The 288,358-nt window shown below is 37.9% G+C and overlaps 5 protein-coding genes across 15 annotated transcripts in view; 4 read left to right on the forward strand and 1 right to left on the reverse strand.

The window, feature by feature from the left end:
- Positions 1-2,528: 2,528 nt before the first annotated feature.
- On the forward strand, positions 2,529-34,427 carry GCC2 (GRIP and coiled-coil domain containing 2). 2 transcript variants are annotated; one of them, XM_026666753.2, is made up of 23 exons: positions 2,529-2,623; positions 5,143-5,202; positions 7,118-7,202; positions 7,486-7,553; positions 9,205-9,309; positions 10,355-12,835; positions 14,186-14,246; positions 14,880-14,980; positions 16,129-16,227; positions 16,762-16,881; positions 17,429-17,593; positions 17,675-17,779; positions 17,989-18,151; positions 19,309-19,409; positions 19,510-19,587; positions 20,423-20,560; positions 23,513-23,628; positions 24,827-25,003; positions 25,261-25,478; positions 25,913-26,107; positions 26,946-27,085; positions 28,353-28,554; positions 31,436-34,427. In XM_026666753.2, the coding sequence occupies exons 1-23, from the start codon at positions 2,618-2,620 to the stop codon at positions 31,504-31,506; spliced, it is 5,055 nt and encodes a 1,684-aa protein (XP_026522538.2). In that variant the 5' UTR covers positions 2,529-2,617; the 3' UTR covers positions 31,507-34,427. The 2 variants fall into 2 exon arrangements, with proteins under 2 accessions (XP_026522538.2, XP_026522539.2); XM_026666754.2 differs by having other exon boundaries at positions 9,205-9,285.
- Positions 34,428-41,867: 7,440 nt separating this feature from the next.
- On the forward strand, positions 41,868-124,485 carry LIMS1 (LIM zinc finger domain containing 1). Of its 9 annotated transcripts, none has more exons than XM_087967216.1 (11): positions 42,189-42,381; positions 101,151-101,310; positions 104,601-104,667; positions 106,513-106,633; positions 107,509-107,658; positions 110,840-110,990; positions 112,500-112,592; positions 115,631-115,679; positions 118,494-118,569; positions 119,721-119,914; positions 122,912-124,485. In XM_087967216.1, exons 1-10 carry the CDS (start codon positions 42,347-42,349, stop codon positions 119,866-119,868), a joined length of 1,050 nt encoding a protein of 349 aa, XP_087823342.1. In that variant the 5' UTR covers positions 42,189-42,346; the 3' UTR covers positions 119,869-119,914; positions 122,912-124,485. The 9 variants fall into 9 exon arrangements, with proteins under 9 accessions (XP_087823343.1, XP_087823342.1, XP_087823345.1 ...); XM_087967218.1 differs by lacking the exon at positions 42,189-42,381 and adding an exon at positions 73,555-73,577; XM_087967214.1 differs by lacking the exon at positions 42,189-42,381 and adding an exon at positions 82,442-82,729.
- A 3,946-nt stretch (positions 124,486-128,431) lies between these two features.
- On the forward strand, positions 128,432-166,312 carry LOC113411610 (E3 SUMO-protein ligase RanBP2-like). Its single transcript, XM_026666752.2, has 29 exons — positions 128,432-128,661; positions 131,465-131,532; positions 132,000-132,111; positions 132,671-132,823; positions 133,295-133,525; positions 134,412-134,557; positions 134,812-135,004; positions 136,255-136,345; positions 137,535-137,744; positions 137,907-138,085; positions 138,173-138,348; positions 138,899-139,022; positions 139,340-139,501; positions 140,663-140,800; positions 140,882-141,028; positions 142,412-142,588; positions 142,672-142,755; positions 143,997-144,132; positions 148,408-148,505; positions 148,729-153,190; positions 158,637-158,801; positions 160,190-160,276; positions 161,049-161,251; positions 161,850-162,117; positions 162,776-162,874; positions 163,365-163,510; positions 164,336-164,609; positions 164,717-165,051; positions 165,753-166,312. Exons 1-29 carry the CDS (start codon positions 128,587-128,589, stop codon positions 166,086-166,088), a joined length of 9,075 nt encoding a protein of 3,024 aa, XP_026522537.2. The 5' UTR covers positions 128,432-128,586; the 3' UTR covers positions 166,089-166,312.
- An 835-nt stretch (positions 166,313-167,147) lies between these two features.
- On the forward strand, positions 167,148-196,174 carry CCDC138 (coiled-coil domain containing 138). Of its 2 annotated transcripts, none has more exons than XM_087967220.1 (15): positions 167,148-167,277; positions 167,818-167,878; positions 169,361-169,490; positions 169,661-169,779; positions 171,237-171,415; positions 171,524-171,682; positions 172,524-172,676; positions 174,282-174,359; positions 174,449-174,553; positions 176,143-176,307; positions 177,657-177,773; positions 178,521-178,713; positions 188,805-188,981; positions 193,765-193,903; positions 194,552-196,174. In XM_087967220.1, the coding sequence occupies exons 1-15, from the start codon at positions 167,212-167,214 to the stop codon at positions 194,718-194,720; spliced, it is 2,010 nt and encodes a 669-aa protein (XP_087823346.1). In that variant the 5' UTR covers positions 167,148-167,211; the 3' UTR covers positions 194,721-196,174. The 2 variants fall into 2 exon arrangements, with proteins under 2 accessions (XP_087823346.1, XP_087823347.1); XM_087967221.1 differs by having other exon boundaries at positions 171,261-171,415.
- A 16,273-nt stretch (positions 196,175-212,447) lies between these two features.
- EDAR (ectodysplasin A receptor) overlaps positions 212,448-288,358 on the reverse strand; it is an 85,142-nt gene continuing 9,231 nt past the window's right edge. The window contains exons 2-12 of the mRNA XM_026666708.2: positions 239,445-239,513; positions 236,333-236,455; positions 234,463-234,644; positions 232,711-232,796; positions 228,220-228,306; positions 221,984-222,112; positions 221,656-221,730; positions 221,302-221,374; positions 219,891-220,050; positions 217,314-217,374; positions 212,448-216,120 (exon numbers count right to left, since the gene is read on the reverse strand). Coding sequence (XP_026522493.1) covers positions 215,801-216,120; positions 217,314-217,374; positions 219,891-220,050; positions 221,302-221,374; positions 221,656-221,730; positions 221,984-222,112; positions 228,220-228,306; positions 232,711-232,796; positions 234,463-234,644; positions 236,333-236,455; positions 239,445-239,495 — 1,347 coding nt within the window. The 5' untranslated portion in view covers positions 239,496-239,513 and the 3' untranslated portion in view covers positions 212,448-215,800. The remainder of the gene's footprint in view (positions 216,121-217,313; positions 217,375-219,890; positions 220,051-221,301; positions 221,375-221,655; positions 221,731-221,983; positions 222,113-228,219; positions 228,307-232,710; positions 232,797-234,462; positions 234,645-236,332; positions 236,456-239,444; positions 239,514-288,358) is intronic.

Consider the following 288,358-nt stretch of genomic DNA (forward strand, 5'->3'; position numbering starts at 1 on the left):
AGTAGCAATTCTTGTATGTAACACTTGATAATCAGGCAAGAATTTTTTAAAAACTATTGTTAACTTTCTCAGGCAATATAAGTGTTTCTAGTCTACTTTTAGAGCTACCAGTCAAACAGTTGTTATTTTCTTTGACATATTTATTTCATTTTTAAACAAAAAAGATGAAAGGGAGCACAGATATATGGGAGGATTACAAATTGAAAACATTCTTGCCCTGACCCTTGTAAAATCCATGTTTATTAGAAGATAGTTGCAGTATCCTTTAGCAAGGATGTTTTATGTCATATGTATAAGGAGACAAAACTTGGCCATATTACGAGTAACCTGTGGTTACTGAAGGAAAATAAATTTTATATACTTTTGCAAGTAAAATGATAATCATTAACTGATGTAGAAAGTTAGCACCCACCCCTCTCCTAGAAAATGAAACATTTTGAGAAATATTAAAATGGCAGAATATTATATTTCCCTGGATGAGAAATGAAGAAACATGCTCTTGGAAAGCAGCCCCCACCTTTCTTAATAGCTCTCAGCAGATGTCAGCAATTGAAAGATAAAGATCTTATTGAAAGAAGCCAAGTGTCTAGGTAGCTCTATTCATAAGCAAACAGCCCTCACTCAAGGGCGCATCCAAACTAGGACAAAGCCATTGAGCTATAATAGGAATTGCCCAACACCTTTTCAGAACATAAGTTCCTTCATTGCATCATCTCAGTTGCACCAGTCCTAACAAACTTCAACCAAACCTGGGACCTCAGCCAGCTAATGACCCCTACACGACCCAGTGGTGGGATTCAATATTTTTTTAACCACCGGTTCTGTGGGCATGGCTTGGTGGGCATGGCGTTGCTTGGTGGGTGTGGCGTGGCTTGGTGGGCATGGCAGGGGAAAGATACTGCAAAATTCCATTCTCACCCAACTCCAGGGGAAGGATACTATAAAATCTCCATTCCTCCCCACCCCACTAACCTACTTGCCAGCTCCATTCTTCTGTGTAGGGCAACAAAAGAAGACCAAGCCGATCAGCTAGGATTTGGGAGGCAGAGAATAGATGGGGTTGGGGCCAGTCAGAGGTGGTACTTGCCGGTTCTCCGAACTACTCAAAATCTCCCCTACCAGTTCTCCAGAACTGGTCAGAACCTGCAGAATACCACCTCTGACATGGTCCCATGGGAGTCTGACAACAGCCAATAGAATACATGTTCTTGCCCAGGAACAGGAAGCTCCAGTGCAAAGCCCAAGAGAAGATATAACCCTCCCTCTCAACTCTATGTGGTCAGCTGCACCAGAACTATAAACATGTGGTTCTATTCATCAATAAATGGACCATCTTTCCAATCAGCTTCCAGCCTCCATTTTGTCTCTAATGCCTTTCTCCTGGCTTGGAACTGAACCAGATGGGTATTTCTTCCCACACTGGAAAGGAACAAGTTTCCCATTTGAAGTATGCTTTCCAGAAAGCAATCATTATCTAAAATCAATACAAATTACTTAAAGAGTAGGTACGCTTAGAAAGGGAATTTAATAGCAAATAGATTACCTCTCCTTTTCTTTTTCAAAAATCTTACATGGGAGAAAATTAGCCCACTTGATAATTCAATTGGCTTTGCCTGACCTCAGTTATTTTCCCCATTGCATTTCAGTTTGGCAGAGCATGAGGATAAAAACAAAGCCAATTACTTGTATATTTGTATACCAACATACATTTCATTTGGTTTCATTGTAGTGACAACTTGCACACTCAGCTGGGAGCACAGTACTTGACCCACACTATTCAAGTTTGCAACTTGTTTACTTTCAAGCCTCAAAGGCTAAACATATATTAAGTCTGCAGGGTAACTCTGCAACCTAAAGATGCCATCTACACAGAATGCAATTTTCCTGACATCCTGCTTTTGTTGGCTTCCTTCCAAAATGTTTTTTTTTTAAATCTTTCCAATCTAATCAACGGCACTGAGAGCTCTGCTATTCTTCCATCCAATTACCTACTAGGGTCAAGCCTACTTAGCTTTTCACCCTCTGTCAAAGTGGGCTAAGTGCTGCCCCCTGCTGCTTCCAAGGAAATAAATTGAATATAAAATTATAAATTGAAGCACAGGACTGCAAAGTCTTTAAAGGGAAATACAGTATAAAAACATTTATTTTATGCAGTGATGTCATGTTGGTGGTCGCGGGGATATACTCCACAACAGCAGAACCATCTCTAACTATGGAGATGCCAGAGAAGGCAGGCCAAGGCCAACGCCTGCTGTACACAGAGAGACTAGAAACACGTAAGGAAGCCTGCCCGTTGCCATGGCAATTCGGAGGCCCGAAAATTCGAAACTTGGCAAGCGCTTCAAATTATAACGGTAGAACCGGGCGGCAAGAATTAGAGAGGCGACCGCTAGGGGGGCCACAGAAGCGATCGCAGAACACTCGCTGCTGCCACCTGGTGGCCACACAGATTATTCCGGCCCCTCGTCGAGCTCAGCTCGGTTGGGCAGCGCTCGCGGCGGTTACGTTGACGTCAGCGGAGGGCGCGCGGACCGAGCGGTGACGAAGGCGGAAGCGGCTGAAGGGCTGGCGTGGAGGCGACCTCCGCTTTCCCACCTCAACCGGAATCGGCGCTGCCATGGAGGTAACCGGCCGGGGGGACGGAAGGAGGGCGTGGGGCGCCGCCTGGGGAAAAGAGCCTGCTCCGTTTCGCTCGCCTGCGAGTCACGAGGCTTAGCTTTTCCGGTTCTCTTTCCTTCCGGCTGTAAAAGGGCCCCCGTCCCCGCCGTTATTGGGGGGGTTTTTCTGGGCGAGGGGGCGGTGAGATCCCGCTGGGTGGTGCTCGGAGTGGCTCGATAGTCTCCTATTCTGGACCGACCAGCACCCTTGGGCTCTGTCCGCTTTTCGCAAAGTCCTCCTCGCCATAGCCCATGGGGTGTGTATGTGTATGTGTGTGTGTTTGCATTGTGGGTAGTGCTGAATTGTCTTTGGTCTTGCTACCTTTGGCTTTACCTGACAGTCCCAACAAGTGAAGCTTTCCTGGTTGCGATTGAGAGCAAGGAGGGCGCAGGGCTTAAGAAGAAACAACAAAGGACTGTTTTGGCTGGAACCAAAACTTTACTTAAGTTGCTAAGTGTTGGGTTTTCTCACTTCCTTCAGACATACAGTAAAAAAACAACAAGTTATTGACATGTGGGCACGGTCTGTTGCTTGATTTTGGCTTCGTGTGTTGGGGGAACTCGTAGTGGTCTGTTCAGTAAACTAGTTTAGTGAAATGTACTATAAGCCCGCTCTGATTTTTGTTACAAATAATGAACTCCAGGTAGTATAACTCAAACAGCACCTTGCAATTACCGTCCACTTTTCTTCTTTAAGTAATAGATTTGTGGAAAGGAAAGCCAGTAGTCCCTCTATTGCTCCACTAAATAAAGCAGTGTGATGGCTTATTAAAAGGCTAATTGAGACACACACACACCGCCAAAGTTTGAGACATTATAATGTGCTCTGAATACTGAATATAATTTCCTCTGTACTTCCAACAGTTTGCCTTTGCAATAAGTTTATGTTCTAAGCTTTTGTGTGTCAGTGTATTTTGCACTGAAACAAGACCAATTTTTAAAAATCAGATTTCCTCAAATTTGGTTCTGATAACTCCTTATTTTTCTGGATTAAGTGATCTTTGTACAGGTATTCATCATTTGACAAAAATACAAGCAAAAAGAATTCTAAATGTTATAGGGAGAAAGTTGAGCTAAACTTTCTTTGCCATACCTAGCAATAAATTCAAGCAATAAATACAAGCAATAAATTCCAGAAATACTGTATGTTGGTTTATTAGTAAGCATTCTTGTTGTGAGCTACAGGTTTTCTACCAGAAGGTGGTGCTGACAGACTGATGTTTTTATTCTGTAGGAGTTTTTAAGATTCACTTTTATTTTTCAGCATTTTAATATTAATATAAAGTCATTTAGAGCTTTTACAATGAGATGCCATGGTGTTCAAATATCACCCAGTTGTGTGGACACTAGTATATCATGACAGGAATGAATTTAGTGTATCCCATTACAATTTGTCATAGTTGCAAAAAGAGTTTAAAATCCCCTTGCCCAATTTTTTTCTTATTAACTTGCCATATCATCTAAATGTGACAACTCTGGTTAATGTTAACTATGGCCCATTCAAATTGTGGATTATGAAATTGGCTTGCAGTAATTTAAAACAACAGAAAAAAAGATATTTTCTCCTCATAGCTATCCCAGAGAAAGAAGAAAAGAGAAGCATATGAGCCTAGGTATAATATTTTGTATTGTAATACACTTTTGTTTCTCACAACATCCAAATACAGTTTTCTTTTTACCAAATCCATAGGAGGCGATTGGTTTCCTAACTGAACTTTAGCATATAAAATTTGTAATTTTTTCTTCCAAAAGTAAACTATGCACAGTAGGACTTTGAAGTGCTTTTGATAAGATGTGGAAAAGGTGCTTTGCAATATGTTAGGGCATAAATGCAGCACATGCTTGTGTATCATTTAAATGTCTGGTTTTTTTCCTGAGATTACAAGGCTGCGTGAAAGCCTGCAAATAGGTCTAATGCTCTCCCACAAAAAGAATTTTGTACTTCCAATTTAGCCTTAATTCCTGATGACCTCATGGAATCCCTACAATTTTCTTGGCAATATTTTTGAAAGTGGTTTTGCCATTGAGAGAGAATGACTAGATTAAAGTAATCCAATGGCCTTCTGCATAAGATAGAAGTAGAATTCTAGCCTCATGGTTTTTAGCCTCATGGCCCAATCACTGGCCCGCAATACCATTCCCTTCTGTCATTAAAGCAGAAATCTTGCAACAGCAAGAAAAAGACACATCTAATTTAATAAATAACAATAGATCCTGTATTCACCTCTTCATAGTCAAATCCAAAGTATTACAAAGTATTACAAGTACCACTGAATATTATGGGGTAAATATAATGCAGAATTGCTAAGATTCCTTTCTGTAATTTTAAAATGTTAATTATTCTTTTAACTGGTTTAATAATGGAATTATTTAAATGGTGGTTTTTTTGTAAACTGCTTTTTTGAATAAGTATACATATATGATAGTTAAAATAATAAACTGATATTTTATCCTTTGTTCAATATAAAACTTTATTTCTGCTTAGCTGCAAGATAATGAACAAGAAATGGCAGCTTCTACTACAGCTACATCAGGGAAGTCAAAGGTATATTTCTACAAACATTTCTGACACTTTTATAATCATAGACTTGGAAATCACTATCAGGGTCATCTAGATGAATGTTTCTCAACTTCAACAATTTTGGATTTCAACCTGCTGGCTGGAGTGGTCTGATAGTTAAAGTCAATTCAAAGTTGCTGAGAATGAGGAACACTGATCTAGATTGCTACACCACCCCACTCTGGATTCAATGGATGACTATCCAGCCTTTCCTTAAGACCCTCTAATGAAGGAGAAGTTATCATTTCATATCAGAGCCTATTTCACTGGCTAATAGCATATCATAGTCTGGAAATTTGTCCTGATGTTTAATCAGAACCTGTTCCCTTGTAGTTTTAACTAGTTGGACCTGACCTCTGTGGCAATAATACATTTTCTCTCTTTTCTATATGACAAGCCTTCCGATTTTTTTAAAGACTGCTATCATCTATTACAGGGATCCCCAACCTTTTCGGCCGCGGCCCGGTTCCGACATCAGCTGGGCGCCGCGGCCGGTACCGGCGTCAACTGGGCGCCGCCATCTTTTATGACGAAAAGGCGCTTCCGGTGACGTCACCGAAGCGCTGTTCGTCATAAAAAGATGGCGGCTGCCACTTCTGGTGAGCTTTTCGGGTAGAAATGGCTTTCTACCGGAAAAGCTCACCGAGCGCTGGCGCCGCCATCTTTTATGATGAAACAGCGCTTCCGGTGAGCTTTCACCCGGAAAAGCTCACCAGAAGCGCTTTTTACCAAAAAGATGGCGGCGCCCAGCAACCAGCGCCCGGTAAGGCTTGTTCCGCCCCGGTACCGGTCCGCGGACCGGCGGTTGGGGACCCTGATCTATTAGTTGTTCATCCTGTAAGCTAAACATACCCAGATGCTTTGAACAGTATTATATGGCTTTATTTTATTATATTAACACAAACCCCCACTATCTTGTTAGTAATCCCCTGAATCTCTTCTGATTTGTCACTGGTTTTTTAGCAGTGGTGCCCAGAATGAGATACAGTACTCCAAGAGGTCTAATTTAATAAATTGGTTCATTTTCAAATGTAAATATTAATTTTGTTTTAAAAGTAAATACAGAGTCATTGCCATTAAGGGTTTTTTTTTTTGGCAAGTCACGATGCATATAGTTTTTACCAGAAACATCTTCCAATCATACCAGGAAAAGTAATTGAAATTCTGTTTTTTAATTGGTCTTTCATGCAGTAATCTAATTAAAATAAAACACAGCTTTCAATGTTCAGATTTCTTTTTAAACTTTCTTCTATGTGTAATTGGGTTAGCAAATCAAAGAATTATAAATGTCTGAAGATAGTTTCATTTAAGTCCTTAAATAAATTTTAAGCTTAAATCTTAATCTTGACCAACTTGATAAACTGCAGAAATTTCAATTGGAAATGAGTGTTGTCCAATTATTCAGGTAATCTTCAGTCTGTAAGACCAAAACCCTCAAAGGGTTTCTTTTCTGGATCAGAAATCCCTCAATATTGTCTGTTGTAATTTAGTAATGACATGGAAGCTGAAGGTTTTATTCTACTGGACCCATAGAGCAGTATTTATGGAGCTCTTCAAGCTCTCTTGTTTTATTTAATTGGCCAAAGTAATATTTTGAAACATATCGTGGAGGAATATGCAGGTCTATTATAATTTTGGAAGATGTAAGTGTTTTAAGTATTATTGTTCTGAAAGGTTGATATCATTTTGCATGTCTGTTGGAACTAAATGTATTTTATAGTGATATTAAACCAAAAAGATTACATTATACATTACAATGTTTTCTGAGACCTGAAGTGAACAGCCATCTGCAGTAATATATTGGTTGAAGAACAGAACCAAATATCATGTTCTGTATGATTATCTGTATGATTAAATTTGAATATGTATCCATTTTAATTTGCATTTATGAATTTTACAGCTGGACACATTAACAAGAGAAGATCTTATCAAATTTGCAAAGAAGCAAATGATGCTTTTACAGAAAGTGAAATCCAGATCTACAGGTATTTTTACGGAAACTTACTTAGATTCATTTAAAAGCTGTATAGCAGGATACTCTGGAGAAATTTAGCCAATCCTTCCTCTCTGTCCCCCCTCTCCCCAGAATTTGCATTAGTATCCGTGATGTGAAGCTTACTGGAAGAACTATAAATATCAGTCTAACTTAGACATGTTCCTGTTAATAATACTGAACTCTACAGGTTATATAGATTATATGTTGGTATTGTGTAAAAATAAAATACAAATATAACAAGATACTGATTCATAAATAATAATTTTCCCTAGAATTAGAAAAGGAAATTGAGAAACTAAAAACAACATCTGTGGCTGGAGGAACTGATGATATTATTCAGGTATGAATCCATAATAATGCATAACATATGGTGCAATAATGTTTAATTCCCAAGAAATTCATTGCTTGGTCCAGTGGGAATGATAGTGGCTGGAATTATATAGCTCACATTGCTCTTTATGTCTTTTGCATCATTTATCTAGAGATAAAATACAGACTGCTGATTGATTGTGAATAACTTTTAAATTAAATTACATTTAATATGGATTGCTTTTTAGATTGTTCTGTGCTCTATCTTAGAATTGAATACTGTTTATGATAGCCTCATGTCTGGTATAAAAATGTATTATTTTTAAAAAAAGTAAAGTTGAAATAGTGAAAGGAAGTGTTAGCTTTAATTACTCAACTCACCATACAGCTAGTAAGAAGTTATATTACTCTAAGTTGTAATGGCAACTTGTGGGTGAAATAAGGTAAAGGCTCCCCCCGCACATGCGTGCTAGTTGTTTCCGGCTCTAGGGGCGGTGCTTATCTTCATTTCTAAGCCAAAGAGCCAGCGCTGTCTGAAGACGTCTCCGTGTCGTGTGGTCAGCATGACTAAATGCCGAAGGCGCGCGAAGCGCTGTTACCTTCCCACAAAGTGGTCCTTATTTTTCTACTTGCATTTTTTACGTGCTTTTGAACTGCTAGGTTGGCAGAAGCTGGGATACATAACGGGAGCTCACTCTGTTATGCAGCGCTAGGAATTCGAACCACTGAACTGCTGACCTTCTGATCGACAAGCTCAGTGGCTAGGACACTGAGTGTTTTAGCCACTGAGCCACCGCGTCCCATATTTGGGTGAAATACTATATTATAATTTAATATTACATGCAGAAACGTAGGCTCATACTCAACTTCCTCTCCCCTCCTCATTGTAGCTATAGAGATTGTTTTCCATTTTCTTTTAACCATTCAAACTCTAAAATGAAAAAGATTTACTAAAACATGGTTTAATTAAATACGATTTGCTTGGTTCATATGGACTGCAATTTAAGCCTCAGGTAGGATTAAAAATTGCACTAAATGAAAAATACAAGTGAAACCTCCTAACCACGGAACCCATAAAAATATAAGTACTTTTATCATCCCTTTCTTTTGCCTCTTCTCTCCTAAGTTAATGTGATAGAGTAGGCCTGATGTTTATTGATGAACAAAGTTTATTCTATATTTTGGGATTAATAATGAATGCCTTCTATAACCAAAATTGACTGTAGGATGTATATTGATGTGTTTTTTTTAATTTTTCACTTTAATGGTAATGACAGAATTTTCCTTCCCTTGTTAAGATATCATTTATTTATGAAGAATATCTACGGATAAATTTTACTGAAATATCATTGATACACTCCACCCCGAAAGGGATTAAAAGATGATCATCGTTAAAAGAGGATGATCATTTATATAATTAACATGGAAACAAATATTTCTGAATAACTTTCACATAAGAGAACACATGATGAATAACTTAACTTTCTATCTCTTCAAACTTCTAGGCGTTATGTCAAAACAAGCAATAACTCCAGGAGATGAGAATGGTTCTAGTATTGTCTCTGGCAAAGAAAAAAAGAGAATTTAGAGAATATGCTGTGTGTGTGTTTTAATAAATAAAGTTAAATGTATCTCAGCTTTTGAAAGATAATTATAACTTTTTTCTCTCTTCTCAAAACTAGGCACTTACAGAGAAACTGAATGTGGTTCTTTTGGAAAAAGCAGAAGCCCAGCAGCAGTGTGTAGCTCTGAAAAAAGACAAGGTGAAAAAGCAGCAAGAAGTAGAGGTATTCCATAAGAAGATTTGATAGGAAACTGTTGACATTAAATATAATTTATTAAATAGATTTGAGTCACAGAAAACCCTTTCATTTAAGCTTTTTGGCTCCTAATTCTGGTTAATATGCACTGACCAACTCTGTCTTGCAAACAGGCAAGTGCAGATGCTAGGAATAAACCCCACAAGAGTGTAATATTCATTACAATCTGTGTACAGGACAGTGTTCTCAATCTGGACAACTTAGGTTGTGTGGACTTCAACTTCTAGAATTCCCCAGCCAGCCGTTCTCCTGATGGCAAGAGAATTTTGGGAGTCGAAGTCCACATCTTAAGGTTGTCAAGGTTGGGAAACTACTGCTATAGAAACTACATTATTTCAGATGGGTATTCCAGTCCTGAAATGTGGGTCAACAGTGTGCCATTGTAAGATTTGCAAATCTTAGTGTGAGAAAAAATATTTTAATGACAGAGAAAAGCAAAATTAAATACTAATGCACAGATATATGTTGAGTGAAAATGTTATACTCTACAGATGGAGCATTCAGATACTATGAAAAAAATATAGAAGTTCTAAATTTGTATTCTAAATTTGCATTATTCTTCTACTTTATTAAACATTTTGTCTTCATTTTGGAAAAAAAATCTATGAAATACTTTCAAAAATAATTTAGGATCTAATCTAATACTCAGTTCTGTTACACATATGTCTATCAGCCATAAAGCTTATTGCTACATAGATTTCACGTTCAGTTCTACAAATGGAATAAATTGGAAAGGAACTAAGTGAATTAAGTTTATATTATTTATGGACTATATAGTATGTTCTGTTGTACTTGGAAATCCTGTCTCATTAGATGAAATGTACGTTTTCCCTTATCAGAGAAATCTCTGCTCTAAGTTGAGATAAAGGTAGACATCAATAATAGTACCTCTGCAGATTGCACATGTATATTTCTTGTATAATTACTAATCCTTTGATTGTTAGTTCTGTAAAATAGACCAGATGCTTTTATGATGCTTCATCACATATTTGATTTACTTTTTTTAAATTAGGATGCTCTTGCTCAGGAAGAAATATGGCAGAAGAAGTTTGCCCAATTGAATACCTCTCACCAGAAAGAAATTGAAAGCCTTAAAAATGAAGGATTAATTGCACAATCCAAATATAATGAAACTATAGCCACATTGCAAAAGGAGCTGCATACAGAACTGAAAAAACAAGAACAGCTCACAGAACAGCTTAACTTCCATACTAATGAGCATGACGAAATTAGAAGACTACAGGAAGAAGTCCAGCAGACAAAGATCACTTATGAAGAGCAGATCTTGAATCTAAAGAAACAGATAGAATTTTCCAATGCATCTAAAGAAGAGGAAATTACCAAACTAAAACATATTATTGACAGTAATTCTAGGCAGTATCAAAACAGAATTGATAAGTTAGGTGAAGAGCTAGACAAACTGAAGACCTCTCACCAAGATGAGCTATCAGAGCTATTACAACAACTTGAAGCCTCTGCTAAATTATGTGAAGAGGAACAAATTAAAGTAGATAAGCTAAAGCTGGACTTTATAGAGCAATACAAGGTAAAAGAGAAAGAGATGCAGGTTGAATTGCAGGCTTGTAAGGAAAAATATGAGCAGGAATTGGAATGCATGAGGCAGACTTTGACTAAAGATGATGAAAATCAAAATGAGTCAAGAAATGCTGAAGCAGAACCAGAAGTAGTAGAAAAGGCTGGGCATATAGAGAAAGCTTTTAAAGAACTGGAATCTCAGCATAGTATATTAAGAGATGAATTAACTTATATGAACAATGTTAAAATGAAACTAGAATTGGAAGTCCAGCATATAAAAGATGAGTATTTTCATGAAAAGGAAGATTTGGAATTCAAAATTAATGAACTGCAACTTGCCAAAGAAGAACATTGTTGTGTAATAGAAAAACTGAAATCAGAACTCCAGTCGGCAAAAGAACTATACAAAAAAAACATAAAAGAGAACAGCCTCAAAATGGAGGGTTTAGTAGAAACACACCAAAAAGAAATGTATGAACTGAATCAAGCTATAACATCGAGTGCAGAGAAGAAAAACCAGTCACTTATTATTAAAATACAGGATCTCGAAGAACAATGTCAGAGGCATATAGAGGAGAAAGAAGAAGCCATTGCTAGCTATGAGAACTTGCGGGAAACACTGGAAACTTTGCAGACTGAATTGGGGGAATCAGCTGGGAAGATAAGCCGAGAATTTGAATGTATGAAGCAGCAGCAAGCTTCTGATGTTGATGAATTACAGAAAAAGCTCCGAGCTGCTTTCAATGAAAGGGATGTCCTCAGAGAAGAGGTCAGTTCTCTCCGTCAACAGGTAGAACAGTTCTCCTCACAAAAAGAGGAGATAGAAGAGCTCAGGCTTAAAATAGAAACACTTCAAGAAGAGAATGAGAAACTACTTTGTTGTCTTCATCAAAAGGAGTCTGACCTAAAACAAATGAAAGAGAAAGAAAATGAACTTTCCTCACAGAATAATAGTTTCCGTGACAAAATGAAGGATTCAGCTGAGAAAATAGAAAACTTGCAGGAAAAATGCAAAACACAACAAGAGACAGTAATGGAACTTCAGCAAGAAGTTGAAGCTCTTAACATATGTAACCATCAATTAAAGCAACAGGCAGAAGAGTTGGGAGAGAGACTGGAAGGTGTTTCTGCAGAAAAAGAAACAAACCGGGAGAAACTGATCAAATTTGAACAACAAATGGAAGCCTTTGAACAGGATAGAACAGGGCTGTTAGCTGAAATAGAGACTCTTAAAAGTGAGAACAACAAATTAAAGGAAGAACAAGATCAAGCAAGGCAGGAGCTAGACCATTTGTCATCTGAAAGAGAAGACTGGGATCTATCCAAAGATAAAGCAGAGAGCTTAGAAGTGAAACTACATATGGCCTGTGATGAAAAAAGCCATTTGCTTAAACTACTTGAGGAAGAAAAGGCCTTTAAATCTCTTGTGGTTAGTGAGCTGCAAAGTCTCCATGAAAAGATGGGCTCCAAATACCCAGATGAAAACAAAGAAGAAGATATTGTTGGCACATTGCAGGCTGCAAATGAATTTTTGGCAAAAATGAAGCAAGAGGAACAAATTCTGATCTCTCAAAAAGATGAAAATGTTAATCTGCGGCAGGAATTGCAGAGAGTCCAGGAAGAATCTGGAGCTCGTTGCACAGAGTTCAGATCTCTATTGGATGATTATGAAAAAGAAAAATATCTCTTAAAGGAGGAATTAGAAGGAGCTTTCTCAGAAAAAGAAGTACTACAGCTTGACATTCAAGAGTTGAAACATACCAGTGAGAAAATCAGGAAGGAGAACCAAGATCTTCTAGTTCATATTGAAAATATTTCTGAACAACATGCAAATCAAGAAAACAAAATGAAAGAGCAGGAAGAAAAATCAGAAAAAGAACAGAAAAATATAACCTTAATTTTGGAGCAAAAGGAGACTGAACTGAGAAATGTGCAAGCTGAACTTTCTTTGCTAAAGGTTAGTAGGCTTTTATTACTGAAATCTTTAGACTTTTATTATTAAAATCTTTAGACCCCAAGACAAGTTGGAAAACTTTGGGGAAGTATATGCGAGCAAATTTCTCTATTGCTCACATGTATAAGGGAATAAGTGGAAATATGTATCTTTGTTTGAACTGTCAGTGATTTCTTTTCATCTTAGTGAACATTAAGGTAGTTTTAATTCCAAAATGGGTATGTATGCATATTGTACATTTTGCCTAATTGTGGCAAAATGTGTTTACATTATCAAATACAAAATTATTTTTTAGTCAAAATTGGATTAGGGAGTAGCATTTAGCTTAGTCTTCTTTCAGGAGTCAGAGAAGGTTTGTTTTTTAATAAAATTAACGGGATTTTGAATGATGAAAGATTAACCTTTGTCTTACATCAATTCAAAATATGCCTTTTTCTCCTTAGTTTTCAGAGATGGATTTCAAGTTTGATTTTCACGACTACCAGTTAATAAATTTAAAGGTTTCTTTGTCATTGGCTGATCCAAAATACAGTTTGTACTTGTTTAGTGACTACAAGTGAGGCTGGCAACATGGTCACTAAGCAAAATGGTCATTAAATGAAACTGCAACCCTCCTTATGATCTTACTTCAGCTTTCTTTTCCTTTGCAGACCAACAGAGTTCGTTGCAAAGTTAATTTTCTAACACATGTACATTATTAAATCAAGACAGTTGCTAAATTAGAATTACCTGCAAACGTTTCATAATGCTTTTTGTAATTTAATAATGCCTAAATGGTAATGTCTACCATTTATGTAGAAGTCTTTCATGCCAAGTTTAGGTAGTCTTCAACTTATGACCGCAATTAAGCCCCAAATATCTGTTGCTAAATGAAACATTCATTAAGTGAGTTTTATCTGATTTTACAACCTTTCTTGACACGGTTGTTAAATGAATCACTGCAGCTGTTAAATTAGTAACAGTTGTTAAGTGAAACTAGCTTTCCCCATTGACTTTGCTTGTCAGAAGGTCGCAAAAAGTGATTGCATGACCTTGGGATACTGCAACCAAGATTCTGAATTTTGTGTATCCATGGAGATGCTGCATTGGTGGTAAGCATGAAAAACGGTCACGACACTTTTTTCAGTGCCTTTCAACAGTCACTAAACAAACTGCTGTAAGCTGAGGACTACATAAATCATCCTGCTGGTGTTTGTTTGTTTTTTAATTGTATAGAAACAAAAAATTGACCAGCCTGACCATTTTATGTTAAGATTATGATGGGATGTTCTAGAATTTGTTTCCTTTCCCTCACCAAGCAACAGTAATCATCTGCTGAACTGCCCATCTTATTTATTTTTGTTTACGATGCAGGAGTCTGTGGAGAAGTCTTCTGCTGATCGTGATCAGCAATTACAAAACACAGAGAAAATAGGTAATTAGTATACATTTTGTTTGCTTTCTTTTTAAATCTTTTTGGTTTTTTTATGGGGAGGGTTTTATTTTTGACTGTACAGAAGAGTTTGTATAGAAATCATCAAATGCTTTTCTAGAGTTTGTTATATGGAATAATACCCTACCAGTCCCTGCTAAGCAAGAAACTTTGCATCTGCCTTAAATTACAGGCTTCCAGTTAGAGTTTTAGTATAATGCTCTTGAGAGCAAATATGCTTAATTGACGAAGCTTGCATGACAAAAGATTATTGAAATCATAGGCTTTCAGACAGATATTGAACATTACATTTTTCTAAAAACATTTTTAAAATATCTTTGAAGTTTGGCGTTTAAGAGAGATTGAAGTAATGTAGCAAGTGATCAGTTAAATTTATTTCAATTTGATGACCCTGGAAAAATTTAGCACACATTTAATATATATGTATTTGTTGTTGAATTTGGTACTGCTAAGTATTTGTGGAACCCTAGACCATTTCAAATGAAAGTCCATTGAAATTGTTACTAAATACAGCAATTTATACAACAAATAAATTTAAGTGGCAATACAAATAATGACATGAATCTTTTTTAATATAGTTATTAACTATAGGAAGATTAATTTGGTTTGCTTTAGTAAATTTGGAACAACAGCTGAAAGAAAAGGAAGAAAAAATAAATAAAATTAAAGCCGTTGCTGTGAAATTGAGGAAAGAACTGGATTCTAGCAGGAAAGAGGTAAGTTGTTCAAGGAAACCTCAGTGCTATCATTCAGTTGAAGTATTGGTAATGTAATTACCAGTGGTGGAATTCAAATTGTTTTACCATCGGTTAAACCGGTGTGTGGGTGTGGCTTGGTGGGCGTGGCTTTGGTGGGGTGCTTTGCCTAACGCCAGCGTGCAGCTTTCCCCACGTCAGCTGAGACCTGCAGCGCCAATCTGCTGAGAGGATAACGAAGAGAAAAGTGCAGGGGCGGGTGGGAGGGCCAATCCTGTACTTTTCTCTTCTTTTTCCTCTTTTTTCTTCCTCTCAGCTGATTGTTGGCTTTTTTCCCCCTCCCTGTTCAGTAGAACCGGTCCGAACCGGTAGCATACCATCACTGGTAATTACATTACACTACAGATTACATTTACATTGTAAATACATTCAGTGGTGGGATTCAACCGGTGTAACAACCGGTTTGGTGAGTGTGTGCTTCACGTGAGTGCGAAGCGTTTGAAAATCACCCATTTTCAGCTCTAAAACATATTATTGCAGCCCCAGTGAGTATATCAGCTGAGGCGCGGCAATCTGCTGGACCGTGCGAATCAGCTGGGCTGCAAAACACGGAAATATAGGACAGACTAGGGCAGGGGCGGGTGGGCGGGACCAGCTGATCGCCGGAATTAAGGGTTCGCTCGAACCAGTAGCAGCCTACCCCTGAATACATTGGTAATATAATTACAATATGTTCAAGTAAGATTAACGATTTTAATTGTAATCTATTTTCTGAATTGTGAGTTGCCCAAAGTGATTTGTTGAGATGACTGGAAACACATACATGCACATACCTACACACACACACACGTGTATACACACAAACTTTGTTATAGATTTTCCACTTGAAGATTTTCATTACTTTGGAGACTTGTTAGCAATTATATTGATTATAATTTTAACACTCTGAGTGACAGTCAGAATTTAATGGGCCAAATATATTCACTAAATAGAACATTCTTGTGTCTTGGGTTCTCTCTAAGCTATGAAAATGCTCCTATAGAAGTGGAGAGTCTTTGAAAGACTGCAAAAGGATATTTAAAACAAAAAGTGGCCCAGTGAAAAATGCATCCTTCCATTCAGTAAATACCATCTTTGCCATCATGATTAACATTTTTTCCTGCCTGTAGGTACAGTCACTTAGAGAAGAGCTGGAATTAATAAAATCAGAAAATAAGCAACTCTCTTCTTCAATGGCAGACATCATTAAGGGAGCTGAAAGCTATAAGGTAAACTGTCTTCATCTTCACCAGGTGTATTTCAGGAACAGGCAGTTGTTTTGGTTACGTATGTGCAAGTAGAATTTTGAGAACATGTTAAAAGCATCCTCACCAAAAAGCTGTCCTGGTGTGATACAACCACATACCAGACATCCATTTATCAGCGGGGAAAACATAGATGTGCCCCCAAATGTTATCTTGTCTCACTTTTTACTGGACCCAGAAGTCATTGAGCAACAATCACTCATTCTTCCATTTTGAAGCAATGCCAAAGAAGAAGGTATACAGTTGGTGGCATTTTTAGAAATAAATATGATGCTGAAGCTGGTGTTTTTCTATGAAGCATGCTAGTGTTCCGGAAATATAGTTTTCACACAAAATTACAGAAAATAAAATATAGACTTATTTCCATTGGGGTAAAAAGTCAATTTGTCTAACATGGTGATAGGGTAAAGAAAAAGATGCATCTCCCTTGTATGTGTGTAATGCACTATGGACCTATATATGTTCCAACAATGTTTTAAATTACATGTGCTTTCCAAGAATCTTTTGTTAGAATATGACAAGCAAGCAGAACAACTGGATTTTCAAAAGACTCAAGCTCATAATTTTGAACATCAGATTGATGACCTGACCAAACAGTTGGAGAATTCAGTTCAGCAGGTATTTTTTTAGTAACATATATAATAGTAAATTTGCTATTAGCACTTGCAAAGCAGAGGATAAAACTAAAGTGGAAGAGATGGAGGGAAAAAGTGGGCAAACTGAGACTGCTGTTTAAGGCTCCAATGTAAGAACAACCTTTGACAATAGACTTCTGGTTTTTTAGTCCAGGTCTCTATTGTCATTAGTGAGTAACCAAATGTCAGTGGAAAGCTTATTCTCTTTTTTAAAAGAGAATTTTCTGTTTTCTCAACAATTTAATATTTTCATCCTTCCCGGGCAGGCAGTCTTTTTGACAGAATAACAGGACAGAAAGAGAGAGAAAGAAAAAAAGAGAATCAAAGGGAAAAAAGGCTTTACACATTTTTTTTTCTTTTATATATGCAATATTGACCTTAAGCTTTCTCAGCTCTTGATGGAAAATTAATAGGAAACTTTGCTCTTGCTTCAGGCAGCGCAAATATTTAAATGATAGCTTGTTAGAAGTTCCGATATACAGAATGGAATAATAGTTTGCCATCATAATTCTATTACTTCTTTATTTTAGCAAGAACAGTGGCATTCTGCAAATGAAGACCTCTTAACTCGTGTTGAGACTCTTCAGACTAATGTCAAGCTGTTAGAAACCCAACTGCTAGAAATCCAGAAAGCCAAAGCAAAAGTTGATAAGGAACTTGAAGCTGAAAAGCTTCTAAAAGAACAAAAAATAAAGGTAAACAGCACAATTTTAAAAAGCAGAAAATAAAACAACTACTTTGATTATTTGAATTTAGAGCACAAACTATTTTTGCAGGACCATGCTAACTCTGTCAGAGAAGTAGAAGAATTTCAGACATTACTACAGAAAGAAAAGAAGCATCTTCAGAGAGTTTTGGAAGAGCTGGAATTGGCAAAGAAGGTAGACGAGTGGTTTTCTTATTTGCTTGTCATACTTCTAGTTAAATATTTGTCATCTTTTGTCATTGTTTGATTTTGGTAGTTTCAGAATCAAAACTTTTATTTGAATAATAGCATGTTAATTTAGGGTAGCTAATGACTTTTAGGCAAGGAATAACATTAAAATTGCATGTTTTAATTTTATATGATGTTGAATGTTTTAATATACAGGATGCTCGCAAAAGTACATTGATGGATATGGAAATAGCTGATTATGAGCGTTTTGTAAAAGAACTTAATCAAAACATTACTGACAAAAGTAGCAAAATTGAAGATCTTGAACAAGAAATTAAAATACAAAACCAGAAGAAAGAAATTCTACAGGAAGAAATCAGTAAGCAGCTTTTTAGAATTTAAGCTTCCTTTCTGCCTATAGAAGAATATACCGTATTTGCCGGCGTATAAGACAACTTTTTGCCCTGAAAAACATGCCTCCAATTGGGGGTCGCCTTATATGCCGGGTCGCCTTATACGCTGGCAAATAGTAATTGGGAAGCACTGCGGCTGCCATGCGCTGAGGCACTTTTGCGCACCATGGAATGGAATCCCGTGAAGCCGAAAGGAGCAGCCAGCCTTCTCCAGCTCCCAAGCAGGCTTGCACGCCGGGCTCCGCTGAGGTATCCGGCTGGGGCTGTCAGGAGTTGTTACCGCTGGCGCTGCTCGCGCTCCAGTCCCGCGTTGCCTCGGGAAGGGAAAGGCAAAACCAGGAGCCGCTGCTGCCATTGCAAAGCGCCGCTGCGGCTCTTCCTTTTGCCTTTCCTTCCCGAGGCAACGCTGGACTGGAGCCGCGCGGAGCCGCGCCAGCGGTAACAACTCCTGACAGCCCCAGCCGGATACCTCAGCGGAGCCCGGGCGGTGCGAGCCTCGCTTCCTTGGGAGCTGGGAGAAGGTTGGCTGCTCCTTTCGGCTTCACGGGATTCATTCCACAGTGCACAAAAGTGCCTCAAAAAAAAAAGTGCAAAAGTGGAAGGCGTGCGGAAGAGGGGCGAGTATATAACAAACTATATTTTGAGTGGAAATGTTGGGGGTCGTCTTATACGCCGGGTTGTCTTATACGCCGGCATATACGGTATATCAGTTCAGGAAGGCTTTGAATTCTGATTCAAAGCAATGTGCTATAAAACTGGCATATTTTAATACAGTGCAACTCAGTAACCTCCTGTTAACAAACATGAATCCATGTTCCCAGAATTAATATTGTTGCAGTGGTTAATATTGTGTAATCAATTAAATGGTTATTAAGCAAGCTTTACTCTAACAGCTATGTTGTTAGAGTTAAAAACAGATTGTTGAAATTTTTTGCAAACTTTTGTCCAATGATGTGACCTGCTGTTGTAAACTAAAATAAAGTACAAGAAAATCTTTTTTTCAATAAAAGAGAAGCTTTATTATCCAAGTAGAATTTGCGTAAACTCGGTTAGGAAAATCATGTTTCATTAAATTTCAACTTTTTCTAAACAAGTCAGCAACAAGGATTACTTTGTTCCTTAGAATCCTTACAGAACTCTGTACAGGAGTATGAGGAAAAGAATGGCAAGCTCAAGCAATTACTGGTAAAAACAAAAAAAGAGTTGGCAGACTCAAAACAAGCAGTAAGTTTGTGTTTTCCACTATTAATTCAGCTTTACTTCCTTCTGACAATAGTATATAATAATGTTTTAATGGTGGTGTTATAAATATTTTTTATTCCAGGAAAATGAACTTTTAAGATTTCAGGCATCTCTCAAGGGAGAATTAGAAGCCAATCAGCAACAAATGGAAGATTATAAGGCAAGATCCCCTTTTCCCCCTTTCAGACTAGTAAAAAAGAGAAATATACCCATATTGATATTGCATCCAATATATGCTCGGAATGTGTGTATCATAACTTCCACTCCTCTTTCAATTCATTAAACAAATTTAAACTCTGTGAATATGTTTCATCACCAGTAATGCTGTGGATAGTGCATTGGTTATAAAATTGATTTTCATTCTGGGAACTAGAACTCAGATAGTCAGGGCAATTTCCCCACATTTGGCTAGAGATGAATTGCCCCAAATATAAGGAGCAGTAGGCCTTTCACAGAGGATCCCTGAACTGGGCCTGGGCGCTTATGGAATTCCTGGCCCTACATGCATGAGGCAGTTCCTGAATTACACAGGAATTCCTTTCCAAAGTTTTTGCACATTTTGAATCCTGGGCTGCATGCATGTAGAAATACAACTGCCGCCATTTTGTACATGCATCAATATGACAGCCTTCATTTTATGTAGGTAAAAAGCAGCAGCAACAGCAGCAGCCATTTTCACATCCTTTTGTGATGTAGATGTGAAATTCTATCGTTTGGGGATTTTTCCTGTGCTGTATAGGAAAAGTGTCCACTCGGTCATTCCTCTGTCAATTTGCTTATTACTTCATGACTTTGTCAGTCTTGAGTTTTGTTTGATTAAACTCCTTTTGCCACAACTGTGTCACTTCTCATGAAATGTGCAGATATATGAATTTGATTAATTAATAAAGAAATTAGCTTGCAATTCAAAACAACGAATGCAGCCTCAGTTTACTATTGGCCTTAAAATTAGAGTAAATGAGAATTATTCTATTGAAATAAATGTACTTTTGCAGATTCAGCTGTCTGAACTAACTTCCGAAAAACACAAAATTCAGGAACATCTCCGGACTTCGCTAGAGCAGCATCAGCGGGTTTTGAGTACTTACCAGCAGAAAGTAGCTGCTCTCCAAGAAGAATGTAATGCAGCAAAGGTATTTCAAGCTAACTTAGTCCAGTTGCCTCTAACAATTCCTCTGCGAACAATTCAGTAGGCAGCTTAGAGGTTAAGGAAGATGACCTCAGTGGAGATGTGCTATTATTTAGACAAAAGGGGCTGAAAGAAGTGAGTCCAGAGCATTCGGATCACATTCGGAAGCCACTTACGCAGAGACCTCCCTGGAGTATAAGGTGAGGGAGGGAGGCACAGCACAGTTAGACTTGCAAGGTTCTCTTAAGACAGGTGGCCGTCGACTTGATTTAATGTTGATTTAGTGACCGTTCAAAGTTAACAATGGAAAAATGTGACTTATGGCTATTTTTCGCACTTATGACCACTGCAGCATCCCCATGGTCACGTGATCAAAATTGGCCTGTCTGGCCACTGACTCATTTATGATGGTTGCAGTGTCCTGGGGTCACGTGGTCACCTTTTGCAACCTCCCCATAAGCAAAGTCAACAGGGAAACCAGATTCACTTAACATGTTACTAACCTAACAATTGCAGTGATTCACTTAACAACTATGTCAAAAAAAGCTCAAAGCATGGAGCAATTCCACTTAACAAATATTTCATTTAGCAACAAAAAGGTTGGGCTCAATTATGGTCATAAGTCGAGGACTACCTGTATAGCCAATCTCAGTAAAAGTAGTTTTGGCCACCTTATAGATTTTCCAATCTGGCCTAGCAGGTGGCACTGACAGTAGTTGTTCACAGTTTGCATTCTGTTGTCTGGACCATTCATAGTGTTTAAATTCCCTGTATTGAAGACCTCAGAAATAGATTCCCATGCAATAGATGCCACGAGGGCAGCTTTGAGGAGTGTATATTAAAAGGCAGTAGAAGACTTCAAATATGGTCAGCGTGATATATTGTTTTCTTTAAGAAATATTATTCATCATCTGTGCCTGTCACAACTAGGCTGATGCACTATTTATCTCTTACATCTACTATTATAGGCATTTGGTATATTTTCCTACATATCATAACTCTTCAAAGGCCGCATACACAAGGAGTGACTTACATTTAATTGTAAGGCACTTAAATGGAGCATGGCACTGTAAAAAGCCATGTATGTGTATATTTTGAGTAGAAATTACCAAGTTTTGATTGATAAGACTGTATTAAATAAAGGTAGCTTATAAATATTCACCTTAAAAATGGCTTTTAAATATTCACCTTTTGTGGGGACTGATTTAAAAAGAAACAATTTACATTTTCAGTAGCTACAGTAGAACCTCTGGTCACCACCATAATTTGTTCCATAACTTTGGCAATTTCTTTGCCTTCTAATGTTTCGTCTTCAGGAATTTCTGGGTCAAGGGTCGTGTTTGATCGTCATCTAAGTATGTGTTCATGACCAGATTAAAAAAAAAATTGGAAAAAAATCAGAATTTGATTTGGACGTGGTCAGAAGCATTTGTGACCAGTGGTACTTTGTACTTGATATAGTAGTTGGACAAGTATGGACTCTATTTACCAAAGACTACTTTGGAAATCAGATGGAAAATACGCTTCAATATTTGTACTGTGGGAGGCCACAGAATAATCTGTGAAGTGCATTAGGCTAAAAGACAAATCTGCTTATAGCATGCTGTTGTGAGCAATGTGCAATTTCCAATCTTGTTTGCTTTTGCAAAATTGAATGACTCAGACTGTAATTATAACTAGGCTTTTGATGGATATAGCTTTAGAAAGGGACTGGTTTATGTCTTGATGTGTCATGTCAAAATCAGACCTTCTAAAATTGTTGTGCTAGCTTGCATAGTAATTGTCCTGTGAAGCAGCTGGGTATACTTTGGTTACAAATAACATTGTACTTATTCTATCATTTCTGGTGTATGGGGAGGCTGTGAAATAACATCATTACATTCAAACAGCTTATCTTATGAAGGTGAAGAAATAGAAATAATTAACTCATCTTTAGTGAATAAGTGGTTACTTAGCAATGGCACTTAGACTTATATACCGCTTTATAGTGCTTTACAGCCCTCTCTAAGTGGTTTACATAGTCAGCATATTGCCCCCAACAATTTGGGTCCTCATTTTTACCATTTTGGAAGGCTGAGTCAGTCTTGACTTAGCTATTTATATAGAAAGTATAGATAATTCTTGACTTATGACGGCAATTGGAACTGGAATTTCTTTTTTTTTTTTAAAAAACAAGTTACTAAGTGATACAGTCATAAAGCAGTGAGTCTAAGGAGGATGGACAGAGCTCAGGGTCAGGGAGGATGCAAGGGGGTGCATGAGGGGCACAGGAAGGTCAACAAGGATGCAAATGAGTGTGGAGGAGGTGCAATTCAGGTCAGGGAAGGTAAGTGGGGGGGCCAATAGGAGTCAGGTAGAGTGGGGGGGGAGTGCCAACTGAGAGAGGCTGGCAATCTTTCCTCCTGGCTTTCCCATTGACTTTCTGCTTGGTAATCGGAGTGCTGCAGCCACTCATAAGTAGGATTCAGTTGCCAAGCAGCCAGCTAATGATCAGGTGATCTTGGGGGTGCTGGTATGGGCAGATCTCCAAAGACTAATCATAGCCACCATTGTTCAGCACCAGTGGTGGGGTTCCATTTTTTTTACTACCAGTTCTGTGGGCATGGCTTGGTGGGCATGGTGTGGCTTGGTGGGCGTGGCAGGGAAAGAATACTGCAAACTCCCATTCCCTCCCCACCCCACTAACCTGCTTTCCAGCTCCTTTTTCCTGTGCAGAGCAACAAAAAAAGACCCAGCCAGTCAGCTGGGACTCAGGAGGCAGAGAATAGATGTTGGCGGGGCCAATCAGAGGTGGTATTTGCCGGTTCTCTGAACTGCTCAAAATTTCTGCTACCGGTTCTCCAGAACTGGTCAGAACCTGCTGTTCAGCACCATGATAAATTTGAATGGTCACTGAACAAGTGGTTATAGGTCAAGGACTACCTGTAGTTAGTTTCATTTTATCGTCTCATTGCAGGAAGAACATTCTGCTGTAACCTCTGAATTTGAAAACTACAAAGTCCGTGTCCATAATGTATTAAAACAGAAGAATAAATCTTCACAATCTGAAACGGATGTGACCAAACAGGAAAGGTAAGCTTTACATGTAATGGGTTGAATTTTGCTTTGAATCGTATTTTTAGCTTCTGGTTCAGGAATCCTCTTTGAAGATAGAAGAGTGATCATCTGGAATCTGCTAGTTTTTGTAAAGTCTGGATAATTTCTGTTCTGATTTTATAAACAGAGAATATTATTAAATCATTTGGCTATTTTTACCTTTAAAATTGACTGAATGAGCTAATATGCTAAAGAACTGGTTAGCTCTTCCTTTTGTTCTTTTTTCAAGAAAGGAATACAAAAGGAAATTTACAGAGTTTTGAAATTTCTCTTCCTTTCTATTCCGTGAAAATCTCACCACAACTAAAGTCACATCTAAGTCACATCTAAAACAACAACATAAAGCAGTCCTAGTAACTGATCTAAGTTTGCAGTTTATGTAAAATATGTCATTTTAGTGTGTTCCAGATCCTACATACTCTTTTTCAAAAAAAATGTATTAAACTGTAAAAGCTACAATTCACTCTATATCCATAGGTTCATATAATATCCGTATAACTCAACAACAATGCATTAGGTTCCAAAGGATCCACTTGTCCAAGAGGTTGGAATCAAGAAAAATTCGTATTACCTAGATCAGTGGTGTCAAACTCGTGGCCCACGGGCCAGGTGTGTCACATCTGCTGGCCATGCCCATCTCTGGCTTAGCAAAGGGGAAAAAAGTCATGATATGACAAGTTTGACACCCCTGACCTAGATCAGTTTTCTCAACCTTAGCAACTTCAGATATGTAGACTTCAACTCCCACAATTTCCCAGCCAGCATGCCATGAGAAACATTGACCTAAATCTTCTCCAGAATAATAATAGCAGAAAGTTTTGTTCCATGTACATTTCATGGGATTCACAACATACATTCTTGTGAATACATTTTAGAAAACCCAATCAATAAAATAGAGAATAAGCTATTTTAGAGGCCTGAAAATTAAACAAACAAATAGTCTTGAATGTATATAACACCCGACTCCCAGTGATCTTGGGAATAAATAAAGTGCCTTGAAACATTTAATGTGCAACACTTTAAAGATCATCCAAATGACCCACTCCCAACTTGAGAGGAGACTTTTCATGAAACGTCCTGTTCAAAATTGGTCATCTCTATGTTAACAACTTGTAACTTTTAAAGAAGCAAGTTGTACGTTTTCTAATGTTTTGTGAACTTTCCTTTCTTTTAGAGAACACATGGAAAAGGTGATAGATCAACTGAAGGTTAAATTGCAAGAGACACAACATAATTTACAAATTAACGTGGTAGACCTTCAGACTTTGCAGTCCGAACATGATGCATTGCTGGAGAGGCACAATAAGATTCTTCAAGAGACCGTAGCAAAGGAAGCAGAACTCCGAGAAAAGTAAGTTTATTTAGCATATATTTTTTACTGTTGGCTTATGATTAGCCATGATTTGTTTTTAATTATGTCCAAATATTTACTTCATTAATAAGCTTTAGACCTAAAAGTCAATATTCCTGTAATGGACTTATCTCTTAATAAAGTAATCTGTTTATAGAAATGGTCAGCAGTGGTATTATAGATATTCCTTCCTCCTAGCACCAGGTATTTATTACTTTTTCTAATATTGAAACTTGGGTGGGTGGGATATTTTACAGACTTTGCACAATACAATCTGAAAACGTGGTAATAAAGTCAGAGCATGCACAGACTATGAGTCAGCTGACAGCCCAGAATGAAGCTCTACGGAATAGTTTCCGGGATCAAGTCAGGCATCTGCAGGAAGAGCACAGAAAGACAGTGGAAACCTTACAACAGCAGCTGTCTAAAGTTGAAACCCAGCTTTTTCAACTCCAAAGTGAGCCAAGCACCAAAAGTAAGCTAGTGATCCATTTTTCATTGAGGGGGAAAAATGAAAATTCAAACAAGGCTACCTAATTCACCATACTCGTGCCTAAATTTAAATTAAGATTATTCTCTTGGTAAGTCACATGTATTTAAATAAATGATTTTAAGATGAAATTTTGTTTTTGTCCCTAAATCAAGTGAATTATTTTATTATGATTTGGGAAGATTCAGCTGAAGCTATTTAGTTCAGATAGTAAAGTTAGAGGTATCTCAAAGAGTAATTTCCTGTGTATAATTGAGTAATTATAAAATGAGTAATGATTGATTTTCTTAAAATATTTTGGAGCAGCTCTATGGAAAGTAACTTGGTGTTTTTTGATGCTGTTTTATTATATAATTTTATAATGGTCTTGTAACTCTCAAATAATAATCTCAATTACTTTCTATTCGTTTGTTTTTCAGATTCTGCTCCTTCCAATCTACCAACCAAAAGTTTGCGAGAAAGAAGAAACACTGACCTTCCTCTTCTTGATGTGCATGATGTAACTAGAGAAGAAGGTGAAGGAATGGAAACTACTGACACAGAGTCTCTATCTTCTGCCAGTACCTATGTACCAACCTTAGAACAGCTTCTCAATACACCAGAAATGAAGTTTGGTAAGATGGCCATACAGTGGGGCATGAGAGATTAGAGTTTATTTCTATCATATTACCAGAATCATTCATTTGCAATATGTTATAGCTCAGCAACAAATTAAACACAACATATCATGCGTTTAAAATATAATCAGTAGACAAATTATTATGAGATACAGGTAGGAGTAATTGCTACTCTGCCCCTGAATCATTAGGTTACTTATTAGCATGGGAATAACCTTATTTATAGTTCTCCATGGATGTTCAACTGCTTCCTTTGCTGGGCTGTTTTTGAATTTTGGAGAACAGCCTTGGCTTGGCTATTTTTGTCAAAATAGCCCTTCATTGTGCAAGTTTCTTCACCTACATTGTATCGGAGGACTTTCGTGTCATCCATTATAGCAGTGTTTCCCAATCTTAACCATTTTAAGGTATGTGGACTTCAACACCCCAGTATTCTGGGAAATATTGTGCTACAGTTAGGAGATACAGAGAAGCAAAGAAGTGAACAAACCCCCATTTAAGTTTCATTTTGTGATACAAGTTTCTGCTGTTCTTAAATTGATGGTGTCAATAGTATTCTGAACAGATGTAGAATTTCCATATATTATTTTTATAATGTTGACTAATTAACAGTTGTGACTAATGTAAATTATGTAATACATGGACAACTGATGGCTAGCATTCTAAAGGTTCGTAAATTAAAAAGGGTTTGTTTTTTATATTGTTTGCAACAGTGAGAATGGAAATTAATTTTTTTTTAAGTAAATGTAAAATGCATACTATTTTTGATTGCAGCCATAAATTAGAATCCATATAGTGAGCTAGCCATAAATTTTCTTTTTGTAAATAAATTTAGAACCTCCACAATGGGATGCAGAACTCACTAAACAAGAGTTGGTCCAGAAATTAAACACAACGTCAAAGAGTGCTGATCACTTAAGTGGATTGCTTCGTGAGTCAGAAGCAACCAATGTCATCCTAATGGAACAAATTAAGGTTAGTAGGCTTGTACTTACCATGGTCCAACTTAGATTTAAAGCATATGTGAATTTGATGACATTTTGCTCTTATTTACACAATAATAATTCACACACTCTACTATTACCACGTCCTTCATTTGATTCCTATTCTTGTAAGTAGTAATTCTCTTGTTAGAAGTTTTTGTTGGTTCGGCAAAAGTGGGACACAGGTAACGTGGTGGATGAATAAGCAAATAAAACACAGAAGGGACGGAAGAGGGAAGAGAAGTTGCCCATATCAGAGTTCTGAGTTGGATTCCTTAAATAATATTTAGAATCCTTCAAGGTATTTAAAAAGGAATGGTCGTTAAATTTCTTAGGTTGGCAACATGGAAAGTTTGAAAAAATTTTAAGACACATGATTTGATCCTGGTCTGTTACCCATTAGGGTTTCAAATTAATACATATGTTAAAAATAATTATGGTTCAGGTTTCAATGTGATATGGAATTGTACTTGTAACATGTAGAATTTGTCATTTGATAAAGAGCTATTGTTATATAAAGCCTGGGATAAAAGGCAAGGCACAGGCAAGAGCAGGAGTCAAAGGCAGGGGAGTGTAAGCCAAAACAAACAATTGTTCCTGGCAAAGACAAATTCCCCAATCCCTCAGCCGCGGCCTCTCCAAAACATTCCAACAGCACTCTCTAAGCAGTTTACAAATGTCAGCATATTGCCCTCAACAATTGGGGTCCTCATTTTATTGACCTTGGAAGGATGGAAGGCTGAGTCAACCTTGACCTGGTCAGGATCAAACTTCTGTCCTGACTGTGGGCAGATTTAGCCTCCCACAGATATGCTATCTCCCCAACAATTCGAGAGAGACTGGTGTATTTTCCCATCAAATGGGACACTTGAAATCAGAAGGAACACAGTGAAATATTCCAAGTCTCTGGAAGATTTCTTGAAGATCGTTGGTATTCTCAGTTAATCTTTGCCCGACTGCAAAGGAATTTATTATATGAGAAATCAGGAAATGTGAGTTTTATTCCATTTAGCCTGAGACACATAGCTAATGATTAGGAATTGTGAGAAATCTATTCAGCAAAACCTGAAGGACCACAAACTGACCCTGTGTTCATTATTGCACTATATTTATCTTGGTTGTTTTAATATAGTATACCTGCTTATATTGTTTTTATGGCTATTTTTCGAATATAACTTGGCCCGATAAACTCTGTGCTTTCTTGTCTTCATTCTGACAAATGTATTTGTTTGGTTTTTGTTTTTGTTTTTCATTCTCAGCTTCTTAAAAGTGAAATAAGGCGATTAGAAAGAAACCAGGAACGAGAGAAATCTGTTGCTAATCTGGAATATTTGAAGAATGTTCTATTGCAGTTTATATTTCTAAAATCAGGCAGTGAAAGACAGAGACTTCTTCCAGTCATAGACACTATGTTGCAACTAAGCCCAGAAGAAAAAGGAAAACTTATTGCAATTGCTCAAGGTATGCCAGCCTGTTTTGCTAATAGCATTGTTAAAGGAAGGGATACATGGTAAACATTAGTTTAAATATATCTGCAACTAATTCCAACCATAGTTTTCCTGTATTTGAACTGTTGAAAAAAGACTAACAAAAGCGACAGTACAATCTAAACTGCTGCTTCTTCTTTTTTTTTAAAACAAGTTTTATTAATTTTTAAAACACACAAATTATCATTATTCATTACATGTTTAAACCTTTTCCATTGTAAATTTAACAAGTCAGATAAATTATGATTCTGTTTTAAACCATTTCCATATAATATACCAAAACCTCTTATTCAATTTCTCTTTACTTCTCTTTACTCTTATTCAATATCATTATTATTATTTCATCTGATTCTTTCTGACTTAGTTACCATTATTCTCATTCTATATTTCTACAAGTTTTTACCAATTCTCCCCCAAAAAGACATATACACACAACACACAAAACATAAAAAAAATCTTTTTGGAAAGTAACTTGGGCCCAGGTATCTCTCTCTTCATGGACTTCAATTATATTCATGCTCATCTTACATATCATTACTTATTTTATTTACCATTCTAAACCTTCTATATTAACTTCTCCACATATTTCACACTTCTTAATTCTACCTTAATTAATCATCTTAGTTTAAATCATTATACTTGTATCTTTTGTCCATTTTTATCATCCCTTTGTCTCATCCCTTATGAAAAAAAAGAAAATCAGTTTCTCCTGAAATCATTAATCAGAGTATGATGCCTTTCTATCTCCCCCTAAGTTAATCAAATTAATCTTTAAAATAATATCTAATACCCAATCAGATTTTGCTTGGTACATTCTATCTAACTAATACATCCAACACAATTAAGTGCATAATTAGACAATAAATCCAAATATTAAAAAGAAATACTATAATAAAAATTTTATAATAACATCAATACCATAATTTTATTAAACTCTTTAATTAAAACAATATTCTAAACCTCTCCTATTATTAAGTTTTAAAGCCAATCATTTTTAAACATTTTAACATTTTAATCTCTTATCAACTCTTAAACCATTACAATACTACCATCTCATCTTATGTACCTTGCAAAATCTTTTTTTTTTAAAAAAAATTATACTTTATCCATTATCCATAAAAATTCCTTTTTCCATTTAATTTCAAAACATTGTAGCTTTTCTCCACCTTTTCCCTTTCTTTCTTTTCCCAACAAACCTTTCTACCCCCTTCTTCTAGCCTCTGCCTTACCGGCTTCCCTTCTCTGTCGTATTTCTTTTCCCCTTTGTTTACAATCATCATATTGGTTTTGCACTTTATTTTTCCCTTTCTTAAATGTTTTTTGGATCTTAAGTCCTTAAATCCTTTAGTTTTCTTCTTTTCTCTTCTCTTCTTTTGTTTCTCTCTTCCTTTTTCTGGATCAAATTCTGAGATTCATTAAAGATGGCTCCTTCCTTTCTTTCTTGTTCCTCTGCTGTCTTCATCTGTTGTAATTTTTGTTGATAATTAGTAAGCGCCATTTCTAAGAAAAGAAAGCTTCTTCCACACCATCTTTACCATTTTTTTTTGCTTGTTCATATTCTTTTCTTAGTTCCTCAACAGAAAGAGCCATTATAAATCTTTTCTCTTCTTTTCTTCTTCTTTCTTCTTACAACAACCAGAATATTCAAAAGAAAATAAAAAAGATAAAACAGTCCCAAAGTTATCAATCAGTCCAAACCAAGGCAGAGTTCTCACTTTCTCCTTCTGGGGTAATATCAATCAAAGAAAAGAAAGTCCAAATCTGTTTAAAATCTTATTACAATATATTCTAGTCTTCAAATCCTTAAGGCATCTGCTCCAACAAATCTTAGCATACAAATATTTTCTTCTTAATCCTCTCTCTCCCACTCATCGCTTAAAACCAATTTCCACCTAAAAAATAGGTTTCTTAATATCCAGTTATTTATTCCGTAGGAAAAAGAGGAAAGCTATCCTTTCAGCACCTTCAAGCAGCCGCTTTTTCCTCTTCTGGCAGGTATTATTCAGAGAATCATACTTTTCAGGAATTTTATTAAATATGTCTTAGAGTCCTAGGAGCCAAGAAAAACTTTCTCCTCTCAATCACTTTCTCCACTTCCTCCTGCGCATTCTTACCCGGCTGCCAGCTTCTTTGTGGCGGCCATTACGGACCGCCGCTGCACCGTCCTGGGAAAAGGGAGTTCTGCCGGCCAGGGAGGAGTCTGCAGCACCCCAAACCCTTCTCCGGATCCCCCTACTTCAGCTGCCCCTGCAAGTGGCCTAGCTCCGTCACCCGGCTGGGTGGAGCCCCAAAAACGGCTAGCGCGGCAGGGATCGCGCAGCCGCAAATCCCTGCCGCTCGCGAAGCCGACAAACCGGAAGCCCCTAAACTGCTGCTTCTAAGAAACCATCTGTGACTACTTATGTTCAAATTATTCAAAACATCTAACTATAGAGTGATTTTCTTGATATTTTTTTAATTTATTCACTTAAACAAATATTGAGCAAAAGTGCCTTAAAATCATTATCCAATCGATCTGTATCGAACAAGCAACTGTCCGTTTCATAGCAGATCCTTGACATTTCTTGCTTAACTCTGCTGGATCTCCACAGTTCACAAAAAGCGATGCCTTTCAATTCAATATGTTAATCAGTAAAAGGTGCTATCAGATGCCTTCTTGTGTTTTACTATCATAGACTGACATAGCTCTCCTAGCATTGGTAGTTACTGTGATTCTAATCGAACTAATCATCTCAAGTATGCACATTAAAGGTATAGTGTAATTTACTAAAAGATAGAATTGTGCTTCATATCTTGTCCTTTAAATCTGGGGCTGGATATTTAAAACCAACATGGATTGTGTTGTGTTTTGTAAGGTGACGAAGAAGCCACGTCCCAGGCATCTGGATGGGCATCCTACTTACACAGCTGGTCCGGACTCCGATGAGTTTTCACTCATTCAGCATCAAAATCGGCACCTGCAACTGGGAAGAATTTCAACCATAAAGAATGAAGCACATAGCCGGGTAACTCTTGTTTGGGGTTTTCCCACAACTGCCTCAGTTGTTGTTGTTTTTGTTTAAGAAATAATATTCTAAATGAGACTTGTTGAAGGACTTGGAGTAATGCCTTGTAGTCTCAGTTTCGGACTCCCTTTTTAGGGCAAGTATGGAGGTTTTCAGTGAACTTCCTTCCTAGCAAGAGCTATTCTTTTCATTGACTGGTGAGACAATTTTGCATAACAGACTTTGTGCGACTGTGTCATTCATCAATATGAATCGGTAAGCTTTCACAGAGCCAAATTCTGTATGTTTGCAGACCCCCCCGCTGGGTTGGAATTTCTGACAGTCGCAGGCTTCCACAATCTGCTGTCCTCCAATAGTAGGTTCAATACAACTTCTAAAATGTCCAGCCTTGGAATTCTATATGTTGCAGTTCAAAACATCTAGAAAATATTAACTTTTTCTGAACTACCACTTGCATTCCTTCTTTTTATCTGTCCAAGAGAAGAAGTATGATTCAGTTTGGTGATCTGTGGTAAGCCTATCATTGACAGAAAATGCTGACTACAGACTTCCTATGCTGTTTGAAGCTTTATTTCTTTAGTACCCCAAACTAGAAAAAAAAGATTTTGCTGACCTTTAAAATACTTATTCTTCTGGAACTGATAGCTGAATGCAAAAATAAAGTGAATGTCTTCCACACATTGACTTTACTTTAACACTTAGAATTTTCCCCAAGCTTATGTAATGATTCTTTAGACTAATATACATCTTGCCTTGGGGCACTGCTTTGAAAGATTATTGCATTGTCTATTCAATCGCTACTTGAAAAAGACTGAGAGCAAACTTTTAGAAATCAAATTGAAAACAAATATGTATCATTTAAAAATCAATTGGAAATTGCATTTTACTGTCATTTAAAGGAAACATTAATACATTGCTTAATACATTAATTAATTAATTAATTAATTAATTAATACATTAATACATTGTATTATCTAAAGATAAAAAATGATACTTTGCTATAATGATAAATTCAAAATATAATTGCTTGGGATTATCTAAATTGAATGTTAGCCAAAGAAAAAATATTGAAATATAGTTTTTATGGGTTTGTCAAGATACCATTTTGTCACATCCAGATTTACGTTTGTGACTCTTGTTCTTTATCTGCATTCTACGTCAGAATTGGATCTCTTTGTGTAATGTGTACAAAAAAGATGCTGACCTGCATAGAAGCTTAGATTTAAGATTTAAATCACAAAATTTAAGACCCATTAATAATTTAAAATCCATTTATTTAAATAAATGTGATTGAAGCTGTTGTTGGGGGGGGGGTTATTGTTTACAGAATACCTCAGTGTCCAGCTGTATGTGCTGTCAAATAGGTTACTGCTAGAGTCCAGCACAAGACCAAGGTGGATTAAAAAACAATTATCTTGTCATCTATAGGGAAGGAGTTGCTGATGTTATTATGCCCCGTGTTGCCGGTGAATGAAATCTGAAGTTTTGGAGATAACTCTTCTTGAGAGAAATTATTTAGTGCCTATTCACCACCTTACACTGTATCTGAAAATAGTGTAATTATTATATGGAAGAAGAAATATTTAATTATTAAGAGATGTCATTTTAATAGCAAGGCCATTTCAGAATTGCCTATTCAACAAAATATATTGGTCATCATAAATTTTCATGGACATTCAGATATAAGAGTCAGGAGAAAACATCCCTCGAATGCAGCCCTTATCTCTTCTGTCTAGTTCAGCACATTTCTACCATATGCTATAGTGGCTGTCCAGTTCCATCATTCTGAAAATGTTTGGAAAGTGAGTTCAGTTTAAGCATATAACATATTTCTCTTCAGTAATAATAATTGTGTGACATTTCTTGATCATATCAGAAGTCTGTTTGCTTAGCCTTGATAGATCTGACAGTAGGGACAGAGGGAAAACTAACATTGTGGCTATTCAGATCCCAGCCTTTCTTCACAGGTCAGCCACAGCTTTCATCATCCAGGTCTCCTCTAAACATGTTGGAGATCCTTTCCCAGAATTCTTAGCCAGTGTGGTCTCAAAGAATTAAAAGAGAATATCTGAGGAGCAATAAGTGGGGAAGGTTGCTTGAAATGTTATAAGTTTGTCACTGAATGCTCATTGACCTCCATCACATTTAGAGACTAAGAAGATGAAAGTTGTGGCTGACTTGTGAAGAAAGACTGGGATCTGACCAGCCACAATGTCTGGCTTTCTCTCTCCTACTGTCAGTGCTATTAACGCTAAGCAAAGAGACTTCTGATATGATCAAGAAATGTCTCATAATTATTACTACTGAAAAGAAACATTTTATATGCTTAAACTGAGTTCCCTTTTCCAAACATTTTCAGAATGGTGGAACAGGACAGACACCATAGCATATGTTAGAATTGGATGTGCTTCTTCCTTTTTAAAAAGTGTGAATTTCACAAGTCAATAGTTTGACTTGTCTGTCCCCTATCATGTACATTACATGCTTAAACTGAGAAGGAAAATTTCTGCACCACCATTAATCGTTTACTAATTCCAGAATGATCATACTTGCAAACTTGCTACTGATCTACACACTTTTATTAATAGCTGTGACAATATGAAATTATCTTTTTGGTCATTTCAAATCCTTTTTTAAAGAATTTCAGACTGTGAATAAATTATGCATATATCTCTGTTTATTACTTTTCATTTTCGGTTGTATATTCAATATATTAAAATACGTAACTTGTAAATGTAATTTATTATCCACATGCCTTAAATATATTTTACACTACAGAGAAAGATTTTGGGTAATGTGACAGGAAAGGGATTCCAAATTAAAACAATGGATGCAAAATGTAGTTTGTAAAAGTTTATTGAGTGCTATTTTTAAAGTATGTAAAGCTGTTTCCAGAAAAATAGAAAAACAAAGTTAAAGGCATGATCTTCTTGTCCTGGGGGGTGGTGGGGGAGGGCATCCAAATGTTCACTGGATATAGTGAAACTCTGTCTGTCTTGGGGATGGAAGAGAGAGAGACAGAGAGAGAGATCTGTGACTACTGGATGGTGCTAGGAGGTGGCAACGTGTCATAACATGCAAATGACACATTGTACATATAAGGGTCAGAGATTACAGAACTAGTTACATAATCATGTCATTTGTGTGCTGATGTAATAACAATATACATTATTTGGACATCATTGTGACTAGCATCATGACCAGTGGCTATAACTGTAGGTGCAGGTCTACATCTATAAATCACCATTTCAATGGAGAAGATATGTCCATTGACATCCTTCTTAACAAGTTAGCATTCTGATAATGATGAGAGAGAAGAGGCATGTAGAGGACTTTGGAACAAAATCATCTTTGTTCTACCACAATACAACTTGTGTGCTTATTTTTCCATACATATATATATAAACATTCTGCCATAACCGGTGCAAACCTGACAATTTTTTTAATAAAAAATTACACCACTGAATTTCCCTGCCCTAATTGTATTGTAGTTCCTTTAAAACTTCCATAGGGATAGATTTGGGGATGGTTGAGAATTGACTACATTCTTATTTAATAAATATTATGGTTCATCTTTTCTAATTGAAGGGACTTGCGACTTTCCAATTTTGCTTTCCAGAATATTGCATTATTTAATTAAGTCTCATGACCACACTGAAATACTGATGAGGATAGCCTTGTTTTCAAATCTGAATTTATTAACAGTGCTGCAAATTACAAAAGGTAACAGACAAGATACCCAATTACCTTCTCAAAGCCTAGCTACATGGGTATATTCCTGTCTGTACTGTATTCTTAGATAAATGTAGAGCCTTGTTTTCTTGCCCTTTCCGGTTTGGCTCATCTGTCACTGAAGTCTCTAAAGAGTCTTTCTGAGTACTCTAGATTTGGTTTCTTTAGAAAACATTGTATATATAACCAAACTACAGTATTTGCCTATTAGCAAGATAATACCATATGAGACATAATTTGAATGGATTTAAGCAACCAACACAGAAAGGTGATGCCCCAGTGCTCGTTCTTAATTTAATTGTTAACTGTTTTAGATTAGCCTACACATGTGTTTTCTATTTCCTGCTGAAGCAAAAGCATTCAAACTGGAACAGTTGTCTTAGATTAAGAAGTCTCATCTGAATAAAATCTGTTACACCTTCTGAACTATTGTATAGTTTTACCATAATAGCTTCCTAGGTACATATATTCTGGTTGACTCCTCTTCCCCCATGAGTTCATGCTTTAGCTCAGAGGTCCCTAACCTGTGGGCTATAGCCCACTAGTGGATCATGAGTGATTTGCAACTGGGCTGTGGGAACGGCCAGTGAGTGTAGGTGCATGCACGCATATTCTCACTTGTGCAAGCAGCAGGCGAGTATATGTCCATGTGCTACATTTGTGCATGCAGCAGGTGCGCATACTCGCCACTTGTGCAAGTGGAGATGCATGCACACACGCTTGCACTCCCACCCTGCGGAATTGGGCAACTCTGCTTTATCTGATGGAAGGGTGAATGAAAAAATGACAACTACTCATCCCAGGTAATCTTAGCACAATTTAGCTGCTTGTTGCATCTTTTTTTTAAAAAAAGAGGAAGACAGTTAGACAATACTTTTTGTGAACCATCAAATCTATATAGAGAGAGAAGTATCACAGAATATTGATGTTTATTTAGAATGTTATAGCTCATTTTTAATCACCTGTGACAAACTAAGGATGGCATTAATGCAAAAATATGTGGAAATACTGGAGGAACAGAAAATGTACACTGCAGCTATAGAGAAAACAATTAACTTTGTTAATAGACCAAAGTGGAAAATAATAGAATTCTACAATTAAATCCAAGATTATCACCAAGACAGATATTAACTGTCTCTGGTCACCTGCATACGTTAAAAAGCTTCCATGCATTTTGTTGTGGAAGCCAAGCTATCTTGTCAAATTCCCTGTCAAAAATTCAGTAGTCCTCAGTTTGTGGTCATTTGTTTTAACAACCATTCAAAGTTACAGTAGTGCTGAAAAAAGAGACCTACAACCAGTCCTTGCACTTCTATCTTATCGCAATGCTCCCCCCCCCCCCCCCCAACTTGGGGACTGGTACATATTTAGGATAGTTGCGGAGTTCTGGATCATGTGATCACCACCTGCAACTTGCTAGGGGGCTTCTGACAAGCAAAGTCAATGGGGGAAGCTGGATTTGCTTAACAGCCACATGATTTACTTAATGACTGCAGCACAAAATGTTTGTAAAATTGAATACAACTCACTTAACAACCGCTTCATTTAATGATCCCAATCATCATTGTAAGTTGGGACTACTTTTACCACTTTCAACAGGATCACTTGAAACTTTCTCCTCCTGAACAGTAATGTTAGGACAACAACTTCAATACTGACTCTTTGGCAACCTTAAGCAGGAACACAAAAATGGACAAACTTTTTATCTTCTGCTGGTACAGTAAATTTGTGGATCGTGTGGGGCCAGTGGTAAATTATACAGTTCAAATTGCTTTTGTAAAGACAGTAAAGTTGCCATTTCCATGCACTAGAGCTAAGTAACCTAACTCTGGACGGCATCTTTTTTAACGTGTACAAATCTTTTGGTAGTTGGTACTTATGAATGTTAGCAGGACAATGGTCCAAAATTGTTTCCATTATGTTTCCCATCATCTTGGAATAGGAAAAAAAAATAGTATAAGTTCTGGCATCATTTTAAAAGAAGATGGTTTGGTCCTTTTTCAAACGGGGGGATTAAAGAACAACACATTCTTTCAGATTGCCTTTCTCATGCATCAAAAAGCACCTGAGATATTTAAAGATCAAGTGGATTTGAAAATACAGATGGAGATGGAGTATATTGCAATGTATTTTTTCTCACGTGGGGCTCTGATGTGTCAGTTGTGATTTACTGACTTGGGTTTATGTGTTTTTTGGATTCTTACCAAATGCCTACTAGGAACATCAGGAGCTGCCAACACAGCTGCATAACTTTGACTTTTGGGTCAAAGTTATTGGATTACTGCCATAAATATTCTTAAAGCTAATGTGTTACACTGGCAGAGCAAATACAATACAATACATATTGCAGTGTTCTACCTAAATGTGAGCACACCAGTTATACTAATATAATGTATTTTAGGCTTGTGAGATGCGTGTCTAATATTTTAAACAAATAGTTATTTAATACTAATACAGGAATCAATATAAAACACTACTTAATTTCTGGATGAATCCTGAAAATTTGTTTCATGGATAAACACTTTAAAAACAGATTTGGATGGGTGGAGTAATAAAGGGCAATATTCCATTTTGGCTGTTTTTGTTTTGCTTAATCCGGAGGCAACTGGCTGAAATGAAACTCTTAAGGTGGATCTTTAGTAAAGTTCAGACAGAACATTGGTAGTGAATCAGAAAGGAAGTTAAAGTGATCACTAACATACCTTTGTCAATATATTAAGTGTAATCTTGCTTTATTTTTGTTCAGTGGGGCATAATATATCATTCAGCCATGCCTACCTTTTAAAGAGCTATTTTAGGAAACAGATGAATCTGCTTTCACTCCTTCAAATACAATGTGAAATGTCAACATGCATAGCTAATTTTCTGAAAGGCTTACTGCAGACTCTCATGGTATTATTTCCATTCTTTTTCAAATCTCTTCAAAAACTAAAGAACCTGTACACGTGTATTGTACACATTTTATTTCATAGTGTTCCAAATTTTTTGGGTTAAGGCTCAATCATTTCCAGAAAGTGAGCTCAATGAACACAGATAGAAGACATAGCACTATAAAACATAATAGATTGCAGAGGAATTAAAAGATAAATTCCATTCATCATACAAAATACCATTAAAATTGGGTCGAAACGTTTGTGACACTATATCCATCCCATGGCTTTACCAGATTGTACATTGAAAAAAACTGGGATATGTTCCGCAAGAGCCAACTGGGAGTTCAAACTTTTGTTGGTTATCACATTCCCTTGATTCTTTCAGCTATAGAATGAGATGATGAGACAATAGTTGTAAATAAAATATGTGTCACCAACACGCTACACGTACAACCATTTCCTAACCAGTAGCTTGATGTAGTTTTATGTGGTTTTTTCCCCTCCAAATGCACTGAAATCTGAGGCTCAATTCAATCTAAAGTCATACTGTAGTGGTCTAGACTCTAGAGATTCTTAATTGTGGTACTTGTTGCACAAGTATTGTTGCATGGAATTGATTGGAATGAGCTTGTGGTACAGAAAAAAAGTTTTATGGATTTAATTCTCAAGTTGATTTAGAAGAGGTTGGAAACAGGGAAGATTCTGGAATTAGGATGCAGAGCCAAAGGAAACATTTATGAAGATATCCATGTTTTTCCTACTCTGGTGATATTCCAGAAGTCTTTAAAAACTGACGTTTCCCAAGCATTGGGGTGATCTGTTGAGTGCACTTAATGTATGGAGTTTGTCTTCTCTGGACATACATGGTTTCCTCTGTTTATTGTTTTATTTTACCCTTTTAAGATTCAAGCTACCTAAAGTAATTCTGGACTGCAGAAACCACTAAACCTTATACAATAAAATACATATATTAAGGCTTTGTTTTAAAATTATACAAAAAATAGTGTGATTTCTACTCAGAGAAAATACTTACAATGTAGACCATGTAGTCCTCGACTTACAACAGTTCATTTAGTGACCCTTGAAAGTTACAATGGCATTGACTTATGACTGGTCACATTAATCAACCAGTTAGATGGCAGGCTGCTCAGCTACTCCCTCTGGCCATTATGAGCTCTCTTGAGACCACCTTGATTCCCATGGGCCATATCGCTATTACGTCTGGCACCTGGGAGAAAATTATCCCACACCCCATAGTTGCCCCTCCCCCCATATGAATGACAGAAATGAAGTAAAAAGAATATAGCTTCAGCTAGTCATTTTGAGAGTTGATACTACGAATATGTATAAAATCATTCTTCATTTAATAAATATTAAAATATATAATTATAAATATTTGATAGTACCAGTGTTTAATGAATGAGGATAGAAACTGGGATACTGTGAGTTTTAGTCCTGTCTTAGGTACAAAGCAGTTGGGTGACCCTAGGCCAGTCCCTCTGTGTCAGCCCTAGGAAGAAGGCAATGGCACTGCAGAAAAACCTTGCCAAAAAACCTGCAGGGATTAGTTAAAACAGTCACCAGGAGTTAAATAATTTACTTGAAGGTGCACGTACATGCGAATGCACACGCATACAGACCCACAGTACTGTATAGTAGATTCTGCATGCAAATATTTACCAGTATAGTGGCTGGATGGGGTGAATAGGATTGTTATTCAGGACGTTAGTTCAATTATTAAATTTGGTTTAAGAAGGCATCACTACCTCCAAACTAAAAATCTAACACAGTGAATGGTGACCATTTCTATCCCCTCGATGTGTTTCCAGGTGCTTTGTATGGTTTTGGACTAGATTATTTTAAGGGTTTACTCCTCCAACTCTGTACACCAGATGCTCAAAGAATTCTTCAGAGCATTGGGTGGCTTTGTGTTTTCAATTTGGTCTGGTTTTTAATCCATCATTTTAAAATATAATGGCAAGATTAAAACACCATTACCTTTCTGACTGCTGGATTGTTATGTTGATGTTAATTAATTTGTTTTTATATTTTGTGCCCTTCTTCCTACTATCTTAAATCATCAAAGTGCCAAGTAAAGTATCTGTGGTAAAAGGTGATGCTCACATAAGTGATGAGAGTCAACACTTGTTCTGATTATAGGTAGTCCTCGCCTTACAACAGTTCAAAGTTACAAAAGCGCTGAAAAAAGTAACTTATGACCATTTTTCACCCTTACAAACTTTGTAACAACCCCATGATCATGTATGTGATCAAAATTCAGATGCTTGGCAACTGGTTCATACTTACAATCGTTGCTATGTCCCAGGATCATACAATCACCTTTTGCAACTGTTTGACAGAAAAAATCAATGGGGAAGCCAGATCCACTTAGCAACCAGATTACTAAATTATCAACTGCAGTGATTCACTTAATAACTTTGGCAAGAAATGTCATAAAATGGGGCAAAACTCACTTAGCAAATGTCCCACTTAACAACAGAAATTTTGCGCTCAACATTTGTCCTATCTGTGGAGTGAAAAGCAACTAAATCTACTACGTACACTTTCCCAAATGCTTGGACGATTTTGTAGGGTATATACCAGTAATTTGAATGATCACTTACCTGAGTTTTTAAATCTTGTTTGAATGATCTATTATTATAACATGCGTCTGGCAAATCTGTTGTATGAATTAGAAAGCCAATAGTTTTTAACTCTTTTAAAAAGTGTGGAAGCTGTGGATATTCCTTCCGGCATATTGCTAAAATGTTCTATCTAATCTCTCCTTCAGACTTGCCATTCTAATTATTCTTCTCGTTAAATGCAGTTAGGCTCAATTTAATAGCAGTTTGGAGACATTTAGTTTTTAGATGACATTTTTGCTGTGCTAACAAGGAAGTATATAATTCTGCTTCTGGGCATGTATTTGTTGTTGCAGTTGCTTCCAAATCTTTGTAACCTTGAACTATTAGTACACTAAATACTTATCTAAATTCTTGTTAAACTCCTACTACTGCTGTCACCAGCTATCTAAAACGTTAATACATGTTCTTGTTTTGGTTATTGAAAACCATGAAGAATGAAGATGCTACCGATCTAAAGATATCAAACTGTTATTCTGAGTCTTAATGGTTTCTTTTTAAAAAGGGTGACGTAATTCTAGACCACACACAAAATAAAATTCAATGACTTCAGTAGGCCATTTAGGTAATCAAAGTCTTTATTCAGAAATACTCTTTTAAGTAAATGGGCACCCAGAAGAACAACTATCATCTCTATTCTTCAAGATTCTTCAGATGGGAACATCTGATTCCATCCATTATTGGTCTTTCTGAATGACAACTCTGACATAAAAGGGGCGGGGTGGGGGAAGGATTTTAAGTATGGGAAGAAATGTCCAGAAGGATTTCTAACTATTGCGACCAGGCTTCCTGTTTATAATTATTTGCCTTGAAGCGACCTAAGTAGGATTTAGGAAGGAGAACCTTTTCCACACATTGTAGAACTTCCAGTCCAGGATTCGAAAGGGGGAGGAGGGTGTTAGGCGAAGAATCAACAACGTAAGAAAAGAGAAACAGCAAAGGTGAAGGCGGGCGGGAAAGTAAAGAAGCACACACACACATGCACACCCCCCCGCGTGCCTCAAAAGCGCACGAACAAGCACACAGATACGGGACGGACACATACACACGAATTCTAGTCCGGACCTTTTTGTGGGTTGAGGCAACTTTTAAGCTGTGGGTGGTCAGTTATCTCTCGCATGGCTAGGAGAAAGGAACAACTCTTAGAAAGGCTCCCCCGGCCAGAAAGCTGCGGCCACCCATCCGAAGCTCTCTCTCTGTCTCTCTCTCTGGGTTTGCTCGCCAGGCGTCCCGAGGACACTTCGCCGGCCTTCCTTTCTTCGCCGGCGCGGGAACAGACGCGGAGGGGGGGGGCTGGGTTGGTGTGGGCAGTGACGCGCCATTGCTGCCTCCGCCGCCGCCGCCTCCCGGCTCCCTCCTCCTGCTTCCTGCGTTGCCTTGCGGGGGCGGCCCCGCCTGCAGCTGCTGCGCGGAACTTGCCTGGAAAAGCCGAAGAGCGCCCGAACCAGCCAGGAAGGGAGGGAAGAAAGTTGTTTTTAGGCTGAGGGGCTTCTCTTGCTCTCTTGGGTTTCGCGATGTTGGGGGTGGCGGCTGCTGGGATGACCAACAGGTAAGTCTGTCCCGGATACCTCTGACAGCGCCCGAGCGCTTCATTCATTGCTGAAAGTCACCCACCCGGGCCGCCGTCCCTGCTCGACCCCGTGCTCTCTCCCTCTGCTTCTTTCCCGGCTCCTCGGAGGAGAGAAGCTGTAGTAGGTTCCTCCTCTCCGCCTCTCGTAACTTTCGGGGAGGCTGCATCCCCTTCCCTCCCGGGCGGAGAAAAGAGGGATGAGATAATCCCACCGCGCCCTCCTGCACCAGCCGCAGCGCCGAGGGGAGGCGGAATCCAGGTTCTCCGGAAGGCGCGCGCCAAGGCGGCGGAGGCTCCTGAAAGAAAGGGGGGCCGGGGTGGCGGAGGGCTGTGCTGCCAAAAGGGCTGGGGAGAGATCTGGTTGAGGGGCGGGGGCGGGGGCGGGCGGGCAGCCGAAGAAATACGCCGCCTGGGGTTGGAGCAAATGGAAGGGAGCTTCGTGCGAGGAACAAGAAATCGGCGAGCTGAGAGTGCGCGCTGAAGTGGGGCCAAGAGAACTTTTCTGGGGAAGTGGAGACAAGCCGGGCCGGTGCCCAGGAGGGGACGGTATTTGGCGTTCGTGGCGGCAGACACCTTATGTCAGACACGCGGAGGCAACTGAGAGAAAAGGAAGAGGCGTAAATGAGAAGTTTAAGAGCAGTTGCTGTCCTGGGAAGGAATCGGACACTTTCCTTCTTCTTTTCCCCCCAACCCCTCCTCTAAATTCGACGTGGCTGCAAATTGCCAGCAACGGTGAGGAAAGCCACGTTTACCTCAAGGGGAAAAATCTGTTGGGAGCCATGCGGTGGGCGGGGCAGGAACAAGAAGTGGGTGGGGCCGAGATCAAAGACACCGCCTCTGTTCCTTTGATCCTTTTGATACTCTCTTTAATTCTTTCCAATCTAACCCAACTGGAGTGTTGGAAGTAAAACTTGTTTTTCTTTTCGGTTTGGTGTGCAGAGAGTCCTTGACTTATCACCACAATTGAGCCCAACATTTCTGTTGCTAAGTGAAACATTTGTTAAGTGAGTTTTGCCCCATTTTACAACGTCTCTTGACAGTTGTTAGGTGAATCACTGCAGTGTTGAGTTACTAACACTTAAGTGAATCTAGCTTCCCCATTGACTTTGCTTGTCAGAAAGTCACAAAACGTAAACACATGACCTCAGGACACTGCAACCATCATAAAAATATGAATCTGTTGCCAAGCATCTGAATTTTGATCACATGAGCATGGAGATGCTGCAATGGTCGAAAAATGGTCCTAAGCCACTTTCTCAGTATTTTCAGTCAGTAAATGAACTGTTGTAAATTGAGGACTACCTATAGAGGTTAAAATGCCAGACTAAAAGCCAGGAGAGAGCAAGTTCTAGGCTGTCATTAATCATGAAAGCCAGCTGGGTGACTTTGGGGAATCTCTCTCAGTCCAACTTTTGTTGTTGTGGGGGAAATAGGAGTGGTAGTATTAGATATGTTCACTGCCTTAAGGTATGTATAAAATGGTGAGATAAAAATACAAAATAGAGAAAGCCGTAGAAAATGAAGGAACTAAAATGCTCTGGGATTTTAGACTTCAAACAGACAAGCACCTGTCACATAACATGCCAGATTTAACAATTGTCAATAAGAAAGACAAGTCTGGATAGTTGAGTTGATAGCACCTGGAGGCAGTTGAATAGAAGAGAAGGAACTGAAGAGGGCAACAAAATACAAAATCTTGCAAATTGAAATAGAACGACCATAGCAAAAGAAATTAGAGATAGTACCAACAGTAATAGATGCCTTGGGTGCAGTCCCAAAACAACCAGAGCACCACTTGAACACCATCGGCATTGACAAATTCACCACCAGTCAATTGCAAAAGGCAGCTTTATTCAGAACAGCTTACATCCTGCAGTAATGCCTTTAATACCATCAAGCATCCAGGCCTGTTTATCTTTGGTCCTTGGGAAAGGTTAGATAGGTGGACAAAAATGCCAACTCCAATCTGAACATCTGGCTGACTATGTGACGAACCATAATAATAAAAATAACATATACTTAACAATGCAAGACTTAGGCTACAGTTCAAAAGCTGAACCAAATGGAATGAAATGTAGTATGTCAGGCAGAGTTTGTGAGAAAAAGATCTTACTGGAAAAATAGGGTAAATCAGCCATGGGGCTGCAGATTTTAAAAAATGGAGGGGGGGGGAAAATCTCACCACGTGTGTCTATGTGAGAGGCTGTGGCTCAGAAGGTTGGTGGCTTCTCCGTTCTCTGTGCTTCTCCCTTCCAGTCACGTAACTCTGAAAGGATCCTACACTTTCACCCCTTGCTTCCAATAGACAGACATGCACTATGATTCAGTATGAGGAAAGAGCAGAAATATATGCAATATGATGCTTCACTACTAAGAAGACTACCCAGATGCCTTTTATAGCCACTGTTCTGCATGCTTTCCCTGCCCTGTTTCTTTCTCAAGCCAAAGTTACAGGAAAGGGATAAATAGCTCTTCCAGGAGTCTGAACTGATTAATTGCATATGTTTTGAAGTTAGGACAAAAGCTCAAGTGAAATTAGCCTGAGGGCTTCAGTTTGCCAGGTTTTGGAATTCAGCAATGGATGCCAATTGATACATTCCTTTACAACGCCACAAATCATGGCTTGCAAAAAATATACATTTAACAGGCAGCGACCTACAGTTCCACAGCTGTCTTTATAAGATTACCTCTGTGATATACATTTTTTCTAAATGCATTTTCTATCACATGTATACCAGTTAAAAATAATATATGAACTAATCTGTAAAATAAAATAACAGTAATATGTGAAGCAGTCAAGAGAACTGTTTTTACACATCTTGCCCATTGTGATTCTCTTTTGGGGTATGGAAAACACACAAAAAGGTAAATTAAAATCATGAGATAAAGGAAACACAGTGAAAGTAATTTACCTCAAAACTTCATTCACTATAGTTTCCCATATTTTTTCCCCTTGCAAACTATGATTGTTTCTACCATGTCACCACCAGCTTCATACATGTTTTCTTCTTTAAAATTCTCACTTTTCTCTATTACAGGATCCCAACAGTTTCTTCAGTCGTGACTTTTCCCTTTTCTTTTAGACCACTCACTTTTTCTTAATATATTTGTTTTATAATTCAATACTGATGCATTCTCTTAATATACCTCAGCATAACTCTTACATGCTAGTCATTCATTTTTATCCTATTATGCATAGATTATCCCACAAATGCACACTTTGTACTTTTGAATGAGGGAAATTTGAGTTTATATTTTACTACATGCAGTTAAGTGCCTCATTCTCATTTCATTTATTTCAATGGAAAAACCCATTTCCATTTAATATATCCGTATAATATGCTCCATATACTCAGAAAGCATATGAAGTCATTTGTAAGAGTCACTGGTGCCTCAAATTCCTACATGCTCATGTTATCCATCTATTATTAAAGATTTTTCAAAGGGATGTCAAACTTGCAGCCCGCGGCCCAGATACGTCACACACTGGCCATGGCCACCCCCGTTTTAGCGAAGGGTGAAAAAGTCACGATAGGTCATGTGACAATGGGATGATGTGAATTTGACATCCCTGATCTAGCAGATAGATTGCTATAAGCCGTCCTCAAATAAGTGCATCAAAGCTACTAGTCCACCACATTTGTTAACCCATCTAACCATAATTTTGGTACATGTAGTCCTCAACTTACAACAGTCCATTTAGCAACCATACAATGTTACAATGGCACCGAAAAAAGTCTCTGTGCTTACAACATCCCCATGGTCATGTAATCAAAACTTGGGCCCTTGTCAACCAGCATGCATTTACAATAATTGCAGCACCCCAGGGTTTTGCAATTACCATTTGATTTGCAAACTTCCCAGCAAGCCTCTGACAAACAAACTCAATGGAAGAAGCCCCATTCACTTAACAGCCACATGATTCATTTAACAACTGCATAGATTTACTTAACAAGCTAGCAAACAAGGTTGTGAAATTGAATGTGATTCACTTAACCATCTTGGTCAGTCCCAATTGTGGTTGTAGGTCTGTCTGTACGTGGTTGAAATTATATATCCCTTCTCTATATTTCCCTGCTCCCCATTGTCTGTTGACTTTTCTTATTTCAATAGAACAGCTCTGGTCTGTAATATTTACTGTACAAAGTGGAAATTATTTTAGTAAAAGCTTTCTTAATGTCTTTGTCAAGTAAAATGGAATATTTAAAAATAGCTTTTTCCATAAAGCCAATATCCTACTCTTTGAACTTCCTAAAACAAAATGGGATCTGTTCAAATTTGGAAAAGACCCTCTTCTCTCCTCTCCTCTGTGGGATACATTGATGTAGTTTTCTTCCTTCACAAGATCATTTTTCTTAGAAAAAGTAGAGATGTCAAGCAATCTGTTTACATGCATTTCTCATTTTGTAAGAAACTGAGCATTACGTAGAAACAGAAAAATGACAGCTGAAAAAGATCTTAATGATCCATTAAGTCTGCTCTTTGGTTTTGTTTTGAATTTATATATTATTTTTAATTATTAATTATTTATTTTTATTATTTTATATTTTTGTCAGATGATGGACATGCGTTTATCCCAAGCATTTTAAACTACATTACTGATGATTGACCCACTATCCTTACTCAAAGTCAATTCAAAGTGTTCACTATTCTTTTTGTGAAGTAATACTTTCTAACATTACTTTTGAACTTCCCTCTTTTCAGTCTGAGGTTATGCCCCCATGTTCTTGATTTTTGTTTAATATTGAAAATGCTGCTTTCTAGAATGTTATTCATACCCTTAATATATTTAAAGATTTCAGTCATGTCACTTTTTTCACTTCTGTCATTCAGGCTGTACATATTTTGTATGCTGTTCCTGGATCCTTTGCAAACTGTATTTTGCATGTTTGATTCATACTTCATTAAATTATTAAGAGAGAGAGATTGCATAATAAAAATTAAAATACAGCATGTATGCTTAAAAAAAGACCTGTAATCATGCATAACCTACTTTGCTATCAATAAAACATGAATTCTGCAGGCTATAGATATAAATGTTACAACATCAAAGGTCATCTGGGGACTTCTACCTGCCCCAAAGAAGCGGCACTTAGAATTATTTTGTCTGACTTGCAAAGTTTTATCAACCTAAGTGAAAAGTACAGCCAACTTCATTCAAACTAGGTTTGTTTTCAGTTCAGGGGGAATTAAATCTGGACCTGAGTCCCTTTTGGGGTTTTAATTGCCTGTGTAGCTTATATATTCACATTCCGAGGATCTAAATAGCAAGTAATCATCTGCAGATTTTGTATGGTTAAAATATTTTCTTACGACATCTGTTTTTGCAAAACTAAACACAAAACTAGACACATTCAAAAGGTAACAAAGTTACATGAAATGACTGGTCTGTTTCCTAATATCATTCTTGCTCTGGATCAAGGGTCTTCAAACTTGGCAAGTTTAAGACTTGTGGACTTCAACTCCCAGAATTCCTGAGCTAGCATGACTGGAGAAGGAATTCTGGGAGTTGAAGTCCACAAGTCTTAAAGCTGTCAAGTTTGAAGACCCCCTGCTCTGGATTAAGCATTGTATCTCAGTTCAGCTGTGATGTAGTTTCTTTTCTCTTTGTATTGTTATCATTGTTCTTGCAAAAGTCTCAGTGATGGACTCTTTGCAATTAAGAGTTCTAATTTTGAACTTATTAGCCTTAAATAGCTTGGACTTCCTCCCTTTGTGGATCATTATGAGCTATAGTGGTTAGTGGTTAGAAAGCAGTACTGCAGGCTAAGTCACTGCTTACTGCCAGAAGTCCTATCCTCAAGATTGACTCAGCTTTCCATCCTTCTGAGGTCAGTAAAATGAGGACCCAAAACTGTTGGGGGCAATATGCTGACTCTGTAAACCGCTTAGAGAGGGCTGTGAAGCACTATGAAGTGGTATATAAGTCTTAAGTGCTATTGTTGTTATGACCTGTAACTCTCAACAGGATTTGTTTCTTAATTATGCCATCAGTTTGTCAAATATGAAAAAGTAAACAATGGAAGGATTTCCATTGTTTTACATTTAGTCCAACCTTTTGTTTTTTTCTCACAAACAGATAATTGATATAAAATGTAATATATAACTAATATAACTGATTCACAAACAGACTGATATAAACAAGGCATTAAATCAAATTTAGCCTTTATTTACTCTGCATTAGCATTTTGCCTCCTGCTTTTTTATTCATTTTTGGCTGCTGCATAACAATAAATTTAAAGCCAAAATGAAGCTGATTTTCAAAAAAAAATTGCTAAAAGTAGTGCAGGAAAAAGTGGCCTGGTTAAAAGAAAGGAATGTGGAAGTCTGGATGAATGGGAGTTCTTACAGTGTGAGTACAATGGCTGTTTCCTGGTGCAATAGAATTCTGGCCGTCCTACGAAGCAATAAGCAAAAGAGGTTAATGAGCCAGAGCATGGGATTTTGGAGTTCAGTGCAGCAGGCTAGGCCAGCCTTCTGAAAGGCTTGCTCCTCTGTTAACTCAAGCTACAGGACTGTGAAAGCCTTCACTAACATGGTTGGACTGCAGATGAGTTTGGAAATTGCTCCTCCCTTATTCTTATTTCTTTCTTTTCCTTCAGGAGTGAAGCAACCTAGGGCTCTCAACTAGCTCTGTACAGCCCTTAGCCTCTTTTCCAAAACTGAATGTTAGCAATTAGCTTGGATCTCTTAAGTGAGACTCTTTTCTCCCAGTAGTCTTCTAGGCACAGAAGAAGAGAGGAGCTAAAAGAACCCGAAAAGAACAAGGGTGGAGCAAATAGTTTTGTGGTATGAGGGAGATTTGGCTGTCAGGTCCAGAAAAAAACAACGATTTCTTTTCTATAAAGCAATGGAAATGCAATTTTGAAATTCTCTGCATTTGTGAGCCCTCCCTTTTCTTTTTCAGCACCACCTTTGGAATTATGATATTTATGATGGATGAAGATTAGAAAATTGATGGGGAAAAAACAATTCAGTGACAGTAAATGGTGCCACTGTAGAACTTTAGGAAATAGATATGTGCGGACTTTGAGTATACGTTCAGAATAATATCTTAACTAAAAGCTTAGAACAGACTAATTTTAGGAAAAGAGGTTAGAAAGATGCTTGTAAATGGGGCGTTGGTCCTTACCTGATACGCCCCTTCTAGGCGAGCCGCGAGGAGCATCCAGACTGTGGGATGTGCTTCTGAGTCCTCTTCTTTCAGGCTGAGCTTTAGACGAGGAAACGCTCCGCCCTCCCACGTGGCATCGCGCAGCTCTCCCCAGTTTTTTGCGATAACGAGAAGAGAAGTTATTAATCCTATCTAATCAACTATTGGCTCCTTGGCTGAAAACAGGAGTCCCCACCAGACGGAGATGCTAGGGTGGGGCTGGATGCTCCTCGCGGCTCGCCTAGAAGGGGCGTATCAGGTAAGGACCAACGCCCCATTCTCCTCGAGCCGCTCGGAGCATCCAGACTGTGGGACATACCAAAGCTTGGCTGTCCTATGGGTGGGACTCCGTCTGGCCCGAAGGCCCCTCCGGATCATTGACAACCCTCTGTAAGACCCGTCGGCCAAAGGAGGCCTCAGCTGAGGCATACGTATCGATCTTGTAATGCCTGATAAACGGGGACGGAGAGGCCCAGGTGGCTGCCCTACAAATGTCAGCAATGGGGGCTTGTGTGGCCCAGGCCGCCGAAGTGGCTGCACTCCTGGTGGAATGGGCAGTTATTCCACCGGTGCCGGCAGAGAATGGGAAAGGTAACACCTGGCGATGGTCGCCCTGATCCAGCGGCTGATAGTGGAAGGAGAAACCTTGAGCCCTAGTGTCTTGGGTTGAAAGGACAGGAAAAGAGATTCCGACCTTCGTAAGGACTGAGTGCGCTTAATATATATACGCAAGGCCCGTCTAACATCTAGGGTGTGCCAAAGAACCTCCCTGTTCCCGGAGGGTCTAGGGCAAAAATTTGGTAGAACCAGTTCCTGAGATCTATGGAAGGGCGAGTTAACTTTGGGTAGGAAAGTGGGGTCAGGCCGCAGGACGACCCGGTCTGCATGGAACACACATAGATCGCTCCTGACTGACAGAGCTGCTAATTCCGACACTCGACGAGCAGAAGTGATGGCTACTAGAAAAACTACCTTAAAGGTGAGGAACTGAAGAGATGACTCCCTCAAAGGCTCAAACGGAGAACGTGTAAGAGAAACTAGGACCTTGTTGAGGTCCCATGTGGGAAACCTGTGAACAGTGGGAGGGCACAGGTTGGTGGCACCCCTAAGGAAGGATCTAACCCGGGGTGATGGGAAAGGGAGCCGTAGTTATCACAGGAGACCACTGTTGAGAGGGCAGAGACTTGTCGTCTCAGGGTGTTAGGTGCAAGCCCCTTGCGAAGGCCTTCCTGAAGAAATTCCAGAATCTGAGCCACGGAGGGAGAGAGAGGGTCAACCTGGGACCCACTACACCACTTGCAGAACCCCTTCCAAGTGGCATCATAAATTGTGTAGTGGAGGGTCGCCTGGCGGCCAAAATAGTGTCGATGACATGGCTTGATAGGTTCTCGCTAGTCAGACGGATCCGCTCAACTTCCAGACGGCTAACTGTAGCCATTGAGGCTCCGGATGTAGAAGGGGCCCCTGAGAGAGGGAGACCCTGTCCGGGGGATCCGCCATGGGGCGCTACTGATAGGTTGCGGAGGTCCGCAAACCACGGTCGCCTGGGCCAATAGGGAGCCACCAGGAGAAGGACTGCCCTCTCCTGAATGAGTTTCTGAATGACTCTGGGCACTAGCGGGAGCGGAGGGAAGGCATATAGGAGCCCTGGGGGCCATGGGCAGCGCAGAGCATTGTGGTTCTCCGCCCCGTGAGACGGATACCGGGAGAAAAACCGTGGAAGTTGTGTGTTGGATGGGGAAGCGAACAGATCCACCACTGGAAGGCCGAATATCCTGGACACTTCCTCGAACAGGGATGGATGAAGTCGCCATTCTGCTTGGTCCACCGTGGCCCTGCTCAGCCAGTCCGCCTGGGTATTGTCTATCCCGGAGATGTGTTCGGCTTTTAGTGATAGGAGGTTGGCCTCTGCCCAGCAGCAAAGGCGCTCGGCTTCCCTCATCAGTTGAATTGACTGGGTGCCCCCTTGCCTGTTGATATGGGCCTTGGCCGTGACGTTGTCTGTGAGAACGAGAACATGGCGACTGCGGATCTGGGGAAGCAGCGCAGAGCCAGATGGACGGCATGGAGCTCTAGCCAGTTGATGCTGCATCTTTGTTCGGTCGGCGACCATTTGCCTTGCGCCGAGAGTGAGTTGAGATGAGCGCCCAACCGGATAGACTTGCGTCGGTAGTGACGGTGAGTCTTTGAGGCTCCGCAAAGAGGTGGCCTCTGTTGATGGCGGGATTGGTCCACCAGAGAAGAGACGTGAGGACCTTTGGAGGGACCTTGACTCTGATCTTCGAGTTGCTTCTTCCGGATCTTTGGACGGGAGCAGGAACCACTGGAGGGGCCTGCTGTGTAAGCGGGCCCAGGGAATAATAGAGATGCATGACACCATTTTTCCCAACAATCTAGAGAGGTCAAGCAAGGCCACCCTCCTAGAACGTCTAATTTGTTTGACCAGGGTTTGAATGCTAAGAAACCTCTCTGGGGAGAGAAAAACACTCTCTGAGACCGAATCAATTATGGCACCCAGGTGGTTGATTCGGGTGGAAGGGGTAAGTTGGCTCTTTTGCCAATTGACTAGAAACCCGTGTGCCCGTAGGGCGGAAAGGGTGACCCTGGTATCCCTGACTGCCTGGGACTTGGACGGGGACAGGATAAGGATATCGTCCAAGTAGCAGTGGAGGCGGACAGGAATGCTCCTGAGGTGGGCCGCCAGGGCCGCCAGGACCTTGGTGAAGGTCCTGGGGGCCGAGGCCAGCCCAAAGGGTAGGGCCACGTATTGATAGTGAAGGCCATTATAACAGAACCTAAGGAATTTGTGATGAGAGGGCCTGATAGGAATATGAAGGTATGCCTCAGAGAGATCTATGGAGGACAGCCAGTCTCCCGCCTGGTGCCTAGGAGAATGGATTGCAAGGTGTGCATTTTGAATTTGCGCTGGATAAGGTGACGGTTGAGCCGCTTTCAGGTCTAGGATGGCTCTCCAGCCCCCAGAATGTTTGGGCACGACAAAGAGATGGGAGTAAAATCCCTTTCCTCTCTGAGCCGGAGGGACAGGTTGAATGGCCTGAATATCAAGCAGGTGATGGATGGCTGCCTCCATTAATGCATCGCGGGATCCCCTGAGGAGGGGATGGGAAGAAACGATCAGGGGGAGTGGATTTGAACTCGAGGGCGAGACCAAACCTTATTGTGTCTCTAACCCATGCATCGGAAGTGGATTTGTCCCATTGGGCGGCGAAGTGGCGGAGGCGGCCACCAATGGGGAGGGAGAAGGAGGCTCTACCTTCTGCGGTAGGGCCTTCCTCCCGCACTCCGAAAGGGTCTCTTATAACCACCCCTCGCCTGGTCCTGTCGCCTGAGTCCGTGCGATCCTGGGATCGGAAGGAAGGGGTCGGGGAATCTGGGCGGGAAGGGGGTTGGTAGAAAGGGCGGGGAAAGCTCCTCCGAAAGGGCTGAGAGCCCCTGGTCTCCGATCTTCGAAGAAGGGAAGGCAAGTACTTCCTCTTGCTGCGACCCTCGACCAGCAGGGGTTCGAGGGCCGGGCCAAACAGTTTGTCTCCTGTAATAGGGGCAGTGGCCAGCTTGACCTTATTCTTTACGTCCGCCTGCCAGTGTTTGAGCCATAGCAGGCGACGAGCCGTGACGTGGGACGTGATGGCCCTGGAAGAGAATTTCACCGACTGGTAAGTGGCGTCAGCCGAGAACTCGGCTGCAGCCACTAGCTTCGCAATGTCCTGGTGCGCCCTCAGGTTGGAAGCAGGGACGTGTTCCCTGAGCTGACGTAGCCAGCGGATAGAGGACCTAGTGAAAAAGAGGCGGCGGTAGCTGACTTAATGGCCCAGGCGTCGGATAGGTGGGCCCTGCGCAGGGCCAGCTCCACCCGCTTATCCTCAGGTTTCAAGGCCTCTAGGGCCTCACTAGGTGTAGAGGAGGAAGCTAGACCCACAATAGGGTCATCGACCTCTGGAATGTTCAGGAGGCTGGACAGTGCCGAATCGAGATTAAAGAACCTCTTGTCTTGGCTAGAGGGTGTGGGAGGGGTCCCTGTGGAGGAGTAGTTGCTTCGCTACCAGATCTACGAATATGGGGGGAAGGGATGACCTCAGCTTCAACCACTGGTTGGGTGAAAATGGAATCTTCTGGGCCCTCTGGGATGGGGGGAGGTCAGCAGGGGCCTGGGAAAGAAGGCCCGAGACATTCTTGGCCTTAAGAAGGAGGGACTTGAACATGTGTGGTTTGAAGAGCCCCCAAAGGAGGGTTGGTCAGTCGAAGTGCCCTCGTCCTCGGACATCTCCCCCTCCATAATGTCAGTCTCTAAGGGAGGTTCACTGTAGCGGGAGGATCCCATCTGGGAATCCTCCTCCTCGAAATCCCTAAAGTCCCCTTCCTCCTCAACCTGGGCCCCAACCGGAGGAGGGCTGTCCCTCTGAGAGAGTACCTGAGCAACCGGGGGACCGGTTGTGGAAGGGATCTGATAGACAAGGAGTCGTGCTCGGAGACTCGAGGAGAGAAGCCTGATCTGGACATGTGCTGTAGTTCCTCTATAACACTCTGGCGGATGGCTGATTCCATCCAAGCCCTGATGTGAGGTGGCACCTCAGATGTAGAAGGTTCGCCCTGGCGCAGACCAGCAGCCGTGGGTGTAAAAGTGGCTTCGGGTGTCAGACTCATCGTGAGGACCGGGGTCGGGAGACCCTGGGGCGAACTGCGCCTAGGTAGGGAAGAAAGGCCTGGGGGAGAGGTTGAATAGAGGTAGGGGTGGAGGAGGAGGTAGAGACGGTTCAGAGCGGGACTCCCTTGAACGCCTGTCGAACTCTTTTTCTAACGCCTTGTGGCGCCTTAAGGCGTCACGTTGAGAGGCCTTGGAAGGTTCCTTGTCCTTTCTAGAGCCCTTAGGTTCCTTGTCCTGCTTGCGCAAATAGTGGGACTTTGCCTTGGCCTTCAATGAAGGACGTTTAGAGGAATTGTCGTCTGCCATATTGAACAATAGAGATTAATAAGGGCGGTTGGCTCGCCCAGATCAGGCCTGGATAAGGCCGGGTGAGGATGAGGCTGGCCCGCTCCCTTTTGGAATTTTACTTGTACAGAGATAACAGAAATATATATATATATATATTTAGCTATGTAATCCTGTTTTGTTCCTTTCTGTAGTGCTTTTTATATTCTTTATATCAGCTGAATATACAGGTACTCCGATATATCCAATATCTTAAGAGAAAAATTGCTGTACCAAAAAAATTATTTCTTTTTTGTTATTATTCCTTTGTATTTGGATCAAATATAAATTCTATTATAGTTATTTCCTTGGATGGATATCTCTCAGTGCCGAATCAGTCGAATAACGCCTGAGGCCTAGAGTTGAATAGGAGGCCTCTGGCAGCCAGCCTCCAGACAACAGAAGAAAAACCGGAGGGGAGGCTGCAACTTCGCCCGAAAAGGGCTGCGGGAGGCCAACAAGCACTAACCAAGACTAGCCAGGCAGTTCAATGGGCAGCTAGGCTTTAACCCTAGGCCTGGAGATTTAATTCACCGCAGCTGAATATTAAATAAAAAGAAACTTTCAGCGCCCGGCCACGAGGTGGAGCCAAAATGGCGTCCGCGAGCTGAACTGCCTGGGCGCCTTGGACGGAAAGAAAAGGAAGGCTTGGCCGGTCAGCTCGGCGCTCCTAAAGCCCTAGGGGCGATAGCCCTCCGGTTGGCGTTTAGGGTGGGGGGAATCCAGCGGAGGAGCGCGTGCCACAGGCAACGCGCAGGCAGCGACACGATCTGATAAGGGTGGGGGGCGTCGCTGAAGGCGCTGCGAGCCCGCAACCGCCCTGAGGACAGGGAAGAAATTTCCCTTGAGTCCTGACCCTTTGCGCAGGAGGAGGAAGGAAGCAAACCTTATTAGGACGGAGGATTCAATGAAACAGCCAAGGAGCTCTTTGAAACGCAGCCTGATTCTTCGAGGCTGAGCAAAAGACTGGGGAGACGCTGCGCGATGCCACGTGGGAGGGGCGGAGCGTTTCCTCGTCTAAAGCTCAGCCTGAAAGAAGAGGACTCAGAAGCACATCCCACAGTCTGGATGCTCCGAGCGGCTCGAGGGAGAATTGCTCGTGCACTTGTTTGTCAGTAAGCAAATGCTTTCTACATTCAGAAAGTTATTTATTTGACTTGAACTGAATGGTAAGGATAATGTCACTTGGCTGCTTGTATAACCAATTCAAGTCCTGTGGGATCATGCAGAGATCATGAGATCTCCTGTGATAGAAGGAAGCATTTTTCTTGTCAATGGTTTTTGAGTGAGCAATTTTTTTCCTCTAATAAGCAACCTATAGAATGTGAACTGAGGAACAGAAAGAATGGCAAAAATGAAACTTTGAATGTATCTCCCCAAGGAATAAATTCCATGGCATTGGAGCTGTGCCAGATAAGTCCTTTTCTTCTACTAAAAAGTCAATTCTATAATAACTGAAGGATCTTCAAAGATTCCTTTTCTGCTGATCTAAGTATTGAGGCAGGTTCAAAGAGGTGATTCTGCAGATAGGTTTTAAACATCACTACCAATGCTTTGAATTAGGCCAGGGAAGCAATTGATACAAGCAGCATATTTTTCAGGGGTGAGCAGCTCAACTGATGCATTTTAGATCAACTGCAATTTCTGGGTAGCTCCAAACAGAACTAATTGCAATAGTTGAACTGGATTCCAGTCAAGATGTGAGTAACTGTTGGCGTGCCTGGCTCTCTCAACGAGGGTTACATTTGGCACATTAGCTGTATTTGTACCAAATGCAGACACAAACTACTTTGGAAAAGGGATGTTGAATCTCTAGTCCATCACTTTGAAGAGAAGGCATCAAATCCTCTGTGTGGAACAGAGAGAGGATTTTAGATATATTTAAGATGATAGCAGGAATGTTAATGAAGGTAACTGAGCAATAATGTGAAGCTTTGGTTGTATAATTTTATACATCTAAATTAAATACTCTGTACTTCACCTCAGCTATGGCTTTTTCTAACCCTAACATACACAGGGAGTCTTGAGAATCCTTAGGAAGCCAAATCAAGATCTATTGGTTTCTTCCAAGAAGAGAATATTTTTCAGCTTCCAGGAAGAGAAAATGTTCTGAGACACTTTCCACCCCTTTTCTATGGGCTGAGTTATCTTTTGCATGATGTTGTCTAGTCTGTAGCTCTTCCATCTGTCTCCCAAGGTCATTCCCATATACCATTACAAATGATGAGATGGCACTTAAAGAATACAACTATGTTCATTTAGGAGTAACTGATTGCTGACATTTTTGTTGCAATAATTTAGCATCAACCTAAATAGAGTGGGGACATCAATAGAATAGCACCATCAAAGCCTTATAACTAGGGTCCCCAACCCCCGGGCCAGTAAGCAGCCTGTTGGGAACTAGGCTGCACAAGTGGTGAGTAATCACACAAAGCTTCATTTGCACATATGTAGGATTAGGATGCATGCACAAAACCATCCCCTCCCCTCACTACCACCACCACCCACTGTCGGTCCATGGAGCCAGAAAGGTTGGAGACTACTATCTTATAAATAAATAAAGAATAATTGGTTTGTGACCAAGGTCATGTATATATAATTTGGTAAAAATTTGCTTAAATTTAAATATATTTATTTAAAACTTAAATAATAAGAGGGCCAAAATATAGCCCTGCTTCTCCCTAAAGTATGGAGATAGGGATCATCATGCTGCCATCGTGCAAGTAATTGAAGTGCATAGAAGTGTTTTCATAAAATATCATTATCAGCTGAAGAAGCAGCTATCTATAAATGAAGCTGCTAATTTTCTCCTCAATTCATAGGGAAGTCAATGAAGGCAAGTTAATGAAGGCAGCTTAGAGAGATCCCATGAGAGGTTGGAGCAGATATGCCACATGGCACAGTATTATACTCTGAAGCAGGGGTCGCCAACCTTTTGGACCTCAGGGACCACCAAACTCCTCATTTTAAATCCTGCGGACCCAAATCCCCCCAAAAAAAAAGCCTGCAGGAAAATCCGCCATCCCGTTTCCCAACCAACCGATCGTTCTTTATTTGGGATCGTAGGATACCATCTCCAGCTCTGTTCTCAGGGAGAGAGAGAGAGGTGAGACTTTTGGCTTCATGCAAGGAAAGCAGCAGAAGTGGCAGAAGTCTTTCTTTCTCTCCCCACAAACTCCGCCAGAAATGAATCTTTGTGAGACTTGTCACACCAGTGCAGCCTCTTGGAGCAGGAGGCCTTGCAGGGTCCCAAAGACTCATTTCTGGCAGAGTTTGGGGAAGAGAAAGAAAGACTTTGGCTGCTTTCCTTGTGGGCAGCCAAAAGCAGAAGAAGAAAGAAATGGAAAGGAGCAGCCCGGTGGCCAGGCGGGGCGAGTGGGGCAAGTTCCCCCCCTCCGCCCTTTCCCCCCTCCCCTCACAACCTCGTGTTGTGCGCAATGCAAGCGACGCAAGCCTTGTGTTCCCACGGGCCGTGTGGGTGGCGCAGCCTTGTGTTCCTGCGCAGCCTGGATTAATTGCTTTGGGGGGGTGACATTTCTCTGTGGACCACCCAAATTTTCTCACGGACCATCAGTGGTCCCTGGCCCACCGGTTGGTGACTCCTGCTCTGAAGAACAGTTGGGTGGTCTGAGTTTAAACCTTGCTTAGTGTGGCTGAGACTTTTTCTTGGTGCATCTAGTGAATAAGTTTTATTTGTTCAATCAATTTCTACAGCTGCCAATTCAATCAAGTGACTAATATAGTCACCCTTTTTTGGGATAGCTATTATGGTGGAGTTGTTTTATTGCTTGACTATCAATAAGGACTTGTTAAATTGAATACTGTAAATAAAAATACCAATACAGTAGAGTATACTATTTAGAGTTTATTTTAGTAGCTCTGGAAAGATCAATTCTTCTCTGGCAGAAGAATTTTTTTTCTTTTCTTTTTTTGGACAGAAGGTTTAAGAACCTCTGGAGTGCAGACTGGCAGAGAAGCAATTAGGGAAAGATATGCATTGTTACATTCAGTATATGTAATGTCATATAGCCAATGTCATTTTTCTGACTGATGAGTCCCAAAGAAATGGTGAAATATTATATTATATAGTAAAAGTGCAGAAGCCATATTTTGCTGATAATTAATTCCAGCTACCATTGATATAAAATCTGGAATGAAATTTTAGTATTTTTTCATTTACATAATAACTTGCTTGTTTGGGAACTGAAAAAAAGCATATTGTTAAAAGTGAAGGGATATCTGCAGCTAGAGAGATATCTCAGGGAAATTATTTTAAACAACATTTTCAGCCTTTACATGAATATATTTCTTTTTATTATGGCATTTTAATACCAACAACTTCATAAATGCTCCCAACAACTAAATATAAAACCTGTAAAGCTATAAAATAACTCCAAAACAAAAGTCAACATCCAGTAAGAACTGCTTTCCAAAAACTCTAAAGGAGAGTACCAGTCATATCTAAAGGTGAGGTATTCCACAACATGAGCGCACAACCAAAATGACAACATTCATACTCTGCTTGCTCCTCTTATCCCAGAGGTGTGCTCTCAATGTCATCATACAAGAGTACCTGTAGATACCAGGTGCCAAAGTATAAATGACTTTACTTCATATCTGTTGCCTACCTGAAGTTGCAAAAAAGCAGTTGATTTAGTAGAATTCTTCATCCAATGTTTACAGGTTCCGCAATATCGTTCATCTACACACAGCATGTTTTATGATTATTCTTTCTGAACATGTCATTTTCCTTAACCTTTTCAATTTTCCTGATCACCTGAGGTTATCAAGTCCCTTCAAACCAAGCAGTTCTACTTCAGCTTCTGCTCTATAGTCCTCCTTGCCTTCCAATTGATAGAATGATGTAACCCATAAAGGAGAATATTTTTAGCTCAGGGTTGAAATGAAGGGTCCTCGGTGCTCTCTGAGCTTTCTTATTTTCTTGCAGAAGTCATGTCGTTGTGGAATGGTCATACCTCGAGGGGTCCTTGGTGCTCTCCAGGGGTGGGATTCAACCGGTGTAACAACCAGTTCGGTGACCGCGTGTTTTGCACGCACCAGCATTTACAACTCACTTTCTGCTGCAAACCCTGTGTGTAAAACATCTGATGCGCGGCAATCTGCTGTGCCACGTGAAGCAGCTGAGCTGGAAAACCCAGAAATAAAGCACAGACTAGAGCTGGGGCAGGTGGGTGGGCCCAACAGCTGATCATCGAAGCAAACCGGTTTGCTCTCAGCTGATCTTTGGAGCTACCGGTTTGCCAGAACCAGTCCGAACAGGTAGAATCCCACCCCTGGTGCTCTCTGGGCTTATTGTTTTCTTGCAGAGGTTTCATTACCCAAACTAGGTAACATCATCGGTGCTAGTGCAATGGGTAATGAAACTTCTGCAAGAAAACAACAAGCTCAGAGACCACCAAGGACCCCCTCAGAATGATGACTGCAGGTAGTCCTCAAAGTATGACCATTCAACAATGGCATGACTTTATGACTGCTTTGAAAAAGTAACTTACAACTATCTTCAAAGTTACAACCATCACATCATGCCCTGTGGTCATGTGATTGCAATTTGTAACCTTCCCAGCCAGCTTCGAACAAGCAAAATCAATTGGGAATGCTGGATTTGCTGAACAACCTTGTGATTCACTTAACCATGGTAAAAAAAACAGTCATAAAATTCGATCTAGTCATGTGATGGTTCACTTAATGGCCACATTGCTTAGCAATGTGGAGTTGCAAGTCTAGGATTACCTGTACTTTCCTTTTTCTGATGATCAAGCAACTTGTCTGGTTTTAAGTATATGTGTATTAGTAGTTGGACTGAATTTGTCAGAAATCCAAGTACTAAATGCCTGTTTGGGTAAATGCCATAGTGTAAAATCTTTCCATGCATATCTTTAAAAACAAAGACACTACATAAGACGTTGTCTACTTCAGAAATGTTTATTTTCCTCTTTTGCCTCTCTTTTTAACAGTTGTTGTAGGCCTGTATTTGTGTCTACTAAGCTTTTTTTTTTTTTTTTAGCTAATTCTCTTTTTTCTGACAAGTCTCTGTGTCTGCTATTGATACATTTACTTCATCATATTTGTGTATCTTAATACGGGTAGTACCTATACCACAAGAATGCATGACAAAACATTTCCTTACTGTTCCTAAAAATGTTATATAGCCATGGCAATAAAATCACTAGAAGACAAGTTTGATTTAATAGCGTCATGTGATCTTGGAATATTACAAAAGCGCAGAAGCTTAGAAAAAGATTTCAAGTTAAAATGCAACTTTCTCAGGATATAGCAAAAGACATGTACTATTTGAGAATTTTAGGAGTTGATATCCAACACATTTGGAAGATTCCAGCTTGGGGAAAACCTGTTTATTCTGCTTTGTTATACTAATACTACAGTGTAAAAGTGAAGCGATCTAAACTCTGCAGTTAGCAAATGCCTTATAAGTGTGCCTTCTATATTAGAATGTTTTTCTGTCCTATTGGCATTTTTGCTGGCCTGGCCCATAAATAGTTTTCTCATGCCCTTACAGCTTCTTGCCACAGCTTGGGTGGGGCTTTCAGTATAAAGCAACCACTACCATTCTAACTGGCAATATTTCCCCAAAAACGTATTTGTTTTGAGAACAACTTTGGTAGTATTTTTTGATTGCTGAAGAACATTAGCAAATCTTTTCTCCCTTGCTTTTTCTCCTGATCCTTTTCTATGTGGCCCCTTTATTACAATTTTCCTTTAAGGTAGTTATAATTAACTAAGATATGTTTGGAAAAATAAATGATTTGTCTTCCTGTTTCTTTAAAAAAGTAAACTGAAAATTACTAACAATGTATGCTTCCTTTACAGTTTGAAGGAAGCAGCATTTTATAAAAGAACAGGAAAATGATATGATGAGTTATTAAAATAAATGAGTTTGTGTCACTTATTTTTGGAAATGCAAATGCAGCCAATGGTTTGATGAAGAGTACTTATATTAAGAAATGAAATCCATTTTGTTTTTTGACATTGTAAAGTAAGAGCTGTAGGGTAAAACATAACAAATGCAAGTTCTCAAGAATAATTAAATTAAATCATATTGTAAATTAGATTTATACAATCCAAATTATACATTTTATCTTGAATATATCAATGTCCTTGTTTTCTATAAAAATAACCCCATTTAATAATTTTAATTAGTTTGTTACATAATTTGTCTGTTTCTCTATCAGTAAGCATCCCTTTATGAACTATTCTAAATCACAGTTTTTGTTTTTATAAAGGAACAAGGTACATTTCTGTTCTTTTTATGCTTTGGACCAATTTCATATCCTGTGGTAGAGATGTCTTGTAAATTTACTTGGATATTTTAAAATGCCATCATAGTCAGCTTGATACAACCACAGATGCACCATTACATGGAGACAGGATCTGGTACAGGGCAGAGGGAGATGCCAGAAAGAATCAGGTCATCCCTCAGCAACCCTCTTCTTTTGCAACAGGGTACAGATGGACATAAAAATTTATAACCCTGGCCCAGAATCCCAAATATTATTGTCTGTATAGCACACAGCAGGCATTACTGGATGCAGAATACAAAAGACTCCCATCTGCTGTAGGGTATTAAGTCCTCATGTTAAGGCTGCAAGGATAAAATTCTGTATTCTTATACACTCTTTTTATTTTATGATGAACTGTGTTTCTCAACCTTGGTAACTTTAAGAATGTGTGAACTTCAACTCCCAGAATTCCCCAGCCAGCATGACTTCTGGAAGTTGAAGTCCACACATCTTAAAATCGCCAAAATTGAGAGATACTGCCCTATACCCTAAGACAGTGATGACTAACCTTTTCAGCTTGGTGTGTCGAAAATCGGGAAAAAGCGTAGCCTTCCTCGGGTCGTGTGTCACTTCAAGAAATATCAATAATTTGGTAATATTTGCAGCCCTAATAAAGAAAGAGTTATATTTTTAATATATTTATTATATTTATTAGTTCAAAAAGCAAAAAACAAATAATGATTTACCTTAGTGACTTTTCTGTTGCTGAATTGCATTTGCTAAATCTTCAATTGCAGGGTTGTATTTTGTGCATTTCAGGGCCAAGCAAGCACTACTAACTTCATCTGTCAGTCTGTTTCTTTTATTTGTTTTAATATTATTTAATGCTGAGAATAAGGTCTCACAAAAGTATGTTGAGGGAAAAATTGTGAGTAAAGAAGAACGGCTCTTGCTTTTTTCTCGCAAGGGCCGGGCACTGGGGGCTTGCAAGGGAGAGAGTGACTCCTGCCTCCCACTGTCATCATCTTCTTCTTTTGGGTTAGTGAATCAATTAATTTGGGAAACGATCTCACTATCATGAAAGTCAGTGTTCTCTGCCCGTGGGGCGTTTGGAAGAAAACGCCCCGCGGCATATCCACACGCGTGTAAGGGGAATCAGAAATCCCCGCGTTCAATGCCTAGCATGGCAGAAGAGAAAACGCAGCTGTGAGCAAATACTGGAAAAACCTGATTGATCAGAAGGAAGGAGGCAAAAGAGGGAGGGGTGGTGGTGGACGGAGGTCCCACTGGTATTTGTGAAACACTCGGTCGGCAGCGCTTAAAGTCAACGTCCTCGCTCCCACCCACCCACCCACCCACCCAAAGCGACGAAGTCCCCCAATCGCGCAGCCCAAAATCGCCCTCCCCTCAGGGGGCAGCAAAGACGCCCGGCGTTTCCCGAGACAAGAAGCTCCGCCGTGCAATGAAAGCACCCTGGCTCTAGGCTCGCAGGCTCAGAAAACAACGCGAGCTGAGGTGGCTTCGGCTCCGCTTGGCTTCGTTTCCTCAGCCCCAGCTGCTTTCAGTCCGCTCGGGAGGAGGGGAGGAGGTGGTGGCGGCGGCTCGCGTTGTTTTCTGAGCTCTAGGCTCTAGGCTCGCGGACTCAGAAAACAACGCGAGCCGAGGTGGCTTCGGCTCCGCTTGGCTTCGTTTCCTCAGCCCCAGCTGCTTTCAGTCCGCTCGGGAGGAGGAGGTGGTGTTGGCAGCTCGCGTTGTTTTCTGAGCCCGCGAGCCTAGAGCTCAGAAAACAACACGAGCCGTCGCCACCACCTCCTCCCCCTCCTCCCGAGCGGACCAACAGGCGTGTCAGTCAAAGTGCCTCGGCGTGTCACGAGTGACACGCGTGTCATAGGTTAGCCATCACTGACCTAAGACGTGGCTAGACTAGTCCTCGTGCTTTGTGAGCTGTGAGCATCTCATATTTTTTCAAAACTGAATGCTGTTCCTTTCTTCTCATAATTATCTGGAGAAGCTTTATATTGTCAATGGTGTGTTAGGGAACACAACAGTCTCCACCATTAAAGGAGTACAAGTAGTCCTCAACTTATGAGGACAATTGAGCCCAAAATTTCTGTTGATAAGTGAGACATTTGTTGTGAATTTGCCCCATTTTATGATCTTTCTTGCCACAGTTGTTAAGTGAATCACTACAGTTGATAAGTTAGTAACAGTTGTTAAGTGAATCTGGCTTCCCTATTGATTTTGTTCGTCAAAAGGTGATGACACAGCAACAGTCATAAGAATGAGTCAGTTGCCAAGCATGATCATGGAGATGCCGCAAAGGTCATAAGTGTGAAAAAAGGTCATAAGTCATTTTTTCAGTGCTATTGCAACTTCGAACTGTCACTAAATGAACTGTAGTAATTCGAGGACTACCTGTAAAGTATTACTTTATTTTAATGTGACTCATAAAGACTTAAGAAATTTTAGATTTGTCCTCCCAGCAAAATTAAGGATGCCTCATGGCTTTGAGTAATACATTTCAGCTTGTATGGTAACAAAGGAATTTTTGACAAGCAAAAGGAAGACTTTCAGTTCAACAATACAGGATTTAAGCAGAAATGTTGTGCTGAAGGGGATTTTGAAGGAAACAGCTAAAATTGTGTGGGAGAAGGTCTCCAGTAGGCTCAAACTTGGAGAGGAATATGCATTAGGAAGAGGAAACTAAAACTCGGAGCTTCAGCCTACAGTAGCTGGGAGACAGACCTTGATGAAAAATCCTGGAATTCCAATCTCTTAGACTTTCTCAAGATCACCTGTTTGAATACAGTTGCTTAATATGATGAAGAATGCATCGTCATGTTGTGAAAAAAAATAAGTGCCAAAGATGACACTTAACACATGGTCACACATTCATCAGATCTAGCTGACCTGTAAGGATGAGCACAGTCATGGCTGCCTTTCGTTTGGATTGTAGAGTCATTGTTAACCTTGTCTTGGCCGTGCAGATGTTGCTTGAATGCAGTTCTAGCATCCCTTGCTATTGGCCATGGTGATCAAGGCTGCTGGGAAATGTCGTTAGTCAATAGGCCATAGATTCTGTAGCCTTTTAAATGAAAATCCAAGGAGGAAATACAGGAGAACATTCCCTATAATAGGTAGTAATAGCTGTGCATGAGTAGAGGGGATTTTTTTTTCTTGCGATTATGATGAGAAAAGAAAATGAGGCAACTTCATTGCCTAATAGAATTTTCTTATTTTTAAATTATAGGTAGCAGTAAATGAGATTTCTATTAATTCATCCGCTTTGGCTCTTAACCAACAGCTGCCTGAAGCTTCATTTCTTTTTGTTAGACATAATAAGCATCAGACGCTAAAAACAAATGTCCCCCCCCCAAAAAAACCCTTTTGCTTTTGATTCTATTTTTCACTGCATTTTAGATGCATTTCTTCCCTGTCCCTAAGCTGATGTCTGCACTGTCATCCTTCAGGAAGGCTACAGTCATCTGCTGATCTGGAATTTCCTACTCACTGGGCAAAGGCCGCCCCTGCTGAGATTAGTGGCAGGTCTTGGCATTCTCCCAGCTTCTGCAGATGTGCTCCTTTTCAGACAAGATAAATAAACCGGCTCATTTCTGCTGCAGAACTATGGGAATATGTTGATCTGTTTCTTTTTTTCCTAAAATAGCAGAGAATCAAAAAAGAAAAGTAGATCTCTTGTTTCATACACTATTCTTAATCTCAAAAGCAAACACTGTTGCAGGGATTTTTTTAAAAAATCCATTGATTTTGGATGTCAGAAAGAAAGCTTTGTCTCTACACCTTATCTGAGAGTAAAAAAAAAAAAAAACCCATTAAGCACAATGTGCATTTTTTTAAAAAGTTCATAGCATTATCTTCTGAAGGGGGTAAAAAGTATCATAAGCTTCCCAGTTAAGTGGCTAGAAAATAAAATCCAGTGCATTTTCCTTGGCTTAGTTCTTGAATTATGGAAATAATGGATGCTATTTTTGTGCTAGAGTATAATACCTGTAGATTAGTATTGCATTCTCCTGCACTATATGCTATGTTTTGCTTTCTCTTTGAAAGACAACAATGAATTTTATTCATCTACAAGATGATTTGTAGAGTTGTTTAGACTTTCAGTTGCTTGTTTCTTAAATGTGTTTAAGCTTTAAAATATGGTTAAATTACATAGTTAATGTTAAGGCTGAACAACAAGATGAAAACAAGGAGAAACCTTGAAGGAAATAAGAATGTATTTGTGATTTCAACATGATGCTAAACATCTGTCACATTTTTGAGCTTTGCTATTAGATGGCATAAAGGTAATAAACACAATGGAACTCTAGTTCCATCTGCTGGTAGAAAAGCAGCGAGCAACATTTTATTTTTTCGTTAATCTGTTCTTTAGATCTCTTCGGCTGCAGAGCAATAGTGTTGGCAAGACCAGACTTTAGCACAAACATTCAGGGTATCACTTATCAGAACAATCATTTTTGGAAATAAATGAAGCACCACATTAATTCCCTCCCTTTCCCTCAAATAATTAATTTCAGACATTACTATATCATTACTGTAGAAATGCCATTATTTTCCATTTTGCACAGAGTATTTTCTGATATAGCTACTATAGGCCATCTTTATCCTGATGCATATTTTCATTTCCATCTAGGTTTATTTTAACTTTATGTTGCTTTCAGAATTTCATGACTGTATTCTCTCTCTCTCTCTCTCTCTCTCTCTCTCTCTGTGTGTGTGTGTGTGTGTGTGTGTGTGTGTGTGTGTTGTGTATCTCAAAACAAATGCATTAATTTTTATTTTATTTCATTGTTGATATTTCTAGGTAGAAAAAACTGATTTTTCCCCTTTTCACTAACTCTCTCCCAGAAGAAAAGAGTTTTCCATAACATTTTCCAAATATCCTTCAGATTAGAAAATGAGAACTTTCTCCTTATTTCCCCATATAAGGCTAAATTTTATTACAGACCTTTTTCCTTCCATCATTGACAATATCTCATTTGTTTTGGAGTATTACTGTAGGAATGTTTTGAAATAAGTATTATTTCTATCAAAATTCAATATTCATCTTTATTGGAGTTAAGCTTTTTGAGGGGAAATGGTTTGAAATCAATCCAAAAGTTTGCCTGTTCAGGAATGTAGCCAAACATAAAGTAAAAAGCTAGTTATGTGAACAATTCTATCCATTTAATACTTCCAAATCATTAATCACATCAGAAAGGATAATCTCTTGTCACATGTAACATTCTTTGTTTCCTTAGTCTCATGTGTTGCTGGTTGCTATATTATGGCCACAGTGGAAAATATTTACTAAAAAGACTCCGTATAGGAGATGGTACATATGCTTACATACAAAACTGTTGCAAAAATGCTTGCAAATATTGATAATACAGGTAGACCTCAACTTACAACAGTTCATTTAGTGACCATTCAAAGTTACAACGGCACTGAAAAAAAGTGACTTATGACTATTGCAGAATCCCCATGGTTGTGTGATTTACATTTGGATGCTTGACAACTGGTTCATATTTATGGTGGTTGCAGTGTCCCAGGGTCATCTGAGCCTCTTTTGCAACCCTCTGACAAAGCAAAATCTAACTACTTAAAATCTAACAAAATCTAACTACCGTTACTAACTTAACAACTGCAGAAGTGATTCACTAAACAAACGTAGTAAGAAAAATCGTAAAATGGGGCAAAAGTCACTTAACAAATTTCTCACTTAGCAACATAAATTTTGGGCTCAATTGTGGTTGTAGGCTGAGGCCTACCTATACTGCAGTTTGTAGTGGCAAATATTAATCAGGAAACATGTAATACATTATGGGTTTCTGTTCATTAATGGTAAGATACTGTTTAGTGCATCAAGGAACTTAGGAAGCCAAGATAAGCACTTAAGTCTTAAAATATGTTACATTTAATTGATAGTCAGAAGACGATGATGCTGTGTTGTCGTGATACCGTGTTCCAAACTTAATCAGACCCAAATCATGTAGGTTGGGGTGTGTATCCTTTCTCTCTGGTGTTTTAGTTCATTAGGGCCATCTCATTCCAAAACTAACCCTGAAACCAAATGAATCCCCAAATATTATGTATCTTCTTCAGCCCTCTGCCTGAAAAGAGAGCTGTAATTGAACACTAGTCATATAAGCTGCTTGGTTTAACTAGTTTTTTTTTCCAGAAGTGATTGATGCAACTTTATGAAATAATCATTTTAGCATCCCCTTCCCATAATAGCTGGATCTGAGAAGCAAAGATGGGTAAAGGTTAAAGAAGGCATAGGTATGGTATTGTTGATGTATATGTCAAATTTGATATACCTCAGTAACATAATACATTGGACCAATTTATCAGGTCCTTATTAAGTTGTCATTCAGTTATCTCTAAATATGAGTAAATCTATCTTCAAAGCATCTAGCAAATTTACTACAGCAGGTGTTCAAGGATATCACCCCATTTATTTTCTGGATTAGATGACCTTGGACAATTCCTCTCTGAAAAGTTTTTAAAAATACAAAATATTTAATCAAAGAGAGCCATGGTGATTCAGGCATCTAAAATCTGGGAGACCCATTCTAGTCCTGCCTTAGACAGAAAGGCAGCTGGGTGACCTTGGGCCAGTCATTCTCTCTCAGCCCTAGGAAGCAAGCAATGGCAAACCACTTCTGAAATCTTGCATTCAACCTGCAGGGACTTGTCCAGGCAACATTGACTCCAAAGCACCAAAGGAAAAGGAAAAACAGCCATCCAGTAAGTGTTAATTGCTATGCAATAGCACAACTGTTCTCAGCTGATAATAAAATTGTTCTCAAAATGAGTCCTACACCAAATATGCTCTAGCATAGGCCTGCGCAACTTGTAGCCATGTGTAATGCCTATGCGTATTAGAATATATGAATGATCTTGGGGAAAGAGGGGAAGAGATACTACCTGCGAAAGAATTAGGCTAGACAGGCAGGAGCCCACAGTTTCTTAAGAGTTAGAAGAAGAAATTTAGGAAGTACCTGCCCTAATGGATCAAGCAGTTAAAAGTGGAGGCCAGAAGTTTGTGCCTATAGACTTACAAATTTCTATTTAATGTAGCCTTATAATAAAGTAGAATTAGTTCAAGTAGTCTTATTTCCTGTCTGCTTTATCTTGGAAGGCTCACATTGTAGGATCCACCAAGCAGTTTTTAGGTCCGCCAGCATCTTTTGAAACCCAACAAGCCCACTACCACTAACCATGATCACTGTCAGGAAAGATCTACTGCCACACCTGGTGTTTTCACATCCACCTTTGCTCTGAAAGACACACTTCTCAAAACGTCCAGGCCCTTCTGACTCTTCTAGCCACCAAGCAGCTGATTAGTGTGCCAACTGTTCCTTTGTGGCCCACAATTATTTTTAAATGTAGCAGTGTTGTCTTTTCCCCTCTATGAAATGTGTTGGCCTCTTTACTGATAGTTCAACATGGCTCAGGGTGTTTATCCTGAGTGCAACAGAGCACTCAAGAATGGCTATGTGGTTCTTTTTCAAAAAGATTTGGCTTTTGCTTCTGTTTACAAAAATTAATGCATTTATTTGGGCACTTGGCGTGATTTATTCAGGTTTACACTCAAATTTCCATTTTGTAAACTTGTAGACACAACACACATCTATTTCTTGCCTTTTAATAATCTTTGAGCTCTGTCTCTTTATACTTTTTAATTTTTTATTTACAAAGCTGAAAAAATCAGCACCTATGACTGATGAAAGATTCTTTTTTCACATACACACAAAGAATATCTTTGTATTAGAATTTATTTTCCAAAATCGGACGATCTTTAACAAATGTACAGAAGAAGCCAACATTCGTGTGAGCTAGTTTTACCACTCACACTGATCAGACTAGCTTATGGAAGTCTTGATAACTTCTGTAGATAATAAAAAGTATGTGTAGAAGTAAGATGTCTCATGTTGTGTGGTCTTTTACCATAAGGTACACAGGAGGTAGAAACGCCAGGGAACAAGACTTACACTACTATCAAAAGAAATGGTGGAATAGAATAATTAAAGAAAGGACGCCAAGGAGGGAGAAAATGAAATGTGAATATCAAAAATTAAGATAATTTTTAAAATATTTTAAATAATTAAATTGAATTGCTGAATTGTCCTGCAGTGAGTTGTCTTGTTGCGAGTTGGCCATAGTGAGATGGCTGTGGTGGGTTGCCCCATTCAGTTTGCTAGAAGTTCCTATTCCAATCATAAAAATCCTTCCTTGATATCAGGGGTCTCCAACCTTGGCAACTTTAAGCTGGGGAATTCTGGAAGTTGAAGTCCTCCAGGCTCAAAGTTGCCAAGGTTGGAGACCCCTGCTCCATGCAGTATTTTTTTATATTGCAATTCTTGCAAATGGTCTTGTGAAAATGTTAGAAGAACATCAGCAATTCCTTGAATCAAATTAAATAAATCTGATTCAAAGAGCATTTGACCATGTCACACCTCTTTCTGGGGGAGGCAGGGTGGGGGGAATAAGGATAGGATTTCTCTGAGATGGAGCAACTGAGTCAACTCTGTTAAATGAATTGTGCATGCATTAAACTTAAGGGTTTTTGTTGATAGAATCAGATATATGACTTCATGAATAGGGTTGCAATAGTAGATGGTTCCTACCTAGCCCAGAGCTTTGTCTATAATTACAAATTCAAACTGACTTCTAGAGCCAAAGAAGGAATCTGTAGGACTTCTTCATGCTGATTTTGCTACAGAAAGTCCCAGTGCAAAAGAAACAGGCTAGATGTCTTTACCCCAGTGGATCATAGCTTATTTTTTCCAACATTCATTTTCTGTGATCTTCTCTTGAAGATGGATTTGATTGTATTATAGGATTTGCATTTTGGGAGATATCTGTTTATTTTTGTCAGAAGCTTGTTTTCTGATGTTTTCTGTTGTATTCTTTTAATTTTACTGAGAGTATTGTTGTTTAAATATGTATATAAAAATAGTGCTTCACCTCTTAAACCAGGATGGCAAACCCAGGATGCCTTGTATTTTTGTTTGTTTTGCCAGGAGAGCACAATTTAGTCAGTTGGACTTTGCACTGACTTTTGTATTGCTTGAATGTTTTCTAGCTCAAGCTGCAAAAATCGTTTTGAGGCACTATAATTTGAAAAACAGATGAGGAAAATTTCACAGTTGCTCCTGAGTTAAATCTTATCAAAAAATGTCCTTTTAAGACACAGAAAATGCCAGTGTCATCATGAATCAACATTCCATATTTCCTGTCTTCTACTGTGGTTAGCTTCTGAAGCCTTACACAATATTCTTGCAGAAAAATACAGTTTTCATCTATAATGAGCTGCTGGTTTGTAGCCAAAGCATGCCGAATATAAATGTGACTGTCAAACATGTTTGTTGAAATGGCACCAAAGAAATACAGGCGTTAAGCTCGTAAGCTCCATTCTTCAATTACCTAGGATATGTCTAAGCATATAGTTAAATCTTCCCATGAATTGTTTTTAATTTGAGATATTTCAGATTTTAAACCCTGGATATTTTTACAATTCCAGTCCTTGCCTTCAGACAAAAGAACTAAAGATGCATGTCTTTCACCTACACAATTCCACGTATGCTTATGTTCCCTGAACAACAGTGACAGCAGGTTATACAAAGTTTAGATGAAAGCCTTTTTTTAAAAAAAAAAAGTTCCATATTTCTAGTCTCCTGGAAAATAATCTTCAAAACATTTTAAAATCATAATATATAACAATTACAAAGAAGTGTAATTTGATTAAGGTAAATATAACAGCAATGTAATATGTAGGGAGTTCAAAGGGAGTGCTACAGTCACTTTGTTCTGTAGAATCTGTAGCAGCAAAACCTGAATATACACAGCATATATATATATTTATTTTAAAATTGTGTTTTTTAATTGCTCAAATAATCTAAAAGAATATCAGGTTATAGCATCAATTGAAATATTTGAGGAAGGTCAAGGTATTTGTTCTTATTGCTCTAGATAGTTAGTGAATCTTTGGTAAAGTAATTTTGTTGCTTGTATCCTTATTGTTTTTTTTTTTAATTGACTGTTTACTAGTATATTTTGATTTGATTTGATCACTTCTTATTATGTTTCCTAGTATGATTTGATTTGCACCAAAACAAATTCCTTGTGTGTCCAAACACACTTGGCCAATAAAGAATTCTATTCTATTCTATTCTATTCTATTCTATTCTATTCTATTCTATTCTATTCTATTCTATTCATATAATCTGTAAGTGCCATAGGAAAGAGTTTTGTGGACTTTATATAGTAATGACATAACCATGTCAGGAGTCTGGATACCTTTCTTATGGCAGTTTATTTTATTAAGCCATTTCATTCCATCATGACTTCCATTGCTTTTCTGAAACAGTTCATCTATTCTATTCATTCAACAAATTTTCAGAAGGAAATAACCTTTTTGACAGAAGTCCCCAATTTAAGACAGAGGTGTCTAACCTTGGCCCCTTTAAGACCTCTGAACTTCAATTCCTGGCATGGCTGACTGGGGAATTCTGGGAGTTTGAAATCCACAAGTCTTAAAGTCACTAAGGTTGGACACTCCTGATTTAAGGCATGTTTTTGAAGGGGATATTTCAGCTTTAAATGCAAAGGTCCACCTGTGCTTAGTCTACCATCCACAGTTCAATGTGGAGATGGAGAGGTTAATTACCTCCTTAGAACAGTACTTTAATTGTTATCCATAACATAATCAAGACAATTGCCCTGGCTTTTAATCCAAGGCCAAGGTCCCTTATAATAAACTCAATATCTGCTTCCACTTAGTAATTATTTCAAGCCATCAAGCATCCGGCCTTGATGCTGACCATTTCCCAATGTTCCCCTAATTCCAGAATGCTACAATTTTCTCCAGGAACTTTTAAATTTCTTAATCCCTCCTCAAGGAATACTGGCATCAAGTCAAGTTACAGCCACGTTGAAATTTCATCCAATTTTTCTCCATTCCCTCCTGATTGTGGAACATGTCCCATGCATTTTGGGCACCTCCGTCCCACCCCTCTTAATGGCAGCAATTTGGAGAAGTGATAATAGGAGAAAAAGAATCAAATTCATTTGTAAAAGTAGTAGATAGTTGCATTGCAGGACTTTTCCTGTCCTTTAGTTATACTGTTGGCTTTAAGAACTTTTTCCACCTCTGTCTAGACCACGGGTGTCCAACCTTGGCAACTTTAAGACTTGTGGACTTCAACTCCCAGAATTCCTCAGCCAGCAAAGCTGGCTGAGGAATTCTGGGAGTTGAAGTCCACAAGTCTTAAAGTTACCAAGGTTGGACACCCGTGGTCTAGATAGAGACTGTTTTTCTTCCAAAGTCTGGCCTTGAGGCCCTAGATTTACGTATCATATTTGTATCCATCACCTTCATGGAACTCAAATGGTTGAAGTACATGAGGCTCTCATGTCTGAGATTATGTCATGTTTTGAGATATATTTTTGGAATAAAGGGGAGAGGGAAGATTAACTTTTGAGTAAGAAATGTTTTTTTTTTTAAAGAACATCCTTGTGCCAATTTTTTTTTTAATTGTAATTGAAAAAGATATTGATGCAGTCAGAGAGTTTGAGCCTTTGTTCATTTCCTTTTAAGTTAAGTTTGGTATGAAAAATAATGGGAAGTGGTTTGCAAAGTCACATTGGCTTTTATCACCTCTTTCAGCAATGACCAGGAGGAAGTTCTGTCAATGCTGAATGCTTAGCCTAAAGCAATGTACGGATCAAATTTATTCATTAGATCTTTTGTCAACTGACCAATAATACTGTGTGAGTATTGGCACTTTCCTGTATTGTTGTTTCTAAAGAAGCTAAATTCCTCTGCTTCACCTTAATGCTTTGTCTTATTGTTTCAAATATATATATATGTGGAAATCTAGACATTTCCAGAGAAGTGAGAAGTTACTGCAATTAAACTCTTTATATCTGACGGTATTGCCTTCAGTCGTGCTCTTGATCTTGTGTTCTTAATTATGCCTCTTGGAATGTTACTTAACATCTGCAGACTGTCTGTGTGTGTGTGTGTGTGTGTGTGTGTGTGTGTGTTTATGTATGTATATACCAGAGGTCCCCACTCTTGGCAACTTTAAGACTTCTGGACTTCAATTCCCAGAATAGCTCCCATAGCTGGCTGGAGAATTCTGTGTAGATAAATGGATAGGCAGACAGACAGTGTACAGAGGCCCTCCTGAAGAACTGCAGCTGGGTATTCTTTGGTATGATGTGCTCAACTGGAAGCTAGGTAGTCATTTGTTGTGATGGTTTTAACTTGGATTACCGAACTAAGAAATGGATTGTACTCAATGGTCCCTTGTTTTCCAACTCAGGGATTCTCTGACAAGCAGCAAATACTCTTATGGACTGGATTCCTTATTGCAGCTATTGTACAGTACTTCTGATTCCTCACAAGAAGAATCAAGAGAGAGGCTAAAGTAGGCTAAAGTAGCCGCTTTTACTCTTATGGGAAAGCAGAGCTGGTTTGCTGGCTAGTTTTAGAACGGAAGGAATAGAAAAGAGGGAGTCTTTGTTTCTTAAAGACTTTTTAAAAAAAACATATGCACATATGGATGCTAATTTTCCTGTATTTAAATTATTTTAATTAGTAAAATCATTTCAAAGCTATTACAAGCACAGGAAAAGTTTAGACAATATCTTTTTACTTGGCAGAGTCACATTACATTACAGGTAGTCCTCAACCTGGAACTTCTGTCGCTAAGTGATATGGTTGTTAAGTGAGTTGTGCCCAATTTTATGACCTTTTGCTGTGGTCGTTAAAGTGAGTCACCGTTTGTTCCCTGTTGACTTTACCTGCTCCCTGGGAAGATTGCAAATGATTATCATGTTACCCCAGGACTGGCATAAATGGTTGCCGAGTGCCTAAATTTTGATCATGTGACTGCAGGGATGCTGCGATGGTCCTAAGTATGAGGACTGGTCGTTAGTCCTTTTTTTCAGCATTGTTGTAACTTTCAGTGGTTGTTAAACAAATGGTCATAAGTTAAGGATTATATGTAAGTTCGTTTCAGCTTTTATGTAATAGTATCTGAAGTAATCTTATATTATGGTTACATTTGCATGTAATATTTTGAAGCAAATAACTTGATAATCAGGCGTAGCCTAAAGTAGTCTATTATTTCCTCCGTGTTTTAAGGCAATAGCAATTCAAAAAAAGTGAATAAATTTTAAGAGAAGCATGATGGTAGTTGTTAATGATTTATATCCTTCCTTTATACTCTGGTGAAGAGAGGGATAAATATTCTGTTCTTTACACATTGCAAAGGGGCAGAAATGCAACTGATAGAATTACAGAGTTGGAAGAGATTTTGAAGGTCTTCTAGCCCAACCCCTCCACTTGAGCAGGAAACCCTACATCACTTCAGACAAATGCTTGTCCAATCTCTTCTTAAAAACCTCCAGTGTTGGAGCACCTGCAACTTCTGGAGGCAAGTTGTTCCACTGGTTAATTGATCCAATGTTAGGAAGTTTCTCTTTAGTTCTAGGTTGGTTCTCTGCTTGATTAGTTTATATCCATTGCCTCTTGTTCTGCCTTCCTCCTGCCTTCAGAATAGGTTGACCACCTCTTCTTTGTAGCCACCTCTTAGATATTGGAACAGTGCAATCTAGTCACTTCTAATCTTTTTTGGTCCCCTAGATCAACTAATCTGTTATTTCTTTATTGTTGAAAATAATTCTTCTCTATTTCTTGTAAATATATCTGTAAATATATTTTTACAGATGGCCACATGACTGATTTTTTTTTTCACAAGAAAGGCTTTTAATTCTTTTTATAGCTTTCTCTGACTAGTGCCTTCTACAAAGATACAACAGTTCCAAACTTACTTATTTAATCAATAATATTTGCAAGTTGACTAATGCTGTAAACTGTTGTGAATGTAAATTTTCCAATTTCATTGTGTTTGAGGTTTGAAGAGAAATTCAAGAAATCCATGGGTAAAGAGGGGGAACAGCAAATTTACCCCGTCTCCTTTCCCTGAAATCCAGAAATAAGTATTCTTCTTACCATAGTTAAAATCAATTTTCTGCAAAAGTGGAAAGATATTCACTATATTACTGAAAAAAAATTACGTTGTTGCTAAGAGTTCACACTGACTTGACAACACATAAACCAATCAATCAATCCTCTGTATAAAGTAGATTCTAGAACTATAAGAAAGCTTTAGGGTGAGAATTGAAACTAACCGGATACATATGAAATGAACTTTAATTGAGAATCATAGAAAATCAAATGTTATAGATCAGTGAAAATAAAAAGGGACCTAAAGAGAGTGTGGGTTGAAGCATTGAACTGTGTAATATGTACACAGTTTTGTGTGGTTCATGTTGCCATGAAACGTAATAGCTGTTCTATCAGCAGAGGGAGATGTTGCAAAACTTACCATGGCATTAGGAAGTATTATCGCAAGCAAAGAGGGAAAGCCACAGGATTGTTGCTCACTGTTTACCCACAATGCATATATTTTTCTTGGTTATATCTCCAATATTTAGACTCACCTAAGATATCAAGAATTGTGGACCTTTTCTGCATAGGGAAGTTTAAAAGATTTATTGTATAGACATGAAAAGGCAATGCTTTTCTTTTTTTTTTCTTATGTTAGTACTATGACTACACTGTCACCACTAATGCATTAATACTTACATACATACATATATACAGTATATATTGATTAATCTTGTTAAAATTAAATTTAAAAAATAAGCAAATAATTCATTTTTGTATAATTTTATAACATGTCATTATTTCATTCACTTTTAATTTTAGCTGTTTTATATTGATAAATATCTCTGTTCCTGGCTACAAAACATATTGTCTTAGTGTCAGCTTTCAGTCTAAACCATGCATGAAGGAGTCACTTGAAAATATGATCCAGTGTGGGGAAAACATTGAGCTTCATTACACCTTGCTGACACTGTTGTGCTCTGAATACGCCTTGCTTGAAAAGGCATTGTTATTCTCATTACTGTTTAAAAAAACAGAATGTGGTTTCACACCTTAGCGTATCACCATATAATCTCTAATGCAGGGCAAAACACTTGTAATTAAATCAAGGCTCTTGTACGAAAAGCTACTAAGGTTCCATCTTATTTTCATTAATACCTAAGCGCTTTGAATAATTACCAAGCAAATGATTCTTCCCATTGAAATTTTTAGTAAAATGTGATTTATATAGTCTGACAAGAAACGAGCTGAATTCACTGAATTTCAGGAGACTGGGATTTCAGTAGGAGTCTTTTTCTAATCAAGAATTGGTTAATCTTAAATTGTTACACTACCTTGGCCGGTTTCAGAGTTCCAGGGCTGGTTCTCTGTTTATTCTTGCCCGATGTACCAGGAACTTACATGCCACAGAGCAAAATTGTAGATTTGTATGATAAGTAAAATATGGGAATAAAAGAAGATAAATCAACAATATTATGAAAGAGACCAGAAAACAATTGTTGCAAGCCAAATAAAACAAGCCCTGAGTGGAGCTTGCCAGTTGGGGCTGCTCCACCCCTACCATCTTGGGGCAAAAAAAATAGGAACATATTTTATAACGGGAAGTCTAGCGATGTGACCACTTTCCTATCGTCTTCAAGCATGTCTCCTTCCTTGAGCTTCTTTCTTTTTTCCATGAATTGCCATTGTCTGGGCCTAAAGGAAAAGCAGAAGAGGACTAAAAACAAAAACTATACCGTCCAAGTTATCATTTCCACTGTGATGAAGGGTCAGCTGAAATCACATTACCTGCATATCCATCTAAAGCAGGGGTCTCCAACCTTGGCCACTTGAAGCCTGGAGAACTTCAAGTGGCCAAGGTTGGAGACCCCTGATCTAAAGCATTTTACTTCAGCTAAAACAGGCACCCAGGGCAGCTTATTTAAAACCAGTAAAGCAAGACAGTCCTTGCCTTTCGGCACAATCTAAGTGGGAGGACAGGAAAGAGGATAGAGGGAAGAAAGAGACAAAATGCCAATTCTGGAATATTATACAGAAATACTTAATAACCTGAATGGAAATAGCTCAGGAACTGGAGGTAATGTTTCAGCAGAAATGAAATGATCTTATTTTTCCCATTTCCTCTGGTTGGTTGAATAAAAATTCTAAAAATTATTAAAGAATGTAGTGTTGAAAGTAACGAAGAGAGACTTCCATGTAAGAAGTCCAGGAAGACAACTAAAACTGCCGGTAATAAGAGAAGAGGGAGTCATGGATTTGTGTCAATATGAAATATTTATCCTGAAAATGAAAAATTATTCAGTTTTGGATTAGTTGGACTTTTTTTATTAATTTAAAGAATATATTGAAAACTCTATCAATGTACTTGATCAGTTTTTTTTAGCATTTCTTGATCTATGTTGCTATTTTGAGAAACATGCATTAAATTGTCTTTAAATGATTGCAATGGGATACTTGTTTCATTTGCTGCCATTAAATGCAAGAGTTAATTAGCAACTTCCTGAAAGGGAAATAACCTTAAAGGAAGAGAATTTTGGAAGAGAAGCTATTGAAGAAGAGGGAAAGACTATTCACACTGGACAGTAAAAAAGAAGGAAAACAAAACAGTGCAATTTAAAATGCATTTTAAAAGTCATTTTATAATTAAGCACATAAGAGTAGTTCTGTTGATATGCTTATTGAAAGAGAAACAATTTCTTATAGTATGCCGTGTATGTTCTGTTCCTATAACTTTACTATTAAATAAAGCTTTAATTATTTATTGGATTCACATACTGTACTAAGTGATAAAGTGGTCAGTACAGTTTCAACTTTCCTAATATTGTCTGAATCAGCCAGTTGTGGATTATTCTGTAAATCGCAGTGAAGAAAGCTTATTTATTTATGTGCATATTCTGCCTTGTCTCATACATAGAAGTGTATCTCAATTTATTAACCCACCATTGAGGTTGGCTGTGCAGAGGGAGAATCATTGATTCACTCAGCTGGCAGGTATCGCCATCAAATGAGACAGGAATCTTGGTCTCTCCAGTTGCAGTTAATCATCTTCTATATACCTAGCACAAAGAGTGAATCAGCTTTCTGTGAATATCCGTTGGAAACCAATAAAGCTGTTCCAGGTTCCAAAAGAAAGATTTGAGATGGCCTCACAATCAGAAACAACTTTTATTTTCCATACGCCATTTAGGGACTGCTGTTTCCAACCTAACCCCTTCTTAAACAAGCCTTCTGATGAAAATATTTGCAGACTGCCACAAATTGCTAAGACTTTCCTTAAAATGGTCAGTTAACTACTGTATATCAGACTATACATTTTCTAAATGAGGAACTGTCATACATTGCTTGGTGTAGACTCAGCCCATAGATTTGATAGTCGTTGTTTGCTTAGGCATAGGGAAAACGGAACTGGGCAGAGACCCCTTGCCATGAGTCTATAAAGTGGATAAAACAATGCTTCTCTCCATGAACAGTGTTTGCAGTCTTCTAAAAAAAAAAATTCTGCCAGCTTTTTTCTCTGAATATGGTTTTGTTTGATAAGTATTTCCGATCATATTAGTAGTGTCCGTGAGAAATGGGAGTAAAAAGGGGGCTGAGGCTTCAACTGCAGCTGCCATCTTTTCTTTTCTTTTTTCCCCACTGTAGTTACGTTTCAGACCCAAGAAGACGAAGGAAGGGGAGGGGAATTTTCCATGCCTAAATCTTGAGCGGAAGAGCATGTAGATAATGTAGAGATAGTCATAACTTTAATTACATAGTCATGTTTTGTAGAAGTAGGGAAAGCAGGAGGTCTGCTTTGTTTTGGACAGAATTCGTGGGAATAGGTCATTGTTAGTTCATACCTAACAGTAGGTCATGCACCATGGTTTACAGGGAGTTTTGCTAAGACAAAATCTAACAAATGTTATTGCACTGTGAAGATAGTTCTGATTTGACAGCACCAGCATGTTTTCAGTTCCTATGAAGTCTTAGAGAAGCGTGTGGGTGTATGCACACACAAGTCCCAGTTGCCAAAAACAAAAGATTTATGAATATTATTTACTTTATAAATTGTGCTAGATGAAAATTATCTTAGTAACAGGAATTTCCCCCAAGGTTCTTTTCATAATTTCTTTTTCATTTTGTACCTGGACGTTTCTATAAATTATTTCCCGAGCTACACTGCAACTTTGAATTTAACTATGACCCAACTATATTTGATGGTTACAATTAGAAACGTGTTGATCTCATACTTGGCACAGTCATTCAAAACAATTAGAATTTGCATTATGTGATTCGGCTTTAATAATAAATACTATTATTAAAACAAAAAGATTGTGGTCAGTTTTACTCCCAACAGGTTTTATTCTTGATTTATTATCTACAGACTCTCAAGGAATATAATTAGCGCTTTTAAAATTATAACATCATAAATTATAGAAGAATATGGGCTAAGTATTCTCTGTTTTTGCAGTAAAGGTGCTCTATGACATTTCTCTTGAGTTCTGTTCTTAGTAACTCATTGAGCCAGTTGGTTTTTTTTAAATGAACTTGAAATAAAAAGATATAACTGTTCTTGTGCAAGAAAGGCAAGATATGTTTTGTGGATAGTGTCAAATGGAATTTAACCACTAGATGTCACTGGACTTACTCATATGTGGGTAAATTCAGTGTTTAGTGTTTAAGTGATTTTCCCCCCTCCAGGTCACAGAAAAATGATAAAATCTAACCTTTATGATTTCATAGCTGTTCATGGTTAATCAACATGTGGATGTTTGTTGCTATAAAATATATTAATGGATTTTCTTTCTTTTTAATGATTTAAAAAAAATAAGGTATTTTTATTTAGGATAAATCTGTCCATGGCCATTAAAATCTGGATAGAAGTTACATGTTCATCAGGAGTTCACTTTGGAAATGCCAATTGTGCAAAAAAAAAAGGGGGGGGGAATCATACTCTTCATGTTGTCTTTGAGGACTCCTAAAGACAACTGGACTCTTAATGAAACCAAATGCAGGACTCCTAAAGACAACTGGACTCTTAATGAAACCAAATGTAGGATTAAACAGACCTTTGATTTGTCCCACCAGAGCTGCTCTTATGTTCGTATATGACTGAATAGTTCTCCAAAACAGCAGTCGCCAACTGGTGGGCCATGAGAAAATTTTGGTGGGCCACAGAGAAATCTCACCCCCAGAGCACCCCACTAAAGCAATTAATCCAGGCTGCGCAGAAACACAAGGCTGCGCCGCCCACATTGCCCGCGGGAACCCTCCCCACCCATTCACTCCTTATCCAGCAAACTTGCCTGCTAAATTGCAATTTTTCTTTTTTTTCCCCACAACCATCATCTGTTCTACTGTGCCGGGAGATTTAGATTAGCGAGAAAGCTGGAAATGGTGGCATTTCTTGCTTTCTAGCTAGTCTTTAGATCTTCGCTCTGCTTTTAAGCACAGCTGAACCTCCCTTAGGACTGAAGGTTCTATTATTCAGTGCAGACTCATGACAAGCAAATTTTATGTGACAGACTCAGGTAGCCGGTGGCAGATAGATAGATCATTGAATGATTCTGTGAGCAACTCAATCTTCCTGCCTGCTTTGCCTGATTTTGGATAAAAGTTGCTATTTTTTTATAAAAAAATCAATATTTATATAAATATTTATAATATTTACATACAAGCCATGCCCAGCCAGTCACATGACCACCAAGCCACAACCACAAATTAGGCCACGCCCACAGAACCGGTTAGTGGTCCCTGGGATTTAAAATTATGAGTTTGGTGGTCCTTGAGGTCCAAAAGGTTGGTGACCGAGATTGGGTCTAGATTGATTTGTAGAAATCCTTTGAATAAAACCCTAAGTTTTATAAATCATTTTTTTTTAAAAAAAATATTATTTAAAAATAATAATAACATCCCATCCTGTGGCACCTTAAAGATCATCCATTATCTTATAACATGAGGGCTGGAAATAATTTTGTTTCTGCATTTTGATAGTGGTACAATGTTACTTTTAAATTTTGGACTCAATTTTAGCCAATTTGTATCTTATTGAAAATAGGAAACGCCGGTTCTCTGTTTTAGTGTTAAATGACTTGGAAATCTCTATCGGTTTCTTTGGCAGGAAACCATTTTATTTCTTTCTAGTTTCCATAGTCTCCTGAGGTCAACTTTTGATGCTGCTAAGCAGAACCAGATGACATTGACAAAGTTGTCCTCTACCCACCTCCCAATTTGGCTTCATTTTTTGTTGTTATTTTGCATTTTGAAGGAATGTTGAAGAAAAAGTTAATTTTTATCCATTCATTCCCTTTCATTATCCTTTGCTTCTATTTTAGCTGATCAGATCAATTCATTCCAAACTCAATTACACTATGCTTCAATTTTGATGGATCAGATCAATACATGCCAGACTTCAAGCTTCCGTAGATCAATAAAGTGCTCCCATGTTTCTTTTTCTTGCAATTCAAGGTAGGGTGACAGTTTAGTTGGTTGAGATTTTTGTCTGATTGTGAGAGGCAGAAGTAGAATTGAAAACATTTTGCTGCTGCTAGCTTAGCTGGTTTGCAGCAGCCTTCTAGCACAGTTAATGGCCTGATTTGCATTTGTTCTAGGTTCAAAACAGTTGCCCTCAGCTTACCCTCCGAGCATCCCTTAGATAGGAGACTTGCTGTTAAAAGGAAACGCAGTGCTCTTCTGGAGGGTGTGTACCTATGAGAAACAGGAAGCTGCTCAGCAACTGCCTGTGTAAAGTGAGTTCTAGTGCTGGTCTGTGCAGGTGTGCTAGCCACACTGCTCCACGAACTTTTCCCAAGCATCTTGGCAGCTGGGCTGCCATTCAGCAGAAACTTTTCTGAGGGGTGAACAGGAGAGAGCGGAATGACTACGTTGCAGTTGAAAGAATTATCTCATTCAGGTCTATACAGGAGAAGACGGGATCGCCCAGATAGCCTGGGTCTTCAGGAGTTACCTGAGCAGAAGCTAAGGTGAGTGGTAGGAAAAAATGTATTAATGGTTAACCGGAGCTCAGCATGTTTTATTTTGGCAATAGTTTCAGCAAAAATAATCACTACAAGTCGGCGGATTGTAAGAATGTTAGTTGCAAGACGTGCATGATCGGAAATAGTCACGAAGCAGATAATTTTGGGTGGAGTTAAGAGGAAAGAGTATTTGGAAAGCAGCTCATTAGTTTGTTCATTAACCTAAATGCTACACACGTACTAGCAAGTGACAGTACAAAGTGGCCACAGACCTTGGATTACAGTTTATTTTTCTTCACAATGTTTTAGTTTTGGGCAATATTTTAAAAATAATTCTTAGTCAGCAAAACACAGTTGCCATGAAAGAAAGACTTCCTTTAGGGAGCTGAATGGGGTTAATCTATTATTCAAAGAGGGGATTTTGTTTTTTAAAAAGATGTGTTACTTGTTAGATCATGCTCTTCTTTTTTTCTTTCTGGATTGGATATTTTTGTTGAAATGCTTCTGACAAAAGAATGCAGTAAAACCACTTACAGCGGGAAGATAACAAAAAAAAAGTAATATTTGTGATATGGGCTGGAGTCCAAAAATTGAATATCTTTTTTAATGCAATATTATTTTTTCTTCCACCAACGAATACACTCTTTTTAAAATACTGACTTTGAAAATATAGGTCAGTGAAAATCCTGTTACTTTTTAAAATGAACTCAATGTTTTAGATTTTAACTAGTGCCCTTATCTTACAATTCAAAAAGAAAGAACTCTCTGAATAAATGTTATCAAAGGCATCAATTAAAAAGAAGGCTTCTGGATGTCTGTAGAACTACAGTTTGCTCAATTCTTTACTGTCAATAATAAAATTGCAGAATTGTTTATGGTATGGAATAAAACAAAATAGCCTGTAAAAATAAAAGACACTCATTAAAAAAAACAACCCTGCCAGTTCAGAAAAAGGCTTAGAAGATAATAGCTGATTAACTGGAAGCCAAAACCACCAGCCCCTAGAAGTGAAGGGAGTTTTTTTGTAGTCAAATAAGCACCATCCACATATGAGAGATGTCACACATTTTGGGGGTTCCCAACATAGCTTAATATACAAATAGTCCTCATTTACCAACTACTCATTCAGCAACCATTTAGAGTTATGACATTGCTGTAAAAGGAGATTTACAGTTGTCCTTGAAGTTGTGGCCTTCATTGTATCCCTGCAGTCATATGGTCACAATTTGGTTGCTTGGTAACCAACATGTATTGACAGTCCATTGACTTCACTTTCTCTCAGCTTACTCTCCTTCACAGGGTTCTTGTATAGATAAAATGAAGAGAGAACTAGAGGAAAAAAAGTAGGATTTAATTCTAATAAGTGAATAAATAATGATAGGCAATCCAGGAGCCTTGAAACATGATAGATTCAGTTCTTCTTCAGACTCAATCAGATTGGTCAGTGGCAAAGAATTATGGGAAGTGGCATTCCGGGGTTACTGTCTTGTGTTAGACATATAAGAAAGACCCAGGTTCAAATTATCACTCAGCATAATATCATAAGATTTGCTATTTGTCAGTTTTATCTTTATTTTTTAGAGGAGAATAATAATGATGATTTTGCCAACCCAAACTCTTTAAAGAAATGGTGGGAAATATATAGCTTACATGGGAATTTAGATAAGCTTACTTGTATTTTGTGATTAATATTAAATCAATTTTCAAAGCTGTTTTTCATTATGAATTGGTTTTTATTGCTCTCTTCTTTGGGTTTGTTTTTAAAAATGAATTACTGTAGAAATGGAACATATTACAACGTTGTGTGTATTTCAAAAATTAGAATAAGAATGATGTTACAGGTTTTTGGGGGACATTGATGTGAACTCTCAGATTTTATATTCAGGTCAACATTTAAGTATTTAATAAAATACTTGTGGTGCATCTTGGAAATATTCTGCAGTTGCATTGATTATCTTTTCATTTCAGTTAGTGTTTTGGGGAAAAGATTACCGGTAAGTTTATTCATAAAACTTGTGATTCCTTTTAGCTATGATTTTCCCTTAAATTCAACAGTCTACCTTCTTTGAGATACATTGCATCCTAATTACAAAGTAATACATTTATAAATAAACATGTGCAATTAACTATGTGCAGTTCAGGAAACTTCTGTTAAAACTGTATTACAAGCAGTTCATGCAAATTGGCATGCTAACAGAGTTGGCTGCCAAAGTGTACAGGTGAAACTCGAAAAATTAGAATATCGTGCAAAAGTTCATTTATTTCAGTAATGCAACTTAAAAGGTGAAACTAATATATGAGATATACTCATTACATGCAAAGCAAGATAGTTCAAGCCGTGATTTGTCATAATTGTGATGATTATGGCTTACAGCTCATGAAAACCCCAAATCCACAATCTCAGAAAATTAGAATATTGTGAAAAGGTTCAATATTCTAGGCTCAAAGTGTCCCACTCTAATCAGCTAATTAAGCCATAACACCTGCAAAGGGTTCCTGAGCCTTTAAATGGTCTCTCAGTCTGGTTCAGTAGGAAGCACAATCATGGGAAAGACTGCTGACCTGACAGTTGTGCAGAAAACCATCATTGACACCCTCCATAAGGAGGGAAAGCCTCAAAAGGTAATTGCAAAAGAAGTTGGATGTTCCCAAAGTGCTGTATCAAAGCACATTAATAGAAAGTTATGTGGAAGGGAAAAGTGTGGAAGAAAAAGGTGCACAAGCAGCAGGGATGACTGCAGTCTGGAGAGGATTGTCAGGAAAAGGCCATTCAAAAGTGTTGGGGACTTTCACAAGGAGTGGACTGAGGCTGGCGTCAGTGCATCAAGAGCCACCACACACAGACGGATCCTGGACATGGGCTTCAAATGTCATATTCCTCTTGTCAAGCCACTCCTAAAAAACAAACAATGTCAGAAGCATCTTATCTGGGCTAAAGAAAAACAGAACTGGTCTGTTGCTCAGTGGTCCAAAGTCCTCTTTTCTGATGAGAACAACTTTTGCATCTCATTTGGAAACCAAGGACCCAGAGTCTGGAGGAAGAATGGAGAGGCACACACTGCAAGATGCTTGAAGTCCACAGTCTGTGTTGATTTGGGGAGCCATGTCATCTGCTGGTGTTGGTCCACTGTGCTTCATTAAGTCCAGGGTCAACGCAGCCGACTACCAGGAGATTTTGGAGCACTTCATGTTTCCTTCCACAGACGAGCTTTATGGGGATGCTGACTTCATTTTCCAGCAGGACTTGGCACCTGCCCACACCTGCCAAAAGCACCAAATCCTGGTTCAATGACTGTGGGATTACTGTGCTTGATTGGGCAGCAAACTCACCTGAACCCCATAGAGAATCTATGGGGCATTGCCAAGAGAAAGATGAGAGACATGAGACTGAACAATGCAGAAGAGCTGAAGGCCGCTATTGAAGCATCCTGGTCTTCCTTAACTCCTCAGCAGTGCCACAGGCTGATAGCTTCCATGCCATGCCGCATTGAGGCAGTAATTGCTGCAAAAGGGACCCAAACCAAGTACTGAGTACATATGCATGCTTCTACTTTTCAGAGGTCCAATATTGTTCTATGTACAATCCTTGTTTTATTGATTGCATGTAATATTCTAATTTTCTGAGATTGTGGATTTGGGGTGTTCATGAGCTGTAAGCCATAATCATCACAATTATGACAAATCACGGCTTGAACTATCTTGCTTTGCATGTAATGAGTCTATCTCACATATTAGTTTCACCTTTTAAGTTGCATAACTGAAATAAATGAACTTTTAGGCTTTATGGCTGCACATTGAGAAATTGCTCTATGCTGAATACAGCCCACAGTAGTGTTCCTTTCGGTGTATACAGTAAATTCAGAGTTTTGGGTCATTCTTCAGGAAAGCCACAGTTTGGGTGAGGTTGTTTCTTAAAGAAAACTTTGATAAAGGCCTAACTATGGTGTAGGGTTTATCTCTTAAAAAGGATGGATGGATGGATAGATGAAGGATGATAGATAGATAGATAGATGGATAGATGGATGGATAGATAGATAGATAGATAGATAGATATATAGATAGATAGATAGATAGATAGATAGATAGATAGATAGATAGAAGACAAACAAACAGATAGATAGATTCCACTGTATTTTTCCTCCTCCCCCTACTTTAAAAATGCCTTTCTGATGCAAATTGAATGATCGCACTTGAAGTTCAATACAAGTTGCCACTAGCTTTGGAGTTAAGACGATTTCAATGTAGCCTGTTATTAGGATATGAATTACAGTTGTGCCTTTAGGCCTTATCTGAGAGCAGGAAACCACTATTTTGGAAGGGGTGTGTATGCATATGTGCAGACAGATATTCTAAGAGAGAGAGAGTCTTACAAAAATAGACGTTTCTGATGTGGCCTTTTCAATTTCTCTTTTAAAAACACTAACAGTGCCTGCTTTTTTCCTTGTATTACTGACATTCACTTTTGATTTATGTGGTTGCAAAGCCTGATTATATTTATTATATTTCTATTGCTCAAAGGCTTGAGTAAATGTAGGGCATCACAGCCCTTCCTCCCGTGTCCTCCCCTTACTTGTCCTTGTCTTTACCCTTAGCATGTTGTTTAATCATCATCTTTAAAAATGCCTTCAGAGTTACTCACTAGACTGGCCCCAGAGTCTGCGTACAGTAGAAGAAATTGCACTCTCTGATATGACTGGCTGCCGTGCCAGCAGCAGATCCTCCAGCCACGCTGAGTTTGGTCACTTATGATGGGAAAAGTGTGCAGGAGGTAACACATCCTCCTTTCAGATGGAAGAACAAGTATGTGGCAACAATACCTTGAGTGAAACTGGCTTATCTCTCCCGTGCAGCACATTTTATGGCCTATGCACCTTTAAGAAAAAGCCAAGGGTGATTGATAGATTGACCCAAAGAAGTTTTTGAATATGAAGTTAGAAAAAAATGCATGAAGAGATGCCTGAGAGTCTACATATATTATAATTCTGAAGTGCTATTCTGATCCTGGAAGCAACTGCATTTTAGATTCAGATTTTGAATTTTAAACAATTTCATGCAGTTGTTAGGTCATTAGATTAAGAAAAACAAAATCAAACCCTATTAATTCTCAACTTGCTGTTCTCTTCATAGAAAATGAATGTAAATTAAGCACACAGAGTTTTGTTCTGTTTTTAGTTTGTGACCAAGAAATTTGATTTCATTTACAGATAAACTGACATCTTTCTTTTGTGATCAACTGATAAGGGAGTACTGTATGGTGTAGCATGGGGAAGGAAGTGACATAAGGGAGGAACTACAGCTCAAAGGAATATTGTTTGTATCTTTTTTTATATGCAGGATTTCTCTGATTTAATTCCTAGCATCTCTAGTTGTGAAAATTAGATGGCAGTTGATTTGAAGACTTCTTGAAACTTTAGAGAGTTGTGACCTCAGCTACATGAACAAATAAAAATCTAATCTGAAAGAAAGCTAATTTACAGATTAGCATTTCCCTGGCAAATAATTCCCAAACAAACTAGGACTTTCTGTGTAAGTGTAAATCGATATAGAAACCTAGTTTAGGCTTGTTTTAGCTGGTTCAGGTTAACATTTCTTCTTCCACAATATTAAGAAATTCTAAGATTTTTTTTCCCCTTTCTTTGCTTTTATTCATATTTTTTGTCATTCCTTTTTTTAAAAAAAAAAAAAAAACCCATTTTAGGCAAGCAGTAGCAAGCTTGGTCATTTCCTGATGTTCACAATTCCATTGACCATATTTGCTTGGATTAATGTGAAAACCAGCAGTTTATTTCCTTAGTAAGGGAAAAGATTTTCCAATAGATTCTTGCAAAACATACTATACAGCCATCTAATTAAATGATGCCTTTAAATGATGAAATAGGTTTTTATGCATTCTGTCAGATGAGAACTTAAACTAAGCTATTTGTACTTGGCTTATTAGATATTCATATATGGCTGTTTATATTGACTTCAATAGGAAAACCATTTTTAAATGTATTTCAATATTTTCTTGTATATTGTTTGGGAGAGATTCTGCCTACTAGAAACTAAACAACATTTCATTTCGAATCAAATCACCCTTCATTTTATGCTGCTACAGAATTGGCCTTGTCCTAAGTTTCCATATTAATCAAAAACCTTAGATGAAAATGGTAATTTCTGAATAGGTTCATGTTGGAAAAGGCAGTCTACAAAATGTTGAGACATGCTGGGATTTTATCAGTAAGCGCACGCATTTTGAATTTATGATCCCAAACAAATTGGATGCTAGTATAATTAATTTAAGAGCAGTGCAAAGTCCATATCCTATGTGAAGCTTTTAGTGCCTTCTGTAGGCCTCTAAGCTTCTGTGATGAGTCACATAGAACAGGTTGCCAAGGTTTATACCAAAGGTGGGGAACCATGGTCCCTTTATGCCTTGTGGACTTTATCTCCCACAATTCCTGAGCCAGCCATAGATAGAATAGAATACAATGCAGCAAAGATACCATTAGTAATAGAGAAGTAAAAGGCACTATTTTGCCAAGACCTCTAAACATCCAGGAGCACAATATTCTGAAAAATGTTCCAATTAGCTTAGATGTAATTCCTAAATATTGTTGTTTTTAAGTTACAGTTACACTGTATATTGCTATGCCTGGTGTGTGTGTGTGTGTAGAGAGAGAGAGGCAGAGGCAGAGATCCTGTATACTTCAGTGTTTTGTACACATCCCCAGTGTCCTTGAAAAAAGTTTGTTTAATAAATCCACTCTCTCAACATTGCTTAAACAACTACTGAAACCTCTTATCAGTTATCTGCTGAATATAAATTAACCTTGGCTAGTCTTGGCTGTTTATATTCTGTTCTAGTAAACAGTGAGTTTTCCCAGCATGCTGAAATGGAACCCTTGTCCTTTCAAGAATTTTAAAACACGGAGCACATTATTGCTTTTACAACTCATGCCATATCATTGGTATAAGCAACATACTACAGCAAAAGCCTGGTAACTCTTCTCAGCATTGTTATTTTGAGCATTATTTGCAGCAAAGGTGAGTCAGTTTGGTCTAGTGCAGGGGTGTCAAACTGGCATCCCATGGGCCGGAGGTGTCACACGTAGACCATGCCCACCCCAGCTCCACGAATGGGAAAAACATTGCGAAATGTCATGTGATGCTAGCGTGACATGCCGAGTTTGACATCTGTAGTCTAGTGGCTAATCTGGCAAAGAAAGGCTAGAAAGAAGGAGACCATGAGTTCAAGTCCTATTAAAGTCAGCTGGGTGACTGGATCAATGACTCTCAGGCTCAGCCCAACTCAATTCACAAGGTTGTGGTTGGAGGGAAAACAAACAACAAGCCACATAGGAAGAGGAAGGTGTGTTAGATATGCTCAGTGCCTTGGTTAGTTACAAAAATAATAAAGGCAGGATACAAATAAATAAATAAAATGTAGTGGTTTGACTTTAAAGCTTATGATCAAGTGTCTCATGTAGTGCATTAGAGTAGGGTTTTATTTAAAAGCTTCCATGAATAACAAGATCTTAAGCATTTCCAAGATTTCATCTCATACACTGCTTATGAAGATATAGTTTACATTTATTTTAAATCACATTCATTTAAAAATCCCCTGAATGTCATGGAATAAACTAAGTTGGAATCTCTTTCTCTGATTAACTGGAAGACAGGGAGATTCTCTGGAGGAAAACTCAGAGAAAGTTCTATTTAATTGCAATATACTGTATTTACAAAATCATAATTGGCTAATATAATTGCATAAATGACATAGATTATGTAACATGCATCAGTTGTGTTGTGACATGTCTGACACAAATTACAATATGTAGTTTGCCTGATGACATGGTATCTGGAACCTAATAATTTGAATACTGTACTTGTGCATGATATATGACATTTTTTTCAGAGTAATGCACAATAAGTACTCCAAATATGAGTGATGGGGCAAACACAACAAACCTTCAGCCTTCTTTTTTGTAGTCATAGTTATTTGAAAAGTTTTACCTTTTAGCTCACTTTTGGATGCATAGAGAAAAAAAGCATGTTTTCAGCCCAGTCCTAAACATTATAATCATTATCATGGATTCATTTTTCTGATAAGCCGATGTAGAAAGAAGATGCACAATATGATTTTATCCATGTCCACTCAGACATAAATCTGCTATACACAGTGGGACTTACTTTCTAGTAAGTATATTGTTGCAAATGGGGATTCTTTTCCATTAAGTGGGTATACAATTGTATTCTCAACAGACTGGATCAAACTTGGTCATACTTGGAAGCCTATTTAAACCTGTGGAGTTTGTTAATCAGAACTAATTAATAACTTACTGAATTTAATACAACCTGTCCTCATTATTTGCAGATTCTGTACTTGCAAATTCAACTACTCACTAATATTTATTTATACCACAAAATCCATACTTGCAGTGTTTTTGTGGTTATTCATAGATAGGCAGAGTGATAAAAACTTTGAATTCCCAGCTGATATTTTCAGTATTTGCTAATTCATTGTTCACCACGATTTTATTGCACATAACTAAAGCAAATAATGGGAATTGAGTGTACACCTAAGCTAGATATCATTAATTGGAACCAGACTGAGATATAATCAAACAGTTTTATAGGGAGTCCTTGACTTATGACCAGAATTTCCATTGGCAAACAGTGCAGTTCTTACGTGAGTTGTATTGTATTCCCTTTTTTTGCCATGGTTGTTAAGCAAATCACTACAGTTGTTAAGTGAATCATGTGGTCATTAAGCAAATCCAGCTTCCCCCGTTGATTTGCTTTTTGGAAGTCAGCTGGGAAGATTGCAAATGATCCCAGTGTGCTGAAACCATTCTAAATACATGCTGGTTGCTAAATGCCCAAATTTTGATCAAATGACTATGGAAATGTTGTGGCAGTCATAAGTACGAGGACCAGTTTTAAGTCCTTTTTTCCCAGTGCCGTTGTAATTTAAAAAAAAAAACGGTTTTTCAAATGCTTGTAAATTGAGGACTACCTGTATATTCTCCCTCTCTCTGTAAGTAAACACTATAAGATTTGTAGCATATTAAAGTTGGGCCCATTTTGATGGCATATGCTACATGTATCTGGTAGATTTGCCCATCTTTAATATGCTACAAGTTTATTTGGCAGCGCTCTTCCTCTATGAAAAAAAAAAAACAGCTGTCAGACAGTCTGTGATATTGTAATTACATTTCAAATCCATGATTGTCACATGCCTTGTTGAAATATTGTTTTACATTGACTTAATTAATTATTCAGACAGTAGAGTTGTGATTTTACAAATAGTTTTGATAGGCTAGAAGTAGATTAAGGTGGAAATAGCTCCTCTATCATTATCTTCATATACTACACCTGCTAAAGTATTATTATTTAATTTTCATGATAGATAGATAGATACCGTGTTTCTCATAAAATAAGGCCGGGTCTTATATTTTTTTGAGCCCTGAAAAAACAGCTAGGCTGTCTTTTCGGGGGTGACTTAATCCCCCCCCTTGCATCCTCATCTAGAGCGCCCCATGGGCAGCCTCACCACCAGCCACTCCTAACAGGTGATCATGGCGAAGTGCAGAGAGCTCCCTACTCCCACCAAACACCTTTGCTGCAGACCCAAGACCTTTGGCACCCGCCGCTGTTGCTTTCCCTTCTGCCCATTCTGCCGCCACGTTTGGAGCTGCCGCTTCCATGTTTGGAGTGCTGCTGCCATTTGGAGTGCTGCCACCATTTGGAGCACCGCTGCCACATTTGGAGCTGCCGCTTCCGTGTTTGGAGTGCCGTTGCCATTTGGAGTGCCGCCACCATTTGGAGCACCACCACCTGTCATGTTTGGAGCTGCCACTTCCGCGTTTGGAGCTGCCGCCGTGTTTGGAGTGGCGGTGGCGCTCCAAATGGCAGTGGTGCTCCAAACAGCGGCAGTGCTCCAAACGCGGAAGCGGAAACGGCAGCTCCAAACGCGGCGGCAGCTCCAAATGCGGACATGGCAACTCCAAACAGCAGCAGTGCTCCAAACAGCAGCAGCGCTCCAAATGTGGAAGCGGCAGCTCCAAACGCAGCGGCAGCTCCAAATGCAGAGCAGCTCCAAATGCAGAAGCAGCAGCTCAACGGCAGCGGTGCGCCAAACAGCAGTGGTGCTCCAAACGTGGAAGTGGCAGCTCCCAAACGCGGCGGCGGCATGGGCAGAAGGGAAATCAACAGCGGCGGGCGCTGAAGGTCTTGGGTCTGCCGCAAAGGTGCTTGGCAGGAGTAGGGAGCTCTCCGCGCTCTGCCATGATCGCCCATTAGGAGCAGCTGGTGGTGAGGAATTGCTGCCCGTGGGCGCTCCTAACAGCAAGTCCCCCCTTCCCCCATTTTGCATGTTTTAAAATAGGCCTAAATTTGGGGGGGGGGCTTAATTTCATTTTATGCCTAGAAAACATGCTGGGTCTTCCTATTGGGGGAGGTCGTATTGTTGGAGAAACACGGTAGATGGATGGATGGATGGATGGATGGATGGATGGATAGATGATAGATAGATAGATAGATAGATAGATAGATAGATAGATAGATAGATAGATAGATAGATAGATATAGATATAGCAACTTGTTTACAAAGAGAAATCTAAGAGTTCTTGCATTCTGTTTAGCAAAGCAATCAAATCAATATTGCCCTTTCCATTTTTGATGAAGGTCAGTCCTTCAGTGTGGTACCTCCAATGGAGTCGTTACTATAATAAGAATGTAATATCGAGCCAGAAAGTCTGGTGTTGACATTTACTCCAACCTTACAAGGAGCATGAAGGACATATGAGAAGTCTCATGGCAAGCTTCACCTAGATTAATCAAGGTTTTAATTATAGTACCAAATGAAATGTTCAGTTCATTCACTGTCTTAACATTAGAAGTTTCTTGTTTTAAGGTAATTTTTGAAAAAAAAATTATAGTAATTATGCTATGATGGAAATGCAGCTTAATACTTTAAAAGCTTCTGATTAAAAGAAGTGTCCAAGTATTTGTGTATCCAACTTTCACTGTAGCATGAAAGTTTAAATTGCAGCTCAGTGAACTGAGTAAATTAAATCAATGAACTGAAATGGGTTCTGTCAAATTCCCTGTATCATGTGCCTCGTCTTGTGCCTTGATTCCTAAGCAAAATTGTAATAGAATAACATGAAATATTAAATATACACAAGAACTGAAACAGAAAAAACTATTATTCATTATAGCATACTTTTTATTTTTTTCTGTAGTATTTAAAGAGATCTTGATATTGTTTTGATTTATTCTTGAAATAATTCTATGGCTGAGTTCACATATAGTATTAAATATGGATTTTTAATTATGTGACTAGATTCACACATAATGTTACACCATAATTTCAAGGATCACAAGCTGAAAACAAGCAACCCATCTTAGAGTTAAACATCCTATAAGCTGAAAATAAATACATCACATTAGCCTATAGAAGAGCATTAGGTATAAATCAGCCCAATATGAAGTTTAAGCTGATTTTGTGTCAAGATTAGGAATTTGAAGTACAGTCCATGATTACTACAACTTACAGTTCCCAAACATATCTATTTAATAATAAATCTCCCTGAATTACATTCGAAGAAAAGTTCACAGCATGAATTTCAGAAACTGTTCAATGCTAGTTGCAAATTTTTAAAATGTGGGCCATGTAGCATAAATCATTTCCCTAGTTGCTTGTGGAAAATATTGGCAACGATGAACATATTTCATTTTTTAAACCAAAGGAAGTTGTCTTTTGTTATTTGTTCTCTTTCTGCCTGAAATGCTGAAGAGACATGCACAAGTAGGTGACTAACAACGTCTGAGGCTTTAGTTGCATGATTGCCATATTCTTAAATATTTTATCCTTTAATGGTAAAGGATGTGTGTACCACTGTACGGTTCTGTAAAAAATGCATACATAAGCCATAGTTTTAAAAAGCTTTACTGTTAAGAAATAAGAGTGAAATCTCTAAATTTTACTGCTCTCACAAGCTCTTCCAACTGCTTTCCACTGCTTCAGTTAAAAAAATGTTAAAATACATTGATGGATAATTGCAATGCTGAAAGGGCACAATGCTTATTCAACATATTTTCCATACCAATGCATCCAAACATCACACCCATTAAATCAGTACTTGCTAAGTTTTCTTTCATTATCCAAAACTGCTTTGACAGAAAGTCCTTTTTATCCAATGTAGGTTAAACAGTTTAAATTAATTTAAATGTGCTCCTGTTATTGGTTAATGGATTCATGTGTCAATACCCAAAGGAAAACTACTGTTGCCCAATTTGAGGTAATTATCCAGGTTTGGGAAGCACTGCATTAAGTGATAGTAAATATTACTCAAATTCAAGAAGAAAGGCCAATTTATGGATAAACCATACATAATAAGAATTATGCTATTTAAAATCTACTTGGGGCTGCAAGTTCTCTTTCTCAAGAAAAAGACATGTTTATTCAAGAAACAGATTACCACTGAAAGAGAGAAATCTTCTGAGGCTATTCTGTTAAAAATGGGACCTTTAAGGCAAATTGCCTTCCGGGGAATTCAGAACATGGAGATGTAGTTGACCAAAAATATACTACTAAAATATCAGCAGCATATACTATTAAAACTGTATACTATATACTATTAAAACTGTTTGATTGTTTGTAACCTTCAGTTGGGCAAAAAGTGCATCATAGGACAACAGTAGGTTAACCTATAGAATGAACACAAAATCTGGGTTTTACTACTCCATTGGAATTGAAACTTGGCAACATTGTGGTTGCTTCAGCATCACTGCACTGTCGTATTGCCATGATTGGCTGAAATCATGTGATCACCATGAGTGTCTCCTTCGTCATCTTTTCCACCTTCCTCTGACCCCTGCGCCCACTCATCTGGCACCAATGCCCAACAGGAGAATGGAAATTGGCTGCCTTGGAACTGAGGCTGAAATTCGACATATCTCAACAGCAGTTGAAGGAAGGACGAGGGAGTAACTTTTTAGAGAACATGATGGCCTGGCAACTTTAGAGGGTCCTGGATGAAATGGATTATCTGGACCCCTTCCGGTCAGGATTCAGGCCTGGTTATGGGACAGAAACGACATTGGTTGTACTTGTTGAGGATCTTTGGCAAGAGCAGGATGGAGGTGGTGCAACCATCCTCACTCTACTTGACCTCTCAGTGGCCTTCAATACCTTCAATCATGGGGTTGGCTACAAGGCTGGGATTGAGTGGCATAGTCTTGCACTGGTTCAGCTCCTTTTTTTCAAGGCAGGTTCCAATTAGTGTTAATAGGGAGTGAGAGGTCCTGCCCTAGCCGCTATCTTGTCCTGTGCCACAGAGCTCGGTACTCTCTCCACTCCTTTTTAATATCTACATGAAGCCGCTGGGTGAGATCATCCATGGGTTGAGGTATCATCAGCATGCAGCTTTATAGTTCTACCCCTGATGATCCAAGTGATGCTGTGGCTGCCCTCTTGCTGGCAAGGAAGGTTGAAAACCACTAGAGTAAGTCTCCCCTACCTAAGCACCCTCCCTGAGCCTTGCTGCATCTTCCTCACACCTTTGAGCAGCCCCTACACATTCATTGCATGCCCCTTGCAGCCCCTCTTGGTGTTTCCCTCATGCCCCCCCTTCACCTGGACACCAACTTGCTTCCTGCCAACTTGCTTGCAAGCCACCTAGGACTTGTCAACTTCCTGTCAGCTTCTCCACTGACTTGGTTGTGAGAAGCTGGCAGAAAGTTGTGTTACTTAACAACCAGCAACAGCAGGATTGTAGTTGCACATTTTTTATTTTTTAAATATTTTTATTATGTATTTTCCTTAATATACTTAACAGTTCCAATTATACAACATCGTTGTGTACTGGTTATATCAAATCCCTCCCCCATCATATTATACATCCTAGTAAAACTATCATACAGTATAATCTCTACATCATGTTATACATCCTGATTATAACTATTATTTGCTTATGTCTACCATAATACACTGTTACAATTCTCATTTTGTGTATTTCATACTATATTCACATACAATTCAATAATAATATTTCTTACAATGTTTATTCTTACATATTCCGCTATCACTGTATATATTTGTATTTTGTTAATCTTTCCTTATTTAACACTAATCTCTGCATCTATTATTTATCCAATTATACAATATGTCCCATGTTAGGTAGTACTCTGATTCCTCTTTATCCTTGAGTTCCATTGTAAGTCTGTCCAGTTTGGCACATTCTAATAATATTTTTTATTACTTCCTCCTCCATGGGAATCCTTTCACTTTTCCAGTGTTGTGCGTATAAGATTCTAGCTGCAGTTATTATATGTATGATTAAATTATACCCTATGACTATTATTAAGTGTTGTAGCTTATGATTCTTGACTCTTGATGAATGTATCTTTTCTTTTATGTACACTGCGAGCATATGCACAAAGACAAATTCCTTGTGTGTCCAATCACACTTGGCCAATAAAGAATTCCACTCTACTCTATTCTAAATATGTGGGCCTTTTATTGTATTTTCATCACTTTACAAAAAGAAATTCTGGTCCCAATTGCCATTGTAACTCGAGGACTACCTGTATTTATGAAATTTCAAGTCCTACAGTAACTGGTGTATAAACAGTCGAGCAGATAGAAATACTCAGGCTTTATGGGCCTGTAGAGACTTCTGTGATAATAAAACAATGAAGTAATAGTTGGGTATTCTGGTTTCACACACTCGTAATCATACTCCTTAACCTATTTTTTCATGTCCTTGGTATTCCTCAATTCTTCTATCTGTACCTCCTTTGTACTTTATGCTACCATCTGTATCTTTTTATGAATTTCTGTTTAATCTGAGATATTCATGCCTGGAGTTAGGTCTGCTATAAAAATTGTTTTCCAAAAACATGCTGTTCCTGTTGAAACATTCCCAACTCAAGTATCTTCGCACAAATACATTATAGTAAACAAGAACCATTCCTACAGAAACTTAGCATGATCTGGTGACCTTTGTTAAAAGATACCATCAATAGGAAATGACTGCTTTGAACCTCATCTAAAAGTTCATTAAGACAGAAACTCATTGGATTAGTTTAGGAGGATTGTATGATGCTGGTAGTGGTATTGCTGATTTGCAAAAGAGTTTCTTAGAAAAAATGCCATAGTGTTATTCTTACTGTTATTGTCATGAAAATACTTCTTTCATATAAAAAGGCATCCTATGGTGATACTATGTTCATGTATCTAATTGCCTAATGTTGCTAAGGTGTTAAAACAGAAAAGATGCAACCTTAGATTCATGTGTTCTCTAGTCAATGGGAGATGGAGAATTTGCAAAGAGTAAAGCCAATTTTCCTGAATGTGGTTTTCCTAACACAGTATTTCCTTCTAATCTTTGCAAAGGCGTTAGCAGTCCTGATATAAATATAAAAGGCATGCCAGCATACTGGAGTAAGTTTTTCCACATTAAACAGTCAGTGACAACTAGCATGCCCAGGCTTACATTTTCTCTAATAGCATTGCCTTAGTCTAACTCTTGCTAATAGCAGTAAGTAGAAAAGATCATCTGTTCTGTGTAAATTGCTCTTACTACCTTCCAATGGAATTTGCTGCTTGGTTATTCTGACATCCCTAACCTCACAGTGACATTCAAACTGTTCTGTAACTGAACTTTTAACTTGAAGCTCTTCAAACTGCACACAGCTCGATCCAGTTCTTAGGGCTTGTTCCTCTCCTTATTCCTACCTTCAGTGGTTTCTTCAGAGCTCTCTGCTCCAGTTGTTTTTCAAACAGTTGCAAATTAAGAATGGAATTCCAAAGCAGAGGAGATTCCTGTGCAATTCCAGAGAATGAAGAATTATCCAACATTCCTCAAACTGCCCAGGATAACTATGTGAACGAGGGCGAAAGAGCCATGTCAAAATTGCAGCGCAGGCATAGTGATGTAAAAGTATACAAAGAAATATGTGACTTCTATGCAAAATTGTAAGTTTACCTTCTCGGTTGATCTGGGACCTAGGCTACTCGTGTTTCTTCAAGCATAGTTTTGATTGATGTTCATGTGACTGAGTGATATAGCATGACCCAGTACAAGATGTTGTGGAGGTTTTGTATATTAATCTGGGTGTTGTATGTACTGTATTTTGTAATATGTGTATTTGTTTGTATTTGTGTATTTGTTCCAGAGATAACTTCCTTTATTGGACTCCTAATGTCCTCTTTGGGTGTATTACAGTCTACATATGAAGTGGCAATAGTCTATCTCATATATAGTATGAAATACTTGTCTGCAATTAAAATACGTTTTCTAAAATCCACTGAAAATTCCTTATTTGGACTAACTAGTGTACAAGTAGCTGTGCATCATAATCCTTTACGCAAAGAGAAAATGTATTTTCATATGGCTCATTTCCTAGTAAATATGTACCACATTGAATCCTGGCATAAAAATCCTATACATAGCTAGTTTGAAATGTTGGACTGTTTCCAGGGAAGTATATATAGGATTGTTTTTTAAATGGCAATCCAGGCTACTTTTAGCAGAATATAAATTCCATTGATCATAGTGAACTTTATCTCGGGGGGGGGGGGGGACCTCTTAATAGCACATGCTACATATTTCAGACTTTCACAACAATATTGCAGTCAAAGTTTAATTTGAAGGAATTTTACATTGCAAAAATGGGAGGAAGATGCCGGTGTGCATTCCACTTCATGAGTATTATAGAGAGATTGTTTTGGAAATGCTGGCAAAATTCAGTGGCATCTGAAAATAAGCTATTCTGCAGCTGTCTCAATCCTGTATGGTAATACTGCGGTTACTATCCAGTGTACTTCACTTAATGCCGAATGTGAGACTTGCAGTTTCTTAAATTACAAACTGTTTTAAGCGTAGATCCTCCATTGCAAGCATTACGTGTTGTTCTGTAGTTAGAAGCAAAGTGTTTTATTATGGATTCTAATCTATGTTAAGATAACATTAGAACGCTTGGCACTTCCCAAATTATTTATCTGTGTTTGCAGTGAGTGGAAACTGACTGGAGTATTCTTCTAAAATGTTAAGAATAGCTTGTACAGTCATCACACAGGGATGTGGAAAAATTCAGATAGCTTTTTTGGCACAATCAAAATCTACTTAAACATTTTTTTAATGTTTTAGATCAGATACTTAGGATGGCATAGGCTCAAAAGAATTTCAAATTATTCCACATGTGACAATTTTCTTACAGTTTGATCAGTTGTATCAGATGTGCTACATGCACTGAGATGTGAGAATTTGAATTTCTTTATGCAATTCATAAAAATATGCTGGAGAAAGCTACAAAATATGGACAAAGGATGCATAGCAATGGATATTCTGATAAAATACCTGTGCATACGATTTTCTAATTTGTTCCTGCATCTTTTACACTGAGGAAAAGGGTGAGCTAGATATGTGTCATACCGCAAACAACTCAAACACTGATGCATCATTTGGATAGATTATTATCTCAATACCTATCCTACACAGCATGTTTAAATCAAAACTACCATAATCAGTGAGTACCCTTCTGTGATTACCCCATGCCACTGAGGAAAAGCACAGAGAGGCAGAAATGTGAGATCTCTAGGCCATACACATCTTTTGGTATGACTACTGATCCATAAAATGAGGACCCAGATTGTTGGGGGCAATATGTTGACTCTAAACCAGTGGCCCCCAACCTTTTTTGTGCCACGGCCCAGTACCGGCATCACAAAATCATCCGCGGCCCAGTACCAGCATCAGCACGCATGGCAAGGCGAGCCAAGCGACCGGCCAGCCAGCCGTCCCCGCTTCTCCCCGCCACCTTCAACTCCTCCTTTGTACCTGTGTCTATGGGCTTCGGCGGCTGGGACGGTCGCTCGGCTCGCCTTGCCATGGGTGCTGAAAGAATCCTCGCACCTTAGTTTTGTTCGAAGCCGCCCCCTTCGATGAAACTAAGGTGCGAGGATTCTTTCAGCACCCAAATGCTGCTTTCTACCCAGAAAAGCTCACCAGAAGCACTTTTTCATCAAAACAAGATGGCGCCCAGCAAACCGGCGGCCCGGTAGAAATTGTCCCACGGACCGGTACCGGTCCGGGGACCGGTGGTTGGGGACCCCTGCTCTAAACTGCTTAGAGGGCTGTAAAACACTATAAAGGATTTCTATAAGAACTGAATTTCCCATTGACTCCTTCTCTCCTTCAGCTGCTTAGTCTGCCTTTGCTACCAACATCTGATTTCTCAAATAGGAACCAGTGCTAACTGAAAATGGGGCTTCTCCATTGGCTGGTAAGGCCAGCATACTACAAATGATTACCTTTCTTAATAAAACCCAAAGAAAAGACTTGCCTTCTTTATTGCCAAGCTTGAATAAGCTGCCCCTTGTCGCAAACACATGCTCATCTGAGCTAGGTTCTCATGCAGTTCTCTTTTGTTACAGCAACATGGCCAATGCTCTTGCCAATGCCATGTGTGAACGCTGCCGAGGAGGCTTTGCACCTGCAGAAAAGATTGTGAACAGCAATGGAGAGCTGTACCATGAACAGTGCTTTGTGTGTGCCCAGTGCTTCCAGCAATTCCCCGAGGGACTTTTTTATGAGGTCAGTTCCTTTGACTTGTTGCTTCTGCATTTAGAAATTAATCCTTGTTCCAATGTTTTGTTTCAAAAATAGAAGATGACACTTTTGAAATCAGGTAGAGTTCAGTGATCTATCTTGCCTTGGAACCACAGTGCACTCTAGAACATCTTATATTAGAAATCTCAAATTCAACATTTGATAAAGCATTCTGGAAACCAGTTCCCAGCCTCACATAAGGTCAGCCTTTACCATCTTGCTTCTCTATTGGAGTGCTGGGCTCATAACTGCTGGAATTCCAGGATAATATAAATTTATTCATTCATTCAATAGTATCACTATTGACTCTGATGGCTGTGATTTTAGCAGCCTTAATACCTCTAGCAGCTGCTGTTAAGAAAGACTGCATTAGGTAAATGCATGTATCCATTTACCGTGTGTTAAATTATCGTGGATACTTGCAGTACTTTTATCTTTGTAAGCTTTTTGGAGTCACCAAAAGTAAGTTGGGCAGCCAGAGAAATTTTAAAAAATAAATAAATATTTATCAACTTCCTTCAAGAGCTTAAAATTATTCCCTCTTTTTCATTTCAACGCTACAACAGTGTTATAAGCTAAATCTGGGGTGGGGGGTCTTCTAGTGAGGGTCATGGATGAACATGGATTTTAATTCTGGTTTCCTTGATTAACAGCACTCCATTCATGTCATCATAAGTCATCATTTGCAAAATTGGTCATGTAAAGCTTTTGTTTAAAGGACATACAGTGCAGCAATGCACAAATGAATAATAGCAGTTTTCTCGAAGCTCGTATCTTGGTGTCAAAAAATCCAGAGTGACAAAGAAACAATGATTAGCTATCTACAAATGCTAACCAGGTAGTATTTTTTAATAAGGGAGATTCAGTTTTCAAAAGGATTGCATTTCTTGTTTTTTACCTTGTCTGGAACTCATCTTCAATTAATTTTTCAACAGAGTCGTTTTGGGTATTGTGCTACAACCTGAAAACATATTCAGATGCTTTCTACAAGCTGCTGATTGTTCTAAGACACTGTTCTAAGACACTTGTGGTGAATCATAGAGATAACAGGAATTAAAATGTAATCCTGATGGAAACTTTTGCAACAGTCAAAATATTTCTGCTTACTTTGGTCAGGATAGCTTCCTAAAGAAGAAATACTGTTTCCTGAACTAGTACAAAATGATCATGCCCAACCAGCTGAGACAGATGAAAGCCAATTTTAACTTTACGTACATAGCCTGTATATTATTTCTTCTATGACAATGGAACTGCTCTGTTGTACATAATGTGAAATTTTAAGCAGGCTACAAAAAAAGTTTTGATTTAACCAATGAACTCCCTGTCCCAGAAAGGATTCCTTGGTTTAATCCAGAGTTTGCAATCTTTTCCAAAGGTTGGATATTTTCCTCTGGAATTTTTCCAGAGGATTTGCCCACAGTATACACAAGGATCTCACCTTCAAGGGTCTTGAACCATATTTAATGATTTGCTTTCTTTTGGCCCAAATTAAGAATGTGTATTATGCATTGATAGCACCAATACCTTACAATTGACTATTTTGTTTAAATGACCTATAATACAATCCTAACAAAATTCGTTTTATTGTGTTAGTTAAGGGAGTACCCAGAATTTGGGTAAATTCTAAAGGTATGCTGCTCTTTTACAGCAACTAGTATCTAGTATTGAGAGTCTGGACATGTGTCAGTCTCAAACAAACTTCATTGAAAAAATAGATATTTATAATAATCTCTTAATATTTTTAATAGATCAATAAAATCAAAGTAGACACTTCCAGGACATCAGGCATAATGAGTCTGTTTAGATACTCCTTTTTACTGTACAAGACTGAAAACATGCATATATTTATCTGAATTAGCATATAGTATTTGAACTATATAGTTCCTTTTTAATTCCTGCAAAATAGTGTGACCATTTAATACTAGTAATGCAGGAAGTACATTATTCTTCTGCTTCCTTACACATTGTATTTTTTTAGATTTATTTTTATTCTGCCTTTATTATTTTTATAAATAATTCAAGACAGCGAACATATCTAATTCTTTTTTCTCCTCCTATTTTCCCCACAAAAACAACTCTGTGAAGTGAATTGGGCTGAGTGAGAGTGATTGGCTTTAAACATGAAATAATTTTCATGTTTAAAGCAGGATTAGAACTTATTATTCCTTGGACATATGCCCTCTTAAAGTACTTGTACGTAAGAGCACTTATAGGCCATTTGGATTAAATCTTACATCTGAATGTCCACAGTGTGTTCTGGTACAGTTATAATGAACTATTTAGATAACTGAACTTTAATAAACTTTTTTGATAGAAGAAAAACTCAGAATCAAATTCAACTATACATGCTCACCAGTTTAACTGTGGTTTTCTTGTGACAGTTCATGGGTGTAGTAGTTAAGGCGATGGCTTAGAAACCAAGAGACCGAGTTCTACTCCTGCTATTAATTTTTTCCTATATTTAAGATATTTAGTTCACTGAAATGTTCTCTCAAGCTTTAAACTGCTGCTTTGTGTCTCGCAAATTTACTGTACACTTTCATGTTTGTTAGTAAACATGCACTAAATTGCTCAGGTTTGCGGTGCTAAATATTCACTTCAGCAGAACTCTCATTAATTCATTAATTTGGAAATATTCTTTGCAATTATCAAATTGCTTCTATATAAGAGTTACATAGGAACAACTGACATTGAGCAGATTTAAGTCCAGAGAAGCAAATGATGGGATAGAACCAATTAAACAAACATGCATATTTACATACTAGGATTATCCATAATATCAGGCGGTCTGATATCATCATGATGCCATGGAAATGGCTTATTTATTTCACATCTGCTTGAACATAAACTCTGTTTATTCTAATACATTATCACATAACTTGGAAAAAAAGGTGATGTTCTCTAGGGCAAAATAAAGGCCGGACACAAACATTTCCATCTTTCCAAAACCATTTGCCTAGAGCTCCCTTTCAGGAAATGTAAAGGACGGAAGAAATATATAGCTGACAAAATATGTTTCCTGCATTGAACGCTAAACAGATGTTCATGAGGAGAATGTCTCTTGATTTGTGCCCAGATGTTGATCAATTCATCAGAAGCATCATTCCTTACTTACTTACATTATAAAGTGTACTATGTAAGTGTAGCTTGATCAAATATAAAATCATGTTGGAGTTTATCTTATTAGAAATCTTAGCAGTTAAAAGCTATAGCCATAATATATGTGGAATCATACTTACCTCTTCTGATAGCCTGGCCTATTTGTCTGTTTTCAGTTTGAAGGAAGGAAGTACTGTGAACATGACTTTCAGATGCTTTTTGCCCCTTGCTGCCATCAGTGTGGTGAGTTTCAGAAAAATATATTTTTAAAGGTCTATTGGCCTTTTACAGTGTTTTTTTTAAAAAGCTGAATAGTTATTTAAAAAGCAAGGCATATGTCTATTAAAAATGTTTCCTGTTGTCTTCAGTCTGTATCTTCAATCTGTATCTGCAAATGGAATTAAAATATATGAAAATCTTGGTTGGAGAGGGCTTTTCTCAGAATATGACCATACGCCAGATCGTATTCATCCAAGAACAGTCATTAAACGATTTTCCAAATTCACAATCAGTTGACACAGAAACATTCGTTCTGTAATAAAATACAGAATATCTTGCCTGAAAGTCTTCTGTGCATACATTTTCATGCCATGAAATTAAGCTGAAGATTTTGTTAGAAACACAATAATGTTTAAACCCAACTTGTACCATTTTGATGTGAAGTGGACGTTGCTATTGGGGGGAGGGGGAAACAGACTAAAATATCTATTTTCCCTCGGTCTGCCCTTAAGCAAGAGCATCAAGGCACATAACTTAAGTAGAATGAGATAATAGTCTGTTTATCAAGTGCAGACATGTTGCTTCCAGGAGAATGGAAATTCCTGCTGTAAAAATATAGAATAAAAAAGAAAAAAATCAGAGTTACTTTCAGTAATATTATGAGGAAAACAAAGTAAAAATTAGAGTGTACCGATATGCCTGCAGGTATTTGTGTTTTGCACCTGCATATATATAAGCTTCTTGATAAAGTCACTCAAGTTGAGGAAAAAGATCAGAAGCACACATTTTGATTGTGCTTCTGTTTGCTGGGATTCATTGAAGCAGTGTTCATTCCCAAGTCAATCCCTTCTGTCAGCTCTGAAAAGAGATTAATTTGCTGTACCTGCCATAAATGCTCTTCTACAATTATTAACATCTTTTTCCACAGTTAACTGAATCATCTATAAAATATTCTCTGTATCTGATAGATTCTGACCTATGAAGAGTTATGCCACAAAAATAGGCTAGTCTTTAAGGAGCCCCAAGATCCTTGTTGTTTTACTCATTCATGAGAGACCCAAGATAATGTTAGATTCAGTGGCCTGGAAGAGGAGGAACGAAACAGTTTATTTCTATTAAGGAGTGCCCCTCACCAGCCAAAACGAGTAAAGGGTATTATATATCAAAGCTACTGTACATAATGAGAAATAGTTTTCTGATTGAAGGAACATGTAAATGAGACGCATAGCTTTGAACTTGTACTGATTTTTATGTTAAGGATTGAAGCTCAGTTATTTTTAACATTCCATCAATCTTGCTGTCAGTCCTCTCATCTTACTGACATCTTCCCATTAAATAAAAGCTGAATTTTAATATGCATATTGAACAATTGAAAAACCACATTACAAATTGATATACTTTGACATGTCAATTACTTTTCTAAATCTACCAAAATATATCAAATTATATTAATAGATTAAATCCAAAGTGCCATATTTACTATCTAAATATGATGTAATTCCCAATATTTCTAGCAATCTGTAATGCAACAGTTACATTCATTTATTTTGCTTTATATCTGATCTTGACAGGATATAAATAGGATCAAAATTAAATACCAGTTTATATTTGGCAAGAAGTTTGGACAGCCATTTGTCTAAAATGGTATAGAATCTGCTTGAGGGAATTTGGACAAGACCTCCAAAATCCCTTCCAACTCTGTTAGTCTGTTATTCTGTTAGACGTCATTTATCTAAATATAGTTATAAGCTATGAAAGTGGATAGTGATAGTAAGACGACAGTAATGTTTTATTTCTTTATTAAGCTATCATAATCTCCCATCGTAATAATTTAATAAACTTGTTTTAATATCTCCTGTTGAATTTTAGGGGAGTTTATAATTGGTCGGGTTATTAAAGCTATGAACAATAGCTGGCACCCAGAATGCTTCTGTTGCGATATCTGCCAACAGGTACTGGCAGACATTGGATTTGTAAAGAATGCTGGCAGGTCAGTGTTATTTCTCTTCCCTTGATTATAAATCTGAACATAGTGAATTTTTATAACATTTGAAATATTTGGAAGCTTCAGTTGATTCAAAATGTGGTGGCCCACATGATTTTGTGCAAGCCTAGTTTTGCACATGTGTCAACCTCTTCTGCAGGATCTGCATTGGCCACCAATCTCCTTCCAGTCCAATTCAAGGTGATACTTGTCACTTCAAAGCCTTATATTAATTGGGACCAAGTTATTTGAAGGATCATCTTTTCCCAGTCAGACCTACCTGACCCACAGAGCAGGGAGACAGAGAATGCTACGAGTTCCCTCTCCTAAAGAGGTCCATCTAATGGAACAAACAACAAAGGGCCTTCTCCATGGTGGCTCCATCTCTATGGAACATCATCCTTGCAAAGATAAGACTGGCTCCCACTTTGACACTATTTTGCAAGACCCTGAAAACAAGGTTCTGCCAAAGGCCCGGAGAAAGATACGGGGCCCATCAAGTCGTCCATTTGATTGTTGTTGCCAATTGGATGGGGAATTATTGCTTTTTGTATTGCTTTTATATTGGGATTTTATTCTTGTAAGCCACTCGGAGTCACTGAGAACAAGTTGGGCAGCCATATAAATTTTCTAAAATAGATAAATCACCTTTACCTAATAATGTCAAAATCAAGGCAATGTAGTCTTTTACACTGCTGATTCAAAAATAGAGATTTTAATGTAGGCAACTAATCTTATCTTTTCTTGTAAGGAAAGGGCATCATTTTTCCTTACAAAAAGTTGTTAATTTTCTGATTGCAAGACTGAAATAAAAATTCAAGTTGAACATTTCCCCCCAATATTCTGATATTTCTTACTGTTTATTCCTTGATTTCTCTTAGACATCTTTGCCGTCCTTGCCATAATCGGGAGAAAGCCAGAGGTCTTGGCAAATATATTTGCCAAAAGTGCCATGCCATAATTGAAGAACAGCCGCTTATCTTCAAGAACGACCCTTACCATCCTGATCATTTCAACTGTGCCAACTGCGGGTAATGGAAACCTAATATGAAAGAACATTTAAGTGTTGGTATCACGATGTTTGATAATCAAATTTGAAAACAAAATATCCATTCTCATCAAAGACAAAACAATGAACAAGTTATTCCATAAACAATACACATCCCAATCTTGTGTAAATTCCATTGTATTCAATAATTAAATCACCAGTTATTTGTGCACAGCACTGACATCATAAAGCTATGTTAGAATCAAACAACATATAACAGTAATTATATTTCTTTTTTTTTTTGATGATGATGATGATGATGATGATGATATTATCCATTCAGTCACGTCCCACTCTTGGCAATTCTTTGGGTCAAGTGTCTCCACATCTTCCAATCTTGCACAATTTCTTAGAGTTTTTCTATGCTCTGGTTAGTATCAGCTTTGATGGTCTCTAGTCACCATGTTTTTTGACAACCTGGTTTCCTTTTGCCACTACAACATAATTGCTATTACATAATACACTATTACAACATAATTGCATCTTCCAGTGAATTGTTTTTAAATTAACGATAAATCTGATAGGGTTTTTTTCTGAATTCTTTTCCTATCCAATTCCCGTCTGGATTACAAAGCTCATATCTGGATTTCACATTAGCAAAAAAAGTGATCAATTTTTCACATAGAAATTTCAAGTGTGGATTCCCCAATTAAGCTGTGCTGAGGCAAAACATTAAAGAAAGTCTCCTATTTCTAGACTAGATGCCTAATCCAGATTGAGTTCCTTGCATTTTACTATACAGTTACAATGAAATAAATGTTATTTTTGTAAAGTAATATCTATTGATTCCAAGCCAATTTCCTGATCAAGTATTGTAGCTTTAATCACTGTACTTTCCTCAGTAACACCATTTTATGTAAAAAGTGGTTGGTCTTATTTAGGTGCAGGCCTGCTCTTCATCTTTGGCTCTTCTATCAGAATGTCTCCTTTTCTTGGGATAAGGGATTCTAGTATACGTGAACAGCACAGTAGTGCTTACGCAACCACCAGAGGTGGTATTCAGCAGGTTCTGACCAGTTCTGGAGAACCGGTAGCAGAAATTTTGAGCAGTTCGGAGAACTATCAAATACCACCTCTGATTTTACAGTATCCTTCCCCTGCCACGCCCACCAAGCCACGCCCACAGAACTGGTAGTAAAAAAATTTGAATCCCATCACTGGCAACCACTCATCTGAACTCTATATTCTTTTCTATTTCATGGCAAGATGAATATTTCATTTTGAAAGTCATGCACCCCCAAAGTCTGTGTCTAAATCAAGATGGGCAACTTTGGCTTTCCTGAATTTCCAACCACTCTATCTCCAGAATGAGGAGTGGTGGTTCTCCTTTGTCAACAATTGGATGATTAAAACTCTCCTAATCCTGATTTAAACATTACAGTAATAGTCTGAGCAACATACAGGTGAAACTCGAAAAATTAGAATATCATTTATTTATCTCAGTAATGCAATTTAAAAGGTGAAACTAATATGTGAGATAGACTCATTACATGCAAAGCAAGATAGTTCAAGCCGTGATGTGTCATAATTGAGATGATTATGGCTTACAGCTCATGAAAACCCCAAATCCACAATCTCAGAAAATTAGAATATTACATGCAATCAATAAAACAAGGATAGTACAAAGAACAATATTGGACCTCTGAAAAGTAGAAGCATGCATATGTACTCAGTACTTGGTTTGGGTCCCTTTTGCAGCAATTACTGCCTCAATGCGCCGTGGCATGGAAGCTATCAGCCTGTGGCACTGCTGAGGAGTTATGGAAGACCAGGATGCTTCAATAGCGGCCTTCAGCTCTTCTGCATTGTTCAGTCTCATGTCTCTCATCTTTCTCTTGGCAATGCCCCATAGATTCTCTATGGGGTTCAGGTCAGGCAAGTTTCCTGGCCAATCAAGCATAGTAATCTCACAGTCATTGAACCAGGATTTGGTGCTTTTGGCAGTGTGGGCAGGTGCCAAGTCCTGCTGGAAAATGAAGTCAGCAACCCCATAAAGCTCGTCTGCGGAAGGAAACATGAAGTTCTCCAAAATCTCCTGGTAGACGGCTGCGTTGACCCTGGACTTAATGAAGCACAGTGGACCAACATCAGCAGATGACATGGCTCCCCAAATCAACACAGACTGTGGACTTCAAGCATCTTGCAGTGTGTGCCTCTCCATTCTTCCTCCAGACTCTGGGTCCTTGGTTTCCAAATGAGATGCAAAAGTTGTTCTCATCAGAAAAGAGGACTTTGGACCACTGAGCAACAGACCAGTTCTGTTTTGCTTTAGCCCAGATAAGATGCTTCTGACGTTGTTTGTTGTTCAGGAGTGGTTTGACAAGAGGAATACGACATTTGAAGCCCATGTCTACGATCTGTCTGTGTGTGGTGGCTCTTGATGCACTGACTTCAGCCTCCGTCCACTCCTTGTGAAAGTCCCCAACACTTTTGAATGGCCTTTTCCTGACAATCCTCTCCAGGCTGCGGTCATCCCTGCTCCTTGTGCACCTTTTTCTTCCACACTTTTCCCTTCTATTAGTGTGCTTTGATACAGCACTTTGGGAACATCCAACTTCATTTGCAATTACCTTTTGAGGCTTTCCCTCCTTATGGAGGATGTCAATGATGGTTTTCTGCACAACTGTCAGGCCAGCAGTCTTTCCCATGATTGTGATTCCTACTGAACCAGACTGAGAGACCATTTAAAGGCTCAGGAACCTTTTGCAGGTGTTATGGCTTAATTAGCTGATTAGAGTGGGACACTTTGAGCCTAGAATATTGAACCTTTTTACAATATTCTAATTTTCTGATATTGTGGATTTGGGGTTTTCATGAGCTGTAAGCCATAATCATCTCAATTATGACACATCACGGCTTGAACTATCTTGCTTTGCATGTAATGAGTCTGTCTCATATATTAGCTTCACCTTTTAAGTATTACTGAAATAAATGAACTTTTGCACGATAATTTTTTGAATTTTATCTGTATATCATTCTAGACCAATATAATAGATTAAAAGACCGCCCCGTGTCTAATAAAGTGTGTTCAGTGATCTGTACACGCACCAATTACTATGTTTTTGGGTGAGGAGAATGACTTTTTCAGAGAACGTCCTGCCACATTTGAAGTGACTTTATTTCAATTGCCACGGCTTTATATTCTTTCTTTGATTTCTGAACAGAAAGGAACTGACTGCAGAAGCTCGAGAACTGAAGGGGGAGCTGTATTGCTTGCCTTGCCATGATAAAATGGGGGTACCCATCTGTGGGGCATGCAGGAGACCCATCGAGGGGCGAGTGGTAAATGCTATGGGCAAGCAGTGGCATGTCGAAGTAAGCTTTTTGTTTCTCCGTTAGTGTATTTATGGGTATTTTCAACCTGGAAGGTTCAAGAAGAGTCTTCAAAACATTTAATAAACCCAATGCCATTTTATAGAGAGGAGCCTTTGTAATGATATAAACCAGGGGTGTCCAACCTTGGCAACTTTAAGACTTGTGGACTTCAATTCCCAGAATTCCTCAGCCAGCTGGCTGAGGAATTCTGGGAATTGAAGTCCACAAGTCTTAAAGTTGCCAAGGTTGGACACCCCTGACTAAACCATAAGCTTTTCCATTGTAAGAATGTAAATGTTGGACTTGCTGAACTGATAGAAAAAGAAACAATCTTCTGAGAGCAAAAAATTAATGCTGATGCTATTGGAAATTTTTCCGTGTGCTTTTTAGTGGAATTCATGCTAGTCAGAAAAATGCTATTGGTGTGGGCCAGTATTGAGTGAATGTAATTCAGTTTTAATCTTTCTTATTTTACATATTTTTACATGTGCTGTATTTTTATCATTTATTTTATACCCATCTGATTTGCCCGGTGTTGAATATTATATGTTTATAATTTGAAGGTGCTTCTGATACAAATAAAGAAAGAAGTAGAACTCATTTGCATGTACTTGAAATCTGAGTGACTGGTTTCAAATACATATGCTTTTATCACCTGTTAATATTTTAAAGATAGCTTTTCTAGTATTGTAGAATTATTATTTAATTTCCCATTGCACATTCAGTTGTGGTATTAAGCTAAGAGAAAGTGCAAGACCCAGAGAACATTCATAGACAGAGTTTTATACAAAGGACTGCAGACAGCAGGTTCTGTTTCGATATATCAGATCAATCTGAATTTCTGGATCACACTATTGTTTATAACAATGTGAATTCAGGAGAGAGTAAAAGAAGAAAAGAGGGCCAGTTATTTCCAGATTGTAGATATGTGCTGCATTTTTATTTCTTATGAAGTACATGGAAGGCTCTTGGAGATCCTGGCCTAATTCAATGCACTGCGTAGGCCAAGGGTCCTGTTATCATTACAGCATGAAAGTCTCACTTGAGACTTTCAAGAAGAAATTGAACTGCCATTTGTCAGAAATGGGCGGGAGGGTTGGACTAGATGATCTATAAGGTCCCTTCCAACTCTGATTATCTGTCTGTCATCCATGTAAGTGGTTGTGCAATATCTGTCAAATGTCTTCACAAAAAAAGGACTTCTGAATAACTTTCTTCTAAATTAGACTAGCAAACTATTGGAAAGTTTCCTTTTTACTAAGTCAGTGTAAGTTGGATATAGAAACACTTTGTAAACAATTAGTTAAAATTTTGGGTAAGGAAATAGATGCTAAGCTAGTGGGATTTATTTTTTTACACAAGCAAGAGGAAGTCCAGCCTTCCTATAGTTTGTCCCTGTGATTCTGTTAAAAAGGTGAAATTTAATTTGATATCTTAATATTTATATACAGTCTGATGCTTCGTAGAAAATTATTTTAAGAGTAAAGGTCACACCTTTTTATCCCATAGCATTTTGTTTGTGCCAAGTGTGAGAAACCATTCCTGGGTCACCGTCACTATGAACGGAAGGGGCTGGCGTATTGTGAAACCCATTATAATCAGGTATGGTTGCGTCTTGCATTTTCTGTTTTAAATCTCACCAAGGGATTCTTAATACCTTAAATCTAAAACTGCAGTTCATAAGAAATAATGATGATATATGCCTACAGCAGGAGTGTCAAACTCAAGGCCCGGAGACCAGATCTGGCCCACAGGGTGCTTAGATCTGGCCAATGGGGCCGACCTGGAAACAGCAAAGAACCGGCCCACAGTGCCTCTGCCAATGAAAACAGAACTTGGGAAGGTTGCATACGGCCCTCCTGAGCTCTGTTTTCACTGGAAGAGGGTTGCAGGAGGCCGTCACGGCCGAAAACAGAGCTTGGGAGCCTGATTTTGCTGGCAGAATGCTGGGGCCACCACAGGCACCCCTGACATGAATGACATCTGGCCATGCCGACCCCAGCCCTCCAAGGTAAAACACAAGTCTGTTGAAGCCCTCAATGAAATCGAGTTTGCCACTCCTGGCCTACAGTGACCATATGTCTTTTCTTTCAGAAAACTTCCTATAGATTTATTTATTTTCTTGGTAAAGCAAAATTCTAAATCTAAACAATTACACTTTTTACCTTTTACCTCTTTGAGATCTGTCTTATTTTCAGGCTTATCCTTCCCCCCACCAAAAGAAAATATGCTCATTTTTTGAAGGTATTAACAGTTTCCTAATTTCCATCTTATTTTTTTGTGAGACTAAAGCAAGTTTCAAATTTGAAGTGGGGGTTTGTGTATTTGTTTGCTCAAAACACCCCATTTCTGCTTTAAAAGAGTTAGAAGTATCTCTTCATGATCATTCTAGAATATTCTGCTTCAAGTATAAATCTAGTGATTTGAACTTGCCCATTTCAAGCTCAACACACTTGTAATAATTATAACCTGGTTTGAATCTAAACAAGTTAGCATGTGTTGAATGTCAGTACTTGAATTCATACTGTGTAGAAGCAGGCATTCCCATAGCTTTTCTTTTGATTATTTAGAAAGAATAGTAAAATATGTGATTTCCTAAACCAGTGTTTCTCAACCTAGACAACTTTCAGATGAGTGGACTTCAACTCATTTGAAGTCCTCCCATCTTAAAAGTTGCCAAGGTTAAGAAACACTGTCCTAAACCAAGATTCCCCAAAATTTGTGGGTTGCAAGATAAAAATGAGTCCCAAGTACAAAATAATGTTTTGGGTCATTTAGTATTTTGACTGAAAGGAAGCTCATTTTATAGAAAAGAAACTGATCAGGCTAAATGATGATTAGCTTGCTCAGAATACTGAATGGGAGAATTGGACCTCAAATCCAAAATTAGTCTTTTGAATTCACAATTCTCTTTCTTGTTGAGGTTCTCTTCCTCCAACTTTTTTCTCATCTTACTCTCACAGCATTCAAGATCTACTCAGTCTAGTTATTTTTCTCTCACCATTGCCACTTTTTCCACACATGCTTCACAGACCCACCCTTGCTCCTAGCCCTTCCTGTTTCTGAGCACTACCACTCCCTGGTTCTCCAAATTCAACTGCATAACATTTCTTCTTCTTTTTCTCTTAGAAAAAGTTGTTTTCAGAATGTTGGCATAGACTCAGAAGCAGAATGTTGGTCTTTAGCTGTTTGCCCTCTTGCTTTTTCTAAACTGAAGAATGCCACGGGGCTGTATACGTATTGTGGGGAGTGGAGGCAAGAAAAGCTGAAATTACTTTTAGGGCAGAAAAAATATTTTCAATTTGACAAAGATTTTAAAATCAAGAATAGCAGGCCAATCCGAGGTCTCTATGATGCCCCTAGTTTTTTTATTATTCAATTATACACTTTATATTAGTGCCCAATTGAGTCGGGACATATTCAGAGTCCTCCACCAAGTGATGACTTGGAGTCTCAGCTTTATTCATTATTACTTTTTACAGAATACAAAATGTGTCCCAATCCCTGAGAACTCTGGGTGGCATAAAACATCAACAACAAAAAAATAATTCAAAATTTAATCAAAAATACATGCGAACAATGTTCAAAATTTAAAAAAAATTTAATTGGAAACATGATTAAGAGTATATGAAATGGGTATGACTAACAGGGGACATTAGGACAGGAACGGTAGGCACATTGGTGCTCTTATAGACCTCTTAGGAATGGGGTGAGGTCAGCAGTAGACAGTCTGAGGTTAAAGTTTTGGGGATTTGGGGAAGAAACCACAGAGTCAGGTAGTGCATTCCAGGCATTGACAACTCTATTGCTGAAGTCGTATTTCCTGCAATCGAGTTTGGAGCAGTTTATCTTAAGTTTGTATCTATTGTGTGCTCGTATGTTGTTGTGGTTGAAGCTAAATAGTCATTGACAGGTAGGACATTATAGCAGATAATTTTATGTATTATGCTTAGGTCAGAACGAAGGCAGTATAGTTCTAAGTTGTCGAAGCTGAAAATTTCAAGTCTGGTGGTATAAATATTCTGTTACGAGCAGAAGAATGGAGGACTTTTCTCGTGAAATATCTCTAAACTCTCAATTGTATTAATATCCGATATGCAGTGCAGGTTCCAGACAGATGAGCTGTATTCGAGAATTGGTTCAAATTGTATTGAATTGAATTGTATTTGAGAATTAAATGGGGGATAACATCAAACCTTGGGACATTCCGCAGCTGAAAGATCATGGGTGTGATTTCTTCCTCCCTCCCTGATCAACCAAAAAATTACTACTGAGGAAGGAGACTAACCATTGCAATACAATGCCTCCTGCTCCCAACCTCCCACAGCCAGTCCAGAAGGATACCATGGATGACAGTATCAAAAGTCTGAGAGATCAGGAGCACCAGGATGAATGCACCACCCCTGTTGCAGCTCCACCAGAGATCCTTGATAGTAATCATTGCTGTCTCCCTACTATGCCCCCAATCTGAAATTCAACTGATATAGCTCCAGATAATCCGTTTCCTTTAAGACTGTCTAGCTGCCATCCAACGGCTTTCTCTACAGCCTTCCCCACAACATGTTTTTAATATGTTTCATTATTAATTTTACTTCTAATTCAAATTCTGACTCGGACTTACGTTTTCTCCATTTCCACAGCTCTTTGGTGATGTGTGTTTCCACTGTAACCGGGTGATTGAAGGAGATGGTGAGTTTCCATGGATATGTACAAGTAGTCTTTGACTTACAACCACAAATGAGCCCAAAATTTCTGTTGCTAAGTGAGAAATTTGTTAAGTGAATTTTGCCCCATTTTACAACCTTTCTTGCCACAGTTGTTCAGTGAATCACTGCAGTGGTTACAGCAGTGACACGGTTGTTAAATGAATCTTGCTTCCGTATTGATTTTGCTTGTCCGAAGGTTGCAAAAGGGGATTCCATGAGCCCGGGACACTAACGGTCATAAAAATGAGTCAGTTGCCAAGTGTCTGAATTTTGATCGCGTGAGCACTGGGATGCTACAATTGTCATAAATGTGAAGTCACCTTTTTTTTTAGTGCTGTTGTAACTTTGAATGGTCACTAAACAAACTGTTGTAAGTCGAGGACTACCTGTACTTTTCTCATCATTGAAACATTCATTTCAAAGTAAAATACCCCAAATACTATAGTCGTGAAAATACCCAAGATGCTGAACATGGGTCTGAAAGCATTTAATATATTTTATTTATATATTCCTACCAGTGATACACCACCCATTCCCTCAGTGGATGCACAATGCCTGATAGCTTCAAAACTTTTGAGCCTATGAAAATGTATGATTTATGATATGAAACATATGAAAGTAACAATAACATCAAAGTGTGTGCATCTTAAAATTAAATCTATCTAAGACAAGGGTCTTCAAACTTGGCAGCTTTAAGACTTGTGGACTTCAACTCCCAGAATTCCTGAGCTAACTAACGTGCCTGGAGGATGAATTCTGGGAGTTGAAGTCCACAGGTCTTAAAGCTGTCAAGTTTGAAGGCCTCTGGTCTAAGATAATATTATTATTTTCTATGCATATTCTTGCTGAGATTTATTCCATGTGACTTAATGAATGTAAATCCAGGGAACATCTTTATAACCCTAAGCATGTGGATTATTACTGTGGCAAAGATAATAATTATAACAGCAACAGTATAAATTGTGTCTAGAGCCTACAAGGCTTAATGTCTTAATGCAGCTCTCAATGGATCTTTCAAGCAATGCTTTTTTTCTCCTTTCAGTCAAACATGTCCATAAGTTGCCTTTTAATCAGAATAATTGTAGCACAATGGTAAGGGTTAGGCTTAGAGAGCCAGATTGATTTTGAGAGACTTAAGTTCTAATCTGTTTCAGGCAGCAAAAGCCGGTTGAATGATCTTGGGCCAGTTAACGTCTCTCAGCCATGATAGCAGACTTGGGCAACCAGCCAGTCATTCAATTCATGTTGCAAGGAAAAAGATAACAGTAGTGAGACAAATGTAAAATAAATGTAAATAGGCTTGCTTATCTTCAGCAAGGCTTTTAAAACCATATTCTAGGGAAATGGTTCTTTGGACACTCATTATAGTAAGAACAGAGTTTTTGAATATAAGATTGTTTCCATTCGTGACTTTCAACATCAAGAGAATATGGATTGTGTTCTAGGCTTTTTTTAAAAAAAAAGTTTAGACTACTGCTGATTAGAAATGCCCAATACTTTTTTTTCTCTAGAAAAAGTGGGAGACAATTTTTCTAAGACCTTCAGTCTATGATTGTATTTTAGGCACGGCTTAAAAGTTTAAATGAGACTATGAAGATTTCATAATATTGAAGTTATACTTTTGGACCATTTTTCTGGTGATCTATAGTAAATAGTGATTTTTTTAGTAAATGAATTAGAATATTTTGCTTATCTAATATAGTGCTTCATCTTGAATGCCTTGCAAACATATACAATAGCATGGTAGTTCTAGTAGAGGGTTGTCAAACTCCTAGCCTGAGGCCAGATGCATCACATGCTGGCCACACCCACACCTGGTTTAGTGAAGGGAGGGAAGTCCCAATAAGTCATATGACACTGCCGTTCTAGTAGATCTACCATATTTGTGCTGAAAATTCAGGACACCCACTAGGTGCCAACAGAGTTAGAGTTTGTAATGTCTTCAGTCTGGTCATCTAAGTTTGGGGAAATACCGATATCATAAGGCCTGGCAATTCCTGAATCATTCTATAAGGTGTTGTAGACTTTCTACTACAGAACACAGGGCAGACTACTTTAGAAAGATTTCCCTAAAAAAGAACATTTAAAAATTGTAGGCTTAAGCAAATGCAGTAAAGACAACAACACTTGGAAATAATTCTGCATGTTTGTTTTTGGCTGATAACAAATATAGAATATAAATACATGCTTTCAGTCTTTTTACAATTTTAATATGTTTAGAACCAATTTGGTGAACAATTGGGAAGGACTAGATAGTTACAAAATAATGTAAGGGAAGCCAGGTTTAATCCCTATATTAAACACTGGGTGGCAACAGCAGAAGAAACGACTACTTACCATGTCTGGGCTCCAGGCAGTAGTGCCCGCAACAGATATCCGTTCCAGTTCTGTCAACTGTCCTGTGACACCAGTTGCTGAATTTAGCCTGGAATCAGAGCATTTAGGACAGGAATAGACAAGCTAGTGTTCTCCAGAATTTTGAACTGCTAGCCCTGTAATCCCTTCCTCCTGGCCATTCAAGATGAGGCTTACAGATATCGATTCACCATATCAAGATGTTATGTGTCCTGATGTAAGGGCTAAGTATGGTTGTGATGGTGCTGACAAATGTCCCTCATCACAGGATCAGTATTAAATTTTGCCTATGCAAATATGTAAAGTTAGACTACATGATGATTTGGACAACCTTGTATTTGTTTTTGTCAATATTAGTTCCATGACATAGGCTTTGAATGTATGATAATAAATGCAGTCAGTTTTGTTTGATTCATCTTGTCTTTTCTTTGCTCTTTTGTAGTTGTCTCTGCCTTGAATAAAGCATGGTGTGTAAACTGCTTTGCATGTTCTACTTGTAACACCAAGTTAACACTGAAGTAAGTATATCTGTTTATGGAGATAATCACAGAATTGATGATGTCACTTGTAAATTGAGGCCTCCCTTGGAAAATATTTATGATTGTTACAGCAAGTCTTGAGGAAGAGGTGAAGGACACCGGAGTCTTGTCCAAACAAGACAGAAGCTAGGTTATATTCTTTAATGCTGTCATCTTTCGTCGGTGTTTACTTAGTTTCAGCAGCTTATAATATTGTTTGCTTTACATTGTTGTGGAATAGAATAAGTAGAACTGTGTTGTGGAGAACAGATTACCATAAAGTTCTATTGACTCTGCAGCTGGATGGAAGTCAAAGAAGTTCAACAGCACAGAGCAGTTCAGGACACAGCAACTGTAAATGTAATGAGTTGTTCAGGTTGCTCTTTTAACACAAGAGATTCAGAGTATTCCCCCTCCCCTTATAGAATATCTGTAGTGCATTTGGGACATGTCTAATGTCTTTGGTAATCTTTGATATAAGACCACAGTTGCATCTGGAACTTCCATTGCTAATTTATGCAGTTGTCAATTGACTTGTGCCTGATTTTATGATCATGGGCATCACATGGACCACACAATTGTTAAGAAAATCTAGCTTCCATTTGGTTGGGACAAAAAGGATCAATATAGAAGGTCTCAGAGTATATCTTTAATAGTGTGTTTAGTTTGGCAAGATTTCTATGGATGAGGAACAATAAAGGAAGCTGCTTAGATGTAACTCTGCGTGTTTTTCTAGATTTTTGGAGCCTGATGTAAGTATGTGCCAGGTGCTTGAACTGTGATCATGTGATTGTGGGGATGCTGCAACAGTCTTATGTGCAAGGACTGGTCATAAGTCACTTTTTGTAGTTCTGCCGTAGCTTTGAACTGCCACTAAATGAATGGTTGTGAGCCGAGAACTCTCTCTAGAAGAGCTGACCTTAAAATGTTAGAAGTGTACTCCATGGAGGAATGCACTTTTTAAAAAACTTGCTGTGATAAAAGTATTTTGTAATAATTCAGTCCATGGAAAACAACAAGGATATCTTTTCCTATGAGTATATTCACTACTTTCTTTTTATTTCTATTTTTCTGCAGAATTCTTTCTACTTTACTTGTATCTTGATTCTTTCTTGTTCTCTCCTCCTTTCCTTCTTTGCTCAACCTGAAAGGGACAAATTTGTTGAAATCGATCTCAAACCTGTCTGCAGGCACTGTTATGAAAAAATGCCAGAAGAATTTAAGCGGAGGCTTGCCAAGCGGGAGAGTGAAGCCAAGGACAAGGATAAACATAAAAAGAAAAAACCTGTCTGTCTGTAAAGCTTTCCTTTCTACCTTTCACCAACTGTGCTCCTCCCTTTCTTTGGTTAGTTTGTGGAAATGTTTCCTTTATGCTTCTTTTATTCCAGTGCTCAAAACTGTTCTTTTTTTAACTATCTAAATGTTTAAGTTCAACACATTTAAGTCCCAGGTCTAGACTGATAGGCCCTGTTCCCTGTGATCAGACTTGCCTTTTCCTCCCCCACCTCAGCAGTTTGGCCCAAGAAAAATCCTTGATTGAGAAATGCTTTTCTGCAGGTACAGGATGTACTCTTTCTGCCAAAGCAGATTATATGTTGTAATTCATGTGGAGATTTATATCGAAAGTGGATTCTTCCAGATAAGTTTGGCTTTTGCTTTGCATAGTTCATTGTAGAAGTGTGAGTGTAAAACTTTGTATTTTAATTTGTCATAGCCCTGTAATTTCTGCTGTATCCAACCTATTTGTTCCACGTCAGTTAAGGAGGAAAAGATAAAATGGCTACCTGAAATCTTTTGATTGGTTCCCAAAGCATCATTTACCTTGCAGTCACGAAACTATTGGTTGAAATTCATTATTCATTCATTCAGAACAAATCTATTGAGAAAAATGTGCAATATATTAACTTAATACATATCTTTTTAAGGTAATCAATTTATGAAGGTAATCAATTCTCTCTTCTAATGTCAGACATTAGAAAGAAAGGCTTTAAAGAAAGTTATTTTAAAAAGCATTTTATATCATGTGCTCCAAGTGTGAAAAATAACCTTTTACCGTGGAGATCAACTTTTAGTTTATATAGTCTCAGGATGTGTAAAGTCATTGTATATGTTTTCCATTAACACTATCCATATAATTCTACATGCTAATGTTAAGAGGTGAGAAAGAATTCACCCTTAAAAAGAGAAATGTTTGGTGAAACATTATCTGAAGCTTGTAGCTCTCTATTTCACACATGGCTCCGGAGTAGAGGGTGCAGTTTTAAAATCATTTTTAAATCACTTTCTTATGCAAATATTAGTACAAAGAAGCTATACATATGATCAAATTATACTGAGAAGGCTCCATTCAAAAGTTAAGTAGGAAAGGAAAAATAGAAATGGGGAACCATTAGCCTTCTAAATACCAATCTTTTCTCAAAGTTGCAGTCGTATCTCCAGGATCAATTCATTCATCAAAATCAAGCATGTCAAATTTGCGCCCATGGGCCAGATGAATCATGCGCTGGCCAAACCCACCCCCGTTTTAGCGAAAGAGAAAAAGTCATGATACATGACGTAATGTGAGTTTGACACTCCTGATCAAAATAATATACGTCTCAATGAAAGACCCCCCCTCCATTGCCATGTGCACACAACATAATAAGTGTGATTATAAAACCTTGCAAGCAATGCTGCTTTCATTCATGGCACAAATGTTTCTGCAACACGTTTCAATGCATTGGTCATACTTTTCCTATCAACAGATTTTTGCTGCACTTTGAGAACTTTCAACCACTTTGGAAAGCAGGGCAACATTGCATAAATTAACTGAACAGGTTAGTTCTTCCAGCTGCTTTTATCAGCTGTCAAGGATGACCAAGCATCACACAGTTGGCTTTTGGCAGCTGATTTCATTGATCTTCAGTTCTTTGATGTGCTCTTCCTGTTAGCAGCTGTTCCAAACAGTTGGAAGTTTTAATTAGGTGCCTAAAATGCTCATCTTCCACCCTTAGCAGTTGGCCGAAGCAGTCACTGTTTTTCAAGAGCTTTCCTGGTTCGTAAACATCAAGATGGCAAAACTTATGAAACTGACAAAGAGTCATAGAAAACTTAATTTTTCTGTATAATACTGTATATTGGAAGATATGGTGGTAAAGAGAATCATGCCAGAAACAAAATATGGTATTTATGCTGAGGTAGGGTGGTTTTCTGGGAAAAAAATAAAATAAAACTATTCTTACTATAGCAACAATATTCTTTAGTTTTAATAGGATGGAGAGATTTATTGGAATGTGTTTTCTGACAGATGTTAAACAAGTCTCGGATTGTATAATGTTCTGCTCCTGATTTAAACTGAAATTTTTGAGGACTCATTTTTAAATGTATGTATGTACCGTGTTTCTCCAACAATACGGCCTCCCCCAATAGGAAGTCCCAGCATGTTTTATAGGCATAAAATCAAATTAAGCCCCTCCCCCAAATTAAGGCCTATATTAAACATGTGAAATGGGGGGGAATGGCAGGGGGGCCCTTGCCATTAGGAAGTACTTTTGTTGCATACCCGGATATGGTGCTGCCTGCGTTGACTTCAGCGTTGGTGGGGCACTTCGTATCGGGAGACCTTCTGCCACCGTTGCTTTCCCTTCTTCCCATGCAACCGGAGCCTGGCGGAGACACTCGGCTTCAGGCGCTCCTGTCGCCGCCTTCCCTTGCTCTGCCCGGTGCCAGGCAGGGATAGCAGCTGGGCGCTTCTCCCGGAGTGGGCCGATCCTGCGCTGCTGCCCCGAGAGATCTGCCTCCCCATGTGGGGTTGGGCTGCCCTCTCGGGCAGGGGAGGCTTTGTCGTACCAGTAGTAGGGCATCGTTTTTAAAAGAATTGGCTTTGCCTTCGAAGGCGAAGGGAAGGCAGCGACAGGAGCGCCTGAAGCCGAGTGTCTGCCAGGGTCCGGTTGCAGGGAGGAGCCCTGGCTGGCCGCATGTGGCTGCGCCAAACGCCGTGGTGTTGCTCTAAACGCCGCGGAAGCACAGGGAGAAGGGAAAGCAACGGTGGCGGAAGGTCTCCCGATACGAAGTGCCCCACCAACGCCGAGGTCAACATCCAAGCCGTTGCCGCCCACCCGCCTGAGGATGCAAGGGGGGGAATTAAGTCACCCCCGAAAAGACGGCCTAGCCGTTTCTTCGGGGGTCAAAAAAAAAATAAAGCCTGGCCTTATTTTGTGAGAAACACGGTATGTATGTATGTATGTATGTATGTATGTATGTATGTATGTATGTATGTATGTATATGAAAATAAGTTAACTTATGGTTAACTGTGAATATTAATTTCTATTGTGATGGTTAATTTTCAACTTTTTTTTACAGAAATAAATTTGTGGAATTTGATATGAAGCCTGTCTGTAAGAAATGCTATGAGAAGTTCCCACTGGAGCTCAAGAAGAGACTGAAGAAATTGGCTGAAACTCTAGGAAGGAAATGAGATATTTCATCTTGCTATGCAAATTTAAGGAAATGAGATTCATATTCCCACTTATTTTCATTGTGTCTATGAAAATCTATGCTCTTAAAAAAAATCCCTCTGCATGACTAGCTTAATATAAAAATATATACCTTGCCATAAAATCTTTAATGTCTTATGTAATGCTATATGTACCTTTAAATTATGTATTCTATGTTTATATAAATTTTTAGATAACTCAGTCTTAAGTGGAATATTAAAACATAGCCTTTAAATTGCAATAGAGATCACTCTATTGGGCCACTAGTGCTGATCTCAAATGAATAATAACCTAGCATAGCCGCCACTTATCTAGAATTTTCCAAATGTGCTGAGCTTTTAATTTCCAAAATTCTCAACCAACCCAACAGATTAGGAAAGCAAATTCTCTTGGCTAAAAATCCAGATTTTAGGAACATGTGCCTGCCAGGAAGTGACTGCTGGAGCAAACCAAGTAAACCTGTAAAGCTGGCAATTTATAAATACTAACCTGTAAAATCCCATTGAATTCAATGGCTTTCAACTCTGTAGACAGATATAGGATTACATGGTTAAGGATATAGAAAAATATTAGAAAAATTCAATACAGGTCAGGATAATTTAAAAAAAAAAAACCAGACTTGTGGCACGAGGACTTTGAAACATATTTTATTTAATAAATTTTATATTTCATATTATTTAGAATCAAAATGAGATGCATTTCCTTTGATTCTAAACTGTCATCTCTGGTGTTAAAAATTATGAAACAAAAGACTAGAGATTTTTTTTGTAGGCAGTAAGTTCTTGTTTAATCTTAGCTTATGAACTGATAAAACTATAGTTTTCCAATATTATATTGCTGTCTTAGGAAAATGGCAACAGCAAACATTCTCAGTATTTAGAAAGTTTATATTTTATCAGGATATCTTGTTGATTCTGTCTGCTAGCTTGACAGAAAGAATTCAAGTTATTGAGATATTTTTTTTAAACTAGTCAAATTGGGGATGAATTGTGTACTAAAACCTTAGCTCAAACTATTACAAATGCAGAAATGATTTGTTCAGAAGTTTCTGATCATGGTAAATATTTGAGAACTATAGTGAATGCTTTCAGATTCTGGTAAGCCTGAAGCCCAAAGTGTGAGATGCCAACATATTTCTGTGTCAACAGAGGTCAACTACTTGAATTTTGTAAAGATTTTTTTCTTGGATCCTTCGGTATTTTATTTCCCTGTGCCTTAATTATGCTGTATATTTACAACATTAATCAAAATATTTACTCATATTATTTTATTAGAAAATATACGCCTTGTACTCTAGGAAGTAGCATATACTAAACATTTTGAACTTTGTTTTAAATAATGGAAAGTATTAAGGATGCAAAGCACACTTCCTTTCTCTCTTCAGCTCACTTATTTTTAAATTTTACATGAAATAAAACCTGAACATATTTCAATTATGGACATGCATTGTCTTAATGAATCAACAATATAGTGACAATCATTGGTTATTTACACTTAGGCAGGACCTAAATAAATATTGCAATCTTCAGAACTCAGAAATAAAATCCTTTGAGTTCAATGGTACTTAGCAGAGGTGGTATTCAGCAGGTTCTGACCTGTTCTGGAGAATCGGTAGTGGAAATTTTGAGTAGTTTGGGGAACTGGCAAATATCATCTCTGACTGGAGATTTTACAGTATCCTTCCCCTGCCACGCCCACAGAACTGGTAGTAAAAAAAATTGAATCCCACCACTGGTACTCAGGCTCATAATAATCAATTTATCTAAAATAAGCACTTTGAACTCAAAGGGATTTATCTATAAGTAAAAAAAATAGATTGCAGTTTTTGTTAAATAAATTATGATTTCCAAAGTACAATATATATTCTCACTAATAAACTATCTTGAATTTTACAACTGTGAAGTTTAAAAATGTTAAGTATAAAAAAATCTTAATGCTAAATAACATACCTATCCAAAATCAAGTATTTAAAGAGATTAAAGCATAAACCTCAATCCTATTTTATTTCTATAGTATGAACAATAATTAAAGCACCCTACTGTGGAGAATTGTAAAATCCAGAATGTCCTATAGCAGGGGTAGACAAACCCAAGGACAGGTATTGCCCTAGTGCAGGGGTCCCCAACCACCGGTCCGCGGACCGGTACCGGCCGCGGAACAACTCCTACCGGGCCGCTGGCTTGCTGGCGCCGCCATCTTTTTCATGAAAAAGTGCTTCCAGTGAGCTTTTCCGGGTAGAAAGCTCACCGGGCACGTTTCATCAAAAAGATGGCGGCGCCAGTATTCGGTGAGCTTTTCCGGGTAGAAAGCCATTTCTACCGGAAAAGCTCACCGAGTGCTGGCGCCACCATCTTTTTTATGAAACGTGCTTCCGTGAGGTCACCGGAAGCACTTTTTCGTCAAAAAGATGGCGGCGCCCAGCTGATGCCGGTACCGGGCTGCGGCGTCAAAAAGGTTGGGGATCACTGCCCTAGTGCATCTAAGCTGTATCACCAAAGTTCAACAACAACCCATGGAGATATGTCTCTTAAAGATAATTGATATGAAGATTCTTATATAGAAAAAAAAAAGAAAAAAAGGAATTTTGCAAATATCTCTATTGAAAGTATTGAAGAATTCTAGCTTGGAAGCAGTCAGGTTTTCCATCCTACAGAAAGGATTATTTTGTGGCAAGGTTTAGAAATTATTTAAGAACCATCCAGGTGTTTTTATGTGGCACGTGTTCATCTATCTTTAGTTTTTAACTTGGTGGGGGAAAAAACTAGTGTGGAAGGTTGATAGCCTCCAACATGAGAAAACAGATGTGTCTGATCTATATAAAATTTAATGCACATAGATCAAATATGGATATTTATTGGAAAAACTATGTGTAATGCAGTCAAGTTGTATCCTAGTGCCATTTCTCCCCCACCAGTTTCCCCCACATCATCTATTGGCTAAGGAGCTACTGTATTCTGTTATATGCAGATAATATGGCTTTCAACCACACAATTTGGTTTATGCAGACTTTGAAAAGTTTGAGCAAATTGCAGGTTACAGTCTCATAATTAATTGTCAAGGACAGGAGCTCTCCTAATTATTATGGTGTTTTTGATTACAGTACTTCTCCAACAAATATTTTAAATTTCTAATATATCCAGTGTTTTTTAACTATCTCAGACTGGAGTTCCCCATCACTACTTCGGTATGCTCAGATAGATTAATGATACTTTCACTTTTAGACCTGCTTTTAACTCAGAGAAAGTGGATAAAAATAACTTCTTCCTTGAACATCTTGGAATTCAATCCTTCGTCAAGCTTTCCTCATGGACTCCCAAATTGTTCTTTCCAAATGCTTCACTTTCCACTAGCTAGCTAATCCACTGCACTTTTTTGATTCAGCTTACTCCTCAGTTGCAAATTCCTCCTTGCAGTGATCCTTTCTCCAATTGTTCCTTGATTTACACATTACCAACCCACTGCATTTGCCCTTAGGTATTGCCACCACTAAAACCTAAATATACCTGTTCATAAATGACTTAAATTAGGCAAAAAGCATAGCACTGGGAAGGACAAAAAACCTGAACCTCGATTACTTTATAATGTCCCAATCAGGCAAATCACCTGGCCATCTACCCTAAAACCAAGATAATGGGGTTTTTTTTTCTCAAAAGACAAACAGAAATGTTTTTTTGATGACAATATATTGGACAAGTAAATTATTTGAAGTATCTTGGTATTTATTTTTCCCAAAAGTAAACTTTTACTTTTGCCATGATCTCCACACATAACTGATGCTAAAATGAGGACCATGTCCCAAGGCTGAGGATGGAAACTCCGCCACTGAAGACAGGCTGAAATATATCTTCTGCAATTACATGAACTGTGGTTCGTCATAGACAATAACAATGTTTTGTGGTCAGAGCCACAGTTTACCAAGCCTGTGCCCTCCACTTAAGTAGAGCTCAGTAGAAGCATGCCTGACAGAAAAGCTAAAAAGGTGAGAAAGGCTGCCAGTGTACTGGTGTTCATTGATATCAGCCAATGAACCATCTCTATGGCATTCCTGCTATTTCTATTACTCTTCAGAGTGACGAACAATGCAAGAATGGCAGGGAGTCAGATACATTCCTAAACATTATTCTCACTATCTTCTACTGACTGTTAATTTTCAGGTCTGATGGAAAGGAAAAATCATGGTCTACCAAGTTGGCCAGATAACCTATCCTAGGGTCAATCCCTAGGTTAACCTATATACGAGCCGTGGTGGCACAGTGGTTAAAATGCAGTATTGCAGGCTAATTCAACTCAATGCCAGTTCGATCCTCATCAGCCTTCCATCCTTCCAAGTTTGGTAAAATGAGGACCCAGATATGCTGAGTCTGAAAACCGCTTAGAGAGGGCTGTAAAGCACTCTGAAGCGATATATATATAAATCGAAGTGCTATTGCTATAATGGGGTCTGAATATGGCTCTGAACAGCTATCACCCAGATCTTCTGCAAATACAAATACATTCCATTTATTTATCCACATTAATAAAAATTCTAAAGTTTTGCTAAGGTGGCAAGGGCTTGGACAATATAAGCCTTTCGGCTGAACCCTATCAGAAAGAAGACAAAGCTCCCATTAATACTTTCCAAGACTGATGAAATATTGTGAGAAAACAGGAATGTTAATTCTAAAATAAAAATAAAATTAAGTTATTCTGCAAATACCTCACATAAGTTCCATAACTATTTAACATTTGCCTTTAATTTCTGTTAAATGAGGCAGTCTGTAGAGGTTGTAAAAATAAGGTTTTATTACAGTACATAAAATATTTTTCATTCGAAGAGTGCCGCACCATAGCATATGTGGAAAAGAACATATCGTCTATGTCAAATATGTGGCCTTCAAATATCCATTTTGTGACAAAATAATAAAAGATACGTAGGAAAGGTGCAGCAGCGTTACTTTTCCACCAACGCTTCCTTCCTTGCCTCTGTCTGTGTAACTGCTCCGTAATTTACTAATTCTGTGCTATCAAGCCAGGGTCGCTTCTTACGACTAGATAAGTAAATTTCTCCAGGGTGTAAGAAGGTAGAAAGCAGCCTATTTTCCTTGCTGCCATATGTTCCGAAATAGCTTTCTAGATTTCGCTATCGTTTCCAAACGCCAATTCTCATTTCATTTCCCCATACACAGAAGCGTCGCTCTCACCGGGCCAGCGCCAGTGTATGCCAGTGTCAATCTCAGCAAACTTTAAGACGCGTGGACTTCAACTCCCAGAATTCTCCAGCCAGCACGAAAATGAGACAACCCGTCTTTTTTTTAAAAAAAAAAAATCTTTATGAAATGCGACGCCTATCATAGGTCACTTCCGCTCTCTCTCCCTCTTCTTTCCGTCGCGACCCTGTTGACGTAGAGAAGCGGTATTTAGTTCTGCGCGAGTTTGCGCGTTTGGTGGCGTCACCGTTCTGGGAGAGGTGTTTGCTTTCAGTCTAGCTCCGGCTCGGTGCGAGCGCTTTCTCTCGGCCTCGCCTGCCGAGAAGGAAGCTGGGGGCCGCCTTGAGTCTCCACCATGATGAGGCGCAGCAGGGCGGAAGTGGATCGCTATGTTTCCTCCTTACAGGCCTCGGCCCCTTCGCCGAAGGAGGTGAGTGAGGCCAGTTACGTGGGGGCGGCGGCGGCGGCTTTCCGCCTCCTCCCGCCTCGTTCCTAAGAGGTTGAACGGCGGCCGTTGATTGGATTTTTCGGCGGCCTTTTTCGAGCTGTCCAATGAAAACGAAGTCGCTGCCGCATGTGCGCGGAAGTGAGGACGCTTCGCCTCTTGGGGGACGGGGGGCGGGAGCGTCCCATGCGTGTGGCATCTTTTCGGGGCTTAAACCGGGAGCGGGGCCGACTGCGACTAGCTGGCTGGGCTTTGAACTCCGTTGGCTGCTCGCGTATCTGTCATTTAAAATAAAAAAAACCACCTGTCGAATAGAAAACAAAAACGCGGGCTGCGCAGCACTCCAGAAACTGTCAAGCAAAGTTTCATGAATGAATTCTTTGAGTCTCGGCTTTTTAATTAAGGACTAAAACAGAGGTCTCCAAATTTAGCAACTTCAAGACTTGTGGACTTCAACTCCCAGAATTCCATGGCTGGCTGGAGAATTCTGGGAGTTGAAGTCCAACAAGTCTTAAAGTTGCCAAGTTTGGGGACCCCTGGACTTAAAATGACCCTAGTGGGCGATTTTCCTGGCAGTGAAGGGGAGAATGCCGTTGTATTGATCGGTCTGGACTTTAACAATACCAATGCGGTAGCCATCCATTCAGGATGGCTTGGTGGGGGGATGAATAGAATAGAATAGGAATGGAATGGAATAGAATAGAATAGAGAATAAAATAGAATAGAATAGAAAATAGAATAGAATTCTTTATTGGCCAAGTGTGATTGCACACACAAGGAATTTGTCTTGGTGCAAATGCTCTCAGTGTACATAAAAGATACATTAGTCAAGAATCAAGAATTGTAAGGGTTAATCATAATCATAATATGTAGAGTTAATCATCATAATGTAGGTTTACTGAAGTTTTTAATTCTTGAGAAGGTCAGTCCTGCAAGGTGATTGTCTGTTTTTGTGGGCATTGGCTGTAGGGGCTGCCTTCTCCTCTGCACATCTTACTTGCAAGATGGAACTTCTAGAAGAGGTCATCTTTGTGTTATGACCTTTTTGATTTGTATCTAGAAATTGTTTTGAGACATAACCAAGACAGAGTAGAAATACTATAAGAAAGTTTTGCAACCAACCTTGGATCCAACCTCTGGGGGATTCTCTGGGAGTTGACATTAACCAGGACAGGTCAGGTGATGGTGATGGCAAGAGAATTTGAATAGTGTATCGCCTTCTGCCATTCAAAATGATATACTTGTCTCCATTTCATAATTGCTTTAGGGAGCTTCCCCCAAAAAACGTTATCATTTTAAAAATGTTTGCAAGTAGATTCTAGGTAGGTAATACAGCATTCACCTAAGTTCAGTGATCTTTGGGATCATTAAATTGTCTATTCCATCTACTTCATAGTGTTTCATTGACTTTAAAAATAGGGTATCATGCTTTAAAGCATAAGTTCATACTTAAGTATAAAATATTGCTGTGTAATTATTAGACAATAACATGTTAGGTGGTTGCAACCTAATGTTTTCCTTGAAACTATGTGACAGTCATTAAGAAAACATGAACTTGCTTGAATAATAACCAGGAAGATGAGAAAAGGAAACTCAGAATTGTCTTGTGTTGACTTTCTGATATAAGAGGAAAGGAAAGAAAAACTGACAGGCTTTGAGATTTGTTATTATAGCTTATAGAATAGAATAGAATTCTTTTATTGGCCAAGTGTGATTGGACACACAAGGAATTTATTTGTCTTGGTGCAATCAATAAAATAAGAGTTCTAATATTGTTTGTGGTGTTTGTTTCCTGACCTCCTCTATGTCTACCTCTTGCTCCTCAAGGAAAAATACTAAGGAAGAGAGTAGGTAGCAGTTTGAAATGCCCTCATAAATTTACCTTTGGATAATGGGTATTTGGTTCAGCAATCTATATAGCCATTTTGTGAGGTTGCTCATAACCGTATCTGAAAATGCTAAGTATCTGTCAGCTCAAAATGGTTGGAAAACTCCGAATTTAGATTTTTAAAATTAACAGAAAATAAGATTTGGAATAAATAAGTCTTCTCTGATCTAAAATCAGAATATATCACGCTTATGATGGTGTAAATGAGATTTGTAACTAAAACATTCAAAATAATAATAGGGCTACCAAATCTGCAGATCCTCATCTTTCAAATGGATTTATGGTTGTAACATATAAAATCCAATCAATTTTATGTCATCAAAAGAATTCAGAAAATTGTAACTCTTTGTTAGTGCCTATCTGTAATCTGCAATATTTCTTTAGATTGTTTAGTGCCTGAATGATGTCTATCTACATGAACGAGGTAGAAGGTATACAAGTTTAATAAATCTTATGCTTTAAGTAAGGGTTCTCTTAGGTGAATAGGTGAATCTACAGTTTGAGTTTTTATATGGTCTAGTGGACTAGCCACAAACAACTTTCGTATGACTTTTTATATTTAAGATTTAAAAATAGAAAGCCAGACTGATCACATTTTCACGTGGATAGTTGCTGCTAAATAAGATTAATAAAGAATAAATTGTATAGAGGAAAATATGATCAATATAAACACTTTAAAAAGACACAGCAACGAACTGAAATTAACATTTACTCTAAATATGTTGAAAGAAATTTCTTTCAAATATCTGAATGCATCCCTTTTACGAGTGAACTTAAATTATTGTAGAATATGTATGAGTGAGTACAATGTTTACACTAAGAGTATGTGCATAGAATTCTGAATGTTCCATTTTCTACATCAAAAACAATATTTAAAAGAAACTGCTTGTTTCTTCTTAGAAATCCATGAAAGGATTCTTTTTTGCTAAGCTGTATTATGAAGCAAAGGAATATGAACTTGCTAAAAGGTAATACATCTGTTTAAATATTCTTCAAAATAGTTGTTTTAATCTATAAGCAAACTAGATTCAAGAGGCTTTATATTTAACAGAAAAAATCTGGTTCTTGAGAGTATTGCATCTGCACATCCATCTTTAATGGACATCTCATTAGTCTTTAAATTAAGGCTTTGTTTGTATTTTTAAGAGTTTAATTTTAATTAAAAGGGTTCCCAACATTTCAATTTATGTTATGGTGAATGATCTGCTGCAGTAGCCCTATCAAGGTGCTGATATTTTACTATATGTAAAATTGATGATATGCATTGGTTAATACCTTGCAAGTACTGTGATCTTGGATAACTGGGCTTATATAAAACTGAATGCTGCTAGTTCTAATTTAAAGAGAGATTACAAAAATAATGGTACAATTTGTCCTGACTGATCTGATTTGATCATCAATTGCCACAATATTAACATGCTGTGTTTTTCTGAAGGTATATATCTATATATCTCAGTGTCCAAGAAAGAGATCCCAAAGCGCACAAATTCTTGGGACAACTGTACGAAGCTGAAAATAATATTGAAAAAGCAGTGGGCTGTTATAAAGTAAGAAATTATGAGCTGGTGCTTTTTCTACATTGCTGTTAGTAGTTAAAGTATGTTTAAATAATATATATTTTGAATATTTCATTTAATGGTAACAGAATTATTAAGTATATTAAGTAAAATGTGTTGCTTCCAAACATTTAGTATTTATTTCACCGAAGATTTGTTTAGTGTACAGTATTTCTCAAACCTAGAAAATTTGTATCTTGTGGCTTCTCAGTGGGATATAGATTGCCCAAGTGTCTCGGTTAATTTTAATTAAGTTAGGTTTTTTCCTATTCAGTCTACTCTTTCTAAATGCAGCTCCTGACATTTCATTTGTAGATACACGTGACTGTTGGCCTGGAAAAGAGTGTACCACTGTTTGGAATTCTTTTGTAAAGCTATATGTCTTATGTAAAAACTGCATTGGAAGAATTACTGCCTGATATTCTTATTTTCTACCTTTCTGATAACTTAATTACACATATTTCCATACTTTTAATGTCTCTTTAATATCTCGGTGTATATTGCAAAACCTAATTGAACACACATTTCATCATTTTAATTGGGGCTTTAGCGTTCAGTGGAATTGAATCCAATACAGAAAGACCTTGTATTGAAGATTGCGGAACTGTTATGTAGCAATGATATTACTGATGGAAGAGCAAAATATTGGGTTGAGAGAGCAGCCAAACTCTTTCCTGGAAGTCCTTCAATTTTCCGGTTGAAGGTAATTTTTTTGTGTACGTGTGTGTAACATAACATCATTGTACAAGCATTCTCAATATTGCGGGGGGGCAACAGATTGTATGTTGCTTTAGTCTAATTCCTGTTTTGATTATAATATATTCATTGATAGCTGCAAAATTGCAGCAGGCAACAAATGAGTGTTAAAGTGAATGTGATAAACACAAGTTTTGGTCAGAAGTTCTAGATGTTATCAGCAAAATTAAATCTGGCAATAGCCTAATAGTTTATCAAAATTGCTTGCATAGTCTGGAGATTTTTTACTAATTTTGAAAAGCAAATCTAGTGCTACGTAGCAAAATTACATCTTTAAACAGCAGTGGATTCCTTGATAATTTTTATATTGTAATCAATATTAAAAACTACATAACTCAAAATGATACTATTCTTTATTTTTCAAAGGGTCATGCTTTTAAAAATATATTAAATTCTACCTTTTTTATCTTCGATGCAGGAAAGCCTCTTGGATTGTAGAAGTGAAAATGGATGGAACCAACTTTTTGACTTGATTCAGACAGAATTGTATACTCGACCAGATGATGTATATGTTAATATCAGATTAGTAAAATTATACCTGTCAAATAACAGGCTTGGTGATGCTGTGGCACATTGCCAGGAAGCAGAGAAGAAAATATCCTTACGGTCAAATTTGGAATGGTGTTCCTGTGTTGTTCAAACATTTAAGGTTTGTTTACTTGTGTACTTACGGATATTAAAAAAATATTCTATAGGAAATATTGTAGAATGCATTCTTTCTTTTGCTTGAGCAAGCAAATATAGTATTAGTTTTACATAGTTATGATTGTTATTGTGGTAATGATATCTTATGGTTACTCCCAGATGTTGAAGTTGTTTCAGCTCATAAATGGCCTGGTAGACTAAATATGTTTTAAATTTAAAACTGTCAATTATTCTAAATAGTGTGGCCAGTGGCAGGAAATTTATGGAGCTGAAATATAAAATATCTGGAAAACATGTATTGCCAGCCTACCCTTGAACATTATGCAAAAGTTGAATTTATAGCCAGAAATGTTACATTACTGCAGCCTGAAACAAAAGCATAAAAAACAGCTCTAAAAGTGAATATCAATGGATTTATGAAGCATCTGTGGAATGGGTTTAGTAGCTATTTTTTCCTACTTGCAGTGCTTGGGATCCAGGATATTATATTTATCCTGTCTAAGATGGAATTTCTTTCCATGATCTACATTGTGATTGACTTTAAGGTATTAAGCCAGATATTAGGGATCATCTGGAATGCACAAAGTATATTAGCATTCCTTGTTTCAGATTAATTTGTTGGGAATAACACTCTTCCCAGACCTTAGTTTTGTTTCTTAGGCATTTAAATGAAGTAACAAGGCCCAGCTTATGTTCCAAAAGTCAGCTTTTGCTGTCCCTTTAAAAAATAATTTGTACAACCTGCATATCTAATTACTTGATGTAAATATTATTTAATTGATTCAGAGTGAACTATGATCTCTCCTTGCATCATGAAATGAAATGTAATGAAAATCTGATGTTTAAATAATATTATAATGTTATTTCTTACTTTGAATTGTTTCCTATAGGAATATCTGGAATCTGTAGAGGACTCTGAATCAGATAAAATTAGTTGGAGAAAGATTCAAAGGGACCTTTTACTGGCATACTGTAATCTGGTAGTAATGAAACTTTCTGCCAGAGATGTAGAAGAAAGTAGAGCATCACTTGAAAGGTACTTCACTTTGCATATTCAAATTCTGTCCTTTTTGATCCAGAAGCATTGTGTTTCTATGCTGCCTCTTCAGTAATGACCCTTTGCCCAGTTTAATATTTTATCAATCACTTTGTCATGTTTCTTTCTTACTCTGTGTGTGTGTGTGTGTGTATGTGTGTGTGAGATGCTTCTCTCTACGTATTTGCAATGTTGAACCAACCTATTTTTTGTAATGTGACCAAATGTTTTACTTCTTACTCTTTTTTTTGTAGCTTTGATCATACACTTCATTTGGTAAAATCACATGCAGATGGAAGTGATGAACTTTCTGTCACTTTCTTGGAAATGAGAGGACATTTCTATATGCATGCTGGAACTCTGCTGCTGAAAATGGCCCAGCAGAGTGAGATGCAATGGAGAGCTGTTTCTGAACTGGCAGCTTTATGTTACCTTCATGCTTTTCAGGTAAACTGTTTTAAACATTCCTCTGTTCAGATTTGTGTGGGGTATACTATGGAACTGTTGGGGACAAAGCTTGGATCAGTCCTTATTTTTGTATACATTTTATTTTCCAAGTTGGTATATTGATAGGTATTGCCTGTGTATAAAATGATACACATAAAGGCATCTTTCAACAACTTTAGCATTTTGGCATTCCCATTTCTCTGCCCATTATTTCTCTTGCACAGAAATACAAAGGCAGTAGTTTGAAAAGTATTATAAGAGTAGGAATTAAAGAAATATGTTCTTATTCATATCCTCTCTGGAGATACAATTAGACATGTGAAGAGATTCCCACCTCTATCCCCTCTATCTTTGTATACTTTCTCCAGGTTGAGGCACACATTCTGTTCTGGTGCCCAAGCAGATTGAGTAGGATGGGAAATAGATGTTCAGAAATAGTTTGCCAGCAAGGTATAGGAAAAGGATTCTCCTTTTTCTATACCTTGCTGACAAACCCTCACCTGATGTGACGTTCCCAGCACAAAACGTACTGACCACATGAAGCCCTTATAAGCAGAAGAACCCTGACACTGACATCCGCTAAATCCCACTGAAGATGTTACCTAGCCTGGTGGTAAAATGTTCGGAAACCAGCCCCCAAGCTCGGAAAATGAATGTCCACCCTCATCCTACACTCGAGCTACAAATATTCACCATTGTCACACAGGAATCTCCTGGTTGTAGAAGGATAATGCAGCCTAAATGGGGATGTTATGGGGAGAGAGATAGACAAGTGTAGCTCATCTGTATTTCTCCACTTCTTGGATCTATGTGAATTTCTTTCTGAGTCTCGTTTATTTGGGGCGGGGGAGGTCTGTCTTGGTTTATATTTCCTGTATTTTTCGTGTGTCCTAAACTTTCCTTAGGATTTATTGCATTTATTTTTTAAATATTATGCCAGTATCATATATATTATATATATTATTATATATAATAAATATTATGCATTTATTTTTTAAATATTATGCCAGTGGCTTCAAGTGCAAAAGTAATCCTTGGTCTGCTAAGTGTTGGTTATTATTATGAGATTGAGATAATTCTGTATATAGTAATCTCTTGGTTGTAGCATAAAATGAGTGCTGCTTTCAGTCTGTAATATAATAAGGTTTTATGACTGTCCAGGATATCTGAAGTTTGTGGAGAAAAATACATTTTTCATATATTTTCCTGCCAAAAAAATTCCTTATATTTATTTATAATTTTTCTAACAGGTTCCAAGACCAAAGTCAAAACTAATAAAAGGAGATCATGCTGAACAAGAAAAGTTGGAAATGTTAGCCTGTGACCGACAGAGCCAGTCTGGTAATATAAAAACAGCAGTTTTGTTGAATTACCGTATTTATCGGCGTATAACACGCACAGGCGTATAACACGCATCTTCATTTTAAGAGGGAAATTTCAGGAAAAAAAATTAAATTTCTAAATAAAAACTTTGAAGCAAAATAAGGGTAGCTCAGAACTTTTTTTTTATTAATATTATTACCACTTATAAGGTAAATCAGTGGTCCCCAACCTTTTTGTACCAGGGACCGGTTTCAAGCAGAAAATTTTTGCAAGGACCGGGGGAAGAGAAGAGAAGGAGGCTCTCTGCCTTTCCGGCTGCTCCACCATCCAAGGAAGAAACTGCTTCAAAGAAGCGGGGGGCTTTTCCTGTCGCCGCCAGCTTCGCGCCCGCTTCACCCCACTCCCACCCGCGCCGCTGCGCTTCAATCCACAGTGTCCCATTCTGCCTGCCTGCCTGCCTGCCTTGGTTTCTGGTTGTTTGGGAGCAGCTTCGGCTGAGAATAATAACTATTCGCCTTTTACCAGCCGAAGTTGTTCCGATTCAACCATTAATCGAAGGCAGGCAGGCAGGCAGAACGGAGCACTGCGGCGGGCGGGCGGACGGGTGGGGGTGGGGAGAAACGGGCGCTTCAGGGAAGCTGCGGCGACAGAAAGCCCCGCTTTGAAGCAGTTTCTTCCTGTGCTGGTGGAGGAGCGAGAGAGCGACTGAGAGAGCTGACCCAGAGAGAAGGACAGGCTTCGGCTGCTTCCTCCTCCTCCCCTTCTTTCATTTGTGTCCTTGATCCCCGATCCCAGCAGCATTCACCGAAGGCTTTAACATTATAGAATCGGGCGAGCATACACGCATACATCATTTGCCCCTATTTTCAGGGGGGAAAAAGTGCGTGTTATACGTCACATAAATACGGTAATCAGTGCTTCATCAGGCAAAATATGCAATTGTTGAAAGTTGAAGACATTTTAAAATATGAAATTATTTCATTGGTTTAGAAAGTGATAAAAAATCTATCTTAAGAATAGTCTATCCCCCCAGTGAGAATAGATCACATTTCTAGTTGAGATATTTTTAGACTTATATTCCTTCTTAATGTTAAGTATATTTTAAATTTAAAACTATGGTCTCTGAATTCAAGTTAGAGAGTTCTAATTAGTTTTTGATGTAATAAAATCTATTACTGTAATTAATCACTGTCTCTTTGTTTTTCAGGCTTTATGCTCTTAAACCTAAGCTATGGAAAACAGGATTTTTTAACAGAGGTTGTTGAGTCATTTGCAAATGAGAGTGGACACTCTGCTTTATTTTATGCTCTGTTTGGGGATGTTTCTTCTAAAGAGAACTCATTTCTTGGCACAGACGATATAAAAAATGTTGGTATACAGGCTCCAGAATGCATAGAACTAGCTAGATATGATACTGGTAAGATATTTGATTTGGATGCTTAATTTTTAATGTATACTACAAACATAAGGTACAGTTAATTAAACTGCAATTCAAAGTATTTTAAAATTAAAAAACAGTGGTTTCATCCCTGTATTATGTTATGCCATATGTTTTCTGAAGTCAATTTTTCTTTCATAGGTGCCATTAGAGCACATGATGGTAGTCTCCAGCACATCACGTGGCTTGGTCTGCAGTGGAATTCTGCACAAGCTGTGCCAACCATTCGTAAATGGCTAAAGCAGCTTTTCCATTTGCCCCAGGAGACATCGAGACTTGAAACCAATGCTCCTGAATCTATCTGTATGCTGGATCTTGAAGTAAGAAAATGTTTTCTCCATTGAGAAATATCATGAGCATATACTGTATTTTTTAAATACAATTTAACATGTGTATTTTATGAACAGGTGTTTCTACTTGGGGTAATATTTACCAGTAACTTGCAATTACAAGAGAAGTTTCATACTAAGTACACTGTACATCAGCCTCGATTCCTGCCACTGCCAATATGCAAGCAACTTTGTACTGAAAGACAAAGAGCCTGGTGGGATTCAGTTTATACCCTCATTCATAAGCAAGCGGTGTAAGTAGCCTGGCTTGAGATGTTTTTGTGGATATGCCATAGAGGTCAAGCGGTGTAAGTAGCCTGGCTTGAGATGTTTTTGTGGATATGCCATAGAGGTCAACATTTGATTCTGCTTCTTCACCATTTTCAGATTGGTCAATTCAAGTGGGTTCTTAATTTTATCAGAAGTTTTATATTAGATTTGTATTGCACAGTGGTTAAAATGCAGTATTGCAGGCTAACTCTACCCACTGACAGCTCAAAGTTGACTCAACCATCCATCCTTCCAAGGTCAGTTAAAATGAAGACCGAAATTGTTGGGGGCAATATGCTGAAATTTGTAATCCGCTTAGAGTGCTGTAAAGCGCTATGAAGTGGTATATAAGTCTAAGTGCTATTGGCCTGGCATCATAAATAACTTGGTTGAGAAGCCTGCCTTTTATATATTTATACTATTAGATTTATTTTTTAATTTCTCATATTTAAAATGGATTGGCTTGTTAATCAAAAGAAAAAAATAATTTGAATATTACTCAGTTGAAATGTTTTCTGTATCTATATTTTTCAGACCTGGAACAGCAGCAAAAGTAAGACTTTTAGTTCAACATGAATTGAACATCCTCAGGGCCTTAGGAAAACATGGTCTTCAACCATCTCTTATAGTGCACTGGGCAAAAAGTCTCCTTAAAACAGTAAGTAGGCCACTGCCATTTTCAGCAAATGTAAAGTTATTGTTTAAATTTGTACAATTTATGCATTTAAATGCACAGATGCTTAGATCTGATACAGTAAATCCAGATTAGAAGTTAATAGATACTGTGTTTTAGTATAATTTATCTAATAATTGATTCCACCAAATGTCTAGTGAGATCTACACAATTACTGAAAAGAACAAAAATTCACATATATTTCTGCAACGTAGACAGAATTATGACGCTTATGAGAAATATGAGCTTGGTAACAAGAATTACGACTAATAAAGAATAATCTATGCTGTGTTACTCCATAGGGCTGCAGTCTTAATTCTTTCTATGATCAGAGAGAATACATTGGGCGAAGTGTTTATTATTGGAAGAAAGTTTTGCCAATGCTTGAGACAATAAAGAAAAAGAGGAGCATTTCTGAACCTATTGATCCATTGTTCAAACATTTTCATAGTGAAGATATTCAGGTAATTAAGATTAAGAATTTTTCTAGGCTAGCCATCTTATATCAGATCCCTTTTTAATGTTTTAATGTTCTGTCCAGTTCCTACTTCTAATTTTACCTGTTTACCTTCCATTTTATAAACGAAAGTCATCCTCTACACTTTAGAACTGGAAGCTAAATATCCTTCTTGCCCATATCCACAAAATTAACTATCATACTGCATAAAATTTCAGTTATCCCATCATAAAGTACTTATGATCATTGTTTCTCAGATGGATTATCTGAATAAGTTTAATTGTCTAAGGAATGATGTACCAGAACTATGTAGAATTCACAACCAGAAGGAATTTTTTGAAGTTCATTAAAATTTCTCCCTGTGTATTATGTGAATTATATATTTGTGATAATATAAAGTATTTTTAAGTGTCTAACGGTTTACCCAAAACTTATTTCAGTGCTTTCTATACAGGATTCTTATGGTGCTGATAAAAAAGGGCAAAAGCATAACCAGATATTTATGTATTGTTATACCAAATGTTAGTGAGCATGATTTCAAAGTCTTTGTGACAGTGAACTGCCCTTCCCAGTATTTAAAGAGTGAATTAGAAATGAAAAACTGTCCAGTCTGCTTAATTAGAAACAAGTTTGATAATTCTGTGTGTATTACAGTAGTCCTTGAATTACGAATGTAATGGAGCCTGCCTATTACAGTCGTAAGTCATAACAGTCATGAAACCGGTTGGTCACAATGTTTTTTGCAGTGATAAGGGAACACAGCAGTTGTAAAACTAACACTGCAGTCATTCGAACCCATTCTTCACTCTGGTATGGTTTTTCTGAAACCAGAAGTAAGTGCTGGTTTTCAACGAAGTCCATAAAATGTGGTCGGGTGATGTCAGGATGGTGCAAATGACTGTTTGCTTGAGTACCTGAATTACAGCCATGTGACCAGAAGATGGGGGTCCATTCTTGGAACGACGGATCTGGATTATAAGTCCCCTTTTTCAGGTAGGTCATAACTGGTCAACTGGTCATTAGTCAGGACTGCCTGTACACATTTAGTTACTCTTGTCACTAGAGTGACTGTTTTTAGGTATCGCCAAGTTACCATAGTTTGACATTTATAAAACATTTGTATAATGAGAAATTGTTTAGGTAAAGCTAACAAATTGGTTTTCTTTAGCTTTCTCAGGTTGAAGAATATCAAGAAGAAGCTCGTATAGCATTTGCTATTTTGGATGCTGTTGATGGTAAAACAGATGATGCTATGCATGCATTTGAAGCTATTAATAATATTGTTGCATATTGGAATCTTGCTTTGGTAAGTGTGAATTTTTAAATGAGATCTCTATCCTCTCCTTATGAATGGCATACAAAATGACAATCTCTTTCTGTTTGATAGATTTTCCAGAGGAAAGCTGAAGAGATAGAAAATGATGGTTTGTCACCAGAAGAACAAGAAGAAGGCAGGAAATATTTGAAAAAAAGTAGGGATTATCTCCTAAAGATAATTGATGAGAGCTGCATGGATTCATCTGTCATTGAAAAGGTTCATGATTTAGTTTAGTTTTTTAAAAGAATTCTTAGGGATATCTCTATGTGGGAACTTTTTAGGTTTGATGTGTGATGACCCGGGAAGCAGCACACACATAATAAATTCCCAAACGTAAATAAATTTCCTTTAATGTCTCCAACTTGGCCTCACCGTTCAATTCTTCGCAGTTGGAGATTAAACTGTTTCCAAAATAGTCTCCCCCCAAAAGAAATACAGTCCAAACTCAAAGAACAGATAACAGACAAATAAAAAACCAAAACAAACTGCACTGAAGGGATTTCCATGACAGACCAAGATAATTAATTACAAACTTCAAGAAGATAACAAGGCACAATCCATTGGAAGAACGCCAACCAAGATAAACCTCAGCCAGAAATAAAACACACTTTGCTTCTAACAACGCTGTGTTTTAAACACCCCTCCTTTATACTGTTCCACCCAGCTGCAGCCAATGAGGGGGATCATAGCCGCTTCCTCTCCCGTAAGCCATGTTGTTCCCTTCTCCGTTCCTTCCTGCATGCCCTAGGATGAAGTGGGGATGGGCCTGGGTCTTCCTCTGACTGCCACAGCTGGCCTCTGCCCTTCCCCAGCCTCCTCCACAACCTCCGGAACCACACTTCCATGCCCTGTCAGCTGTTCCTCCTCTCCCTCGGAGTCAGTCTCCAACGGGTATGACATGATGACTTAGTAGGCATTGCTGTAGCTTCCCTAAAAGAGGCTAATAAATGGAAACTCAAGAAACTGAGTTCCAACATATATTCCTTTGAACTAAATTTCCTGCTCAGATGAAAGCCTACTTCCCATAAAGACACCCAGTTACTTTTCTCAGAGCTTCTTACCCCATCAAGTTTGTTTTTTCAATACCACACAAAAACTACTCCATTCCAAAACCACACAATCAACCTATCTATTTTAGGCTCATCCCAGCCTTTGTTTTTTAAACAACTTTAGTACAGCTGCTTACATAAGCACATGCATCCTTTCAGTTCTGTACTTCTTTTGAATTCCAGTGCTCTTCCAAGATTGTTCAGCGGTCCTATCCTTAACCCACTCCATGAGGTGACTTGACTTCTAATTTACTAGGTGTTTAACCCATAATGATACTTTTGTATTGAAGGGCTGTGAGAATTATGATTTATAAATTATCCTAGAAGTTTCAAATCATACTAAAAAAAAACCAATGGTATAAATTAAAATATTTGCACTTCTATAAAAACTCTCTGGTTTAAGTATCTTTGATTAGCTAAATTAATGCAGTGAGGTAGAAAATTGTAAAATCGGACATGCTTTAATCATAGCAGAACATAGTTTCTTCAGTTACACAGTATATACATCCAACGAATCTAAAATCAGACATATACTATAATTTTTCCCTAGTTACCTGTATCCATCAGGACAGTTAAGGAGATGCTGGAAGGCATAATGCAGGATCTTGGAGATAATGGAGAAGAAAGGAGTCTTGTGAATAATTTGAGCCACCCTGTGGAATCAGAAGTGAAACATTCTACGCCATCACCCACAGTATTTTCACTATCTCCAAGTAAAAGTTACAAGGTATCTCAAACACATGCTTGAAAGCTAATGTACTGTATTTTCATTAGTTTGATTAGTTTAATGGTTTAACAATTGTTTTTTAGTTCTCTCCCAAAACTCCCCCTCGCTGGGTCGAGGATCAGAAGTCTCTGCTGCAGATGATCTGTCAGCAAGTGGAGTCCATTAAGGTAAACCAAACAGCAGTACACTGAGCATAAGTTGTAAGCTTTGTTCTAGAACAGCCATGTCCTTTAATGTTATCAGGCAGAAATGAGATGGGTGTCAAAAATCCCAAAAGATGATATGCAGACAATTATAATACATTTATGATGTTCTTTTGGGAGGACAATGATTCTTGAATTAAGAAAGCTATTTTAAAATTGGTAGATGAATTGTTTAGAGAAAGCAACTCTTACTAATCTGATTCAAATGTAATCAAATTTTGATTAAAAATTTGACTAATATAAATACTTTGTTGGGCAGATGGCTAATTATGATATTAAACTTTTTTTAACAATTGATTTGCAGTTAGGTTTATCAGTATTAGTGCTACCGAACCTGATTCCCTAAATGAATACCATGTAGGTGAAACAGCACTATCCATGTTTAGGAGATAGGAATATTTGCAAACTTGGTGGCTCCCCATAGTACATATTGTGGGTAATGATTTTTCTGATATGGGAACTATGGAATAGTGACTGAGTTAGTTGAAAAAGAAAGCAGGGTGAAGTAGCTGCAGGATTATCCACAGCCATGCCAGTCTCACTGTTTCAAAATGTTGCTTGCTGGTGGATAGAGAGCCTAGCTAGAAAAGAAGTCAAGGACTTCAGAGTGGATGTGGAAGAAGGTAGGGAGATATGTTTTCATGCTTCTTCTTTTGATAGGCTCCAGTTCTGAAAAAAATAAGCAAAAGAATGGGGAGAATGAGGTGAATACAAAATATCATTGATAGACTAGATCACTCTCTGACTTGCATTATGGAAGGAAGGGCGTATTTCACACAAAATTATACTTGATAATTTCCCTGTACACCTTGTTCCTATTTAGCTGTGGCTTTAAAATGCTCAAATTTGGCGCTAGGAACTCTTAAATGTTGTATGGTGTAAAGGTAAAGCTATACAGAGGTAGGATTAGAAGAGTTGCCTGTTGCCCCTGAAATTCCCTTTTTAAAGCCTGAATTGATCTGACCAGCCTAGACATTTTAAATATAAAGAAACCTTTTTAATAGCAACATTTTGTGGTAGGTTCCACTTTTTACTTTTTCATGATCCATAGCTTATGTGATGATTCAGCACCACAGCATTAATGAAAAATTTACCTTCCTAAAGAAGGATGTATCACCATATATACACTGATTTCCTTTTTCTATGATTTTTTGAAAGTACATTGGTGTTAGGATCACTGATGTCAGCCCTCTGCTTTTTCATAGCATGAAATGCAAGAAATGAAACTTAACAACTCTAACACAAACCTGTCTAATCGGTGGCCAGCTGAAAACTATTCAACAGAGACAATGCCGGATGGGTACCAGGGAGCACAAAACTTTCATGGAGCACCATTAACTGGTATGTATATGATGAAGATAAAGAATTTTACTCAGACTAGTAACAATAGTGTATTAACCCAAAGCAGAACACATTTATTAGTAGGAGAGGCTAGTATATACGTGTTATTATTATAAATACGTGTTATTATCTTGGGGAGATAAAAATTGGCCTCATTTTGAGTGGGTGAAACAAAGCGATGAGGCCTCTGTCAACATTCAAGAAGCACTTGGTAGCTATGTGAAATAAACAATTTAGAATTTTTAGATGGTGAATATAATTTATTACGGCACTTAGAATACCTTCAGACATGAAAGTTGAAGGGATTATACACATAATAATCAAGGATCAGCCAAGGATGCAAAGATTGTTCTCACTTCAAACATATGTAAAAAGAGTCAGCAGTGAATATCAAGAGTGGCTTTTTAAAGTCTAGGAGGATTTTTTTTCTTGGTATTAGGTTTAGGTTTAAGCTTCCATTTGGTTATTTATGGGTACCATTTGGGTGGTTTTTTATTAGCAGTAATCAGTTATAACTATTCCTATTATAGTGGGAATTGCCTATTAGGGTACTATTAAGGGTATTTTTATTATGGTTGCCAGTAGGATCAAGGTAGGGTTTGAATTGGGCTTCCTTGAGGTCTCGGGTTCATTTTGGTGTGACGGTTAACTTTCAGATAAGTTTGTATGATTGCTGGTCATCTCAGATTTACATCATAAAGAGATTCTTTGCCAAAGTAATATTTGGGTGTAAGGATAAACATAGTGTTAGGAGCTTTATTCAGGTCTGTAGTTCCTTTTGCTATGAAGGTTACATTGATAGTGGTGGATGGTAATTTTAAAATCATGTTACAGCAGGGATAGTTTTCTTTAAGAAGATTTAGAGTAAACATGCTTTGCAATTAGGATTAAATTTGTATTGATCTTAAAATTCCTTGAAATCTGTAGCTAAGTTTTACAAGATGTTTAATTTTACTAATGTTTACAATTAGCAATTTTGCATTCTCATTACTATAGATTTTGCTTGCTATAGAAATTTTTATTTTATTTTTATTGATAGAAGTTAGTAGCCAGGATTATGGCCTAACTGTAGACCTTTCTTTAAGGTGCATAGTTACAATATTGATAAAAACTCACTGATAAGTGAATAGCTCAATTAAATGTAACTAATTAAGCTATTCACTTATCAGTGAGTTTTTATCAATATTGCTAATCTGATAGTTACCTTCCCATGAGGAATGCTTCCAAGGTAACTTTGAGGTGAAAAAAAAACTGTTTTCAATAAATGTCAGTAAGGGTAATGTTGGCTGCTGTGAACTGTGAATAATTAAATTTGGAGCAAAGGTTAGTTTTAGTTTTAGAATATATTTTTATGGTTATCAGCAGTCTTAAATTCATCTTGCAGCGGGGAATTCTGTCTGAGAGCACAGCTAGTTTTACAAATTTTATTTTGACATTAAAGTTAGTGTAAACTTAGACTTCCTTGAGATCTGTAGTTCAGTTGATTTGAGGGTTAACCCTTCATTGAGTTTTCTGGTTAATGGTAGACTTAAACTCATGTTTCAGCAGGCAGCACTTTCTGAGAGAACCCACAGAATATATTTCTTTTGCTGTTAGGATTAGATGTCTTTGAGGTCTAAAGTTAAATTTAATGGAACAGTTAGTTTTTTTGGTCAATTTTAATGATTAGTCCAATCTTACATTTTCATTAGAGGGTATTGTTTGCTAGCTATACAATTTTATGATATTTCTTTTGTTTGAAAGTAAGAATTGAGGTTAGGTTTCCTTAAGAATTAGGATTAAATTTAATGGTACTGTTAGGTTTTTGGTTAATTGTTATTGTACTTGGTAGTCATATTCCTATTGTCTCCATTGTACCTTTTAGGTAAACAATTGTTTCTTGGCTAGGATACTGTGAGGTTCAGAATAACACTTAATGGGTAGCTTTATGATGAGTATTTATTAGTATAAAAAGTCTTAAATTTTTATATTATGATATTGGTGCTGGAAGATTTTAACTTTTAATACTTTTATTATTTATTTATTTATTTATTGAATTTATATTGCCGCCTATTTGCCCATGGCAACTCAATGCGGCTTACAGAATATAAAACCACATTTAAAACAATAAAAACTAACAAAAAGAATCAAATAAATTAATATAGTACAATATAACAAAATCAACCCCCAATTCCCACCCCCTGCCTCGATGACAGCAGATCACACAAGCCATTTAATGGGCTCCATCCTGCTCCAACCAGGTCTTCAGCAGCTTTTGGAAGAGTATTAGAGTGGGAGCCATTCTAATCTCTGGGAGAATGATGTTCCAGAGAGAGGGAGTCATCACAGAGAAGGCCCTTCTTCTGGGTCCCACCAGGTGTATCTCCCTTGAGGATGAGAGCCACAACATTCCCTGCTCTAATGGGTTGGGTAGATGTGACTGGCAAGAGATGCTCCCTCAGATAACCTGGTCCCAAGCCATGAAGGGCTTTAAAGGTAACAACCAGTACCTTGAATTGCATCTGGAAGTAAATCGGCAACCAGTGCAGCTCCCGCAGGAGAGGTGATACATGTGCATACCGGGGTCTGCACAAAACCATGTGGGCCGCTGCATTTTGCACCATTTGGAGCTTCTGGATCCTCTTCAAGGGCAGCCCCATGTAGAGCATGTTGCAATAGTCAAGATGGGAAGTGACTAGGACATGAGTGACTGTGAGTAGGGACCGTTGGTCCAGGAAAGGGCATAACTGGTGCATAACCCGCAGTTGCGCAAACGCCCTCCTGGCCCCAACTGCCATCTGCTCTTCTAGCAGGAGTCGTGAGTCCAGGAAAACCCCTAGATTATGCACAGGGTCTGTTTGGGGTAGTACCACCCCATCCAAGACAAAAGGTGGCAATTCTCCCTGAGCCAACGAACCCCAAACCCAGAGCCACTCAGTCTTGCAAGGGTTTAGTTTGAATCCGTTGTTCCCCATCCAGCCCCTAACATCCTCCAGGTACTGTGAGAGGGAGGACACAGCAACAGTTAACTCACCACGGACTGAGACATACAGCTGAGTATCATCAGCATATTGGTGATACCTCAGTCCATGGTGACGGATGATCTCACTCAGCAGCTTCATATATGTTGAACAGGAGCGGAGAGAGTACCGAGCCTTGTGGAACCCTGTAAAGCAGTGGGTGAGGGCTGTATCTCTCCCCTCCTATCAACACTGACTGAGAGTGGCCGTAGAGGAAGGAAGTTAACCAGGACAGCACAAGGCCTCTCACTCCCATCCCTCGAAGCCGCCCCAGGAGAATCCCATGGTCGATGGTATTAAATTATTAACTTTTAATAAATTTTAAATACTGTATTTAAAGTTGAGGTATTAAAAGTTAGGTCTACAGTAGACTTCTAGAGGTTGATGGTTTAGTTTATGTGAAGTTTAGACTAGAGTAAAAAACCAAGGAAGAATAAAGAATCTAAATGACCCTGAATATGTCCTGATATCTTCCTGACATATCTTATTTTCCCTCATTGGATGGGCCTTTGGGAATGTTAATAGTTTAAATTGCTGGTATTGAGCTCCTGGATCAGGAATAGAGGAATAGACTGTTAATCAAAAAGGTTGATTAGAAATTATTCTCAGCTTGGTAATATGTTCAAGGTCAATTGGTCTCTTTATGAAAACTTCTCCACCTCACATTTTAGGGCTTTTATTCATTTCTCTCCTACTCTCTGGAATTAATTTCTCCCTTGAGTGACCTGTAGAGTTCAAAATTTTTTAAAAAGCTTAGTTTAAAAAAAATCTTGAAATGCTTCTTTTTGCAAGGTCTTTGAGAAACTGAAGAATTTTTTTTTACTATTTGTTGTAGGCTAATACTGAGTGTATACTTTATATTGTTTTAAAAAATAAAGTGCATAAATTATATCATATTACTGGTTTATAGTATATATAATTTTGATTTACCTTTATTGTGCTTTACCATAATGGCACACTGAATAAAATTGCTGCTATTATAAAGAGTTCTAGGAAGATTTCTTTGAAGATTGATAATGAAAGACATCACAACAATGAGGAATTTTAATTGGATAATTGTTTAGAAGGGGTTTTTATTCAAATAATTTATTTAGGGATAAGGGGAATTTAAGAAAGTTTCAATTTACTGATAATTTAATCTTAAAGTCTGGTTTAAAAATGATCAGAAGTGCTGAGTATTAGATTATGCCACCGTATTATAGCATGAAATGGTAACATAGTGAAATTGCAGGGAAATGTATAAATTTTCTAACTTTGATATTTTCTGTGTATTCAGTTGCCACTACAGGACCATCAGTCTACTACAACCCATCACCAGTATATAATTCTCAGTATCTTCTACGAACAGCAGCAACCAATGTTACTCCCACAAAGGTGATGTTCAGTGTTTCTGGAAAAGGGGTGGGTGGGTGTAGGCTTCCAATTGTATTCTTCATTAAATCTTTTTAAAGTTGAGGCAGTTATATAGTTTGCAAAACACAGTAGACATTAGCAGGAAATAATGAAAACAAAGCAATTGTTGATTTTTTTACAATTAGTATTCAGTGTTTGATTAAAAAATGCATTAAACCTAACACTGAGCTTTGTTCTTTTTTAGGCTCCTGTCTATGCCATGAATAGACTTACGCCCCAGCAACACCTATATACCTATCAACAGCCCATGCATACTCCTCCACTGCAGAACACATCTGCTTGTATGTTTTCACAAGATATGTATGGTACACCACTGCGTTTTGATTCTTCTGCACCTGGAATTTTGTCTCCACGAGGCAATGAAGACTACTACAATTACAGTGTGCCACCAACAAGCACGAATCCACCCCTCCCTGAACCAGGCTACTTTACAAAACCTTCCACAGCACCTCCTGTTTCCAGATCGGCCGAAACAAAGATGATAGAATTTGGGAAGCCAAACTTTGGACAGCCTCCTATATCAGCAGATGGAGCAAAACCTTCATTAATAATTTCTTCTCAGCCAACCACTTTTAAATTTAATTCTAATTTCAAATCTAATGATGGCGATTTCACCTTTTCATCGCCTCAAGTTGTAGGACAGCCCCATAATGCAAACTATAGCAACAGTGACAGCCTATTGGGTCTTTTGACATCAGATAAACCTATCAAAGAGGATCGCTACTCGGGACAGAAACCACCTGCTGAATACGTCACAGGACAGCGCAACATATTCAGTTTTGGTGGTAAAAATTCTTCTGGTGTTTCATTAACAGATAAAATGGGCCATGCTCAATCCAAGCCTTCTGGATTTGGCAAGGATGATATGTTTGGTTGTCAAGAACTGGGCAAGCCTGTATTTGGGACGCCAAACTTAGATGGAGCAAACAGAAGTCATGAAACAGATGGTGGCAGTGTCCACGGTGGGGAGGAAGAAGATGATGGTCCTCATTTTGACCCTGTTGTCCCTCTGCCTGATAAGATTGAAGTAAAAACAGGTGAAGAAGATGAAGAAGAGATCTTCTGTAACAGAGCAAAACTTTTCCGTTTTGACAGTGAATGCCGAGAATGGAAAGAAAGAGGTGTTGGTAATGTCAAGATACTAAGGCATAAAATAACAGGCAAAATTCGACTACTTATGAGACGAGAACAAGTGTTGAAAATTTGTGCAAATCATTATATAAATCCTGATATGACTTTGAAACCAAATGCTGAGTCAGACAAATCTTTTGTATGGCATGCTTTGGACTATGCAGATGAATTGCCAAAACCTGAGCAACTTGCCATTAGATTTAAAACTCCGGAAGAAGCAAACCTTTTCAAGCACAAATTTCAGGAAGCACAAAATAGTTTGAAAGGTGCTGGATCGGACCTTGGCCGTCAAGTGGTTCCGAACATTAGGCCATCAAGAGAAACTGCTACACAGGATAGGAAAGAGCCTGGTAAAGCTGAAACTGGATTCCTGAATTCTAGGTTTCATTTCAAGAATGGGGGGACCCCCTTCAGTGGTAGCTCTCAGGTTCCTAGTCCTGACGTTAACAGCGCAGCAAAAAATACCAATGTCAGGAGCACTTTCTCAATTACATCAGGTGGAACTACACCAGCATCCTTTTCATTTGGGAAAGATGTTTCTGGAACACACACAACATATGGCTTTGGAGAGCAGTTCGTGTTGAAGAAAGATCAGTGGGAATGTAGCACATGTTTAGTTAGGAATAAAATAACCTCACAAAAGTGTATAGCATGCCAGTCTCCAAACCCATTTAATTGGGAAGCTCAGGCTGTACTTCCAGAAGAATCATCTGCATCTTTAAAGCCTGGAAGTGAGGGAGCACAGAATACATTTGGACCCCTTTCTACTACCGTGGAGAACCAGTGGGAATGCAAGAACTGTTCTCGTAAGAATGAAGCAAGTGCTTCTCATTGTATTAGCTGCAAGAATCCCAGTGGGATCAGCAATCCAACGTTTGGTTCTCAAACCCCATTCAAATTTGGCCAAACGGATACTTCAAAAGTTACTTCAAAAGTTCCACAGAGTGGCTTTGGGGCTGCTTTTATGAAGAAGGAAGGACAGTGGGACTGTGGTATATGTTTAGTACGAAATGAAGGATCTTTGCCAGCTTGTGCAGCTTGTCAGGCTCCAAATCCCTCTTGTGATGCTTCCCCTCTGTCTGCTAATGGCTCACCAGCTGCTTTTGGCTTCAAGAGCAAGTTATCTGAATCTGCTGGAAAACCACAAGAGACGGGTTTTAAATGTGAAGTATCAGACAAGACTTTTAAATTTGGCATTCCCACAGAGCAAGAAAAGTCTCCCTTTCCATTCCAGGTTCCTGCTACTACTGAGCCAAAGGCTATAATAAAGGGAGGGTTTAATTTTTCAATGCCTGTCCCCCCAGGAGAATTTAAATTTGGTATTCAGGACTCTAGCGAAGAAGTTGCAAATTCTGAACAAAATGAAGAAGTTAATGTCTTTAAAAGTATTGACGATAAAGAGAAGAAAAGTGAGAAAGAGACTGAAACACAGTTGCCCAGTGCATGTAACAAACCAAGCAGTGATTTGGTTTTTGGTCAGCAGAGCAATACTTTCACTTTTGCTGATCTTGCCAAGTCAGGTGAAGGATTTAAGTTTGGTCAAAAAGATCCTAATTTTAAGGGCTTCACAGGTGCAGGTGAAAAACTCTTTTCTTCTCAGATTTCTAAAATGTCTTCCAAGCTAAATACTTCTGCTGATCTTGAAAAAGATGATGATGAATATAAAACGGAAGACAGTGACGATATTCATTTTGATCCTGTTGTTCAGATGCCTGAAAAAGTGGAACTTGTGACAGGAGAAGAGGATGAGAAGGTACTGTATTCACAAAGAGTGAAACTGTTCAGGTTTGATGCAGAAATTAAGCAGTGGAAAGAGCGTGGTGTGGGCAACCTGAAAATCCTTAAGAATGAAGTTAATGGTAAACTTCGGGTGCTGATGAGGCGTGAACAAGTGTTGAAGGTTTGTGCAAATCACTGGATCACAACTACTATGAATCTGAAACCTCTCTCTGGCTCAGACAAAGCATGGATGTGGCTGGCTAATGACTTCTCTGATGGGGATGCAAAGCTGGAGCAATTGGCAGCTAAATTCAAGTCTTCAGAACAGGCTGAAGAATTCAGACTGAAATTTGAAGAATGTCAAAGACTGTTGTTGGATATACCACTTCAAACTCCACACAAGCTTGTAGATACTGGAAAGACAGCTGAGCTGATACAAAAAGCAGAAGAAATGAAAAGTGGGTTGAAAGATCTCAAAACCTTCCTTACAGATGATAAAACTAAACTCATAGATGAAGAGAAAACTTTAGTGTCTTCCTCTAACAGTTCTGATCTAGTTATAAAGCCACATGCTGAAAGTACTGGACCTACATTAGAATGGGACAACTATGATTTGCGTGGGGAAGCTCTGGATGACAGCAGTGACAGTTCAGTGTATCCAATGCCTCGGGCAAGTAGCCCTGTGAGGAAAAATCTATTTAGATTTGGAGAGTCTACCACAGGATTTAACTTCAGTTTCAAATCTGCACTAAGTCCTTCAAAATCTCCTTCCAAACAGAATCAGAGTAGGGTTTCTGTTGGTACAGATGAAGAGTCTGATGTCACCCAAGAAGATGAAAGAGATGGTCCATATTTTGAACCAGTTGTGCCTTTACCTGACCTTGTAGAAGTAACAAGTGGTGAAGAGAATGAGCAAGTAGTCTTTAGTCACCGAGCTAAACTATATAGATACGATAAAGATGCTAACCAGTGGAAAGAGAGGGGCATTGGGGATATAAAGATCTTACAGAACTATGATACTAAGCAGGTTCGTGTAGTTATGAGAAGGGATCAGGTGTTAAAGCTTTGTGCAAACCATAGAATAACCCCCAATATGAACATCCAGCAAATGAAAGGTGCAGAGAGAGCCTGGGTGTGGAGTGCATGTGACTTTGCCGAAGGGGAAAGAAAGATGGAGCTCTTGGCTGTGCGATTTAAACTTCAGGATGTTGCTGATTCATTTAAGAAAATTTTTGAGGAAGCAAAACATGCTCAAGAAAAAGACATATTAATCACACCACTCTCTTCCCGTACTAACACCCCAAAAGAATCTCCCTGTGGAAAGATTGCTGTTGCAGTATTGGAAGAAACCACGAGGGAGAGAACTGATTTAAAGGAGGCCGAAGAAACAGTTGTTGAAGCTGCAGAGACTCCAGTAGTTGAGGGCACAGCTGAGACGCCAACGAAAGCTGTTGTTTCCCCTCCTAAATTTGTATTTGGCTCTGAATCTGTTAAAACTATATTTAATGACAAAAAATCAAAACCTTTTACATTTGGAAACACATCAGCAACAGGCTCACTCTTTGGTTTCAGTTTTAATGCTCCTCCCAAGAGCCCAGGTGATGATTCAGTGTGTCAGACCATGAATGCAAAAAAATCAGATAGCTCACAGGATGCTGTGGCTTGCAGACATGCGGAACACCAAGAAAATAGTAGTGCTGCTAATTGGAAGCCCTCAGAAGGCCAAGGAGAAACTCCAGCGGCTACCTCAAAAGCAGAAGCGGTTTCTAACTTTTCATTCAAAATACTAGAAAAAGGTAAGCATTTATTGAATTGTAGTTTACTTACAAGCTGCAACTGAAGTCTGAGTACAATATATCTTTGTTTTTGTATCACCTGCCTTTAAAAATTTATGACGCTTATCATTGCAATAAACTTGCAATGCTAAACTTAAAACATTTCTGTTAGAGATAGATTTCTATAATTGTCTTTAGATTCTTTTTGATATCACAATTTCATCTTTGGGTATGGTTTTAGATGCTATTATGTGATTTTTTTTTATTTCCTGAAAAAAAAATCAAAACTGACAAATCACCTTAAGTAATTAATGAAATTGCCTAAAAATTTAAGTGTATTGAGTATACATTTCTCACAGATGTTTTTAGGGATATAAATGCAGTTGAATTGCAGCTATTAGCACATAACTCCCAAATAATATCCAGACTTTACTATCTTCATTTGATTCCCCCAAAAGCCACCTTTAAGGATTAAGGGGCCTCAAGAAAGGCCTAGGATTGGTGGGGAAAATTGAATAGAGATGATCTCATTTTACATAATATAACTTGCTTTAAACCATAATATAATTTGTTATGTTTGGGGTTTGCATTTTGTATAAATCCACCCAATATACTTTATACTACAAGTCTTAGTGGGCGAAAATGTGCAGGGCAACAATTTTTGAACCAAGGTACCTCAGTTTAGAGACTATGTCCAAAATCTGGGACCCATGACGCTGTATGATTGAAATTTGGAAAATTTCTGATCACTTCAGTGTTGCTATGTTGTTGCCCAGAGGTTAGACCAGTCCCTCCATCAGCTGCTGTAGATCAGATACACCCGCTCCATCCTAGCTGTCTGGAGGCAGGTAGACTAGTCCCAACATCAGTTGCTGGAGGATGGTCAATTGTGTTCAGGGCAGCAGGAAGTCAGAAGTTGCTTCCACTGCTTTTTTGCTCTTCAGTATGGTCAATATGTTTAGTAAGAAAATATATCTGAAATGATGACCCAAAAATGTCAAGGGCAGAGGTGGGCTTCAGCTGATTCGCACCAGTTGTTAAAATTCTGTGAACCGGCAAATCCCCCCACTAACTGGCCCCACGCCACCCGTTCCTTATCACCCCGCCCCCCGTCCTCTTATAGCCACTCCTTTTCTCGCCTCGCCTGCTTTGGCCGCTAGCTTGCCTTGCTCACAGTCTTCACTGATAGGTAGGCTAGATTCACGCCCATGACCCAGCTGCCCTCTGGATCCTTCCCCACTTGCCTGCCTTCACCCCTGGCCTACCACGCAGCACCTGGCCCTCAGCTGCTTTCCAGATCCTTCTCTGCTTGCCTGCCTTCGCCCCAGCTGCTTTCCGACTCCTTCCCCGCAGGCCTGCCTTCACCCCAGCTACTCCAGCTCCTCTGCTTGCCTGCCTTCGCCCCAGCTGCTCTCTGGATCCTTCCCCACTTTCCTGCCTTCATCACTGGCCTGGTAAGTTGCTGTCATGTACAGGGACAAAGGGTCCAGGTGGGAGCCTTCTCCTCCTCCCTCCTTTGGGCAGTTTTAGAAAGAAAGGGCTGGGAACTTAAAGCCAGGCGTGTCCCACAGGCCCCACCTCTTTTCACACACCCCCATCAGTGGCTCTGGGCCTGGCAGCGTTTTGGCTTTCCTGGCTGGTTGTGTCCCCTTCCCCGAGCCTCACTTGCCCTTCCCTTCCTGCCACACCTGGTGGCAGAGAGGAAGCCAGATTGAGTTGCTGCTGTTCGACCCCCTCCCCTAGCCCGCATCTCTCCCCTGCCTGGAATTGCCTGCTGCTGCTGTCAGCAGATAGGGGAGGCTAGGGGCTGCAAGGTTGCACTCCTCTCCAGCCCGCCCACCCACCCAGTCAGTTTATGGGAGTTTCTGGCCTCCCAGCTGCCGCCCACCCCCTGGAATGGCAGCGGCAGGGAACATGGGATCACCCGGCAGCAGGGAAGGAGAGAAAGAAGTCATCCGGCCTTTCTCCCTCTCGCAACTGTGTGTCCTCCAGCCGGCATGACAGCAACTGTGTGTTACCAGTGCTTCTGCTAGTGCGCCGAGACATCAGCTTCATTAAGATGAGGGGGAGGGCGGCTGTGTAGACCCCAGCCATGCACTTTTGATTGCCCACTGCCGCTGCCGGCTGACATCCCCTTCATTGCCCAGAGTTCCCTAGCAATGCCCATGACATCTCCTGGCTCTAATGGTCATGTGCAAGCTAGGTAAGTAAATCTGGAAACGTGTGCAATGTCATTAGAACAGAAGTTATAGTTCAATGTATGGCAGAAAGTGGAGTCGGTGTGTGGGGTTGAATGTGTATAGTTTTAGAAGAGCTCTCTCTCTCTGTGTGCATATGTACATACACATACAGTATAGTACCTAATGTATATTTTTGTGTGCCTATACACACACTATAATGTGTAATGTGTATGTATACATATGGCATATATACATTAAATAGTATATTTTGGATGTTCAGTAGCAATAAATAGAGGGAAATTTTGTTGAGGCCTTTGAGGCGATTGGCTGGGAGGCAGGGCCAGGTGTGATGAGTGACGTCGACTTGGCCATGACCACCCAATCACATGACCACCCGGCCACACCTACCCAGTCAGTCATTAGGGCAGAGAACCCATTGTTAAATTATTTGAATCCCACCACAGGTCATGGGTTGTCAAGTAAACTATAATTGATTTAATCAAAGCATTGTGTGTGAATATAGTCATTATGACTTACTGATAAGCAGCATCAGCATAGAGTATATGAGCTCTTCCAGCTGTTATTTTCAGTGACAGTAGAAAGTAGAACCAGCATTTTCACCTAATCAAATGGTTCAGTTGTTTGTAATGATGACATAATGTTAAAAAAACTTAATACAAACTTTAAAAAAGATATAGAGAAGAAATGATTAAAGAATTGTAGGACTCTGCAAGTTTTGCTTTAAGTTTGTAACTGCTGCTTAATTGCTGCAGTTAGAAATATAAAAAACATAATTTAATGCAATTCTTATTGAGTATTGTAAACATACAATATTACTGTCATTTTTAATCATTCATCAGTGCCCATTTCTATTTTAGTAATAGTAACTCAGTACTTATACTAATACAATTTATTTTTTAGGATTTAATTTTAGTCTTTTTAAATCTAACCCAATGGCCTTTTGGACGAGTTCATCCCCCTCTCAATCCAGTAGTGAAGGTATTTGTTTACCTATGAATGAAGTGGTGCATCACTTCTTGGAAATCGCTGACAGCTTTCAAATTCTCATCAAATAACTTACTTTAACAGTATGGAAACAGAAAGATTAACATGCACGTTGAAGAAAAATAGGCTACATTGATTTGTGATATAAAGGCTGATTCTTTAAACACTTACAGTTTGGATTGTTTAGTACTTTTATCTTCTGTGCACTTATCTATTGGCTTTCAATTGTTGCTTGATTTATGACAATAAAAATTTAGTGAGGGTGCTTGCTGGTCTTGATGGCAGGTAGAAGGAACTTGAGATTGTAAGTTTTATCCTTTTAAAGAAAACTTTGTGGATGGGAGTGTATTTTATTAACATATAAGGGGTCTCTTTTTTCCAAAATTCTTCCCAGAGGATGTGACTTATTTGTGAACGAGCATGACTACCAAAGTACCAATTGTCCCTTTGTTCTTAATTCTATTTTTCTTCTTTAGTATTTCAAAGCTGGAGTCTTTTCATCAATTTTTAAAAACGCAGTGTTAGGAAAAACAAAACATTTTCATTACAGATATGATATCTATATCATATCTATGATCTATGTATTTTTTCCCCTCTCTTTTACCACCACTTCTCCACCCATAGGTGGGTATGTGCAAGAAGAAAAGAAGTAAAAGGAGACCGTTTTTTAGCTTTGGAAACAGCTGGATTAATTAATCCAGTCAATCCTGCTTGTATATCATAGATAACTGCAACTATAGACAATTTAAATGAAAGTAGTTTTACCCTTTTACCCTTCTGTGGAATCTATTTTGTGCTCTGGTCTTGTCAGGCTCCAAAAACCAAGAAAGACATGCTAAGGTCTTCTAAGCTGTTTCCCTTTACTGTTCCTCCCCTATAGGCAGAAATATTGCCAAACTACTAAAGCAGGCTACTTGCAACACAAAACATATATTCTGAAAATTAATAGCAAAAATTAATAATACTCTTCTTACCACACAAACTACAGTACCTAAACTTTTCTATCTTTTGATCTTCTGGAATGCACACCGTTCCTCCTGGGAAAACATTCCACTACAGGTCTACCTTGTAGAGCTGACAGTTCTTAGTCCCTGAATTGAATAAGCTACTTTTTTAGGTTGTAATTCCATTAATACTGTTCAGTGAGAACTATGTCAATCTCTCGCTTTTTAAAATCGATGGAATATTTAATCTTTGAACAAATCTTATCCCTAATTAGTCCTGGCCCTGAGAATTGATACATAAAATATTGATACCTAAAATTAATTTGAAAATTCAGAATAAGCTCTACCATAAAACCTTCTGTCACAGGAAATTTGTTTTATAGTTTATTGCGACTTGTATATTGCAAATCCAAAACAGGATTCTGAGCGCCTCACACATTGCAGTAGAAAGAAAAAGTTACCATACTGTTAATGAAAAGCAGCAGTAGTGCTTTAGAATCTATGAGTTCCCATCATAATCTTTTAACAAATTTAATTTCATTAAAATAAATGGAATTCCAAAGAGCCAAATGAAGTGGGCATATCCACAAAAGTTCAGGCCTTGTTTTCCAAAGGAGATGAAAGATGTAGAGTCTAAGAACAGAACAGAACAGAACAGAACAGAACAGAACAGAGTCATTATACTGGGTCCTAGGAAAAGAGAAAAGAAGAACAGAGCATGGGATGTATTGGAAACAAAAGCCCCTTATCCCTTATTCTCAATATGTCCGCCCCCCCAAAGAAAAAAATGTACCAGTTGTAAATCAAGCTGTAAAAGTGTGCGTGGGGGGGGACACCCTAAAGATAAAATGGTCTTAAGTTCTGTACATGTGTTAACATTCTTTAGATTTTAAAACCAGTGCCAAAACTATTATAAAAATTAGTGGAGTAGTAACTTTAATATTTTACAGGTTTCATCTCTGAATGATTTATTTAATTTCATTGAACTCTCTAGAGAAGTGTTTTGAAACGAAGTGCAAAGCCATATGAAGTTACTTTTAGGCTTTAGATTTCAGCCTATATCACTCAAAATGCTGCTGCTGAATTGTTCTGTTGTCTTTAAAGGAATGGATGAGAATTAACGTGTTTGAATACAGTTGTCTAATGAGAAGCATGGCATGATTTTGTCTTATGTTCTTGGCTGAAAAAAAGTTCTTACATTAACTAAGCTTTCCTATTTTCTGAATATGAAGTATATTGTCTTCAGATTAATTATATACTTTGATTTGTACATGTGCTGGTATTGTAATTTCTGACTTCTGACTTGTTGAAGAAATTAATTTGTAATTTGTTTTATAGCTGAGATTAAGAAGGAACCAAATACAATCCCATCAGATGATGTATTGATTGTGTATGAGTTAACACCAACCGCTGATCAAAGAGCTCTTGCAGAATCCCTTAAATTACCCCCAACATTCTTCTGCTATAAGAATAAACCTGGGTATCTGAGTGAAGATGAAGACGGTAAGGAAGATTTCTTGAAAATTATTTGTCTTTTACAAGATCCAAGAATAAGAAAGGATAAACCCTTGTCCAATATAACAAGGTTTTATTTATTCTCATGCTTTTCTGCATCAGTGTGTTCTTCAAAAGAAAGTTATCTGAAGATTTGGGGTGAAAATGATAATACTTGCCCCATTCTTCATCGGCCTCTCTTAAAGGAGGTAAAAGACAAATTCTAAATTCACCGTCAAACAGCAGAATCTGATCACCCAATTTTCCAGACTGGCCTGAATGCCAGGCTTTGGGAAGTCTGATGAGCATAAGAAGGTGTGAATCTGGTCCCAGAGGTCTGTGGATCCTTGAAATTTATTGTGGCTTTGCACTTTCTGGGTACTAGTGCAGATGGATGCTGTAGCACAATTATAGCTTTCTTTTCAAGGGGGAAGAGCATGAGCTTGTTTCAAGTCTGATCATATGCAGATTGAGAAAGCTAATGCACCTCCCTTGCAGCTCAAGCTGGAAATCTTTCTGCGTTATAAAAACTTTTGAATGCTGGCTGTACATTTTTTCCCCCTGCAGCAAGTTCAAGGACAAGGATTTATCAGTTGGAAGTAAAGAACCTTGGCAAATAACATTGTTTTGAACTGTTAGAGAGCCAGCCTTTCATTTTAAGAAAGCAGAAACCATGTCACAACTCTTCCACCCATCAAAATGTTAAAACAAAACTACATCCACAAGATAATTTGTCTTTAACTCAATTGATCTTGGCCCTCCCTGTTTCTTGTCCTCTTTAAACTTGGTTTCATAAAGCTTGCCACTTGGTTAGCATTGAATATCATCTATCATATCATACATATTGAAGCTAGTTTTGTTAGTGATTAAGGGCACCCAGACTAGAAGACAGGAGACTGTGAGTTCTAGTGCTGCCTTAGTTATGAAAACCAGTTGGATGACTTTGGGCCAGTAACTCACTCTCAGCCCAGCTCACCTCACAGGCTTGTAATTGTGAAGGAAAATAGGAGAACAAAGAACTATGTTCACAGCTTTGAATTATTTATAAAAGTAATAAAGGCAGAAAATAAAATGGACTTTCGTCTGTCAGAAATCTGGGTCCCCTGCTTGGGTGGAGGGTTGGACAAGATGACCTACCAGGTCCCTTCCAACTCTCTTAATCTGTTACAGCCAGTCAAATTTTGTTTTTCTATTTCTGAAGAAAATACAATGAGAAGGGAGACTGTTTGACCATCTGTGGGTTCTCCTTTCCAATGTTCTTGAGCTTTCTTTGTTGCTGTGATTCCATTTTTATGTGCAACAAATGTTACCATGTGTTGCTGATTTTGTTTAAAGTGATGTTTTGCATGTAAACTTAAGTTGCAAGTTGTATCACACTCTTTGTTTTCATATTTTAGATGAAGACTATGAAACAGCTGTCAGAAGGCTTAATGGAAAATTGTATTTAGAAGAACCTAAAGAGAACTCAGAAATAATGAATACAAGTAAACAATACTAATCTAATTTAATTATTAATTTTATAGTTTCCTAGAACAAATTAGGGAAGAAATGTTGAACTCTTCTGATAATTTTCTGCTAGAGCACAGATTTTCAGAATGAAATGGCAATTGGAAACTAAGAAAAAAGGAAATTTAAATTTATTGTAACTTTAATCTTATAGAATCTATAAACTTATGGAATCTTATTCCACATCCATTCAGATGCGGCAAGAAAAATGATTTGAATTCCAGAACTTCTGAGAATTGGCCAGATTTTCCATTGTACTCTTACGCTGTATGGGGGAAAGACCCCTCAGATTTGGACAATCCTGCAACAAGAGCTCTTCACCAACTGCAGTTGTTGTTAAAATAGCTTTATTGTTCAGAATGTAGTAGTACAGAAGGATTCTGTTACTAATATTTTAGACTTTGTGATCCTTAGGAGTTGTGAGGTCTGGATTCCAAAATGATCTTTCAGGCAGTTTTGTTTGGCTACTGAAGGTCATTACAACGGAATATGTTGATGCCTTAGGCTGAACCTGTATTGTTTCTTAAGTGTCTCTTAATTGTTACCATAAATGAGACACAGATTTTTCTGTTCTTAAAAGAAGTTTCATCTTGATTTCCATGCGATTCTGAAAATTCCAGATGTGCCTGTCTGCTCACATTGTTTCCAAAGTATTTGTCACTATGTTAGTTTGACTCTTATGTACTTAGCATATTTACAAGTTTTATTTATTATTCCATTTTGCTGATACTTTCTATATTATCTGTTCAGGTGCTGCAGAACATTCTGATCCAGAGACTAGTAATGAAGTTATTGTTGTTTGGGAAAAGAAACCAACTCCTAAGGAAAAAGCTAAAGCAGAAACTCTAAAGTTTCCTCCAACTTTTCTCTGTGGTATTAACAGTGACACTGATGAAGACAATGACAACTTAGAAGATTTTGAGACAGAACTTAGAAAAACTCAAGAAACAAAAGTAAGTAACAGAAGAATTGGGTGTACTGTCCATGCAAACTGAGTTCCTCACAATTTTGATGTTTTTCCTTCACTTTTGTATTTCCCCCTTTTCCCATATTCAAGTTCAATCTGCTTTTATACTTTATTCTGGTGCTATAACATTTCTACCAATATAAAAATATGTGTACATAGGACTGCATTCAGGATATTTTTCCCTGTGCTTGTTGAATGTAAGCTAGAGTGTTCCATATTCTTCTGCTAACTCAATAATTGGTCATTTACTAACATTACATCGAAAACATAGAGAATTCTTATGATGTGACTTGCAAAAGCTCAAAAAAGTTCATTTGCATAAGATAATTCTCAGCATTTTTCAGTGCTTATTCTGATTGTGGAACTACTTAGTTTATGGATAACAGTTTGGATTTTTTAATCTTTTAAATTCTTTTGTACTAATGAAGATATGTAATATGAAGCCAAGATAATTGGCTTTATGCACACTTTCATTACCTGAAACATGCCTGTGTTTCAAGTGTTATCTGATGAAGTTACTTAAAGAACCTTCAGGTACATGTTACATTAAAAACAATAAAAACAAATATGGTTTCAATTTTCAGGAATCTCAGGCAGAAGAAATAATTACTTCAACTGACGATGTGTGCTCTGGTGAGGAAGGTGGACCAGATGTATCCTGCAGTATTACTGAAGTATCAGATTCTACAACCAACCTTATATATACTACATGGGATACATTAAGAACAGATGGCAACTCTACTCCTGAAACTGCACAAAGCTTTAAGAATTTATTAGGAACAGATGACAAACCTGTTGATTTATCAAATAAGAAGGAATGTGATTCCAGTTCTGAAGCCTCTGTAAATCAAGGTATATTGTCTATTTGAGTATGAAATGTCAAATGTGCTATGCTGGAGAAAAATAAAAAAATAACTATTAACTGGAAACATAATTCCAAGTTCATTAAAAGTCCACATCCATGGTGGTCAAAGGGTTTTAATGTGGAGCATAATTTGATTATTCAGATAGTAGTATGGATTTTATGCATACCTAATGCTTTAGCAGTATCCTAAGTAGTCTCAACTTATCACAATTGGGACAGGAGTTTTGGTTGTAAGTCATCTTAGTTGTAAGTTGAGGCACCATGTTACTGGACCCAATTTTCTACTGTTTTTAGAGCAGTCATTAAGTGTATCACATAGACACTGGCAAAAACCCACAGGAAGTCAGAAAAAAGTGGTCATGTGACTAACAACCAGTCATAAATGCAATTCAGTTGCCAAGCACCCAAAATGTAGTCATGTAACCATGGGGACAGGAAGTTTTATGATGGCTGGAACTGTTTTCTAGGCTATCAAGCAACCTTCCCAAGGCCATTGTAACTTGAAACAATCATTAATGAACCAGTCATAAGTTGAGGATATCTGTATCTGCACTTTGGCATAGGGTTAGGGTAGCAATGTAGGATGAAAAAGAACGCTTCTAGTACATAGTGGATGATAAAATTGTACATTTTCCTTTTTTGTAGAAAATAATCCCTTTTCCTTTGCTCTTCATAATGTATCGAGCTTGTCATTTGCTGATCTGGCTTCAAACAATTCTGGGGATTTTGCTTTTGGTTCCAAAGGTAAACTATATATCTTGTTTATCATCTGTCAGGGTTCCAAGTAATAACTCCATAGAAAGCAGAACTCAGAGGCAGACAAGTTCCTCAAAGAACAATTTTATTGGAGATATATTGGTACAAGCTGGTGAAAACTGACTCTGAAAGTTCCCATGATTTTCACCTGATTTCCCCAAACAGTCACATTGTCCAATCAAGTCGCTGGCTGGTTGCCTGGATATTCTGCTTCTCTCTCCAGCCACCTATTGGAATGTCCTTGGTTTCCACAGGAAGCTATTTTGTTTTGGCTACAAACCCCCATGTAACTATGTTCCATATTCCTCCTTCGTACTGTGGCAATCCTGAAGCCTCCAAAATGGCCCTAGCCATGTTCACTTCAGAGTTGGCATCGTCAGTGTGAGAAAACTAGCTGGAGTTTTTATTTAAAAAATCCATAGGAAAAGTGAACTGATGTTGGCATATAAAAGCTTTAATTATTTTCTCATCTAAACAGACAAAAACTTTAAGTGGGCAAATACAGGAGCAGCTGTATTTGGAATACAAGCAGCCACTAAAGGGGATTGTGATGATGATGCAAGCGATGAAGATGTGGTACACAGTGACGATATTCATTTTGAACCAATAGTCTCACTGCCAGAGGTAAGTTTCCTGGCATAAGGTGCATTCAATATTGCTCCATTTATTTGTCAACTATTTGTTTTCATTTGTTAGTTTTGATCTTGCATGAAATAAATGAAAAGATTAAGAATGGAGCCAATTAGCCTATTGTGTTACTAAAATCTGGAGATTTTAGTCTCTATAATTCTTCAATTCTCCAGAATTCTGAAAGACTAACATGATATATATTGCTCTAAAAAAAATCACTAGACTTCTCTCTCTCACTCTCTCGCTCTGTTATATATATAATACAAACACACACCCATGCCTGCAGGGATAATTGTAATTGCTTATTGTAAATTATAAATATTATTCAGACTGGAACATGCCATCTCCTCCCAAGTGGACTCTTACCATGTTTTGAAGGAGTTAAGGAGTTTTCTTTAGTGTTTTCCTGTTTCAATAAAGAAACTGACAGTGATAATGAATCATTCAATCTTAAACTGATTTCTCCAGTGCATTGTTGGAATTTTATCTGCTTATTCTCCGCATCTCATTTGTTAGTTTAATCTGCTTCTACTTTAATCTTTGGGTTAGTTTATGTGCTGTGTCAGCTTTCTTTAAGTTTATGTCATATGTAATTATGATAAACTATACAATTCCTCATATAGGTATTTCTACTTTGTTTTAATTGGTCAGACTTATAGATAGCATTTAATTGCAAGCTTTCTAAAAAGTCTTGTCATTCAGAGCTCCACTAAAGCTCTGAATGACAAGTGATAAAAGGCCTTATCACTCTATCTATCCTTCCAATTAAACATTGCTGCAGTGGTATCCACATTCAACATGATTACTTATTCCTGCTAGGTTGAAGTAAAATCTGGAGAAGAAGATGAAGAAATTATCTTCAAAGAAAGGGCAAAACTATACAGATGGGACAGAGAAGTCAATCAATGGAAAGAACGTGGTGTTGGAGAAATAAAGATTCTCTTCCATACGCAAAAGAAATGTTACCGAATTTTAATGAGAAGGGATCAAGTTCTCAAAGTCTGTGCAAACCATATAATCACAAAAGCAATAGACTTAAAACCCTTGAATTCTTCAAACAATGCCATGGTTTGGACTGCAACAGATTATGCTGGTGAGTATTTTTCTTTGTTTGTTTGAGATGTCTCATGATTTCACTCCTTTCTACTGCTTTCACAGCAAGATCTCTTTGCTATTATAATACTTGAATTTCAATTTCAGATGGTGAAGCTAAGGTAGAACAGCTTGCAGTTAGATTTAAAACCCAAGAACTGGCTGATACCTTCAAGAAGAAATTTGAAGAGTGTCAACTGATTTTGTCGGAAGAACAGAAGGGACATGTATCTTTTGCAGAAAAATTTTCAAAGGAATCTAACCCTGTAGTATATCTTGACATTTCTGCTGATGATGAACCTCTGGGGCATGTAAGAATAGAATTGCTTTCCAATGTTGTTCCTCGAACCGCTGAAAACTTCAGGGCATTGTGCACAGGAGAAAAAGGGTTTGGATACCGAAACTCTAGATTTCACAGAATAATTCCAGATTTTGTCTGTCAGGTACGTTAAAATACTTTCAAAGACTGTTCAAAAGGAATTTAATTTTCAGTTTTATTGTCCACTTATTGCTGCATCATTTTCTGAGTTCCTCAGGAAATTGTGACTGGGAAAAAATTGGAGTTACTGTTTCAAATTTATATGTGCATTTTTAAAAAATTGGAATCAATTTAGATCCAGTACAGAAAAGGTTATCAATACAGCAAATATAATCATAAATTTAAAAAGCAGAAGGGAAATTCTAAACCGTGGCATAACAGAATTTATTTGAATTAGTAATGAGTAACCTTCTACCATTGAGTACTTATTTATTTTATTTGTCAAATGTATATGGTTGTTGCCCTTCTCACATGAAGTGATTCTTAGGTCCGCCAATAAAAATGAAAGTAAATATATCTGGAAATTATAATTGCGATTAAGCTTTTTGCCATTGTGTTTGAACAGTATTGAATCTTAGGTTTAAAAAATAATCTAAACTTTTAGCTTAAATCTTTAAGCCTATACGTGTAAAAGCAAAACGTACTTTATTGTTTGAATGCTGCCAATTATATGAATAAACTGAATATCTTTTTTTTAAAAAATCAGTCCGGATCCTATATTGCATTGTCATTCTGTTAAGGATGCATTATCATTGGTTAACATGCATTGGTTGTATTTGAGAGGTTTTGCATATTTTACTAAATTCTCAATTTCTTTCATTCCAGGGAGGTGACATCACTAAGCATGATGGGACAGGGGGGCAGTCCATTTATGGAAATTCATTTGAAGATGAAAATTTTGAAATAAAACACACTGGTCCTGGCCTATTGTCAATGGCAAATTGTGGCAGAAATACCAACAATTCTCAATTCTTTATTACTCTCAAAAAAGCAGAACAGTTGGACTTTAAACATGTTGTCTTTGGGTTTGTAAAGGATGGTATGGATATAGTGAAAAAAATAGAATCTTTTGGTTCTCCCGAAGGAATAGTGTCAAAAAGAATTGTGATTACAGATTGTGGGCAAATACAAAATGATTCTGCTGACATATTGGAAGCTTAAACATAAACCTTCAGCAGATTTAGACAAGATTATATTCAGGGTTTTTTGTTTGTTTAAAAAATGAACAACTTCTGATGTATAAATGTAAAGTTACAGCTCATAGCTGAGTACTTTTTAAAATGTGTTTCAATTTCCTGCATGTTGTGAAATAAACGTTCAAAGACTAGTCTACTTCAGGTGTACTTGTTTCTTCCTGATTTTATATTAAATAATTTAAAATAAAATTTCCGGTGTCTGGAGTTCTGCGTTTCTGTATCCGTCTTGGCTTCTTGAATGATTCAAATAATATTACATGGTAATTGCCTCTTCTATACTACATTATATTAGAGAATGATTTTCTATAGCAAACAAAATGCTCCAACAGCTCTTGAGTTGCTAAAGTAGTGATATTTAGTTGCCTTATTTTGATATTTAATGTCTTAAAAAATAAAGACTACTGCCTGAAATTATAGGTGGTATGTACATGCTTTTGCACTGGAAATACAGCAGTTACATGTTGCCACTTTAGTGCTTAAAGCAAAATCATATTCAAACCCAAAGGAACCTTATCCTCTTATCAGTTATAATTGCAGGTGACAACATCTGGTAGAACTTATAAGTTTGAAGGCTAAGCAGATTTGGGCTTGATCAAGTGCCAGGCAATTCCAGGGTTGTTGGTTAAATACAGGGGGAAAGATAATGGAAGATAATGACAGCTTCCATGCTGCTGTGAACTGTTGGTTCTAGAGAAAAGATTGGGCCAACATCCCAGATTCAAAGTTGCTTGTTCTGTTCATCGTTAAATTTGATAAGGTATGTTGAAAAACGGTATCCTGACAAGGATGTGAGTCTGTATAAATTTCTTGGAGTGGGATGGCCATCGTAATTCAGAATTTAGTAGCATTGCAGTCTCGTGAAGCAATGGAAAGGCCATCCTAGACGGGCCCGCGCCTGGAGTCCCGCTTCCCACTTTCAGTAGTCGCTTAGTCGGTTGCCTTGGAAACAGTGAGGTGGGGGCGGAGCAGTCACCTCGCGCAAGCGCATTTTAGTTCCTCTGCCTGTCTTCCTCCGCCTCTCCTCGCAGGCGGTTGTTGTAAAAAAGCGGGAGGGCAGCGGGAAGATTTGCCTGGCTGGCTTTTCTTCCATGGCGGCTTCCCCAGAGCTGAGCAGTTCGGTTGAGCGTTGGAGGAGACGTTATCTGAGTGGAGAGGTGGGGGATACGCGGGGTGGGGGGGGGGCTTGGGAGCTACTTTGAATACGTGTAGCTCCATCCTCACGAGATCCGGGCGTTGAGTGGAACTTGATAGAAGCGTGGCTGTTGGTAATTCCTAAATGTCGATTTTGCCACGGCCCTAAAACGCAAGGGTGGCCTTGGTTTGCCTGTGACCATAGATAGCACTTGGAGTTGGGAAAATAGCGGGCACATGTTCAGAGGGACTCGTTTTTCTTACGAGTTCCTGCCCGGCGCAAGACAGATCAGCTTCGAAGCATTATCCAAATTTTGTTCGGGGAAAGGTGATTTCTAGCGGGTTTGCGTTCCTTAGTTCGAGGCTTGGACTGCCAGGATTTGACATCAAATCTTCCTCCACTCAGTGGCCCTATTAACTGGTTCTAAACGGGTTTTAGGGTGGCAAGAGGTTTAAACTAAATGCCAGAGCAAACAAACCACAAAAAAAAAAAAAAACCTGTATAAGAAGCAAGCACTAGACTAGATGATGCTCCTAATTCGGGTATGCACTTCCTTTTTCAGGCTTATCTTTTGGATGTAACACAAGCCAAAAGTAAAAGTAGAAGGGCCCTGATAGCTGCAGGTAAGACATTTAAAAAGAGTGTTGTTTAATTTGCTAATAAGTAGAGGTACAGTATTAGCTTTTATTAAAATTTAGTTATATCTCCCCATCAAAAGCAATGAAAAATAAGGATTGGTAGTTTGTTAACACAACACACTAACAGTTTACTGAGCACATTCCACTGAATTTACTTAGTTGCCTAACTTTATCCGATATATGAATTGTAAACTAATTATGTTCCTACTATCAATGCCTTCCTGTCAGTGATTCTGCTCTCTCATTTGAAATGTATGAGAACTTTCTTCAAATTCTGAAGTTATGAATGAAGACTATATAAGTTTAAACACACAAACAGTTCTTTTGGTTTACATATTGATAGAGTAACAGATGTCACTGAGAAGTGCCTCTAGATCTGGGTCTTGACCATGATGTCCTCTGCAGATACATAATGAAATATTTCTATGAAAAAAATGGAATCTGGTCAAGGGAGTATTATTAAAGATGTTTGTACAGTGTTTTTGAATGACCTTGTAAAGAGGACATCAGGTTTGAGCCAAAAAAAAAAAAAACCCTGACAGGGCAATTGATATCTGCCCTCGGCCCAATGGTGATACTAGTGTTGAAATGTGTGCTTGAAAGTGGGTAATCCTATGTAACAGGATAACATTTCCTTAGGCGGGATAATGCTCATAATGTTTAGAGTCCAAGACTGGTTTATTGATCATTTCATAATTGTGCAACTTTAAACTAACATAAAAACTAGCTGCCCCCCTCCATACCTTAAAATTACAATATCACATAATAGAGAGTAATCTTCTGACATGTTAAAAGAATATTGTTATGTGAAAACTTAATTCCATATGGCAGTATTTGTACTGATCTAAAATGATTTATTGTAAGAGTTTTTGTATAAAGCAATCAATTGTTTTATAGAAAATATGCAAGCATCATCAAGAGTTGGGGATGACCTATTTAGCCACAATAAGAGAAAGACCATATTGGTTGGAAATGTGTAGAAGAGGCCTTCATCCTGCAGTGGATAGACAATGACTAAAACGATGAAAAGAAAAAATATCTTTCCACGCTCCATTTTACTATTTACTCAGAAAAGGCCTCACCTTTCCCCAAAAACCTGAGATGATATATTATGGGGGGAGATATTTTACTTTGCTATAGTGCAAAGAGAGGTAAGCAACAGGCTTTTAACCAATAGTGACCTCCCATGGATGGAGTGGCATACTGGTAAGATGGAACATCCCAATGTTATGCCTTTTAGATCTGCTTTGGAAGAATTAAGCAAAGGCGGACAATTTCCTTTAAATCAAAGAAATTGGCAATATGCATAGTTGGGGTATATGTCTACATTTAATAGCTCAGATTTTATCTTAATTTGTTTGCTGTATTACAGTTCAAAAATTCCATAATTCAGTGATGATCTTCTGTAATTTTTTAATGATGGTCTCTAGTTGTAATTCAGTAAAGTAAAGTAAAGTTTCCTCACAGGAGATAACTCACTGGATGATACAGTTGCATCTATACTTATAAATTCCTCACAATCAAAGCTTCTGTACTGCAGAAGAAAGCATAATAAAAGATTTTTGGACTCCTCAAAAACTTTGAAAAAATTGGCTTGGTAAGAAATCTCTACTCTTCGAAACATACATCCTTTTATAATGCAGTTATAAACCAGGTATCGGTTATTTAATAGTTCAATCACATCCTATGAAGTACTAAATTTTCTGGTGATTCTAGCATTTCTTACACTGTTATAATTGTGATTATCATGATAATTGTGTTTGTTAGGCCAGATGATGAGTCAGATTCTTTGTGTGATTCAGACCAGCTTCATATACAGCCAGAACCAATTGGAGATTTTCTTGGAAATGGTGAAATCCAAAGTGAAGGCATATATTCAGAAACAGGTATTCAGTTACTTATTTCTAGCACAACTTGAGAAAAATAACATCTTCACATCTGAATTTATGCAGAATGTATCATTGGTTTGACCCTGCTATATTTTTCTAGCCTTTTAACTGCATCATTGATGTCACTGTGCAAGATGCACTGCATTCTAAGCTGCTCCCCTGTGCCCTGTCTTATGCCATGTCTCTTGTGCCATGTCTCACCATTTGCATTTCACTCATGGAGTCTCCATTTTTCACCATATTGAGATTTCCAGGATTTAGTTATGACAAATTGTTGATATTCCATTGTGGAGGAAATGTCTGCTCTTAGTTCCAGGTGGGTTGTCTATCTTGTGCTCTGAATTGACAAGTTTCTAAACTAAATCTATGTTTTGCAGAATAGCAAAATACTGATTCATTATACTGATTATATAGCTCGTTTTATCTACCTGTCTAAACAAAACAATCCTTCAAGTTGTTTAGTTGATCATATTCAGGACTTTTAGCTTCAGTCATTCTTGTCAGAATGGTGGGGGGGAGTGTTTTTTTCCATTCTGAGAAAGTTACAAGAGCAACTGGAAATCATTCTTGATGTTTTCAAGGTTTGATTCTTGTGTATTTCTTTAACAGCAATCCTGAATACTTTCAAAGCTGTGGCAAGAATGTGTGCAATTCCAAGTAAAATGATATATAGCAGCTTAAAAAGGTGGTGTAACAGCCATGGGCATACTGAATCATGCACAATTACATTGCATATATTTGCATCCAGTTAAAAAAAAATCTCACTACATTTTTACAGTTTCACCCATGTCAGAACAAATCTTGAGAGATTTCAGGTGACAACCTGAGATTTCAGAGATGCTTTGTGAGATTACTATTGTTGTTATTTGGCACCCAATGTAAATGGAGAGATTTGGCATCTCTAAGGAATTCTACATTAGTCAGATGCATGTATATCAAACATTCTGATTAAGAAATCAGAGAGATCCACATAGATACCACAATTGCTTGGAATGAGGGGAAAAACAATATAAATTTCAACACCTGCAGGATTTTTTTTCCCTTGATAAAATCTGGCATGTTCATTACTTTAATTTTGCTGTATTTACATTGTTTTGCTATTGTTACCTGTTTTAATTTGTATTCTGTTAATAATTTTCTATGTTAAGATACCTTGCAGGAAGCTTTGGTTCCTGTATATTTATGGCTAAGCTTTAAGAGTTAATTGTGCTGTTTAATTCTTTTGAACCATTTCCAAATGTTAGATTTCCCTGTTCACAGAATAGGTTGATAATGATTCATAATGTGAATTAATTGACAGGCAAAACTCTGCCTTCTATGTCATCATCTAGAAAAGGGGCTATTCACATAACCAGCATACAATCTCTCCATAATGAAAAAATAATAATTGTAATGGCTTTCATAAAATAGAGGAATATAATGCTGATAATGCTGCTTCCATTTTCATCTATTAGATATTACTTTGCCATCCACTTTAGGAGTGGCTGCTTACTGTGATTATAATAATGACGGTGATGCAGTAAGAAGCAGTGTGAGCATTTCTGAAACCCAAGAATTGAATGGGGAAAGCATGGTAACACCTCAGTTCAATCAAATTTATCATGAATTATCAATCATCCACCAGAAGCTACAGGTAAAATATTAATAATGGTTCGAGTAGTGGTACATTTTTATTTTCTTTCCAATATCAGCAGAAGCTGCTACATTTTGCTTGTTGGTTCTTTTGTCTTTTATGGTACAGCAAGAAAAATTAAGTCAGCGAGAGTATGCTTTGAAACTTCAAAAGAGAGAATGTTTCGTAGCTGAACGGGAAGTTCAGCTTTGTAGGCATGAAGCTGCTTTGACCAAGATAAAGGGCGTTGAAGAGGAAGTTCACGCAAAATTTCAAATTATGAAGGAGGTATCCCTATTTACAAAATTCTTATTAAATTTGAGAAAATTATTCTAACAAACACACAGGCTGTATTTATATCATCAGAGAAAAGTTGTGAAGTTATGGATTTATCTTTTCATATGGACATAAGAGTAAGTGTCCTTAGACACCAGCATTGCCCGGGCAGTTGTGAAAGCAGTACAGCTGGGGATCTGGGCCCCACTGTAATATATCAGTTCCCCACTCCTAAAGAAATCCTTTTCCTGGATAATTTACATAAAACGTTACATGCAGAGCATCAGTAGTGGAAGTGGACTGGAAAAAAATCTGATAATCAAGGTATAGAGGTACTAAATAAGATATTATGGGGAAAACAAATAAAAGACTTTTACGTTAGCAAGATTAGGATTGATGGTAAAGCATATACAGCCATGGTAGTTGTGTGTACACTCGTCTGTATCTACAGAATGTAATATATCTAAGATGCATGCATAAGAGTTCAATCTTATTGATTCTTTTAGTATAACTATGAAGTTTCTTTTGTTTCTTTTTTCTTTATTTCAGTGGTCTCTTAACCAGTTTTTCTGCCCTGGACTAGGGAGAACTGTATTTCAGAATGTTGACAGAAAGGTTACTCAAAGAAAATCAAGTTTTGTCTTCCTTTAGAATGCTTATCTTCTTCTTTTTTTTTATTTTGATGTTATTGGGTGTTTTTTTGTTTTTTTTAGAAAGCAAGCTCTGGGTGTTACACTTATTTAATTCCTTATAGTATTTATGTCTGTCTTACATGCAGAGACGGTCTTTGATTTACAATGTTTTCTGAAGACAGTGGTTAATTCTCTTTAAAAGTTCTTATTTTGGTTTGCAGCAATATGGAGCTGAAATAAAGCAGTTGTCCGATGCCTTGAAAGAAAAAACAAAGGAGAACAAAAGGCTGAAGACATCATTTGAAACACTAAAGGAGCTGAATGACACCTTAAAAAAACAGGCAATTGACACTTTTAACAGAATCATTAATCTGGTATTAATAAATGCTATAAATAGAAAGTTATTGTTTTTAATATGAAGTATTAATATGTGACAACGATGCCAGTGACAAATCTGTACAGATTATGCTGTTTTCAAGAACATAGTTGTCAGGAAGAATCATGTATTTAACCCTAACACATAATGGTATCTTTTCAAAAAATTAGTGTTTGAATTACTGTACCTTAACAGGTACAGTATTATTTACATGCATTATTTAAGCTCTTCTGTCTGAAAATTAAAGTTTTCTAATTATCATAATCTGTTACAGTTTAATATGCTTTAGCAATGGGCAAAAGTGCTCATGTTTTCAGTGCAGGTTGGAGACATTTGCAGTAATTGTAAGGGACAAAACATCATAAGGAGCTTTAACCAATTGTGGCTACTTATATAAGTAGCTTTCAAAACATTGTAGAAAAGTGTCATCAACATGGGCAGTCAAGCCTAGCCAAGGCCCCAAGATGTCTTACCAGAGTTTCCAGCAGGTATTCTGACTTCCTCATGCCATACCTTAAACTGTCTCTAACCCCAGAAGGCCCTTTCCTGTGACATAGTGTCATGCACTCCCCTCCCCTCAGGCATACTTGAAGATCAAAATAGGAAGTCTCCCTCCTTGGAGCAGCTGTGCCCTTGTGACTTTGACATACAGAGAGAACAGAATGTGTGCTTCTCCAGTGCTTGTACTTTAGAGGTGGTCACGCTAGTGTCATCCTGCCACTACTACATAAATACTTGGGGCACACAGGACAATTTTACCCTGTTCCATTGTTTTCAGATACTAACTTTGCTATAACAGACAGCCATTGCTAGGTTCTGTTCTGTGCACTCAAGATTTGTTAGATGATTAACTCCGGGTCATATCTAGGGCTTAGTATTATTAATTACATTAAGGGTGTAGCTGGTCTGCCATATTGGGGTACTCTCACTTTCCTATCATGTGCTAACATTTAATGCTTCCCTGGGTTCTTTTAATGTTTTCACCTCTCCTTCCTTTCACTTTTTATGCCTTTTATACCTTTTGTGTGTGATATATTTTAGTTTAGATACTGCATATTTTTGCTCTTTAAAACATCTTTTAGATTTTTCACTTTATATAGTTGTATACCTTTCATGTCTCCTGTGTATGTATCTTCACTTTAGTTTTATCTTTTTAAAAAAATGTTTATGTGTACCCCACCCCCTTATGTTAGTCTATAAAGATTTGTTTGATTTATTGTGGCAATACAACGTTGAAAACATGAAAATATGTATGAAATATTCTTTAACCAGAATAAGAATAAAATCCTTGACAGTTTCAATAAAACATACTATTAGATAAATGTGCTTTGAATATATTTCGGATTGAAATCAAAATTTCTTGGATTTTGATCTCCATACTGATGGGAAATCTCGCTACATTGGTAATTTTAAACTCTGGACTAACTGCCTATGTGAAGTCAGCCTTTTTAAAGAGAAATATAGAATTTGTGATGAGTTTTTCATAATGTCAGAAAGAAAAACTATACATAATCAGTGCTTTGGTTCTTTGGAAACAGAAGATTTCATATAATAGAAATATTTAATTTTAAGCTTTGGTTCAACATTTGCTCCCTATTTTTAGTTAATTGATGTGACTGAGCAAAACAAGAAGCTTGAAGTCCAGTCTCGAAAAGTACAGGCTCGTTTAGAGAATTTGCAGGTAATATTGAATCTTGGCTTTTGTTATCTTTGTCCTCTGCCCACTCCACCATCAGAAATCTTACATATTGTCTCTCTGACCTATTTCAGAGAAAGCATGAATTTTTATCAGTACAAAGATCTAAAGAAGCCACATTCCAAGACCGTAAATCTGTGAAGTCAGAAAGAGCAATAGCACCAGCAAAGGCCTATAAAGTAAGTAAGGCAAATTCTATAAATCACTCAATGCCCCAACTCAGAATTTTAAAGTCAGAAAACCTTATTTTGTGTGAGAATGGAAAGGGCAGCTGTGCATATAAAATATACAATTGTCCTTTTATACTATATGTGAGATACCTCGTAAACACTGAATATTTGTATGCAGAAAATACTGAGTTACATTCATTTGTATTATTGAAGGTAATTAGTGTGTTCTCAGAATTCCTAGTGGTTATTTTTTAAAAAAATGTGAAATATGCTTTCTTTTTTTTTAAATAAGCTAATATATCTTACATCATTAATATATATCAACTATGCATATATATTCAAGGAAGAAAGAAGTAAAAAAGATCACAAGCTAAAAAAATTGAAATTAAAACCTTTGCATACATTTATTGATTTGGAGAATGCTTAAATCCCTCTGCCTCTAGCAACCAAGTCCCAACCAACATTAAACTAATGCATGAAAAGAAATGGAAAGCTTCACAAATGGTTCAGCAGGGAGAGAGACAAAGAAGTGTGATGATTAAAAATACAAGTAATGCTTGCGGTTACATTAGCGGTGTGTTGGTTTGGAAGTTAATATATGTTTACTTCTGTGTTGATGCCTGACGCCTCAAATGATTTTCAGGGAATACTAGACAAATAATATAACGCAATGAAGAATACAAATATGAAAAATAACATAAAAGACTCAGATAAATGTCAAAGACTCAGATAAGTGTGCTTGACAAGAAAATAGAGGGAATGATTGCTCACTAGTGATGAAAAATTAGAGTAAATAGGTGAACATAGGTCCCTTGGGAGACTGTGTATTAAAGATAATAAAATGGATGGTGGAATTTGTGATGTGCAGATACTAGTAGGACAGTAGTATGTAGTTTGTGGTGTGTTGCAAGAAGTAAGCATTTCTCTCCCCTTTGGTATATGAAAGATTGAGTATATCAGAAGAAATATAAATGTAAATTGAGAAATATAAATAGCAAGTAAAAATAAAGTATGAAATTAAAAAGAAGCAATGGCTCAATCTGATGTGTGAATTCTACTTTATGTAAAGCTATATTGACAAAACCTTGCAGGTCTAAAAATGCTATCCTCCCTCTAGTTTTTCCCACGTATCTCAAGCTCTTATACACTGACCTGCTTGCCTGGGGCTCCCGCCTCTTCCCTCTTTAAGACCTTATAGTCCTGGAGTTACAGCGGCAATTGGGATTGTTGGAATTATTTTCACTTAGCGATGTGGTCATGTGGCATCACACTTAATGACCATATTACTTAGCAGCAGAAATTCTGCTCCCAATTGCCATCATAAGTACAAGTAGCAGCTGCCCACAGGAGCAGAAGTGTCAGTTGTAGCTATATAATACATTCAGTATTACAGGATGTATTATCCATACATATGAAGTTGGAAGAACATTTCCCTTCCTTCTCACTTTCTTACCAGTACTAGACGTGATTTCCATGCACTTTGGGAACAGGTAACCCAAACTGGATATGTGTTGCACAGCTCAACATACAAATTGGCACTTCCTGTCAATATAATCTTACAGTAAAGCTATTTTGAAATCTCTGTAATTTTTTTGCAGGTACCACTTAATTCACATGTCTATAACTTGTTAACGGTATTAATGGACTGGATCTCAGAGCAGCACCTATGCAAATTGATTGTTGAGGAAGAGAAAGAAAACATTCACAAGCTAACAGGCACATTTGTTTTCAGCAAAAACTATGTACAGGAGAAATGTGTCAAGGTACAATTTTTTCCAACTTAATGTAATAAAATGGTACCACTATATTGGTATAATTTGTACAGTATGTTCAGTACTGGTACATTAAAATGCTCTACTGATTAAACAGAAAGATTTGATATTATAGATCCCATGCTACTCTTCATTTTACTTTCACTAGAAAGCCTGTTCTCTAAAACAAGGGATCCATGTTTATGAATGTAACTTCAGATGAATGTTTGGTATACAGGCATGTTTCATGACATGTAACTTAACATATCTGGTTCCTTGTGATTTGGATTTCATCCATCCAGCTCGGATACATTAATTCTGATGTGGCTATCATTTGATAATTTTTTAAACCAGAGATTTAAAAATGGTTAACCATGGTTACTTAAGATAGTAGATTACAAACTAAAAGTGCTCATGTATGTCCATTAGGTGCAGTGCTAAACATGTCTGAAAGTAACCCAACTGGTTGCAGTGGGACTTGTTTCTAATTCAGCATGCATAGCCTTACACCATCCATTCCACACAAGCCCAAATAAGCTGCTTCCTGTGCTCCTCTGTAATAGAAAAGTTGTGATAATGCCAGACAAATGAGTTTAGTAAAGTTTTTTTTAAATAGATTGATTTCTCAATCAAGCTGCGTACTGAAAATATTTAAAACCTATTAATGACATTATAATGCCAAATATACTATCTCTCAGAAAATTATGTATTAGCTGCAGTACAGATTTTATTAACAGGCTTCTGTTAATAAACAGACACTACAATCCAGCTTGTTTTCCTAGTACAGGAATCTCAAAGAGGATGTAAAACTTCCCTCCATGAGGAATGCCTTTATTCCATAATGATAGTGCTATATCAACAGCCATCATAAACAAATCCAGATTGAAATGGCATTAATTCTGCAAAATACTGATTGGCCAAAAGACTATATGCTATTTATGCCCCTACAATGTTGTTCTGAATAGCAGTTTATAGCCCAGATAAGTGACAGCTGATCTTGACTGATCTCAGAAAATCCAGGTTAATTCTTGGATGGATGACCATAGCCAAATCCCAGGGCTCAAGGCAATGGCAAACCACTATGTTAGACTTTCTAATAAAAGTAGACTATTACAGTTTTAGATTGATATAATTTAAACTGGAATGTTCACTGAAAAAGGAAAAATGCAGGAAAAACTAGTGAGAAAAATTAACATATTGCATTTCTCTAATTCATAGTTTGAGATATGTTTCTGCATAATAATATTTAACTTTTGATATTTTAATTGTTATTACCAGCATAAGTACCAGCTGCCAAATACAATCTATTTATAAGACCATAATTTGGAAAATAATTGCAACTTTTTGTTTGTGTTTTGCAGGTTTTGCCTCTAGTTGTGGAACAACTTCAGTGGTTGCCCTTTGTGAATCCTAACCTGCACTTCCCTGTGGTTAAATGCATTTACTGGGCTGTAAGGCAGTTAGATGGAAGTACCCAGGTAAAGTATGTTTTCATGCAGCAAATGTGCTTTTCACTAAGGATGTTTCACTGAATAAAACAAAACTTTCACTTTTTATGGCACTCTTAATCTAAATTTTAATCTGTTTCTAGACAAGATGGGTGGCACATATCTAATAAATAATGAAATGGTTAAATATCATTTAATCATAGGTAAATCATTTTAATATTAATGTAGATATATTGCACAATTTTTTTGTAAGACCCATTTCTTTTGTGAATCCCACTTCAGAGACTACTAGAATTCTAGATCTGAACACATTGTTTTGAAAAATTGCAGGATTCTCTTTATACAATTGATATAATTTTTTTTATTGGCCTCAAGCCGGTGTGATCTCTTTTTGTTTTTCTGCTTTGATGCAAATTCATATAAATCTTATAATTAATCATTATGAAACAATGTATCTTCATTACAAATTTGTAATAGGCAGAAATTAGACCATTTCCAAAAGCAAACCTACATTAGGAACTGTTAAGCCTTCAGAATATGTGTCAAATATATTAAATGTCAAATAAATTTAAATGGTTTATTACATTAAGCATTTATCTTCTGAGATCACTGGTTTGGAAGTACATTGCATATTTGAAATGGTCAGATTGCGGTGTTGATAATATTTGTGTCTAACGTTTATATTATAGTAAAATGTATATAGAATAAATATATTATGACAATACATAACACAGAATACTATAGTCACATCCTACTTTTTATTACTTGCATAAATAGCAGGCAGCAATGACCTCAACCATGAGACGGCTGGGTGAAGACTTATTTAAAGGTGTTGTCCCTAAGGAAAGTCAACACAATTCTTCTGAACAATCTACTGATTCCAAGGCCAAGGCTGCATCTTTCTTTAAAAGTTGTAATTTATCTTTACGAGTTGTATCAACTTTAATTATAATCAAAGTGGTCACACAAGGTAAGCTTTATAAATATTTGGGAAAATATTAAACACTACAAACCTGTTAGTGTTTTTAGAAAATCTTTTAAAAGTTGTTGCTTCCTACAAGTTAATATTTTAAATATTTAAGGTACAGAGACAAGTCTTTTTCCTACAGTGCTGATAGAGGCTATCCTTTATTAGGTTTGCTCCTCTCACTTTCTGCTTCAGGCTGGATCACAAAATTCTTAAGATTCCACTCACCACTGGTTAGGATCCTATTTTTGATTGTAGAATTCTTTGAAAGTTACATTCTTCAATGCTTTCAGCAAGGACCATCATGGAAACCAAGGGCAGAAACTGCCTCTCTCCAGAAACATACTTGAATATCATATGATGGTTGTGATCTCATAAGGTAAAGAGATCCCAGTAGCTTTGATTCCAGTTGTTGCATACATTATCCATCTTCCTTTTCCTTCTCACAGTATCTCACGGAGTGGCAGCAGATACCCATCAACTCAATTTACATCTTGGCAGTCATCCTTCTTTAGGTTCTACCTGCAAAGACTCCTATAAGCTGTTATCCTGAACAACCCAGGAAATACTGGCTATAATATATGCATTTCCTGTTAATTGAATCTCTGATGATCTTAAATTGTAGTTTGGTTGACCATACAATACCTTACACACTACTGCATTTGAAATACTAAAGGAGTTTTTCAAGAATAGGACCAGAAATTAGCAGCCACAATATCAACAATATCAGTAACAATGTCTGCTTAAATAGGTTACATCTAAACAATATCCAATGAAAGAATGAAAGATGTGAAATAAATTTTGATTCAGAAAAAATAGAATGAGAAATATTGGATAAAAAGGGAAGGGACTTAAAGTAGAAATACAAGTGATAAGAGAATGATTCAGATAAGGACTCTACTGCATACAGATTATCCTTGATTTATGACCACAATTGGGCCCAGAATTTCTACTGTAAATCGGTGGGATTGTAATTCCAGTCAGACTCTACTTTATGACAATTTTTAGGACAGTTATTAAACCATGCAGGTTCTTAAACAGATCCACCTGCCCCAATAGGCATTTTTGCTGAAAAGTTGGCAAAAAAGGTTTAAAAATTGGCAAAGAAGGAAGCAGAGTGATGTGTTCATACTATCATAAACACAAGCTATTTGCCAAGCACCTGATTGTGATAACGTAAGGGGGGGTTGCAAACAAGCTGTCCTAACTGAACCAAAAGAAGCTGGCTGAAGTTTACAAATTTAAAGGGAAATAAATACAAATAATAAACCAAGCAAATGGTCTGGATAATGTCTTTTTATTGGGTTTACAACCTTGAAGAAGCAATGCAAAGAATAATTGAATGGATTAAAGATTAAGATTTTAACTAGTAAAAGGAAGAAATATAAAGTTACTTTATTTGATTAAGGTTAAAATAATTGATTTATTTGATTAAGGTTAAAATAAGATCACGTTCTTTTGAAATCCAGGTACAACTTTTACAGAATTTTTGCTGATAACCAGACTTGAAAAGTTGGTGTTTTATGGATTTGCTTATAGATAAAGGATGGGATATGGGATGAAGAGACATCTGTTTAACCTTACAGAGAGTGAACAACTACCAAACCTATAAACTACCTGTTTATACAGGTAGTCCTCGACTTACAGCCATTCGTTAGTCACAGTCCAAAGTTACAAAAGCACTGAAAAAAGTTGACTTCTGACTGTTTTTACACTTAAAACCATTGCAGCATCCCCATGGATAAAAATTCGGATCCTTGGCAACTGGCATTTATTTATGATGGTTGCAGTGCCCTGGGGTCATGTGATCATCTTTTGCAACCTTCCGACAAAGTCAGTGGGGAAGCCAGATTCACTTAACCATGTTACTAGCAACAGCTGCAATTGTTTACTTAAAAGAAAGATCATAAAATGGGGCAAAATTCATTTAACAACTTCCTTGCTTAGCAACAGAAATTTTGGGTTCAATTGTCATAAATCAAGGCCTACTTGTACTGTTCTTGCTGTGATGAAGATTGAAATTTTTTATATATTTCTTTTTTCTTTGTTTCACTTTTTCTTTTCTTTGTACTTTTTACTCCCTCTTTTTACTTTACTTTCACTGAGCTTAGCTTGCATTCATTTTTATTACTGTAATTAAAATCTTAAAATGTTTTTTAAAAATCTAAATTTGAGGACTTGTTAGCTTCTGATTTTGCAATTCAGGAGCGAGCGGCCTGAGAGTTATGTGCAGATGAAGCTCAGAAAGAACAAGACCTTTGGGGGATATCCTGCAGTTCTAATACAGTCAAGTAATCAGCCACCAATTGTAGAAGCCCAGCAACAGGCCAAGTCACACAATTTAGAGCCTGGAAGATTCCCAGTCTTCCCCAGTGGACCTAATCATATTGGAAGGGGCATGTGATGACATGTGGGGCATGGCACAAAGGCAACACAGTCAAATAAACAAGAAGTGTCCCTTTAGTACCGGCAACTTTGCCCCCAATGTCCAGGTTACCTTCGGCTGGAGAAAAATATCTCCCAAGAACAGTCTTTAAATGGAGGAAATTCAGTCCAAAAACAAAATACATACGAACTGTAAATAAAAATCCACACAAACCACGCTGCATCAATTAACTTGACAGGGCAGGATAAGGAATTGCAGACTTGAAAGGACAACAAAACACACACAGTTGGGAAGACACCAGGAACCCAGATAAGCCTTGACAATAACAGATAACTCACAATTTGCTTTCAACAACTTTGCTGTGCGTAACTTCCCTTTTTAAACACTGTTCCCAGCTGCAGCTAATGAAGGGAATCGGGGCCCTTTCCTCCCCTGTAAACCACGCAACTCACATTGCTCCCTATTCTGTTCCTCCTTGCGTGCCCTAGGATGAAGAGGGGGTGGCCCTGAGTCTTCCTCTGAATTCCCTCGGCCTTGCTCTACCTCTCCCCTCCTCTGCCCAGCCAAACTTTGCCCTTCCCCAGTTTTTCCACAGCCAACGGAACCACACTCCCTGTCAGCTGTTCGGCCTCCCCCTCAGAATCAGATTCCAACAGGGGTATGATAGGGCATGAGGTTCAACCAAACTAGCAATTCTCTCAAGTTCACTCCAAGGGCAAATCTTCCTGCTGCCTTCCTAGAGATGTCCACAAACAAAAATAATGGCATCATCTCTCCGGTGGAAGGGAGACTGGACTGATTTTTTTTTAAAAAGAATGCCTGGATCCTTACCATAGAGATCCACCAGCTGAGAAACCAAGAGTTCTAATCCCAGCTTAAGCACAAAGTCAGCTGGGTGACCTTGAGCCAGTCACTGTCTTTCAGCCCTATGAAGGAAACAGTGGTAAACCTCTTCTGAAAAACTCATCCAGAAAACTGCAGGGGTTTGTCCAGGCAATCACTAGGCATCACTGCTAGCTCAAAGATCTCCCCGTTCCTCACACATGGGAACACTAGTTTGGTTTCCTTTTCAAAGTTACATCGACCAGAGAAAGATAAGCTTATGAGAATAATCTTCAATCATTAAGGTTGTGTTAATTTGGAATGAGAGCTTTGAAGCGATGCAGAATAAATGTTCTACAGTAGTAATCAAAATGTGACTAATAACTATTAAACTTTGGAAGTACTTGAATAACAATTCAAATCATTAGAAGAAGGAAAAAAGAGAAACTGTAGATAATGAATAATACATTAAGTCAATAATATAAAATTATGTATTTCATATGGTAAATTCTAAAATCCAAGTTTTCAATTTTCGCAAATTGAAAATTATAAAAGTAAATTATAGTCTAAAATGGTTTTGAAATGGAGTTGAATTCCAAATCAAATTTATTGTTTAAATATAAGTTATTCTAGAGATTGAAATTTTATTGCTATTTTAATAAGCTGATGCTGGGAGATCTCCCCTCTGCCCCAATTTTTTTTCTAAGGAGCTGTATAACTTGCCCTTTCATTTGCAGCTGTCTCTTGCTATATAGAAAGGCAATTTCTGTTTTATTCAATTCTGGTTAAAAAAAAACTGGGTAGGCTATTTAAACCTAGAGAAACTTGTGACTGTAATTGCTCTGTCTGTCATAAATCACACCCAGAGTTTCTGTCTGAGTTGCAGTGGATTAAGCAGTAGCAATGGTCTAACTTAAGTTGCCCCCAATCAGTCCTAATAATATGCATGAATTCAGGAGATAAAATGGATCTTGCCTAAAGTCTAAATTATATTTTGTCACAATTCGAGCTGCTACAAAGATGGTTTTAGCTCTGAATTCTATGGTGAGCAGACCATATCTACCCAACGTTCTTTCATTTTTATGCAGGTGTAAATGAAGCTGAACTGCCCTAATTGAAGTTCAACTTCATTCATGTGTTTTTCTTGCAATTACATTCCGGATTGCTTTCACTTGGTTTATACTTGCTGTCCATGGCATTGTGATGACCCGGGGTGTGGCACAAAGGCAACACAGTCAGTCCCTTTATTATCTCCAACTTTGCCCCCAGTGTCCAGGTTACCTTCTGGCTAGAGAAAAACTCTTCCAGGAACAGCCTTTGACTACAGAAAATTCAGTCCAAAACCAAAAAACAACAACAAGGTAAACAGAAACTGTAACTGTAACTTGTAAGTCCAAACAAGCCAAACTGATTAGTTTGGCAGGGCAGGAGCGAGAATTTCAGACTTAAAAGCATGGCAAAACTCACACATTTGGGAAGACGCCAGGAACACAGATAAGCCATGACAGTACAAGATAAAGTCATGTTTGCTCCCAACAGCCTGCCACAACCAGCTTGCCTTTTTTGTAATCTGTATTCCCAGTTGCAGCTAATGAAGGGAATCAGGGCCCTTTCCTCCCCTGTAAGCCATGCAACCCCAGGTGCTCTGTTCTCCGTTCCTCCCTGCGTGCCCTACGATGAAGAGGGGGTGGGCCTGGGTCTCCTCTGAATTCCCTCTTCCTTGTTCTACCTCTCTCCTGTGCCCAGCCGGACTTTGCCCTTCCCCAGTTTCCTCCACAGCCAACAGAGCCACACTCCCATTCCCTGTCAGCTGTTCAATTTCCTCCTCAGAAGGGCATGACAGGCATTTTTCAGGGCTTGGTAGCCTTGACTCCAATTAGCAAGGCTGAACCTAGTTTTTCAGTGACATTGGAGTTTGGTTTTGAGCTGGGCTTTTAACTTGATGGGGTTCTTCAGCTGTGCATCTCCAAATGAATATGACAGATGTGCCCACTTCAACCATGGCAGCCATGTTAAGGGCTATGCATCTGAAATGTACATGAAGCCAAGCGCAACATAAACTTCTTAGAGATAAGGGAGATAGCATTATTGGATTTTCACTTTTCTATTTCAGATCAACACTTTTTGCCTTCACAGACAACCAGTGTGCCATTTTCATAGTGGAGTTGAGCATGGCAAAACATTTTCAACAGAACACATCAAAAGTGCTCTGATTCAGCTCTGTACATTAGGACACAAAACACTTCATCAGCGCATTGAAATATTTCTGTGCTATTAAACACAGTGTCAGACAGTTGATATCCCATTTTCAAATATCAGTGGAAACCCTGATATTTAAAAAAGACCAAGGATCTTCCTGTGCTTTTCTTACTTTTTCTGGTCAGGTCTGTACAAAATTTGTCTGGAGGGAGCAACCTTTGTCAAAAGGAAGTTATTAGTAACTCTGTCTTGGAGATTCTTGCTTTTGAGATAATCCAACCTTTCATAGAAGTCCCACAGGCCCTTACATCCTGTCAGGAACTTCTGGACTTTTCACTATCCAGATGCAAACTGCTTAAAACTACATGTACAGATGTATACAATCCAAATCACTTCAGCTTTTCTAAGGAGATCCATGATGCTTATCCATTAAGTTACCTTGCCCAGAGTAACCTTGTAGGGGAGATAGGTGGCTTAAAAAAATTTAATAATAAAAAGTTCCCAGAAGGGCTTTTTGTCATTAATGTTAAAGATTTTCCCTTAAAAAATTCATTGAGATTTGGATGAAGGGTGTATCCAAATACTTGGCAATAATGTATAGCTTTAGCCTTAATTTCCTTTATTTTAAAGGAATTTAAAGATAGCCTTAGAGAAGGTCTGAAATAATGGTTAAGGAGGGGCCAATAGAAAAGAGTACATGTCCAAATACTGAAGCACATATGAGAAAGAAACAATCCCACCATTTCATTTAGTATAAGGGGGGACAGAGAGAAACTTGAACCGGCTTTCTAGTTTCTGTTATTAAGTAGCATTCCTGAAACCCCTCCTGTCTATGTTTTTTGAGCTGGTTTACCTTGAAAGATGGTTTGAAATGTTTTTTTTTAATCCTGTAATTCTTCCAAAGAGGTTTTTGTAGGAACCTCAAATCCGTAAGTTTAGTTCAGTTTACTTTATTGTCATTGCACCTCGTACAACGAAATCAAACACCAGCACATTGAAAATATAACACAAACACACATCCTTCAGCCTCCACACATTGAACCGAAAACTACCAACACCGCACTATGCAGCAAAATTCAAAACAGCTACTGCCCTGGGATAGAAACTGTTTTTCAGCCTATTTGTCCTTGTTTTTATTATTCTGACTGATGGTAATAGTTCAAAAAAAAGGGTGCCCAGGATGAGGTGGATCTTTGAGAATGTTTTGAACTTTCTTAAGGCAGCAGGAGCTATAAAGCTCTTCCAGAGAGGGGAGAGGGCAACCCATGATCCTCAGGGCAATGACGTTAACCCTCTGGAGCTCTTTCCTATCTGCCACTGTGCAATTGGCAAACCATACAGAAGTGCAGTAAGTTAAGATACTCTTTATGGTACAGCGGTAGAAGGTCACCAGCAGTTTTCATTCAGTTGTTGTTTTCTGAGAAGTCTCAGTATCATCTCTGCTGGGCCCTTTTGACCAGTGCTGCAATGTGAGCACCACAGGTCAGGTTCTCTTTTATGGTAACACCCAGAAACTTAAAACTGGCCACTTGCTCCACTCGGTCTCCATTGATAAGCAAGAGCTGGATGTCTGATCTGTTATTTCTATAGTCCGGTATAAGCTCCTTGATCTTATTGGTATTGAGGACCAAATTATTGTCTCCACACCATGAAAGCAACCGGTTCACCTCATCTCAGTAGGCAGACTCATCCCCCCACCCCCAGAGATGAGTCCCACCATTGTTGTATGATCTGCAAATTTAGCAATAGTATTACTAGCATGAGTGGGAATTCAGTCATGCACATAAAGAGTATAGAGTAAGGGACTCAATATGCAACCCTGTGATGTACCAGTGTTAAGAATAAGGGCTGAAGAGGTATGATTACCTAATCTGACTCTGTGAGTGGCCAGACAGGAAATCCATAATCCAAAGGCAGACTGAATAAGAAAGTCCAAGGTCCAGAAGTTTAGACACTAGTCTATGTGGAAGAATTGTGTTAAATGCAGTCATTGGTTTCCATCATGAAACCTATACTTCATGCTTAAATAATCTCTCACTTCTCTCTTCAACAATTGCATCAAAGATTAATGTCTTAGAATCACAAATCTTCAGATCATATTTTGTTTCTTTTCTTCAATAAACGTAGATTGGGAGATGATATAGCAATCATTCAGAGATGAATTAAGGGTTATATCATTCTGGCTTATTTGCTTTTTAGATTTCTATCCCACCTCTATCTCAGGTATAATGCTCTCTCCTCCCAGTCTAGATCGGTCTGAGAGATTACCCAGTGAGCTGCTATGACTGAAAGCCTCTGCTGGCTGTTGATCCATGGGGTGTCACAGGCTTCATTGATTTTTCTAACAATGGTTCTTTGGGAGCCATGTGTTGGTAGCTAACGGGCCAGCTGGCTTATCTTTTATTCAGCTAGATACTTTTGTTTCATTTGAAGCCTCTTTGTCAGAAGATCCTTCAATAGGTTGTCCATTCCTTCTAAAGTGTCTTCCTTCGGCCACTCTTCATGCTCTTAATGCAGGATGCATTAGTATAACTCACTTAAGGAGAATGAGATTATTACTTACTGAAGACAGCTTTCTCTATGGTGGATGAAGAGGGTGGTCAAGGGAGCGTTGCTTATAGAATGATTAGGGGATGAGGAATGGGAATATTTTCACCGTCTCCTCTTAGATTGTATTTCTGATGGAGTTCTCTACTTTTCAAGTGCAGAACTAGAAGTGAGTCAGTCCTCCCACAGATGTATATAAGATCTCCATGATCCTCCCTGTTAAAGCCAGAATGAGCAGTGAAGGATGCCTTCAATCCATCATAGGAAAAAGAAAGCCTTACAATTCCTTTCTTAGATGAAATTGTGAAATGTTTGTTCATTACAAATTAAATAGACTGATACATAATTAGTAAATAACATGATACAGTAGGGGGCACCCTAAGTAAGGTTTTGCAGTTTCTGAGTTATATAATCTTGCAAGAAAATACTATTACGTTATTAATCTACATACATATTACAGTATTTGAAATATATCCAAATAAGTGTAGCTTGCATTAAGATGCCAGAGTTTTTTTAGTGAAAAATTTACTGTGAGTAGAGTTACTACCTATCTACTATTTTAGGGTATTGATTTAAACATACAAATAATTACATTGAACACAGTGGTTATTTATTTACTTATTTATTATAAAGAAATATATAGGATTTTGCTGCTATTTCTATTTTTTCTTTTAATATTCAGATGTTAGCAAATTTCTATATGGATTATTTTTTGTTTCACTGAAGGTTAAATACTGCACAGTACAACAATAAGTTTCAATGGCCAGCGAAAAATTCATAGCCATGAATTTCATGAGTAGACGAGTGTTGACATTTTTCAACCACCTATAAACATCTATTGATTTTTTTTCTATATTATTATATCCATTTCAGAGGACCAGCCACCTTGAAACAAAAACCAGAAAATCTTCGGGCATATTTAAACTATTATATGCATATAGAGTGCAGGCTAGTTGTTAAAGGTGAAAGGAGAGAAATAGACTATGGAATCATAATGCTACAAGAAATCTAATTTTTTTTCTATATCTCTTCAACTTTGAATCCCCACTGTCTACAATTTGTTCTGATACGTTTTTTTCTGAGGCAGAAGGACAACCTGAAGGCAACTCTCCCAAAACCACTCCTGTATGACGATTACTAAACATCGATGTCTTTAATGCAGTGTTTTCAACCTTTGCAACTTGAAGATGTCTGGATTTCAATTCCCAGAATTTGCCAGCAATCCTGGGAGTGAAGTCCAAATATCTTCGTCTTGTCATGGTTAAAAAACATTGCTTTAAATGGTGTGTGAACCAGGAGCATTCAGCAAAGGGTCCGTTATGTCCTTCTCCTTTTAGGCTTCCTACCTGATTTTGTACTTTAGATATTTTAATTAAATATTGGCCTGCTGTCCCAAATTTTCTAGCATCAGCTCTAGCTTTGTTTAGACATATGCTCGCACATTTTTAAAAATTAAAAGCTTGGGGATGGTAGAGAGTGGCTTGTTTGGGTCGATGTCATCTTTGTCACATCATAAAGGCTTCTTTCATCCAACTGTTTTATGAAAGGACTCAGAGTAGGCAAAGTTTCCAATATGCCTACCCTGGGGTTATAAATCATTTCACATACAATCTGTTGGCTTGAAATGTGAGACCTTTTGGGCCGATGCTGTATCCTTGTTGCTTTCCTGAAGTTGGAGTTCTTAACTAAATGAATTTTTCATTTGGTCAGTTCTAAAATTTGGAATATTTGGCCTTTCAAAACTTCCCCCATTATGAAGAGAGCAAAAAAAATGTGCTGTATCATAACTAAATAACATCACCTTCAAATTGTGTTACTATATAAGAAAGTTCTAATTTTAAAATAGCCTAGGTATGCTGTAAATATTAAATTTATACAGCTATTGAGGTTGTTGTTAATAAAACATAACAGGATTTTGTGAGTGTAATTTGCTTCGAGTCAATTTTCTTAATATGGTACTGCTTGACACACATAATGAGCAAACATATTCATTTAATAATTCATTTGATAAGCAGTATAATTTTAAAACTTCGATATAGGACATTGTGCAGGATTTTATGCACATTAGTGATGGCCTGTATGAATGTCTTAGAAACAATGGTGTACATCTGTAATATTTAAATTTAAATACATCTTTTAGCTGATTATTTGGCACAAGCCTTTGATTCACTTTGCATTGATCTGAAGACAGAGGAAGGAAAAGTCTTGTTTTTGGACTACCAAGCTGTGCCCATAATATTGACTCATCTAAGAATATCAAGGAAAGGCCTCCTTTCCAATGCCATTGACAGTTTACTTCAGATGACAACAGAATCTAGTAAGTAATCAATGTTCTTTTCATACGCTTTTTACATTGTTTAGCTCATTTTATATGCCTTCCATGTTTGATTTTGTGGTAATTGCACAGTAAGTTATTGCAAGAGAAGGATTATTATTATTTTTATTAGGCAGAATGGGAAATTCTGCAAAAGAAAATGTGTTTTCCCCTGCTGTAGTTCAATATGACAGGCAGTTAGTTTTAAAAAATGAATGCTTTTTAAAACATTATAGTTTATAGAAGGGATTTCAAGCCTTATGTATGCCCATTGGATATGTATGTATGAAATTGTGATGTATGAAAACATAATGTCCAACTAAATTTTGTAGGGCTGACCTTTTCAAACAAGCTCTGAGATCTCAGCATAGACCTGTTTATGTAAATACAAATTCTAGTAATAAGATGCCTTTAAGTTCTTTCAGATTTCTAATGGTGATTGAATACTTAGTATGTGTAAGCTCTCTAGAAATAAACACGTACACAGTGGGTTTATGTACAATATTGTTTTGTGGATTGTTTCTTATATCAGAATTATAACTAATGGCTTCTTAAATTGATACCTGGATGATTGAATTGTTTAACCTTTCACATGTAAACATTTTTGTCCTGCAATTGTTGATACCATTCTTCAGAATGCCACGATTCCTGTCTCTGTGGTCATACTTTAACATCAAATTAACTAAGATCTCCAGATGTGCCTCCAGCAAAACAGAATAATCATTCTACATTTAAAACTCACAGCGGAATTAAAAGAAAGAACTCTGCATTCCTATACAAACGAGGCAGCTTGATTTTCTACTGAGATAAATCACTGCTAAGGATTCATCCCACAATTTCTGCCTAGAGTAATTATGCTGTTTTATCTTAACCAGGAAATAATTGTCTTTTTTATCTTTAGCCTTCTAATGTTAAGTGAGCTGTTTTGACACTTAATACATTGTCAGGACTATGTTTCTTTTATGTCAGTTGCACAAAAAAAATCCATGTGGCAACTTTGAATTTAGCATTTTGCTAAACATTTACCGCAGAGGATTTGCTTTATGTATTACCAGTTTGGTAGTATATGTAAAATTATTAAACACAAGATAATTAAATGAAGTTGCAGAGGAAAATAGAAAGAATGGTGGGTACAGAGAAGAGTTGGCTTGCCATCTTTCATTCCACACAATTGTCCCCGATGCACTGCACCTTCCTCACAAAATTCTTCACCTATGACTTGACTTTTACCCTTGCAATTTAAATATCCTGTTCAGAAGAGAAGTACTGGAACTACCTCAAAGTTTGTCCATGTGTTTGTTTTGTGGAGTTACAATTGAGAATAAAACTTGTGTTAAAGTTTCTCAGAATAAGGGTTTCTGTGAGACTTTTATCTCTGAAGGTTTGCTTCAAATCGACTTTCTATTCAAAATCCTAGTAGGAAAGGTTGGGGTAAATGAAATTAGATGGAAATAATGTCATTCTCTTCTTTGGAAGGTGAACAGCATAATCTTTTTGACCGAACAGCAGTTCACCTGCTAAGGTCTATAACTAATTCAAGGTGCCACTGATGAATGGTTAAGCAGATAACAAGAATTCAGCTGCTGCTTTTTATTCAAGATGGCTCTTGTTGAAAGGTTAAAAGAGTTGTAATCTGTGTAGTTATCTAAAATTAAAACTAAACACCATGTAGCTACAGATATCATTCTCTTAATTATTAAACCTCTGTTGTGCATCTTTTTTGTTTCTCACCTACTCAAAAAGGAACCTACACACTCTTACCATGCTCTTTTAAAGGCTAATAATTGGATTCTTGATTTTGTGAGTATGATTTCTCCTTAGCATTAGCTGTGTTCACTGCTGCAAGGGTTAATCCATCCCATCCTTTATTCTTTTAAAGGGCAAGTGCAAATGTATCTTAAACAGAGGCATTTGAAGTTAGAGATGAAAAAAGAATAGTTTATAGCTTATATAGGATAAGTGGCATGCTTTTTTAAAAGGTTTCCTGTCCCAGACTTTCCTTTCTCATCCTGTCTGTAATGTTTTCTCTGAGAGGTTTGGATTGTCTTTTCCTTCTAATTTGAAGACACAGGTCAGCCAATGACTAAAATAATGCTGCTCCATGTAGTCCAAAACAGAACTGAGTTGTCTGAACTCACACACATTGAGATTTCACCCCTCTGAGTGCACTAAAATACTGCTAGCTTTGATTGAACTCTGCAACTTTATTCAGAAATAACACTAACAATGAATAAACCAAAGCTAAACTTGGAAAAAATTCAGTAAAAGCAATGGACTATAGGCATGCATGATTTAGATAAGATTTTTAATGGATTTGATTTGATTATGTTGGTTCTTAGGGACCATGAAGTGGCGTTCAATGGTACAAAAACAGACCCTGCATCTGCGGGAATACACTAGGAAGAAGAAGACTATCATATAGATAGATAATTCAGGATAATCTGTTCCCAAACTCACCTTTTAGGTCTTCCAATAATGCACCCATCATTTTTTTAATTGAATCCACCGATCTTGCTGATTGCCCATGTGCCATTCCCCAGATTGGCTGATATATGTGGGTTTGAACCTTTGCTGATTATTCTTCTGTTGCTTGCAATATTTCTGAGATATTCAATTAATTTCTATAGCCTTCTGACTTGGTAATGATGGGATGCTGACCTAATTTAATCTTGTAATACTGGAAGGTGCTCTAAGGTACCTTGGATATTAGCATCTCTATTACTACAGAATGAGCAGCAGAGGTTTCTGGATTGAGTAGGCGAAGAGTCTTATTATGAATAAGACAATACCCTTTTAATTGGGGGCTAAAAGAATAATCAAGAAAATATTCTTAACCCTACATAGGAAAGCAGAAGCAAAGGAAACAAGCAGAATGGGAATCTTGCTTTCACATCCAATATTTAGTGTATATGTAAACTAAATATCAGATTGTAGATGTTTCCTTTGAAAATCTACACTCACATTGAAACCACTGACTGCATTGATAAGAAACCTTTAAAGCACTTTATAAACTCATTAGACATTGTGACTTTTGCATGCTAATATTTAAAATATTGATTGGAGCAAGCCTAAAAGAAGCACAATGAATGTTTATAGTGTTTTACTGGGTATATTATGAGCCACCTACAGTTGTACATGTGGATGACATATAAATAAATAAATAGGATTATGATGTTGCTCCTACATTTAATTCCAAAAACCTTTCTTTTTCTCTGATGTGTTCATAGGATTTTGTTTTTCCTTTTATACAGGATGGACTGCACTCAATTTTTCTCAGCATTTTGCTTACAAAGGCAGGACGTAAATATATTGTAGCATAATAAATTTGATAGCTGCAAGCTGCTTAAGAGTGAAAATGGAAATAAATAGTAAGAGAAAAACATTTCCTGCTAAAAATGAAACATCAGCTAGTTCCTTAAGAAATGAAACCTTCCTTCATTAAAAATAATGTTGCAAAGATACCACCATATTGATGATTGTGTCAAAGAATATGCAAACATTGATGTTTCTGGGATTTTTGCCTTATTTGTACTATTGGGAAATCTCTGAGCTAAAATGAGTTTCCACTTAATACTTATCAGAAATTCAACAAAACAAAGCCCTGTAAACAGTTAGACCAGCTCTGTGTTTGTTTGTGGGAAGAGAGGAGGCAGGCACTGTGTTAAAGAAAGCACTTGTAACCCAGAACTGTGCTAAACAAGGTAGCAGTCCAGTAGTTTACCACCAGAATGCTGGGCGTGGCTTTGTGGGCGCGCTTTACGCATGCGCGCACACTTTGCATACGCGCAGAGGCTTTCTGACGCACCTCCTGCAATCCTGCACTCTCCCTGTCGCTTCAGCAGCTGACGTGCAGCAATCTGCTGTGCCGCGCAAAGCAGCTGCACTTCAAAAGCAGGGAATAAAGGTCAGTATGGGAGGCCGGGCAGGCGAGTTGGGCCCAACAACAGCTCCTCACAGAGAACCGGTTCTGTCTCCGCTGATCTTCAGCGCTACCGGTATGCCTGAACCAGGCCAGAACCCGCAGAATACCACCACTGCAGCAGTCTCTCCCATTATTAAGAAAGCTGAGGCATTCAAGCTTTTGTATGTTCCACCTGCACTGGTTAATATAAAAGATATCTTAAACCTTTAGGTTTAAGATTTTCATGAATTATCATTGATCTGGTTTGTAAAATGTCCTGTGAACTGCTGATTAGGACAATGGGTCTGTGTTCTAAAGTCAAAAGTGAGGCACATGGATAGGAACTTTTTCATGCCTCCTCGTCTTCAGCTGAAATATCAAAATCTACATGGCAAAGTGGAACTGGGCAGGTCAAGATAATGGTAAAATATTCTAAGAAACCGTCCTTCTAAAGGACAGGGATGAAAGATAGAATTACTGTACCGTTGTTCTTTCAAAGACTTCGTAGCAAGAGTATGTTTCCAGTATTCATTAAGGACCATGAAGCTTGAAAAGAATTGTAGAATTACTTGCGCTGTAACATTGTTTTTCTCCGCCTTCCCACAACTGATTGTATGTATGAGTGATGGGCATGAGAGATTTGCTCTTTCAAAATTTAAATTCCTCTGGAATGGATTCTGATGATTTCCAAGCAAAAACTTGAATCAACACCAGTTAATACCACACATCATCAGTTTTGTAATATCTGCTGAAATTTGAACATAAAAAGTTTGATAGTTTGCTGAATCCCAGGTTGAAGGTATTTGAATATAACATGCCTTACAGTTATACACACCAATTATGATTGCTGAACTCCTTATATTTATTGAGGACTTTATTTTACAGGGTATTTGAATAGTTTTCTGGAAGCTTGCAGTAATGAACTCTTTTTCCGGACTTGTTCAGTGCTGCTTCGCAGTTCTAATCTTGATATTCAGCTCCTGGAAAAACTTAGCGTTCTGCTTCAAAAACTTTCAAAAATCAAGTAAGCTTTCCAATCTCGAAATATTTTTCTCAGGATGGAGAATGTGTTTTGTTGGAATCAGGGCAACCCAGGATTTCCATAGCTTGGGAGATTTGTGGGAAAAGAAATAGAAAAAACGTGGATGCAATAGCTGAACTAGACAAGAAGTCAATCAAATAAAATAGAGCAGACCCAATCACAAACCACTTAGGAAAGACATAGATTGGTAGTACCGAGAGGGGATTGGTGGATAAAGATCAGTAAAGTATAAGTATACCTTAGTAGTAAAATATAGAAATAATGCCTTTTGAAGACTTTTCTAACTCTTGTGCCTATTCTTTTTCCACTCCCTTTTTTGCAATAATGAATATCAGTGCCACATCTTGCAGATATCCTTGTGTTGTTAACTGCAAGTCATTTTAGTTAAAAGAAATATCCTGTGTCCAGCCTATAAAGTTTATTTTAGAGAATGTAAAAAACAAAAATCCAAAGTTGCTGGGAGTGTATATAACTTTAATAAATTATTATTAAAAATAACCACATAAAGTATGTATGAATAACAGCATATACTGTCTATTTCAGTTTGGAAAGTTAAAATTTCAGAATCAAACGTGAATTGAACTTCTGAAGTGACTTTTTTAATTGCACATTTTTCAAACTATATTGCAGGAGTAATAAGAAGATGTTTGAGCTGTTTACTCTCCATTTGATGATTCAAGAACTGAGGACAACACATCCAGATCACACATTTTTGTGCATTAACCTGAACTCAATTCTCTTTAATTTGGGTTTAATAAAAAACAATCCAATTGAAAGTAGTGAAAATGCAAGTGATTAGCTGCATTTTATGAAATGTTGTTTCCAGTGGCTCGTTTATATTACATGAATTAACAAAGTGTGGAATGGGAATTGCCACAATAGGTGTTTCAGTTGTACCAGTCTTCAGAATACATCAGTTAGAATTGCTTTAATTGGAATTGTCTCTTTTATCTGGATTGCTTACCTGTACTTCACTTGTTTTAGACTGGTCTTCAGCCCAAAAGGCAGCACCCAACAATACAGTGTTCTTGCAATGAGATCAATGCCTAGCTGAATAGTACCATATTGGATATCGTATAGTACCTTTTTTGCATAAGTGACCTTGCATTGACTAGGACAGGGCAAGCAATCTGTTTGTGGGCAGAAATCACACTTTGATTTTTCTTCCCTTCCACAATGTTTGAAGCATGACAACAACGGGGCCATATTTCAGCCCAATTTCTTGGTTCATTTGGGAAACAGCTAAGAGATAAAATATGTGCGTTGCAGAGTTTCCCAGAAGTTTAATGCATCCAATTTTATTTAGAAACCATGAAAAAAATCATGGCACAAAGTTTTGAAAGTTAACTGGAGCTAAAGGAATGGAGTTGAATGTCTGATGACCTGCAGTTGATCACTAGTAAAGTACAGAAAGAATAGTAATATTCTTTTATGTGGGCAGCTGGACTTTCTTTAGAGATGCTCATTTTGTTTCTCATAACGCTTGACCCCAAGCGTTTCAGTGATAATTGACAGAATCAGATTTCCCAGCACTTTTATTCCAGCAATACAATGAGAAGATATTGGGTAACCACTGAGGTCAATGTCCTTTCATTAAATACATATTTAGCTGTTTTGTGGAGGCTATTAGTAGCTGAAAAGATTGGTGTTGGCCTATGAAAATAAAGCATTGATTCTTACCTGAGTTTCCAAGAGCTCTTTTGTCGGTGTTAGAAATGCCCCAATCCTGAATGTGGAGTGCCTGAAGACTGTTGCTAGGTGAGACATCCTTAGAAGAAGGCTTTTCTTCGGACCATTTCAAGTTACACAATAATAGAAATGTGCAACTTTTGAAAATTATTTTAAATACATCCTTCAAAGCTCAAGTATTTAAGGTATATCTTTAAAGAATCTGAAAATATGCAGCTGCTTTAAGGAGGCAGATTAAAAGACACAGCTGCTTTAAAGAGATTCTGTGCCTTTGCTATAATGCATTCCAAAGAACCTCTTCTGAATCATTATTGAACAGAACACTTAATTTTTTTTTCTGATTTCTTTATTTTAGAAAAAGCCCAGTTATTGAACTCAATCTTGACAAACACTAATTTGTTTTTTTCTGATATTTTCTATACAGTAGGCTGGGTCTTATAAGGGTTACAAAGAGATTTATTTTATCCTTTATGTATGTTCATTTGTTTATTGTCATGTTACAGTGACCACTCAAAAATGTCCCTATGTATCATTTTAATGTAATAAAATAACAATTTAAAATCATTTATATTGGGGGAAAATATATTCTTTGAACTACTTGACTTTTTTTGATTGTAGCCTTTTCATTGATAATTTTATAGATTGGATTGAATGAATTTAGATTGTTCGTTCCAAGAATAGGAAGGGCTTCTTCCATTCATGGAAATTCCTGAGGCGTGAAGGGCTGGCGGGGATTCTTGGTAACACCAACCATCTCGGGGCAAGGAAATCCTGCAAAAAGTCTGCTCTTGGGATGCTTTCACACATTTTTTTATTTTTTTTTTTTTGGGGTTGGGTTTGGTGTGGGAAAAAAAAAAAAAAGCAATTTTTTTTTAAAAAAAAAAAAAGGGGGGGGGGGGGGGGGGGGGGAGGGAGAAAAAAATTTCTTATTTTTTTTTGTTTTAGGGCTTATTATATTTCCATTAAAAGAGGGACCTTGGCTGAACCCTCATTCTCCTACTCATCCTTGTGCAGGGAGTCAGCTGGTTTCTTCACACAGTGCCAACCCTCACCAGGAAACTCATCTGAGAAACTCTTCCATCCTTTCATTCTCAGTTGGAAGCAGGCTTCAGCGAAAGGAATGGATCCATCACCGATGCAAGACCAGATTTTAGAATCTTAAGCCAGCTCCAATAGAATTTTCGAACCTGTGATGTGACTGTATCTGAAAACAGTAACTTGCATAAGATCACGGCATGGAAAACGAAGGACTGTCTTAGTGATTTTCATTACACATGTTTCATACATGTGCCTAGAGCTATGTTCTTCAATAGCCCTTTGGGGGCTTATGACCTTTATTTAGTATGCCACCCATCACTCTGCCAAGTGACTCTGGGTGGCTTACACTAGCATAAATAGCAATAAAACAATTATAGGATTTAAACAAAACATCGGATATTAAAAGCTGAAACAATATTAAAACAGATAAACCAAGACATAGATGGGGTGGAGGTGAGATCTTGTATTAAACTAGATTATAATTATAATTGTAAGTTAATCGTGTCACTCAGCCTCTGAAGCAAACATGCCCAGGCATGATTTCTGTATTGCAAACATGCAGCTTGGGAGACTGAGGAACAGAACATGGAATATATTTCTGATCAAATGCTCAGCTACCTTTCACATCTCTTAGGTATACCCTTCTTTGGTTTGCTTCTGTCCTGTATTTGTTTCTGCTGCTTTGCTGCCTCTGTGTAATTATATCAGCCTCCCTGTGGTTTTGTGGTTTTTTTTTTAACGTACAAGATCCAGGCATTGGAGGCAGGGGGAGGCAAAGAAGAGGAACTTTGTGGGGCAAACCAAAGGCTGCATAAACTGAATACATCTCACTGGCCCAAACCCATCAATGTTGGGTTTAGTGTTCTCTGAGTCGGTGGTGGCCCTTTTCTTCCATTCCAGTTGACTGTCTCTTTCCAGGGACAGCACCCTAACAGAAGGAGTCGAGGGTCATTAAAATGCTGTGAAATGAATTGACACCTGCAGGATGGAAGACAGTACTTAGCCATTTTCCCTGAATGCTGCTTTTCAGTCTTGACAGATGGGAAGTCTACTCCCTGGTCCTCTGCCTCCCTCTCCCTACAAACATGGAATAACTGTGCACTAGTAAATTGCTTTGTCCCCTCAATGACCAACCAGATGTCTTAAATATGTTAAAACTCCTGGATTTTACAGCAGGAGTGTTTGGCTTAAGGAGGCACAGGTAGATATGGCATGGATTCTCATGTACTCTGAATCACCTTTACCTCTTTAAATACAATATGGCGGGGAGTGAGGGGGAGGGATGAACTTGAACTAAGTGGGGCTTTTTTACACAGCAGGCATAGTAATGAAGTTCTGTCATGTTTTCTCTTCATTAATTCCATGTTTCTAAAAAAAAATCCCAAATAATAATAATTGTCTTCTTTGGGAGCTTGCTTTATTAAATCTATGTTTTCTACTTTTGCTTGTTACTTTGGTTCTGTGAATACTGTACAGAAATATAGTACAGAAATAGAAAGACTTCAATTTTAAAAAGAAAGGTGTCGTGTATTCCCATTCCATTATCTAGAAGGTATTCAAATATTTTAATTCGTTTTTTTTTTCATGGTAAATTGCCCTCTGGTTCAAAAGGACTATAATGGCAACACTGGGAGATCATGAGTCAGGACTGGTGGAGTGTTTGGAACAAATTTCTGTATAGCCACCTGCTGTTGCCTGCTGAATAGAAATTTGTTGGATTTCTATATCAAGAAAAATACATATTGGGCTGCTGCAGTTATGTTATGCCTTTAACCGCTGTTCGCCATCAGTAATCACAATGTTGAGATGGGTGGCCATACAAATCCCTCCCTCATCTATTTATGTCTGTCTGTCTGTCTGTCTATCTAGCTTTGCTGGCTGAGGAATTCTGGGAGTTTAAGTCCACAAGTCTTAAAGTTGCCAAGGTTGGAGACCCCTGATCTATATCATCTATTTAGAACAGGGGTCTTCAAACTTGACAGCTTTAAAACTTGTGGACTTCAACTCCCAGAATCCTTCCTCCAGTCATGTTAGCTCCTGAATTCTGGGAGTTGAAGTCCACAAGTCTTAAACTTGCCAAGTTTGAAGACCCTTGATTTAGAACATTAGAATTTCAAAATCTATCAATTGTGGCTTAGTATTTGTTTTCATTTCACTTGAAACAAAGCCAACTCTAGATTAAAGTGGACGTTTATGTTCACCAGCCAATATTTTCTCCAAATATTGGGCTTTGTTTTGTCGTTATCAATATTTACAAGCATATATTCCTGCGAAAGACACATTCGTTTCTACAATCTACATGTAATAGGAAGAGCTGCAACACATCATAAAAAGGTTAAAATTGTGTGTGTGTGTGTGTGTGTTTCATTTACTTTTATTTTAAAGGTCATGGTTGCCAGAGCACAGTAAGGGGGGGGGGACTCTTAAAAACGGTTCCTCAAAAGGCATGGCCGGGCTTTTTTTTTTCTTTTTAGCTGGGAGAAACTTCAAAAGAATCTTGCCCTGCAAGCAGTAAAATTGAGCTAAGCAAGGAATGGTCACACTGGTTGCCCAGATGCCACAGTGTTCGCTTTGTTGGCTTTTGTGACAGAGGCAGGTATCTGTCCTATCTCGTCAAACAGGACTCTTTTTCTCTTTTTAAAATATAGTCTGCTGCTTTTTAAGCTTCCTTCAAAGGCATGACTGATCTTTCTTTTTCTTTTGAACTGGAAGAAACTTCAAAGAATCTTGCTAATCAACTGTCCTCTGTCTGCCAGAAGCCTTATTTTAGTAGATAATATTTCTGGAGCTAAGGGGCATAATAAAGGAAACTATGGGTGCTCTCATAAAATACATGTCATGATGATCACATTAAACAAGAGGAAAACCTTCTAAGCACCAATTCCACCCGTGCTTTTTACAATTTTGTAAACAACAAACTAAAAGACTCAACGCCTATCCCACCCTTGATAGGACCTGATGGTAAAGACTGCAACGACAACACCATTAAAGCCAACGCCTTTAACACATTCTTCAGCTCAGTATTTGTAAACAGCAATGGATCATGCCCAGTATTTCCTAGCCGTACTCACAGATAACAACAATGATCTAATACATATCGATTTTACAGAAGACAATGTTGAAAAAGCACTACGCAATCTAAAACCATCTCTATCTATTGGACCGGATGGAATATGTGCCTACTTCTTAAAAAGCTATCCACTGCCATAGCCAAACCTCTAAGCATAATCTTTGAAAAATCTTTCAGGACCAGCTCCTTGCCTAACTTATGGTCACAAGCCACAGTCATCCCCATCTTCAAAAAGGAGACCCAAGCCTAGTTGAAAATTACAGACCAATCTCCTTTATGCTGCGTCACCTGTAAAGTCATGGAATCAATTATTAACCAATCCATCATCCTCCACTTAGAGACAAACAACCTACTCTCCAATAAACAATTTGGTTTCAGAAAAAAACTCCTGTAATCTGCAACTCTTACACTACAAAAACATATGGATTACACAACTCGACCAGGGCAAAGCAATAGACGCAATCTAAATATGCTTCTATAGGCTAGGGCTTTGATTGGTAGCGTGTCACGTTTCCATTTATTTCTTCTTAATTAAAAAAATCTTAAAATAGCCAGCTGATAAGTGGATTGAATCCAGATGCAAGTATCCTTAAAAGAAAACCCAGTGAAATCAAAGACATCAAATTAACTTCCCCTAATTATTTAAATATTTATTTATTAAGCAAGTGCATATGACTCCCCAACTCATGCATGGTGCCTCTGGACAACTTACAATATTAACGTTTCACAATACAGCTTTTTGTGACAGGTTTTTTTTTCACATCTCTGGTACTAAACCATAAAAACACATACTTGATGAACTCCCAAGACCCGGTTCTTACACTGCATAAGAAATACAAGAGAACCAGGGTTCTCAACACAAGGTTGGCAGTTGTGTAAACATTCATGAAACCAGAGGTGGTATTCAGCAGGTGGCTACTTCTGACCAGTTCTGGAGAACCAGTAGTGGAAATTTTGAGTATTCACAACTATGTATACACTTATACTTATTATCTTGTTTGGAGAACCGGCAAATAAATAAATAAATAAATAAATAAATAAATAAATATCATCTCTGACTGGCCCCGCCCCCATCTATTCTCTGCCTCCCGAGTCCCAGCTGATTGGCTGGGTCTTCTTTTGTTGCCCTGCACAGGAGAACAGAGCTGGAAAGCAGGTTAGTGGGGTGTGGAGGGAATGGGGATTTTGCAGTAATTTTCACCCAGGAGTGAGGTGGGAATGGAGATTTTGCAGTATCCTTCCCCTGCCATGCCTACCAAGCTACGCCCACAGAACTGGTAGTAAAAAAAATTTGAATCCCACCATTGGAAAGAGCCTATAAACTCACCTCTCTCCACCCAGTGGCAGCAACCACACAATCACACCAGCTACTTGATCTGTTCGATATCCACATTTATTTAGCCTGGTCTAGACCCACTGACTAAATATGATATGATCTGGATTTACCCTAGGTGTTTGACAGGATGACTGTTCCATTTTAGAGATGATAAATGGGAGATACGCTAGCCTTTTATTTGAATTAAGTTTTTAAATTTTATTTTAAATTAATTTTACAAAATGTTACTGTGCACAGCCGAGAAAACCAACCAATAGATCATAGAACAAACCAACTCAAAGTTCTCACACAAGACACAAAAGATCAGATTCAATTTTTCCTACTTGAGTCACACTGTGCAAAGACTCGGGTCCCTGGTAAAGGTTCTGATATTGGGAAAGGGGGAAGAAAAGGGAGAAAGAGAATGACTAGCAACAAGATAGACGGGAGTCACTCGCTTACTCAGCAGAGGTCGCCAACCTTTCCAGCTTTTCAGACTGGCAGGGAGGGCACTGGTGCATGGAACTTCATTTACACAAGCAGCAGGTGCCAATGCCCACTGCTTGCACAAATGGAGCTTCGCATATGAGTGCAAGTGCCTGTCATGCGCACAAATGGACCTGCCTGCACAAGCCCATGAGCACAAGTCAAGTGAGGGACCCCTGACTTACGGTAGCTGTGAGTGCACCAATGGAAGATCTGAAAGACCAGGTTAAGCATAGATGTTATGGGGAAAAAACAATCTGTATCAGGGGTGTCAAACTCAAGGCCTGCAGGCTGGATCCGGCCCGTGCAGTGTTTAGATCTGGCCCACGGGGTGCCCTGGAAACAGCGAAGGACCAGCCTATTGTGCCTCTGCCAGCAATAAACGGAGCTCCATTTTTGCAGGCAGAGGGTTGCAGGAGACTGTCGCAGCTGAAAACGGAGCTCGCAAGGGTTGTGTGTGGCCCTCCCGAGCTCTGTTTTTGCTGGCAGAGCAGAGGTGGTATTCAACAGGTTCTGACCAGTTCTGGAGAACCAGTAGCAGAAATTTTGAGTAGTTCGGAGAACCGGCAAATACAAGCTCTGACTGGCCCCGCCCCCATCTCTTCTCTGCCTCCCAAGTCCCAGCTGATTGGCTGGGTCTTCTTTGGTTCCCTGTACAGGAGAACGGAGCTGGGAAGCAGGTTAGTGGGGTGGGGAGGGAATGTGGATTTTGCAGTAACCTTCTTCTGCCAAGCCCAACAAGCCACGCCCAACAAGCCACACCCACCAAGCCATGCCCACAGAACCAGTAGTAAAAAAATTTGAATCCCACCACTGTAGGAAAGGGTTGCAGGAGGCCATTGTAACTGAAAATGGAGTTAGGGAGCCTGTTTTTGCTGGCAGAATGCTCTGGCCTCCACAGGGCCCCCCAACACAAGTGACATTGCGCATTCTGGCCCCCCGAGGTCAAACACAACCCTGAAATGGCCCTCAATGAAATCGAGTTTGACACCCGTGATCTATATGGTCTGCAAGGGTCAAAAATGACTTGACACATAACTGATCCATCATTGTTTTAAAGCTGAAATTCTAAAGCAAGTGTAGCTTCTAATGACTGGATGTTGGCATTCCACACTGCTATGTATTTTCAGCCAAGTTTTTCAACTTATACTGACAAGAAGAACTTTATCATACAAATTATTACTCTGCAATTTATGCTATCTGCCACCTTAAAAGTAACTTATTTCTGCTATTGATGCCATTTTACATGATTTATTATATTGCAATATTTTCATCTTGTCTAATTGATTCTGCAGCTCATCATGATCTACAAGATTAAAATGCATAATATAATGTAAAATGAAAGCATATAAAAGATTTGTATTAAAATATATTCATTTTTTTTTTCTTTTTACCAAAATTTCACTGTTACTAATACAGCAGACTTTTAAAAAAAAAACTTGGGTCAAATTGATCATCAGGAGATCAAATTAATTTTATTCACGACCACAATTCATTCTGAAATTTGCCCTTCCATCCTGATTTAATTGTGTCATTTCACAACGATGTATCGATTTATGTGTTTAGAATATCACTTTTGTTGGTGGTTAAGGCACAAGGCTGGGAAACATGAGACCATGTTTCTGCTTAAGGCACCTTGGGTCAGTCATACTCTCAGCCCTACGAAGCTGGTAACAGTAAACTAATTTAGTTAGGAGAAATCTTGTCAAGAAAACTTCAGGGACTCTTCAGTGAAGAGCTGATTTGAAGGCCCAACGAAATATAAAATAAAAATTATGGATTTACCATTCTTCCAGACCAATGGTTCTCAAAGTGTGGTTTTAATTTCTAATACATTCAATCATTTTTAAGAATGAGAAGGAGTCCTGAGACCAAAATGTTTGAGTGCTACTGTTCTAGATCACCAGATTCCAGCAACAATCTTAACGATTTACCACATTTTATTTAAGGCAATGTAACCAATTCATAAAATAATTAATGTAAACTCTCCAGCATTGCTTATGAGCTAGCAGTTCCACTTTTAGTTACGATTGTGTTCCTTTTCTTCCATGTTCCATAGGTTGCTTTAAAGAATAAATTAATAGAAGGAGTGTTAGAAGATGCCTCTAACTGAAGGATAGGCATATGCCCCTGGCGATTTTCTCCTCTCACCCTTAAGAGTTTTCATTCATATTACATGTCATGATCTTGAATGATATAATTTATCAGTTCAAATTAAATAAGGGCTGTGAGAAGAGCTCATAATTCATAGTTGCTACAGGGCAGCTTTGATAAATTGAGTAGCTTTCCTCACCCTTAGGAGATTATTTTCTTTTATTTCTTTCTCTCCCCCACCCCTCCTCCGGGAAGTGATGCAGTTCCTTTCATCTTCTCTTACAGAGTTTGCCTCAGCAGGCAATTTTAACATTTTTTGTGTGAATTAAGTAGAAAATTATCTTCCTTTCTTGTGGCAATGAAATGAGAGGGAACCAATTGTATTCTCAATTTGATGAAGAAACATCTCATATGCTTTCTAGATTAGATTAAGGAAACTCGGAATTTCTCTGTTTCAAAGATCCAACAGGAGATTTCCTTCTTTTACTAGAAATTCATTAATTTCTAATTAATTAATGGTATTTAATTTCATTGTACGAGGTGCAATGACAATAAAGTAAACTAAAAATATATTATGTTCTTCATAAAATGTCTTAATTCAAAATCTTTCACTCATTTCTCTAACCAAGATTTGAAGCCAAACCAAACCTGCTGGAAAGTCCACCTCACTACTAAGATGATAACAAATGTTCCAAAGGACCCGTTATTAATTATGGTTCATTGCACATCTGAACAGAGGGAGAGGGATACAACACCACCTATCTCCTATTTATAACACAGTCCTTTCAGCAATTCCAATAAGATTCCACACTCATTTGCACTATTCAGGTGCCCCTGAGGCCACAGATAAACCTCCAAGTGGCCTCAACAACTGTCAAAGAGATTGCTAATGACCAAATGCCTGCAAGGAATATAAATCTTCCATTCTCCAACATTCAGTTAGAACTGAAGAAATTTTTGGGATGAGAAGTGAAACATCTTCAAAATGAAGAAAGTCCAGTTCCCTTTTGTAAAAGCACCTTTGGGACAATGATCTGGATGACTGAGAATCTCCACAGAGATTGTTCACAATACAGTATTTTGAAGAAGTGGGAGCGCTTTGCTAGACTGCAGGAGAAGGGTCTACAATGGAAAATATGGATGATAACTTTACTAATATTTGTGTTCTAAATAATGCAGGTTAAGTCTGTTGGGTAGAGTTAGATTTTCAGTGAGTCAGAAACACAATTATCATTTGAAAGCAGTCACCAGTGACCTGTATATATCAACAGCTGGGGAAACAAGATTAATGGCCTTCTGGAAATTAAATCTTACTTCCTGGGGACTAATGCTCATTACTAATAGCAGCAGCAGCAGCAGCAGCAGCAGCAGCAGCAGCAGCAGGCAGGAGAAGGAGAAGGAGAAGGAGAAGGAGAAGGAGAAGGAGGAGGAGGAGAAGAAGAAGAAGAAGAAGAAGAAGAAGAAGAAGAAGAAGAAGAAGAAGAAGAAGAAGAAGAAGAAGAAGAAGAAGAAGAGGAGGAGGAGGAGGAGGAGGAGGAGGAGGAGGAGGAGGAGGAGGAGGAGGAGGAGGAGGAGGAGGAGGAGGAGGGATATTAAACATCTTGTGATAATTATTTGATTGCCAAAGGTTTACTTTGAATTTTGTCTTGTTCTATGCTTAATAATAATTAGAAACTTTTAATGTTCGAAGGATACTTTCTAAAGAGCATTAACTAGAATTCTGACTCCAGTTCCTTGGGGGGGGGGGGAGCATGCAGAAAGTCAGTTTCTTATGAGGAGCATTACAAGTGATTCCTCAGACCATCAAATCTTACAGAACCAGAGAAGAGATATAATATGCCCTTGGCATTTCACTCCTTACCCCAGTTTCAACTTCTAGTCTTCAAAGGCAGCCTTTCCCATATCACAGTTACTATAATCTTGTGATATTTCAAAGACATCAGTGTTAATAAGAAATTGCTGCAGTTCATTTTTCCAGAAATACATTAACTTTTCAAGATTTATTGAGAACAAGTCCGATCCATATTAGAGGTTAGTTGATACGTTTTGAGAGGAAACATTCACAAGTATATTTTAAGTTGCCCTGCTAAAATGTGCCCATAATTTTACACTAGCCTGTTAGTGTTTCCAAGGACAAATAAAACATCTTTCAGTGATGAGTCATCTAAATTTAATCTAGCAATACCAGATGTGTCTGAATTTAGAATTTTGAAGTAAAGAAATATACTGTATATTTTGGAGGGAGGAGGAAGTGGGGCTGACATAACCGTCAATTGGATGGAAAGAAAAGCCATTTTATTCCTGAGTCAAGAATCAGAACATAATATAGAATCTATTCAAAGGGAAAGTTTATATGTTTCAGGCCAATAGCAGCTAATTAAACTTCCTTTCCTGTTTTTACAGAAATTTAGTGATTAGAGACAAATACTTAATGGGAAGAATCACTTCTCCAAAATCAACTACAGAGGAAGTGGCACAGCTTCACTGCTGATTTCTTTAATAAAAAAATCATCATTGGTTTATAATGTAATCACACCAAAATGAACTCACTGGCAAACGGTTGATTTAATTACACAACTCTTTGGGGGCAAAAGTTACAAGAAAGACAATTAATTACATCTATCCATTGGAAAGTGGTTCTTTCTTTTTTTATTGTTATAATTTATTGCTTTTACAAATTCTCCTCAGCACAATCACAAGACACCAGAATACAATGGTGGACCTGACAGCCATAAAATTCCAAAATAGCAATGATTGATATCTGCATATTAAAATGTCTCACATTACTATGAAGGTTAAAGTCAGTATTAACATTATTACCAATATGGCTCAACTTATAAATTATAAACCAAGATAAAGGGGTTACAATAATTTCTGTCTCATTTAAAACAATTAATGAGTTTAACAAATCATAAAATAATGAAATATTATAATCTTATCTTAGGAAAATCCAAAATTTGGATGTGGTATTATCTCTCTCATAAAAATAATTTCTACATTGCATTGCAAATTCTCAATCACATTTGTTTTTCAGATATGAAGTTAATATTGATATTGATGTATACTCCCATAACATCAATTTATTTACATTTATTTATTCAATTTCTATGGCTGTTGGGAAAGACAAAAGCACAGATGTTAAAATAACCAGGAAACAGGACCCTTAACACACTTGGGGAGCACAGACACATAACCAGGCCTTCAGATCTTTATGGAAGGCCAACCAGGTCAGGATCATCCTAATTTCTGGAGAAAGAATAGGGGAGAGGGCAGGGTCTATGACAGAGAAGGCTCACCTCCTAGTCCCCACCAGCTGACATGCCTTAGCTGAAGTGACCTGGACAGTGGTGGAATTCAATTTTTTTACTACCGGTTCTGTGGGCGTGGCTTATTTGGTGGATGTGGCTTTGTGGTCATGTGACTGGGTGGTGTGCTTGGTAGTCATGTGACTGGGTGGCCATGGCTTGGTGGTCATGTGACTGGGTGAGCGTGGCCAACTCAATGTCACTCACATCAAGGGGTGCCTCACCTGGCCCCTCCCCTCCCAGCCATTCCTGGTCACCCAGCCTCAATTTATCTATAGTTCTGCAAAAATGTTGTTCACCTTTTTTGACTTTATTATCTGCATACTATAGATGTACTTTCATGGACCGCTGAAAGGAGGAAATGGCTCACATGCTTTACTCAAGATAGGCAACAGGCTTTTAAGGGGCTGCCACAAAGAAAGGGGGACAATGTATTTTCTAAAGAAGCAGAATGCAAACAAGAAGCAATGGATGGGAACTGAACAGAGAGAAGCAACCTAAAACTAAGGAGAAACTTCCAGACAGTGAGAACAATTAACCAGTGGAACTGCCTGTCTCCAGAAGTTCTGGGTGCTCAATCACTGGAAGTTTTAAAGAAAAGACTGGACAGCCATTTCTCTGAAATGGTACAGGGTTCCCCCCAAGGTCCCTTCTGAGTATTATTCTGACACCTTTCCCAGGATTTCTACTCAGAGTTTGGCATCCTCAGTTTTCTTGCCTGAGCTGTGGGTTGGACTAGAAGACCTCCAAGATCCCTTTCAACTCTTGTTAAACACATGTGTATTTTATGCTCTGGACTATTGACATTGAATGCATGTAAACCCTGAAAAATATCTGGTAGCCCTGGGTAAAAGAAAGGCAGAAAAATCACTCTAGGTGTAGGGACAGTGTAAAATATTAACACATGAAAAATAATGGAACAATTAAAAATAATAGGAAAGAGTTTTATCTCTCTCTCTCTCTTCCTATTTTTTTTTCTTTCTTTCTCTACTTTCTTTCTTTCTTTCTTTCTTTCTTTCTTTCTTTCTTTCTTTCTTTCTTTCTTTCTTTCTTTCTTTCTTTCTTTCTTTCTTTCTTTCTTTCTCTCTCATACACACACACAAACACACACAGCACTTAATAGAGAAGCATTTTGGACGCAGCTCCTTTAAATTTCTCCAAGGCTTGAGTGGATTCCCCCACCCCCTCTATCAGACCGCACTCTTTCTCACTCCAGCACTTTAACTCACAAGGGGAAAGTGATACTTGCAGTGTCCATGGGGAATCCTTGGAGAAGTTTTTAAAAAACCTGCTTCCAAAATGCATTTCTTTTACGTTGCAAAAGTGCTCCAAGGCTCGATTCACCCCCACCCCCTCTGTCAGACCACACTCTTTCTCACTCCCGACACTTTAACTCACACGGGGAAAGCGATACTTGCAGCGTCCATTCCTTTCTTCCTTTTCCCGGGAGAGAAAGAGGACGTGGGGAACGGAAAGCTAGGAAAGCAATCGCAAGTGAGCGACCGGGCGACCGGGTTGGGGGCGTGGCCAGCCAGGGATTGCCACCAGTTCGGCTACCCATGCCAAATAACTGCCACCGGTTCGCCCAAATAGGTGCGAACCGGTTGAATAGCACCTTCTGAACCTGGAGTTTTTGCCCTCTCAGCCAGACTGGATTGGATAGAAAAGACAGTCCCTCAGGTAACCAGGAAAACAAGGGTGGGATTCAGCCTGTTCGGGCTGGTTCGGGTGAACCAGATGTTAATTTTACATCCAGTTCAGCGAACCGGTAGTTCCAGCTGGCCCTGGCCCGCCCCTCCGAGGAGTCTCCACATGCCTGGTTCTGGCTCCCAGGTAAGTGCAGGGAGGCTTCCTAGGCCCAAAATGGGGAGTATTTTTCTTAATGAAAGGGATATATAAGAAGATGGTTGGATTTTTCATTTCAGTGGGTATGAGCGAAAAAGTTCCTACTTTTGTATGACATTTTTTTAAAAAACATATACTTTAGACATGCAGGGAAAAAGAAGGAAAAACCCAACTGACTGTTGTTGGTGGGGATTTAAGAGCACTTCCCCACTATATTTCCAAATTCTCTAAAGAATTTGGAAGCCACCCTGCATGTCAGGAAATGCTGAGTATATCGAGACAACACAAATCTATCAGCCTCCACCTTCTGCTCCCCAGCAGGAGAGAACAGGACATCCCATTCAATTACTCAACTTAAACTGCAACATCCTATTGTACATCTCCTCCCCTGCCTTCCAAACAGAATGGAAATAAAATAAACTGCCAGCACCAAAGATGAGTAACAGGATGATCCCTGTTTGATAACAGATAATCAGAGTTGGAAGGGACCTTGTAAGTCATCTAGTCCAGTCCCCACCCCCACCCAAGCAGGAGACCCTACACCATTTCTGACAGATGGCTGTCCAATCTCTTCTTGAAGGTCTCAAGTGACAGCGCTCCCACAACTTCCGAGGGCAACTTCTGTTCCATAGGTTGATTGTTCTCACTGTCAGAAAGTTTCTCCTTATTTCCAGGTTAAATCTCTCCTTGTTCAGTTTACATTCATGTTGGAAGCCAGAGGTTAGGCTGAAGCAAGAGTGCCCACCAGTGTGGAAGAGACCTATCCACAAGGTATCTTTAGCTAATTTTAGTGTTGCAAACAACAAAAATACCTCTTCTGCAATTCTTGACACAAACTGAGCCAGAACAACAATTAAACAAAAATAAGCTCAGCTTAACTCATCACATTCAAGTGATGACATGAGATTGCAAAGACATGGAGGCACTTTATGCCTGTGATATAAAGATATGTGGGGAAGTACCCCTTGTAGCGCAAAGTGTTTATTGTTTTCAAAGCAAAATTTTAAATCTGTCAACATCCCAAGAAATCCAGTGTTCTTTCTCTATTGAATGAAATTAGTAGAAAATGACTAGAGATTGTGACAAATCATCATCTTAGATTCAGAATAGGGATCCTAAATTCTTTGCTGCCATCTAGCAACCCTGCACTTTCAGTTGTTCTTCACCAAAAAGAATACAATATTTAGTTCATTAAGAGTAGCACATTTTGTACATGTAACACAAACAGCAACTGGATTTCAGATGTATGTTTTAAAAGAGTTGGGTAATAAATGCTTGCAATATGGAAGTGATTTCACTGAGTGTTTTGAGACAAAATTGCCAACGTCTTCCATTACATTTTTGCAATTCTTAGTTGTAAAGTAGAAGCATACAATGACTCATGTGACAACAAAGAGACTAGAAACCTTTGAAATGTGGATTTTATAGAAAACTACATAAAATATCATAGTATGCATATAAACAAAATGAGATTTCCCTCCAAAGACAGATAAATACTCTGTTTGGACCCAAAGGATAGTGAAATATTAAGCACACAGGGTAAGCAATCAGAAATATCAAGAAAAGATTCAAGAAAACATAGCACTGGCAAATGGCATAAATCCTAGTTGAAAGAACTACATGTATTGTTTGACAAAAATACATTTCCTTGTTTAGTAACATCAAAGGAGCAAATATTGTTGATGGTCACCAATCTCTGGGAGAAAAGAACACAAAAAGAAGAAAAAGAGTTCATTTGTGATGGTTTATGGTTCATGCACACAAATTGTGTGAACATTGATATGGCACCTGCCTTGCTACTCTTCCACGAATCCCATTTGTACTCTGAAATTTTCTGAAAGTGAGTCATGAACTTTAACCAAGATGAGATTGACCTGCAGATCCACAGATTGTCCTTGGCCATTTTATGCTCTATTCTTATAGTGATTTTGATAAGATGAACACTCTTGGAAAAACTCAGTATTATCGCAAATGGTCTCAATTTCAAGAGTACATACCTGACTGAATTGGAGACATCCAGAGCTTCAGAAATTGTGCTGTAATCTTTTGCAAAATGATAGGTTTTAATGCCCTTTTTAAAATGGAATGGGCATGTCATCTTTCTCGAATATTGTCCTATATAAACTTCTCTGTGATGAGTGGAATCAAACTTTGTAAACATGAGTGACCCAAAATAGCCCTTATTGTTTAATGCAGCACAGAAAGAATTGCCCATAGTTAATCCTTTAATTTAAATAATTGAATTGGGATGAATATTAATGTTCATGCTGAGACTTTATATTCTGAATTATTTGTTTGTGAAATAAGTAGCATTATAGCACTTAAGACATATATCATTTCATAGTGCTTTACAGCCCTCTCTAAGCAGTTTACAGAATCAACATATTGCCCCAACAATCTGGAACAAGTACCATATTTGGGTATTGTTAGCTTCTTTTTTATATTATTTATATATTATTTATATAAATTTTATATAATTTTTGTATTAGATAAGGCAAAGATAGGCAGCATTTTTTTTTAAGAAAATCACACACACACACACAACTGAGACATCTCAGATTGGAATATGTGAAAAATTAACAATGGACAAGGAGAATCTCAACAGCAATAAGCAATTGAAGTGAAGCCACAAAGCTTGGTGAAAAATTTAGCACACATTTGATTATATTCCCTGCTTTAAAAAAAACATCTTAGATCCATTTTTTATGGAGCATGACTGGGAAGTATGATATTCAATTCTCTTAAAAATGTTCTGACTTAATAGTCCAGTAAGAATGGCATATGCTCCACTTACCATCTTTAATTTAGAACTATCTGAAGGAATACAGCTGTCATGAAGATACAATAAAGATGGGGGGCTCTTGAAAGAAACTAAGCAGTGAGTCAAGTAAAATTATTGCGGGGGAAAATGAAGATTCCTAGAGTAGGGGGTCCCCAATCTTTTTGGCACCAGGGACCAGTTTCTTGGAAGATAATTTTTCCATGGACTGGAGTGGGGACACAGTTTCAATTCGCTCACTCATCCACCACTCACCTCTAGCTGTGTGGCCTGGTTCCTAATAGGCCACAGACCAGTATCAGTCCATCACCTTGTGGGGTGGGGGATTGGATACCCATTCTGGAGAAGGTATAGTTCACAAATGATACATGGCCTCATTAGAAGATTCTTAAATTACATGGAGTACATGGTGTTTTAAACTGGGGGGAAAATCTTTTTTGTACAAGAAAATCCACTATGGTTTGAAGCAGAGACGGCTGATCTGGTCTATGTTTATCTAGAATAATTGAGACTGGTCAATTATTTAACTCAGAATAAAAGTGGTTCATAATTTAACCACATAATTCAATTCCTTTGCTGAAGGTTTCACACATCATGCCTTGCAAACAACACAGGATGATATTCTGTTGGTAGGCAATGAAATAAAATTGAAAGAGAGCTATCTCTGATCCTGACGGCTAATTATTTTAAACAAATGTTTGGGAACTTCAGTTAGAACTGATGTTTTATTATTAGTTAATGATAAATTACTTAATATTACATAAAATATAAATATTATATTAAAAAGATAATAAATGTTTTTAAAACGTAACCACACTTGTGTTAACTTTTAGCAAAGAACTCTTCAAAACTTGCCTATTGTATAAAAAATGGTGTCATCTAAATTATTAGAACACACATGTTGCTTTATGTTTTTATCATATTTATTTGTCATAATGTGCAATAATAAGTTATATATACAAAATTACACAAAATTGTTACAATATTTATCAAGAATGCAGGACTAACCTTGCCTTTTGCTGCTTTTTAAATTACAGTGAAAAGCTTCTTTCTATTTTAAACAAAATATTAAATATTCCTTTGTTCACATTGTGCTGTTGATTTCAAAGCCTTGATATTCCCCAGACATAAAATATGTATTTTTAAACAATTACCAAAACAAATCTAATGGCAATTCTTTAGTTCTCCAAGATAACTTTGTCAGTAGGAAGTGGGGATCTGAATTATTATTTATAGCTTGCAGCTACATTTTCGTGGAGATGCAGAATAAGCAGTCGAAATTATTGCATGTTATAATCCCAAAATTATGACCCAAAGGCATTTTTAAAAATGTTTGTGGATTCTACCAAAACTAATACTACAAAGCTGGAATGAAAAACTAAATCCAGTTCCCAACAATGAACCTATGGGATTACTTTATTATGTCACCATCTTAAAAAAAGATAGCCTCCCTTGGTTCTAGTTTAATGCATGTGTACTTGATACATTTACCTTCTTTTCTTAGCAACAGTACACAACCAGCTTGTCAAAGTCTTATTGTGGCAGTTTTATCCACCTATTATTATTTGTGATCTAGAAGGCTCAAGATCAACCTTGGCTAGATCCTGCCACCTGCTATGACAATTGCCTCCTACCTCTGGGTAATTGTCATGGAGCAGATGTTGAGCAGACCACAGTGGGTAGTCTTCTTCTGCCATACAACATCTCATGGTGTAATGGTTAATGTGTGGTATTTTCAAACATTAATTCCATGGGGATTGCTTGGGTTTCCACTGAGCATCCACCTGAATAGTCACACTGTGCACTAGATTATAGGCCGTGGAAGCTCAAAATAAAAGCCAAAGTTACTTCCTCCCTTTTTCAAGGTACTAATCTGACACTTCTATTTATTTGTATCTACCAAAATAGATTTAAAGGTTGCTTCCAGCTGCATGGGAAAAAGGAACTGTAACAAATATTGTGTTTGCAAATTAAGTACAGGAAATAATTCTATCATTATTCAGAGGAGAAAGGACACATCCGAGACAGTAAAATATATTTTAATGCAAGAACTCATAGGCTAACAAACTGGATGCTGCATGGAGATACACCAATATTAAATATTCATCTCAGTGACCCCCATTAGACTAGAATTTGATTTTTCTTATTTGGAATGAAGGCACTAGGGGGTTGGCCTAGTTATTATTTTCCTGAACATGAATTATAGTTTTATAGCATTTTCATTCACTCATGCTTCTTGTAATTAAAAATGTTTTAAAGGCATGTTGTTTCTTTTAATAATAATAACTTACTGAAATCTGTCAACATAGCAGTTTCTGATAGGTATATTAACAAACTTGCTAATTAAATTTCTACCAACTCTTGGGCTCTGAACTCATGATTCCTGGCATAAAAAGAGGGACTATTCCTTTCAAATCTATAAATAAAGACTACAGGCCATTGTATCCAAGGGCACAGTGTTTACACTAGGGATATACTATGATAAAACTCAATAGTTACTGTTCCCTCTTTTTTGCGTAAAGTGGGTTATCAGGATTAATCCCAGGAACCGATCCAAATGCAAATTTCTCAAGTGCTAAAAATAGGTAAGAAAGGATGAAGGCCCTATTGGGCACTATAACTCTGCAATGTAGATCATCATAACAAACATTAGATGTTCATATGATATTCCTGTAATCAATTCTTCCATGGATTTCATATTAAAACATATTATACAGTTATTTTAAATAATATTGGAAAAATCAGTACCTTTACATTAAATAAAATAATTTAGAGCAATACAGTTTTATTAGTCGGTACTTAGTCCAACATCCTACAGACAGAAAAGAAACTCGCCACTTCTGAGGAACCTGCATCCATCATAGATGATTGTGATATATTTAATTCACATGGAGCACAGATCCCTCTGGCAGATGGTCCACCAGCAGGGGAAAAGGTGAATTAAATGAAACACATCAGTGGTGGGATTCAAAAAATGTTACTACTGGTTCTGTGGGTGTGGCTTGGTGGGTGTGGCAGGGGAAGGATACTGTAAAATCTCCAGTCAGAGGTGGTATTTGCTGGTTCTCTGAACTACTCAAAATTTCCACTACCAGTTTCCCAGAACTGGTCAGAACCTGCTGAATACTACCTCTGAAATACATCCTCAAACATTCCCAGACTCCATGCAAATTCACATTCCATGAGAAATTGAGAATAGTGTTCTCATTTGCTCAGACATTATAAGCCAGATTTATTTAAAAAATAATCATAAGAGCTACACAGTCACATGACCACCAAGTAACACCCACCAACCAAGCCACGCCCACAGAACCGGTTGTTAAAAAAATTGAATCCCACCCCTGCATCACAGGAAAACTAAACATACCATGTACATTTCTGTTGGTGACTGCAACAATTCTAATCAAGAAATCTGTAATATTTTTAAATGCTTTCCATAAAAGTGTTTCAACAGTCATTAATTTCCTTTGCATCTAAAGTTGATCAATCTGATAGATTTATTAGAGGCTTCTTCCTCTCGTTAATGATGTCTTTTCAAGAACTAACAAATGTTCCCATTTATTTGTTCTAGTGCATAAAAGATGGCCCTGATCAGATGTTTATGAAATGCAATATTACATTAATAAATAAATTCTGCTTATATTATAAGTAGTTTTAAGTTTCCACTAGTATCTATGAAAATATTGCTGAAATTTCTGTGTGGACCACATACACAAACTCTTATTTGCTACAATTTGAATAAATTGGAATAAAGCTATAGATCTTGTAATAATGATAATACAGCCAACCATACCTACAGGCATGGATTTTTTCTTCCCCCAAATCCATAATATATGGGAGAAAAATTATAATTCAAAAAATACTTCTTGTAGCAGCACAGATTTTCACATAGATCACTATTTTTGATGTGACATATTCATTATCCAGGACTGAAACAAAATTAACCCATATTTCTTCAAAACAAGTAATGATACTAGTAGATTGATCTGTACTCGTGCTTGTAAATGGAACTGTAAATGAACTGTAATATCTTTGGGGGACATAAACAAGTCTTGTTGAAAAAGTCTTCAGTTTGAGCACTGTGTATTTGATTCCAAAAATCAAGAACAAACCCTTGGTGTGTTTTTTATTGTTTCAATAGCAAAAACGATACTGAAACAAAAGCTACAGGAGTTTCAAAAGTTTATCTCCTTCTGAATCCCTTTGTTATTTAAATCACTCCATCATCCTCTGGAAATGAAGTTCACAAAAATGCAAGTCAGGAGGTCACAGCTGGATCAGGCTTCGGCATCTCTTGGGCCCACTCTAAGATGTCTACGCACAGAGACTCTACGGCATCCAATCTCTCTATCTGAACCAGTTTTGTCAGCAGTTCTGGGATACTATACCCAGCTGTGCTGATGCGGTCAAAGACTTGCATGCCATCTGTCATGCCACCAATTTCGTCCCTCTTCAATCCAAAGCTCTCAGCAAGATGGCGCCAGGTCTTCACAATGGCTTTCTCGGTGTTGTAAGTGGAGCTGAGCATCCTGCTGGTCTTTTCCAGACAATCAAAGGGCAGCTCTGTGGGACTGAGGCCTGGAAGGAAGTTCACAGTCACCTTATTAGATCTGCCTTGTTACTATTTCACATGTCATTTCATTCTATTTTGCTGCTTTGATTTCATCTTATAGAAGAAGCTGCAGCAAAGATTGTTGAGTCTCTTACTTTATGTTTTGGAGCATTTTTTATTTTTACCTTGTCCTGGAATATATACTAATCCATTCTTTCTCTATCCCTTGTGATTTAAACACTTGCCAAACTTCTGCCAACCTTCATATGAAGCAACAACAAAATTTAATTAAAAGAAAGAGATGTGTGTCTCCAGCCTCAAAAAAGGCAGGAGAAATGGTCCATTTGTACCAGAACTGGGAATTTGAGTCTCATTGAACTACATGTCTGAACTGTTTCAGCCCACACAGCTCTTCATGAAGGATGGTGGAAGTATTAAATCATCTGAAAGGTCTCATGTTCAACAGCCTTTATGAGAAATTCAAAAGAACTTTCCTGCAATATTTTATTTTTTACTTGAGTGTGGGTGGTTTTTTTTAAAGTCTCTTCATTTTGGGAGCAATGCACTCAGGATTAGTTAACTTCCCACATCTTGTTACGATTAAAAACAAATCCAGCTCTGAAAGTTTCTTTTTCTTCAAAGGCTCTAGCATACAAAACAGATGTGAACAGCTTATATCCACAAATGTGTAAGTTACTGTATATAAGGTGTATATGCTTTGCCTATTTTACAGTTTTTAAATAATGTACAGTATATCACAGACAGTTATTTTCTGAGTCTGGCTGCGTACAAATATAATTAATCAGCTTTAAAAAAACCTACAACAGAAGTATATTTTAACACTTTCCACCTTGTGCCATCTGTCTTCTAGAATAACTATTGAATTGATTCTTAAAATATCACAGATAAAGGCAGGATGCCTATGGAACTACAAATCCTATTACTGGAGTTTTTCACGGAGATTGCTTACAAAAGAAGTTTTCAAGACTTTTCCCTGTTGAATTTCCAAATGTACTAAACACTAACCTGATTCTGACATTAGAATATTTAGCGTTACTTCTTCCAAAATAAGCTTTAAGGAAAAAAATCCTTAGAATGGGATTAATCTGTATCTAGTATTTATGACTCCTTGGCAATATTGAAGCTCCATAAAGACGTGTACTTAAGAAAGCAGTTCATACGTGTTTTCAGTTTCTAAATTTTATTTCTTTTCACTCACCTTCTGCCACACTGCATACATTAGTGTATAGGTCGAGTATCTTTTTTCTCCGGCTTTGTATCTAAGGAAAATAAAAGACAAAAACATTTATCTTTCAAGACCAAACTGATGTAAGTAATTCAAAGTTGTGAAGAATCAGAGACAAAGATGGCATTCCTTATGTATTTGGTATGATATATAGAATAGTTTTAGTTTGAACATAAATTGCCTGTGAATCTTGGCTGTAATGTTAAAAAATACATATATGTGTGCATACCTAGCTGGAAAGAAAGAATTGTATCAAAAAAAATTTTTTATTTTATTTTAATTTGATCTGTCAATCGCTTACAAGATACAGGTATAAGAATAAACATAGTTTTGAATACATGAGATAGATAATTAAAATAAATAACAATAGGACAGGGACGGTAGGCATGATTGGTGCGCTTATGCACGCCCCCTACAGGCCTCTTAGGAAGGGGGTGAGGTCAATAGTAGACAGTCTAAGGTTAAAGTTTTGGGGGTTTGTTTTAAATTATGTTTTAAATGAAATCTACTCTTTTTATTTATGTTCAAGGCACACTGCTCTAGCTTGGATTCCTGTAATTTGGCCCTCAGGATTTTATTTCTCAGGAGGTATATATGGATTGGACGAACTATTCAACTCTTAGTTCTGAATCCATGGAAAGTGGGGAGGAAATACCAAGATTATTATTGATGTTGACAAGACTAAGGCAGCTTTAGGCAAGATTCTTCCATGTGGCTTCCTTGACATTACTGCTTCTCTTCTCAGTATGCAATCCTGTTTATTATTCTTGTTTAAAAAGAAATAAAGAGAGATCCCTTTTGTTCCTTCTTGTGCAGTGTGTCACAATGGACATGGAAGGCATGTTTTTGAAGACGTCTGCACTGCAATGATGAAGTCCACAGAGTTGTAGGCTGGAGGTCTCAGATCTTTTCTCTCCCGAGCCCTGAGGGATTCATACCTTTCCCCTTCTTGTCCTTTGGGTGAGTGGCTTGGGGATACCTTACCTGGCATTGTAATCTGTGTTTATGCTTGCAATTTGGGAAGCTACAGACACTCACCCCACCCTCCATTCCTTCTTCCTCTCTGTCTTATGGTGTGGGCAGTTGCACACTACACTCCAACGGACTGGGAGTGTCAGTGGGGGCCTTTGTTCCAGGTTAGCACCTCCTTTCTCTGAGAAGTTATAAAGGTAATAATGATGCTGCAACTTATTGCAATCTTCTCAGAGGCCCTGGACCTACATGCCTTCATTCAGACTTATATGCATCACAGATTTCCCTGAGGGGTCAACAGCCTTCCTCCTACAAACATACAGTAATGATTCTTGCAAGGATTTTATGCTTCTAAGAGGAAGGTGGGTTGGCTAAAAAAGGCAATAATAAAACTGCAGTTTGTTTCTCAAACATATCATTGCCATTAACAACTTTGCCTATAAAGCAGATATATAGTTGTATACATTTAATGAAAAAGCACCTATATCAAACTGTAAAGGCACTGTATACTATCAAATCCACAAATATTGATGGCATATTTTTCTGATGAGTGCCAGACTTGTCACTTCCCTTCAGCAGCTGGTCACTCCCTCATGTAGCCATTTCATATTGGTCTGCTCAGTTCTGCATGCTTTTTTATACATAATTTGGCAGTTGATCCAACAGTGCCCTGATAAGATAATAATCTTCTCCCCTAGAAGCTCACATTCTATTCTATTCTATTCTATTCTATTCTATTCTATTCTATTCTATTCTATTCTATTCTATTCCATTCCACTCCACTCCACTCCACTCCACTCCACTCCACTCCACTCCACTCCACTCTACTCTATCCCGTCCCATCCCATCCCATCCCATCCCACCCAGTGGGCACCCATTCAATATCTGCTCATGTTGGATGAAGCATGTTCCCTTTCCTACCGTGTGCCACATTACTGCTAAACTTCGTTTTTCTTTATTTTTTTAAACATCATTAAGTTGCAATATAGCAACACGATTCCTTTGCTTCTATAAACCTGAACTCTCCATTTTTCTTGCTGTGAAATTTTTATGGACCCACAGTGGAAAGTAGGAGTAAAATAACGTGTTCCCTATTGTTCCGTTAATTGTGGCGTTAGAACTGCAAAACTGTGAAAATAAAATAAAAAAGCAAATGTCTGTCTTAGTACCAAAGAAGATCATCTGGGAAGAGGCTGGGACAGGTGAAGGTGTGCAAACATTTGGGAAAGCAGGGAAAAGCACAGGGATTTCTGAAGATTGTGTCTTTTTGGCTTGTAAGTAGCCTTTATCACAGTGTTTCTCAAACTTGCAACTTTAAGATGGGTGAACTTAAAGGCTATGGGATTCTGGGAGTTGAAATCCATCATTCTTAAAATTGCCAAGGTTGACAAACACTGCTTTAGCAGTTTGATAGAAATAATATAATTCCACCCCATTTTTAGCATTTATCTCATCAGCTCATCACAAAGACTCCTTCATACATTCTTCTTTTGGATACTGTCCATTAAAAGTGCAACTAATCACTGTAACACATCATCAGAAAGGTCACTGATTCAACAAGATTTCCAATTAACTTACTCCAGTTGATTTGTTGTTTGTTGAAGATTTATCTCGAGCCAAATGTACCAGAGACAACAAACACAATTCTGGAGTCCCTTGCTTGTCAATAGCAGCTTCTTCATCGCTGTCCATGCTGCGACTTAAAAGCCTCTCATTCTCTGAAGAAGCATCGTTTTCACTGAAAAGCAACAAATGAACACATAAATATGCTAAGCAGGATTGCTTTTCTAAAACAGCAACATGCACAATTCCAGAAATGCCCTTTTGGATTTAAATTGCACACTTGTGTGGGAAGGAAAAAAATAGGCTATTGATCTATCAGATTCAATAAGGCATTTGGATGATAGCAGACCCCAGAATAAAAGAGACATGAACCAAAGTTTTAGGCAGGATGATTTCAAAATGTACCAGAACTATTTGTAATCCTGCTGTGCTATTTTGTGGAATGTGATTTTGGAAAGTATGTAGTTTTGAAAACCGTGAGAAATAGAGAACAGAAAGTAGCCGATGGATAGAGGCTTGAGATATACACGGGTATATGTGGAGACTGTAAGAAAGAGCAGAGAAGTAAGTTGTGAAATGTGTGCAGAAAAGTATAAAAAGAATGTCTTGGGATTTCTTCAGTGCCATTGGTCATGGCTAATCCTTGCTGGACTCAGCCATGTCGGTGGACCTCATTGCAATGAGCTATTGGATATAAGTTGTGTTATGATGGCTGTTCATGTTCCAAATTGCTCATGAAATAAACTTCTGATCTTAAAGTAGGTTTTATTACCTATGGTTTGTCTGTGTTCCTCATTTACTGAATTATTTGTATGACACTTGTTAATTGTTTATTTCATATAGATGATGAATACTACTACTAGATTGAGTGTAAATAAATACTGCAAAAAAGAGGGCAAAACATTAACACCCTTCACTTATATCTGCCAATTAATGTCTAGCAGTATATTTATTCAAAAGTAATCCTGGTTTTCTTCATCAATGTAGGACTATAGTGTTCTGTGCATTTCTACTTCCAAGAGGACTTAAACAATCACATGCCCAAGTCCAGCCCTGGTGAATATTGTACTGAATATTCATGAATGAATTCTCTGTACATATAGATCCACTCCTCATATTTAATTTAATGGGGACTGATCCACATATACATTACTTATTTATAGTTTCAATTTTGAATAGTTTAAGTAATGGAAACTGTTCCCTCTTAAACAATGCTTGTGCCTTCGTTATTGTCCCTACTAATTTATTTGATCTTATTTTCTCATTATGCCATCCATGTCATTGCCAATGAAAACTGCTTAGCAATTCACCCACCCACTGGATTCAATGTGGCTTAGTTTAGGAACAGACATTTTTTCCCCCAACAGATTGCAAATGTTGTCATATTACGCCCGCACTACCAGCCTGCTGTTTAGATAACACATACCTCTTGACAACCTTAGCTGGAGTTGCTGTCAGTTTTCCAAATTCATCTTTCTCAGAGAAAATTTTTCCATTTTCTGCAATGGAAAAAGAATGTGAAAAGAACAAAATGTCAAAAACGCAAAACAGACACACATAACCATCCGGCATTTGAGTTGTGAATACAATTGCCTTGGAACTTCTCCAAGCAGGTAAGAATGCATAAATAATCAAATGCAGAGCTGAATTTTCATTAGTTTTCAATGCCTTTCCAATTACTCTTCCACTAACAACTGGAGCTTATGCAGTTACATTAAAGCAGTGTAAGCCCTGTGGGCACTGATGTCTAAACAGCAGAAATTACAAAACAAGTCCCAACCTTGGACTTCTGTTTTTTCTTCCTGTACGTTGGCCTGGGATTCTACCGTCTTCACTGACTGGCTGGTACAGCATGCTGTAAGACCAAAATAAAACATCTTGTTAAGATTAACTCACAAGAGTCACCTACACCAAACATTTTGAACACAAGATGGCAAACACAGCAGCAAGATCAAAACTCCATCCTTTTCATACTTCATTGTATCCCATGAACAAAAGGGGTTGGCGCTCCAATTGTGTCACTGCAACTGCTAGCTGACCTTTTTTGATTCTGCTGCAACCTCCCCGCAATTTCAAAACTGTAATCTTTGCTATTAATTGACAGTTACCTTGAGCTGAAGTTTTCGTTTTCATAATGTAAAACATGATAATCAGCACAATAGCAATAGCCATGATGAAAATAGTGGACATGGCAATGATAAGAGCAGTAGCCAGATGTCCTTGTCCAGAAAGATCTCCTAGAATGACAAACAGTGAGAGAGAGAAAATATAATTTAAAAACATTTCCAGGGTTAACCATCAACTACTTCATTTAATTATTGATTAAATGCATCTAGGATCAACCCAATATTTCTAAAGCAGATAAAATCCTTCCAAAGTTGTTATTATCTCACAGGTTGCACCAGCACCATCTTGAATCAGGGTACCATTCTGTAGGCTTGAAGGAAACAATTATTTCCTTTTGATGGTGCTTTATTTGTTGCAGTTACTTAATAACCAACAATAATTTTTTTAAAAAGAAATCCCATTGAACAGTTCATTGGAGATTATTTTTAATCTACTAAATTTGTAATTATTAACCTAATTTTAATAGTGCTTTAAAATTATTATTCATTTAATTTAGGACCGTAAGTGCACACAGCAGTAGCATAGTGACACTACCCTAGTAGGAGAATATGAGATGTTGGGGGATTACTTTCTTTAGATTTGTACTGTAAGTGCTGAAAATAGGAGCATAAAAAGTGCAATCGAAGGTTGAAAATGCCTTAGAGGTTGTAGATTGTCCATGTCTACAACCCATGTCTACAACAATAGGAATTATTGAGTCTGACAACTGCACCTCTAGAACGGTTTGGTTCTGCAACCCAACAAGACAGACACAGACTTCAGAGAGTAATTAGGACTGCAGAAAAAACAATTGCTACCAACCTGCCTTCCACTGAGGACCTGTATACTGCACGAGTCAAAAAGAGGGCTGTGAAAATATTTACAGACCTCCTCACATCCTGGACATAAACTGTTTCAACTCATATCCTCAAAACGATGCTATACAGCACTGCACACCAGAACAACTAAACACAAGAACAGTTTTTTCCCAAATGCCATCACTCTGCTAAACAAATAATTCCCTCAACACTGTTCAACTATTTACTAAGTTTCAATTACTATTACTATTAATCCTCCCATCCTTCCTTTCACCCATCTGCTCCCACTTATGACTGTATGACTGTAACCTTGTTGCTTATATCCTAATGATTTTTATTGACTGTTTCCTAGTATGATTTAATTGCTTATTGTATCCTATGACTATTATTAAGTGTTGTACCTTATGATTCTTGACTCTTGATGAATCTTTTCTATCTTTTCTTTTATGTACACTGAGAACATTTGCGCCGAGACAAATTCCTTGTGTGTCTAATTACACTTGGCCAGTAAAGAATTCTATTCTATTCTATTCTATTCTATTCTATTCTATTCTATTCTATTCTATTCTATTCTATTCTATTCTATTCTATTCTATTCTATTCTATTCTATTCTATTCTATTCTGTCTATAATTTACAGTTCCTTGAGAATAAATGAAAGTCAAGTCAGAGTATTTGTCTTTAATACAAGTACTTGTATTGTACATCTATATGTACTCTTAAACAATTTACTGAGGATAATATAATCAAACTAAGCACAATTAAAAGGTAAACTTCCCTAATGAAAATGAAAAGAAACGTAATTCTCCACTGCTTCCTAAAAATGATTTCAGAAGGCTCCCATTCTGCCAATACAGATTCCAAAGATGTCCAGGGAGATGAGGAACATCCTTCTCAGCTTTGAGGAAAGCAACTCTTTTAATAGAAGAGCCTTAATAAAATCACATCACGTCTTTATCGAATGCAATCAGCACTAAATGTAAAGACAATTTATTATGAAAATAAATTCTACTAAATTCAGCCAACTAAGTGTCTACAACAAAGATGAAGAAGTAAATTTGTGTGCAGAACTGTGTTTTTCAGCAGAAACACCCTAGCAGGCCAAAAGCTAGTGATTAGAGTTGGGAGGACAATTTCTTAGTCTCCTGGGTCAAACTTTTCCCTTCTAAGCAGCCAATCTATTACATTCCATGTCTAGCATGTAGACCTCATGTCATTTTAATACTATACAGTAACCATACTAGGATTGTGTTGCCATACTGCATAGTATTTTAATTTAAGTCAACTGAATTGTTCTCTGCTTGCAGCAGAATAAAAGACTGGCCTTTATAAGCCTCTATGTTTCAGATTGCAATCTATCTTCACCCTCTCGGTCGTTTTTTCACCTTCCATTCACCACAGAGCATTGTTCACAGAGCTCATTCAGAAAATAACAATAAGAGAAAATGTAGTTTTGGATGCTCTTTCCTCACTAGTCAATACCCATCTCATAATATGACATCCATTGCAAATTGTGGACATTTTATAATGGCTGACTGACTATTCCAGTTTGCCTATTCAGTCTTTTTAGTATTAGCCATGAAAAGATCAAAGCTGGAGTTGAAATCCTTTTGCAGCTAGCATCTATTTTTATTTATAATTGTCACCTAAAGGTAAGACTTGAATTTTCAGTAGAAATGGATCTGCTGTTTGGTTCCTTTGACTCTTCAGAATGGATTCTTTTGGTTGTTTATTTTGTTAAATTTATTTGCTACCTATCTTGCTGTAGGGCTACCCTAGATGGTGTATTTTATTATTTGTTCATTTGTATTTTATTTATTTATTAGTATGATATGGTTCATCACACAGTCAGCCAGAGGTTCCAACTGGCATTTGGCACTATTGTAAAATAAGTATTCTTATTTGACCTTTAGCAAATTACCTTTTGAATAACTCTATAAGCCACCTAAGTCAATAAGAGTGAGTTGGACAGCCATATAAATTTCAGTAAACAAACAAATGACCTTATTGTGCCATGCAGGTATTTCAATATACTGTATTTTTCTGCAGCTTGTTGGTTTTCATTTTGTACCAGTTTGAAACATGCAACTGACAAAGAAGGTAAAGTTGCTTCAATTCAGGAAGATCCCCAATTTTCATATTTGTAAATGGAGACTTATTGCATGCGGGTATTCCCCATTCATGCATAAAAGGCCTGAGTGTAGAAGTCTCAGTAAATGCCTGGTAAATTACTTCCATGCAAGTGCAGCACGTTGCCTCTCCTTGCAATTAACTAATGAAATTGCTGGGCATTGTTCACACATTACAGTGATGATTACTCTTGGGATCAGAACAAAAAGCTGATTTCATAAACCACATACCCCAATTACAAGGCTGTATGTCATTTTCATATATATGTGTCCTAAGCAAGGATCTGGTGGATTAGCAGCCAAAAGCTTGTTCATTTGACTACATTCCATTAAATTCCTGCTTTCCAAATCAGTTGCACCCAAGGAGATAAAGCAACTAAATTAATTTCCCTGAATAGGTACATCCATTGGCAAATGAAAGTCATATAATTCATCTTTACTGAAGTAGACTGATTGCTGAGGAATAATTCTGAGGATTCCTCCTATCTGAGAAAAGAAGGCATTGTGAAGGATTGTCTGTCAACTGCAGTCCTTTTACAGTCTTTTCTAAAAATAATTTTACACTCTCCTGTAGCTTTGTGGGGTTTTCTCCCTTTGGAGAATAGGATGGCCCCCATCTTGGGGGCCTTTTGTAAAACTTTAAAAACTTGGCTATGTACCTGGGTCTGAAGCTGTGTTAAGGGCCCTGTTTCTTGGCTTTTCTGATAGTTTTTTTTTTTAAATAAAAATTTTATTTGGGTTTTCACAAAACATAATACAAGTAATTTTTTTTTGAGAATAGCATGGTCCCAGGTTATCACTTCTCCATACAGACACAAATTCAATTTCATATTCATCTTTGTGTTCTATTCCATATCTTATTACTATTTTAACATTTTCTCAATAATTTTCCTTCCCTTAGTTTTCTCAATCTTACTTTTAATTATCTCATTCCTTTCTAAATTCAATTATATATATATATCTTTTTCTAAGTTTCAATATCTTTCTAGTCATTATATTTATACTTTGTCTGTCCTGTTTCAATTTCATATTTTCTTTTCTCATTAAACAAAATTTTTTCCCTATAGTTACTAATTGGAGTATGACATCTTTGTATCTTTTAATTTTTATCCATTCAACTCTTATTTAAACTTCAATGTATGCCTTTACAATTATAACATTCAATATAACACATAACTTCCAGTCGAATTCTGCTTGGTACATTCTTAAAATATGCACTAAGTTCTTAAAGAGAATATATATATATATATATAATAATAATAAATAAAATACTTATTGTATTCCAATTCAGCTCTATCATTAATGTTAGTTATAATCTTTGACATCTTTAACATTTCTTTTCAATAGGTTATCATACTTCTAGGAACACTTATAATATTTCCATATTTTTTTCATGTTTCTTTCATATTCCTCTTCACTTAGATTTTTATAACACATTTATAATAATTAAAATGTTCCCCTCCTTTCCTAATTTCATTCTCTCATTCTCTTTATTTCATTTATTTATTAAACATTCCATTACATTACAATGAGTAATTTATCTATCATTTTAATCACACTTGTTTCATATTTTCAAAGTTCATTTCTATTTCTAATATAACAATACTCTCTTATGTACCCTTGCAGAATCCCCCTTTCAATTAAGTTTTCACCCGTTATCTCTGTGTCTTATACGTTTTCCCTGTTTCTCTATGTCCTGATTCTGTCCTTTATAATTTCTTTTCCTTTCCCTCTTCTCCCTCTTCTTCTCCCTTCCCTTTTTGATCCCTTCTCTCTCTAATTCTGATTCTCTCTTCTATAATCCTCTCTTCTGTTTCTTCCTAATGTTATAATTACTTTTCAAACTATTCTTTTTTGAGTTGTTTTTCCAGATCTTAAATTTTTCATTCTCTTTCCCCCCTTCCCTTCCTTTTCCCGACATAGAAATACTTGGTCATTGAAAATGGCTTCTTCTTTGTCCCGCCCTTCTTGATCTACATGCATTTTTTGTTGTTTCTCATAGTTCAGGATCTCCATTTCTAAAAATTGAAATACGAAGTCAAAAGAACCTCTTCCTTCTTGTGCATCTTCTTTCTGTTTTTTAAGTTCCATTCTCAATTCTTCCAAGAGTGATACCATTTTAAAAACTTTTAAACAACCACCCGATTGATTTTAGTCCTTTAGATCCAATAGCCAAAAATCCAAAAATCATCAAGTAATCCAAATAATCCAAAGCTGTTTCTTCTTGTTTCTTTTTTCCACTTTCTCTTCCTGGGGTCCTCTTATCTTGTTACAAAGTTTCACTTAAATGTATCTTTTAGGAATCTTGTTAAAGTTTCACTGTTAATTCCTTTCACTTCCAGGTGGTCTCCTCCCTTTTTCCAGATCCCACCCTTTTGTTTTTTTCCTTCTTTTAAAAGTTTTTGAGAATCCAGAAATCTTTATTATCCCTTTGACATTTTATTTTCAGCTTAAATACCTGTTAATGTCAAAGTGGATTTTTGCCGATTTCTTGCTTAAATCTCTTAGTTGTCAATATAGGGAAGAAAAGAAAAAAAACCAAATCCTTTCCCTTCCCTCTCTCATTCGCCGCTTCAAAGTCTTCTTTGGGAACAATGTTGTTCTTTATAATTCAAATTCCAGGGTATCTTATATTGTTGCTTTTTCAGTTCGACACGGTCAGCCAAAACTTTCTCCTCTTATCTTCCTCCTGCACCTTCTTTTCTGGTCGAGTTCTTTTTTGAGGTGGCCATTTCTGACCACCACTGCAACCGCCTTCGGGAAAGGGAGTAATGGCCAGCTGCGGAGGAGAAATGCGACTCTCCTCGACCCTGCTGGCAGTCTCCCCCCTCTTCACCACCTCTACGGGGTGGCTTAGCCCCAAAACCAGCCGCCTCGGGGCACTCCAGCAGTGAGCACAGGTCGAAACTGCACATGATCGCAGATTTCAGTCTGTCACCAAAGAAGCTCAAACCAGAAGCCCTTGGCTTTTCTGATAGTTGTTTAATTATCTGGGGGTATTTATTTTTTGAATGTTTTTATTGTTATCAATTGTTTTAATGGTTTTATAGTTTTATAATTATAAACTCCTGATGTCACTAGATAGGCGGTTCTAGAAATGGAATAAATCAATGAAAATAGATAAATAAATAATTGAGCCTGATGGGTAATAGGCCATAAACATTCACTTGGTCCTTCCTAGTTGTGTCATTACATTTGCCAAATTTCCTTCAGCCTGATGTTACAAAGCCTACTATGGCCCTGAAGCCTGCTATTAAGTACAAATAATTAAATCAGGAGCTGCTTTTCTTACCTTTGTGCACATGTTGAAAAGGCGAATGAGTACTAGTGCCTGAAGTACTCAGGAAACTGGCTGACACACCAGAAGTAACGCCTGTGCCTGTAATAAGAAACAAATTTGCTGGTTACTTGCAGAATCTCAACTTTGAACTGCTTTTTTTTCCATGAACAGAGACCAATTATTTGAGATTCCGATCCATTTTAAAGGTTACTTTATATGATTCAATTTATCCTGCTGAGATGTGAAATAGAGAGTTGGCACATTTTTGTGTCTGAATGGAGATATTTACCCATTTTTATCTGAGGCAGAGAAGCAATTTATGATCCTAGACATTTTTTCCAGAAATTAGTTATTGATTGATTTAAAGAAGCTAGCATGCTAGCTAAAGGACTAAAAAAATATAATACACATTTTCTTAGACTATGATCTGTTACATCAGCAATATGTTATTTTATGCTGAAAGAGGAGTATTTCAGTATTATCCTCTATGCCAGGGGTGTCAAACTCATGTCATCACGGCAGTGACATATCAGAACTTTTTCCCCCTTTGCTAAACTGGGTGTGGATGTGGCTAGTGTGTAATGCATCTGGCCCGTGAGTTTGACAGCCCTGCTCTATGCATTGGATGTAGTAGAGTCTAGTTTACAAGAAGTTTTTCTATAATAAAATTTGGGTTTGCTTTTTTTAAAGTTTTGTAATACTATATGGCTACTGGAGAACTAAAACAAGACCAGAAACAAAGATGTTTAAAAATTAAGGACAAAACCAAAAGTAAGTACAAAAACAAAGAACTTAAACTTTGTAATATGAATACCTCTATAACCCTAAGAAGAAATACTAATATTATTAAACTTCCAATTTATTTGTCTTTTTAGAGTGATATTTCTATAAGTGACAAAACAGGCAGAGGCATCTCTGGGAAAAGATGCAAGGGGGAGATCCAAGAAAAAGAGATTTCATATAAGCATAGTGTTATTGCACAAATGATGCAGTTTGCTCAGTTTGAACAACAATTATGTCCTACACTCTCCTGGCCTGGTATCTTAACCACTACAGCAAATTGGTTTTATTTGTACATTGTTACAAATTATAATATCAACTCACTAGTCTCCAAGAACTGATAACTGCAATATTTTGCGAGCAATTAAAATTGTTTCTTTTCTTTCTTTATGGAATTTGATATTGAAAAGGAATAAAAATCCAGGGTGGGAAGGAAAGCATTATGAAAAAAAAGCATTCATATAGGCCCCTCCCTTTCATTCCTACCACCACCATTTTTTCCTTCTTCTCTGGATGTATTCTGAACTTACTTACATTTTAATTATTAGTAATTGGGGAAAAAAATCAAGGAGATTGTGTAGCCTGAAACTCAACTGGTATTAATCAAATCTTGTTTGGAGGTTTGATTCACAGGACAGTAAGATATAAGGTAAGATGATAAGAGGAGAGGAGTGGAGATGAGAGGAGAGAACAGAACAGAACAGAAGAGAACTTTTATTATCATTTTTTTCCCATGAGCACACTGGCCCACATTATAAATGAAATTCTGTTTACTCCCCTCAAGAGAAAGTTTGGGATTGTACACTGTGTGACTCTGGCTGGGCCCATTCCAGACAGGGTGGCTACAACTGCAAAAAGCCAGGAAAGGGGCATCTGTCCACTCAGTGGTATATTAGCCATTAAGCAGACTAAGCACATGCTTAGGGCACCAGGCCCAAAAGGAGCACCACAAAAACTTTTATGTAGCCTAAGCTTGGCTTCATTTCTACATATGTACAAAGGGGGGGCACCAAGATTTGTCAGTGCTTAGGTCACCAGTGAGCTTTAATCCACCACTGTGTTCACTGCCCTGTGCAAAGTTTTCCCCTCAGGAGCTCCCCAGTGGTGGGATTCAATTATTTTTTGCTATCAGTTCTGTGGGCGTGGCTTGGTGGGCATGGCAGGGGAAGGATACTGTAAAGTCTCCAGTCTTCTGCTACCGGTTCTCCAGAACTGGTCAGAACCTGCTGGAGCTCCCACTCAATCCATGCTACAGCCGCACAAAGCAACCCTTGTGGGTACAGTTAAGCCAAGGCAGTGAGCCCGTGTACGGTTCCTCATGATTCACAACTCGTAAACCCAGAGTTTATGGCACCTAAATATGTATTATTATTTTGTGATAACTTAACTGCCCAACTCTATACCATGTGTATGGGACTGAAATTAGTGTGAGAGGAAATGTATGTCACAATGTACTGCAGTTTTTCATATATCATAGATATTGATAAGCATATATCAGTGCTGCAGTGAAAAGTAATATGGAAATAGTTTAATTGCATCACAGTGAAGCAAAAAAAGGGGAGGGGGAAGTGTGTTGTATGTAGTATGCAAATTATTTATTATATTTAATTAAGATCCCACCCATTATGAAAGAAAAAGTTAGCCTAGGGGCCTTAAGGATAGAATTAATATATTTTTTATTTATTAAATTTATATCCATATTTGGATCAAATCATTCTGTAGTGAAAAAATTATTACTATTCTGCAGTTCTGGAATATGAATCTTAACTCAGAAACACCAGACAAATTGAACAGGAAATTTGGTTCTCTAATACAATGAAATAAATATCTCTTAGCTTAAGAGGCAACGTAATGCATATAGTTTGAATAAAATGTAGCATTAAATAAAATTTTATACACTATATTATGTAAAATATTTTAGAAAATGACATCCATTTTCATTTGCCCAACAGAGTACCCATGATTTTGAATAAGTCTTTCCTAGAACAGTGGGAAGCATTTTCTAAGCAATACTAGCTGTGAAATATAGTGTACCTTTAATTTTTAAGGATGCTCATTTGAAATCCAAATAGTATTCATGCAATGTTAATAACCCAGTTTTATTTAGCTGGCCTGTTTCAGCTGTGCCTGCATTCACTATCTGTAACGTGACTTTGTGCTGACATTTATTGCTGTGAATTAAATTGATGATCCAGTGAATCTGGAGCTAGTTCCCTGACATTTTTTACTTAGTCTCTTCCTGGCAGGGTAAATATATTTCTCCCCCTGTCCCCCATTTTTTATTTTTTTTATTTTGTTACACATTCTTTTAGGACATTATAAAAATATTTATTTATACTTTTATTTCATATGTATTATTTTTATGCATAACTTAAGGTGTGGAACACATTTAACACTTCTTCCTCCTAGGTTATTAAATCTTTATCTTCCTTCTCTGGTGAGGACAGACGCATTGCTTGCAATCATTTGCAGACACCATAAAACAAGGATGGAGAACTATGGCCTTTTTATGACTTGTAGACTTCAAGTCTGGCTCAAGAATTCTGGCAGTTAAGGTCCACAAGACATAAAGAGACCATAGTTCCACACCTCTGCCATAAAACCAGATCCCATTATAGCCAAGCGCACACAATGTCTGTAAGTTTTCAATCACTTGCTGAGGTGTTTTACATAATTTACATTATTGTAGCATAAATTACAGAAATATGTATATAAATCAGGGGTGGTAACTTTAAGGTTTGTGGATTTCAACTCCCAGAATGCCCCAGCTACCCATACTGGCTGGGGAACTCTGGGAGTTGAAGTGCACAAGTCTTAAAGTTGCCAAGATTGCACAGTCTGATATAAATGATGTAAAAATGGTTTGGACTAATTTGAATTCAGGCTTTTTCTCTTGCATCCAAAGTTGAATTAATAGAGATCCATAAAATAATAAGTTTTATTACACTTCATGGCAAGTTAGTTGTCTTCAAGCCAGATCACATTTCTTAGCAATTTGCCCAAATTTACAGTCAAAATAACCAATGTACATATAAAATGTTGGAAAAGCAGATGCATAGAGCAATAGTCTAGTGAATAAAGATATTGGGACTGTAATTGATTATCATTGAGCTTGAATGATGCAACTGCAGGAAGGAAGACAAGACTAAATTCTCCTGAATGAATATCAGTATTGAAATGGGTTTGGGGCATTCCGAATTAACAGCATTTTATAGACTGCTAAGGAATATAATTAAAGTCAATATTATTATATGGAAGAATTTCCAAATAAACCATTGGACTATCTTATTTTAATGAAATAATGGTTAAGGTATGTTTAAAAAGTGGTATAATTTGTTTTTTCTTAAATTGAGATTTATAGATCCAATCACCCTTAAAAGGAAGGCTATTCAATTCATTTTGCAGGAATTGTAAAATGGTGGAGGGAACTTTAATATCTGATTTTGGATTAAACATCCATATGTTTATTAATACAGACGGTTTTTTGTGGGGGGGAGAAATATGGGTTAAATTTGTGAATGTGATTATACATGTTGTTTTCTGCACTATAACTTTGATTTTTGTAATAGAAAATATAAAATTGCATTCTTATAAAAGAGAATTATGAAAACTCAAAACATTACCCAGTCAACAGATTCTATGTACAACATCACAGTATATAAAATGGTCTAAAATGTGAGTTAAATTTAAAGTAAAGTAAAATTAAAATGGAACCCAACTTACATTCTTTAGTGTTTGGAGGTGCCAGTGAACACGAGTAACAAACCATCCCATAAATATTCCGAGGCCTGTTTTCTAACATATAATAGCTGTAAAAAAAGGGCAAGATAAGGCAAAACTAATAAAACTCAGTTGATTGATATTAACTATAGTTGAAATAATTAATTACTGTATAAACATCCTACTTTAATGCTTCAGTGTTATCTATTTTCCTTGCTTGACTAGAAAAGGCTCCTTCTCCACTGCTTTATCAGATTAGTGAAATCAAGCTTGAAAGGTCTGTGGCATGACCGATATCAGTCTAATCCAACATACATTTGTGCACAAATTCGCAGTAAAGTTCAACACGTTTTTAAAATTAAATTTTCTGCACTAGAAATTTCTGGCAGAGGTAATCTTCCAGACAAATCCTAGCCTTAACTGACACAAAAATAATATCCTTAGGTACAGAAAAAATCACAGGTGTAACCTGGTTAGGATAAATACAATAGTTAAAATAAACACCCAATGAGTTTATAGGAGCTTTGGTAATACCCTATGTTCAGTTGGGCATGCACAAATGTATTTGCCAATCCTCAGTTTGGATTTTATTAAAAAAAAAAAAAGTGATAAGGAACTTAAGATTTATCCCATTTATCTATTCCCATTTTTCTAATGATAATTATCTCAAGGCAAGACCTCAATGCATTCATGTGGATTAGGAAACAAGTTTTATGTCCCTTTATGATGCTTTTTCTCTACCTTCAACTGTTCCTCTGTTACTTTTAGGAAGCAAACCCTGAAATAACATTATGATGAATGCTAAGCAAAAAGTCATTTATTTGTAATTAGGAAAATAGAACCATTGCTACTCTACTAATTGCTTTGGGTTGGACCCAGAATTAGAGAAGGTCAATTAAGAATTGGGAAAGCACTTAGGGTTGCAAAACTCTGGATAGGCATGATATGGCAGAAAAAGTATACAGAAAACTAATTCCTATGTCATCTAGTGGTCATCTGGATTTATGACAGGTCTATTTCTACTGTGTAGAAAAGAGCTTTATTATTTAAGAGCAGGAGTGGTTCATGGAAAGACCACCCTCAGACCTGCAAAAAATATGCCTGGCTTTGGAAGCACAGAACACTCTCATTTCACTTCTTACTTCAGTTTGGTAGGTAAATTAGGCTTAAAATAATCAGGATTTAAGCCATGAGTAGTTGAGCTTGTCAATCAGAAAGGTCGGCAGATTGGCGGTTCGAATTCCTAGCACCGTATAATGGAGTGAGCTCCCAGTACTTGTCCCTGCTTCTGCCAACTTAGCAGTTCAAAAGCATGTAAAAATGCAAGTAGAAAAATAGGGACCACTTTGGTGGGAAGGTAACAGCGTTCCGTGCGTTTTCAGCATTTAGTCATGCCACATGACCACAGAGACGTCTTTGGACAGCACTGGCTCTTCGGCTTTGTAACAGAGATGAGCACCGCCCCCTAGAACCAGAAACAACTACTACATATGTGCAAAGAGAACCCTTTACCTTTTCACATTGCTTGCTATGTGATCCAAAAATCAGTAGTGGTTTCTAATCTTAAGGAAGAAGCAGGTGTGCATTTGAGTTGATATTTCATTTGCTTTAATAGTCTTATTTTTTTTCTTTAACATAAATCTTTGGGGCCATGTTTATTACTTATGTACAGATAACTATCATGCATTTAAGTGAATGCAGAAAAATTAAGCATGTACAGAATGAAGACTGTTAAGATTGTAATGAAATCCTTACCCAGGGAGGCAAGGCCCACATTCTGCATCATTTTCTTTATCTCCAGGTGTCATCACTGTCGCCCGAAAGAACCCTTCACAATCTTTGTGTCTCCGGCAAATATGATATCCACCTTTAGAAAATTTTTCGGATGGGCATGGGATGCAGCCATAGTCTTCATCTCTAGTGCCATACCCACATGTCTGTGAGAACAAGAGCGTTTCAAATAATCCAATTTTTTTCAATGACTTTATTACACGGAATTGATGACCCTTCCTCCTTTTCCCCACTGGCCTCCTTGGCAGGTTGCCTGAAGAAGATTACTTTGGTAGTCTCCACTTTGTCTTCCTGATAGGATTAAATAAGAACTCCAATTTAGAACAGAGGAGAAGTACCCAGTTCTTTTTACTGTGCTGTTCTCCAAATTCCGTTTTGAAGGAAATATGAAGCATGCCTTCCATCCTGTGAAGAAAGACCTGGCATGCCTTTCCTTGCCTGTGACTAGTCTAATAAAAAGAGGACCTGAGACCAGCCCTTCTTTGGGGTGGCACCTAGTCTTTGTAGGACCTCTCTGTCCTCCCCCCCGCCCAATGTTTGTGGCTGGTTTCTTGTTTCTGGTAGAAAGTAACATTTGTTCTTTTTCACTAAGCTTTTATGACACACAGTTAAACTCATTTTAATCATAATATTGACCATCCTCTGCTTTTAAAAATATTCTTTAGCTCTCTGGGTTTTTGTCAGTACTGGCACAGGAGTTCACTAATCACTCAGCTGTTCTCCGTTACCTAAACTCAGGCAAGGGGGCATTTTAAACCTCATAGTCTTCAGTGTGAACATGAAAAGACTCTAGCAAAGGCCTTTCACTGTGCATCTGTCCTGCTTAATTGCATTCAAGAACTGAACGGTGGTGAGGTACAACAAGGAATGAAAAAGGAATGAAATAACAAGGCAATTCCTCTGTTACTGCTATTTCTCCGAAGGAGGGGTTTTAAGAATCTCTTACATACCACTGGGTTTATGTAGGATGGACTTTCATTCTCTCTTAGTAAAAATATGGTGCCTATTAAAAATAATTGCTGCCAGGGATAATTATATTTTTTAAGGCAGAGTAATTATGGAAAATTGCACTGGAGAGAAACTGTTCCTGCTTTGCTGGACTCACCAACCTTGTCTGAAATCCTATTTGGAACACAACGGCTATTTTCTTACTTCATAGCAGTCCTGTGAAGGCTATTTTCCTGACAGTGAGGAAATTTAGAATAATGATACCCTGCACCACAGGGAAAATGACATTGTTCACTGCCATTGTCGAACAAGACTAAAAAAAAGTGTGCTTTGGTTGGCCTATGGATATGATTCAGTACAGATTTCTATTTTTATTTGTACAAATAAGAACATCAGAAATTGCCTTATAGAAGAAGGCCAAACTTATTTAGTCTGATATTGTTTACTGCTCTGGCTAGGAGGCAGGATTCCTCATCCCCACTCTGTGTGTGTGTGTGTGTGCGCGTGCGTGTGGGTGTGGGTGGGTGTGGGTGTGTATGTGTGGGTGTGGGTATGCACACAAATTCAAGGAAGAAGATATGGTCTTTCTGCCTTTCTCCTTATGGAACATCTCTCTTTTCAATTTTTTCATGGAAAACACATTAACTACAGTTACATGAAGATAAAAGGAGCAATGCTTTTAAAAATACGTTTTATAGTATTTTGAACACATTTCTTAATCACATTGTTATCTTGTGTGATGCATTTTTCAAATTGGCACCTTTATAGGAAAGAATAGAATAGAATAGAATAGAATAGAATAGAATAGAATAGAATAGAATAGAATAGAATAGAATATCTAATGATCTCAAAACATCACAAGGATAAGGTTCTTCTCCTGGCTCACCATATAAGGTTCTTCTCCTGGCTCACACTGTGGACACTCTTGGCACATTCCAGTTGTCTGATTGTAATATTCATTTTCACCACAATTAGAATATTCAGCATTAGCAGAATACACAAGTGATGCCTGTATCAAAAAGTAAAGCTTAGTTACTTCTATTGCCAGGTTGTCATAGTTACTTAAAGGCAGACAAGATGGATGTGTGAATCACTGGGATTAAAACATACAAACCCACCCTACCCCCAATAATATGGGCTGCTGGACATTGAAGAAACTATCTCCTATCAAAATTTGTCATAGATCTTCTAATCTTTATGAGCTGAACCTGATGGCCTTGAATTTCTTCTATGATTTCACATTTTATTGGAATTGAAAAGACTATAAATACATTTATGTATACTCTTTATTTGACAGGCAGGCAGAAATATGAAGAATGTGATATTTGGAGCAATAGCTAAATTTTAAAAATTGTCCATATCTTATTTTGTTAAAATATAAGACATTACAATTGAAGGCATGTGTGAAGGCATATATTGAGAACAATGGAAGTGAAAAGGGAGCAAATTAGATTATCAATGGTTGTAAGGTAAACTTCAAAATAGAATGTAAAGCCTTGGATATTAATCAAAGACACATAAGTTTATATTTATTGCAAGCTAATTGTGGATTTGAAACAAAAAACAGCTGGTTTGTTTGAACAAATTATGTCTAAATATCTAATGATCAAATATTGTATTTTAATTGTCTATAAATGTGATATAAAGTGCAATATTGTTTGAAAAAGATTAAGGTTATTTCTATATGAATGGCTTATAATATCTTATATGTGTCATTCATTTATCATTGTGCCAAAATAATAATAATAATGCATACAAGATTTATATCATTTCAACGATGGCTGGGTAATGCTATGAAAATATGAGATAGGTGCAAAAATGACCAACAACTTTTCTGCAGAATGGGTATCTCCTTTCACAAATGCCATTTTGTTAAGTTATCTGTTTGGCACAATAAAAAGGGTGAAAAGGATATGACTTTTAAATGTAATGTTTAAATTGCAGATTTAATTTTATGTGGTTTACGAAGGATTCGTAACAGTTTTATAACACTGTTTACAACATCCAGTTCCAAATTACCAATGCATTACTTAGGCAGGTTGTTTGTAAGTCCTCCATGATTGCTTATTGTACCCTACGACTATCATTAAGTGTTGTACCTTATGATTCTCGACTCCTGACGAATGTATCTTTTCTTTTATGTATACTGAGAGTATTTACACCAAGACAAATTTCTTGTGTGTCCAATCACACTTGGCCAATAAAGTATTATATTCTATTCATACATACAGATCAGAGGTTAGGATCATCACCATGGATTTTTTTTTACACTCATCCTTTTAGTTTGACTTAAGTTTGCTTTATTCTTATTGACTTATTAGTATTTTCAGCTTCATTACATCCATGAGAGTATGGGTGTGTATATTCTGTGCATAGGCAAAGCCTCATTGTATTTTGAGAGCGCCCCCATTTCATGCTTCCTGCATTTCATATCTGCCAAGCTAGTCCCAAAAGCAAAATGAAGCAAGAATGCTTTTATTAACATAAAAGTACTGAATATTGTATGCTTTCTTAGTAACGCTTTCTAAAATTGGCTATCTGCAGCTATTGTTCTCAAGATCAAAGGACTCCATTTTCACTTATTTTCAAAACTTTTCTGAAGCAAATATTACATTGAACATAGGATAGCTTGGACTATATAGCAGTTTCAGCATTTCAAAATTAAACGGATTATTTTCTTTTGAGAACTTATTTTTCATTTTCTTTATTTTATAAACTTCACTTATCCCTAAAGTAAGAGTGAAGAAGCTAAAGCCCTGAATGATAATTCCCAAATCCTTTTCCTTCTGTTAGTTGAAGTTTATAAGCTGGAGGTTTTAAGCTTATTCCAGGTTCAGAGGATCATAGAATTACAGAATTGCTCTTAAAATTGCCTTGAGTTTATTCAAATCTGCTTTCTTGAAGACAAAGGTTTGCATATGACTACATTATCTGGCAGTGGTGTAAGATTGATCTGCTATATTTATCTGCTATATGTTCTCTATGGGTTGAGGTCAAGACAAGAATACTTGAGCATCTTGTTTCTTTTATCAATTGGTGAAGTGATGGAACCTTCTGATCATGCTGGAAATTTCCTGTAGGTTTCCTCCTAAACTTGGCAGAGTTCATCCCCAATTAATCTGCCATTACTATTACGTTCACAGGCCCTTTGAAAGATATTCTTTCTGATTACATTAGTCAGTAATGTAAATCAATAATACTATTGCTTTTGCTTGTTTTTCTAGCTTAATTTAATCCAGGTGTTTTCTACAGCAAACCAAGGCCATCTATCTGAATTTCTGAGCAAATATGCATATTTTTAACGTAGAACTCTGCCTTCATTTCTATTGCTTTTTAAGCACTATTGTAATTGTATGAATCGTGTCTACCAATTTACAGTTGTTTTCCTTTAATGAGTTCAGGCTCCCTCTTGTTTATTTTCCATGCTGGGAACCTTGATTTATCTAGACAGTGAAGGCCATGAACTTTATGAATCCATGTTCTTCTTCCATTTTAATTGAGCAGCTTAATAAGTCCCTTTATTGGACCTGATTCTGTCAAAAACATTTTTTGTAGTCTTTGTGAGAGGCAGACCATCTTGTCACAGCAGTCTATCATCCAGTAATAAAATAATGGTCCAGAAACCAAATCTCTTCCATCCCTTTCCACTCCTACATTACAGACTGGAAGAATGAAAACTACAGGAGCTGCTAGGAAATTCTGCTCTCTTCTTTCTCCTTTTCTATCCAACACAAACCCTGGATCTTGGAAAAATAATAAACACTACATGTACTTTGTCAATCAGATCAACCTAATCCCTTGAGATTCAACAATATTAATGACATTTATGGGCTTGATTTTTTTAAAGACATAAAAAGGTGTTTTTAAAATGAAATATTCTGAAGTAGCTACATGGAAATTTTTGGTTCTGATTAATAAAGCACTAATGAATGGTTCTTTACTGTCAATTTGCTACAGTTAATGGATGGACCTGCAGCTTATGCATTCAAAATACCTACTATGAGAAAAGGGAACATATGAGTCCATCTGCCTTTTCCCAGATATGCCATATTATCTTGATAATTTATCTGAAAAGAAAAGAAAGATTAACTGTTATTGCAGGAAAAAAAGGTCACATTTAGAATGCTTTCTTATGCATATTACTTGGAAATCATTGTCATCGCACAATAAGAAGCTGCTATAAAAAGTTCTTATTTTTATAGGAAAAGAATGGTTAAGCAATTAATTAGTTAAAGCCAAGTTGTTCTGAACAAGAAGCTTAAGAGACAAAGGATGTTATTATTTCCAGAGGAGGACACTTTTAATTAAAAGCACAATAGATTGGGAAGTGTCTCCAGGGTCCCAATTTAACTGTGTCAGCCCACCCAGGTAACTAGACAGGAAACACAACTAGATGTGCTAATCCTGCTTTATCGTAAGGCTACAAGTTTGAAGGTACAAATTTCCAGCCACTACTTTTAACTACTTAATCCATAAAAGAGAGTTCTTCCTAAGATTATTTGTCCCACCATTAAGCTGCTGAAGGCTCTTCCCTGTCTTATCTGATTGTTTTCTATGTAGCATCTCTTTCCCTTTAACCCCAAGGTCATTCATACATTCCAATACAGAATGAGATGGCAGACCAGGTGTGTATTATTAGTATCTGAATGGAAGAGTTCTATCTACCCAAATTTTGGTGGTAGCCCGAGCCACCATCCCATTTGGGAGGGGAGGGGAGACAGCTGTGATCATCCATGAAACTCTGCTGGCATCAAAGGCATGGCATTGCTGATGCTTCCTGGTTTGAAGGATCAGATTGGTTTACTTGTGGATTTTGCTTTGTGGATTAGTCTTCCTGTTCCATTGTGTTATCCTTGCCAGGGATGTATTACTTTAATGCTGGGTTGGTAGTAAATTTCCACACTCTGATTGCACTTGGAAGTTTCAACTTGCCTTTCTTGGTGAAAGATCTGAAATAGCCCAGGAATTCATGGCAACAATGGCAACATGAATCTGATCCAGTTTACTGAGGGCACACAGGAGATCTGATGTTTGGTTTGGGACAGATGGAGGAGGCTGAACTTCTCTCCTTGTTATGGACAGACCACGCCTGACTGTAGTGCCATGCTTTTCTGCAGAGGGGAGGATCTGTTAAAGAGGTCTGTCCCAAGCATCTAATGGACCTCTTGGATGTGATGGGCAGCTCAATCAAAGTATGAATTGCTAAATAAATAACATGACAGACAGACAGACTCTAGTATGAAAGTACTGCCAAAAGAACAAAAAGAACTCCCAGATTTAAAATAAAAAATATACCCTCTTTTTACCATAAGCATGACAGTCAACTGATTGAATTCATTAATTGTTTTTTTCCCCCCCTCTCTCTCTCCAGTGAAATTGTTGGGGGAAAGGTAGTAAAAATCCTGCTCTTCAGCAGATGAGGAAAAAAAGAACAAGCTTTTGCTATAAAAGTTATATGCTGCAGGGTTTTAACAGATTTAATATCTCTGATATTTGAGGTGTGGCTGTAACAGTGTGGTCTTTGCAGAAAGCATTAGCTGTTTTTCTATAGATCTATTTGAAAACCTATCTTTTAAGTTATTTTCTAACGCTTAAGCAGAGTACAGTAGTTTCGGTTTACATTACAGTGTCCAGTTAAATAATGGCCCTCTCTCCTACACATATAGATGTTACTTTTAAAATCAACACAGCAGATGTCATAAGTATACTACTGAACTACTAAGTAATAAACTGCCTACATATGTTCCTTCTACCAAGTAGACTAGCTCAGACAAGTTACTGTATAGATGGGGAGAGGAAGGCAAAGAATCTGGTCTATCTATACATAATTTATTTAGAACACAAACCAACCTGTCAGCCTTTTAAAAAGTCTTGTTGAGTTGTCCGGAAATAAATGAAATACATTTTATATTTTCACTTGAAACCCATGCAGATAAACTTCACAACTTTAATTAGATAATGCGTCTAAAAATGGCTTTATCAAAGGGCAGACAGAAAAACTTAGATTGCCTAAATATAGACATGAAGAAATGCCATTTCACAATCATATATTTTCTTATTTCCTTATAATCTTATACCTTTGAGAGTAGAATCATATGTTTATAACTATGGAAGGCAAAAACAAAAAGTCCCCTGCATGTCTTATATAGCTTGCTCTGTGTTGAAGTTTGCTAACATTCCAGCAACTATGCATTATTCCACCAAACACATTCCAGTAAATCATTCCCAACAAGGATACATTTATGTGTTTTTTAGCTGTAGCCCACTGGTTCACCGGCAGCCGGTGCAGACGGCAGCGGTATCGGACAGTGAGGAAGAAAGGGGACCAGTCAGGGAGTCTGGAGAAGACTTGGACAAGGGTCCTGTGTCTGATGCAGGGATGGGCCAGCCAGACCATCTGGGAGTGGGGTGCAGCCTTCGGAGTCTGGCAGCAGCAAAGCAGAGGACCCAGGGGAGCCTGTTCCCAGTGCGCGTGTGCGCAGAGCTGCTAGAAGGTGTGGGCAGCTGAAGCAGAAGGGGAGGCTCGGGAGTAAGACTGGGAGGTGATTGCCCCTCCCATAAGGGATAAAAGTCAGACCTCAATGACGAAAGCTTTGCAGGAAGCAAAGCAGTTCAATAGATTCTGAGTCGATTTTTTCTGGTACTGTTATAATTAATTTGGATACTTCTGGTTTTGGCTGCATTCCACAGCACTGACAGATGTGTGCTTATCTTGGGGAACTGTTTAAGATTAGTTCTGGCTGTGAATGAAAATAATTCCCAGCGTTGCATTAAAATAGGTTTTTCTTTTAAAACAAGTTTGTGTTTAATTACGTTTGGCAAAGCCTGGGTCAGAACACTCAGGTGTGGAGGCTGGTACATAAACATTGTCAGGAAGATTGATTCTGCCCTATCTATATAAAGTACACTATATATATATATATATCTTTATATAGTGTACATACACTATATACTATATATATAGTGTACATATACATATATATAGTGTACATATACTATATATATATATATATATATATATATATATATATATATATATATATATATATATATATATATATATATACTATATATATAAAGAAGAGGAGGTCAGCTTATTTTCCAAAGCACCAGAAGGCAAGACAAGAAACAATGAATGGAAACTAATCAAGGAGAGAAGCAACCAGGAATTAAGATGAAACTTCCGAACAGTGAGAACAATTAACCAGTGGAATAGCTTGCCTCCAGAAATTGTATGTGCTTCGTCACGGGAGGTTTTTAAAAAAAGACTGGACAGTCACCTGCCGAAAAGGGTCTCCTGCTTAAGCAGGGGGCTGGACTAGAAGACCTCCAAGGTCCCTTCCAGCTCTATTGAGATTCTAGATTCTATCTCTGTGGATCATTGGACTCTTTCATAAAAGATATAGTTATCTGACTGAAAGCAAGCAAATTAACTTTTATTAACTTAAATACCACTGATTTATCTCAGAAATAAGTGAGTCTTGATGAAGACTGTACCAGAGTGTTCATTATAACCAAGGATAAATTGTTCTGAAGCAAACTTGCTTCTAGCAGAAAGATATTGCTAGAGTTAACAATTCAGCACTCATCCTTCCATCACCCTCCTATACTATCAATAAGAAAGAAGCAGCGTTCATCACGTTTGCCACTAATATGATCCAAACAGTCAAGGTAACGATACATACATTTTTTGAATACCTTCATCACATCTTTCTAGCCATGTTCACAGAATCTGATTAAATCTGATTTAAAAAAGACCCAGCAGCAGCCTTAAAGTAGTTTTGTGTTATCCTTGATTTTTTTCTTTTCTGGCTTAGTGTATTATGTAAGCTTAGTGTCTTTTGAAAGCGTATGACTTATCAGTGACTTTTCAGTCAGCTTTTGGGTTCAGTTCAAAGTACTATTACTATAAATCCCCCTTTGGCCTAGGGATCAGCTATCTCTCCCATTGTTTCTGCCCACCTAGTAAAATCCAACCAGTGTTTCTGTCTTATCCATTAAGCAATTTCATCTGACAGCTCTTCTCTCTTGTGGTTCCTTTGGAGTAGAATTTCCTTCACACCTGAGGTTAGGATTGGAATGACCTTGCAAGCCTTTAAACAGTTGTTGGAAATCCTCCCCCTCTGAATTCTGGAATAATCTGGGGTGTGACTAACTGTGTCAGCTTTGATTAGGTTATGTCTACCCATCCCCGTTATATTTATTTTAATGTTATTTTGTTTTGTTTTTAGATATCAGCACAATGCAGTACACGACTCAGAGTCAGTGATTGATGGGTTGCTTTCTAAATTGAAATTATAAATACAAATACATCACAGAATTGGAAAGGACATTGGAGGTCTTCTGGTCCATGCCCCTGCTCAAACAGGAGACCCTCTACCCATGTTGGAGAACCTATGGCACGTGTGCTGGAAATAGCATGCTGAGCCACTTCTGACGGCACGGAAGAGCTCACCTAGAAGAGCCCCATTGCGCATACGCACGCACCGCCGCCGCCCGACAGCTGATTGTCAGGTATCTGGCCTATATTTGCAGGGGTGCGGGGTTGTACGGGAGACACACACGCATGTACAGAGATGTGCAGCATGCATGGGAGTTGTGCACGCATGCACAGAGGTGCGCGGCGCAGGAGGTGATTGCGTACACATGCACAGACACATGGCGCACGGCAGGGGTGATCGTGCGTGCAGGCGTGAGGTGGGGGATCGTGCGCGCTTGCGCAGGGGGTGTGAGGGGGCCAGCACGCATTGCCTTCTGGGTGCTGGAACGTAAGGGTGAGCACAGGAGAGCGCATGCAGTTATTGGCACAGGAGCCGAAAAAGGTTAGCCACCACTGCCCTATACCATTTAACACAAATCTCTTTTTTAAAAATCTCCAGTAATGGAACATCCACAACTTCTGGAGGCAAGCCATGGCACTGATCAATTGTTGTCATTGTTAGGAAATTTCTGCTTAGTCCTAGGTTGGTTCTCTCTTTGATCAGTTTCCATCCATTGCTTCTTATTCTGTCTTCAGGTGCTTTGGAGACTAGGTTGACCCCTTCTTCCATATACCGTTCTCAGTGTTAACCGTTTAATGAGTTCCTGACTGTTTAATGGCTTAATGGTGGGGTACGGTACACGCGTGGCTGGGTGAGGCTGGAGGCAGGGGTGGAATTCTACCAGTTCGCACCTATTCACCAGAACCGGTTGTTAACATTCTAAGCAGTTTGGAGAACTGATTGTTAGAAGAAATTACTGGCCTAATCCTGTAAGGAAGGCAGGAAGGAAACATTCTGGTGTTGCTTACAGAAACTGCCTCTCCATTAACTCTAATTATATTCTTGGCAGGACTAGACTTCCTGTCTGTGAAACTTCTCTGGAGGTTTTTTTTCCTCCTTTGCTGGTACTTTGCTTGTGTGGAGTGACCATTCAAAGTTACAATGGCACTGAAAAATGTGACTTATGACCATTTTTCACACTTATGACTGTTGCAGCATCCCCACAGTCATGGGAGGCCAGGCGAGGAGATGCGTGCCTCGATGTGAGTGATATTGAGTTGGCCACGCCCAGCCAATAACATGACCACCAAGCCATGCCCAACAACTAAGCCACACCCACAGAACCGGTTGTTAAAAATTTGAATCTCACCCCTGGCTGGTGGACATACTTAAAAGGTGGAAGGGAGCACTGGGCGGGTAGCCCTGACTTTATTTCCTTTGGTGAATGTCAGTTCATACTGTGAGCGTGCTGCAGCAAAGATGAAGCCATGTTCTGATCCAAGACAGTGTTTGTTGGTGGTTGTTTCATTTGCGGCTTAACAGAACCTGACAGCAGGCCAACAAATTCCAGGAAATAATCAAGGAGAGAAGGAATCAAGGAATTAAGAAGAAACTTCCTAACTGTGAGAACAATTAACCAGTGGAACAACTTGCCTTCAGAAGCTGTGGGTGCTGCATCACTGGAGGCTTTTAAGAAAAGACTGGACAGCCACTGAAATGGTACAGGGTCCCCTGCTTAGCAGGGGGTTGGGCAGTGGTGGGATTCAATTTTTTTTACTACCGGTTCTATGGGTGTGGCTTGGTGGGCATGGCTTGGTGGGCGTGGCTTGGTGGGGTTGGCTTGGCATGGCAGGGGAAGGATACTGTGAAATCTCCATTCCCTCCCCGCTCCAGGAGAAGGATACTATAAAATCCCCATTCCCTCTCCACCCCACTAACCTGCTTTCCAGCTCCATTCTCCTGTGCAGAGCAACAAAAGAAGACTCAGCCGATCAGCTGGGAGGCTGGGAGGCAGAGAATAGATGGGGGCAGGGCCAGTCAGCGCTGGTATTTGTTGGTTCTCCAAACGACTCAAAATTTCTGCTGCCGGTTCTCCAAAACTGGTCAGAACCTGCTGAATACCACCTCTGCTTTGATCTCCTAAGGTCATTCCCACATACCATTACATCTAGCTATGCTGTCAGTTTTGGAAATCTAAGCTTGCTGTACATTACAAACATGTTGACACGACACTAATTTGAATACCCTGCAAAAGCCCTTGTGTGGGATGCACACTGGCTGCTGCTGAAACACATCACTTTCTGATTCAGGAATGCCTTTTGTATGTAGATTGTATGGGGAAAACAAGGGGAGAAATGTCTGTATCGGAACATTTGAGTCTAGTTTTGCAAATAGCCTTCAAAAATCCACTAGGAGGTTCTCTGCCATGTATGTTGCCCAGCATAAACCTTGCAGAATTTGAAGATATTTCCATTGCAACAAATGTGCTATAGATGCAAAGGTGTCATGAGTCCCATTACTTGAATAATTTTCAATGCATTATTATTATTATTAGATTGTTCTATCCCTCTTCCTCCTGAATGAAAAACGGATGGCAGAACAAAATGTGGCTATGCTGATGCGCATCTGAGAGAGGCAGGATTTGGATCCTATGCTTGTGGCTGTCATCTTAACTTTTTTTATGCACACATGGACCACTTTCATTCTTTCTGCGTAAGAAGACTCAGCAGGTATCCTTGCAAATATGCCGTGTTCTTCAAACGGCTGTGCTGGGCCCATCACGCGGATTATAGGGAATGATGACCCTTAAAATACTTTTAGGCTGGTATTTCAATGTCATTCTGGACGCTTCACGCTTTTAATAAATTCATATTACAACGCCAGCTGCTATTGATTCATACTAGCCATTTCTCTGCGAAGCTTTTCCAGGGTTCTTTGAATCCCCCCGTTGTTATGCCATGCCATGTGCTGAATCCTGCGCCACCTGGCAGTCCAAACGGGGAGCGGGCAAGGATAGTAAGTGAGATTTGCTTTTTTGTTATGTTGCAAACTTATCAGAAAAGCTGGTTGTGCGTTGTTAAGGGAAAGAGCAGCAGCCTTTGGAAGGACTGTTAGCATGTGATCCTGCTCCCGTGCCAACTTGCAGGCCCGAGCAGGATTCTCCAGGAATCTGAAGCCACACAAGCTGCAGGCAGAATTCATATATGCGGGGAGCTTTGGAGGCTGTTCCCTGCGCTGAGCTTGATCACGTGCCCAGCTAATTGCAAAAATCACTTCATGCAAGCTGGCTGTCAAGGAGATTGTAAATCAGGGCTGGCAAACGCCAGACCAGGAGGGGCGAAGGGAGGGGATCAAGCTGATTTAGTATAGGAGAAATGTAGGGACTAAGCACACCTGGACTCTCGTAGAGCATTAAATACTCTATGACACATTAGCCACACATCATCCGGGCTCTACAATGGCAACTTTATGGATATTATTCTTCAATATGAACTCATAAGCTACTTAATTCATTCTTCCCAGATGATTAGAATCTCCTTCTTGGGGAGATGGGGGACAACGACACAGGGACACATTAAGCATAGGGACAGTGTTACAGAAGGCCACCTGCCTTTTAACCTCTCTAGATGAAAATTGTTCCACTAGCTTGTTTCTACGGGGAGTTGTAAATCAACAAAGACATTATAATACTCCTTGTAGTCCAACTTTCCCCTTCCCCACTGATCTTGAAGGACATTTTCAGTTTCATGTAAGACAGACTTCTAAACATACACAAAACAATCCCCCAGGCTAACGTTCGTAGTCAAAGAAGATGTTAATTTGAAAGCAAAAACATCCCTGCTAAGTAGAGTTGATGTATTGGCACAAGGTTGTAGAGATTCTAAATTAGTTGCAAAGCTGCAGGGAGTAATCAGGTATTCAGGGTGGTGGTTTTTCTTCTTCTTCTTAATATTAATTTTGAGGGGGTTAATCTCTCCCCAGCCCTGGAGGAACTCTGGAAAGATTTGATGTTCATCTGGAGAGTTGTCAAGATTTTTACAACAGTTTAATGACTGCCAACATGGGTGGTTGTTGCTTGGAGGTATTCCAGTGTGGCAATTTGGGGATTGGAGTCTAGAAACTAAGAGTGTATATCGATCAAACCTATGTGGAACTGGACAAAAGGGGGGAAACATAAAATATTGCTGAAATATCAGGTATATATTTTAAAAATTCAGCACAAACCCCTTGCTAGATATTAAAATGGATTACATGCTGTGGTTAATCGTAGTTAATCTACTGCAGATGAATTAATTTAGGGCAATGCAAATGGCAAGAACAGGGCTTTTTAATGAGAATGCTGTGCTTAATCTACAAGAATGGGAGCAAGAAGACTCAAAAGTGCTGTAGGGGTGCCCCCTTATCCTGCTTTTGACCATCCTTTCATTGAAAAGGAACATCAGACAACCTTGAACTACGCCAGATAAGATTGGATTTAGGCATAGTACATAAAATCATATGTTACAATGTCTTACCAGTTAATGAATATTTCAGCTTTAACCACAGCAACACAAGAGCACACGACAGATATAAACAATGTAAACCACTCCAAATTTGATTGCGGGAAGTACGATTTCAGCAACAGAGTGGTCAATGTCTGGAACTCACCACCTGATTCTGTTGTCACCTGCTCAAACTCCCATTCCTTTACCCTCAAACTAACCTCTATTGACCTCACCCCATTCCTAAGAGGTCCGTAAGGGGCATGCATAAGCGCACAATCGTGCCTACCATCCCTGTCCTATTGTCCCCAATTATTAGTTCCTATTTCTTATATTTAAACGTATGTTTATTCTTATTTCTATTGTATTGTAAGCTTTTGACAAAATAAATAAAGAAAAATAAATAAATCAGGGCCAAAGACTTGTCTGTAATAAAAGTAAGAGAGATGAAGCAGAATCCACATTTTCCTTCTTGAATTTTGGTTTCTAAAAGGATTTTTCTTCATTACAGGTAGTCCTTGACTTACGACCACAATTCAGCCCATAGTTTCTGTTGCTAAGTGAAACATTTGTTAAGTGGAGTTCTGCCCCATTTTACGACCTTTCTTGCCACCTTTGTTAAGTGAATCATTGCAGTTGTTAAGATAGTAACATGGTTGTTAAGTCAATCTGGCTTCCCCGTTGACTTTTCATGTCAGAACATCGCAAAAGGTGATCACATGACCCTACAACACCACAACCGTCATAAATATGAACCAGTTTCCAAGCTTCCAAATTTTGATCATGTGACCATGGGATGTTGCAAGATGGTCATAAGTATGAAAAATGGTCATAAATCACTCTTTTTAGTGCCATTGTAACTTTGAACGGTCACTAAATGAACTGTTGTAAGTTGAGGTCTTCCTGTTCTTGGGATGATCTGAAGTCTTGGACAGGGCAAGAAACATGGCAACTTTACAACTTGTGGACTTCAACTCCCAGAATTACTCAGCCAGCCATGCTATGAGGGCTGGGGAATTCTAGGACCTGAAGTCCACAAGTTTTAAAGTTGCCATTTTTGGAGACCCTTGATCTTGGAGATCCACTGGGTGAAAATTTTAAGATCATAATCATAAAGTACCTATTGATCTGATAGGAAGTCCCACAGAATTTAAAGGGGATTATTTCTGAATAGATAGATATAATTTTGCTTTCTGGATTTTTAGTGCCTAGATTTTGTATCCCCACAAAAAGCAATGTTCATGTATTTGATCTACTGGTATACTGGTTTAATATACAACCAGTTTATTTTAAAAATCACACTTGTTTTGCAAATATTTTTCTTAGCATGAATAGAGTCCAAATGCCAGGGAAATAACCAGGAGCCAGATCATCTGAAATAGTATCTAAGGAGACTGGCTTTTAAATTATACAATCATATATTTATATTGTATCTTTTGGATCTATTGTGTGCTATTCTTGGAGTTGGGTGGCCTTAACAAACCCAATAGTAAAGAAAAATAAATAATTACCTTGCACCAATGAACCAATGGTTTCATATCCAATGATGATGTACAGCTAAGTACATCAAAACAAAGAAACAGATCCAATGTACAATTACATTGTGCTCTGGTTTCCTTTCTCAAGTTCCTATGGTTTTTCTTGTACCTGTAAAATACACACTGTCCACTGAACCCAGTGTGGCTTCCTTCCAAATAGATATTATACAGAGCTGAAGGACAGGTATCACTATCAAGACAACAAGCTGGTGAAAGAGGCTTGTCAAGAAGATAATTTGAGAAAATATCTCAGACAGGCCAATCCCAGTCCACTTGAAGAAAAAAAGAAGAAAGGAAGGAATGACTTTCATTCAGACTTGAGAATTTCTGTTGCTGTAACAGTAAAAGTAGCAATGACTTACAAGACATTGGATTCTTAGTCTACTTTGAAGGATATATAAAGGTAGAGGTTCCCCTCGCACATATGTACTAGTCGTTTCCCACTCTAAGGGGTGGTGTTCATCTGCGTTACAAAGCCGAAGAGCCAGGGCTGTCTGAAGACGTCTCTGTGGTCATTGTGGTCGGCATGACTAAATGCTGAAGGCACACAAAACACTGTTTACCTTCCCACCAAAGTGCTCCCTATTTTTCTACTTGCGTTTTTTTCACATGCTTTCGAACTGCTAGGTTGGCAGAAGCTGGGACAAGTAACGGGAGATCACTCTGTTATGCAGCACTAGGGATTCGAACCACCAAACTGCCAACCTTTCTGATTGACAAGCTCAGCGTCTTAGCCACTGAGCCACCACGTCCCTTCAAAGAATATAGAGTCTTACTTAAAAATAGGAATGGGGACCAGCAACTCCACTGTAAAGTACAGCCTCATGTAACCATGTCAACTTAGGACAGTCTCTGCAGTAGTCCCAGTGGCCATTGTTAAGATGAATCCCGCATGGTCACAGTATCCAGCAGTCACAGGATCATTACTTGCAACCTCCTGCCGGATTTCCCATTCATTTTGCTTCCTGGAAGCTGCCATTGATGGTTGAAAATGGCAATCATATCACTAGGATGCTGCAGCAACCATCCTTACCAATCATCTGAATCATGATCTCTCTAGACATCCTGTGATCCCGAGGTGGTATTCAGCAGGTTGTGACCAGTTCTGGAGAACCGGTAGCGGAAATTTTGAGTAGTTCAGAGAACCAGCAAATACTACTTCTGACTGGAGATTTTACAGTATCCTTCCCCTGCCACACCCACCAAGCCACGCCCACAGAACCAGTAGCAAAAAAAATTGAATCCTACCACTGCTGTGATTGCCACTACAAGGCAGAGTCATAATTCTTCTTGTTCAGCACCATGCTAACTTTGAACAAGTAATTGCTGAACAAGGCCTACCTGTAAAGGATTTCTTTGTGGTTTAATTTTGGCGGTTGATTCAAAACAACAAGAGTAACTGAGGGAGAGTGATCAGACAGAAAGGGCCCACCTGTTCGGTTTACCTGCATCAAATTTGGTGGGTGTTTCAACAATCTTATATTTGTCCTATTCTGAGACACACTCTTGAAAATGTTTTAAACTACAACTGCATTATTTAGGACCCATTATGTATCATTTTCTTCTCCAATTCAGTTTTACAGTTCCGAATAGGGTTTCTGAATCTCACTGGAGCAAGCTGGGCTGCTGTTTCAAGCGGAGAAAGCCAGGTTTATGTACCAGGACCACCAACTGAAGGCTGTAAATGCTACTACTTCAAGGGACAAAGTTGTGCAAACTCTTGTGTTTGCAGTCACCAGTTAAGGAAGTGATGTCCTGGGCATTTATAGGATCCACACTTTTTTTCATCATGACAAAAGCAGCCACATGAAATTGCACCTCAAAGTCCATACCTTTTCTATGTAAAGTAAAATATAAATAAATCAGGAGGAGTCCGATAGCATCTGTTCTAACAAATTTTATTGAAAAGCAGAGGCTGATGGCATCTGATGAAGTGAGTTGCAGCTGACAAAACCTGATACCTTTTAATAAAAATTAGATGGAAAAGGTGCTTTTAAAAAAATCAACTGCTAAATCAGACTGCATCTGTTTTTTTTGTCACCATAGACTAACACAGCTCTCCTCCTACAACCATTTATATGTGTGAGACTTTTGTCGTGACTACAGATTGCTATTTTTCTCATTCTTCTCTCACAACTCCTGCAGACACAGCTGGATGCTGCTTTGCACAAATAGTGCTACATGTGAAAAACACGTTCTAGCACCCAGAATATTTGCTATGGACAATGTTAACCTGGCTCCCAGATTTTAAAATGTACTTTAAAAAGAAGGACTAGGGTGTTTTGTTTTGTTTTTGCTGATTCCAAATCTTCTGCACTCATTTCCTACTTAGACTATTATTCCAACATAAATACCATGCCTGGTCTTAATCAACACTTGGTTCTTAAGTATTAAAGAGCTTATATATAGTTTTAATTTTGTGCTGTCTGATAGAAAAAGTTCAAAAGACAGGGAAAAAAACCCCAAATATGGGTGGCTAGGGGAAATTGTGTTGGAGCACATGACTGAGCATCTAAATATTAGATTCTTAAATTAATTGATAAGTGGAGGAAAAGAGAGGAGAGAAATTCATTGGATTTTATTACCATGAAGATCGATAGGACAATAATTTAGAAAATTAATCCAGGCAAATTGAAAGATTGGATGATAAATAAGAATGAAATTATTGTGGTGATGGACAGTTTATAATGGTCTCCTCTATGTTAAACAGAGCGTGAGAATTCGAAGGATTTTATTCTTCTGGAAGCTATAAATCCAGTTCATAAATTAATTTTGAAGCTGTCTTTTCCAACCCAGAGGATTAAGGAAACTTCTCTTTTCTGCATGCATAGACACCACTGAACTGACTTAGTCACAGATGTTATTTGATCACAGAGGTGACTGAGATGTTCAGAAGTTATATATAACCATGTGGTGTCCTTCCTTAAAGAAACTGTAGTAAAGATTCCAGTCCAACCTGAATGAAGAAAGGCCATAAATCTGGATATATATTTTTTCCTGTCAAGTGATTTCTTGTGCAACTGGTTCTGAGGTTGATGGCAGGCAGCTGGAAGGAATGGTGTTATTGATTATTTCCCACACTAGCCCCTGGAAAATATAGAAATACATGTGGGGTTAGTGCAGCAAAATTAAGAGCAGAAAGTTTTATTGTGCAATTAATATAGGTTGCCAGCTCTTTCGTTTGGTGTTTACAGAAGAACAGGAGCTGGGAAACACATAGGAATTATTGAGATTCAGAATTAATCCTTTTATTAATGTCTTAATTTCAAAAGTAAGGATTACTGCTATTGAAATTGAAGGTAAAAATGGGTTGTCAATTTTTTTTATAGCCATCAGACTGTCTAAGTCTGCGAAGAGACAGAAAAACATTGATTCAAAGTACTTTCAGAATAATATTTCAGGAATTTTGGAAAGATGCTGCCAAGATGTCTTGTAATACAAGAATTAAAAACCTGTGCATTAAATTGCACTGGAAGAATATTTCTGGTGTTTACAGTCTTAATATCGCTCCCTAAAAACAGTATTCTGTTCTTACTTTTCTATTTCATACTAATGGAAAAAGGAGCTGTACTAGGTAAATTTTAGCCCTCTGGACCCATTCTATCCTATTTTCCCAGAGCTGTTAACAAAATGTGGATCAAATCACATGGTGCGGTATTTTCTGTTTGCTTCCAAGAAAGGTCTCTTCTGCTTAATCGACTGTACCCAGTAGCTAAGCCCTGCAGATGTTCTGCAATGTCCCAGCCTAATGACTCTGCTACAGCAATGACACTATAAAAATTCTGCCTTGGGTCACCGAAGAATGCGTGTGTCTTTGAAATGTAATTGTTCCATCTTTAGATAGTGATGCCAGCACAGCAGGGACATGGCCGGATCTACTGCTACTCAGGTGCACACCATTCTCACACAAAAGCAAAAGCAACATGTCATATTCCACTCCCTGTCGATATTTTACAACCTCATTCTTTTCAACATAGCAACTTACTTTGGCCCAGTGAAACAACATGAAATCAGTGTTAGTCTTGATGTCTATTGTCTAGAAGTAGACCAGCCCTTCCCCATCAGGTGCTATTAAACTATTAAAAATGGATGGATCTTCCTATTTTGATATCCACAACTTTTCTTTCTAATGTATATTCTTGTATCCTGTTTCACCAGCAATTTCCCCCCAAATATAGGCATCATTATATGCAGTGTATTTATTTTGTATACAATTCACAGAAATACCTGCATATTTTAAATCAGGAAATTGTAGCTCATGAAGTGCAAACATAAAGAGATAATTTCATGCCAGTTTTAGTATTAATTGGGGGATTCCAAGTTTTAATGGTTTGTACTCTTCTAGTGTGTAAGAGGTACCAAAACACTGAGGCCTGAGACCTGAAAACAAAGGAATATTATTTTTAAATCCTGAAAAAGGATTTATATACTCTCGGTCCAATATTATTTGAAAGCCACACAGGAAAAAGGGAAAATAAAATTGCCTAAAAGCAATTGCTAAGCTGACATACAACAAGTAAGATAAGCACAATTATTTAGAATTCTAGTGCATCAAAGAAGCTTTGGCGTGTTTTTCTCTTAGAACACCACTTTTTCTTCTTGACTTATGATTCTGGTTTGTTAGAAAAGAAGTAAGCTAGTAAATGCATTTTGCACATAATTTGCAACAAACCATAAACTGAGTGACCTGTTTTGGTTACCACTCCTGCTGGCAAAAATTAAATTGGATCAATCAGGATGCATATGTTCATGGCCATTCATTAAAAGCTAAAAAGCTAAAATATAATGATGTATCATTACATGTATCCTATGTGCCAGTGAGTCCAAAAAGGCTCTTTTTACAGACATTCCATTTCATTCTATAAGCAATTGTTACATAGAGTATCGGCCATGGCAGTGAAGACATTGCTTTCATTTGGAAATATTCTCATTTCTTGGATAATTGAAGTTAGGATTAATTGGACAAATTCTTATTATGATCAGCCAGATGATTAGACTGGATTTGGCATGTTTATCCATCTATTGACTCCTTCCCAAGGATGTGAGATAGGTAGATATTGTTGTTGGATGGTGTTAAGGGTATCATTGCAGCATGTAAGCTGTTCCAAATAAAGCTACCTTTTGCAATTGACTGATAGTGATTTTGTGAATGCCAGTGACATGCAAGTGGTACTCCAGTTATTTTGGGATTGCATCCAAGGCACCTATTACTACTTTGCTTTATCTTACCTATTATTATCATTACTATTATTTTAAAAACCTTTAAGTTCCAAAGAGATTATATCAAGCCAGTAGAAACATCTTGCTATCACTGAAACTCTATCTTGTAATGCCTCTAACTTTGTCCCTTTGTTTTTAGACTTCTTTCATCTGCTGCAGATGCCTTTCCCTTTGCTCATGTTCACTTGTTGCTATTGATTTTATTTTACTGATTGCATTGATTTTTAAACTGTTCCAAGTTACCCTGAGCATTACAAATGCAACTAAAGGCCATGATATGGATATTTTTTAAAGTAATAAGCATTATTTTAAAGCAAACAGGTTTCATGACAGCATTAATATAAAGAACTCTGGAAGAATTGGTAGAACAAAATAATGTTTGTCCTCGGGTGTTTAACTGTTCTTCACTGTGTAAGGAGAGAGATTTCTTGGCAACTTTAAAAATAATCTACTTTTCAGAGCAGGAAGAAATAATGATAGGGCTGGTTTTCACATGCAGATTCAATATCCTGGTGGTTGCAGAATCAAGTGGTAGCTTGAACAAGTGGATAAGAAGCAATCACATATCCAGCATATGGAATTTTTGTATCATCGCAAATGCGGTATTTTATATGGATTCAATCCAAACATTTAGCATTTAGCAATGAGGCATAAATATGGAACAATTGTTAGCTGAGAAAGCATACATCATTGGAAAACAGAAGAAGTCTGGTAGCACTTACCCATCTACTAAATTTTATTAAAAGGAATTTGCTTTCATGAGCTTCAATTCGTTCATCAGATGCATGGACTCACTCCATCATGGAGTGCGGCTCTGCATATAATGTAGCTTTTCCAACTCAATGCCAATTAGAGATTACAAATTTCATAACTGCCATTTCTTATCCACAATGGGTAAGAATGACAGGAACTGAGTTCAACACATGTAGACAGAACCAAGTGATGAAAGTTGTAAACAGATTTGGAAAACTGCTCATCTGAGAACTTAACATTAACCTGGGGTAACCTCAGGTTGTAACAAAAATGGTCAAGATGGTGGCCACAATGGTGGAAATTGACATGGATACATAACAGACAAAGTTTTAATTGAGTTATCATAGTCACCATCTTGCCTTTTTAAAAATCATTCTGTGTGGACATCCCTGAAATTGAGACACTGAACATGTTTCTGTTTAACTATTTTGCTCCCACATGATGGAATAACCGCCATTCATTCTTATAAAGATAAAATTACAACTATTGCAACATTATAGAGATATTCCCTCCCTGTTAGGAATCTCATGGGCTAACAATAAGTAGCTGACCAATGATTTGTCTACATTTCAGCTAAAGGAGAATAGGAAAGAAGCAAGTTACGATCTCTTGTTTGCTCTGCTCTGCATTCTTAGATGTTCAATGAAATAACGTTTTTGGATCCCATCATAGATACATTTGACATCTACAAGTAGTTCTGCAAGCACCCTGTTGTGGGAGAAAATGCCACTGGTGATGTCAAACTACATCACTCCTGATTAGCTTAGGACAGGACTGTCAAACTCCTAGCCCACAGGCCGGATATATCACGCGCTGGCCATGCCCACGCCCGGTTTAGCAAAGAGGGGGGGGAAGTCCAGATATATCACACGACAACACCATGATGACGTGTGTTTGACACCCCTGCCTTAGGAGAAGGCTCAAAATATACTTACTTATCTAGACTTTCTGATAATAATTTTTACTGTTTTCATTGATTCAAATGGGTTGTTTCTATAATGTTTTATGGTTCCTTTTAATTGTATTTCTCTGGTTTCAATGATTCCTCCTTTAATAGCTCAGCTGTCCTGAGGCATTAAGGGAGTGAGCAGCATGCAAATAAACATTGTTTCATTAAGTTTTAAGAATAAAATGTGTACGACGAACACTTTTAACAATGGGATCTTTAATCAAGAAAATGAGTAGATGAAATAAAACAATAACTTGCAGATGGGAAAATGAGTTTTTAAACCACAAGAGTGGACATGAAACACATGTTGCTATGCATTCGGCTGAGAAAAATCAAGCTATTGCTACTTCAGTTCTCCACATTTTCTTCCTGGTAATTACTTTCCTTCATGTCCCTTTCTCTTCTCAGAATCTCTTTTCAGAGTCAGAGTCCAATTCCATGCTAACAATGAAAGATGCTTATTTACCTCCAAGTAATATATAGCCCCAGCAGAGCCACTTTCCTCATTTCAGCACATCTGTTCATCAACTGATTTTAATGGAGCTTGCTTTTTATATCTAATCCACTGATGAAATGGGGAAGGACATTTTTTTGGATAAACTATTAATGTGTATTATATGTTTGAAGGAAGATTTCAGACCCCAAATGCTTTCTTTGCAGTATTTTTAAGGCAATCACCCTTATGTTGAATAATTAAGATAAACTGGAATCTCTGATCCAAAACTTCTGCAGCACCTACTTTGAGTTTCAATCTCTCACTCATCCCACTCTTTGTGGACTGTTCCATTCCTCATAACAACTCAGAGGACCCCAAACAACTAAAATCCAGGTTACTTAAACCCCATCCCCCATTTATGTAGCCTTCCTTTCCTGGCTCAAACTTGAGTCTTTGAAAGTGTGTGGGGGGGTGCTTCTTTTACATGACTAAAAACGTAGGAATGTTTACCAGAGCAACATCTGATTCCTCAATATAAGGGGCAGTTTGACAGTGGCTATGGGAATATCTTTCAGCATTGCTCCAAAGCAGGGTTCTTAACCTGGTTGTTAAATCACTGTGGCTGTTAAGGGAACCATGCAGTCCTTAAGCAAATCCAGCTTCTCCCACTGACTTTGCTTGTCAGAAGCCAGCTGGGAAGGTTGAAAATTGTGATCATATGACCCTGGGACATTGCAACTATCATAAATACACGCTGGTCGCCAAGCACCTGAATTTTGATCACTTGACTGACTGCAACAGTTGTAAGTGCGAGAACTGGTTGTAAGTCTTTTCAGTGCCATTGTAATTTTTAACAGTCCTAAACAAATGGTTGTAAGTCAAGGATTGCCTGTTGTACCCACTTTAGGCAATGCAATGCTTGAAGCCTAGGTGTAGACAATGAATGACAAGTTTATTCTACTACAGAATTTCTACCAATTTATTGAGTATTATGGCCTTAGGGGCCCATACAGTATCTGAGACAAAACCAAACTTTTTTTTTAAGTCTGCAGGATTTGTAATTAGCATACAATAATGTTATAGCTTCTAGGAAAAATCTTAAAACCATTGTTTGTTTTTCCCTGGTGGGGAATATAGCCTATGTTTGGACAAAAAGGAAAATGTGTTATTATTTATGCTTCAGTAGAGGATCATATTGCAATTCTACATAGGTTATTCCCCCATTAAATCATACTAGGCTCAGTTGTAGAATAAGTACATTGATGAGAACTGTTGAATAAATCTTTTAAAAGTTGTTGATGCTACAATCCTGTACAGTGAGATTACAATCTTGTATTATTTTTCTTTTGGTTTATTATATTAACATTGTTTATAAGGCTTTTTAAAAACTTTGAGAGGTTTCTAATGCATCAGTAATCAGAACATACAGAAACTGAAATATTGAAACAATCCTTGGCGTGATATTTAAATGATTAGTGTTGTTAGTTGGAATGAAAAAATATTGATCCTTCTTATTGTAATTACCACATTTCCTTTGGATGGGGGTCTGTTCAGGGCTGTTAACTGAGGTAATTAACCTCATTGCACTTGCTTTAAAATGTTCTTGAATGTTGTTCTTTTGGGGTTATTACATTACTATTGTATATGGTTTTTTTTAAAAAAGGATTGAGATAATACGTTTTCCAATATTATACATTTTCTTTTGTTATGTGTTGAGAATCCCATTTTTTACAAAAGATGACATATTTTTTAAAATATCATAAGTAAAAAATTTAAAATATCAGTAAGTAATATTTCCAATAAGTAATTAAACTGCTAAATTTCCATCAACTTCCATTGGATTGAAGTAATATAACGAACTGCATGAGTTTTTTCCCAGCACTTTCCATGTTTTAGGAGAGTGAGCAATAATGATCTTGTCTCTTTTTTATTTCTTCATTGAATGAAAATTGATGATTATTTGATTTTCTCCACAATTGATTGTCTCATTTCAGTTAAGAAGCATAATATTTCTTTTTTCTGAAATGCTGTATTCTTAAAAAAATTGTTACTAGATGGAGAATAAAAAGAATATTCCCACCTAAGAAATATTATGGATATCCTCAGAAACTTGAAGTAAGACGGAAAAATGGCCATCAGAAGATATTGCTTGAATGTGCCAAGAAAGCTGATAGAGTCATAGACTCCAGTTCCAGGTACTTTTCAGACCTTCAGTTAAAGTTCTTTGCATTGAATGGCAACATAATTCCATTTTTATATCTAAAGCACTATTAAAAATGCTTGCATCAGGAAACTTGAACTTTGCTGTTACGCTTTGATATTACACCTAATATGTAGATGTGCTAAATTCAAACTGGAAAGTTGGACTACTTTTATATTGACATATCAGTAGGTATTGGTATATTTTACTAAATATACCCTGTTTCTCCAACAATATGGCCTCCCCCAATAGGAAGTCCCAGCATGTTTTATAGGCATGAAATGAAATTAAGCCCCTCCCCCCAAATTAAGGCCTATATTAAAACATGCGAAATGGGGGGAATGGTGGGGGGGGCCTTGCCATTAGGAAGTACTTTTGTTGCACACCCAGATATAGTGCTGCCTGCGTTGACCCCAATACTAAGTGCCCACCAACGCCAAGGTCAACATCCAAGTTATCACCGCCCACCCACCCGAAGATGCAAGGTGGGGGGAATTAAGCAACCCCAAAAAAGACGGCCTAGCCATTTTTTCAGGGCTCAAAAAAAAAAAAGACCCGGCTTTATTATATGAGAAACACGGTAGTAAATGCCCCAATATAAAAAGGGGTTACTGTAACCTGTAATTTTTGAATCCAGTTACTGGCTGTTCATCTGTGGTAAATATTTTTTAGTGTTAGGCAACCTTATGATATTGCCTGTATACTCTCATGGATTCTGAATATAAATTATGGATGGGTGATATTTTGGCAAATATCTATTCTGTTTTCTTGTATAACTTAAAATGGCCAATTGAACAATTTGGTAAATTTTCAAATTATAGGATTCATTGGGAAAAATTTAATTTACTTCCTTTGGGATCTGGTCAATTGATAAATGTAAGATGTTGGGATCTGTACACAACATATTGAATATTTAGGATTATATAAAACAAAAGTATATAAAAATGTGGAAATTAATATCTTTCAAATAAGATTGTACTGGATATTAATAGATGGCCTATAATTCTATTGTGAGATTGTTATTAAAATGAATATTATCCTCAAATGATTTATATTTTAAAATGCATTCTTCTGTTATTTCCAAATAGACATTTTATTCAGATCAATACACTACTGAGGAAATGTAAATGGGAAGATAGACCACCACGAATTTCATCAGCTAAAATGAGATTATCTTTTAATGAAGGAGATTTTAATTTACCAGACTTTCAAATATATCATTGGGCATTTATTTATAATCTATGTGTATATGGGATGAGAATTTAACTGTACATCATTCTTTATGGGCTTTATTGGAAAGTTATTATTTATTTTGGTTAAGATCTTGGCAATTACTTTGATTATCATATAGCGAAAAGATTTTCATTTCCTGACTTGCAAGCAAGCTACCTATTTTTATGCTCATGAAAAGATACCTTATTGGAAGAATTTTACATATTAAATCACAGATGCTTTTAAACCAGACTTGTGGGTTCACACAATCAACTAAGTCAAAAAGCAGGCTAGTTCAGGCCAGTACGAATCCCAGCCAGAATGGTACTATCTTGATCAATGGCTTCATTGATTATTCAAAGCTGCATTCTCATATATTGGCTTTGGCTTAATACAGTGATGGCTAACCTATGACACGCGTGTCACTCGTGACACGCCGAGGCACTTTGACTGACACGCCTGTTGGTCTGGGGAAAACCTGCACATTTAGAGGCTGCCCGTGCTCTGCTCCAATCCCTGCTCCCTGCTTGTTGCGTGGAGGCGTGGTGTCACCGCTGCCGCAAGATCTTTACAGCAGAGAACCAGTTTTAACCGCCATAAACTAAGGTTTGTCAGTTTCATTACCTCAGGAATGCTACAGGAGGAAAGGAGATCCATGAGGTTCACAGCCCTGTAAGGTGGCCTTCCGATCCCCACATCCTGCACCTGCAGCCCTGAGACCAGGGAGACGAGTTTCACAGCCCTGTGTGATCACCCCAGCCCAGTCCGTCATAAACCAAATTAATGATATTTCTTGAAGTGACACACGACCCGAGGAAGGCTATACTTTTTTCCAATTTTCGACACACCAAGCTGAAAAGGTTAACCATCACTGGCTTAATATGTGGCGTGAACAAAGTTATGGCAGTTTCTATGGTTACATAAGAATAAACAACTTTTTTTTTCAGTTATGAGCTGCAGTTATGTTTTGCTGTTTGTCTTTCAAGAATTACAGGGAATGTAGCAATGAGCCTCTATTTTGGAAGCTGGAAGATTGCACAGAAAATGTACATTAAACTTCACAGGTTCTTAGCACACTTTTAAAGGGTTTAATTTATAAATAAAAGATGAAAAATACCATTAACAAAGATATCCACCAAATTTGTGCTGCCATTTTTCAATCACTGTCTTTTACCTATGCAAACCAGGAAATCCTGGAGAAAAAAGAGATTGCAAAATTGAGTGTACAAATTATCCACCCCTGTTTAATATATTATGTAAACGGTACCCAACTAACTGTGGCTTGATCAACAAACGTTGGCTTGGTTTCTGTTCATGAATCTATACAAAATACCATGTATATCCTGTATATAATAGGAAATGTATATCATAGGAAATATAAATATAGGCAGTCCTCATTATCAACTGCTTCATTTAATGACTAATCTCAGTTACACAGTTAATGAGCCTTTTTTTTCTAGTAGTTAAGGTACCAGATGAGAAAACAGGAAGCATGGAGTTCAAGTCCCGCCTTAGCCAACCTAAAGCTGATTGGGTGACCTTAGACTGATCAGTCTCTTTCAGCCCAACTCACCTCACAGGGTTTTTGTTATGGGGAAAATAAGAGGAGGAAAGTGTGTTGAATATGTCCTCCACCTTGTGTTGTTTATAAAAATAATAAAGGCCAGAATACAAGCATACAAATAATATTTATATTATTTATAAATAATAGTGTGACCAATCCCTACATATATGACCTTAAGATCATAAGTGCAGTCATAGCTTCACTTAGTGAGTGTTTTGTTTAACAACTGAGTTGCCAGTCCCAACTGTGGTGACTAAACACCAACAAGACCAAGGAGCTTATAGTGGACTATAGAAGGAACACATCAGACATCCAGCCCTTGCTTATCAATGGAGAATGAGTGGAGCAAGTGGCCAGTTTCAAGTTTCTGGGTGTTACCATAAAAAAGGACCTGACCTGGGGTGCTCACATTGCAGCCCTGGTCAAAAAGGCCCAGCAGAGATTATACCACCTGAGACTTCTCAGAAAACAACAACTGAATGAAAAACTGCTGGTAACCTTCTACCGCTGCATCATAGAGAGTATTTTAACTTACTGCACCTCTGTATGTTTTGCCAATTGCACAGTGGCAGATAAGAAAGCACTCCAGAGGGTTAACATCACTGCCCAGAAGACCATTGGATGCCCTCTTCCCTCTTTGGAAGAGCTTTATATCTCCCGCTACCTTAAGAAAGTTCAAAACATTCTCAAAGATCCACCTCATCCTGGGCATCCTTTTTTTGAACTATTACCATCTGGCAGACGGTACAGAATAATAAAAACAAGGACAAATAGGCTGAAAAACAGCTTCTATCCCAGGGCAACAAGTCTATTGAATTCTACTGTATAGTGCAGTATTGGTGCGGTGTCGGGGGGTTTCGGTTCAATGTCTGGAGAGTGAAGGATGTGTGTTTGTGTTTATTTTCATGGTCATGGTCATGATGTACACCGAAGAGAGTGTTTGATTTCATTGTACGAGGTGCAATGACAATAAAGTAAACTAAATGCTAAATGAGGACTACCTATAAATCTCACTTTCATGTTTATGAAACAATATCTGTAGGAAGCAACAGTTGGGGGGGAAAACACTTGTGCCAGTTCCAAGTATAGAGGACCAGTTCCAAGTATAGAGGACCGTATCTATAAACTATAAGAAGCTACACAAATGAATTTGCCGTAAGTGTAATTTTCTCTGTCACCTGGGTCTCAGACTTTGGCTAGAATTCTAGCATTTCAGAAAAACAGAGCTTATCAGAATGTTAAAATAATAAAATTTGCTTTGTCTCTTTATGTCTTTGCTGAACAAAGTTTGCCAATAAGTTCCCAACTTTTCAGCTATGAACGCCTTATTTTTAAAAAAGAAAAACTGAGATAAATACTGCATAGCATTTGAAAAGTGCATTAGTAAGGAACATGCTGGTTGCCTGTTGATTTGATATTTTATTGGAAGTAATCATTCTAAAACAAGTTCAAAGTAATGGAAACACATAAAACAAGTTCAAAGTAATGGAAACACATAAAAAAGTCCGATGTATTCTTTTTCTTTTTTAAAAAAAAAAATAAACATGACTTCATAAACATTATAGGTTTACATTCTATAGATTCCAATAAAATTTTTTCCATATGTAACTTCTTTTGGAAAAATGCTGACAGTAGTGTTCATCTGTTTTAATTGAAGTTTAATTAAATTTTAATTTAGGTAACATAATACTACCTCTTTCTTTACTTCCAGTTACATAGTGAAATATATTATATGGATGAGTTTGATGCTGATTTTAACTGCTTATATAACTTGATTCAACACAACATTAATGCCCAGGTTGGCTTCAGACTGAAAGGAACACCTGATGAAAAGTTGTAAAATGTAGTGTTTCAACTTCTCACAATACCAGGATTGTGCTTATATCATTGTGTAACTCAGCTTTTTAAGATCTGCATATTGAGTTTTGGATGCTACTTGTTTTTGCCAATTTCTAAATTGGGATATGTTTAATTTTTCCATGTATTCAATATTCAATCAATATTCACATACAATATATATATCAGAATGTACAGTATTTTGAACATATAGAAGCTCTAATCTTCTGTAACCAAGACAACAGTTTTAGGTATTTCTATCCTTTAAACAAAGAGAACAATAAAGCAAAGAATATAAGGCATTTGTTTCAAGTGAAACATAAGTGGGAACTTTTTTCCATCGCTTTTCCTACCACTTTCAACATTACATCTTTGTAACAGTTTTGATATTCCTTAATTATAGGTCAAGAAAACTTATTGAGGCAACCTGCCTTTTAAAATACAAACAAGATTAATTGCATGGTTCCTACATAAAATGAACCACCAGCAGGTTAACAACAAAAGGTGTTTTTCTTGAGAAGTCCCTGGATTAAAAAGAGTGTGTTTGAGAGAGACAAAGTTGAACTGTTACAGGAAGCAGAACAGCTGCCAAATTACTATGCCTGTGAGCTTCACCCTCATTATTAGACTAAATGAATACCCCCCACCCTTGCCCTTTCATCCTCTTCCAGGCACAAGGAAAAGCAGAAGAGAGATAGAGAGAAAAAAATCACTTTGTACAAAGAAATCTCTCTGAAGTTTGGAATGCACCCTGCTTGTTTGAAGACTTGATTTATACCTGACACCTTTCTCTAAGCTTGTTGTTGAGACTCGCCTTGTTTTCAAATCAACCGCAGACTGACTGCTTGAAGTACTTCATCTGATGACGACCACAGAAGCTAGGAGAAATGCACAAGACCCGGATAACTTTTCAGGTTAGGAAAAGGTGTGTGTGGCAAAATAAACGGAAGGGGAGGAATTGGGTCCCTAACTCAGTTCATAAGTACCACGAATTTGGATAAAAGAAAGGTAAACAGAACATGCAAAGAAAAGATATACCACAGGAAGGCAATGGTAGCAGGAATGAAATGCAAGGAGCCCACAAACTAACTTACTTTCTTTCTTTTGTTCTTTCTTTCTATATATCTATCATCATTATGATGATCTGTCTTCATTATTTTACGAATAACTCAAGGCAACAAACACATCCAACCCAAATTCCTCTTCGTCTTTTCCTCACAACAATAACCCTGTGAGATAGGTTGAACTGAGAAAGAGTAACAGGCTGGCTTTCATGGCTAAGGGAGTTGAACTCGGTTTCATGCTTTCTAGCCTGGTGCCTTAATAACTAGACCAAACTGACTCTCATTGAACACAGACCTGTCAATTTTGGCAAATATAAATAGTTAAAAAGAATGGCTGCAATTGGGCACGCTCTAGAAACTGTGAGGAATAATAAATTGCATTGTGTGGTTCATTCTTATTTTATGAGAAAACAAACGTATGCTATTGTGGCTTTATCCAAATGCCGCCTTTTGGATTATAACTCCCATCAGTCACTACAACCTTACATCCTAGTTGGTGATATTGAAATCTGGAGATGCAACAATCTACAGACAATATTTTGCAGTAATTCTATAGCTATTGAGAAGAGAACTTTGCATTTCAAACCATGCATTTGATCTATTTCATAGAGGTCCATACTGTTCCACCTTGGACTATCCCAATCATCCCCACATGCAGCTAACATCTGACCCATGGCATGTCAAGTGCAGATTTTGCCAAGAGTTTTAGATCACTGTGACCCATGAGGTAGACTCTGTTCAGAAGTGGAGCCAATTTCTTCCTGGTTCATCTGTGTTGTTTCTGAAACCACAGTAACAGATTAACAGTCATATCATTTAGTTCCGTACTTTTTCACACTATCAGACGCTTCAGACTATAAGACTCACATTAGCTTTAGAGGAAGAAAACAAGGGGAAAAATCTGCCTTTGCCTCCCAGCATCCATCTAGTATTCATCAGGCTAGCATCCTTGCAGCAAACAGCTTGGTCAGCTTCAGCACATTATCACAGCCCCAGCATGTGGCTTGTCAGGGTTCTGTTCTGTTACGCCCACCACTGGTGAACTGGAGTCTTCACTGCCAAGCAGCTGATTGGCAGTTTGATCGGCCTCCTGGAATACTGCTGTTCTCGGCAGTGGGGATCACCATTGCCGCTGCCTATCGCTGCCCGTTCGCCACTGCCCATTCTACGCCTACCCATTTTCCACGGCCTGTTCACCACCACCTGTGTGCTACCGATCACCACCCATCGGTGGTGAACAGGCAGCGGAAAACAGGTGCTGTTGAAAGGACGAGCGGTGAACAGGTGGCAATAGGGGCAGCAGCAGTGGCAATCCCCACTGCCTAGAACAGCTGATCAGCGGTACGCTGGGAAGCAGATCCAACCACCAATCAGCTGTTCGGCAGCAAAGGTTCCAGAATTCTCCAGTGCTGCACCAAGCCCCCTCCCCCGCCACAATATTCGCTTTATAATATGCGCAGACATTTCCACCCATTTTTGGGAGGGGAAGTGCATCTTATAGTGTGAAAAATACGGTAATTATTGGAATCACAGAAAACATTACAATGATACAAATGTTCAAAATCCAGTGATGTGAAATGCTCTAGATATGTAGACTCGGGGATTCTTCCCTTTAGGAGTGCTGTAGTAGTCTTGGTCTTTGGAAGATAATTTTCCTTTTATTATCAAAGAAATAGAAGTCCTTGACATAATGAAAGTTATTTCAAGGACAAGTGACTTTCAAGATATCCATGGAACTGATTCCCAATAGCCAACATTTCAAAAACCAGCCAAAGTTTCAGCAAACCAAACTAAACATAAAATAGCCTTCTCCTCAGGGAATAGTTTCCCTCAAAGTACGAACTGAATATGGTAACAATTGATATTTCTCACTGGATAGGGATAAGCATTTATTAACATTTGATCATTTCACATGGTGGAATGCCCTGAAGATAGCAGCTACAGAATAATATCCTTATAAACATGGGCTGCTAGAATTACTTTTTGTGGCATGGAAAAAGATAAGCTGACTTATTACTAGTCCAGGAGAACAGCTTTGTATTACCATTCTTATTAGCTAGGCTGGGAAATTAATCCATCCATCCATCAATCCAGAAAGGTTCTATAATGCTGCCAAGAAAGCAGCATGCCGTCAGGGACATGAGTGCATTTATAGCAATCTTTACCTTTCTCAATGGGAAGACATTTTCAAAAGAATTAGAATACACTTTATTGTAAATCCTCTCCTGTACTTTTGTCGCTATTCTTTTTTAGCATGATGGTGATTCAGAGATAAGGACTATTTTACTTTAGAAGAAATAAACCAAAAATGCTTTGCATGACATGATAGCAGAAAGTAGAATAGAAAATTGAAAATCTGGGTCTCATCAAGTGAAAAGTATATTTAAAATATAGTCCTCTGCACGTAGTCTTAGAATAAGTCCCATTTAACCTAAGAGGATATTCTTTTTTCAGTGGACATGCATAAAACTGCATGTGAAACTTGGAATGTTCTTAGTTCTTAGTATCTTCATAAAGACTAAACAGTGAGGTTATAGAATCTGTAATTGAATCAAAGGTGGTATTCAGCAGGTTCTGACCAGTTCTGGAGAACCTGTAGGGGAAATTTTGACTAGTTCGGAGAACCGGCAAATACCACCTCTGACTGGAGATTTTAAAGTATCCTTCCCCTGCCACGCTCACCAAGCCACACCCACAGAACTGCTGGTAAAAAAAATTGAATCCCACCACTGAGTTGAATAGAATTTTGCAAATATCACTTTTTTATGCCTGTGATCCCTAGTTTTCAGTTTTAGACACTATTCTAGAAATAAGACTCACTGACCTCAGATGGAAGTCGACATAAATATGTTTGTGCACTGAATGGGGAGATCTTAATGTTGTGGTTTGCTGGCAGCCTGTGCAGATGGCAGCGGAATCGGACAGTGGGGAAGAATGGGGACCAGTCCGGGAGTCTGGGGAAGACTCAGAAAGAATCCTGCGTCCGATGGGGCTAGGACCATCTGGGAGTTGCATGCTGACCCCAGAGCCTCCAGAGTCTGGCAGCAGCGAGGCAAAGAAATAAGGGGAGTCTGTTCCCAGTGCGCGTGTGTGCAGAGCTACTGAGGCAAAAGCAACTGAGACAAAAGGGGCAACTCAGAAGTAAGGCTTGGAGGTGATTGCCCCTCTGCTAAGGTATAAAGGAGGTGCAAAGGTAGAGAAATCTTTGCAGGAAGCAAAGTTGTTCACTCTGTTTGGATTAAACCTTGAAGCTCTGTATGGACTTTGTACTTCGGTTGTTGTTGTTGTTTTCAGTTAATTTGGCACTGTAGTTGTTGGCAGCAGTTCAAAGGAGATAAAGGTATCTGCTTATCTCAAGGGACTGTTTGGGACTCATTACAGGCTAGGAATGAACATAATTCCCAGCGCTGAAATAAAACTGGAGTTATTTTGAGTAAGTATGTGCTTAATTACGGTCTCAGGAAGCCTTGGTCAGAACATTTAATTCCAAAACATTCATTTATAAAACTAGCTGAAGAAAAACTTTAACTCTAATTAATCTGGTAGCCCGGGTAGTGATCAGAGACCACCACAATCCAGGTAAATCAAATACTGAAGGAGACTACATTTCTTTTTCAATTGAACTTTAAACAGAGGATGGCTTGCTAAAAGTCTGATGATGATTGAGGCCCAATGTGCTGAGATCTGGGTTGGGCTATAAGAAATTACACAGCTAGCTGGAAACAAGGAACTAGATGCAGTCTGGATTATGAATATTTACACAAAGTTCTGAGCCTTTGGATTGGGTTATATTATGTGTGTCAGAGAGAGGCAAAGAGAGAGGGAGGGCGAAATAGTTATTGGCTAAGGAAACAGGTATCTTTTTATTTTATTGTCTTTCAACTCTATGGTATCAACTTCCTTAATCTTGATATACATAATAAAAATATGCATTTATCACTGAATCATTCCATCCATTCTAGAAGAATATTAATTTAGCATATCTCTCCCTGCTCAGTTAAGCTACTGAAAGGACAAGGCTAAACACTTTCCTCCTGAGTAAGCCACATTCCCCCAGGAACCAAGTGGACTGAGTAGGCTTCTTTTAAAAGTGTGGGAAGATAAAATAAAAGATAGAAGATTAAAAACCAGAATCAACAAAGCCAGAGATATCATCTCACTACCTTCTTTCTAGTCATGCATGTCTATTACACTTTGGAACCAGTACTGTGATCCTACCTTAGTCACTACTGGTTCAGTGGGTGATTTCATGCGCACCAGAGCTGATATTCAGCAGGTTCTGACCAGTTCTGGAGAACTGGTAGCAGAAATTTTGAGTGGTTCAGAGAATCAGCAAATACCCCCTCTGACTGGAGATTTTATACTATCCTTCCCCTGCCATGCCCACCAAGCCACACCCACAGAACTGATAGTAAAAAAAAAAATGAATCCCACCACTGGCGCGCACCCCCCCTAAACAAGCCAACCAGCTGAGAGGATGAAGAAACGAAAAGCTAAGAGTGGCCCACCCACTCTCCCATGTGCATTTTGGTCTTCTATCTTCTCAGCTGATTGTCAGAGAGTTTTTTTTTCCCTCCTCTCAGCTGATTGGAGGCTTTTGGAATCGGTAGTGATTTTTACTACCGGTTCAGTTGAACTGGGCCAAACTGGTAGCATACCCCCACTGTTTGGAACCCAATAGGGTGAATAATGCATTCAAAAGAGAATACAGTAACTTTTCAAGAATATTGTGATATCAGAAAAACATTTTAAAACAGGTTGCATGGATATTGCCCAAACTAGACATAGTTTGGATTCAACATGGTGATCCAGAAGCAGACAGATTTGACTTGAACTATACCAGAAGCTGTTACTAATACAGAAGTACATAATGGCTATGGCTATTTGCTTCTATTTTTTCACAAAGTGCAATCCAGTTGGCAGGCAGAGAGGTTGGCACCTCTGGAGGTGATGAAGTTGTTCAATTCTAGAGAATAAATACAAAGATTTGGAAGTGAATCCTTTTTCAGTTTTTGATATGGGAAGTGTCAGAATTGTCAAAATGATATAATCTATCAAAAAAGTAAGACTGAACTTTTTTCTATTCTATACCTACAATCTTTTCTCCCATTGTATACTTATAAAGGAGAGTCATGCTAGATTTTGCAAAATGGCCAGACCCACTTTGCAGAAAAAATATGATATGAATTGCCAGTATTCATCTCAAAAGCACTGATTAAGAATAAAGCGGCCTATACAATTGATATGTGATGTATTCAGTGAAACAAGCAAGCTAAAATAAATCCAACTGTACCCTATTTTGGCTATGAAAACAATCTTTCTGCCAAATACATTCCACATATGGGAGAAATTCTAATTATAGGATACAATTTTTTATTGTCATCTAGCATCCAAATGAAACTTGAGAAAGGAGAAATGTTAGCTTTCAAAACTAACGCAGCATTATTTCAGCAAGCATTAGCTAACCACCCGAAACAAAGATAACTCCATGCTCTTTGCACTCCAAATGATGCTGATGTGAAAAGAGCTACAGAATTCTTAGTGCTCTAAACATAATTGTTAGAATGTAACAGATAATATGATACTACACTTCCTCTTTTGCTATTATTTTTATGTATGAACTTGAAAATAATATATTTGCTTCTGAGCCAGAACAGATCTTAAGCGAGCAGCATTGGTTTTAATTATCCAGCAACAGGTTATGATAGCTTTCTCAGCTTATATTCCTCCAAGGCCTAGATGAAAAATGCAGGAAAATAGCAATTTTCAGCTGCAACTCTGCTGTTCTGTGGTGTTGTAATATTTGCAGTTATATGAAAAGCTAACTCGGAGCTAAACCAAAACCCGGAACGTCACATCACAGCCACCCGCTCAGGATATCACATCAGGAAACTCAGGAGGTTACACCACAAAACCTCAGGATGTTACAACACAGCCAACGACCTAGGAGATTACAGCACAAGACCCAGGATGTCACAACAATAGAACTCAGAAGGTCATCACACAACCCATTACCCAGGTCATTACAACACAGGAGGATGATAGACACACAGCCAATACCTCAGCCACACATGTTCTTACGAAAAAGCCAACCAATCTGCAAACATCAACTCCATCAACCAATCAAGAAATGACAACACAGCCAACCTCCCCACCAGTATTTATAGAGAGACAGCAGCTCTGATCACGCTTTGCTCACACAAGCACGAAGCCGAAAGCACCAGCCTGAGGATGGCGAGTGGGACCTCGTTGAAACATTGAATCCCAGCCACGAGTCCCAACTCGAGTCCCAGCCACGAAAACCAACACCAGACCCGAAACAACAAGGGACACCACCGCCAATCCCCCTCATCAGACCCAGGCCCAAGCCCATAATAAACGAAGGACAACCACCATCCAGAAACCAGACCACGGCTGCTTCACCAGCTGTCACACACCCCGACCCCAAAACCAAACAAGCTGACACAAGCCAAGAACACAGATACAGACCCCAAACTCAAAGCCAGACTAAAACCCAGAATGCTACATCACGGCCACCCGCTCAGGATATCACATCAGAAAACTCAGGAAATTGCACCACAAGAACTCAAGAAGTTGCAACACAGCAAATGACCCAGGATATCACAGCACAAGACCAAGGATACCACAGCAATAAATCTCACAAGGTCATCACACAACCCATTACCCAAGCCTTTACAACACAGGAGGCAAATGGAAAAGAGATCAAAACACAAATGACCCAGGAGTTTACAACGCAGGACTCAGGATACCACAACAAAAGAACTCGCAAGCCCATCACACAACCCATTACCCAAGCCGTTAAAAATGGAAAAAAGATCACTACAAAACAAATGACCCAGGAAATTACAGCACAAGATCCAAGATATCTCCACAACAAAACTCACAAGGCCATCACACAGCCCATTATACTAACATCAACTCCATCAACCAATCAAGAGACAGCAGCGCAGCCAACCAGCCCAGCACACCAGCCCCTACCACCAGTATTTATAGAGAGACGGCAGCTCCGATCACATACTGCTTGCACTGACACGAAGCCGAAAGCACCAGCCTGAGGATGGCGAGTGGGACCTCACCGAAACGTCATCAAGATACTCTTAATCTTACATGGGAAAAGACCTGAACAAAAGTTGTAGCAACGTTTCGGCAGAATCTTATCTGCCATCATCAGGCTTCTGTATAGTGTTCGTCTGTTAGTCAGACTTTCACAGCCTTTTCTGTTTTCTTTTCTTTCAACTATAATGTTTTCTTTCAACTATAATGACATGGGAAATGACGTTTCTTTCAACTATAATGATGTGGGAAAATACCTGAACAAAGCTGAATACTATACATATAAATATCCACAAAAACTTAAGAATATATATATATATATTTACCAGATATATAAATTACCAGATCTTTTAAGAGAAGTAATTATGTGTATTCTTAATGCCTCTGCTTTGACAAACACAGAAAATAATGGCTTTCTTTTTAATCATTGATTTTATGCAGATGGAGAGAAGAAAAAGTACCTTCCATTTTTTTAGCAAATTCCCCTAAAGAGGAAGGGTGGCATATTTGCCAAAATAGAGGAATTTACTCTCAGTCACCAGGTGACTGAGAACCAAAGTGGAAGGTCTGATCTGGTGCCTCTGGCCCACGTAGCATAATGCTTAGTTACAGAGTCCTGACTGTTGTGCCTTCTGAACATACTTCACCTAACCCTCAAGCAATATACTAATGATGTCCTGACAGACTTTGAGGAGAACTGATAAGATCCTCTTGCATGAGGCAATTTACCGGAGGATAATTCATGATGACCCTCTTCTCTGTCTTCAGGGCAAGGGAGAAGATACTATGTTCATGCCATTGATCAAGCCACATCCTGCACCCATCCCACTCTACAATGTTTTATTCTTGTTTTAGAAGACATATCACAGAGTAGATTAGCAGATTATGTGGTCCGATAGAAGACAGTTGGACTTGATTTCACCATTTGTCGTCTTTGAAGAGCGCTCTTGACCTGTGGGAAAAATTTTCTCTCCAGCAACATCCACTATTTCCTTGAGGCCATCCTGTTCAAAACAATCAATTTATTTTTGCTAGGGGTTTGTTGATGGGTGTTCTAGAGAGGTGGGCAATGTAATTCTCTTCTCCTATTGGCAATTAATACTGTGGATTGTACTATCCTTTTGAAATCTTGAGGGAGCTGTGATCTGGAAGATCTGTTTTGCTGAGATTCTACTCTTACTTCTTTGGCTATTCTTTGTATGTGGCGCTGGGAGGTATCTGCTAGACCCCTTGAGAATATTCTGGAGGGCTTCCTCAGAGTTCCACCCTAAATTGTATGATATCTATATGAAGCCATATGGGAAGGTTTCAGGGGTAGGCTTCAAAAATTTTAGCAAAGGGTTCTCTGCCCGGTTGCTGGGTGGGCATGGCCATGGTGGGCGTGGTCTAGTCGGCCTCCTGCACTGCACCAGGGAGGCGTGTTTTTGCCCTCCCTGGCCTCCGGAGGCTTTTCTCGAGCTTCCGGGAGGGCAAAAACGACCTCCCTGGGCTCCAGAGGCTCTCTGGAATCCCCAAAATGGGCCCATTTCTGGTCTTCCCAAACTTCTGGGAGGCCCGTTTTTCACCCTCTTCGAGCCTCCATGTGTGCCCTGCACTTACCTGCATCCAAAACGGACCACCTGGGGACTCCTGGGAGGGGAGGGGTGGGTGGGGCCAGACAGGAGTGGGATTTGGCGATTCTCTGAACTGCACAGAATCTTAGCTGGGGACTCTCCTGAGCCCCTGAGAACCTCCAGCAGCCCGGGAAGGTTTGTATTCAATTGATGCTAGGATGCAATGATACTCAGATGCTAATGATATGCTAATGATACAAGTCTTGGGTTGAATGTTTTGTGAGCCTAGCTTCTAGGCCAGAGGTGGTACTCAGCAGGTTCTGACCAGTTCTAGAAAATTGGTAGCGGAAATTTTGAGTAGGCAAATACCACCTTTGACTGGCCCCGCCCCCATCTATTCTCTGCCTCCAGAATCCCAGCTGATTGGCTGGGTGTTCTTTTGTTGTCCTGAACAGGAGAACGGAGCTGGAAAGCAGGTTAGTGGGGTGGGGAATGGGATTTTGCAGTAACCTTCCCCCAGGAGTGGGGAGGGAATGGGGATTTTGCAGTATCCTTCCCCTGCCACGCCCACCAAGCCAAGCCCACCAAGTGATACCACAGCCCACCAAGCTGCAACCAAAGAACCAGTAGTAAAAAAATTTGAATCCCACCACTGTTCTAGGCCATAAGAGGTTAGATTTGGAAGAATAAGATGAAACTGAATTTGAATTTAAAAAAAAAACTTCTTACGATTGCTGCAATATGCTTTTTCAGATGGAATCTCCCTTCCCTTTAACTGGGACAGGGGATGATTAGTTCTTCAAGGAAGACCACGGCAGGATATAGATAATATATGAACTACTGGATCTTGATTATTATAGGCCATGATGTGCTGGAGTTAGCTTATACCAACTCATGATAGTTGGTTGTTTTTCTGCAATTTTTCAAGTTAATTGAGAGAAGAGCTGTGATAATATGCCAGGCACATCAATCAGTTGTTCCATGGCTAGTGGTATGGTGCGACATTACAAATGGAACTGGCAGAGCCATTTCTTAAATATGTACCAACACACCACTATTTATAAAGTAATTTAAAACTGAAAGCCCGGCAGAGGTTGTCTCTCTTCCATCTTATATTTCAAGTGACATTTAATTAAATCCATAAATATTCAAAAACTTTTTATGATCTACTGTAAACATTTTGCCAATGAAGTTATCGTTTACATACCTTATCATACCAGTTAAAATACTGGAGACATAGGAAAATTATATGCTGTTAATCTATATGGTATTGCTCACACTTTGTGCCAAGAAATGTAATGGAAGAATGCATTCTTTTTTTTTAATCCAGGTACATTGTAGGTAGTTTTCAAAATAAATATGTTTTTCATTTTCTTTTTCATTTCCAAATGATAGAATAAGTGCAGTTGTTATGGAAAGATGATTTGCATTAATAAAACTTTTGGAGGAAGTGTCTGTAGAGCTTGGCAGTTATGAAGCTAGCCAGAACTTTAAGGTCTGTAGAATCTGATAGGCATGCTGATGCAAGGGTCCTAAATTATAGTTATCTTCACTTCTGCAACAGTCAAAATAATGAGTACTTATTATGGGTATTCCTGGTCATTCTCTTCCTACATGACCAAAGAAAGTGCAAAGAATGCAATCAATCATGTCAAGTTTTCTGTGCTATTATTGGTCCTATAGTAACAAAACAAAACAAAAAAACAAAACCAATTTCACTCAAAACTAAAGCAATAAGCAAACAGCCCATCTGCCTTGTCTGACAGTTTACAGAAACAAAACAAAACAAATCAGAAGGGCTTATATGAGGGGAAACTATGTGAGAAAGATTTAGTTATAAAAATATGAACTTTGCATTGAAATCTCTCAAAGACTTTCAGGTTCCTTAGCCACCATTCCTTTATTGCATTAAAAAATACCTTACAGAACTGTGAAAATGAAATGATCATGTCAGCAATGAATTATCTTGGCAATAGCTAGATGCATGGGTGCATGTTGTTATGGCAGCTTGAATAGGGAAGATAAACTTTAAGCTACATGCAAATATAAGCTCCAGGAAGAGAATGCTGAAGGTCCAAGACAGTATTGCTGTCCTAAGGCCAAGACCAAAAAAAAAAGTGAAGCAATGGGAATCTCACCAATGGGAAAACAGATCAGCCATAATGTTTGCAATTTTTTAAAAATGCCAGCATTATAGCAGTTTGAAATAAATTACAGCTGGGTCCAAAATAAATTGACTAACGTCTCCCAAACTACATTGACAGATCAATTAGGGTTCAAAACTGATCCCAAAGTGGAACAAAATACTGATGTGAAAGTGTTCTCCAAGTATTACTCACCTTAACTGGAGATGCTAAAGGCTGAACCTTCTATATGTAAAGTTAATTTTGGCTTGAGGCCTGATATGGTCCTTGACTGACAATTCTTGCTATATCTTACTGAAATGTCTTGCTTGCTGCTCTATTTAGTTTTAACATATCTCTTTTTGAACTACATAATCTATGACAATCAAGGCAATCTTCCTTGGAAGAAGAATACTTCTTTCACACGCTATTATAATGTTAAGTGCTAACTTTACAAAACTGTGCCTTAGCAACTGTCACTTTATATTTTGCATTTTTGACTTGAATTCAGAAATCCCAAGGTAAAATAAACATAGATCTTTCACTGACTCTGAAAAATGCTTCACATAAGATTTGGAATGTTTTCATTCATAATATATGAAGAAGGAAAAGACTTAGCTAATTGTATATGTGTGTGTGTGTGAGAGAGAGAGAATTAGAATTTAGAATTATTTCAAACTCAATAGAAAATTATTGGTACCAAAATTGGCAAGGCAAACAGCGAAAATGTCTTCTACAGGTAGACTTTTTTTTTCCAAATGCCAAAACTTGTGCATGCATTTCTGAGAGAATTTGGTATATTTTATTTTTTTATTTATTAAACTGATATGCTACCTATCTCACTAAATATATACAAATACTTTCCCGAATAGTATATATTTTCCATATATCATCATATGAAGGGAGACTTTTTCATAATTCTCATTCTTTAATGTCCCTCGGTCAGTGTCATCTGAGGGAACAGTTCTGGGGTATGAATTGCTATCTTTCATGTTGAATCTTACTTTTTCAGGGTTCAAGTCTTCCGATAGAGTGATATAACACTTCAATAATTTAAGCCTTAGGCCATTGAGAAATACATTTCTTATTAAAAGCCATGGGGATATAGGCTCCAGTATGCTTGAGGGAGACAACTGTAATCTGCGGAAATCAGTAAGCATTTGGCAGTGACTTCAATGAATCTGGCCATTTTGCAAGAAAAAATTATACCCTGCAGAGAAACATAGACTTCTGTAAGCGTAAACAAAGAAAAAATTGACTGGCTTTGCAGGATTTGCCAGTAGATACTTGCATTTTAAAAATCATTACCAATAGGTGGTATAGAGATATTACATATTGGATCCTAAATGTCTTGTCTTGTTTTTTATGGCAGGGATTGATTTCAAATAATTTTGGATAGCTATTGACAAAAGCAACACAATGTTTATTTTGTGATTTATTTGAAAAACAATATACAAGTAAAAACAATACCTTAGCTAAAAGGCTGCAAAGACTTTATATCAGCTTTTGAGCTTTTTCTTTTACCAATAATGTGTAGCTGAATGCAATACAAAAGTAATGTAAGCATATTATTAGGATAAATCTGATCTTGGTATCAACAAGACGATGCCCTTCAGATGAAATCCTGGTTCGATACAACTACTAATACCAAGATATTAAACTCTTAAATATCTACCCAATTTCTGTGACAAGCTAGAGAAAACTCAACTCCTTTCAACTCCCTGAATGCAATTCCTCACATTATACATACTGAGAAATATATTTGTCTGCTGCAATTCAGTTCCAGACATTTCAGAAACACTGTGACAAAAAATTGTTGCTACTTCTTTTTTTGAACTTGAATGAAAAACTTTCAAAAATACATTGTTTTACTTTTAAATTGAAATAATGAAACATACAAGGAATCCTCCCTCATATTACATCTTCAGTCTCCCTTTTATTGCTTTATTTAACTGAATGCCATCTTTAACAGTAATAGCAATCTCTAATGAAACAAAAAAGCCAAACATGAATTTAGCTTGTTGATTTTTCTGAAAGACCCAGATACAAAATGTATTTATTTATTTATCAAACTTATTAACCGTCCATTTCCCTGACCAAAGGACTCTGTTATATTTACAAAAATCAAACGTTCATTGAAACCAATGCCCATCAAAAGGACTTTGTGTTGTATTAATCTGCCTCAGAAATTAAGATAACTATTCATAGGACTTCTGAAATCTTAGTTCATGCAGAAAATCAAGGCTGCCTTGTATTAAAGAATCCATTCATGTTTCAAAGTTTTTAGTCTTGTTTTCTGCCATCTTGAGAATTTGTATACCTGTTTTTCAAAGACGCAGGCAGGACATGGAATCTACATCATTAATAATGATACATTTCCCAGTCCCACTATCACCTTGTATGTAGCCATCTCTAAAGAATGGTGGATGTGATCTTCTTGCTTCATAATGCTTTCCTTTTGAACAAGAAGAGAAGAAAACTACATCTGTGTCCCCAACCTTACTATGTCTTTTCATCAACTGAAACCTGGGGGACTAAGGTTTGTTACAAATAACAAGTTTCATTAATTTTAGTAAATTTACTAAAAACATGACCAATTCAAAAACCATTTAGTTTTCTCTCAGCTTTAGTACCATTCACACTGACCCCTTATGAGTTGAGGCAATGATTAGGTTCAATATTACCCTGAAGTTACATTTGTTCTGTTTGTTTTAATTGCATGAAGGAAAGAATTATTACAGGTGTCATTCTCATTTCAGGAGAGTTACTTGGTATGCTATTTGGACTTGTAAGAACATAATGCTTCATGTAAACTTAGCAAGTATGTGCTTTTCACCTAATAAACCTTTACTCTTCTAAATTAGAAGAATGACACCCATAATAACATCAACCGCAAAACTGCCAATTGCAGGCAACTAAAAATAATTAACAGTGTTTTGTTTAGATTGGAATCCCCTGGAAGCAATTCAGCAGAATGCGATTTTTAGTACCAGATGTCACATTCTCAAAATTGATGGCCTGGTCCTAAAATCTGCTGTACCAAAATAATAATTTATTAGGATTATTTTGTATAAGACAGGTGGCTATAAATAAGTTTTCCAAATAAACAAATACATTTAATTTTAGTTCTTAAATCAAATTAGTTTTTGTTCTCTGCCTACCTGTTCTTGGAGTCTAAGTTTAACTCATTCAAGATCCACATTCAACTTTGTGGTTCCAAAATATATGTCACCCCTGAAATATGGAATGTTTCCAAGTAGAGTGTCATGCCTTTGTCGGAATCTGATTCAGAGGGGGAGGCTGAGCTGCTGACAGGGAGTGGGACTCTGGCTCCGTTGGCTGTGGAAAAAAATGGGGGAAGGGCAGAGTCTGGCTGGGCAGAGCAGGGGAGAGGTAGAGCAAGGGAGAGGGAATTTGGAGGAAGACCTGGGCCCACTTCGTCTTCATCCTAGGGCACGCAGGGAAGAATGGAGAAGGGAGCAACGTGAGTTGCGTGGCTTACGGGGGAGGAAAGGGCCCTGATTCCCTTCATTAGCTGCAGCTGGGAACACAGTATTTTTTTTAAAAAGCTGCGCACAGCAACTTGTTGGAAGCAAATCGTGAATTATCTGTTACTGTTATCTGGGTTCCTGGCACCTTCCCAACTGTGTGTGTTTTGCTGGGCTCTCAAGTCTGCAATTCCTTATCCTGCCCTGTCAAGTTAATTGCTGCAGTGTGGATTGTGTGGATTTTTATTTAAAGTTTGTATGTACTTTGTTTTTGGACTGAATCCTCCACTTAAAGACTGTTCTTGGGAGAGTTTTTTCTCCTGCCAAAGATAACCTGGACTTTGGGGGCAAAGTTGGAAGTATTAAAGGGACTCTTCTTACTTATGTGACTGTGTTACCTTTGTGCCCCATGTCATCACATAGAGCAAACTCCTCCAACTGCTTATCATAAAAGACATGACTTCTCTACCAACATTCCTATGATCCAATTTTGTCCCTCAGCTTAGGACAAAATATTTTTAAATCCCTTTTAAGTTTTTACTTTTTAGAAGCCCCATTTATATTTATTATTCCTTGAGAAGATGCACACACACAAAAAAAACTTTTTGACCACATCCACGTGTCTACTTGACCATATGAGAAAGAAGCCATCTTGCGAGAATGCATAGCCAACATAATTGGAGAGAACTCCTACTGTGAACATGACAAGACTATGTTTTCCACTCCCTGAAACTGCTTCAGTGCTTCTTTTTCTTGAAACATTTGAACATCTTACAAGAGTAATTAGCCAAATCTGAATCTCAGAATGAATGAGGAAAGAGTCGGAAACACCAAAGACTTTAATTTAAGTCACAGTTCTTCGCTCGGGAATCCAGGAAACATCTGCATCTAATGTGTTCAATGGTGGATGGGCAGTTCTTCCATCCTGTCCTGAACCAGTGCTCTGATGGTCATCTTTGGATATTAGCGTTACTCTGCCCAATGGTGCATTTAGCATTTAGAAGGCAAGATGGATCCCATACACATTCCTTTGTGAACTCCAGGCCCAAATGTCCTAATTTCAATATCACTAAACCCCCCCTACTCTTTCACCTACTCTTTCTTTTTTTCCTTTCTCCAAAGGGCCTCTAGGCAAGAAAAGCTGGAAGAAGAAAGGGTAGAACCAGGGGTGGGATGCTACCGGTTCTGCCTGGCTCTATAGAACCGGTAGCTCTGAAGAGCAGCAGACCCCAAACCGGTTCTGTGTTTGCTGCTGTTTGACCCACCGCCCGCCCGGGCATTTACCTGCCCTTTATTTCCTGCTTTTTCAACCTCAGCTGCTTTGCATGGGGCTTTTCAAATGCTGCGCACCTGCGCACAGCACTTTTCAGCTCTCTGGGTGCAAAACGTAGTCACCGAATTGGTAGTAAAATCCGGTAGTTGAATCCCACCCCCGGGTAGAACACTCTGCCAAATGTGTATGGAAGATCTCCTGATTAGTATCACTGACCTTGTTCTGGCTGTTAAAACATGCACAGAAATGGGTTACAAAAGGGTAAATTTCATTTAGTCCTGATATTTTGACTGTTTCCTTGTACTACAATGCTTAAAAGACATTTAAGCCATTTCTTTTTGTTGTTGTTGCTGTCATTTCTAAAGTTCGTAGCTTCAGGCAGAAAAAAACATCCTATTTCTCACAATTTCAAAGCCTTCATTTAAAGTTAACATTTCACTGCTTTTAATATCTCTACCACCCCCTCACCAATGCAGAGGCCTACAATGATCTTGGTCTGCTACAGATGTCTTCCTGTTCTTTCTGCCAAATCTGAAATTGCCATAAAACTTGAAAAGAGTTTGAAGTTGTCACTGCATGAAAAATGGTATTTTCAAGGAGGGGGGGGGGATTAAATATCACCCTTATCCTTTTAACTGCTTAACTTTAATATTGTTTCATAAATGAACTTTTTTACCCCAAACCTTACCTCAAAGCTTCCGCTGGGTAAAAGGTAAAATAAAATACAGTGGTGTATTTCAGCCTGATCTATGTTCTTTATCAACAATAAAACTGCAAAAGCAACAACAAAAGAATAATTGCCTGGTTCCATTTCAGATATGGTCCCTACCCCATTATCTTTTTAAAAAAATGAAATGTAGATCCTTATGTTGTAAAGATATGGAATCTAATCTCTACTTGAAAGACAAAAAATAAAGGGTGCAGTTCTAAAGAAAGTGAAATCTCTGAACATTTATGTTTCTAAATTGTTCTTTGACCCTCTGGGACGATTGTTTGAGGATATGATTATAAACATGAATAATAGGCCTATTCACACATCTAAATGCTTGCTCACTAGAGAATAACTGAATATCTTGAAGTTTCCACCTGAATTTAATATAAATGGGAATGTGCTCTCCATCGGTGTATATGCAATAACAAACACTATGAGAAACACAAATGATGAAGTTAAAATTGCTATTATTAGTGATAATACAGTCTATGCTACAAATGAAAAGATCAAAGGCAATTTCTTGAACCACAGAATAAAATGTAGTAAGGAAGGGATAGGAAGAAGACTATGAGGTCATTAAGTCTAACTTGATGCTCAGTGCAAGAATCCAATTAAGGCATCCTTGACAAATGGCTGTCTAGCTTCTTCTTGAACACAGCTGATAAAGGGGAGCAAGCAGCCTGTCACCTCCTGCATAATCAGTTCCAACACTAAACTCTACTTACTATTAATAAGGTTTTCTAACATTCATTCAGAATCTGCTGCCCTGTAAATGAAATCCATCATTTTGGATCCTGCACTCTAGAATCTCATCTCTTTCTGCAATAAAATAAAAAGGGCAGGTTTCACATGTGATCAGTAATGATCTTGCCTAATTTGAAATTAACTCGAAATTGCTAGTTTGTTCCAACTGACAACATTCTATACTTTATTTTTAATCAGTAAACCTTCTGATTCCACTTCTTATATGCTCTGTGTTTAGCAGTCAAAACCCACCACCTTCACACACACTCAAATGTGCTTTCCTTGCTGTTATCCATCATTTTCATTTATTTTGTATATTTCATTTATTTTACATAAATGAACATCAGAACAACTCTGGGTAACTTGTAAATTAATAAAATACAAAGAAAGATAATAGTCACCCAGAAGGAACAATAAAATCTTTTTCTCCAATACAGTCTCCAATTTAAAGGGCCCCAAAGTCGAAACCTGAAAGCAGAGCCAGATTTTAAAAGCCTGTTTAAAGATAGACAGAATCCTGGGTGCAAGGAAGTGGCTTTCCATTCTTTTTTTCATTTTTATATCTTCCTCTCTTCCTTCCTCTCTTGATACCATAAAAATCAAACAAACAATAAATAAAAATTTGTGTTGGTGCACCCTGATTGTCTTTTCTTCTTCTAGGATTGTATGTGGTTATATTCTATCCATTCCATGCTCTTTTTAGACCCAATGTTATGTAGGAGAGTAGACCTCTATTTTATTTAAATAGACTGCCAAGATTAAATAACTGGACATTATTGGCAGCGCTGGGAGCTGAATGCAGTTCATCTCAGATCCAGCTGGAAGTCTGATAGATCACTCACTTTGTGGGATATTTTATATAACAATTCCTGTTTAATCCCCAGTCTCTTCCTCAACAATTGTAGAATGCCTCAGAGATGACTTTGGAGAAACTATGCAGAATTGTTTTCTCTTTTTCACGTAGGCTTAACAGGTGATTTTGTTTCCATAACTGTTTCTGCATAGTTTCTCCAAAACAATCTCTTTGGCTCTCTACAAAAATAAACTGATTGCCTAATGGCAAAGTGTCTCCAGGAGAGTAGCTTCATATATATGTTAAAAACATGGTTAGTGATGACCAGGCACCTGACTTATGCCATTTAATTTCTATGTCAATAACATTGTTCAGGTTTTTGCAAAATGTGATTCTACTGTCCAACTCCCACCCTTTTATATGTGATGGTGCCATCACAACATCAAGTACACCTTCAGTGAAGATTTCAAGGGCTAACAATATACTGTAGTCGCACACCAAAAAGTGAAAATAACTGTATTAAAAATAAAAGCAGTGGTATTCATTAGTTATCACAATCAGCATTCTATAACTAGAAAAACTTTGACAACCAAATCAAATAGATCACAACATTTCAATATCTCGGTATCAATGTCCAGTCTTCTGCTTCCCAGAAACATGAAGCCTGTGAATTTGCAACATAGCCTATCAATGCAATAATCAGATCTGCAAATTTTACGAGCAACAACTTTGTGCCTACAGCAGACACTTTATTTAAAGCTGAAGTGTTATGTCTTCTAATTTTGCACTTAACTCATTCAGAAGTTAATCCAGTTTAAATTAATGAGAGCCATGTTCAATCTTCTCCACTCACAGAAGATTCATTGCTCTGCTGTAACTCCAATTGTCACCTGCATGAAATTTTGCTCTAAGAAATCCTGAAAGAAACAACAATTTCAGACTGAGTCTCTGGTCCAACTTATCTTGGTTCTTTCCTCCTGAAAGAACTGCGTAGTCTCTAACCAGTATTGTGTATTAGGATTATCAACCCACTCTCTACTTATGTTGGGCCCACATAAAGCTAGAAGTTAGTGGTAGAAGTTAAGCAGAGAGGCTGATAGCTACAAAACAACGGATCAGAAAGCTTTTATTATTGCTTCATGAACTTTAGCACCCATTTTACATCATCATTTTTCTAATTAATTTATAATGTAAACTCATTTATTATTAAATCATATAAATTTATATTATCTCTGCTTCCCCTAGAAGGTCATAAACATCAGTAAGATATGATGCTCTATTTTAAAGTGTTGAAAGCAAGAGTCAGTGATATCCCCTCCCAGGAACATATACCTGTATCCTTAGAGAAGCTGAATCACTTCCACATGTTTTTTTAAACTGCTCTCTGCGCATTGTCTGATATGTAGAGCTAATGGCTTTTCTTTCTACCAGATGCAGCATATGAAATGATCCCAGCCAAAAACAGTGTGTGCTTCCTACTAAGGAATCTGTCTATTGAAACCTCTGCAAAAATATCAGCCTAAAAACAGATTTTGTGTCACGCGGGTTGGCTTGCGATATCGGTGTTTTGTTTTATATAGTCTTTATTTTCTGTATATTGTCCTTATGTTTATTGTAATTTCTTTGTTTGATTGTTTTAATCAATGTTGAGATTCAAGCAGCATTCAAGTGTAATTTATTACAGATAGTCCTTGACTGTTAACTGGTCATTTAGTGACCATTTGAAGTTATAATTCCTCCCAAAAGGTACTTACAACTTGATTCTGAAGGTACCCCAGCCACCCTCACCTCTACGGTCATGCGACTGCATGTTGGGTGCTTGGCAACTAACCTGCATGATTTATTTATTTACCACCTTTATTATTTTTACAGATAACACACATATACTCCTTCCTCCTCCTATTTTCCTTAACGCCTATTTTCCTCAATCCTGGGACGCAGATTGGTTGAAAGAGAATGTCCAGCACAAAATCATTCCATTGACTTTTATGGCTAAGGCAGGACTTGAACTCCCAATCTCTCACTTTGTAGCCTGCTGCCTTAATGACTAAACCAAACTGGCTCTCCAATAATCTCCAAGTACAGACTTGGTTCCAAAGTTCTGACAGCCACCACCCCTTCTGTGGTCATGTGACAGCATGTTAGGTGCTTAGCAACTAGGTCTGTAAGGGGTGTGCATAAGTGCACAATCGTGCCTACTGTCCCTGTCCTGTTGTCCCCATTTATTCGTACCTATTTCCTACTCGTGTTTATACTTATACCTATTATCTTATAAGCGATTGTCAAATCAAACAAATCAAATAAATACAAATAAAATTTACAGCTGTTTGCAGCATCCAGGGTCTACATTTTATGATAGTTTTGCTGAAAACTATTTTTTTGGCAAAAATACCCCATAGCAAACAATGGGTTTGCTTTATGACCATGACATTATCTTTATAACTGCAGTGTGTGCTTTACGATTGCAGCATTTGCTTTATGACCACCACAAAAAAAAGGATGTAAAATTGGGTCAGTCACGTGATGACCCAATTTATAACTGTCACAAGTTATGACAATAATGGGCAAGCTCCCTTACGGGGTTTAAAAATTGAAAACTACCTGTAGTATTATGTACTAGTAATCTATAGTTTCATTCACAGTCTAAGATTGGTAGAAACTTAATTTGTGTCCTAGCTAAGGATATAAGAATTATTGCAGTAACATCTAAGATTACAGGCAGTTCTAAGTAGGGTGAGGGAGTTTTCATTTGTAAAATAAGGTATTCAAGTGCAATAAATCTATAAAGCTAATAAGTAAATACATTCATCCCAAACTTTATTAAGATTTGCTTCTAGGTGTGTGGGTCATAAAAACTACACCTGCACAAGATGCTATTCTCTAGCTCTCAGGTCATGATTTGAAGTTGACAGCCAAAAGGTGCTGTACATTCTCTACTTTGAACACTTGTCCTAATGGTTGGGAGCAGCTTCCTTTTTGCAAGAACAATCAACTCTTTGAGATACTGTTGTATTGTTCTCCTTGGAAATGAAAATAATACTTAAGCAGGACCCAACGGTAGCCCTTTACTAACCTCAATTTCAATACCCTCAATTGAGTTGTGGACATGTTCCTTGAATCATTACTCATTTTGCATTCTCATGGGGCCACGGTGGCTCCCGTGGCATGCGCAACACTGAGATTGGCAGCTCGGCGGTTCAATTCCCGTGAGCAAGGGGGACACACAGGGACAAGTAAGGAGCCTCCCCCGAATGCCTACCGGCATTCAGGCATCCCACGGGTAAAGATAACACTGCCCAAAAAGATTCCTTTCACAGAGGCAGCCAGCCACCTTGGTGATCCTGGTAAACACGTGCCATACACTAAATAAATAAATAAATCACACTCTCATTTTAGGTTGTAAATGGGATGAACAAGTCTACTGGTACATTGGCTTTTTTGTATAGAATTGCATATTTGAAAAAAAGGATGGTGGTGGCGTTTCAGGAGGCTTTGTAATATGTCCACATTATTACGAGTTCCATTGTAATAGATTTGAGCAGTTTCAGTACGATTTTCTCCATCTCAAGTAATCAAAACTCCAATCTTCCTACAAAAGGCTTATAATTTCATAAAGTACTTTGACCTCTTTTCTAGCAGCCCTTGAAATGTATTGAAATTCTCTCTCTTTTTTTTTTCTAGTTATGTGTTGGTGGCTAGATGTGTCATGTTATGTCAGCTTCTCTATTTTTCAAAGTGAATGTTCAAACTATGAACAAATAAGGAAATTGTTAGGATTATTTCCCCCCCCTGCAAATCTGGGATGCCATTTTCCTTATTTGGAGCTGTTAGATGCCTTATCAGAAAACTGCATCTTTGATATTGATTATATGAAGCTTTTACGAATATGAATACAAATAATTTTTAAAGACTACATAGAATTGATTTTACTGTTAAAACACATCTGGGGTTCTGAAAGTCTTTAGCTTTTGTCAAAAAAAGAACACATAACTGAAGAAATCATAATCTTTCTTTGATTTAAGGGCACATATGAGCTGTATTTTAAAAACACATCTTTCTATAGTTCCTTTTGGGTAGGTTTGTCTTTGTTTTGCCTTGGCATCTAGGTATTCATTTTACCACCAAGGACAATAAAAATAAGTGGATCACATTAAATCTTGCAAAATAATTTTTCTCTGTTTGGGTAAAACAATTATACAAAACATTATTTCACGCCATGAGACATTAACAGAAAAGATCTTGGTAAAACACTCGCAATTGTCTTCTTTTTGTAAAGGCTGCATTTCCATGGTCATTTTATTTATTTATTTATTTATTTATTTATTTATTTTTATTTTTGTCAATTGCTTACAAGATAATAGGTATAAGTAAAAATATAGTTATGGATACATGGATACATATAAGAAAAATTAAAAAAGAAAAGAAACAATAGGACAGGGACGGTAGGCACGTTGGTATGCTTATCCACGCCCCCTACAGACCTCTTAGGAAAGGGGTGAGATCAATAGTAGACAGTCTAAGGTTAAAGTTTTTGGGGTTTGTGCAATCTTTGCCTCTCTGTTGTTCCCATCCCACCACTGTATCATCCTGCACATTCCTCTGATGGAAACTAGCATGGACAAATGATGATGCCACTTGGAAAGTTCTCTCTACAAATTGATTCTGGAATATACCATTTCTCCATGGTGGCAGAGATCAGACAGGATTCATGTTCTATCTGGGTCTTAATGTTTTGAGTTCTTCTGGGCAACACATGACAGCACAGCACATGATCATAACAACAAGACAACAAAGCAATATGCTAGTATCTTAAATTGTTAAGGAATTGCAAACCACACAAAGATCTTAGTGGATCCAGTGTTTGATAGTTTTGAAATAAGGCATAAATCTCACAATAGTATTGATCCATAAATCTTTTGGGCTTTGCAAAATTATTGCCGTAGGTTAAAGCAGAAAATAAGGTCTCTGCCTTTCGTTCCCCATTCTTGTTTCCCTTTTCTTGTGAAGACAAACACTTCAATCAGAGGACAGTGTTTGTCTCTGTTGTTTACTGTATAGTGCAGAATAATCTTTCTCAACCTTGGCAGCTTTCAGACGTGTGGACTCCTAGAATTCATGTTAGCCAAAGAGTTCTGGGAATTGAAGCCCATGCACCATAAAGTTGTCAAGGTTGAGAAACACTGGTGTAAAATGTGGTTTAAGAGCAGTTTGACACTTGACAGAGAACTAACATGGCTAAGAAAAGCATTTTGGGTTTTGTTTGGGGTGCTGGGGGGGGGTTGTGGGGGGGGGGTGGGGTGTGGGGTGGGGGGGGTGGCGGGGTGGTTTTGGCGGCGGCTGGGCGGGGGGGGGGGGGGGGGGGGGGGGGGGGGGGGGGGGGGGGGGGGGGGGCGGGCGGTGGGGGTTTGGGTTGTGGGGGTGCGGGTGGCGTTGGGCGTGCCCCTCCCCCTTCTGTGCCGGGGGGGGGGGGGGGGGGGGGCTTGGGGGGGTTTTGGGGTTCGGTGCTGGTCGTTCCCGTTGGGTTTGCCTTTTCTTTTGTGCTTTTGCTTTTTTTTTGTTTTTTTTTTTTTTTTTTTTTTTTTTTTTGTGGTTTTTTGGGCGGGGGGGGGGGGGGCGCCTCCCCTCTCCCCCGGGGATT

Source organism: Notechis scutatus, chromosome 5 (assembly GCF_049901735.1).
Source record: "Notechis scutatus isolate UNSWTSFEM ecotype Mainland chromosome 5, rNotScu1.2, whole genome shotgun sequence".
NCBI classification, from domain to species: Eukaryota; Metazoa; Chordata; class Lepidosauria; order Squamata; family Elapidae; genus Notechis; species Notechis scutatus.

Coding starts and splice junctions, on each gene's coding strand:
- GCC2 (XM_026666753.2), top strand. Junction 7,203..7,485: donor AGTGAAATCCAGATCTACAG/GTATTTTTACGG, acceptor AATTTTCCCTAG/AATTAGAAAAGGAAATTGAG. Junction 23,629..24,826: donor GATGTGACCAAACAGGAAAG/GTAAGCTTTACA, acceptor CCTTTCTTTTAG/AGAACACATGGAAAAGGTGA.
- LIMS1 (XM_087967210.1), top strand. CDS start 98,512: ATGGAATTCCAAAGCAGAGGAGATTCCTGTGCAATTCCAGAGAATGAA. Junction 104,668..106,512: donor CCCTTGCTGCCATCAGTGTG/GTGAGTTTCAGA, acceptor GTTGAATTTTAG/GGGAGTTTATAATTGGTCGG. Junction 110,991..112,499: donor GCAAGCAGTGGCATGTCGAA/GTAAGCTTTTTG, acceptor TTTATCCCATAG/CATTTTGTTTGTGCCAAGTG.
- LOC113411610 (XM_026666752.2), top strand. CDS start 128,587: ATGATGAGGCGCAGCAGGGCGGAAGTGGATCGCTATGTTTCCTCCTTA. Junction 138,086..138,172: donor TCTGTATGCTGGATCTTGAA/GTAAGAAAATGT, acceptor TTTTATGAACAG/GTGTTTCTACTTGGGGTAAT. Junction 148,506..148,728: donor CCAATGTTACTCCCACAAAG/GTGATGTTCAGT, acceptor GTTCTTTTTTAG/GCTCCTGTCTATGCCATGAA.
- CCDC138 (XM_087967220.1), top strand. CDS start 167,212: ATGGCGGCTTCCCCAGAGCTGAGCAGTTCGGTTGAGCGTTGGAGGAGA. Junction 167,879..169,360: donor AAGGGCCCTGATAGCTGCAG/GTAAGACATTTA, acceptor GTTTCCTCACAG/GAGATAACTCACTGGATGAT. Junction 172,677..174,281: donor TTAACAGAATCATTAATCTG/GTATTAATAAAT, acceptor CCCTATTTTTAG/TTAATTGATGTGACTGAGCA.